The following is a 288358-nucleotide window of genomic DNA, read 5'->3' as shown; positions in this document are numbered from 1 at the left end:
CCGGAGGAAACCCATGTATCCATGGGGAGAACATGCAGTGCTACCATTGCACCACCATACCACCCATCACAAACAAACATTTGTAGTAATAAAATGCATTATCACAAATGTTTGTGATGCATACTCTTTTGGAATGACCAATTGCAATGCATATATCTGTCCTATATGCCATTTGGTATGGGATTTATAAAAGCAGAGTTAATGTTTGTAATGCGCCATCTGTTAGAATGACAGAGTCATAACAACTGGAGGGAGACACATATCATTTATTAAAGTGTTTATGTATATCTGTATACAGTGATCCCCGCCTATTGCGGAAGTTACATTCCAGACCCATCAGCGATAGGTGAAAATCCGCGATAGAAAGACCATATAAATAAACATTTTTTTATAGTTTAAGCCTTAAAATATCCCTTCCACACACTTTAAACACATGTAAACTTGTAATGGCGAGCAACGTCCAAGTAACGGTTTCCTTCCCGTAGCATATCCAGGAGTTTTACCTTCTCCTAAATGGTCAAGATCTTCCTCTGGCACTTAGGCTCACTACTGCCAGAAAGCTTAGAAGATGCAGGATGCTTGGGAGCCATCATACGGCTTAAAACAAAACGAAAAGTTCACAAAACGTTTGCTCACAACAATCGGACCACAAGCAAGGTACGCAATACGCAGAGAACTGAGATGCATTGGGGACCCACGCTTGCTGTTCTTGTGAAATTACACCATGTTAGCAGCAGCCAAACAGAGCCCAAGAGAATGAAAATCCTGCTCTGATTGGTTGAGTCTCCTCTTTCAGCCAATAACGTGCCTTGTAAGAAATCATCTGGGTACTGTAATGTGAAACTCTTTGTCTACCATACTGTACAATGTACGTGTATTTAATGATTTACTGTATTGCTTAAATGTTCATTATTTTATATACATATTTTACTGCATTTTAGTCAATATTTACAGTTGTTATAATTATTATAAAATATGATACGTATTGTTCTAACGAACTCTTGTCTAGCACGTGTAGTGACAAATGAAAAGCATATGCTTTGTTATGAATTGCGACTCTGTCTACGTATTCCTGTATGTAGCAGTATGTTTTATGATTTACTAGTGTATTGCTTAAATGTTACGTATACATTAGTTATTATAAATTATAATATTGTTCTAACAAGCTTTTGTCTAGCACATGTAGTGACTGCTGAAAACCATATGCTTTGTTATAAATTGGCTGCAAAGTACACTACAGGTAGGATGTACTTATTGAATTTTTCCGTGATATAGCGGGGGCGCAATATATATATATATATATATATATATATATATATAATATTGTGATGGAAAGCAGGGCATTAGTGAGCCACCAAACCCCCAACATGAACACACACAGAGTCCCGGGTGCAAATAAAGGATGGTTTATTCAACCAAATTCCTTCAAAAGTAGCACAAAATAGCACAAGCACATGTTTCTCTCTCCACAATACACAATAATCTCTCTCATTCCAACTCTTCCCTCCGCACTGCCCTCCTCCAGTTTAGTGTTGCCTTTCTTCCTCCCAGCTCTGACTCCACTGGATAAGGGAGTGCAGTCCCTTTTATTAAAGGACCCAAGAGTACTTCCTGTGCCAGGGCCATTGCCCACAGGAAGCACTTCCGGGTCATACGGAAGTCCCATTTTAGGGAGCTCATCTCCCTGAAGCACCCACAGACCCCAGCAGGGCTGTGTTGCCAGACTACACTTCCCAGCATGCGGTACTGGTTCCATACAGGGCACCGATATCCGGAGCCACTGCCATCTAGTGTGCTGGGAGAGTAAAAAGTCCCCAGTGACATCTTCCCTTTTTGGTGGGCTGTCTGTCCATCTTGTCTGGCCCTCTCTTCCAGGTCTGATCCCCCTCCCCTCACCGGCTGGGATGCCTGTCTGCCTGCTAGGAGACTCCCCTACGGGTATGGAACTGTCCCCTTTTCTCACTGAGATGACCGTCCAGCCCATGTGGCATTTACTATATATATATATATATATATATATATATATGGTTGAAATAGTTTACTGTCAAATAAATGCAAAGAGTACGCGACACGTGTTTTGCCCTCTGGCCAACCACAAGCGTTACCTGGTAGGTAACCACCCATACAATCAGATTGTGACACAGACTATGAATGCCGTGAATGTAATTACCCCGATCTACATGCTGTCAAATAAACGAACCACACGCCGTGGCGCAACGTTAGGGGCATCGCCTCTGGCGCTGACGTCCGAGGTTCGATTCCCGAAAGGGAGTGCAGTGGAGTGTGTACGCCTGATGAGCCCAGAATGAGGGCAAAACACGTGTCGCGTACTCTTTGCATTTATTTGACAGTAAACTATTTCAACCATTCTATGATCTGCTCCTCACAAACCGAGGGCACCGTGGCGGATGTTAGCAGATTGCTGGCCAACCACAAGCGTTATCTGGTAGGTAACCACCCATACAATCAGATTGTGACACAGACTACGAATGCCGTGAATATAAAATATATATATATATATATATATATATATATATATATATATATATATATAGTATTTCGCCCTCATTTGGGCTCATCAGGTATGCACACTCTACTGCTCCCCTTGCAGGGATTGAACCTCGGGCATCAGAGATGAAGCCCCTTGATGCTGTGCCACGGCATGTGGTTCATTTATTTGACAGCCTGTAGGTAAAGAGTAATTACATTCATTGCATTCATATTCTGTGTATGCCTGATGAGCCCAAATGAGGGCGTACTCTTTGCATTATTTGACAGTAAACTATGCAATATATATATATATAATACAGTATATATATATGTGTGTGTGTGTATGTGTCTGTGTGTATAAAGCTCTTTTCAGATGTTATTTTAATGTTGGATGGGTTTCATCAAAATGACTGGAAAACGTTGCAGGGAAACTAGAGATTTATATGAGTGAGCAATGACAAAAAGGGAAGCACAGTACAATTACAACTAAATTTGATATCCAGACATTGAAATGCAGACTGAATTTGTCCATGTAACTGCCCAGGGAGATATGGAGATTGCCATTCTGGCTGACTCTGCAACAGAAAAAATTAAATTGTTACCAAAATCTTAATGATAAATCAGTCTGAATGCTGGTGACTTCAAATAAGGAAGCAAACGCTTATCATCATGTTCCATTTGCGGACACTTCAAGCTGGACCTGCTTTATGTAAATGTTAATGTATTTAATATAAACCTGTGGTACAATCTAAGCAGGTCTGACCTCATCTTACTGCTGTCTACAAGTCTCATATTGACAGCACCAGCTCTCGATGATCCAAGCCAGAAGTTTAGCAGGGAGACTATTCTTTGTTTTTATTACACACACACACACACACATGCACACACATACATATATTATTTTCTGAGCTTCTATTTCCTCTTGGGGATAAATAAAGCATCTGTCTATCTTTAATATATACACACTAGATTCAGAAAGTATTTCGACCCCTTCACTTTTTTCACATTTTGTTATGTTGCAGCCATATGCTAAAATCATTTAAATTAATTTTTTACTCACATCAATCAACACCCCAGAATGATAATACTGAAACAGGATTTTTGGACCTTTTGCAAAAATATTAAAAATTAAAAAAAAACCTGAACTATCACCTACACTCAAGTATTCAGACCCTTTGTTATTAAACTTGAAGTCTGGGTCACGTGCATCCCATTCTACTGATTATTACTGAGCTGTTTCTCCATCTTGTTTGGAGTCCACCTGTGCTCAATTCAGTTGGTGGGCATGATTAGGAAAGGCAAACACCTGTGTATAGAAGGTCCCACAGCTGACAAAGACCAAGCCGAGAGGGCAAAGGAACTGTCTACTAAACTTAGAGATAGGATTGAGTTGAGGCACAGATCTGGAGAAGGCTGCAGCATTGAAGGTTTCCAAGAGAACAATTTATCCTCAAACATTCTTAAATGGAAGAACTTTGGAATGACCATGACTCTTCCTACAGCTGGTCACCTGGTCAAATTTAGCAATCATGGGAGAAGGGCCTTGTTAAGAGAAGTGATTGAGAACCTGACGTTCAGTCTGCCTGAACTCCAGAGAACCTGTGTGGAGACAAGAGGAACTTACTGCATCACTTCACTCATCTGGGCTTTAAGGCAGAGTGGTCAGACAGGGGCCCTCTTCTCAGTAAAAGACAGGGCTTGAAAAAGGCACCTATGTTGAGTGTTGCTTGATGTAAAAAAAAAAAAATTTTTAGAACAAGGCTTCAACATAACAAAAATGTGAAAAAAGCAGAGGGATCTGAATATTTTCTGAATCCACTCCATGTAAATATATACAGATTATGTGTGTGTGTGTATACATGCTTCATATATAAGAATATAACATTAAGACAAAAAGGTGAGTTGTAGCTTTATAAGATAAGATAAACTTTAATAAACCCACAGGGAAATAAATATATATATATATACAGTATATATATATATATACAGTGCATCACTTTTTCCACATTTTGTTATGTTACAGCCTTATTCCAAAATGGATTAAATTCATTTTTTTCCTCAGAATTCTACACACAACACCCCATAATGACAACGTGAAAAAAGTTTACTTGAGGTTTTAGCAAATTTATTAAAAATAAAAAAAATTGAGAAAGCACATTGTGCATTGTGATAGTTTATAGGTCACGCCCTCTCTGTCTTGTGTGAAGCGTCAGGCGGCCTCTGAAGCATCGCTCCGTGCCCCGTGCATGCGCACTTCACCAGAAGACACACACACATGGACACTGGACGCACACAGGGGTTTTATTAAAGAGGAGATATATATATATATATATATATATATATATATATATATATATATATATATATATATATATATATCCATCCATTTTCCAACCCGCTGAATGTCGAACACAGGGTCACAGAGGTGTGCTGGAGCCAATCCCAGCCAACACAGAGTGCAAGGCAGGAACCAAACCCTGTCAGGGTGCCAATCCACCACAGAGATATATATATTGTGGGATATGGCAGGCCGTTCATCCCAGCCAATACCCCCAGGCCGCCAGATGGAGCCCTCCCTGCAACATGGAGGTGCCCCGAATTCCAGCAGGGCCTCATGGACATTGGAGTTTTAATGCACAACCCTGCTGGATACCATGGGGGCCGCCAGGAGTCGCTGCAGGGAGGCCCAGGGATTTATATTTTCCGTATAGCCCAGAAATATTTCCAAGTCACAGGAATGGAAGAAATGATAAACTTCCGGGCTGAAGAAAAAAGAAGTTTTTACCTGACCCGGAAGTGCTGGATAATCACATGGACTGAGGGCTCAGAAGCACTTCCGGGTCGAGGGCTATAAAGGACTGTGGGAAATCCCAGACAGACGAGCTGAGCTGGGTGGAAGGGTGGCAACGCATCTGGGAGAGTGGAGGATTGTTTATTGTAGTATTGTTATTGATTTATATGAGTATTGTGGAGACGAGGGTGCTTTGTGCACTGTTTATTAATAATAAATTCAGTATTTTGGATTTTATCTGGTGTCTGGCATGGTGTCCAAGGGTTCAAGGGAGCGATGGCGCCCCCAATCTGTCACAATATATATATATATAGTGAAGGTAGCAGAGGTTGAGCCATCAAAAGTGTTGAGCATCCAGCAGGCCCCCATTTAATGCAGAATGAAAGTAGACTGCTAAGTGGTCCATCTCAGTTGACTGGAGTGAAGATACTGGCTGTCTCCTTCCAGTCCTGGGTGGTTTTAATATGCTGGCTTCTGGAAGGGGTGGGTCTTCATGGCAGGGACCTGGAAGTGCCATCACTCATCTTTTGGCCGAAGTTCCACTGAACTGTGGACTGAAAGAGATAATGTATATACTGTAGATACACACATGTATATGTGCCACTGTCTTGCACCTGGTACTGTCAGGATAGATTCCATCAACCCTCTTTTTCTGTATGTAGATAGGTACATTGAGAGAGAGAGAAATAGAAAAGACACTGTAAACTTAATAGATATGAATAGTACTGTACTGCGGTGGGTTGGCACCCTGCCCGGGATTGGTTCCTGCCTTGTGCCCTGTGTTGGCTGGGATTGGCTCCAGCAGACCCCCGTGACCCTGTGTTCGGATTCAGCGGGTTGGAAAATGGATGGATAGTACTGTATGATTGATTGATAGATAGATAGACTTTTTTACAGAAGGTCAATAAATTAATTAATATTGTTATAAGGCACATTGGAGGATAGCTGAAAGCCACAAGATAACAGATAGATAAATGACACTGTACAAAGAGCTTTATTTGTCCAAAGAGGTAAGTTTGACTTTTTTTTTTTTTTACAGAAGATCAATAATAAAATTATTAATAATAAATATTATAAGGTATGACAGAATGATAGATGAAAGGCACTATATGATAGATAGATAGAAGGCACTATACAATGGATAGAGGTAGTTAGAACTTTATTTGTCCACACAGGGGAATTTAGCCTTTTTACAAAAGATCAATAAATAAATATTATATTATTATGACAAAACAACAAACTTCTCTCAGATACGTACACCAGAATGACTCTAAAGAAGGAAAACATCATAGCTGGCAGTTCTAATCACAGTGAGGCACTATGCTGGCATGTATACTCAGAGTGACAGGACTTCACATTTTTAACTATAAAAGCAAAACATAAACGCATTGCTTCTTTCTTTCTTTCTTTCTTGTTTGCTTTCTTTCGTTCTTTCTTGTTTGCTTGCGTTTGAACTTTTCACCGTTTCTCACTTTTTTAAACAAGTCCAGCCTATTTTCATATCTCCTCCCCGATGACGCCCTAAAAGCCACATATATATCTGAGAAAAAAAAAAGTAAAAATCTGTCAGCACATTTCGAGCCTCCTGAATTCCACTGAGATTCTCTTTGAAAGAGCTCTGCTGCTGGGCACCTCCGACAACCAGGCAAGTGGCTTACTAAAATACCATCAGAAAGGCGATCGAGGGCAGCAGTGACCAGTTGCGTTGCTCGCACTTTCTATTCTGTAGCTAAACAGATTAACTTTTAAACATTTCCATTAGTGTTCTACATGTACCGAGCAATATAAAGGGAGATTTTCTATGAAACTCTAACACATATTTCACGTTGCATTGCTTTTGGTTTGTAGGTGCCTCGTTTGGGATTTTTTTTTTCATATTATTTTTAGCAATGGTAAGGAGAGATAACGCCTGTTTCCCCACAAAAGCGACCCCGTCTCAAAGTGAAACGCCGAGTTTGCTCATCTCGGGCGATCATTGTCTAAAGGTTGCTTATCTGACCACATTAAAGACTCGAATTGAAAGCAACGAATAGCGAAGATAAAGACATTTCACGCACAGTTAGAGAGATGTGTAAATCTAAAAAAAGTTTTTTCTATGTGTGACTAGTAGGTGTAGGCTAATTCATTGCAGGAATCTGGCAAATGAAAGTCTGAGTCACCGATGGTCAAAGGAGACTTTTGTTAGTTTTAATTTTACAAAGAAAGGTAAGCTAAGATGCATTTCTGGACACTTCTTCCTAACTATACCACCACTTTGTGAATGTTCTTTTTCACGTTTAATCGAACATTGTGGATTAAAGAATAACGGAGCGGCTGCTGCCCCACGGACCTGCGCGGCTGTCGGGTGTTTCATGTTCTCCCCGTGTTCCAGTGGGCTCTGTTTGTGCATCTTCGATTTCCGCCAACATCCGAAAGAGGGGAAGGCTAACTTAATTCTACAGTAAAAAGTAGCTACTTTTGGAAAACAATAACAATACAAATACAAAGATAAGCGGAAGAGGCACGACGTCTAGTTTTATACCTGGTCTTTTGCAGCTCAAGCCGAGTTTGATCATTTTAATGCACAACAACTTTCATATTTTTATAAAGTGCTTTTCATAAGGAACCCAATAATAAATTATTTATTAAATTATATTTTAACACCGATCATTGCACGAAACAAAATGGATAAGCTCAAGAACATTTATTTCTATAACAAACTAAGAAGAAATAAGTTAGAAATAGGTAAAAATTACTTACCAAAATATTAAATAAGAATAAATCAACGGGCACTTTCACATTGAAAACGAACAGAAAGACGCGCCGTTCACCGAAGTCAATCACTGCGCATTTTATTTCTAGTGCGGTGGGTCCACACCATAAGGGAAGGTGTCTACAGAGCGACGCCATCACTGCCGGTCAAAGCCCATTTGGAGGCGTAGGAGGGGTGGATGGACGTCGCCTCTCGATGTCTATAGCGGGTAATCACTCCCCTTAACTCTAATAAATGGCTCTCCGAGCGGCCGCCTATGTAGTTTAATGGATTGAGCACTGGCTGCACTAAAGGTTCCATAAATGGCCATGTATAGATATCTGTTTCTGGTTTTAAAATAATTCCCGTATGCATGTCACACAGGATATGTGTTCAGGTTTTCTTGATCTTCCACATCCTGCTAGTCTATACTAAACATTAAAGATTTCTATTTTGTCCAAATATTAGGAACCGTATTAAAACCCAAAGAACCGCAATGTTATGTTCGAAGAGCCCTTCGCGGAATTAAACGATTCTTTGTCGAGCTCTACGAGGACCCACACCACACAAGTGCCGTTACAGAACCAGATTGTACAGAACATAAAATAATGGAAACACCACAGAAGGCTCCGGGATATTTTTACAGGGATGGTACTTTTCAATTTGACTGGCGTCCAGTCCAGGTCTTTTTCTTGTCGCATGCCTGCACTTGACACCACGTATCGATCGGGTCCGGTAATTTGTCGGACTGACGCACGGACTGTGAATATTCCAAGGCGCTGTGTGTGCGCACTGAAATGAAACCCTCTCGACTCCCTTCTCTCTCTCTCTCACAGTCAGTTTACCGTGTAAGACACGAGACCACCTTGGAGCGTGTTTTAATGCGGGGTCGCTTCTCCCTGACCTATTGAGGATATTTTAAAGTTCTGTATCGAACAGAACTTACGTTAACTTTAGTTTTACTTAACGACTTCAAGTTACATTAACTTAAATTTGTTAAGATGTCACACTGACACAATTTATGTTGATGCAAAGCAGTCAGATTATTTCAAGAAAGGCACCGTCCGTGTCAGGGACTGCTGTCGCTCACGTATTTTATGTTATTCTTACCCAGAATTGATACTTTTGTAATCCTCGAAACACCGTATTCCCATTTCCCCGTGCACAGTTAATTTGTAACAAACTCAAGTTTTATTTACAGGATTCTCCCATTTTTGCATAACTTCTGAAACTTTGCATAAAGCTCCGCCCCCTTTGTTCATCACATGTTCCGAAGGATCTCCACACCTTTGTAGAGTTGGAAAGAAAGTTAAAGACTGTGAGACCTAAATGAGTTGTGGAAGCCGATTTATGATACTTTTTTTGAATACATGTTTTCATGAATACATCTTTATTTCTTTCTTGACAACACGACAATGTAATTAATGTCAAGATTATATAAACAATGCATTGTTTTTCTGGTTAATTGTATGTCTCACTTAACGGAGGGTATGGGAATCCCGCACGGTTCTGGTCAAATGTAATAAAGCGCATGCTCCCAACCCTGATGTACAATCGGCTACGGTATGGGACAACAGGAGAACAGAATACAAGACCGAATTAAGAGGGATATCCAGAAATACCGCTGCTGCTGAAGAACGGTGAAAAGAATATATTCTGTGAAACTGTCTTCATGTCCTCCATCCCAGAACTGGATCATGCAGTAAAGTGTAAGCGTTTTGCTGTTAATAAGGTGGGGCTAAAAGTTTGTGTTTTGTTGTTCATGTGGTAGTGATTTTTTTAATCATATTTTAAAAACTTAGGCTGGGAAATACTAGGGTATCGGATGCCGGTGGTATTCTTTTAAAGCGAAATGTAACCAGAGATATATGTGGTGGGTACACTATTGAAAATACTGGCTCTTTAATAGCACTTATGGTTCTTTACTGGGTTGTGTGGTTTTATTGCCTGACAAAGCACCATTTCATTTTGGGAAAGCTTCTTTGCATATATGACGTTGGTTCTTTGAGAATGTGCACACAAATGAAGTCTTCAATGTATGATAAGCTACCTAGCAGGGCACTCGCATATCAAGAAAAAACAAACTTATGTGTGATTGTGTGCAACAGAGAGCCCTTCTCAAATCAGGACCAGTTGGTGTTTCACAAATCTGTTGCCATCTATTCGTGGCTATATGTCGAGAATGTTAAGGATCTAAATAATAAAGTTTGTTTCTAGAACCTCCATGTGGAAGGGTCCTTTGGGAACTAAATGACATCGCTCTGAAGGACCGCCTTGGCATCTTCATTTTTAAGAGTAGAGTTTGGAAAAGGTGTAGCAGGAGATTCGCTATATTCACCTGCTGTAAATTCCCGTTTTCAACCCTCAATGTTCTATACAGGTTACTATTCACTGCGCCGCCAATAATTTTTTAGTATAAGCGGTCAGTCTGTAAAGTCCTGCGGAGATTGGCCCAAGAACTTTTGCCATCTCCTGGAGTAGATACCCGCCTGAGAGTTACTGCATCAGCCAACTCCTGAGCATCGCCCGACTCGTAGTATTTTCAGTGAAGTTGTCTCCACTTAATCGTTACGAGAGACTTCGCGAACAAATTCCTATCTGCAGCAAGGATTCATTTTATGAATTCCAATCCAAGAACATCTCCGAAACTTAATCAGTGTGCGTCCGTAAGAAGAGATCACACACACACATTCACAAATATACAGTATGTCATTTATATTATCGTACCCTGGTGTAGACAAGCGCAGTGGGTAGCGCTGCTGCCTCGTAGTTAGGAGACCCAGGTTCACTTCCCGGTTCCTCCCTGCGTGGAGTTTGCATGTTCTCCCCGTGTCTGCGTGGGTTTCCTCCCACAGTCCAAAGACATGCAGGTTAGGTGCATTGGCGATTATAAATTGCCCCTAGTGTGTGTTGGTGTGTGTGTGTGTGCGTGCGTGCGTGCCCTGTGGTGGGCTGGCACCCTGCCCGGGGTTTCTTTCCTGCCTTGCGCCCTGTGTTGGCTGGGATTGGCTCCAGCAGACCCCGTGACCCTGTAGTTAGGATGTAACGGGTTGGATAATGGATGGATGGATGGATGGTGTAAACAACTTTTGAAGAAATGAATGGCATGGCTTTGTATTTTAATAAACAATTATTTGGACATCTCTTCTTTCTGTCTGTACTTGCCGGACAACCTGTGGCGATTGCGCTTATTATAAAGAACTTAATCTAAAGAATCAGTGACGTCACAAATTGAGTCAAATTATTCAACACCTCCGTAACAAAAGGAAAAGAAAGCGAGACATGGAGACGTAGGGATTCGCAGCTGCAGGAAAGATGGCAAGGTTTGAGAGTCTTGGGGAATGAGAAATAAAGCCTTTTACTGGGATTTTTTTTTAATCGAAGGTAAATGTTGGGTCCAATATTTTAGAATGATGATGATTTCAGTTAAGAGAATATGGGAATATAAATTTTTTCAACAAGAATATTGTATGGGATATGCTGGAATATCATTTTTAATTCTTTTGCGAGTGATGATTTAAGTTTAAATGAGATATTTGAGCAAGAAAAGGTTGTTTTTGTACTGTGTAAATTAAATGTTTTTTTTATAAAAATAATTATAATAACTTGCTTACTTTATGCGGAAGTAAATGACCCACTACACGCTTAAGTGACCTTTTATGTTATGATGCATTATTAGCTCGAACCCTTACCTACAATTTGAATGCATTTAATGTTAAATTGGATTGGCTTATATGTATCCTCAACTGAAAAACAATCTAGTTCAAGTTTAGTAAAAGAGTTTCAGTTACTTTAATTCTCTATACAGACATTCAATAGCTGTAACTGTGTTATATTTTCATAACACAAGGCGAATGCATCAACCCAAAAAATGAATGTTTAATTCTAAAACGACTCAAACTAATTGCGAGGAGCCACTGCCCACGGTAGAGTTACATTTGTTTAACTTTTTTTTTTGAGTGCACGCAGAATAACCTCATTTTACAGCCTCCTTTAACCTATTCACCATTCAACATACATTTAAAAATAAAAGTACCAAAATGGATCTCCGAAAGAACCCTCCATGTGAAAGTTTCAGAAATACTTTAGTCATTTTTTTCAGTAATTACAAAAAACACATTTAGGAATGTTAAGAACAGAATATCAACAAGAAAACCTCCAACTGCGACCGACCACTTCGAAATCGGAAAGTAGCTTTGATTGAAATTCGGGGTTCCATATGAATTTACAGATGGTGACACATTTGTGAAATACAAACGGGTTACCGGTTTTAAAACTACTCTTGTGTATACAGTACATTAACACAGCCTAACTTATGTGTGTTTTTTGCTAGATAGCTTACTGGACATTAAAAAATTGTTTTATCCTTATATTAGGAATTTCTTCAAAGCAAGAAAAAAAAAAACATGCAAATAACCCTTCTCAGAATCATTAAGGAAACACACCAACCCAGTAAAGTGCCATTAAAGGACCAGTATATTTTTAAGAGTGTAGACACAGGATTCGGACTCGGGGTTCGGTTAATGACCGAAACTGTCCCAGCCTGTGACTGCGCGTGTGTGTGTATGTGTGTGGCATCCCAGATGCTCTCTGCATTTTTTCCATTGCATCCATTTGCATGGATAGGTACCACCGAAACATCAATTCAGCCTGTCTCGAACAGAAGACGTGAATGACTTAATGTAACCCCATTAACTGACTAACCGTGCTGCACCCTGACTGGCTGTTCGTTACAAAATAAAATGAGTGAACTGGCCGTCTGATTCTGTTAACATATCATCCATTCATTCAACCATTTTATCCATTTCCCCAACTCTGTCTTTTCATTATAGGGTCGCAGTGACCCTCGTTTTAACTCGGGAGCATTGACCGCAAGGCAGAACACGCCCAGGACGGGACGTCAGGCTATACATTAAACACAACCCACTTCGGGACGTGAACCCATCCAAACTGTGAGTCCGGGACTTGCAGGGAATACGACATCAGAGAAATCCTACACCAGTATAACCTGCCCACCTGTGCCAGTCGAAGCCCAATTAGAGCCCTATGGAGGTGGGGGGAGGCAGCCTATCGGTGTTCATAGCACTTAATCAATACTAGACTTCGACGACCGGGTTGTGCTCTTCGGGGCACAGTCTGTTACATAACTGGCGCCCCTTAAGGATTGAGCGGTTGGCTGTAATCGCCATTCCATGTTTTTGATGAGGGCGTCCAGTGCAGTGCCCGGATACTTGACACTCTGGACGGCTGCCCATATTGTCCCATACCTAAATCTGCCACCTACACTGGGAGTCTGTCACTGCGAACAACACCACACACTGTACGTTCAGGTTTTGTTGATGGTTCAGCCTCCTGCTATGGTCATCTATGCTTGACACTGATGGAAATCTGGAACATTTAATTTTTTTCTTTGACTCATCAGAGACTTTTTTTATTTATTAAATATTTATGTCATCGTGGTGTGCATGACTTGTCATTGAGGTTTCCTTAGACCGCCGTGCTGCTGTTTGTACGAGCGGCACATTCAGCTTGAGGCGCGCGATTTTTGCGGTTATTTCAGTAGCCGGGACTGACTGAGAGGCTGCGAGGTTTAGGATGGGAGGTTTTTTTTTGGGGGGTGGGGTGGGGGGTGGGGTCAGTTATTGGGAGACTGTTCTGCCGAGAAAAACAAGAAAATACAATATACAAAATATATAAAATGAACTGATCCTCCTCAGCTGCGGTGGGTTGGCACCCTGCCCGGGATTGGTTCCTGCCTTGTGCCCTGTGTTGGCTGGGATTGGCTCCAGCGGACCCCCGTGACCCTGTGTTCGGATTCAGCGGGTTGGATAATGGATGGATGGATGATCCTCCTCAGAATAAACTGGAAACAGAAAACTCATCTGTTACTTTTGTAGTACAGAATGTGCCGTTATGTGTTTTATGGATAGGCAACGTGTAAGAGCTTCATAGCTAGGGTGGATTTAAGTGTCGCGTTCGCTGATTATTACCAAATTAGTTGTGGCAAAAGATATCTATCTATTATATAGTGCCTTTCATATCTATCTATCTATCTATCTATCTATCTATCATATACTGCATTTCACATCTATCTATCATATAGTGCCTTTCATAATGATCTATCTATCATATAGTGCCTTTCACATCTATCTATCATATGCTGCTTTTCACATCTATCTATCTATCTATCTATCTATCTATAAGTTCAATGAGAATTATACGTAGTCATTTGGAGAATTGCACCAATCCATTTTTAGTCCTTAAATAATAATCAAAAATGCTGTTATGCTGTGAGCCAAATGATGTTGGGTTTTAATTTATTGTTCTCAGGGGACCCAACTTCTCCTGTCTTCTGAGAATCTTAATTGTCATTCAGGAAATTGTCCAAGGTAACTGAGTAAAACTGTAATATGCATTTTTTTTCTGTAGTTTGCCCCCTTTATATTTATCTTAATGATGACAAATAACAACAAGCAGATACCCGGGCAGATGACACTGAATGGTGAAATGTGGCAACTACTTTAGTTTCGGACTCACTATTTGTAAAGAATGGATTAAATTACCTGAACGCCTGGCAGAGCAGAATGAAAATCTGGATGATGAAAGCTGTAAATAAAAACAATTTTAAAAAAGCACATTTTCCCATGTAACACATCGAAACACCTAATTAGTACATAAAACCTACCAAATGTTTTTTGTTTTGTTTTTTAAATGTCTGTCTCGACCTCAGAACACTTCAACGGCTTGGGAAGTAGCACTTTGGCTAAGAGGCCAGTTAAAAACAGAAGTGGGTGGGAGCAAAAGCCTACAGCTGCATGGGGTCCCCGGGACTGAGTTTGAAGACCACTGCATTACACAAATAGACACCTATTTGTAGCCCATTTGTAGCACATTTTCATTCAAAACTGTAGCTCAAAATCTGCGATGGGTTGGCACCCTGCCCGGGATTGGTTCCTGCCTTGTGCCCTGTGTTGGCTGGGATTGGCTCCAGCAGACCCCCTTGACCTTGTGTTCGGATTCAGCGGGTTGAAGAATGCATGGATGGACTGTAGCTCAAAATGCTTTACAAAAAACAAAGGAAGAGTTACAAAGAGAGATGGTAGATAGGAAAGGCACTATATAATATCCTCCTATCTGTCTTTAATATATTCCACACTACATTATACTGTATTGCCAGGCTATCTGTGAGCTGTTTTCGTTTATCTGCTCTGCACTTTATTTTTATTATTACTGAATTTCAGAACTGTCAGCTTATTGCTGATTTCCTCTTTTAACAACACCGCTCACTTTGCTCTGCTGCCCTTTTCTGCCTCACTTGTGCATCTCCCAGCTGTATGTTGTTAGCTGTTGCACTGCAGTTTGTACTCGGTAGTATTTTTTGTTCTGTATTTTTGCATTACTGCACTGTTAATTGTGCCTTCAATTGTTAGTTGATGGTCATATTCTGTGAGGTATAAGAATTTAATCATTATACATGTACGCTGTACTCTGTGTATATCACAATAAAGCTTGGATTGATAGATTGATATTTATGAAAGGCACTATATAAAATATATATGGATAGGTGGATGAGATAGATATCATACAATAGATGACTAGATAAGAAATTAAATATATGACAGAGATGAATGAATAAATAGAAAGACTGACAAATTAATAGCACTATATAGTAGAGGTCAAAGGCAGTATGTAATAGAGAGATGTCAAAGGCACTATATAATAGTTAGATGTGAAAGGCCGTACAGTATATAATTAAAGTATAAGTAAAGAAAAATGACAAGTATAGAGACAGCTAGATAGATAGATAGATAAGAAAAACACTATATGATTTAAGTTTAAGTAAAGGAAAAATTACAAATATAGACAGAGTACCTAATGGAGTTACTCTAGGCAGTTTTAATAAGTATACTCTCTAAAGGTAAAATGGCAAACATCAGACTCCAGTATAACATTTGCAGTTGTCAGATGGCCAGGGAGGAGAGGAAAGCAAACAGTCCAGGGGGTTTGAGGGCCAAAAGACCAGCCAGCAACACCAATCTCTGACTGTACTCGGACAATCTGAAGCAGTGGGTCTCATCAATAGTTGTGGCTGCCGTATCTTCCCTGACATCAAATGTGGTGGCAGTAGGCTTTGGCCTGGGGTCAGTCGTGCACAGGGTCACCACAAGGTACAAACAAGGAAGACATTCTGTAGTTTCAGTCTACAGGAGTTGTGTATGAAAGTGGGCCACACTACAGTGGTGCTACCCTGGGTTCATGTTCTGGTTAGGTCACAATCTTTGTGGAATTTGTATTCTCCCCATATTCCTTTTTGTTGTGTTTATTATTATTATTTTTTTTTTTTATCTTAAGAAATTACAAAAAAATAAAGTCCTATAGCAGAGGGGTCAAACTCAGTTGCTGGAGGGTCAAAATGGCTGCAGGTTTCTCCTTTAGTAACCAATCACTAACACTAACCAGGTCGGACTATAATGAGCTGCAAAGCAAGCCGACTGCACCTACTTAGATCATTTTTGCATCTGTGTCTTTTATATAATATTTGTTTAAAATAAAAAAAAAAAAACTTTGAGGGAAGAAAAAACGGAACCACTGAGAAGTTCTTAGCTGCAGGGGTCTGAAAAGCATTTGGGGCGATGATATCTGAAAAAAGAAAATCAGTTTTGGAAATGCCAGGTGTAGTTGAATGAGATCATTAACAAAACCGGAGATTTAAATCATGAGTTTCATTAACAAATAAATGGGAGCAAAACTGTGCGACTTCACGGACAGTCTAAGACCACTGAGCTATAGCTGGTCATCTGTAAACTCGCTTGGCATCTCTTTATTGTTTGGCTGCTAGTTTAGGCAAAGAAAACCAATTAGGTATGTCAAAAAATACATAAATATGGCGTGGTTGCTAATTAAGAAATCGGCAGGAACAAAAGCCTGCTACCACAGGTGTCCCCCATTATATGAGTTTGACACCCCTGTGTTCCTGGATATCTGTGGACACGTTCTCACCCCCTACACTTTTAGAAACACTTGTCCTTTTGTAGCACTCTCATTTCTTGTGTGGTTCTTCATTGCTTGACAAAGAACCATCTCGTTCAATGAAGGATCCGTCACAGAGCAGAAACCATCACACACAGGCCGCAGAGTCACGGGGAGAATATGGAAACTCCACCCGCGACACGAACCAGTACTGCGCGGCATCAGCGCTACCACTGCACCGTAAATCGCTGAATAATTACATTACATTTGTCGTGTATTTGCACTGTAAAAAAAGTAATATAATTACCTGTTAAAACAATGATTTTAAACCGATAAATGCACGTACATTTACTTTTAAGTGGTGTTTTAGCCTTCAATATCGTTGAATTGTTTCCATGTCCGGGACTGTTTTATAAATAATTGATGTATTGCCGTAAAGTCACAATGGCACAGAATTCTATATTTGCATAAAGAAGAATATTTGCATAAGCAACGCCCTCTTTGCGGCAACCCCGTAAATTATTCCTGGTGATCCCTGCACTATTGCACTGTGGGTAACAACAAAAGTTTAAAGAACGTTCGTTTGTAATTCTTCTGTGTGTACAGAAGGTTTATTTATTTATTTATTTATCTATGTATTTATTTTTATCAGCTCGTAAGATCTTCATTGTTGGGGACCCGAGTGGCTGGATCAGGCCAAGGAGTCGCCCACGTAACACCTGGCTGCGGCAGATAAACAGTCATTTCCAGAGGGTGGGGACTGGACTGCGTGTCTGCCTGGGGGGTTGCCAACCGGCATCCCGAGTTGTTTAGTTGTGTAGTGGGTGCGGCAACGCACTGTACCAGTGCAGGCTCCCCAACTTGACTTGGCTTGAAATCTAATTTAGTAAGTTTAGTTAATGGAAATTGGTACAGTGCAGTTTTGATAATTATGCGCACATCTGGTCAAATAAAAGACCACCCTGCATTTTTGACGAGTTTGGGGGCCGTTGGAAGTGGTCGCTGGGGACAGTGACTTTGAAGGGAGGGCTATGCAACGCCACTGGGCGAGTGACATCAGCCAGGGATGAGCCTCCAAAATATTGAGCTGGCATTGCATTGTCTATAGCAGTACATAACAGTATCGCACGCTCCGGACTTCAGGGTACTTCATGGTGCGCGTGCCCCCGATTCTCAAACTCTAATGACACTGAAATTTCAAGTGCTCTGGACACAGAGGGCCGCTGTTTATGTATTTCAAGGGGCGCATGCTCATCAGGACCTTCCCGCAAAAAGGACACATCTTTCATTTTTTGTTTCTATTCATGCATCCATTATTCTTCTTAACCTGCTTATCCGTGGCGGTGTCACGGTGCTGCTGGAGCCTCTCCCCTTACTTATATGCAGTGCTTGATGGGGGCCAGCACTTGTTTTACACTCACTGTCTTGGTGGGCTGCAGTTTTTCGTTTCAACCAATTTCGTGATTTGTAGCCAGGTCAGGCCGAATAGATAATGTGACCTAATATTTAATTATATGGCTTGTTATTGCTTTCATTCCAAGACACATCTTTATCACGTGTTAGAAGTTTTCATTTTCTGAGAACATTGTCCATATGTGCAGTGCTTAGCATTCAACAGTACAGTCGTTCGTGTGGAGGGTGCAAGTTCTCACCGTGCCTTTGTGGTTCTCCTAAGCTTCTTTCCTTACATGCCTAAAGATGTACAGGTTTGTTTAATTGGCGACCACAAACTGTACTTGTGCCCAGCGCCGATTTGCTCTGACAATCCACGACCCTGCAAAGGGTTAAGCTGGCAGGAGAATCACAATGTTATGATGTGTAGTTTGAGTCAGGACGCTTCCTAAAAAGTCACAGTGCCCAAGGCTCATCAAAAGCTGCCATACCCATTGATGACCAGTTATCACAAGGCAGCGGCCGCATGGCAAACAAGTCAGTAAAGTCTTGTGATCTTAAAAAAGAATAAATAAAAATATAAATTGATATTTTTGAGAAATTCAAACTTCATTCTGGCAGGTTCTAAATAGGACAATTAAGCAATTCGTCAAGTGATACCATAAGACTGGCATATTATAAGCTTTGCACAATTTGCCAGGGTGTTGCCACATGATTTATGGTGTAACAGTTCATGCTGTCATAAAAAGTAAGTGTGTGAATCATTTCCTATTGCATGTGGGCGGGGCTACGTTCGGACCAATCAATCCTAGAGGGGCGTCTTCTCATTGTAGGACAGGTGCGCTTACAGCCAATCATGTCGGGTCTAGCAGCTCTGTGGCGTCGGGAAATGGTTGGGAGAAAAATAAAATAAATTCATATGTACATGAAAAGTACAATATAACACCTTTCTTTCTTTCTTTCTTTCTTTCTTTCTTTCTTTCTTTCTTACTAAAGTTAAATGGTTTGTTATTTACTTTAGGCATTGTTATCATAAAATATATTATATAACAATTTTCTTTTTTTCTAAAATTAAATTGTTTTGTTTACTATGGGTATTGATTTCTATGAAAGGCACTATATAATCATTTCTTTTCTGACATTAAATGCTTTATTTACTTTAGTACCTACTTATAAAATGCATTATATAACAATTTTTAAAGTTAAGCACTTTGTTACTTTATGGTATTGCTTATCGTGAAAGGCACTATACAACAATATTCTTTCTTTCTTTCTTAAATTTTTCACTTTGTTATTTACATTGGAAATTAATCAGCTTTATACCAGTGTATACGACACCACACGTCCAATTGGCTTTAGAAGTCGATACAACCCAGGGGCGTATTTATAGTTTTAGCACTGATTATTTTGATGCCCCTCATCGGTAATTCTGCTAAAACCTCCTCGGTTAATTCTACTATTCGAACACTGCTGTCAAGGCGGTGTCTCCCCCTTGTCGTTTTCTGTGGCCAAAGAATGGGGTGGGGGAGTATGGGGGTTTAGGGGATTTTTATTTGTTGCACACAGGACACGTCTTGATTGTTAACCACCGGGCCAAATGAACAGATTGCGCGACTTAATGAAAAGGGAACTTGAGCAGCGCTTCTGTGCAGCACACGGCATTGCGTAACAAAGCATAAACGTAAATTAAGTGTATTACAATCTGCCCAGTTCTTTTTAAATTCCGATCGCTTACTTTACTTACTTGCCTTTTTCTGTTATTCTTGGTTACATGTGGGATTCACCGAACGAGCAGTTCTGTTTCGTTTTTAAGGCCCTCCGTAAAAGGTCACTTGGTGCACAGCGCTCTTTAACAGGTGGCATTAAACGGTGGTACACAACTTTGTATCATTCAGTCGCGTTATAGCTACAGAGACTGTACTGGCGTACAAATGCAACCTTTAGTTTATACGGAGTGAAGAGCCACTTTAAGATGATCAACAATTTGGGAAATACACGGTGCAATTATTTTCATATTACAGCCGGACCGCATTGTTCATGGGATAGGATCAAGTCGAAGGCAACAGCTGAGCCGGGGACCTTGAGCTATAAAAACTTGCGCGTTCCACCAAATTGCGTGAAGATAAAATCGCACAAAGTCGTTTAACATCACAGTGGCCTCAAACCAAAAGGAAGAACCAACTCTGGACTAGAAGTCACTTACACGCCATCGTGGAGTGTCAGTTTAGATTTCTGGATAGCAGAAGGAAATGGGGTTACCTCCAAAAAATGATGTTATTATTTATGTCGACTTTTGTGCAATCACGAGAGCGCCTCATATCGCTCTTTCACTAAACCCACGCACATTTACAGTGGGAACGAGGCCAGGGCTCCTTACTGTTAAAATAAGCCCCTTTCTTTCTTTCTTTCTTTCTTTCTTTCTTTCTTTCTTTCTTTCTTTCTTTCTTTCTTTCTTTCCAAAATGACTTTTAGCCTATAAACTTTTATTAACCAGTGAAGCTTAAATGAGACAGTCTGTACAATCAGGAATTAGGAAATCTTTTCTTTTTTTGTAATTCTGTAGATTTTTTTAATGATTGCTACTGCGTTACACAGTGTATGTTAAAAATCAAAATTTTCCTTTCTTTCTTTCTGAGTTAAGTGCTTTATTTACTTTAAGTACTATCATGAAAGGCACTATATTAGCATTTTCTTTCTTTCTTTCTTTCTTTCTTTCTTTCTTTCTTTCTTTCTTTCCGAGTTAAATGCTTTATTTACTTTTAAGTATTTCTTATCATGAAAGGCACTATATGAGCATTTTCTTTCTTTCTTTCTTTCTAAAATGACTTTTAGCCTATAAACTTTTATTAACCAGTGATGTTTAAATGAGACACTCTGTACAATCAGGAATCTTTTTTTTTTTTTTTTTTGCAATTCTGTAGATTTTTATAATGATTTTTACTGCGTTACACAGTCCATCCATCCATCCATTTTCCAACCCGCTGAATCCAAACACAGGGTCACGGGGGTCTGCCGGAGCCAATCCCAGCCAACACAGGGCACAAGGCAGGAAGGCCAGCCCACCGCAGGGCACACACAAACACACCCACACACCAAGCACACACTAGGGCCAATTTAGAATCGCCAACCACTTAACCTGCATGTCTTTGGGAGGAAACCGGAGCGCCCGGAGGAAACCCACGCAGACACGGGGAGAACATGCAAACTCCACGCAGGGTGGACCCGGGAAGCGAACCCAGGTCTCCTAACTGCGAGGTAGCAGCGCTACCACTGCGCCACCGTGCCACCCGCGTTACACAGTGTATGTTAAAAATCAAAATTTTCCTTTCTTTCTTTCTTTCTTTCTTTCTTTCTTTCTTTCTTTCTTTCTTAAATTAAATACTTTTTACTTTAGGTGTGGCATATCATGAAAGGCACTACATAACAGTTTTTCTTCTATCTTATGTTGAATAGTTTGTTGTTACTTTGCGTAATGTTTTTTTTATGAAACACTATATAATATCTTTCTTTCTTTCTCTTGTAACATATTAAAAACATAAACAAAATAACGGATTTTCCCAGATTTTCCTTTTTTTACATAACCATAACATTAAATGCAAGTCTTGTCGATTTTAATCTTTAACACACAACCGTAGAATAAGCATTTGTCCTTAAAAATGTAAACCTTTAACGCCGGCTGCTACCCCCAGCCCCGGTCACTGCCGTGTGATTGTTGCACGCTCTCCTGGTGTGTATGTGTGATTTTTTTTCCCCCCTGATCTCCTAATTTTCTATCTTCGTGCCACGGGTGTGTAGTCCAGGTGAGCTGGAGAGTGCGCATTCAGTGTGTGTGCGCGTGCGCAGACTGTCGTCCCGTCCCGTTCCTATTCTTGGGCTCTGAATAAGCCGAGTGAAGCCTGAAATGAGGCGACTACTTCGGCTTCTTTGCGGTGGCCCTACTGTTCTTGCGGATTTGAAGCAATGAAGATTTTCACCAACTAACCAAAAGTGCAACTTGGGGATTTGTCAGACCCTGAAGGGCTTCTTACTGATGGGATACCCAACGGGCAGACACCACAACAGCACCGACGTCCATGAATTAAAGTATCTATCTATCTATCTATCTATCTATCTATCTATCTATCTACTGTCATTCTGCAAGCTCAGCTCATCTGATATCATTAATCTGTTGTTTTGCCCCTAAGATTGTTATCACGATGAATATATCAATTCATTAAAATATGCGGCTGTTACTGTAATTTAAATTTTAGTTGATATCCTATGTGCAGATCTTCAAAGACCATGTCGGTGTTAACTTCTTGTGATATTAATCTGCCATTTTTGCTCTTTTGAAGCCGCAGCTGCTGGCTCCTCGTTGCAGATTCTGACATTTTTCATTTCCTTTTCTCTTTCCTTTACTGTCTTGTCCTCCGAGCGCTATTACGGGTGGGAGTCCGACGGGCTGCCTGCGGTTGTCGCCTTTGCTGCTGCTGTTCACTTGCCTTTTGAAGTCGTGGGTATTGGAGGGCGTTGGGCGTTTCAAAGTCTGGCGGACATCGACGCCGAGTTCTCAGTAGAGGTTTTCACCATCGGTGAAGGTCTGTCTGCCTTTCTTGTGTACAAACTCTTAAAAATAAAAGTACCAAGAGCGGGGCGATACGGGAACGAATTTTGCTTCCCAAAAGAACCACCCATATGAAGGCTCCAGAAAGACCTTTGATTTATTCAGATCCCTAAAAGGGTCTATAAATACACTGAAAACAGTATAACATTGATGTTGTTCATTCAACGTAAATTTTCTCTTTCAAGCAACTTAAGATTAGTCATTTAGCTTGAAATACAGTATTTGGTTTCAGATCTCAATCAAAGTAAAAAAAAATTGTTTGTACCAAAGTAAGTTATAGTGGAAGGAATAAACGTAGAAATCCTATTTCAGGTAACTTAATATTTTAGTTTGTTCATGTGCTGTGTTTGAGGGCCCGTTTGTATTTTCTTCCGGTCGAACTTTCCAGCATGCTGGCTTTCCAACTGCCAAAAAAGAAGAATTAACTTAAAAAATAGATTTAGTATAAAACAAGTGAATTGCACCCAATCACTCTAAATGATTTGCCTCAGCTTAAAAATTGTGGGATCAGTAAGCTAAAAAGAATTATATTGGTTCAGATTGAAAATATTAAGTGTGAATCATCACCTTTTTTTTTTTCAGTGTAGACGTGAACAGATGAGAGGAGATCTGTGACATCCCCAGAGGCGGCCTATACCGGTGTTATCTAGGGATGACCAACCCCATGCGGGGCCGGTTACGTCAAATGCTGTTACCGGTATGCACACGGATTTAATAAAAATAATGTTAACACACACCGGATTTTCGCCCCACTTGCTACCCCCAAAAGGTTTGTCGCAGGGCTGTGCTTAGTATGGAGTGTCCAACTCCGTACTGGTGGGCCACAGTGCCTGCAGGTTTTTATTCTTACCATCCATCCATCCATTATCTAACCTGCTATATCCTAACTACAGGGTCACGGGGGTCTGCTGGATCCAACAGAGGGCGCAAGGCAGGAAACAAACCCTGGGCAGGGCGCCAGGGCACACACACACCAAGCACAATTTAGAATCACCAATGCACCTAACCTGCATGTCTTTGGACTTTGGGAGGAAATCCACACAGACACGGGGAGAACATGCAAACTCCACGCAGGGAGGACCCAGGAAGCGAACCCGGGTCTCCTAACTGCGAGGCAGCAGCACTACCCACTGCGCCACCATGCCGCCCCATTCTAACCATCTTTGCCGTTTTGCTGCTAATTAACTTGTTTTGCCTTCGTTTTTAACTGACATGACTCAGAGACCCCCTTAGTTGTTTCTTTTTCCTTAATGAGCAGCCAAATAATAATTAGACACAAAACAACCTGAAAATAAAGAAAGGTGAAGGTCTCGGTTGTGTTGGTCTGCTCAGATCACCAAAACATCTTGATTTTGGTGGTCTTTGAATAAACAGAAATCAACAGTTTACTGAGAGCAGCAACAACTCTGGAGATTCAATAATTAACAGCAAGGATTGGCTTCTCATTAAGAAACTGGTTGGAGTGAAACTGGCTGGAGTCTGATGTTCTAATTTAGCTGGTCATCTGTCGGCTCATTTCACATCTCATTTCTGTTTGCTGCCATTTAATAAGGAAAAGAATCAATTCAGAGGACCAAATCCTTAAAAACAGGGCTATTAAAATGAAGGGAAAAGGAGTTCATTAGCTGTGAAGACTGGTCACGGATTAGGAAATGTTGTTGTTGTTGTTTTCAAATCCTAAATATTCAATTTCGGCAGAGAGCTCTCCCCAGTGGCTCTTAGTCAAGCAAGAGTTTAACCAGGAGCCATATGTGGAAGAAACCCCCCCAGAAGACAGGAAGAGTTCAGTCAATTCGATTTTTATTCAGTCACAGATGAGCACCTCGATTCTACATTGCAAGGCAGAAGAGCAAAGTTCCATTTTTCGATTGGCTTTTTATCATTTCTTCTTCCTCCCCCTTCCCCTTACTCAATCAAAAAGCATAATATCGTTTACTTAAGCATTTTATTTTATTATGCTAATAGGCCATCTGTTCTTATTTTATTTTTTTATTTTTTTTACTTGTCAGATAGAAGGACAGGTCATCTTTTCTGTGTCAGACAGACGCGTTTGTAAAGAAACTGGAAGTTGTCCTGGGTCAGCGTACCGCAGCCTGGCTTATGACAGACGCCCGTATAAATAATCTGCAGTTATTTGTCAGCTATTAACTGTAAGTAGTTTGCAAGCAGTTAATTTTTCTTTCACACATACAACCCAGTAAAGTGCCATTCAGGAACCAGTATACTTGTAAGAGTGCAACTGGAATGCCAGTCTTTAGCAGGACGGACACACACACACACACTGGGCCAGTTGAAGTCATTAACCAAACCAACAGGTGGCGCAGCGAGTAGAGTCCTGGGTCCGAATCCTGTGCCTACCCTCATATAAAAACACCAATCCTGTTTTCTTAATGGCACTTAACTGGGAGGTGTGGCTCCTCATTGACAAGGCACCATTACACTCGGTGAGGGGTTACTTATCTGCACATGGAGATGGTTCTTTGGACTTTAAAAAGGACAAAATAGAAAGGCTACCTAGCAAGATACTAGAAAACCTGAGCTGAGCCTGCGTGGTTGTGTGCACGGAGTCTCCTTTGAGAATCAAGAAGCCACTGGGGTGTCCCAAGTCTGTTCTCATCTATTCATGGTTACGTATGGAGCACACCTTTGATTTGATATCCTTTATTAAATCCCCGAGAAGAAATTGTCTTGGAGGTCAGAGCGCAGGGTCAGCCATTGTACACGCAAAAAAATCTTTTTCTAGATTTACTTAACTGCGTTATGTCAAGAATCTCCTCAAAACTGAGTTGTGTAAATTGTAACTGAAAGTACTGAGCGTTGTCTCCTTAAATGACTTGTGCTCAGTCAGCACAATGTGGTCAAGTTGGGTCAAATACATTTCCTTATATTCATCAAACTCAACTAACTAACACAGCCTCAAGAGTGTTTTATGTTACTGGGTCTAATAACTCCAATATACAGTATATATATAATATACCCTGGGTGGCCACTTTATTAGGTACAGCCGCTAGCTAATGCAAATCTGTGCTCAGCCAATCACATGGCAGCATTTCGGCCGGTAGACATCGTCAAGGCGAGCTGCTGAAGTTCAAACTGAGCATCAGAATGGAGAAGAAGAAGGGGGATTGAAGTGACTGCGAGGTTGGCAGACGGGCTGCTCGGAGGATTTCACAAACTGCTGATCTACTGGGATTTTCATGCACAGCCATCTCTAGGGTTTACAGAGAATGGTCTGCAAAAGGGAAAGTATCAGTGAGTGGAAATGCCATATTGATGCCAGAGGTCAGAGGTGAATGGCCAGACTGGTTTGAGCTGATAGAAAGGCAACAGTCACTCAAATAAGCGCTGAGGTGTGCTGAGGTGTGCAGAAGAGCAGCTCTGAACACACAACACATAGAAGATTGAAGCAGGTGGACTGCAGCAGCAGCATGACACCACACCGGGTGCCACTCCTGTCAGACAAGAATAGACAACTTAGGTTACAATTCACAGGGGCTCACCAAAATTGGGCAACAGAAGACTGGAAAAACATTGACTAGTCTGACGAGTCTCGATTTCTGCTGCGACATTCGGATGGTCGGGTCAACAACATGAAAGCATGGATCCATCCTGCCTCATATCAATGGTTCAGTCTGCTGGTGGTGGTGGAGGTGTGACGGTGTCTGTGATATTTTCTTGGCCCACTTTGTGCCTATTAGTACCAACTGAGCATCGTCTAAATGCCACAGTCTACCTGAGTATTGTTGCTGACCATGTCCATCACTTTTTGACCGCAGTGTCCCCATCTTCTGATGGCCACTTCCAGCAGGATGACGTGCCATGTCACAAAGCTAAGATCATCTCAAACTGGTTTCTTGAACATGACAAGGAGTCCACTGGACTCAAATGGCCTCCACATTCAGCAGATCTCAGTCCAGTAGAGCACATTTAGGAGGTGATGGAATGGGAGATTCGCATCATGGATGTGCAGCCAACAAATTTGCAGAAACTGTGTGGTGCTATCATGTGTGACAGATGGCCAGGGCCATTACCCAACAGGGACGCCAGCTGGGTAGAAGGACCGAGGGAGAAAACATATTTAGGACGTTATCTCCACCAAGACGCTAGAGGACATACCCCCATGGGGGATGCTACTGCACCACGGATCCTCGCAGGGCACGCTGGGAGTTGTAGTTTGGAGCAGCCCTGTTGGGCTCCGTGGGCACTGCCAGGGGGTGCTGTAGGTGCAGCTGAGTCCTTAGAGAAGTGCAAGAAACACCTGGAGCAGTTCCAGGTGCACTATAAAAGGAGTCCCCTTACCACCAGTCGGTGAGCCAGAGCTGGGAGGTGGAGGATAAAATCTTGCGAGAAGGAGTGGAGGCAACAGAGAGAAAGAAAGAAAGAAAGAAAGAAAGAAAGAAAGAGATGCTTTGGTGCTTTCTGTACTGTGCTGTGTAGTGGGGAGCAAAAGACAAACGCTTTCCCCCTTAAATAAAGGTGTGCGTGTGATTCAGCCTGTCTGTGTCGGGCTTTGGGGAGCGGCGCGCCCCCTGGTGGTCCACACAAGTCCATATGGACCAAAATCCCTGACCGGGGGGCTTGGTCAACTCGGGACTAGTAAGATGTACCTAATAAAGTGGCCAGCGAGTGTATGTTTTAGTAGTATGAGCTAAACGGCCTCACCTTACCTAAAAGATACGTCACAGCGCTGTGCCCTCACTTAGCTGTTGATGACGATACTAATGAATTACATCTTCTGTAATAAAAGTCCAATCCTTATCAACACTGTTCAATTGATTTAAATGTGTAGTCATTCAATTTTTATCATATAAACTAATCAAGTTATGTTTTGATTGATGGCATTCTCAACATTAATTCAATTGCTGTTTTGGAATCAAAGAAAAAAAATGCTTCTCTGATGTAGCGTGGGCGACGTGTATCAAAAGCAAGGCTCGTAAATCGGCTTCCATAACCCAGCAAAACCCACGGCATTTTGGGGGGAATCAACCCTAACCCTAACCCTAATTTTTTCATTCCAAGGATACGAAGGTGCGGCGAACCCTCGGAATGTGCTGTCAACAAAAGGGGCGGAGCTTTATGCAAAACATCGTCTGGGATAGTCGTGTGCATAAAGCTTGACTCATTTTAAATTAAATGAACGTAATTTGACTTTGTATCGGGGAAGTGGGAATACCGCGATCTGAGGATTAGAAAAGTGTTAATTCTGAGTAAGGTTGACATCAAATTAGTGAGTAATGACAGCAGTCCCTGAGGAAAGTTATGCTACTGTTGAAAGCAGATGATCTGATTGTGTTGTTTCAACATAAATGAATTGTGTGACGGCTAACAGGTTTAAGTCAATGCAGCTAGAAGAAGGTACGTAATCCCAGAAAACATCATTATTTTAAATTAAAGTTAGGTGCTTAAAGTGAACATCCCTGATAGTTCATTTTTTGAGTGCCATATAGCATCTTATGGATCTAAATAAATAAAAGGTTCTTTCTGGGACCTGGATGGTTCTTTACTGAACTAAAAAATGGTTCCCCCTAAGGCACCGCTCTGCAGCACCACTTTGGCAGCGTAAATATTGTCAGTGTGGAGTTTGCATGTTCTCCCCCTGCCTCCCCGGGTTTACTTCCCACAGAGCCAACGACAAAAAAGTTTGTTAGACTGGTATTGCAGTATGCGTGAGTGGTCCCTGATGGACTGTCGCCCCCCCAAACCCCCCCCCCCCCCCCCTTTGTTTCTCCTCTTGCGTTTCAAGCTGCACTGATGCAGCACATTTCAGGCCATTGGGAAGCCATTTTGAGAATTACGGTAGTCAACCTAAAGTAAAAAAAATCTCCAGAATGAAACCAAGAGCAAGCGTACGGAATGCAGGGTTACAGATCAGGTAAATTTCACACCAACTCCTCCTCACTCTTAAAATAAAACAAAATAAAATAAAAGTGACCCAGTAGTTTAATCAGAGAGAAGATACAGGGGAACTGTTTCTGGATGTGTTTCTCAACAACTAGGTCGCCGGCCACTTCTGGGTCACGGGCTGACGCCAGACGGTTGTGAGTTACTGTTGTTTATGTTGGTCGTGGATTGCGGTGGGACGTGAGCAGGTCAGCCCTCTAATGATTGTCATTCATTTTGCCAAGGGGAACATGGGTGGTTGGGGGGTTCTGAGGGTCACGACACCAAAAAGGCCAAAGAACTAAAGAACCGCTCTCATGAAGGTTCAAGTGACACCGGTTTCATTGTTTACATCCGTAACAGTCAGACATTTTCTAACCCGCTTTGTCCTGAACAGCCCATCCCTGCAAGTATTGGGCACAAGGCAGGGAACACACCCTGCACAGGGCGCCAGTTTATCACAGTAGGTCCGTATCAGGCTCCATAAATAATCACAAATAGACAGATTTGTCACACAGGGCCTTCTTAGCAGCATCATAACCCCCACAAAGGGCAAAGTAGTGCGCTGGGGCCCCTGTTTGGATAGCAAAACAGAAATATACGTAGGCATTGGAAACACCATGGGACCCTGTATTACTGTGCCTGTTGTGACCATACATTAAGATGGCCATAGGACTCGGCCCTCGTTATTCTTAGCAGGTAAATCGGTATTACTGGAGGTCCCCCCATCACTCGGTGTCCGAAGTGCGCGCCCCTTTATGTATAAATCGCGGACTTTAAGGAGTGCGCGCCCCCTGGTGTTCAGAGCGTATTACTGTCGTTTCAGTGCATGTATGGCGCTTTATAATACTTACAATCCGTCAGTCAGTCCGTCGAATTTCAGGACCCGATCGATACAACAGTACGCGGTGCCAGGCTCGTGTGATTGTATGCAGAAAGGGTCCTATTAAAACGGAATAGAATATGGATATTTAATGGCACCGTTACATATTTAAATAAGTAAAGGAGCTTTCAGGAACCTTCATGCGGATGGCTCTTTTTTGGAACCAAAAATGTGGCTTCTCTGTGACACCCAAAGCCGGTCAATCCGCTGGGCACAGGTTGGTACACACCAAGCTTAAGAGGCGCACACTCCAGACATGATACTGACTGGGCGCTGTTACCTGCTGGGGTCCGTTTATGAAAGTAAAAATGTGCAGACTCCATATTAAAGTCCGTAGATCATACGTTGTCCGGGAGCGCGTGCGCCTCCTAAATTTCTTAAATGACACCACTTAGATGTCGGCGCCCTACATGTGTCGCTCGAGGGCCAATGAGCAGGAGTGGTGGCTCCCTGGCTGAAGCAGCTGGGCTGGTAACTCGACGGTTGCGAGTTCGAATCCCTGTAGTGACATGGAATGCTACTCCGTTGGGCCCAAAGGCCCTTAACCTGCAATTACTCCACGGGCGCAGTACAAATAGCTGACACTGCCCTCTAACGGCAAAAAATAACGAAAATAACACATTTCTGATATAACAAAATTGTACATGGCGCATAAAGGATAAAACATCACTAAAATACTAAGGAATTTACTGAGCTTGTCCTACCAGTGATTACCAAACCCACACACACACACCTCTCTTTTGGGCTAAAAGGGAACCTTTGTTAAGGAAATTTAATTCGGTTTTCCCAAGCTCACACTGCCCACATAGTCTACCCACATGGAGCCAATCTTTGACTGTTTGCTGGGTAAAGTGGTTCTCCTATGGCATTGCCACTCTGGCAACCTTTCATTTTAAGAGTGTGGATAAGCCGGTTAAATAATGGATGGATGGATAAATGGATGAACGGCTACGCTTTTGTCAGTGCTGACCTTTCTGTCTTTAATTACGCATGCCCAGTTCCTCACAAATGGCGCTATACAACAAGGGCGGTTCATGAAAGCGATGTTTATAATAAAATTACTTCAAAGGGCCATCGTGGTCAGGTTCATAGGCGCTTCTGAATCGTTTATTCAGATTAATGTGCCCGTTTGTAACAAGTCCTTTTAATTTCTCCTTAACACGCTTTATTAGTCGATTTTTCCCGGGCTGTCTCTCTAACTCGAGTTTTCTGTCCGTCACGCGAAACATCTCGCTCCGCGCGCGCCCGCGCCCACTCTCGATCGCTCACCTTGGTGTCCATTGTGCGCTCCTTGGGGGTCCACTGCCTTCTCACAGTCCTCGGATGGCTCGTCTGTGTGCTACCTAGCCCTCCATGCCATCCTCCTGCCACACCTCACGTCTCGTCTGTCGCGTGCCATCGCGGTAAGGCGGCTGCTTTCTCGCCCGCGGACTCTTGAATTCTCCACAGACACGTGCTTAACGGATTTCTGGTGAAGTGAGCGCCACGGCACACTTACTATTATTGGCACTTAATGTGTGGGTTTTTTTTTTTTTTTTACATTTGTTAAGAATGAAACTTCCGTGCGAGAAAGCCCAGGTTTCGTTTGACTGCCAGGCTGTCCACAAGCGTGCGTAGGCATCTGTTTCTGTCCCACTTTCATGGCCGAAATTGGTGGCACTAAAGCTGATTCTAATTTCAAGTCGGCTTTTTTTACCTTTATGAAACGTTTTCTCTATTTGCGCGTTTGATTAATCTTGTTGCTCCACATACTGTGGACTCCTTCACTTTTTGCACACTTTGTTTTATAGATTTAATTTTAAATGTAGAAATGTGTCATTTTTGCCCATCAATCTGCACTAAGTAACCCCTAAGTGAGGACATGTTTATGGAAAGATTTGCACATTTATTAAAATTCAAAAACTGAAAACTCCCTTCATAGAAGTATTCAGACCCTTTGATTCCGTGCTTTTGTAGAAGACCCTTTGGATGCAGTTCCAGCACTGAGTCTTCTTGGGGTACGTCTCTACAAACTTTGCACACCTGGATGTGGGCAGTTTATCCCCTTCTTCCTGACAGGCCCTCTGCAGCTCCATTAGATTTGATGGGAAGCTTCTGTAAACTGTCATCTTCAGGTCGCTCTCTCCCAGAGCCGGTCAGTCCATTAGGTGACACAGGGGGCTTTCATCTGAGGGCAGGGGCGGCCTTAGGCATGTGTAAACTGTGCACCTGCACAGGGCTGCCACGCCAGTATATATATCTTAATACATAAATCGCCTGCCTCCTCACTCACTCACTCACTCACGTCCGCCCGATGCCGAATGCGCAGTCGCCTTCTGCGCAGCTGCCCGAAAAACCTTACGAGACCGACATCGCGGCAGGTGGCGGATTTACGGCCGCGAAAATTCAAAGAGAAAGGCGACTTCAATTAAAGCTCTGGAGGCCTGAAAGGCGATTTCGACTACAGCTCGAGGCCTAATTACGCATTCTGATTCAATTACGCATTCATTCAATACACCAATATCAAGTTTGTGGTGCTTATACTTATTACTATTCCATATTGTACTGGAACATTCATCATTCAATGTTATACTATAGGCCTGGAAAATTCATCAACTAACAGTACAAGCCTGTACAGTAATGAGTAAAGTGGACTACAATCATTACAAAACAACTTCTTCGTTACTTATCATTTGTTCTTCAAACACTGCTGACACAAACTCGTGCCCGTTTCATCTTATGTTGTCGAAACGGGCTCCTTGTCTAGTTGAATATGAAACAGAAAGAGAAAATAACAACAGAGCTGACGGCAATGTGGCCGAAAAACCTTGTGTTTCTTGTTAATTAGTACGCTGTATTTACTAATGTCGCTCGAGTCGAAGCAGTAAGCTACAGTATATGTAGTATTATAATGTTCTGCCGTAATGAGAATATCATGGGCCGCCACTTAGTTTTCAAGTGACGGACACGCGCATATAGAAGCGTGTCATGAGCACGAGGCGGCTATGCAGTGTCCACAACGGACGTGGCCATCCGCCGTGCATAAAATACCACATTGACATTGGCGGGCGAAGGAGCCACCGATTCTTTCTCTGCCCAGGACCACTAGGAGCCTAGAGCCGCCCCTGCTGAGGGGCACTATTTATGAACGTTAATGGGTGTGTTCTTCGTCCCCCTGGATCATAGAAGTATGATAATGATGTCTTCATTATGCAAGCAAAGGGGATGTTGTTTGTATTTATAAAGGCACCCACGCTCCAGACACAGTACTGAATGGGTGCCACTACCCGCTCCGTACACCAAGGGCCACATGCTCCTTAAGGTCTGAGGTACATGCACAAAGGGGGCACTGAACACAGAGGTGATAACAGATTGTAATAATAATACTGACAACATGCTATGGACAACAAGGGGCTATGTCTGTCAACCCTTCCTTGTGCTCTAAGTGGGCTTCGACTGGCACTCTCTCCACACATGGGGTTTAAGGGTGGGCTTTGGCTGTGCCACTCAAAGGCACTCACAGACGTCTCCCAAAGCCACTCCAGGGTTGTCTTGGCTGCGTGCTTAGGGTTAAAGACAAACAAATAATAATCACAAATCCTCAAGACAAAGTCAAAAACAGAGCATAAGACCAAAATAATCTTGTAAATCACAAATAAACAAAAGCAATAAACTCCCCACCGCTACGAGCGCAATTCAATTTGTGTTTTACTGCATTCATTTTATCCCTCACAAGCCTCCCAGGGCCTGCGTCAGAGAAGCATCCCCGACAGCCTGATGTTAAGGAGTTAAGGAGTGTGTGACTTGTTGGGGGCGCCACAAAGCCTGGTTTATAATAAGAAAAATACTTTTATGTCGAATTCCAAACACAAATAAAACTCTCTCCCTGTACTCCTCCCAGGCAAGCATTGTCCTCACTCACCCAACTCCACCCCACTCCAAATCCCCTGGGTGAGGCAGAATGGCTCCTTTAACACGGGGCATCCACTGGTAAGACGTTGCATATAGAAAGCACTTCAGGGTCAGACAGAAACCCTACAAAGTAGGGACTGTTATTTCCTTCAGCTCCCCCTGGCAGCACCCAAGGAACCCTGCAGGACTGCCAACTCAGGACTACAGTTCCCAGCATGCCCTGTAGCTGTGAGTACCTTGGCCTAGGAATGCTGTCATCTAGCCAGTCAGAGGAGCCAACAGTTCTGGCAGGCTGTCTTCCCCTGTCCCTCTATTATACCAGTCTCCTAGCTACTCAATTTGAATTGGCTCAGACGCAGGAAGCAGAGGGTGATGGTGGGAGGAACTTTATCAGAATTCGCCGATGTCAGAGTGATGTCCAGCATAGCTCATGACCATAGGTGAGGGTAGGAACATAGATCGACCGGTAAATTGAGAGCTTTGCCTTACGGCTCAGCTCCTTTTTCACCACGACAGACCGATGCAGAGCCCTCATTACTGCGGACGCCGCACCGATCCGCCTGTCGATCTCACGCTCCATTCTTCCCTCACTCGTGAACAAGATCCCAAGATACTTGAACTCCTCCACTTGGGGCAGGATCTCGCTCCCTACCCTGAGAGGGCACTCCACCCTTTTCCGGCTGAGGACCATGGTCTCGGATTTGGAGGTGCTGATTCCCATCCCAGCCGCTTCACATTCGGCTGTGAACCGATCCAGAGAGAGCTGAAGATCACGGCCTGATAAAGCAAACAGGACAACATCATCTGCAAAAAGCAGTGACCCAATCCTGAGCCCACCAAACTGGACCCCCTCAACACCCTGGCTGCACCTAGAAATTCTGTCCATAAGTTATGAACAGAATTGGTGACAAAGGGCAGCCCTGGCGGAGTCCAACTCTCACTGGAAACAGGTTCGACTTACTGCCGGCAATACGGACCAAGATCTGACACCGATCGTACAGGGACAGAACAGCCCTTATCAGGGGGTCCGGTACCCCATACTCCCGGAGCACCCCCCATAGGATTCCCCGAGGGACACGGTCGAACGCCTTTTCCAAGTCCACAAAACACATGTAGACTGGTTGGGCGAACTCCCATGCACCCTCCAGGACTCTTCTAAGAGTGTAGAGCTGTTCCACTGTTCTGCGACCAGGACGAAAACCACACTGTTCCTCCTGAATCCGAGGTTCGACTATCCGACGGACCCTCCTCTCCAGAACCCCCAAATAGACTTTTCCAGGGAGGCTGAGGAGTGTGATCCCTCTGTAGTTGGAACACACCCTCCGGTCCCCCTTCTTACAGAGGGGGACCACCATCCTGGTCTTAATTAATTAACATTAACATTAATTTCCATCCATACAAAATGATGGCAGTGCAGGAACTCACTGAGAGAGACTGGGAGAGCCGTAGAGAGTTGTGCGCCAACATTCTGCCAACCGTTCATCGCGATGCCATCGTCATGTGACGTCAGCGACGAGGTGCATTTCCATTTGAAAGGTTGCGTAAATAAGCAAAATATTTGCTATTGGGCTGAAACCAACCCTGGTGAACTTCATCAGAGACCCCCTGCACAGTGAGCACCGTGTTACAGTTTGGTGCGCCGCTGCAGAATTTGGCATTGTAGACCCTTACTTTTTTGAGGAGGGGAGGCAACGGTCACCGTCATTTCAGAACATGAAATTGAAATGCAAAAGAAGGTTTTATTGAAATGCAAAAGAAGGTTTAACGGTCCCAACTGGAAGAAAGTGGATGTGGTGGATGCCTGGTGTCAACAGGATGGAGAGACGGCTCATACAGCACGGAGATCCATGCAAGTTTTGCGGGAGATGTTTCCGGATAAGCTAAACTCCCTGCGTGGAGTGGCCTTCACGTTCGCTTGATCTCGCTGTGTGGTGATGTTGGGTGGCCTTCACATTCGCCTGATCTCGCTGTGTGGTGATGTCGGGTGGCCTTCACATTCGCCTGATCTCGCTGTGTGGTCATGTCAGGTGGCCTTCACGTTTGCCTGATCTCGCTGTGTGGTCATGTCGGGTGGCCTTCACGTTCGCTTGATCTCGCTGTGTGGTGATGTCCGGTGGCCTTCACGTTCGCTTGATCTCGCTGTGTGGTGATGTCGGGTGGCCTTCACGTTTGCCTGATCTCGCTGTGTGGTGATGTCCAGTGGCCTTCACGTTCGCTTGATCTTGCTGTGTGGTGATGTCGGGTGGCCTTCACATTCACCTGATCTCGCTGTGTGGTGATGTCAGGTGGCCTTCACATTCACCTGATCTCGCTGTGTGGTGATGTCAGGTGGCCTTCACGTTCACTTGATCTCACTGTGTGGTGATGTCGGGTAGCCTTCACATTCGCCTGATCTCGCTGTGTGGTGATGTCGGGTGGCCTTCACGTTCGCCTGATCTCGCTGTGTGGTGATGTCGGGTGGCCTTCACGTTCGCCTGATCTCACTGTGTGGTGATGTCGGGTGGCCTTCACGTTCACTTGATCTCGCTGTGTGGTGATGTCCGGTGGCCTTCACATTCGCTTGATCTCACTGTGTGGTGATGTTGGGTGGCCTTCACGTTCGCTTGATCTCGCTGTGTGGTGATGTCGGGTGGCCTTCACGTTTGCCTGATCTCGCTGTGTGGTGATGTCCAGTGGCCTTCACGTTCACTTGATCTTGCTGTGTGGTGATGTCGGGTGGCCTTCACATTCGCCTGATCTCGCTGTGTGGTGATGTCAGGTGGCCTTCACATTCGCCTGATCTCGCTGTGTGGTGATGTCAGGTGGCCTTCACGTTCACTTGATCTCACTGTGTGGTGATGTCGGGTAGCCTTCACATTCGCCTGATCTCGCTGTGTGGTGATGTCGGGTGGCCTTCACGTTCGCCTGATCTCGCTGTGTGGTGATGTCGGGTGGCCTTCACGTTCGCCTGATCTCACTGTGTGGTGATGTCGGGTGGCCTTCACGTTCACTTGATCTCGCTGTGTGGTGATGTCGGGTGGCCTTCACGTTCGCTTGATCTCGCTGTGTGGTGATGTCCGGTGGCCTTCACATTCGCTTGATCTCACTGTGTGGTGATGTTGGGTGGCCTTCACGTTCGCTTGATCTCGCTGTGTGGTGATGTCAGGTGGCCTTCACGTTTGCCTGATCTCGCTCCGTGCGATTTCTATCTCAAGTCGAAGGTATCCTCACACTGACCTCAAAACACTGAAGCCCTCAAGGACGCTGTTCAACGTGAAATGGCCGAACGAGTCGTGCGAGCATTCAGAAATCGTCTCCAAGAGTGTATCACTAATGATGGCCACCGCTTTGAAGACATCATTTTTAAAACACAGTGAAAGAAAATCTATTTTGTAAACCCTTTCTTGTGTCGCAATGAAGTTTATTTTATTTTGTAGCCCTTTTGCAGAATAAACGTTTGAAATGTGGTACTTCATTTTGGCTCACCCTGTATAAATGATTTGGATAGGAATATAAATAACAAACTGGTGAAGTCTGAAGGTGATACCAAGATCATTGGCAGATGATGTAGAATCTGTTGAATCATCACAGCGGGACTTGGACAAGCTTGAGCAGATCTGTGGCAGATGAAATTTAATGTTAGTAAATGTAAATTATTATACCTAGGAAGTAAAAATGGGAGGTCTGAATACACAAATGGGAAGTCTGAAAATTAAAAATGCGCCTTATGAGAAGGACGGAGGAGTCGTAGTGGACTTGACACAATTGACTACCAGTGTCCAGAAGCCATTAAGAAGTTTAACAGAATGTCAGGTCATATAGCGTCCTGATGTGTGGAGTACGGCAGGGCCATCTTACCACCATTCTAGGCAAAGTAGTGCACTGGAGCCCCTGTTTTGATAGCAAAACAGAAACATACATAGGCATAAGAAACATCGTGGGCTCCAGGCCTGTGCCCATACGATAAGATGGCCCTGACTGTCCAAGGAAGTTTATAACACACTGGTGAGGCCTCGCCTGGAATCCTGTGTGAAGTTTTGGTCTCCAGGCTTCAAAAAGGACAAAGCAGCACTGGAGAAAGTCCAGAGTAGAGTGACCAGGCTGGTTCTGGGACTACAGGGGATGAGTTATGAGGAAAGATTAAAAAATGAAGAGGTGACCTGAGTGAAGTGCTTAAAATGATGAAGGGAATCAGTCCAGTGGGTCAAGACGGTGACTTTAAAATGAGTTCATCAAGAACACGGGGACACACTTTGAAATTTCACTCAAACATTAGGAGGTTTGTCACCACATAGAGAACCACAGACACGTGGAACATACAGTGCATCTGGAAAGTATTCACAGCGCATCACTTTTTCCACATTTTGTTATGTTACAGCTTTATTCCAAAATGGATTAAATTCATTTTTTTCCTCAGAATTCTACACACAACACCTCACAATGACAACGTGAAAAATGTTTACTTGAGATTTTTGCAAATTTATTAAAAATAAAAAAATGGAGAAAGCACATGTCCATAAGTATTCACAGCCTTTGCCATGAAGCTCGAAATTGAGCTCAGGTGCATCCTGTTTCCCCTGATCATCCTTGAGATGTTTCTGCAGCTTCATTGGAGTCCACCTGTGGTAAATTCAGTTGATTGGACATGATTTGGAAAGGCACACACCTGTCTATAGAAGGTCCCACAGTTGACAGTTCATGTCAGAGCACAAACCAAGCATGAAGTCAAAGGAATTGTCTGTAGACCTCCGAGACAGGATTGTCTCAAGGCACAAATCTGGGGAAGGTTACAGAAAAATGTCTGCTGCTTTGAAGGTCCCAATGAGCACAGTGGCCTCCATCATCTGTAAGTGGAAGAAGTTCAAAACCACCAGGACTCTTCCTAGAGCTGGCCGGCCATTTAAACTGAGGGATCGAGGGAGGTGACCAGGAACCCGATGGTCACTCTGTCAGAGGTCCTCTGTGGAGAGAGGAGAAATTTCTAGAAGGACAACCATCTCTGCAGCAATCCACCAATCAGGCCTGGATGGTAGAGTGGACAGACGGAAGCCACTCCTTAGTTAAAGGCACATGGCAGCCCGCCTGGAGTTTGCCAAAAGGCACCTGAAAGACTCTCAGACCATGAGAAAGAAAATTCTCTGGTCTGATGAGACAAAGATTGAACTCTTTGGTGTGAATGCCAGGCGTCATGTTTGGAGGAAACCAGGCACCGCTCATCACCAGGCCAATACAATCCCTACAGTGAAGCATGGTGGTGGCAGCATCATGCTGTGGGGATGTTTTTCAGTGGCAGGGACTGAGAGACTAGTCAGGATAAAGGGAAAGATGACTGCAGCAATGTACAGAGAAATCCTGGATGAAAACCTGCTCCAGAGCGCTCTTGACCTCAGACTGGGGGCGACGGTTCATCTTTCAGCAGGACAACGACCCTAAGCACATAGCCAAGATTTCAAAGGAGTGGCTTCAGGACAACTCTGTGAATGTCCTTGAGTGGCCCAGCCAGAGCCCAGACTTGAATCCGATTGAACATCTCTGGAGAGATCTTAAGATGGCTGTGCACCGACGCTTCCCATCCAACCTGATGGAGCTTGAGAGGTGCTGCAAAGAGGAATGGGCGAAACTGGCCAAGGATAGGTGTGCCAAGCTTGTGGCATCATATTCAACAAGACTTGAGGCTGGAATTGCTGCCAAAGGTGCATCGACAAAGTATTGAGCAAAGGCTGTGAATACTTATGGACATGGGATTTCTCAGTTTTTTTATTTTTAAAAAATTTGCAAAAACCTCAAGTAAACTTTTTTCATGTTGTCATTATGGGGTGTTGTGTGTAGAATTCTGAGGAAACAAATGAATTTAATCCATTTTGGAATAAGGCTGTAACATAACAAAATGTGGAAAAAGTGATGTGCTGTGAATACTTTCTGGATGCACTGTATGTGACCAAGTAGTGTGGTGGACAGTAGGGACCTTCACAACTCAACTTGATGTTATTTTGGAATGAAGTGGACAGGACTGGCATGTTTTGTTCAGTCAATTGGCCTGTTCAAGTGTGTGAAACCAACCAATCGGTGGTCCTATTTGTGCCCATTTCTAAAAGAGCAGACGGGTCACAGTCTTAATGGCCCATATCACCATTGTCAAGGGCTTTGGAGAGCAGGAGGCATGGATGTGAGCTCTGGGCCCAGTCCTCTTCTTGAATGTATCTGTTGACCAGCATACTTTTTGCCACACACACACACACACACACACACATTTATTGTTTCCAATTTCAAAACATGTCCTAAAACCTAAGAGACACACCCTTAATGCCAAGCAATGCCTCGAATGAACAAAAATGAAAACCCAGCTGGCAGCCCACATGGTTTCAGGTGCAACGGCTTCAGAGCTGCAGTCACGCAAGCGGAGCCGCGCGGGTTTGGTTTTGATTTGTGTGGTCAGGCCTGAGTCATAAGGGGAGCACAGAAAGCAGACAGCCAGTCATCCAGCACCCGCGCTCTGAATGCTACGCTTTCACGAAATATCAGCCGGCAGCCTCTGCCTTTACTGTGTGTGTCGTCATTGACTGCTTTTATTTTATTGCAGTTACCTCAAGTGCTGCAGACTTGATTTTGGGGGAGTGAGGTTGTCACTTGTTAGCCCCCCTGCTTGAATTCCCAGCCACCATGACATCCTCTGTGGTGTTCTCTGGTGCTCACCTACTCACAGTCCAAAACAGCCGAGGACGTTCTGAATGGAGTGGCCAACGGGTGATCGGGGACCTGAGTGCATGTTTTGTCCCATCCTGGGCTGGTTGGATCCTTAAATAAGCTCCGGCGTGCCCATAACAGCTTGGATTCAGTTGGCACCGGTCCCCGCTCATTTGTTTTCACAGAGAGGAGTTGTAAGTTACAACCCTGGCACCACCCATGTATGCCACCACACTCTTTGTCACGTGTCTTGGTACCAGGGTGTGGCAGTGAAGACACAAGGGCCAGATTTACTGAAGAGCGGCAACAGCACTGGTTTTAAAATGGCGTTTTACTGGGTTGTGTGGTGGTACCTCATAGAACCTTCTGTGGTAAGTGAGCATTGCCTATGGAGTTGCCTAGTAGATAGATAGATAGATAGATAGATAGATAGATAGATAGATAGATAGATAGATAGATAGATAGATAGATAGATAGATAGATAGATACTTTATTAATCCCAAAGGGGAATTCACATACTCCAGCAGCACCTTACTGATACAAAAAACAATATTCAATTAAAGATTGATAATAATGCAGGTAAGAACAGACAATAACTTTATATAATTGTAACGTTTACCCCCCCCGGGTGGAATTGAAGAGTCACATAGTGTGGGGGAAGAACGATCTCCTCAGTCTGTCAGTGGAGCAGGACAGTGACAGCAGTCTGTCACTGAAGCTGCTCCTCTGTCTGGAGATGATCCTGTTCAGTGGAGGCAGTGGATTCTCCATAATTGACAGGAGTCTGCTCAGTGATGTCAAATTGTCCAGCACCGTGCCTACAATAGAGCCTGCCTTCCTCACCAGTTTGTCCAGGCGTGAGGCGTCCCTCTTCTTTATGCTGCCTCCCCAGCACACCACCGTGTAGGAGAGGGCGCACACCACAACCGTCTGATAGAACATCTGCAGCATCTTATTGCAGATGTTGAAGGACGCCAGTCTTCTAAGGAAGTATAGTCGGCTCTGTCCTCTCTTGCACAGAGCATCAGTATTGGCAGTCCAGTCCAGTTTATCATCCAGCTGCACTCCCAGGTATTTATAGGTCGGCACCCTCTGCACACACTCACCTCTGATAATCACGGGGTCCATGAGGGTCCTGGGCCTCCTAAAATCCACCACCAGCTCCTTGGTTTTGCTGGTGTTCAGTTGTAGGTGGTTTGAGTCACACCATTTAACAAAGTCCTTGATTAGGTTCCTATACTCCTCCTCCTGCCCACTCCTGATGCAGCCCACCATAGCAGTGTCGTCAGCGAACTTTTGCACGTGGCAGGACTCCAAGTTGTATTGGAAGTCTGATGTATATAGGCTGAACAGGACCGGAGAAAGTACAGACCCCTGCGGCACTCCTGTGCTGCTGACCACAATGTCAGACCTGCAGTTTCCGAGACGCACATACTGAGGTCTGTCTGTAAGATAGTCCACCATCCATGCCACCAGGTTTGAATCTACTCCCATCTCTGTCAGATTGTCCCTTATGAGCAGAGGTTGGGTGGTGTTGAAGGCGCTAGAGAAGTCCAGGAACATAATTCTTACAGCACCACTGCCTCTGTCCAAGTGGGAGAGGGATCAGTGTAGCATACAGATGATGGCATCCTCCGCTCCCACCTAGTAGGCTAATTTGTTAATTGATTTCTCCCTCTCACTGCCACCTTCTTCCAATGACCAGTCCACCCCAACACACCACCCCCTGATTACATCAACAACTCCTACCACATCAACTGGAATGGAAGGTGATGAGTCCACCTCTGACCATCAGTGTGGAGTGTCCATAACTGAAGACCAAGTAAAGAGACAACTGAGGACACACGGGATAAGCCGCAGGAGCAGACGGAGTCACAGTCCTCGAGTTGGTGATGGCTGTCCTGTGCTGACCAACTTTGTGGTGTCCTCTGTCACCTCATCAGTTGTCCCTAAGGCTTCAGAAAGTGCTACTGCATTGTATGGCAGGCGCCTCTTCACCCACTGACTACAAACCAGTGGCCCTTATGCGCTTCCCCACATTTTTGTCGTTTGAATGAGCGCATCACCTTCATCGTGGACACCACATTTTATTGTGCACGCCACCTTTTGTAAGTTGGGTGCATCACATCTTTACATTTTCCATCACTTGCCCTTTGGGTCCACCGTACTGGATAGACGTCAAGTGGTGGGAGGCAATTTTCGGTTATCGATTTTTTTTTTTTATTGGAAACACAAATACAAGTCAAACATCCAATATCTCTAATATATACAGTCGTGGCCAAAAGTTCTGAGAATGACCCAAGTGCTGGTTTTCACAAAGTCTGCTGCCTCGGTGTTTTTAGAACTTTGTGTCAGATGTTTCTCTGGTGTGCTGAAGTAGAATGACAAGCAGTTCAGAAGTTTCAAAGGCTTTTACTGACAATGACATGAAGTTTATACAAAGAGTCCATATTTAAAGTGTTGGCCCTTCTTTCTTTTTCAAGACCTCTGCAGTTCACCCTGGCAATCAACTTCTGGGCCTAATCCTGACTGATGGCAGTCCTGTTCTTGCATAGTCAGAATTGGTGGGTTTTTGTTTGTCCACCCGCTTCTTGACCACAACTTCTCAATGGGATTATAAAGGTCTGGGGAATCTCCTGGCCATGGACCCCAAATTTCAATGTTTTCTTTCTCAAGCCCCCTTAGTTCTCACTTTTACCTTATGGCCCGGTGCTCCATCACATTGGTCACCATATCATTGTTGGATGGTTGGGAGAAGTTGCTCTCGGAGGATGTTTGGGTCCCTGTTTTTTGGTCAATGCCACCGTCTCCAGCCCATATAACATAGCTGGTCTCACTACCATCCAATAGACTAAAAACCTTCATTTTGGTGTCTCCACAGAGCCATGAGCATGGGACCTTCCACGGAGATCTTCGATGGCAGCACATACATCACTTCAGACTATTCAGGCATCCCCGAGGTCTGCGAGCTGCCAGACAGCAGCTTCAGGAAGATCTTCCAACCGTTGGTGTTTGCTGTGGTATTTGTGCTAGGAATGCTGGGAAACATCCTTATCCTGGTGATTTACATCCTATACCGGAAGGTGAAGTCCATGACCGATGTCTTCCTAGTCAACTTGGCCATGGCGGACCTGCTGTGGTTGTTGACTGCCCCATTCAATGCAATGTATGCAGTGAACCAGTGGGTCCTCGGACTCTTCATCTGTAAAATCTTCCGGAGTCTGTACAGCATAAATTTCTTTAGTGGGGTTCTCTTCCTCACCTGCATCAGCATTGAACGTTACATTGTCATTGTCCAGGCAACTTCAGCGCTCAAGTTGCGGTCAGCAACCTTTCTGTTTAGCAAAATTGCCACAGCGGTGGTCTGGGTGGTTTCCGTCATCCTGAGCATTCCTGTGATGATCTACAGCCGGGTGGAGAAAATCGATGAGGAGAACATCTGCCAGATGATCTTCGATGACAGCTCCATGGTGGTCAACTTGGGGATGCAGATAGCACAGGTTTTTGTGGGCTTTGTCCTGCCATCTACCATCATGGTCTTCTGCTACTCGATTATCATGGGGACCTTACTGAAGAGCCGCACCTTCAAAAAACACAAGGCGCTCTGGGTGATCGTCGCCCTTATCGGGATGTTCTTTGTGTTGCAAATGCCCTACAGTATCTTCCTCTTTCTGAAGGCCGTGGGCAGCAAGTCCATGCCCTGCGCGGAGAAGATCACCAGGATGAACGTGGAGTATGTGACCGAGAGCTTGGCGTTCATCCGGTCTTGCCTGAATCCCGTGCTCTACGCTTTCGTGGGGGTCAAGTTCCGCAATGACATTCTGCTGGTCCTGAAGGACATCCACTGCATCTCGGCCTTGCGGTACCAGAGCCACAAGTCGAAGAGCAACAAGCGGTTTTCGTTCATGTCTAGCGGCACGGACTCGAGCTCCTTATTTCAGATGTAAGCTGCCCCAACTGTGGGCATTTTGGCATGCTTGTCTATGCTTGCACCCCAAAGAGAAGGCAGAGATTCATGGACTCCCAACACAACTCATTTCACATCCAAAATGGCCTGTAAAGAATTAGTGAACAACACGGCAAATTCCAGAAGACACGCCCACGTCTGGTTGGGGGAAGGGGTAGGTGGTGGTGGTGGGGGGGTGGTTTGTGGCCTGCTTTTCTCTGTTCACCCCCCCCCCCCCCCCTCAAAATCAGGGTCTGACTACACTGGTGTGCGATGCGTTCATTTTACAACTTTGCAATGTGAGGAGTTGTTGGTTGCGTAGAGTCGGCTGTAGACTCGCACTTTAGGCCTTGAACCCTACTCACCCTGTGAGTTTGTGACTGTTTATTATCCGCTGCCTTAATAAACTTTTATTACACCTTAAATATCAAACATAGCAGCGCTGGTGCTTGCACGGTCAGAATTCAACAAGTCGTCGAGTCACATGATGGCTCCTAGTGACATCGACCAGGTCTCGTGTTCCTCTCCTCCATCATGAGTGCTTCTAGAAACCGCCGTCGTCACTCTCGTCCTTACAGCCTAAAAATGAGCGCTTGGATGGGTCTGAAGGCACACGAGATTATGGAGCGTCCTTAAGTTTAGGTGCAGCACCGTCCACACTTAACTTCTGTAGCACACCCACTGGCCACTTTATTAGGTACACCTTGTCAGTCACCTGATTGGACCCCCACCCCCCCTTTGTTTTTTTTTTTGGCCTTCAGACCGGCCGTAATTCTCAGTGGCACAGATTCAGCAAGGTGCTGGAAAAATTCCTTTGGGGATTTTGGTCCAGGGCGGCATGGTGGTGCAGTGGGTAGCGCTGCTGCCTCGCAGTTGGGAGACCTGGGGACCTGGGTTCACCTCCCAGGTCCTCCCTGCGTGGAGTTTGCATGTTCTCCCCGTGTCTGCGTGGGTTTCCTCCTACAGTCCAAAGACATGCTGGTTAGGTGGATTGGCGATTCTAAATTGGCCCTAGTGTGTGCTTGGTGTGCTTGTGTGTGTCCTGCGGTGGGCTGGCACCCTGCCTGGGATTGGTTCCTGCCTTGTGCCCTTTGTTGGCTGGGATTGGCTCCAGCAGACCCCTGTGACCCTGTGTTCGGATTCAGCGGGTTGGAAAATGGATGGATGGATGGATTTTGGTCCATATTGACATGTGTGGACCACCAGGGGGCGTGCCGCTCCCCAAACCCCGACACAGACAGGCTGAATCACACGCACACCTTTATTGAAGGGGGGAAGCGTTTTGTCTTTTGCTCCCCACTACACAGCACAGTACAGAAAGCACCAAAAGACAACACAATCCAGTCCTCCTTTCTTTCTTTCATATTGACATGGTAGCATCGCACAGTTGCTGCAAATCTGTCGGCTGCACATCCATCATGCAAATCTCCTGTTCCACCACATCCCAGAGGTGCTCGACTGGACTGAGATCTGCTGAGTGTGGAGGCCATTTGAGTCCAGTGAGCTCCTTGTCATGTTTAAGACATCAGTTTGAGATGATTTGAGCTTTGTGACATGGCGCGTTATCCTACTGGGAGTGGCCATCAGAAGATGTGGACGCTGCGGTCATAACGGGATGGACGTGGTCAGCAACAAGACTCAGGTAGGCTGTGGCATTTAAGTGAAGCTCAGCTGGTACTAAGGGGCCCAAAATGTGCCAAGAAAATATCACAGATGCCATCACACCACCACCAGCAGACTGAACCGTTGATACAAGGCAGGATGGATCCATGCTTTCACGTTGTTGACCCGACCATCCGAATGTCGCAGCAGAAATCGAGACTCGTCGGATCAGGCGGCGTCTCTCCAATCTTCTGTTGTCCAGTTTGTGACTTGCCTGTTCTTAGCTGACAGGAGTGTCACCCGGTGTGGTCACCAGCTTCAAGGTTCGAGGTGTTGTGTGTGCAGAGCTGCTGTTCTGCACACCTCACTTGTCACGAGTGCTCATTTGAGTGACTGTTGCCTTTCTATCAGTTCAAACCAGTCTGGCCATTGACCTCTGACCTCTGGCATGAACAGAGATCTGCCGCTCACTGGACATTTTCCCTTTTTCAGACCATTCTCTGTAAACCCTAATGATGGCTGTGCGTGAAAATCCCAGTGGATCAGCAGTTTCTGAAATCCTCAGAGCAGCCCGTCTGGCACCAACAGCCATGTCACATTCAAAGTCACTTCGGTCCCCTTTATTCTTCCCCAGTCTGACGCTCGGTTTGAACTTCAGCAGGCCGTCTTGACGATGACCGCAGGCCGAAATGCATTGAGTCGCCGCCAAGAGATTGGCTGATTAGAGATTTGCAACTAAACGGGTGTACCTAATAAAGTGGCCGCCGAGTGTGTGTTCTTCTTGTCTTATCTTAGCATGTGTCACGTGAGAAACGGAGAGACGTGGAGTGTTGTGCAAGGATGGCAAGCGATTCTGGATTGTCAGTATTTTTATTTTTTTTTATTATTATTATTTTGTATTAGAAGCACATGTGGGTGAGAACGTCCAGTCAAGGGCTGACTTTGTATCCCAAGTGCCAATTTACTTTCACTTTCTTCATTTTTTAGTCTGGGACTTTTCTTATAACATTTGATTCAATAAAATTCCTTTCTTTTTGCCTCAATACTCACTTGCCGTCCGTGATGAAACGCCATTTTCAGTACGTCGGACGAGCATCACTAGAATTGGTGTCGCTAATGGCAGAACTCACCTCCGTTTGGGTGGATCTCGGTGGTCCTGTACCATCTTCGTCTTTTTTTTTTTCCATTCGCTCAATGCAGGTTTTATTATTAGAAGAATTGGTGACAAGAGCAGACCACGCAGCCCAACAAGCTCATCCATCCTGTTCATCGAGATCGCCCGAGTCGAGATTTGGAGGTACAAAAGGTCCTGCTCACCACCACGTTACTTGGAAATTGTGACGACACAGGTTCTACTCTATGCTCCCAGCTTCCTTTTGGGAGCTCTTGAACCCGACACCGTCAGTAATGTCACCGGACAGTGAGGACACAACGAAGCAAGGGGATGGTGCAAAGTGCAGACGTGCTTTTATTAAGAGCAATCAAAAGCAAACACGGTGTCTAAAGTGGAGTGCAATCATCCATCCATCCAACCCGCTATATCCTAACACAGGGGTCTGCTGGAACCAATCCCAGCCAGGGCAGGGCGCCAGCCCACCACAGGGCACACACATCCACACATCAAGCACACACTAGGGACAATTTAGAATCGCCAATGCACCTAACCTGCATGTCTTTGGACGGAAACCCACCCAGACACGGGGAGGACCTGGGAAGCGAACCCAGGTCTCCTTACTGCGAGGCAGCAGCGCCACTCATTGCGCCACCATGCCACCCATATATATAGTAAAAAAAAAATAAAAGCATGGGCGCTTTTTGAATGTTGATTGATGAAAAGCCCCCACGGTTTTATTTTACGAGTGATGTATGAGAGACTTATTTTTTATTTTTTAGTACACTTTTTAAGTTGATATAAGCGTGGCTTTAAAAAAGTATTTTTTATATTATATATTTTTTTCAACTTTTTAGTCTTGGGTTTACTTTAGTATAATTTTATAATCAATATTTTAACACTTCCTTTAATAGTTCTATCCGTCACTAGCGCCATCTATTGGTGAAATCTTGAACTATTCTTCATATGAAAATTTCACCCGAATTTAACATCAAAAACAGCACCCAGTCAACCAACTGACCCTCTCGCGCTGAATGGCTCGCAAAAGAAAGAAGTGTTGCTAAATGGTGCAGTTCCTCTAAACGACCACTAGAGGGCAGCAACACGCAGGACTTGTTCAGGTTGGCCCAAAGTTCCGCGTTGATCTTTCGCTTGTTTTAAGGCGCTCGAACTTTTAGGGGTTACAGACAAGAGTTATAAAGGGGGCACCAGTCAGTTACGTCAGCGTTTCTCAACCTTTAAGTATTTGCGACCTGAGTTTTCATAACAGTTTTAATCGCGCCCCCCCTAATGTTTTTTTGAAAGGAGCCCACTAATACCAATTTGTTCTTTTTTAATTAATGATATATCATAGATGCATATTTTTTTATACCTACTTAACTTTTATCGACATTTATCTAACTCTATATTTATTTTTCTAGTATCAGAATGAAGTTTTAAGTTCATTTGTTTTGGTTTCAATAGATGTATTTTTCATATTTTCGATTCTTGTTTTCCTTTTTTCACATCTTCGCACCCCCCTTTTTGTTACTTTGCGCCCCCCTAGGGGGGCCCGCCCCACAGGTTGAGAACCACTGAGTTACATGGTGTTTTGTAATCTTAGTGGTCCTGTAAACCAGTGGTGAATACGGTTAATGGCACTATATAAAATAAAGACTGGTTAAGTTTAGGGCACATTCCCTCATGCCAGGTGTCACACACGCACGCCAGAAGGGCACCAGAGGGTCACCTTTCAGGCTCACATAAGGTATGTGGTACCACCCTAGGATGACGGGGGGGAGGGTACTTTTATTAACAGTCTGCCCCTCACCGCCTCGAGAAACCGCCCCTTAAGGGCAACAAAGGCAAGTAAGCTCCGCCCCTTCCAGTCCTCTCAGTATAAAGGGGGGGGGGGTCTCATTTAGGACCAAACTGCTATAAAGAACAAGAGAGAGTGTGCCCTTTAAAAAGAGTACCATACTAGGGGAATGGTCCCAACCAGAGAGTGCCATCAAGGGTGTGTTTCATTTTTAGCATTTTCATTTTTTGTTAAAAATAAAAAGGGTTTTTGCCCGGTTGGCAACCCAAGCATTTGGCTTTTGCCCTGCCTCATCATTCATCTGATACACTTCTTATTGTTTTTTTGTATATACAGTATTGATAATCATACATGCAATAATGGTTATGTAATTTGTGACAGATAGGGGGGGGCCACCGAGCTTCAAACCCTGGACACAAGTAACACAAATACAGTCACAGGTTCAAAACAGAGGTTTTTATTATTATAATACCTCACAAAGGTTTCTTCAAAGGGTGTAAAAGGACAGTCACAAACAAAATCTTCCTTCTCTTCTCTCTCTGTCCACCTCCCTCCATTGAATGCAGCCTTCCTTCCTCCCAACTCTAACTCCTTGAGGTGAGGTGGAGCGACTCCTTTTATCTCAGACCCAGATGTAGCTCCGGTGCAAGGACATGATTCACAAACATGACCTCTGCTTTTATCAAGCCCAAAACAAATGGCATATAATGGTGACATACGAATTGTATTTGTCATTCCAACAGATGGTGCATCAAAAACACTTGAAATAATAAAATGGGTTGCATTTGTCATTCTAACTGATGGTGCATCACAAACATTTCCTGCTTTTATGAATCCAACACCACATGGTATATAACATACAACATAAACAATGCATATGTCATTCTAACGGATGGTGTATCAAACATTTGAATTACTAAAATGCATCACATTTGACATTGCAACAGGTGGCACATTACAAACATTTACACTGCTTTTATGAATCCAATACCAAATGGCATATAACAGAGACATACACATTGCCTTTCTCATTCCAACAAATGGTACATGAAACATTTGAACTAATAAAATGCATTGCATTTGTAATTCTAACATATGGCGCATCACAAAAACTAAACTAATTTTACAAATCCCACACCAAGTATGGCATATAATAGAGACATACACATTGCATTTGTCATTCCAACAGATGGCGAATCACAAACAGATACACTACTTTTACAAATCCCCATACCAAATGACATATAACAGAGACATACACACTGCCTTTGTCATTCCAACAGAAGGTGCATCAAACATTTGAAGTAATAAAATGCATTGCACATGTCATTCCAACAGATGGCGAATCACAAACAGATACACTACTTTTACGAATCCCCATACCAAATGACATATAAAAGAGAAATAAACATTGCACTTGTCATTCCAATGGATGGCGCAACAAACATTTGAAGTAACAAAATGCATTGCATTTGGCATTTCAACAAATGGCACATCACAAACATTAACAATACTTTTATGAATCCCACACCAAATGGTATATAATGGAGAGATACAATTGTATTTGTCATTCCAACAGATGGTGCAGCAAATATTTTAGTAATAAAATCCATTGCACTTGTCATTCCAACAGATGGCACATCACAAACATTAACACTGCTTTTACAAATCCCACACCAGTTGGCATATAACAGAGAAATACACATTGCCTTTGTCATTCCAACAGATGGCACAACAAACATTTGAAGTAACAAAATGCATTGCATTTGTCATTCCAACAGATGGCACATCACAAACATTAACAATACTTTTATGAATCCCACACCAAATGGTATATAATGGAGAGATATTATTGTATTGGTCATTCTAACAGATGGTGCATCACAAACAGTAACACTGCTTTTACAAATCCCACACCAAATAGCATATAACAGAGACATACACATTGCCTTGGTCATTCCAACAGATGGCACAACAAACATTTGAAGTAACAAAATGCATAGCACTTGTCATTCCAACAGATGGCACATCACAAACATTAACACTGCTTTTACAAATCCCACACCAAATAGCATATAACAGAGACATACACATTGGATTTGTCATTCCAACAGATGGCATGATAAACATAGTGATTTTGAGTGACTTCTAAACTTTGGAGGCATTGGGATCGCTCTATTTGTGGCTCAAAGTCAGTTATTTGAGTAATCACAATAAGGATCCACCAGGTGGCAACACCAAGTCCCCACTTACACACCCAGAGTCTAGTTGTGTTTTAGCTACGATGTGAATAAATGAATCCGCTCAAAGCCAGGTGGTCCCAAAAGACAGTCCAGGCTCAGTAGGCCTGCCCGGTGTTCTTACTGTATGTGGGTGCGTGCTGTGAAGCTCGCTCACTTTGTAAATTGAGATTGTGCCGGATGTGTGACTGTGGTGGTGTGTCACGTTTGACAGGAAGCAGCTGCCGAGAAGCCCCAACATCCTATGACGGTCCCGGCCAATGGATGAAAGCAGATGTTCGTTCACTTGGGGTCAGCTGCTTCTTCCCTTTGCTCTGGCAGCAGGTCAGTGTGAGCAGCAACATCTCCTCTTAAGTGGGAGAGATTTTTGTGAAGTCTTGAGGCATCCACCCACCTTCATAAACCGGCATGCCTGACTTTGTTTTGCTGTTCGAATGTGCAAGAAAAGCAGGGGCTTGATGTTCCCAGATCTGGTGCCCAAACCGGATGATTACAAGTAAGAGGATGTGTGACAGGAAAACAGGAAGATGGGAGAAAAAGAAAAGGAAACAGGATGAAAATGGGGGGAGTCTGACATCATGACAAGAGCCAGCGGGGGGCACTGCGGAGCAAGATGAGGAAGTAAAAGATGAGAAGCAGATAGTCAGGGAGAAGAAAGGGAAGGAATCATCGGGGGGCAACATGGAGAAGATCAATATGGCAGAGCTGAGCAGACAGAGAGAAGTGCAGCTTGGGGGGGGGGGAACTGTGGAAGCGAAAACCTGCAGAGCCAGGAAAGATGGGCTTTGTCAAGGGGGAGAAAAGTGCACTGAAGAGGTAAGAACGTTCTGTTAAATGCATCGCATTTATAATTCTAACAGATGGCGCCTTCACAAACATTAACGCTGCTGAAGAGTGAAGTTAAAGAGTTGAGAGATATTAGATGAGACCCCTGACTTCATCTCTAAGAAGTATAAAGAATGGGAAAGTAATAATATGCAATCTGATAAAGTGTGTAACATAAAAGACAAAGAGGGGCCCTAAAGCTTTGGGGCAGCAGCTGTGCTCCCCGTATGAAGTGTTGACCAAAATAACAAAAGCGATTTAACATTCGTTGGCAAAACATCTTTCAAAAACGCAAAGGCCCTGTCAGTGATGGGCAGGTGGCCCCGCAAAAAAAAAACACAAGGGAATTAAAAGCAAATAATTTACAAAAGCAAAATTACTGTAAATGAAATAAATAAGTCAAAAATGAACATAAAGGACACGAAACAAGAAGGACTCCTGGCTCACATACAACAGGAGGACAAACCAGAGGAGGATTAGGGTGTGGGCGACATGGGCAGCGGCCCAAGGGCATTTTATATGGCAAAAAAAGTGCGGAATGGGTTAGGGCACATGCATGCTCCAGATACCTAGGGGTCTGCACTCTGTAAAAGTGTGTGGGGGGGGGGGGGGGTGCCAACTGAAGGGGCACACTTTGGACACAGAGGGGAAGCCCTCCTCCCATTACTTTGTATTATGAGTACTATGAGCTCAACTGAGGTAAGCAGTACCACTGCAGGGCGAAAGGGGGGCGCTGTCTCCAATGGTTAGATAGAGAAGCTTAATTAATCCGAAAGATGCACACAGCAGCAGAAACATAAAAAACAAGAATCACAAGACAGATAATCCAGCCAATCAATCGATAGATAAATAAAAAGTAAATGTATATTGTACAGATATTACAAAATAAACTTAACGAGTACATCGGGAGGAAGCAGTGAATTGCCTGACATCAGTGGGCACAAATGACCCCCGGAGGCTGGGATGAGCCTGTGGCTAAAAGTGCAGCGCCACCTGGAGGGCATTTGGTTTTAATGACAGCGTCCAGTTTTTGCCACCCATGACGGTGCAGGCTGTCCCGGTAAGGCCTTGTGCTTCTTTTGAGCTCAAGTCGTTTTCTCAGGAGACCACAGCGTTGAACACCACACCGGCTATTATGGACTGATAGTCACAACACTCGAGTCTCCTGAGGAGGTCCGGACTGCGCCGGTATAAGGGTCTCCTCTTCCGTTGTCCAAGAGGCTCCAGCTGCAGACGAGACAGCCACCTGAGACACCCTGAGGACCCGTCAGCTGACGCCCCAGTTAGACTCCGCCCACTCTCCAGCAATCTCAGACCTCATCAAGCCCCGGCACTCAACATCTCCTTAAACTTGACGGTATGGTGCTATGCAGGTCGTACAACACAAAGCTGCAAACTTTGTGTTTGAGAAGTAAAACTTAAAAGTAAGACTTATAATGTCTACTTTAATGGTAAATGAACATATTATTTGCTGCTGTATTATTACTTGCAATAAACTGTCTAAACCTAGATTAGATAAAACATTCTTCTTCTTTTGGCTGCTCCCGTTAGGGGTCACCACTGAGAATCATCTTCTTCCATATCTTTCTGTCCTCTACATCTTGTTCTGTCACCCCCATCACCTGCATTTCCTCTCTCACCACATCCATAAACCTTCTCTTAGGCCTTCCTCTTCTCCTCTTACCTGGCAGCTCTATCCTTAGTACCCTTCTCTCTCAATATACTCAGCATCTCTCCTCTGCTTGCGGTGGGCTGGCGCCCTGCCCGGGATTTGTTTCCTGCCTTGCGCCCTGTGTTGGCCGGGATTGGCTCCATCAGACCCCCGTGACCCTGTAGTTAGGATATAGCGGGTTGGATAATGGATGGATGGATCTCTCTTCTGCACAGGTCCAAACCAACGCAATCTCGCCTCTCTGACTTTGTCTCCACACCATCCAACCTGAGCTGACCATCTAATGTCCTCATTTCTAATCCTGTCCATCCTTATCACACACAATGCAGATCTTAGCAGCTTTAACTCTGCCACCTCCAGCTCTGTCTCCTGTGCCACCGTCTCCAGCCCATATAACATAGCTGGTCTCACTACCGTCCTGTAGACTTTCCCTTTCACTCTTGCTGATACCCGTCTGTCACAAATCACTCCTGACACTCTTCTCCACCCTGCCTGCACTCTCTTTTTCACTTCTCTTCCACAATCCCCATTACTCTGTACTGTTGATCCCAAGTACTGTATAATATTCATGTATAAGTCAGATCTAGAAATGCGAAAAACCGATCATAAAATCAGACCCCGACTTGTACGCCCGTTCAAAAATGCGACACAGTTTTTTTTTTACATCTTCTCGCCTCCTCCAACCTCTCATCAGTTTCTCAAACGCATCGACTTTTGTTGCAGCGGCACAGTTACCGATGTCTTTCTCCACTTCAACGATTTTTAATTTAAAACCAACTTTGTATTTCCTTCTTATTGAACGCTCCATAGTAGATAAGAAATGCTCTTACGATAAAGGTGTACGAGGGGGCGAGATACAAAGAACACAAAACAGTGCAAACGTCACTCCGTAATAGTGTGAGTATCACCGTGTGGTCACGTGGGGTTAGGAGCACACGCTGATACAGCGCATTGCCGCACCCACATAGAAAAAATGGTCGTGTGCGCCATGGTGACTCTCTCAGGTGGGCATTAGCATATCGTAATCTCTTGGACCAACAGCGTGAGTTTTCCTCGTTCGACTTATACGACCGACATGATAAAATACCAGAAATTATACGCTAAAATCAAGCCCCGACTTATCCGCAAGTATACATGGTATTTAAACTCCTCCACCTTCGCCAACTCTACTCTCTGCATCCTCACCATTCCACTGTCCTTCCTCTCCTTCACACACATGTATGCAGTTATGGTGGTCCTACTCAACTCTCCAGGGTCTACTCAAGCTGCTCCCTACTCTCACTTCAGATCACAATGTCATCAGCAAACATCACAGTCCACGGAGACTCCTGTCTAATCTCGTCTGTCAACCTGTCCATCACCATTGGGTATAAGAAAGGGCTCAGAGCCGATCCCTGATGTAATCCCACCTCCGTCACTCCTACTGCAGACCTCACCACTGTCACACTTCCCTCCAACATATCCTGTGCCACTCTTGCATACTTCTCTGCCACTCCCGACTTCCTCATACAATACCACAGCTCCTCTAGAGGCCCCCCATCGTATTCTTTCTCCAGGTCCACAAAGACGAAATGCAACTCTTCCTGTCCTTCTCTAAACTTCTCCATCAACATCCTCAGAGCAAACATCTCATCTGTGGTGCTCTTTCCTGCCATGAAACCATCCTGCTGCTCACTAGATAGATAGATAGATAGATAGATAGATAGATAGATAGATAGATAGATAGATAGATAGTAATCCTCACCTCACATCTTAACTGAGCTTCCACTACTCTTTCCCATAACTTCACGCTGTGGCTCATCAGTTTCATTCCCCCGTAGTTACTGCACATGCCCCTTATTCTTAAATATCAGCACCAGTACACTTCCTCTCCACTCCTCATCATCCTCTCACTTTCCAAGGTTCCATTAAACAATCAGGTTAGAAACTCCACTGCCATCTCTCCTAAACACCTCCATGATTCCACAGGTATGCCATCTGGACCAACGGCCTTTCCATTCTGTATCCTCTTCCTTCTCCTTCTTCGCCCAACAGTAGGCCAATATTCAGCCAGCACCCTGTTGGCTAACAGTACTGGTGGCGGTCGTTGTTAACCCGGGACTCGACCGATCAGGTATGGAAATCTGTATTGTTATCCGCATATTTGATTTGGCAAAATTTTACAACGGATGCCCTTCCTGACGTAACCCTCCCCATTTATCTGGGCTTGTTGAGAATAGTATGGTATAGTAATGGTGACTGAAAGTGTAGGCAAGGACAACATTGACATAAACGGGCAAAATTTTTCCATTCTTCGAGAATGAATGCCTGAGCTCTTGTAATCAGCTTCTCATCACGGGCTTCACACCGTCTGAGGTGCGCGGGGTCTTTCCAGAGGCTCCAAACTGTCCTTGCTGCAGCTGGATGCTTTTCCCCTTTGTCCGCAGTCCAGTTAGGACGCCCAGCGAGGACACTTCTGGCCAGCCATGACATCTGTAGTAAGCCCCGTATCTTCTGGTCACTCTGCCATCTAAATAGGCGACCCAAGAAGTTGCCTTCTGATTGCCGACCAAAAACTCTAGTCTGTTAAGAGCTACAAAGCCGAGAGAGAAGCCAGAGCCAAAAGCTCTTTTCCCCGATTCTGAATCAGCATCTATTTCAGTTGTGCGTCATGTGCCCGTTTTGCTTTGATGTTCCATTTTTTGTTATAATTACATGGAGTTGGCAGGGTGGTACCCTAATATTTCTCCACTTTCTCTCTTCTAACCAATCAGGTCTGTTAAGTGCCGGGCTGTTAAGGCCAGACTGCCAAGCCTCCAGTTCGGCTTCATGCTGCTCCATGGCAGTGCCAGGCTGATTGATGTCCCCTGGCTATCGTATGCCAGCGTGAGCGCACCCATCCCAGGTGTGCTTCCTCACAAAGGCCCGTCTGTCCTCGTGGCTCACTGACGCGCTCGTCTGGAGCTCCTAACCGCATCGGAAGAGCGGGGCTCGGCCGAGGATTGCGGGCCTTCCCTCTGAGGGAAGATTAATAAGCATCGGATTGTGAAGCCTGAGCCTTCTTCACCGCAGACTCCAGCTGGGTTTCCTTTGGCGCTCCTCCGTGAGCCTGTGATCCGTAAGAGACCCACGCCAGGAAAGTCTCAGTGGCCAACACCGGTGTTTCACTTCCACTAAATGACAATAATATAATGAGCCTTTCATTCTGAAACAGCCGGAGGGGGGGCTTTAAATACTGGAATGATACATTCTGAAAGCACTGGGGAGGGGAGAGCAATGGCTGACGAGAAGACCCTCGAAAACGCAGCCGGAGAGGGTGACCCCTAAGGGTGTACTGTCTGCAGCACCGGCTGCTATCTTCTGATCTTGTCTAGATCATATTCTGTCTGGGCGTATATATATATACTATATATGTATACTGCATTTTATTATTTATTTGTTTAGTCATTCTTTTAATTAAGCTTCTTTAAAAACACAAATTTTCCCCTGGAGACCAACAGGTGTCCCTGCCGGCACATATCCTGCTCCCTAACCTGACCAGGAGGCCATGGGAAATGAAGGACAAATTAGAACTAGCAATCTATCATATAGTGCCTTTTACATCTATCTATCTATCTATCTATCTATCTATCTATCTATCTATCTATCTATCTATCTATCTATCTATCTATCTATCTATCTGTTATATAGCACCTTTCACATATCTATCTATCTATCTATCTATCTATCTATCTATCTATCTATCTATCTGTTATATAGTGCCTTTTACATCTATCTATCTATCTATCTATCTATCTATCTATCTATCTATTATATAGCGCCTTTCACATATCTATCTATCTATCTATCTATCTATCTATCTATCTATCTATCTATCTATCTATCTATCTATCTATTATATAGCACCTTTCACATATCTATCTATCTATCTATCTATCTATCTATCTATCTATCTATCTATCTATCTATCTATCTATCTATCTATCTATTATATAGCACCTTTCACATATCTATCTATCTATCTATCTATCTATTATATAGTGCCTTTTACATCTATCTATCTATCTATCTATCTATTATATAGCGCCTTTCACATATCTATCTATCTATCTATCTATCTATCTATCTATCTATCTATCTATCTATTATATAGTGCCTTTTACATCTATCTATCTATCTATCTATCTATCTATCTATCTATCTATCTATCTATCTATCTATCTATCATATAGTGCCTTTCCTTCCTTCTTATCTATCTATTATATAGCACCTTTCACATATCTATCTATCTATTATATAGTGCCTTTCACATATCTATCTATCTATCTATCTATCTATCTATCTATCTATCTATCTATCTATCTATCTATCTATTATATAGCGCCTTTCACATATCTATCTATCTATCTATCTATCTATCTATCTATCTATCTATCTATCTATCTATCTATCTATCTATTATATAGCACCTTTCACATATCTATCTATCTATCTATCTATCTATCTATCTATCTATCTATCTATTATATAGCGCCTTTCACATATCTATCTATCTATCTATCTATCTATCTATCTATTATATAGTGCCTTTTACATCTATCTATCTATCTATCTATCTATTATATAGGGCCTTTCACATATCTATCTATCTATCTATCTATCTATCTATCTATCTATCTATCTATCTATCTATCTATCTATCTATCTATCTATCTATCATATAGTGCCTTTCCTTCCTTCTTATCTATCTATTATATAGCACCTTTCACATATCTATCTATCTATTATATAGTGCCTTTCACATATCTATCTATCTATCTATCTATCTATCTATCTATCTATCTATCTATCTATCTATCTATCTATCTATCTATCTATTATATAGTGCCTTTCACATATCTATCTATCTATCTATCTATCTATCTATCTATCTATCTATCTATCTATCTATCTATCTATCTATCTATCTATCTATTATATAGCACCTTTCACATATCTATCTATCTATCTATCTATCTATCTATCTATCTATCTATCTATCTATCTATCTATCTATCTATTATATAGTGCCTTTTACATCTATCTATCTATCTATCTATCTATCTATCTATCTATCTATCTATCTATCTATCTATCTATCTATCTATCTATCTATCTATCTATTATATAGTGCCTTTCCTTCCTTCTTATCTATCTATCTATCTATCTATCTATCTATCTATCTATCTATCTATCTATCTATCTATCTATCTATCTATCTATCTATCTATCTATCTATCTATCTATCTATTATCTTTGGTCTCAGCTTTCAAATCTCACTATTTCAGTTTAGCACACCCTGACTAGAGCTGCTGATTACTGTACAGACTGCATTTCTGTTGTTAGTCATTAGCACTAAAACATAAGTCATATGATTTTTATAAATTGTTACTAACCCTCACCTGTTCTGTTTCTCTTCTTGGTACTCAAATGTGGCACTTGGTGCCACTGCCCACCTGCCAAGGTGTTTGCCTGCCTAAGGATTGTCATTTGTAATGGAGGAGCACTGGAATCCTCAGGTAGAAGGGTCTTTTCATCTGATTGGCTGGGCTGGCCCAAGGGAAGTCAGGGGGCAGTAGTGTGTGCCGCCAGTAGGGATTCAGACCTGAGAAGTGACCCCAGGTCGAGGTCTGAATAGCCACCGGTACAGGCAACCTATTTCTGGGTGGGAAGAGCCTGCAGTCGAGCAGGGAATTAGGTAAAAGGGGGGGAGGGCAGACGAAACGCCCCACCTCAGCCCCACCCATGCAGACTTGTCTGTCAAGAGCCAACATGCAGCACTGGAAAGAAAAAAAACAGAGAGAAAGAGAGAGACCAAAGAATGGGACAGAATTCTGTCCTCGTCATCTTACAAAATGCAGCCTAAGAATGGCAGCACAATGCCACCCTGTTCTGTGCGTTTTAAGGAAGGTGGCACTCCTACGTCTATATGGTTTTTTTTTTTAATCTTTTTCTGTAGCCAGTGAAATGGAGCAACACAATGATGTCATCTGAAGACACGGCACTCACACACACACACACACACACACACACATGCACACTCACACACACACACACACACCCAAAGAGAGAGCAAGCAAGACCAGCAACATGCAATTAAGACGGTGGGGGGTGTGGTGTAGTGGGTTGAGCCGCCTGAGTGCGTATCACGGAATCGAATTTTCAGCCGTCTCCAGTCACCTTGTCCCTGTCATCTCTTTTTAAAAAAAGCCCTGAGGCATACACACTCCCAAAGCGTGCGGTCTGGAGGCTTTGGATGACGGGCCACCATGTGTGAGAATGCAGCAGGCCGCCAACACCCCCTCCGGTCAGGGTGTGACTCTGGGCAAGTGACTTAAAGCGTAACGTTATATAAGAGCCTGTGTCAAGAAAGAAAGAAAGAAAGAAAGAAAGAAAGAAAGAAAGAAAGAAAGAAAGAAAGAAAGAAAGAAAGCTCTTCTGCAACAGGTTCTCACTTTGCTGTAGGTGACAGGTCAAGTGCTTAATGTTAACAGCAATTGCAGGCTTTATGGCATATAGCGCCTTTGCACGGTTTACTCCTCCCAGTACGCTTACCCAAGTTTAGCTCGGTGGTTTATATATTTGAATTGAAATTTGAATTTGAACAAATTGCTATATAAATGTAAACAATTTATTTTTATTATTATTGTATGAACATATTGCTATGTAAATGTAAAGAATGATTTATTATTATTATTATTATGATTATTATTATTATATTATTATAGTGAGAACAAATTTCTATATGAATGTAAAGAATGATTTATTATTATTATTATTATAGTGAGATAAAATTGCTATTTAAATATAAAGAATGATTTATTATTATTATTATTATTTATTATTATTATTAGAGTGAGAACAAATTGCTTTATAATGTAAAGAATAATTTATTACTATTATTATTAGTAGTATTATTAGTAGTAGTATTAATGTTATTATTATAGTGAGAACAAATTGCTGTATACAGTAAATGTAAAGAATGATTTATTATTAGTATTATTATTATAGTGAGAACAAATTGCTTTATAAATGTAAAGAATAATTTATTACTATTATTATTAGTATTATTATTATTATATTATTATAGTGAGAACAAATTTCTATGTGAATGTAAAGAATGATTTATTATTATTATTATTATTATTACAGTGAGAACAAATTGCTTTATAAATGTAAAGAATAATTTATTACTATTATTATTAGTAGTTTTATTATTATTTGTATTAATGTTATTATTATAGTGAGAACAAATTGCTGTATACAGTAAATGTAAAGAATGATTTATTATTATTATTATAGTGAGATAAAATTGCTATTTAAATATAAAGAATGATTTATTATTATTATTATTATAGTGAGAACAAATTGCTTTATACATGTGAAGAATAATTTATTACTATTATTATTATTAGTATTATTATTAGTAGTAGTAGTATTAATATTATTGTACTGAGAACAAATTGGTGTATACAGTAAATGTAAAGAATGATTTTTTATTATTATTATTATTATATACGGTGGGCTGGCGCCCTGCCCAGGGTTTGTTTCCTGCCTTGTGCCCTGTGTCGGCTGGGATTGGCTCCAACAGACCCCAGTGACCCTGTAGTTAGGATATAGCAGATTGGATAATGGATGGATGGATGGATTATTATTATTATTATTATAGTGAGAATAAATTTCTATATGAATGTAAAGAATGATTTATTATTATTATTATTATTATTACTACAGTGAGAACAAATTGCTTTATAAATGTAAAGAATAATTTATTACTATTATTATTAGTAGTTTTATTATTATTTGTATTAATGTTATTATTATAGTGAGAACAAATTGCTGTATACAGTAAATGTAAAGAATTATTTATTATTATTAGTATTATTATTAAGTGTCTGTCTGTGTGCCCCTAACACCCTTCTCCACTATAACCCAATCATTTATAGATTTAAGCCAGTCAGCCACATATAGTGCCTTTCCATAGTTAGCATGTGTTTGTGTCTGCCCGCTGGCCCCCTTGTCCAGGGTGGTTCCTGCCTTGCACCCTCTGCTAGCTGAGAAAGGCTCCAGCACCCCAATAAAGCAGGTTAGGAAATGTCTGACAGACATCCTCCCAACATGCCACCCAAGCATAACCAAATTATTTCCACGTTCCAAATCAATCAATCTTTATTTTATAAGGTACCTTATACACAAGGGTGGCATGGTGGCGCAGTGCTAGTGCTGCTGACGCACAAAATGCAGTTCGAGATTCACGTCTCCCGATTCTTCCCTGTGTGGAGTTTGCATGTTCTCCCCATGTCTATGTGGGTTTCCTCCCACAGACATGCAGGTTAAATCGATTGGCAATACCTAATTGTCCTGTGTGTGTGTGTGTGTTTGCCCTGTGATGGACTGGCACCCTGTCCAGGGTTTGTTCCTGCCTTGTGCCCAGAGCAACGTGAGATTTGTTTTGTGTTCTTAACACTTCTGACCGTTTTAAAATCACTTCAAGTTTTTATTTGTCCCACATGACCTATCATTTGACTCGTCCTGATATCTCGTTAATGTGAGACATTGGGTTTTTTGGGATTCCACCACCTATTTTTGGCTTTCTAAACCCCAAAAACACCTTAATTTTTAGGCCATTTTTGGACCATAATCTGTGCAGGAAATTACACCTTTATGATAAAGAGCAAACCAATAGGTGTGTGGACAGTAGGGGGCGCTCCAGCTTCCCAAACCCAACTCAAACAGACACAAGATTAACAGGCAAAGAGTCTTTAATTTTGGGAAAACGCTTCTTTTGTAAAGGTTTCCCACCTCCTCGGCCACAAGCGCAGCAAGCATTGTACAGCACACTCTTTGTCTTTTCCTCTCTCTGTCTCTCACTGCCTCCTCCGCTCTTCTTTGCAAGCTTCATCCTCCTCCTCCTCCTCCTTCCAACTCAGGCTCTATGATGTAAGGCAGGCAGCTCCTTTTATTTTAACCACCCCCAGAAGTTCTCCCAAACTTCCGCACACATGGTGTATCAGCACTTCCTGGCGAGGCAGAAATCCCATGATGTAGGGGCTACCCAATCCTGCAGCTACCCCTGGCGGCCCCCATGGGATCCAACAGGGCTGTCCTCCAGGACTACAATACCCAGCATGCCCTGAAGACACCCATGTGGGAATCTATGCCTGGACTCACGGCCATCTAGTATCCTGGGGGAGATAAAGCCCTGTATAAGTTGTCCTCCCTCCATCCTGAGAGTATCCCAGCCATCCTTCACAAGGTGTCATCAGCAGAAGTGAACAGAAGGACTTGAAGGGTCCCCCCCCCCCCCCCCCCCCCCCCCAATAGATATGAGCGGTTAAAGTTACTCCTTTTCATAAAACTTCAAAAAATGGAGATTGGTAATATAGGCACACAAATGTAATCATATTTTTCATATTTTATTCATTGCTGGTGGTCCTAGCCCTCTAAGAGCCACGCTGAAAGGGTTAAAAACGTCACATTTCAAACATAAGCATGTGAGGTATCGTTTTAGACTATTTCAAGTCAGTGATTAAGAATATGGTGTTATTTTTGACTTTTGATCTTTTACTAGGGGTCTGGCCCTCTACGGACCTCCAGCAGAGGGTGAAAAATGTAAATCATTACATTACTTCTGAATACCCCAAATTATGGCGGGCGACTTTTTATCTTTTTGTCATGGACACATTCTTTGCAGTTGTACAGCATTGGTCGCCACTGGCTTGTATGATATCAAAAAGACATGAGATTTCAAATTTTTATCGGTCATCACTAAAAACTACATAAAGTAAGTAACTTATAAAAAAATATTATTTTTCATTTGCCACCTTCCTTTTGAGAATCTTATGCAACTTTCTGTAACTTTTGCACTGTTTTTGCCATCAAGAGTTTGAATGTTCCCCCTGTGTCCTTGTGGGTTTCCTCCAGGGGGCTGCAGTTTCCTTCCACAGTCCACAGACGTGCAGATTAGGTGGACTGGCGATGTTACATTGGCCCCCCCGATGGATGCGTGTCTATGGGTTCACCTTGCACTGTCCAGGTATTGTTCCTGCTTTGCGGCCATTGCTTGCTGGGATAGGCTACCGCTTCCCCTCGACCTTTCTCTGATTAAGTGGGTTTGGAACATTGAAGAGTTGATGGATGAATGGATGGTCCATGAGGAGAACTGAAAACTCCACACAGACAGCATCTAGGCTGGCCTATGAGGCAACAACACCTACACGTGCACCTAGAACAAAGGGGGGCTTAATAGGCACCAGCTGCGTGAGACCCTGAACTAGACAAGCAGGTTAGAAAATGGATGAATGAAGAACTGGATGAAAGGGAGTTAAATGGAATTATAGTACACAGTCACCTCTGATGATCACAGAGTCCATGAGGGGTTTGGTCCTCCTAAAATCCACCACCAGCTCCTTGGTTTTGCTGGTGTTCAGGTGTAGGTGGTTTGAGTCGCACCATTTAACAAAGTCATTGATTAGGTCCCTATACTCCTCCTCCTGCCCACTCCTGATGCAGCCCACGATAGCAGTGTCATCAGCGAACCTTTTCCACCTGGGGGGGTAAACGTTAACAATATATAAAGTTATTGTCTGTTTTTACCTGCATTATTATCAATCTTTAATTTAATATTGTTTTTTGTATCAGTAAAGTGCTGCTGGAGAATGTGAATTTCCCCTTGGGATTAATAAAGTATCTATCTATCTATCTATCTATCTATCTATCTATCTATCTATCTATCTATCTATCTATCATATTGATAGAAGGGACAAAATACCCATAAAGTTCTTAGCATGGTATTCACCATCCAAGGCGCTATAATATGATTTATTAAGCCCAGTGCCTGTACACATCAATCCATAGCCTTTTGTTGCTTTCTTATCCTCTCCAGCGATCTGCAACACACCCAGCAGTTGAAGAACATGACCTTCAATCCACTTTTACTTCAACTTTTCATTTCTACCAACAGCTCTGTGAGCAACTGCGCTGTAGCCTAATAGCCCCGCCCCCTTCTGGATACTGTACTACAATAGGCCACACCCCCTACAGTAAGCTGTCAGATGCACCCTGGAGCGATTGGGCAGTGACAAATGGCACAAAGATGGAGAGAGGGTGAGGTGTTCAGAAAAATGAAGGCACAACAAGAAAAAGTCCCAAGTCTAGACAAGAAGAAGGGGTGCCAAATTCTGAGGAAAGACAGAAGTGCCAACTCAAACAAAAAAGGTGGCAACCTTCTAATATCTGGAGGGTTCTCCATTCTGGGGATAGTAAACACAGAAGTGGGCTGGCATTTTAAAGTCCTCGGCGGATCTGGGAAGAGCAATGGCAGGGCATTGGTGACATTTTGGAAGTCCTGTGCGCCGTGGAGGGTTAAGTGCTTGAAGGGATCATTAAGCCTGTGAGATGCTCATGTTTTGGGGGTCTTGGGCTCTATGGAGGTTTAAGACAGAAGGTGCTCATGTTTTGGGGGGACTTGGGGTCTATGGAGGTTTAAGACAGAAGGTGTTCATGTTTTTGGGGGTCTTGGGCTCTATGGTGGTTTACGACAGAAGGTGCTCATGTTTTGGGGTCTTGGGGTCTATGGAGGCTTAAGTCAGGAGGTGCTCATGTTTTGGGGGGTCTTTGGCTCTGTGGAGGTTTAAGACAGAAGGTGTTCATGTTTTTGGGGGTCTTGGGCTCTATGGTGGTTTAAGACAGAAGGTGCTCATGTTTTGGGGTCTTGGGGTCTATGGAGGCTTAAGTCAGGAGGTGCTCATGTTTTGGGGGTCTTGGGCTCTATGGAGGTTTAAGACAGAAGGTGCTCATGTTTTGGGGGACTTGGGGTCTATGGAGGTTTAAGACAGAAGGTGTTCATGTTTTTGGGGGTCTTGGGCTCTATGGTGGTTTACGACAGAAGGTGCTCATGTTTTGGGGTCTATGGAGGCTTAAGTCAGGAGGTGCTCATGTTTTGGGGGTCTTTGGCTCTGTGGAGGTTTAAGACAGAAGGTGTTCATGTTTTTGGGGGTCTTGGGCTCTATGGTGGTTTAAGACAGAAGGTGCTCATGTTTTGGGGTCTTGGGGTCTATGGAGGCTTAAGTCAGGAGGTGCTCATGTTTTGGGGGTCTTTGGCTCTGTGGAGGTTTAAGATAGAAGGTGTTCATGTTTTTGGGGGTCTTGGGGTCTATGGAGGTTTAAGACAGAAGGTGTTCATGTTTTTGGGGGTCTTGGGCTCTATGGTGGTTTACGACACAAGGTGCTCATGTTTTGGGGTCTTGGGGTCTATGGAGGCTTAAGTCAGGAGGTGCTCATGTTTTGGGGGTCTTTGGCTCTGTGGAGGTTTAAGACAGAAGGTGTTCATGTTTTTGGGGGTCTTGGGCTCTATGGTAGTTTAAGACAGAAGGTGCTCATGTTTTGGGGGTCTTGGGGTCTATGGAGGCTTAAGTCAGGAGGTGCTCATGTTTTGGAGGTCTTTGGCTCTGTGGAGGTTTAAGACAGAAGGTGTTCATGTTTTTGGGGGTCTTGGGCTCTATGGTGGTTTAAGACAGAAGGTGCTCATGTTTTGGGGGGTCTTGGGGTCTATGGAGGTTTAAGACAGAATGTGTTCGTGTTGGTGGCATATCTTAATAAGGACGTTTGCAGCACTGATTTATGTTCTATGCAGTGTCAGAGTTGACCTTGGGTACGTATTTCTGGCAGCCTGGAAGCACATCTCGATAAGACATTTTACACTGTCGGGTTATGCTACTCATTCTTTTATGTCTTCACTTATTTCTGGCAGCCTGTCTCTATAAGAAGCTTTACACTAATCAATAACATTTTAGAATTAGCATTTAAACTGAGGAAGTGGATTCTCTCCCCTATTTTTTTATTCTATTTATTTTGATTCATTTATTTATTTACAGTATTTTTACTATTATTAAAGTTTTACTCTGCTGGCCTGGCTCTCTTTTTCATGGGTGGGGGTTGATTTGTTTCAAGCCTAGTTTTGTTAAACTTGACTTGCTTGTATGGAATGTTATTTGATTTTAATAAAATTAATAAAATGTTTAAAAAAAAAAGAAAGAAACTTTACACTGTCGAGATACCCATTGATTTATGTATTTGGCCTAAGCACCGTCCCATATTTCTGGCAGCATATCTCGATTAGGCATTTTACACTGTCAAAATATGCTACCCATTAATGTATGTCCTCTGTTAGAATTAGCCTTAGGTGCCATCACATATTTACACTATGCCGGCTTGTCTCTATGATGAATTTTACATTATCGGGATACTCATTGCTTTACGTTTCAATGGAGTCGTCAGAACTGCCATCACAGCCTTGTAGCAGATCCAGATAAGACATTTTACTCTATTGAGAGATGCTAACCAGCCGTCAGTATTCCTGGATCACCTGTACGTGTCCCATTTATTAATTTGTCATTTTCAGATAAATAAGCTTATTGATGTGCAGCTATGGTTAGATAAATGAATCAGGTCAGGTCAGGTTGGGGAGCATGCACTGGTACAGCACATCGCTGTACCCACCAGTTTGGGATCCTGGTTGGCAACCCCCACAGGTAGACACGTGGTCCAGTCCCACCATCTGTCTGCCGTTGCCAGATGTTACGTGGGTGTCCCCTTGGCCTGGTTCAGCCACTCGGGTCCTCAACGATGAGGGTCCTGTGAGCCGGAGCACCCTCTGGGAATCGTGCCACATGGCTGTAGTGCCATAACTGACGCTTCCTCACAATGCAGATCATGTGCCTCATTCAGGACTCCATAAGCAACACAAAGTCAAACCAGCGGCGCTCAAGGACTCTCTGAAGAGACAACAGTACTGTAGGAGTCCAGTCTTCATGTCAGGTCACTGGATAGCAGCCATGTCTCACAACCATACAGCAAGACAGGAAGCACCAGGACTCTGAACACTTGGACCTTCGTTCTATTGCAGAGATATCGGGAGCGCCACACACCCTACTTGTAAACCTACTTTTGTGTGGTCGTTGGAAGGAACTGCAGGTGTACAGGATGAAATGTTCTTGCACCAACCTAGTCGTCCCCAGGTCAGGTCAGGTTGGGGAGCATGCACTGGCACAGCGCGTTCCTGCACCCACCACACAACGAAACAGCTCAGGACCCTGGTTGGTAACCCCCCCAGGCACACATGTGGTCCAGTCCCACCCTCCAGAAATGACCCTCTATCTGTCGCAGCCAGGTGTTACGTGGGTGTCCCCTTGGCCTGGTCCAGCCATTCTGGTCCTCAACAATGAGGTTAATCGCGCCACATGGCCGTAGTGCTGTAACTGACGTTCCCTTACAGTGCAGGTCATGTGACTCCATGAGCAACACAAAGTCAAACCAGCGGCGCCCAAGGATTCTCTGAATAGACACCAAAGGAGTCCAGTCTTCACTGGATAGCGTCCATGTCTCACAACCATATAGCAAGACAGGAAGTACCAAGATTTGGACCTTCTTCCTTTTGTAGAGATACTGGGAGTGCCCACACACCCTTTTCCAGCAACCTCATGACCTGCCATGGTCTCTCAATCCGTCTACTGACTTCATAGGAAGAGTCACCAGAGACATGAATGTCACTGATGAGGTAAGTAAAATTTTGATTTACTTAGCACAATTGTCCTATACAATTTTTGCACCTATTAAAGCCGCCCAGACTGCTTGCGGTAGGATATTTCGATAGGGTACCACCAGGGCCGGATTTATATGAAAAGAGGCCCTAGGCTATTCCACTTATGAGGCCCTTTCACCTTCCATTTTTAAGTTTGTAAATTACATGAGAGATAATAAAATTTTGCTAACAATTTGAATGTAGGTCCCTCTTGATCTTGAGGCCCTAGGCTGAAGCCTAGTTAGCCTATAGGAAAATCCGGCCCTGGGTACCACAGATCAACAGACGCAACTATCCATTTGTTCCGCGGAGAAACAGTTCCACCAAAAAGGACAAAGCAGGAGGTGTCGGCACAACCTCGGTGCTCTGGAGGTTTATATGACAAGGATATTTAGGATGGCGATGCCCAAGCCTGGCACGGACAACATCCACCCGTCTACTCACCGTGGACTCGCTGCCAGAGGCGGAATGACGTAAGGCAAGCCGCGCGGACGGGAGGCGCCAGTGGAGAAAGACTGGAAGGAGGGGCGGAGAGGCCGGGAGTAGAAGCGGGACGGAGGCGGAGCCTTTTTTGTTGGGAGCTGCTGGGAGGGGGTGGAGTCTTGTACGCTCCTGCGCTTCTCTTTATGTTTGGCAGCAGGAAGTCGCTCCCAGCTGAGCTTGTCGGCACAGGCTGGTGGAGGCAGACGTCGGACGGCGTCTCCCGGAGGGCCGCAGAGAGGCAGGCCGGCGAGTTGAGCTCCGGACTTCGCGCTCCGCTTTTAATACAAACAGACGGAAAGTTTTAGTTTGTTTTTTTTTTTTTGTCTTTTTTTTCGCGCGTGCGCTCTCTTCCCGCTAGAGACGGACGGACGATTTTGGCGCCCAAGGATTGGCATCGTTGGTCCGGACGCGCGCCTACCCGGCTTGAATGCCTTTGCAATCTCTCAGCTGGCTCTTGTGCTGCAGGCAGGGCTTCACTTTACTGCGAAGGGACTATGGCGAAAAGGAAGAGGAGGAAGAGTCCTTCGAGCTGCGCAGCAAAGACGAGCTGCTGTCACCCGGACGGGTAGGTACGCCGATGGCTCGGGCTTTTCGGGTTTGACTCTTTTGAGTCCAGTCGCTGGATTCGCGGTGGTTGATGTGAGAAGGAGTAACGCTATCCAGTCTCTTCTCAAGACTAAAGGCTGGCAGTGAAGTTGGCATCTTTCTGAAAAGTCCGTTTCAGCACCAGAAGATGACACACACGGGCCGAAGTAGCGCGAAGTTGGCAACACAGCTGTGCTAAAGTTGATACAAATGTTACGAATGTTAGGGCATTGTTACAAGGGTGGTGCCATGTCCTGACATTTTTAGAACAGGATTGGTGCCATTCTGCGCTGCACATACAGTACCCAAATGTTTTAGTTTATGCTTGGTTCCATCTGCCGCCCATGTGCCATTTGCAGTGGTGGTTGGTGCCACCTTGCCATCCTTAGTATTTTAGGCTGTGGTTAGCGCCTCATGATTTATTTTGGACCCTGTAACATTTAGGGTGATCTTGAGGTACGTCGAGCATGTGTTTGGGGGTCCCTGTGCTATGGGGAAGATAAAGACACCGATGTTTTGGGTTTTGAGGGTCCTCAGTGCTGGGTAGATGGGTTTGAGATTGTATTTCTTTTTTAGTCGATTCTCTGTTCTGGGATAGTTCCTGCAGTAAGATGCTGCCCTTTTGGGAGTCCTAATAGGTAGCTGCTTACACTTTGGGGGGTCTTCACCTAGTGGGGCAGCATTATCCCAGTCCGTGTGTTATAATGATTTAGGTTAGGACTGCTGCCACATCTAACTTTTAAGCTATGGTTAGTGCCACTCTGCATTCTAGATGCCACGCTGTATAGTCGCACGTTATAGTAGAAGTCACTCGGCAGTCCACTTAGCGTAATATTTTATTAATATTCATATTAAACTATGCCAGCTGCACAGTGGCTAAGATTGGTTCCACTGTGCAGCTGGCGTAATATGAATATTAATAAAATAGTGGTCTGCTGAGTGCTAGTTTTTTGGGGCATGGGTTGTGTCTGTTTTTCGTAACATTTAAAATTTTGATCAAGTTACACATACTGTATCTAAATAGGTTTTGATTGGACCTGTTTTAGTCTGCATAACCTGGCATTTTAGGGTATGGTAGTGCCACTCTGCCCAAGTGCCAAAACAATTTAAGTGGTTCACATTACTCAGTGTTTTAGGCTCTGATTAATGGCACTCCGCAGTCCATCCATCTGGAGAGGGTCGAGGGGATGTTGGAGCCTAACCAGCAAGCATTGGGCACAAGGCAGGACCGATCCCTGGACAGGGTGCCAGCCTATCACCGGGTGAACACACACACACAAAGACCACCTAATCTACAATCTGAATGCTCTCATCTTGGAGGTTATAGTACTGTATATGCCACCCTGCAGCCCATATACCTTAATATTTTCTCCTATGGTTTGGAACATTCCGTAGATCCTAATCTTTTATGTTTTAGATTGTAGTCAGTGCCACCCAGCTGCTCACGTAGCCCACTGTTTTCAGCTGGTAGTCTCACTGTCTGTATTGCTGTCATGTAGTGGGGTCACATACTTTATTTTAGTTGATGCCACAGTGCATTTCACATACCCCTGTATTTTAGCATATTGTTGGTAGAACCCTGCAGTCCATGTGTTTGAATGTTTTGACTTATTCTGTAGCTCTTACCACTCCGCCGTTTTTTGAGAATATGGCTGTTTCTCTGCTGATGGGCATATGCAGCAATGTTTTAGGTTATGGCTGGTGTCGGCTCTGCAGCCCAGATTGTGTAATGTTTTAACTTCTAGCAGGTGACTCTGTGGTGCACGTACCCAAATGTTTATAGTTGCTGTCACTCTGCGTACCACAAACTGAAATGTTTTAGCATACAGTTGTCTGTGTGCCAATGCCGGCGAGCTTTAAATCCAGTCTTGCGTCTCATAATATTTATGGCTGTTGTCAGCCTGCATCCGCATGCCCTCGTATATTAAAGGTTGTGCTTGGAGTGACTTTGCAGTCTGAATTAGTTGTTGCCAGTGGACTGAATATGTCATTTTATTTTTTAAATTTGTTTAATGCCACTCTGCCACCTTCTTTCTCTTTGGGGAGTAGTGCCGTAATGCCACTCTGCCACCTTCTTTCTCTTCGGGGAGTAGTGCTGTAATTCCACTCTGCCACCTTCTTTCTCTTTGGGGAGTAGTGCTGTAATGCCACTCTGCCACCTTCTTTCTCTTTGGGGAGTAGTGCCGTAATGCCACTCTGCCACCTTCTTTCTCTTCGGGGAGTAGTGCCGTAATGCCACTCTGCCACCTTCTTTCTCTTCGGGGAGTAGTGCCGTAATGCCACCCTGCCACCTTCTTTCTCTTACTGTTTCCTACTTCGGGGAGTAGTGCCGTAATGCCACTCTGCCACCTTCTTTCTCTTCGGGGAGTAGTTCCGTAATGCCACTCTGCTACCCTCTTTCTCCTACTGTTTCCTACTTTGGGGAGTAGTGCTGAGCCTCGTTCACTTTGGTTGGTGCCACCGTGAAATCACAGGGTGCTGTTGCCTATCTTCAATCGGATCTTTGTAGGATTCTTGTGTGGGTACGATCTGTGAGAAAGTTGTAAGTTCTTATCATGTTCATGTGGGGTCGAGTGGCATGAGTTAGTGTGTGTTGCCAAGGCTGGCATCCCTTCCAGGGTTATGACCCGCCTTTGGCCTGTTCTGCTCCCTGCAGCACTGTACTGGTAAACACAGGTGTAACAAGGCGCTGTATAGGCGCCTGACCCGACACAGACTGACAACAGAAGATTTATTTTTCTTCACGTCTTCCCCATGTCTCAAAAGCACACCAAACAAAACAAAGCACCCACAGAATAAGAAGTCTTCCTTCGCCTCCACTCCTTCCGACTCTCACTCCGGCCCTTTGTAGCCCACCCGGAAGTGCTCCAGGTGTTTGATGATGGATTTCTGGCTGCACTTCCGGGGCTCAGGAAGCAGTGCAGCTCCACCTGGTTGGTGGCCACGGAGCCCAACAGGGATGGGCTCCAGAGTAACACAATTGTGGCCCCGATGCAACCCAGAGGGGCTGCCACCAAGTGTTCCGGGGGACGTAATGTGCATCCCATGGCTGATCCAGTGTCAAAGGGGGGTCCCGGCTGTCCGCCCGCCACACTGTATGTGGCTTACTGAATTGGTGCAGCTTGATACCTGAATGCCACCTGGATGTGGGGTTTGACGAGATATCCTTTGATTGGCACCGCTGTGCTGACTGCCTAAACTTGGGCTTTTTATTACTTGGGCTGCGTTACTTTTTCTTTAAATATGTACAGTAATAACATACCTGGTGGTTACTACCCTATTGTCTTGTTATTCTAATGTGAATGTGTTATAATTTAGTTGGTGCCACTTGGCAGGTCTTTTACTTTTGTACCACAATGCAGAGGACAGGAGCAGCTGAAAGAAGAAGAAGAATCAGTCAGTCAGTCATTTTCCAACCCGCTGTATCCTAACACAGGGTCATCACGGGGGTCTGCCATATCGGGTCATTCTCGTATCTTGTTTTCCTTTCTAAGGATATAACCAAATGATTTGAAGTCTAAAACAGACGAGTACTTCTCAGTCCTTCACTTTTTTTTTCTCTTCACTTCCATCCATCCATCCATTTTCCAACCCGCTGAATCCGAACACAGGGTCACGGGGGTCTGCTGGAGCCAATCCCAGCCAACACAGGGCACAAGGCAGGAACCAATCCCAGGCAGGGTGCCAACCCACCGCAGGACACACACCCACACACCAAGCACACACTAGGGCCAATTTAGAATAGCCAATCCACCTAACCTGCATGTCTTTGGACTGTGGGAGGAAACCCACGCAGACATGGGGAGAACATGCAAACTCCACACAGGGAGGACCCGGGAAGCGAACCCGGGTCCCCAGGTCTCCCAACTGCGAGGCAGCAGCGCTACCCACTGCCCCACCGTGCCGCCTTCTCTTCACTTTTCTCTATTTAATCAAACCAAACAGTGCACGATAAATACACACGGGTGTAAATGGAAAGAAGCCGAAATGGAGAAATGCTGGTTTCTTTTGTCATTTGCATCTTATTGCTAATAAGGAACAATTCTAAACAAAGAATAGAGCTGTTTACGACTAAAGTAAGCAATAAGGGTTCAAAATCTTAACGAGTGAGACAACTAAAGTGAAGCAGAGGTGTCACTCGTGCAATGAGTGCTTCTTATGAAGCAAGTGGATTTGAAGTAAAGCCTGCGGCCCTCCAGGAACGACTTTGCCCTCCACTGGCTTAGCAGTCTGCATCATGGCTGCCCGCTTGGGCGTACTCTCTGAGCTCATGCAGGGTAAGGGTTGAGATACAAACGTAATAACTTTCTTCTGGCAGGTGCCGCTTCTAAGCTGAAATCACAACTCCACTGCAAGAGTCCTGACACAAACCAGCAACAGCGAGCACATGACAGCCATCCGGCTTCGCCTCCTCTGGCTCTCTGGGTCTTACAGGATTGAATAGAAAATTCTATTGTTTACTTACAAAGCTTTTTAAATGGCCTCACTCCGGACGACATCGGCGACCTTCTCCATCACTCGGCTCCTGTTCTCCCACTAAGGTCCTCTGATTCTGTGCCCCCCACATTAAGCTGCACTCCTATGGGTGACAGCAGGGCCTTGAGCTGTATAATAGCGCCCAGACTTTGGAGTGAACTCCTGAAATGAATGAGATCAGCGGACTCCATTCATTCTTTAAAAAAATATATACAGTTACATCCATAAATATTTGGACAGAGACAACTTTTTTCTAATTTTGGTTCTGTACATTACCACAATGAATTTGAAATGAAACAACTCGGATGCAGTTGAAGTGCAGACTTTCAGCTTTAATTCAGTGGGGTGAACAAAACGATTGCATAAAAATGTGAGGCAACTAAAGCATTGTTTGAACACAATCCCTTCATTTCAGGGGCTCAAAAGTAATTGGACAAATTAAATAACTGGAAATCAAATGTTCATTTCTAATACTTGGTTGAAAACCCTTTGCTGGCAATGACAGCCTGAAGTCTTGAACTCCTGGACATCACCAGATGTTGGGTTTCCTCCTTTTTAATGCTCTGCCAGGCCTTTACTGCAGCGGCTTTCAGTTGCTGTTTGTTTGTGGGCCTTTCTGTCTGAAGTTTAGTCTTCAACAAGTGAAATGCCTGCTCAGTTGGGTTAAGATCAGGTGACTGACTTGGCCATTCCAGAATTTTCCACTTCTTTCCTTTAATAAACTCCTGGGTTGCTTTGGCTGTATGTTTTGGGTCATTGTCCATCTGTATCATGAATCAATTTGACTGCATTTAGCTGAATTTGAGCAGACAGTATGTCTCTGAACACCTCAGAATTTGTTCGGCTGCTTCTGTCCTGTGTCACATCATCAACACACACTAGTGTCCCAGTGCCACTGACAGCCATGCACGCCCAAGCCATCACACTGCCTCCACCGTGTTTTACAGATGATGTGCTATGCTTTGGATAATGAGCTGTTCCACGCCTTCTCCATACTTTTTTCTTGCCATCATTCTGGTAGAGGTTGATCTTGGTGTCATCTGTCCAAAGAATGTTTTTCCAGAACTGTGCTGGCTTTTTTAGATGTTCTTTAGCAAAGTCCAATCTCGCCTTTCTATTCTTGAGGCTTATGAGTGGCTTGCACCTTGCAGTGCACCCTCTGTATTTACTTTCATGCAGTCTTCTCTTTATGGTAGACTTGGATATCGATACGCCTACCCCCTGGAGAGTGTTGTTCACTTGGTGGGCTGTTGTGAAGGGGTTTCTGTTCACCATGGAAATGATTCTGCGATCATCCACCACTGTTGTCTTCTGTGGACGTCCAGGTCTTTTTGCGTTGCAGAGTTCACCAGTGCTTGCTTTCTTTCTCAGGATGGACCAAACTGTAGATTTTGCCACTCGTAATATTGTAGCAATTTCTCGGATGGGCTTATTCTGTTTTCACAGCTTAAGGATGGCTTCTTTCACCTGCATGGAGAGCTCCTTTGACCGCATGTTGTCTGTTCACAGCAAAATCTTCCACATGCAAGCACCACACCTCAAATCAACTCCAGGCCTTTTATCTACTTAATTGATAATAACATAAGGACGGACTTGCCCACACCTGCCCATGAAATAGCGAAAGAGTCAATTGTCCAATTACTTTTGAGCCCCTGAAATGAAGGGATTGTGTTAAAAAAATACTTTAGTTGCCTCACATTTTTATGTAATCGTTTTGTTCACCCCACTGAATTAAAGCTGAAAGTCTGCACTTCAACTGCATCGGAGTTGTTTCATTTAAAATTCATTGTGGTAATGTACAGAACCAAAATGAGAAAAAAGTTGTCTCTGTCATTTAGCCCGTTACAATAACAGGCGCTAGAACAGTAGTGCATAAACATTAGTAGGAACAGTCTATATTAAATGGCAAGGGACTTTGACCTCATTCTTTTTGTTGGTCGTATTTTTCTTTCTTTCAGCCTTTCTTTTGTTGATGTGTTTTTGCTGAGCTGACCGTTCTTCATGGGCTGCCGCGGTGTATTGTGTGTCTTTAATTTTCTGTGACGGTAATACCGTCTTGTATGTCCGCTGGCTTGTACGTCCATAATATACCTTTAATTTTCTCTGGTAGTAATACAGGCATGCGCGTCGGTAATATGCCTTTAATCTCCTCTGACAGTAATACTGGCTTGTATGTGGCTGTAATATGCGTCACTGTATTGTGTACCTTAAATTTCCTCTCGCAGTAATACTGGTTTGTATTTCCGTAAAACGCCTCTAAATTTCTCTGGCAGTAATATCGCGCATCGCACCGTACCCCGCGCATGCACACTTCACCAGAAGACACCCACACACGGACACCTGGACGCACAAAGGGATTTTATTAAAGAGGATACACAGGTGGTCCCCAGGTCACGGACACTCGACCTACGACTTACGAATGAGGACGCAGCTGCGACGCATGTGCCACGGTAACTGCAGCTCCGTCATCTTCGGCCTGGGGATGCTGTAAGCGGTGGCTGGAGGGGGGCGATTTCGCTGCTCGCGTAGTGTAGTGTCCCACGGGCGGCTCCCAGCAGTGATCCGTGGTCCATAGTCACCGGCGCCACAGCTATCGCTCGTGTGCAGGACGATGGTTTGCTGCCCGCCCACTACATCGACGCAGCTGTTGCTCCTAACTGGACGCAGGCTGGATGGAGTGGGGAGGGGGGGGCGCGTTTCACTGCCCACCCAGCACACACGGCTGGTAATGCTGCAAGTGGTGACCCGGTTGTGGCTGAACGGGGCGGCGGGGGTATAGCATTGTAGTGTACCCTGGAACCCTGGATGGCAGCACTTCCCCCACAGCAGGAAGTGCTGCCGGAAGAAATCCCAGGGTGCTCACCTGACACCTCCGCCATACCAGGAAGTGTTGTCGGACGGAGCACCTGGAGCCATCCGGGTTATTCTAAAAAGGGGCCGCCTCCCTCCAGTAGAGGAGCCGGAGTTGGGAGGAGGGGAGTGGAGGTCAAAGAGAGAAATAGAAAAGAGACCATTGTTGGTAACGAGGCATTGTGGTGCTTATAGAAAATAAACGTGTGTTTTGGACATCCTGGTTTGTGTCTGTCTATATCCGGGGGGCTGGCTTTCCACAATCTATACTACGTGACGTCTGCTTACAGGGTGATGATTGACCTCCACAGTTATTCCTCTTTTTATTTTATTTTATTGCAGAATGCGTACGGGCGCCATTCTCATTCCCTACCACCTTTGCCGTCACTTCCCCTACCTCTTCATATCTTAAATCATTCTTGAGGAAGATTGAACATTTAAGTACGAGCTTAAGTGAAAAATTAAAGAAAACCTGCTAAGTAATTGCAACACAAACATGGACTTAATCAATTTTAACGTGAAAAGATTCTGATGGATGAAGAGAAGAAGCAGGCCGCTAGTGTGGAGAAAAGATCTGATCAGGAAGCAGCAAGCACATCAACCTCTGAGCAGACGAGTGCTAAACGTACAGAGAAAGAGCAGGAAAACTAGGAATACTCAAGTCAAGTGGATTCATGGCACGTTCTCGTTATAGCAGTGCGGCGTTACTGGTTCTTCATATACAGTAACTGCTTACTGAATTTTAATAAAAATCTGCCAAACTTAGTTTGTAATTTCTACTTTGACTCCAAAACACAGAAACTGGGAAGTAACGACTCGCTTAATTAGGCTAAGAGTCCAATAAAAAACAGAAGTTGGTTGGAGCAAAACCTGCAGCCACAGGGGGTCCCCAGGACTGAGTTTGAGACCCACTGGCCTACTCTATTACTTTAAAACTTTTTTTTTTTTTTTCTTCATTTCTGTGCTCCATCGTGTCCAAAGTAAATGGTGGATTGGTATCCCCAGTATGGGAATGTCCCGCTGCACAGGCTCTCTGGGTCAAGGTGTCAGAAGTTTGGTTTGCTGCTGCTGCTGCTGCTCTTCCGGCAGGTCCGAGGGTTAAAGTGCCAGTATAAACGGCAGGCAGCCTGTCGCAGTTCACCCCCAGCCTGGTGGTCTGCATTGCCGCAGTTCCCTTTGAAGGCGGTGAGCCCCTCTCCTCTCCTCCTGTGACACCTATGTCTTCAAAAGAGCTGACTTTTGGTTTTAGAAGTTTGAACAGAAGGCCGGGGAGTGCCAGCCTTTCATCCCCACAGATGGGAACGGAAAACAATAGAATCCCCTTTGTTATGGCGATGTCTTCAAAAGTGCAGCGTTCTTGTTAGCCTCAAGTGTCTTCGCTGTGTCCCCCGTGTGGGTTTTTATTTATTTTTTTCTTCTTTTCTGGAATGTGAACTGTCCCATATCACTTAATGCAGACTCTCAGCCATCGCTCTTTTTTAAATATACAGGTGCAGCTCTTGCTTCTTACGTTGCATTTGATTTGAACATTTGATCATAAAGCACGGAGTCCTTGGTAAGGCTGTCATGTGATTTCCCTCCTTTTATTTTTAGTCGTCCCTTACGTAGCCGCTCTCTTTCGGTGGTTTTTGCCCTCTTTGGCTGGAAACGCCCCTTGTGCTCAAGACGGCTTTTGGAGCTTTTTTTATTTCATTTATTTATTTATTTATTTTTTTCACGTTTGACTTCTCTTTGGAAGAGATTGCTCAGATTTTAAGTATGCCGTGACTCACGCCACTTTATTTATTTCCCTGATGGTCTTTTGCTCTTTGCCTCCTTCGGATTTGCAAATTGGGCAATGTGAAAGCTCTGTGTGTTTTCTTATGAGACATACCATCAACCACTGCTTGAAAAATGTTTTTGCTGTGACCATTCTTACCAAAGTGAATACAGGAACATCACTAGGGAAAACATCCAGGGTTGGCTCTTGCCTTGCTTCTAGCGCTTCTGTGATAGCTACCGGCTTCCCTGGGATGAATAGGGTAGAAAACAAAACAAAATGGACAGACGCATGTGCCTTCTGTGTGCCAGGTGTCTGCCCAGAGGGTGGTGGAGTGCACTAACACTCTTTCGAAGTTCCCTGCAGACCTTTCCTGGGAAATCCCACCAGGAGCCACTGAATTGACTCGGGACACGCCACTTCTGGTCCCGGCCCCGAGGACGACATCATTTCCCCCCGACTTCCAATTAAGCCTCACTCCCTTCTTCTGGAATTCAGTTCTGTTTTGGACTCTGTCTTGTAAACTTTACTTGCTGCCAAACCTTTGACTTTTGCAGCCAGGAACACATTATACGGGTGGCTGCCAAAAAACCTTTACAATGTCTTGGGTCTCTTCTTGTCACAGTGGCTCCTGGTGGGTTTTCCCAGGAAAGGCCTGCAGGGAACTTAGAAACAGCGTTAGTGCAGCCTGACACCTTCTGGGCAGATGTGTTACCATTATTCTCCAAGCCCTTCAGCTGCCTCCTATTCACACGAGTGTGACACAGGACATTTCTTCCCTGCTCCGTTCTGCATTTAGTCTGGATGTGATAAACCGTACAGTATACAGTAATCCCTCACTTATCGTGGGAGATAGGTTCCAAGGCCGACCGCGATAACTGAATTTCCGCGAAGTAGGGACACCATATTTATTTAATTATTTAACGTGTATTTGGACGTTTTTAAACCCTCCCTGTATTGTTTACAACCCACCCTTTACTCTATTAATAACAGGGACAACTGCTAAGCAATATGAAATCGGTAGATAAGTTTACACTTACTGTATAGCGAAGTACACGTAGCAGCTTGTAGGCGGTCATGACGTCGTCGACCTTGTTGCAAAGATTCCTAAAGCAGATTCCATCCAGACTACTGCCTTATCACGTCCACTTGCAACTCGTTTTGCACCCTGGTTAAAGGACACTGCGGCCGTAGATCTTATATGCTTTTCCTCCTTTTTAAATAAAAAGAATCGTGGACTCATTGATGCCGTAATGGTGTCCTGCAGCGGTGTAGCCGTTCCCTTCCTTCAACATATCCAAAACCTTTACCTTTTCTGCAATCATTTGCATCTTCTGTTGGCGCTTGGACATGGCCCCTGAAGCAGGAGCACGTTAATGCTGAATGAGTGAGATGAGACTTCCTGGTTAATGCAGCACTCCGTCGCTGAGCCAATCAGCAGCACACAGGAACTTAACTGATTGGGTAGCTTCCCAGCCATCCGCCAATAGCATCTCTTGTATGAAATCAACTGGGCAAACCAACTGAGGAAGCAAGTACCAGAAGTAAAAAGACGCATTGCCCGCAGAAACCTGCGAAGCAGCAAAAAATCTGCGTTATATATTTAGATATGCTTACATATAAAATCCGCAAAGTCGTGAATCCGTGAAAAGTGAACCGCGAAGTAGCGAGGGATTACTGTATATACGCTAACTTCTTTTTGCATGTTCACTTCCGGCCAAGTGTGTTAGAACACTTCAGTTTTTGCCAATTTTTCCTTCAAATGTAATCAGTTGAAATGCAGTGAATGATGTAAAATGTTGAAAAAGTAAGCAGTAAACTGTCAGAGGTTTAAATTTAAAGTTTTAGGTTGGCAAAAACTGAAAAAAAAAAAAGAAATTTCAGACTATTACAAATGGGCCTTCTTCAGGGAACATCTAATAGGTTACCCCTTAGAGATGTTCTGCAGCAATTCAAGTAAAGAAAGCCTTGCAAGTTGAAGCCATCAGTTTGTACAGGTGTCCCAACTTCTGCTCATTACTTAAAAAACCCCTGTGTGTCTTAAAGCAGAGTTAGAACAGACTGTGTTGGTTCAACGGGTTTGAGGTCATCTGCCAATTTGCTTGGTATCATCTGCCCATGTAACCATCCTGTTACTTAATAAATTATATATAGGGGCTCTGCCCCCTGCTGGCTTTGCTCACCAACCCCCAGGTTTGGCTAACCAGATATACAATTTAAATAGATTATTTTCATTTCATTCATTTTTTATTTCTTGATATTTGCCAGTAATAAAGCAGTAGTGAATGAGTCCTTTTGTCTCACTTCTTTGTGTCGCGTGACATTAAAGGCGTGATGTGGAAGTAGTCTCGCGGGACTTCAAATTGTCTTCCGAGAAGATCCGAGAAGACCTGCTTTGCACGTGTACCGAGCCAACATTTTTGAATTCTTTACAACATTCTACTTTGTCATCTACTCTTTGTCCTTTATTTCTGGCCCGGGCCTGGTTAAATGTCTTTCTTGCGGGACATATAACGCTTCTCGCGTTGTGAGGAGGGGCTGAATGCCTGCTAAGGAGATGCGGTCGGATCAGCTGCTGTCTTGCTGGTGAGCTGCGTGTTCTGCTTGTCGCTCTGTGCGTCGGTCATTTACAAATATTGTGTTTACAAAAGTTTTAAAGTTAAAATGAAAATAATGCACCAAAACCCGGGGTGGGCAAGCGAAGTCTATACTAATAAAAGGCAAAGCCCTCACTCACTGACTCACTCATCACTAATTCTCCAACTTCCCGTGTAGGTAGAAGGCTGACATTTGGCAGGCTCATTCCTTACAGCTTACTTACAAAAATTAGGCAGGTTTCATTTCGAAATTCTGCGTGTAATGGTCATAAGGGTCGACAACGTCCGCCATGTTAAACTTTCTTTATTTATGGCCCCATCTTCACGAAATTTGGTAGGTGGCTTCCCTGCGCTAACTAAAACCGATGTACGTACTTATTTCTGTGGTATGACGCCACTGTTGGCCGCCATATTGAACTTTCCAACGGTCTTTCTTACTTATGAGCCCATCTTCAAGAAATTTGGTATGCGGGTTCCCAACGCTAACTGAATCCTACTTACGTACATATATACGTCCATAGCCTGCAGCTTGGTCGCCGTGTGAGGCGCCGTTGGGTCCCCCATCTCCACACCTCCCACGTAGTTGGCTGCCTGCCTATATGAGGCCGTCCGTCGCTCCGGTCTCTTCATTCCCTTCCTTGCTTTGCCACGGTATTCACGTCTCCCTGCTGATAACTGCAGCCTTTTTATTTAATCCACGACTTCTCCACTGTTTTATTGTTCATTTATTATGATTATAGTTATTGTGTAGGTATTTTAGACTTAGTTTACATTGTTCAGGTACCCATTTCCTTTATCGTTCCAACCGTACCCCCATTAACATGTCTATCGAGGTGATCATCATCAATCAAAGAACTGTACTTACCGAGTGGTTTCCATGCCCGGAGATTGTGTCTTCTGTATTGAATGACTGGGACAGGTTCAAGGTGTGGACTGATGACGGTACAGGAGATAATTATACTACACAGGAGCACTAGAAGATTGAAATGCTTAAGCCCTTCACCTATGGTTCTGCATGTGAGTTGATGGCTGACGCTGAATTGTTCGGTTGTCGCTTTCAAGTGTACCGAAATGGCCAAATATTTTACACCTTTGGACAACCACAAATGCCTCTTAAACATCTTAGATTCACAGATGACGATTTGAGTTGTGGACACTTTGATGTTTATGAATGTTTAACTTCGCATCCAGCTTTTGAGAGTTTATCGAAAAAAACCATTTCAATTCAAACGCCTCCAATTTCCAGTAAGGCTCTGCTTCGCAATGACAATTAATAAATCTCAGGGACAGACCCTACAAAAGGTTGGCGTTGATTTGAGGCGAGATTGCTTTTCACATGGCCAACTGTACGTTGCATGATCAAGAGTGAGCTCAGCGCACAGCTTGGTCATATTACAAGCGGAGGGCCGAACTGACAACGTGGTATACAAACAGATCCTTAACAAATAATTTTTAGTATATTTTCATCAGTTTAAAAAGGTTTACTTTTCTTCTTAATAAAAATTTTAAAGCAGTACTTCGCTGTTGAGAATTGTGGGTATTTTGCTAGTAATAATAATAATAAGTAATAATTTAGCGGGGGCGCAATAGTTGAACTGCGATATAGCGGGGGATCACTGTAGTCTCGCGGGACTTCAAAGTGTCTTCCGAGATGGTCACGTCTCGTCTCCCTCCCAAGATTTTTTTTTATAGCAGAGAGATATATATATATATTATATATATATATATATATATATATATATGAATGGAAGAGAAGGTCTGTGATACGGTTTGCATATTTGCAGTTGGAGATCCACAAAGGGAAAAAAAACGAATCACGTATCATAAAATAGTTTTATTCCTGAGCTTTCAACCCCTATCAGGGGTCTTCATCAGAGGATAATGCTTAGACTTACAAGAATCAAAGGCAATATATAGCAACACATTCAGTATGGAGGCGGGGGGGAATGGGGGGGTGGTGGGTGGCGGTGACTAAGTCAGTATGATCAAGGGGGGGGGGGGGTTGTATAGTTTAATCATTGTTTATATGTCCGTCTTAAGTTGGCATATGCTGGGTTTATGTCCAAGTGTCTGTTGATGGCGTTTTCATCTGATAGCCAAGACTCGGCCAACTCTCTGGCGCTTTTTGTACTGGCCTTAAATTTTACTTTTACGTTGTCCCAGTTGAATGTGTGTCCTGTCGATTTAGTATGTGCATATATCAAAGAGAGTGCGTCCTTTCTTCTGACGGCGTTGCGATGTTCCTGTACACGTGTTGAGATTTTGACGTTTGTCCTATGTATACAGCTGAGCAAGAATTGCATGGAATACTATAAACTGTGTTTCGTGTTTCGGCTGTCGATTTCTTGTTTTTAGCATTAAACAGGACCATGCGCAGATTGTTGGTGGGTTTATGTGCTATTCTGATGCCCCACTTGGGGAATCATACTGACTTAGTCATGGTGACGTCAGGAGTAGAGAGCTGGGCGGGGCCCTCCTCACTGTCCTGTTACACTATTATGTGGGCGGAGCCACGGGGGATGGATATATATATATATATATATATATATATATATATATATATATATATAGTGGCAGAAAGCCGAATGCCCTGAATATGGAAGGACTGGGGAAGAGAGTATTTGCAAGACTGTTTCTCCCCCATATCGACCAAGGGCAGCCCCCTTGGCTTGCAGTTGGGCCACAGGTTGTGAGCATGGAAGCTCAACCCTGCTGGGGCCCATGGCCACTGCCAGGGGGTGCCTTGACATTTACAGGGCTCTACTTGGAAGGAAGAAGCTCATTGGGCACCTGGAGTCCTTCCGGGTACCCTATAAAAGGTGCCAGTTACCACTACTCAATGGCCAGAGTTGGGAGGAAGAGGACATAGCCTGAGGAGAAGTGGAGGAGGAAGGTCTGGCAGAGAAATGGACTGTGTTGGTGATTTGTGTACAGTGCTGAACTCTGTAAATAAACTGGGTGTTGTGTGGCAATTGGTGCCCTGCCTGCCTGTCTGTGTTGGGGTAAGGGCGGTTGTACGTGCCCTTGGACCCTTGCACTGACCCTTACGGGACACCTCTCCTAACTTCAGTCCATCAACCTCTGCTTCCTGTGTCTGAGCCAAGATGTAGAAGGAAAACTCACACAGACACACAGAAAGAAGAACACGCATAAGGGACTTGGACAGCAGACAGGCTTGGGCAGATTTGTGGCAGATGAAATTTAATGTCAGTAAATGTGAAGCATGTCATGTAGGAAGTAAAAATGTGAGGTTTGAATACACAATGGGGGGTCTGAAAATCGAGAGTCCACCTTATGAGAAGGATTTAGGAGTCATAGTGGACTCTGATTTATCGACTGCCAGGCAGTGTGCAGAAGCCATTAAGAGAATGTCAGGTTATATAGCGCCTTGATGTGTGGAGTACAAGTCACAGGAGGTTCTGCTCCTGCTTTATAACACACTGGTGAGGTCTCATCTGGAATCCTGGGTGCAGTTTTGGTCTCCAGGACAAAAAGGACATCACAGCACAAGAAAAGGTCCAGAGAAGAGCAATGAGGCTGATTCAGGGCTACAGGGGATGAGTTAGGAGGAAAGATTAAAAGAGCTGAGCCTTTACAGTTTAAGGAAAAGAAGATGAAGAGGAGACCTGAGTGAAGTGTTTAAAATTATGAAGGGAATTAGTGAAGTGTTACCTAAAATTTAATTCATCAAGAACACGGGGCCACATTTGGAAATTTAAGGGGTAAATTTCACACAAACATTCGGATGTTTTTCTTCACACAGAGAACCACAGACGTGGAATAAGTGACCAGGTTGTGTGGTGGACAGTAGGACTTTAGGGACCTTCAAATCTTTACTTGATGTTATTCTGGAAGAATTAAGTGGACAGGCCTGGCAAGCTTTGGTGGGCTGAATGGCCTGTCCTCATCCAGATTGTTCTCCTGTTCTAATGCCAGAGAGATGCGCTCGTTAAGTTTATTGACCTCTTTGAACTGGCTTGGTGCGAGTGTGTAGTGGACTGACGCCCTGTCCACAGTTGGCTTCTGCCTTGTCATTTGATGGTGACACCCACCACCCTGGGCTGGATTAAGCTGGTTTGACAATGTCATGTTAATGGTGGTTAATAGCAGTAATATGTCTTTCATGTTTAAATGGAAAAAATCCTCTTCCCTCTGGCAAAGCCTGGGGAGTACCGGGGTAAGGAAAATTAGACACAGTGTGGGGGAAAAAGTTATGTGTTAAGAAGGATATTCTGGTTTCCTATTGAAATCACTTGTCAAGTCAGTCTGCGGTGGAGAATTTGTTTTTGTTTGTATTTATACAGTATATGGATAAAGACAACGTGGGAGGCCATATAAAGACAGGCGACAGGGTCCTTGCTCAGGACGGGGGCTCCCGTGCCATGTATGTATGTATGTGTGTGTGTCTGTCTGTCTGTCTGTCTATCTATCTGTCAGTGCCTTTCATATCTTTCTATGTATCTATCTTATAGTGCCTTTCATATCTTTCTATGTATCTATCTTATAGTGCCTTTCATATCTTTCTATGTATCTATCGTATAGTGCCTTTCATATCTTTCTATGTATCTATCGTATAGTGCCTTTCATATCTTTCTATGTATCTATCTTTATGTATCTATCTTATAGTGACTTTCATATCTTTCTATGTATCTATCATATAGTGCCTTTCATATCTATGTACAGGTGCTGGTCATAAAATTAGAATATCATGACAAAGTTGATTTATTTGAGTAATTCCATTCAAAAAGTGAAACTTGTATATTAGATTCATTCATTACACACAGAGTGATGTATTTCAAATGTTTATTTCTTTTAATGTTGATGATTATAACTGACAACTAATGAAAGTCCCAAATTCAGTATCTCGGAAAATTAGAATATTGTGAAAAGGTTCAATACTGAAGACACCTGGTGCCACACTCTAATCAGCTAATTAACTCAAAAGCCTTTAAATGGTCTCTCAGTCGAGTTCTGTAGGCTACACAATCATGGGGAAGACTGCTGACTTGACAGTTGTCCAAAAGACGACCATTGACACCTCGCACAAGGAGGGCAAGACACAAAAGGTCATTGCTAAAGAGGCTGGCTGTTCACAGAGCTCTGTGTCCAAGCACATTAATAGAGAGGCGAAGGGAAGGACAAGATGTGGTAGAAAAAAGTGGACGAGCAATAGGGATAACCACACCCTGGAGAGGATTGTGAAACAAAACCCATTCAAAAATGCGGGGGAGATTCACAAAGAGTGGACTGCAGCTGGAGTCGGTGCTTCAAGAACCACCACACACAGACGTATGCAAGACATGGGTGTCAGCTGTCGCATTCCTTGTGTCAAGCCACTCTTGAACAAGAGACAGCGTCAGAAGCGTCTTGCCTTTGGACTGCTGCTGAGTGGTCCAAAGTTATGTTCTCTGATGAAAGTAAATTTTGCATTTCCTTTGGAAATCAAGGTCCCAGAGTCTGGAGGAAGAGAGGAGAGGCACAGAATCCACGTTGCGTGAGGTCCAGTGTAAAGTTTCCACAGTCAGTGATGGTTTGGGGTGCCATGTCATCTGCTGGTGTTGGTCCGTTGTGCTTTCTGAGGTCCAAGGTCAACGCAGCCTTCTACCAGGAAGTTTTAGAAAACTTCATGCTTCCTGCTGCTGATGAACTTTATGGAGATGCAGATTTCATTTTCCAACAGGACCTGGCACCTGCACACAGTGCCAAAGCTACCAGTACCTGGTTTAAGGACCATGGTATCCCTGTTCTTGATTGGCCAGCAAAACTCGCCTGACCTTAACCCCATCGAAAATCTATGGGGTATTGTGAAGAGGAAGATGCAATACGCTAGACCCAACAATTCAGAAGAGCTGAAGGCCACTATCAGAACAACATGGGCTCTCATAACACCTGAGCAGTGCCACAGACTGATCGACTCCATGCCATGCCGCATTGCTGCAGTAATCCAGGCCAAAGGAGCCCCAATTAAATATTGAGTGCTGTACATGCTCATACTGTTCATGTTCATACCTTTCAGTTGGCCAACATTTCTAAAAATCCTTTTTTTGCATTGGTCTTAATTGATATTCTAATTATCTGAGATACTGAATTTGGGACTTTCAGTAGTTGTCAGTTATAATCATCAACATTAAAAGAAATAAACATTTGAAATACATCAGTCTGTGTGTAATGAATGAATCTAATATACAAGTTTCACTTTTTGAATGGAATTACTGAAATAAATCAACTTTGTCATGATATTCTAATTTTATGACCAGCACCTGTATGTATCTACCTCTCTATCTCTCTGTCTATCTATATCTATCTCTATTTATCTCTATCTCTCTCTCTAAATAGATATTTTTTTTCCTTCACTGTAGTGCATCACATAGGAAAACAATGGATGTCTAAATGCCCACATGAGTGAACATGCCACCTGGGCAAGTGCTTAAAAAATAATGCCTGTCTGTCTGGTTTAGTGTAAATGTAATAATGCTGCACGATATGCCATTCTCATCTCTTACGATTTTCCCCCCGGGGGAGGATGAGTGTTTTCTCGCTCATAATCGTTAAAAGTGGAGCAGAGCCTCGTCTCTTCTGGAGAGGTGGAAGAGGACACTTATGACTAAGCACCTCCTGCCATACAGAAAGAAATGAAACCCATAATTATTTAACCTGTTTGACGGGGGTTGGTTTTCGTCTTGCTTCTTTGCTGATTACGTAGATTTCACATTCATTCTTGTCATGAACTTGAATATAACCTACTTATGAACTAGAAAAGGCTTCTGTAATTTGTTAACTAGGCAAGGAGAGGTTAGGAGCAGATGCTGATAACAGAGCATTGCTGCACTCACCACTTGACAAACCAATTTAGGATCCCAGATTTGGATCAGTTGAAATGCAATGAATGATGTAAAATGATGAAAAGGTAAACTGCCAGAGGTTTAAATTTAAAGTTTAGGGTGCATGGGAGTTAGGCCAACCAGTCTACATGTGTTTTATGGACTTGGAAAAGGCGTTCGACCGTGTCCCTCGGGGAATCCTGTGGGGGGTGCTCCGGGAGTATGGGGTACCGGACCCGCTGATAAGGGCTGTTCGTTCCCTGTACAATCGGTGTCAGAGCTTGGTCCGTATTGCCGGCAGTAAGTCAAACCCGTTTCCAGTGAGAGTTGGACTCCGCCAGGGCTGCCCTTTGTCACCAATTCTATTCATAACTTTTATGGACAGAATTTCTAGGCGCAGCCAGGGCATTGACGGGGTCCGGTTTGGTGGACTCAGGATTGGGTCACTGCTTTTTGCAGATGATGTTGTCCTGTTTGCTTCATCAGGCCGTGATCTTCAGCTCTCTCTGGATCGGTTCGCAGCTGAGTGTGAAGCGGCTGGGATGGGAATCAGCACTTCCAAATCCGAGACCATGGTCCTCAGCCGGAAAAGGGTGGAGTGCCTTCTCAGGGTTGGGAGCGAGATCCTGCCCCCAAGTGGAGGAGTTCAAGTATCTCGGGGTCTTGTTCACGAGTGAGGGAAGAATGGAGCGTGAGATCGACGGGCGGATCGGTGCGGCGTCTACAGTGATGAGGGCTCTGCATCGGTCTGTCATGTTGAAAAAGGCCCCTGCTTTTATTTTACAAGTGATGTATGAGAGACTTATATTTAACTTTTCAGTTCACTTTTTAACTTCATATAAGCGTGGTTTTTAAAAAGTATGTTATTAATATATATTGTGAATTTCCCCTTGGGATTAATAAAGTATCTATCTATCTATCTAGCTATCTATATAAGGTTGAAATAGTTTTACTGTCAAATAATGCAAAGAGTATGCGACATGTGTTTGGCCCTAATTCTGGGCTCATCAGGCGTACACACTCACTGCAACCCCCTTTCAGGGAACCGAACCTCGGACGCCAGCGGCAAAGCCTGTAACGTTGCGCCACGGCATGTGGTTCGTTCATTTGACACCATGTAGATCAGGGTAATTACATTACATATATATATATATATATATATATAAAACCTGTATCCAGAGTACAGTGGAACTGTGGTTCACGAACGTCTCTGAACACGTACAAATCGGTTTACGACCAAAAAGTTTGCCAAACTTTTGCATCAGTTCACAACCACACACTTGGGTGACAAACAAGCCAGTTTCCCTTTCGGTTTGTGCGCGCTGATGATTTCCGCACGTGTTCAGTCTCTCCCTGTGCAGCGAGCAAGAGAGACACACACACACACACACACACAGACAGACAGACACACACACGTGTGCGAGTGAGCGAGAGAGAGAGAGGGCTGGCCGCATAAGGGCTTGTTTTTAAAGAGACAGATTCGAGCATTATTTTAACCTCGTTGTATTTAATGAAGACTTTTTTCTATTGGATTTTAACCTCCACTTCACTTCTGTTTACAGCGATTGGTTCGTAGCGTGCATTGTTGCAATGTTACTTTTCTTGGTGGTTTATTAAATTATGGATTTTTCAAATGTTCATTTTTTTCCCTGTGCTTAAAACTCATTAAAAAAAAAAAAAGTGTTTTTAGCGAGCGGTTGGTAGCGCTGTAGCGCAAACTCTTGCAGTGTTCTCTGTTATTCAATGTTTTTACATTTAGTTTACTATTACGCTGTGCATTCTATGGTATAATTAACTATTTTTGTGCTTAAAAATCTTTACAAAAAGTATATTTACATTCAATTCGTACGGTCTGGAACGGATTAGTTGTATTTGCATACAATCCTATGGGGGAAATTACTTCGGGTTACGACCAGAGTTTTGGAACAAATTACGGTCATGACTCAAGATTCCACTGTATCTGTCTATTGGGCTTCACAGGGTAACATCACCCCCAAGTGTCTACAACACCTTAAAATTCATTTGTACCCTTTAGTCTCTATGCTGGCACAGATGTATTCGATTAAAAGATGTGGAGCATAATTCCATGAAATGAGGTATTGAATTATTTTTTTACGTTGGAAGTGTAATATATTTTATTATGTCCTTATTATTTAATGAACGGATGTGAGTTTTATTAAAGTAAGGTTGTCAACTCTTCAGGTTTACGCAGTGTTGGGACAATTTATTTGTCTTGTTTGGACTAGGAGGTGGACCATCTGAAAGTGGTAGATGATGTTTAGAGACCACCAAAATCTTTTTGAGATTTAGACACTTTTTTCCAGAGCACATTTTCATACAGTCGATGTCACTCAAAGTGCTTTACAATATAAAGAAAAAAAAAATACAAAAATAACATTAGGCAATACTAACCCCTTTGGCCCTGGATTTTCTGTTTTTTTTGGGAAAAATTATTTTGTGAGATATTCTACCTTTGGGGTGTCTTAGACGCTCAAAAATGACTAAAACAAAAAAAATGATCACTCTTATTTTACAATAGCTGCCAAATACTTAAGTCTTCTTGAGGAAATAAAATTCAAAATGGTGCGCACAGTCTGGAAGCGTCCATTGTCACTTCGGTGTTTTGCGTACTGTATGCCAGTCTCTCCAGTAGTAGCATGCCCGGCTCCACCAGCTGCATATATTTATACATATTTATGTACTAGTAATAGGATGTCAGGGCTGAAAGGGCTAAGTAACAAAGAATAAAGTCAGGTCTGATGGCCAGGAGGACAGAAAAAAACAAAACAAAAAAAAAACAATCTGCAGGGATTCCGAGGCCAAGAGACCACCCTGCCCTCCTAATATATGTGACCTCAATCAGTCCTCATGGTGTTCAGGCTTCACTTGGAAGAATTAGATGATGACGGTCATGTGGACCTCTGGCCTTCAATCCAACACTGTAGGGACTGCATGGTGCCCTGATCAGTTGGTGGTGGCACAGATTGGCACCACAGAAAACCGGAAAATGAACCGCAGAGAAAGTAGGGGTTAGTACGGATTGGGGAGATATGATAAGAATAATTCAATGTATATACAGAATGTCAGGTTTACATTAACGTGAAGCTATAAGGAAGCCATGTTAAAATAATGGGGTTTTAGACAATACACTACACAACAAACTCATCAGATTGAACAGCCGTCACAGACCCCACCACGGAAAACCCACGAGCGGGTTGGCGGCCAGTGAGCTGAGGTTGTCTTTTACAATTTTAGTCTCCTCCATTGTCTCCTGGCCCACAGTTCATCAATTAAGTGATGGACAGATATTGTTGGTTTCCATTTATGCTTAATCAAGGGCAGCATGGTGGCTCAGTAGTAACACTACTGCCTCCTCGCAAAAAAGGAGACCCAGAGTTCACGCCCCGTATCCTACCTTTGTGGAGTTTTCATGTTCTGTCCGTGTCTGTAGGGGTTTCCTCCGGGCGCTCCAGTTTCCTCCTAAGACATACAGGTTAGGTGAATTAGCCCTATAATAATAACTAGCCAACCCACGGCGTAGCATATGCCGCATAATTATGTATTGACTAGACAAAGAGCCCGTTTCAACAATGTAAGATGAAACGGGCATGAGTTTGTGTCAGCAGTGTATGAAGAACAAATGATAAGTAACGATGAAGTTGTTTTGTAATGATTGTAGTCCACTTTACTCATTACTGTACAGGCTTGTACTGTTAGTTGATGAATTTTCCAGGCCTATAGTATAATATTGAATGATGAATGTTCCAGTACAAGGCGACTGCGCATTCGGCTTCGGATGGACGTGAGTGAGGAGGCAGGCGAATTATGTATTAAGATGGGTGAACACTTCCTGAAAGACACAGTTGAGTGAAAACTGGGTTTGGCAGATACAGGCATATCTTTCTGAAAGTTTGTCCCTGCGCCTTATTAATTGTCATTGCAAAGGCCAATCTAACAGGAAATTGTCTGCATGTAAAAATAAAAGGCAAATTTGAATCTGATGGGGTCAGGGAAATCTGGGGAATATGGACAGTTTGTGAGGTAGGAGCTGCGATTGTTTTACCCCCCAGTACATTGTGGTGAATGCTGAGAACAGTCAGTCTAGTGCCTTTACAGAGACTTCTTGCTGGCATGAGGTTTCTGAGAAGCATGACGACTGAACCAATTTTAAGTTTGACTTTATGCGGAGGCATGCCAGAGGAAGTAATGGCTGCCCGGCGGGTCATGGGAATAATGCCGCCGGATTGCCAGTCGGCATTGTTTATGGTCGAAATTACGATGGTATGTGATCGTCTTCGAACCTCCGACTTTCGTTCTTGATTAATGAAAACATTCTTGGCAAATGCTTTTGCTCTCGCGCAAATTTTTGGCTCTGTAGTGCGTGTGCCATGGTCGGCTGCTTAGTGAATTGTTGGTGGGCGGGGCTCGGTCTTGCGTGCGTCTTGCTTGCCATGGACTTTGTGAATTATATATATATAGATTATTATTCTTTACACTAATATAGCACTTTTCTCACTACTCAAAGCGGTCTCCATGCAGGGAGGACCCTATTATCCAAAGACGTACAGGTTAGGTGAGCTAACCCTATAATAATAATTATTCTTTACACTAATATAGTGCTTTGGTCCAGATGATAAACCTGTGGAAGCATGGAGCTGTTTAGGAGAGACAGCAGTGGAGTTTCTAACCTGATTGTTTAATGGACTCTTGGAAAGTGAGAGGATGATGAGGAGTGGAGAAGAAGTGTACTGGTGCTGATTTAGAAAAATAAGGGGGACGTGCAGGACTGTAGTAACTACAGGGGGATAAAACTGATGAGCCACAGCATGAAGTTATGGGAAAGAGTAGTGGAAGCTCAGTTAAGAAGTGAGGTGATGATTAGTGAGCAGTAGGATGGTTTCACGGCAGGAAAGAACACCACAGATGCGATGTTTGCTCTGTTGATGGAGAAGTTTAGAGAAGGCCAGAAGGAGTTGCATTGTGTCTTTGTGGACCTGGAGAAAGCAAATGACAGGGTGACTGAGAGGAGCTGTGGTATTGTATGAGGAAGTCGGGAGTGGCAGAGAAGTACGTAAGAGTGGTACAGGATAAGTACGAGGGAAGTGTGACAGTGGTGAGGTCTGCGGTAGGAGCGACAGAAGTGGGATTGCATCAGGGATCGGCTCTGAGCCCTTTCTTATTTGCAATGGTGATGGACAGGTTGACAGACGAGATTAGACAGGAGTCCCCGTGGACTGTGATGTTTGCTGATGACATTGTGATCTGTAGTGAGAGTAGGGAGCAGCTTGAGGAGACCCTAGAGAGGTGGAGATCTGCACTAGAGAGGAGAGGAATGAAGGTCAGTAGGAACAAGACAGAATACATGTGTGTGAATGAGAGGGAGGTCAGTGGAATAGTGAGGATGCAGGGAGTAGAGTTGGCGAAGGTGGATGAGTTTAAATACTTGGGATCAACAGTACAGAGTAATGGGGAGTGTGGAAGAGAGGTGAAAAAGAGAGTGCAGGCAGGGTGGAGAAGAATGTCGGGAGTGATTTGTGACAGATGGATATTAGCAAGAGTGAAAGGGAAGGTCTACAGGATGGTAGTGAGACCAGCATTGTTATATGGGCTGGAGACGGTGGCACTGCCCAGAAAGCAGGAGACCGAGCTGGAGGTGACAGAGTTAAAGATGTTAAGATTTGCATTGGGTGTAACGAGGATGGACAGGATTAGAAATGAGTACATTAGAGGGTCAGCTCAAGTTGGATAGTTGGGAGACAAAGTCAGAGAGGCGAGATTGTGCTGGTTTGGACGTGTGCAGAGGAGAGATGAGGGGTATATTGAGAGAGAAGGGTACTAAGGATAGAGCTGCCAGGTAAGAGGAGAAGAGGAAGCCCTAAGAGAAGGTTTATGGATGTGGTGAGAGAGGACATGCAGGTGATGGGTGTGACAGAACAAGATGTAGAGGACAGAAAGATATGGAAGAAGATGATCCGCTGTGGCAACCCCTAACAGGAACAGCCAAAAGAAGAAGACGACATTTATATAGTGCTTTTTTCAACGCACTCCACTCAGGGAGGACCTGGGAAGCAAGCCCACAATCTCCTTACTGCTAAGCAGCAGCGCTACCACTGCGCCACCTAGTGTGTGTTTGGGGTGTGTGTTCGCCCTGCGATGGACTGGCACCCTATCTGGGGGTTTGTTCCTGCCTTGTGCCCTGTGCGGTTTTGAAAATGACACGACATTTATGTTTAGTCAGACTCTGCCTTGTTCTGTGTGTTTTAACAAATCTGCTTTTAAACGTGTAGCAGTTCTGTATTTAGTAGTTAGTATATAATCTGAACTTGTATTGTAACTGAGAATTGTGCCCAGCTCTCTGCGCCTGCACTCGGTGAGGGGCCACTGTACAAAAAACAAGACGTATTATAAACTCTTGTACACCTTGTACCACACAGGAATAGATTTGTTTTCCAGAAAGTGGCCAGATGTGCTTCTACGGATAAAGCCATCAGTGGCACCTTCTTGTTCAAGTTGCGTCTGCCACATTCTGTGAAGTCAGTACATAGCTAATCTTATTAATTTTTGCTTTCTCAGTTGCAAAAGTCAAATTGAAATTTATGCAAAATATGTGACATGAAAGGGAAGAATAGGCAAAGGTTATTTCCACAATAATAAAAAAATTCAAAGAAAGCTATAGAGACACAATGTCGTACTGTTTAGCTTTCATCAGGTGTGAAACAGCTGAAACTTTTTTTTTCCCCCACTCTGGATTTCTTTGTAATTTTTGGCACATTCGTACTGTGGTTACGACTATGGGACGACTGGAGAGACTGAGTGAGGAGTCTGAGAGCGTCTGGGCTTGTGGGTGTCCTGAATAAAAACCAAGGTGACCTCTTGGGCACAGCAGTGTGTCTGTCTGTGGAGAGAGTGTCACCTCGTCAGGTTTACTTACCGCGGCAGTGACATTCATGTCTCTCGTGACTCTTCCTATGTAGTCAGTAGACGGACTGGGAGAGCATGGGGGGTCGCTGGAAAGGGGTAGACGACAAAGTCAACTGGAACGGCATAGTCTGTGGGTAACCTCATTAATTGACTAGGTAATTAATTAGCAGACAGATGAGATACTGGAATGGCCAAACAGAGGTGTCCATATCTGATCCTGGAGGGCCGCAGTGCCTGCACGTACTCCTTCCTGCTGTGACCATTTTCTGTGGTTAACTGACTTCTTTTCCTTTCATTTTAATTGCCTTGTTATTTAAGACTCCATCCTCTGAACTGCTTTATTTTTATGTGGAGTGGTACCCCGGAAGCTAGGGAACTGTGCCAAATCCCATAAACGCCAGAAGAGACTACTGTCAAACTGTCTCTGCCAAAGGACGAAGGTCCAAGTCTTTAGAGTCCTGGTGCTTCCTGTCTTGCTCTATGACTGCTATCAAGTGACCTGAGATGAAGACTGGACTCCTTTGGTGTCTCTTCAGAGAGTCCGTTGGGTGCCGCTGGTTTGACTTTGTGTTGCTCACAGAGTCCCGAATGAGGCACATGACCTGCATTGTGAGGGAGCGTTAGTTACAGCAGTACGGCCATGTGTGCGCAATTCCCCTAGGGTGGTCCAGCTCGCAGGGTCCTCATTGTTAAGGACCTGGCTAGGGGGATGCCCATGTCATAGCCGGCTATGGCAGATAGATAATTTATTTCTGGAAAGGGGGGACTGGGCCGCATGTCTGCCTGGGGGGTTGTCAACCAGGATCCCGAGCTGTTTTGTCATGTGGTGGGTGCGACAACACGTAGTACCAGTCCATGCTCCCCAACCTGACCTGATAGATGTGTGCTGACTTAAGCCTTCATTAACAAAACAAGTTAGAATACGACAATGCATGACCCAGCAGTGAGGCATACAGGGCACAAGTGTGACACTCGATGGTCTCATTGTTCGTGGACACGCAGGCAGATACCCTTATAGGACAAGTCTGATATGCAGTGCAAAATTGTGTTCTATATCTAAGCATTTTTTACACATTAAAAAAATTATATTGTGAGGTTTCTGAACTCTTTTAGGTCCCCACAAGCGAGACGACATGCCGAAGTGCAACTGCCTTGTCTGTGGAGGGCTGCTTGTCCATCGACGGGGCGACCTCAGGCTCGCTGCCGCAGCGGAAACAACTACGAGGCAATCGAGATCACGCCGTAAGCGCCTCTCACCGGTGGGTGGTGCTAGGGACATTATAAATACAGGGAGCACCATAACTTGGCCACGGACCTTGCCCCGACTCTGCCCGTTTGCTCTGTCTGTGTATAGGAGAGTGGCCGCTCCTGCTGCAATAAATAACCCTGCTGTTCTGGTTTCAAATTGAATAATGCTGGTTTTGATAAAGCAGTGCTCCGCAACCGGTGTGCCACGGCACACTGGTGTGCCTTGAGCCGATACAGGTGTGCCGCGGTCAAATAAGACAATTTTCTAACTAAATAATATTTCAACGGTCCTCCTTAGAAACACAATAACAAGAATACGTGCAATGAAATATTTTCGTAAATAACCTTTTAAAGGTTTCATAATTTTATGTGTCATTTCTCTGAAATAATAAATCCCATCGCCTGGCGCCTCGACGTACGCCCTACACAGTCGCCAGACAACTCCGTAGTACGCTTTGATAGGCAGAGCGCTCCGTACCCTCACGTGGATTCAATTCAAGCCGACGTATTAGTCGTGCTACGTGGCATTCACTCGTCTTGCGACAGTAGTTATCATTCTTTACTATTAGTTGTGTTGCTGAATTGTGTATGGTTAACGTTCTTCGTGTGATTCATATTTAGTTTTATACCCCTTTAAATATGGATAAATTTTTACGTGGAAAAGATTCGTCTTCACGTACAGATGATGAAGAACCCAGCACAAGTGTTGCAAAAAAAACAAAGAAGATTGTGAAAAGGAAGTACAACGAAGACTACATTCGATATGGATTCTCGTGGTGTGGTGACGAAACGGCTCCAAAGCCACAATGCATCATTTGCGGCGATCAGCTATCAAACGAGGCAATGGCACCCAGTAAACTAAATCGCCATCTAAATTCAAACCATCCCAGTTACGCCAAAAAAGACAAACAATATTTTCAGAGGCGCTTAGAACAAAATCAAAAACAGAAGCAATTTATGAAATCGGCCGTTACGGTTTCTGAAAAGGCCTTAGAAGCTAGCTACCATGTTGCAAAATTAATTGCACGTCAGAAAAGACCACATACTATCGGGGAAACACTTATTAAACCAGCATGCATGGAAATTGTTCGACTTATGCTTGGGCCCAATGAAGTTAAGGAAGTGAATAAAGTTTCGTTGTCTGCTGATACTGTTAAAAGACGTATTCACGACATGTCAAGCGATATTTTAGGAACACTGATTAGAAAACTGATATTGGCTGAAAAATTTGCGCTTCAAATCGACGAATCAACCGATATTAAAAATAAAGCACAACTGATAGCTATTGTACGTTTCGTTGACGAGGACTTTATTAAAGAACATTATTTATTTTGTAAGGAGGTTCCAGAGCGAACTACCGGTGAAGAAATTTTCCGAGTAACCGATGATTTCTTCAAAATATATAATATTCAATGGAGCAATTGCATTGCTATTTGCACGGATGGCGCTGCGGCAATGACGGGTAGTAAAAAAGGTTTTGTCTCTTGTGTAAAACAAAAAAATCCTATAATACAAATTACACACTGCTGCATACATCGAGAAGCATTGATGGTCAAGAATTTGCCAGAGGAACTTTTGAACACGATGAATGAATGCATTAAAATCATAAACATAATTAAATCGAGAGCCCTAAATTCGCGAATCTTTGGAATACTCTGTGCAGAAATGGGAGCCGAATATGAATCCTTATTGTTTTATACTGAAGTTCGTTGGCTATCCCGAGGCAAAGTTTTGGCTAGATTGTTTGAGCTTCGCTACGAGGTGCGTGAGTTTCTTTTAGATCAAAATATGCCCGAACTATACCAGCGCCTCGATAATGATTACTGGATAGCCAAACTTGCATACATGGCTGATATATTCGAGCATCTGAATGAACTTAATAAAAAAATGCAAGGACGGAATGAGAATATATTGACGTGCTCCGATAAATTACAGGGGTTCAAAAAAAAACTCGAACTTTGGCAGGAAGAGTTGCAAAAAGGATGTTTAGAAATGTACCAAAGGACCAACCATAGTACGACTGAAAACAAGCAATTAATTGTGGATTTGGCCCAACAACATTTAAGTATGCTTCAGCAGAAATTTGATCACTATTTTTATTCTATTAATACGGAACAATACGATTGGATTCGAAATCCTTTTGCAACCAATGCAATAAATTCTACGGAAGCACTGTCACTGCAAATTCGAGAGGAATTTATAGAATTAAGTAATGACGGGACGTTAAAACTTCATTTCACCGAAGTTCCATTAGATGTTTTCTGGATTTCCGTTAAGAAAGAATATCCTCGCATTTCTGACAAGGCCATCCTAACACTACTTCCATTTTCGACGACATATTCATGTGAGCAAAGTTTTTCAACTCTTGTGTTAATTAAAAATGATAAGCGGTCATGCTTAAAAGATCTTGACCAAGAACTTCGGGTTGCGCTGTCAAATATTGAGCCGAATATAAAACTTTTGTGTTCATTGAAACAAGCGCAGGTATCACATTAATCAGTCATTATGTTATAATAATTATTAAGATTGCATAAAAATAAAAATAGTATTTTTTTTATGTATGTATACTTATAATAAATGTATGCTTATAATAAAAAATGAAAGTTTATTGTAAAATTTGTGTATTAAATTAATATCTATATATCAGTGGCGTAGCTGGAGATCATGTTGCCCAGGGCGGTGAAAAATGTGACGCCCTAAAGCTGAAAAATAAATTGGAGTTCATGTTGTCCGGAGCGGTGAAAAATGTGACGCCCCAAAGCTGAAAGAAATTTTTTTTGCGCCTCCTAAAAGGAACAAAAAAAAAGGAAACAACAGTAGTTTAGACGCCTCGAAATAGCTGCCGCTCGGAGCGGACAAAAAAAGCGCCACCCTTCCAGCCTCCCCCCCCCCGCTAAGTCACTGCTATATATTTTGGCTTTTGATGTGCCGCGGAATTCTAGGAAGAACGTTGGTGTGTCGTAGGTGAGAAAAGGTTGCGGAGCACTGTGATAAAGCACTGAGAGTCCATCCATCCATCCATTATCCAGCCCACTATATCCTAACTACAGGGTCACGGGGGCACTGAGGGTCAGCCTCGTGTTTTGGGGTGTAAGACGGGGACTCGTGCATCACAATATATTTTGCCCAAACTGGCATTTTATAATAGAGGCTAATGAGGCACCACCAGAAAATAATTCATGATTAATTTATCTATTATAAAAAAGAAATCTGAGGAGGGGGACAAGACGTAATCTTCTCGGAAGACTGTTTGACGTCCCGCGAGAGACACTTTAATGTGAGACAAAAGGACAGCTGCTGTATAGGCTTTTAAATGATTGATGTTCAGCGCAACAAGCAGAACACACAGCTTGCCAGCAGCAGCAACACAGCAGCTGATCCGACAGCATCTCCTTAGCGTGCGTTCCGCCCCCCTCACAACGTGAGCAGCGTTATACGTCCTGTGAGAGAGACATTTAACCAGGCCCAGGGCCGGAAATAAAGGACAAATAGTAGATGACAAAGTAGAACGTCGTAAACAATTCAAAAATGTTGGCGCGATACACATGCACAGCAGCTTAGAGATGATGGAAATATGAAAATTCCACAGTCTCATAAACAGGATAGGAAAGACCACATTAGTGGAAACAAACGGAAATTATTACTCGGTGAAATAACGGAACAGCAAAAAGAGATTGCATATATTGTTCGGATTTAAACTTTAAATCGGAGACTTGTAGATTGTCAAATTCGTGCTACCAGCGAGAATTAAAAGATACCAAAAACGTTGGCACGGTATGAAGTCCATTTAACATGAGATTCTTTCAAGTCACGCCTTACTTACAACTATTTTCAAAGAAGACCACCGTCGTCTAACCTCAGTCGTGTGAATGCTTTTGTCAGACGCACTTCCTGCGCTCTCAGCTCTCTTATAACTTTTAATACGATAATTTTATACGTTCTAGATGACACGTCAACGACAAAGCGAAGAAGAAAGAGCATGGACAAACATTCGAGAAAGTTGTTTTATTTATTAGAGAGAAAGAAACTATATTCACTCACAGGCAGTTATACGTTGCGTTGTCACGATGTAAGTCCAAACACGGAGTCAAAATTCAATGCGATCTTGAAGAAAAGTTAATTCCAAATATCGTTTTAACTGAAGTTTTAAAGTAAAAGTGAAAATAATGCATATGTAACAATTCCCATGAAAATAACAATCTCTTTAAATTGTATATGCAGTAAACCAAACCCTGGGGTGGGCGAGCTAAAAAAAAACAAAAATAACACACACATCAGCTTATTAATTACCGTATGTACTCATGGATATATTCTCCCGCAGATAAGTCGGGGCTTGATTTTACCGTACAATTTCCAGTATTTTATAATATGGGTTGTATAAAGTCAAATGCGGAAAAGTCACGCTATTGGTCCAAGAGATTACGATATGCTAACACCCACCTGAGAGAGTAACCATGGAGCACACGGCCTTTTATTTACTATGTGAGTCTGGCAATGCGCCGTATCAGTGCGTACTCCTAACCCCTCTCTCTCTGTTGAGAACTACGTGACCACATGGTGATATCCGAATGATTCTGAAAATGATGTTTGCACTGTTGCGTGTTTTTCGTATCTCGCACCCTCATACACCTTTATAGATAGAGCATCCCTTATCTATGATGGAGCGTTTGATCAGAAGAAAATACAAAGCTGGTTTGAAATTAAATGTCGTTGAAGTAGCGAAAGAAATTGGTAGCTGCGCTGCTGCAACAATATTTTATGCGTCTGAGAAACTGATGCGAGATTGGAGGAGGCAAGAAGAAATTTAAGTGTCGCATTTTTGAGCAGGCGTATAAGTCGGGGTCTGATTTTATGATCGATTTTTCGGGTTTCAAGACCCAACTTAGATAGATAGATAGATGCTTTATTAATCCCAAGGGGAAATTCACATACTCCAGCAGCAGCATACTGATACAAAAAACAATATTAAATTAAAGATTGATAATAATGCAGGTAAAAACAGACAATAACTTTGAATAATGTTAACGTTTACCCCCCCCCCCGGATGGAATTGAAGAGTCACATAGTTTGGGGGAGGAACGATCTCCTCAGTCTGTCAGTGGAGCAGGACGGTGACAGCAGTCTGTCGCTGAAGCTGCTCTTCTGTCTGGAGATGATCCTGTTCAGTGGATGCAGTGGATTCTCCATGATTGACAGGAGTCTGCTCAGCGCCCGTCACTCTGCCACAGATGTCAAACTGCCCAGCTCCATGCCAACAATAGAGCCTGCCTTCCTCACCAGTTTGTCCAGGTGTGAGGCGTCTTTCTTCTTAATGCTGCCTCCCCAGCACACCACCGCGTAGAAGAGGGCGCTCACCACAACCATCTGATAGAACATCTGCAGCATCTTATTACAGATGTTGAAGGACGCCAGCCTTCTAAGGAAGTATAGTCGGCTCTGTCCTCTCTTGCACAGCGCATCAGTATTGGCAGTCCAGTCTAATTTATCATCCAGCTGCACTCCCAGGTATTTATAGGTCTGTACTCTCTGCGCACAGTCACCTCTGATAATCACGGGGTCCATGAGGGGCCTGGGCCTCCTAAAATCCACCACCAGCTCCTTGGTTGTGCTGGTGTTCAGTTGTAGGTGATTTGAGTCGCACCATTTAACAAAGTCATTGATTAGGTCCCTATACTCCTCCTAATATGCGAGTATATACGGTAATAAAGAAATGTATTAGATAGATAGATACTTTACTAATCCCAAGGGGAAATTCACAAAAAGTAGTAAAAAGTGTCCAGGGAACGAGTCCACATAAAAGAAAGTGGTAGGAGTGATCAGTGAAATAGAGAAAAATAGAGAAAAAGGTAGAAAGATAAAGTCATACGGGTAGCTGCTGGAAAGGCTGCCACTCGCGGCGGCACCTGAGTCATCAATTATCACATTACAAATATTACACCCCCCAATGTAAAAAAAAAAAAAAATAATACAGTAATTCATTTTATGGCATTATGCCCAACCCCACAGTGGTAGATATCACAATAAGCTACAGTTTACATGCTGATTTGGAAGTAAGGAGTGAACTAATTGCCTTCTAGTTTGAAGTTCATTACCTTAACACTCAGTTAAAGAGAGAGGTGGTGACCTGCTCACTTCATCCAAAGCAAAGGTTTCTAAGGGCACTGAGCCTGGTTGGTTCCCCAAGTACTTGCCAGGCCCAAACTTGCTTAGCTTCAAAACAGAAATTAGGAAGGAGGGCATGTGTGCATGAATATCCATCCACACCTCTCTGGGCCTATCGCAACAGGATTCTAGTCCATGCTGGTAGGTGGCTGGTCCACGTGACTACCTCAGTGGCACATTTTGTAGTCTACTAACTGAGCCCTTACCCCGACTCCACCTCTCACTTCCGAGCCGGACAGACAGACACACACGCTTCCACGTGTAGACGTTTATATACAGTATAAGATAGCCCAAAACCACAAGAAGTGCTACGATGGGCTTTAACAGGCCCTGCCTTTTGACAGCCACCCCTTCAGCCTTGACTCTCTAAGATGACAAGGAAAAACTCCCAAAAAAATAAACCCTTGTATGGAAAAAAAAAAAAGAAAATGGAAGACCCCTTTCCAGGTAGGTTGGGCATGCAGTGGGTGTCAGAAAAAGGGGGGTCAATACAATACACAGAAGAGAACTCAAGTAATCCTCAATACAATATATAGAAATATTACAAGTACAAGATGATATTACATAATGCGATTTGGATTAGTGTTCTGGGGGAGGCAGTGCCCTAAAGAAGCTGCCTGCCCCATCCTTCCATCACTTGGACATCCCAGCCGGGTTGGGCTGCCGGCCACCCCTTACAATACATATAGATAGATGAGGGTCCACATGGCGATGATGATAATCGACACGTTTCTTTGAATAAATGACCTGCTGTCTCTGTATTTGGGTCTGCAGTCCCACGTCCCGATTCATCCCAGGACTGGTCACTGACTTACATAAGAAATTCGACAAACGGCCGGAGAGCGTTCAGCCCCTCCAACTCGTTTGTTTCGCTGATGGTGAAGCTGTCCCAAATTTCATGGAATTGGCACATTCTACCCATGTGCCGGTTCTTAACAAGTAATCCAGCTTCCTCCCACATCCCAAAAACATGTGTTAGGTTAATCAACGACTCAAAATTTTGTTTTGGTATTTAAAACAAATGAAGTGCAGGATGTGCCCGAGCGTGCCTTTGACTTCAAGTTTCTGCCTTGCTTCTAGCGCAGCAGGGATAGGCTTTGGCTCCCAGTGGCCCTGTAATACAAAAACATCTTCCGAAATGGAATGGAGGGTCTTGGCAATAAATTTTGGTGATTAAAGTGAGCTTTTCTCACTGACATATTTTTCAGAATATGTTTCAAGTAGAAGAAAAGTGAAAATTACAACATGTAAGGATTTGCTGAAGTGGAACTTAGGGACTGGCTGAGAATATAAATGAAGTTCTGTGTGATTCAGTGTAGGTGAGTGGTGACGACATCGACAGCAAACCACAGGGTTACGACTTCACTCGTCACTTAGGACCCGCTCTGTAACCCTGAGCAAGACAATTTATCTGTCATTCTTCTCTTGTGGAAATACAGAAACAGTTTTACAGTTTACATGCAATTAATACTAGTAACTGTCTCGACTAAACTCTGTCCGGAAGTACCTTTAGCTACCCGTGTACTCCACACCAGAACACTAAGAGGTGCAAGTCGCGTATTTTTTGCCTGCAAACTTTGTAATGCCCCTGTTTTCTTTTTTTATTTTCATCTTTCTCAGTTATGACAGGAGCGGGGTTTTCTTTTCTTGGGTTGTGTATATGATATGGAAATTCTGAACCGCACAATGTAAAAAAAATTATGGGATAGCCCCTATATTGTATCTACGTGAAAATATCTTGTACGTACGGGATAGTTTTATGTACGTATGAGGTGTTTTCACGTATGTACGGGATACCCATAGTGCACTTTTGTCATTTTCAAATCTAACTTTATCTTGTACATATGTGACAATATCTGGTACATACAGGATAGTTTTATGTACGTATGAGGTGTTTTCACGTATGTACGGGATACCCAGAGTGCACTTTTGTCATTTTTTCTTAAGCACACTTATTGCTGTGACTGTGGCCATGGCCAATGTTGTGATCATTTCCTTCAGTTCGGACAAAATCGTTTCGGATTTCGTGCTCCGTGGGTGAAGCAGCAACCCCGGTTATAGCCGATGCTTCAGGCTCACGAGGAGTAGATGAAAGCACGGAGTGCAAGGCCGTTTCTAGTTTCAAGTGATCTTCTGGAATCAGCAAGCTATCGTGACCTGCATCACTTGCACCTTCGCTCCCATTTTCGCTCTCAACTGGAGATGAGCCAATGGAGCGGGGTCCTGGGAAGTCTGTGCATTCGCCCGCCTGTTCCTGGTCAATCTCTGAAAGGCAGTACCTCGCACTTGCGCTTGATGTCTGTCTAGACTTGGGTGGAGTGGTGGCTCTGAGGCTGGGGATCTGCACTGGCAATCAGAAGGTTGCCGGTTCGAATCCCGTAAATGCCAATAAGGACTCTGCTCTGTTGGGCCCTTGAGCAAGGCCCTTAACCTGCAATTGCTGAGCGCTTTGAGTAGTGAGAAAAGCGCTATATAAATGCAAAGAATTATTATTATTATTATTATTAGACTTGGATGTAGCTTTAAGTTTCCTTTCCGGTTCTTTCTGACCCTCTTTCTTGTTACTCATGTTTATATACTGTAGTGGAAACTCCTCGGGTCGGGTAAGTACAGGATATCTCAAAATTGCATGTCCACACTACTGCGTTTTAAATAAACAAGATCCGTCCACGCTAGGATCTTCACATCTCTCTATTATAATAAAAAAAAATCTTGGGACGAGACTAACTCTGCGACGAGACGTGACATTTTGGAAGGAAGTCCTGCGAGACGGAGACTTTTACCATGGGCCCAATAGAGTAGAGTCTCTTCTGGAGTTTATGGGATTTGAACCTTCTGATTGATCCCTAGCTTCAGAGCCATTAAACAACAACAACAACATTTATTTATATCGCACATTTTCATACAAACAATGTCGCTCAAAGTGCTTTACATGATGAAGAAAGAGAAAAAAGACAAATAATTAAAATTAGGGAACACTAATTTACATAGAATAAAAGTAAGGTCCGATGGCCAGGGAGGACAGAAAAAGCAAAAAAACAAACTCCAGATGGCTGGAGAAAAAAAAAAAAAATCTACAGGGGGTCCGAGGGCTATGAGACCACCCAGCCCCCTCTAGGCATTCTACCTAACATAAATGACCTCAATCACAGTCCTCAATGTATTCAGGGTTCTCATGGAAGAACTTGAAGATGACGGTCACGTGGACTTCTGGCCTTTAATCCATCAATGTAGGGACATCACGGTACTTTGATCAGGTGGTGGTGGTGCAGATCGCCACCACAGAAAACCGGAAAAAGAACAGCAGAGAAAGTAGGGGTTAGTACGGATTTTGGAGCCACCATGAATAATAATGATAATTAATTGAAAATACAGAGCATCAGGATTTAACTAAGATGAAGCTCTGAGAAAGCCATGTTAAAGTAATGTGTTTTCAGCAGTATTTTAAAGTGCTCCACTGTATTAGTCCAGCGAATTCCTATTGGCAAGCAATTCCAGATTTTAGGTGCATAACAGCAGAAGGCCACCTCACCACTTCTTTTAAGTTTAGCTTTTGGAATTCTAAGTGGACACTCATTTGAAGATCTAAGGTTATGATTTGGAGTTTAAGGTGTAAGACATTCCAAAATATAAGATGGAGCAAGATTATTTAAGGCTTTGTAAACCATAAGCAGTATTTGAAAGTCAATTCTGAATGACACAGGTAACCAGTGTAGTGACATCAAAACTGGGGTGATGTGCTCGGATTTTCTTTTCCTAGTTAAGATTCTAGAAGCTCCATTCTGCACTCTTTACAGTTGAGTGATGTCTTTTTTGGGTGGTCCTGAGAGGAGTGCGTTACAGTAATCTAGCCGACTGAAAACAAAAGCGTGAACTCATTTTTCAGCATCTTTCAATGTTGTAAGAGGTCTAACTTTTGTTATTTCTTAAGTGAAAAAATGCTGTCCTAGTGATCTGATTAATATGTGATTTAAAATTCACGTCAGAGTCAATAGTTACTTCTAAATTCTTTACCTCCGTCTTGACTTTTAATCCTAATGCATCAAGTTTATTTCAAATAGCCTCATTATATCCATTATTGCCAATCACTAAAATTTCTGTTTTCTCCTTATTTAGTTTGAGAAAATTACTACTCATCCACTCAGAAACACAAGTAAAAGACATTGTGTCAGTGAATCAAGAGAGTCGGGGTCATCAGGTGCTATTGATAAGTACAGCTGCGTGTCATCAGCATAGTTGTGGTAGCTCACGTTATGCCCTGAGATAATCTGACCTAATGGAAGCATGTAAATCGAAAAGAGCAGCGGACCCAGGATAGAGCCTTGTGGACCACCATATAGAATATCAGGTGTCTTTGAAGTATAATTACCACAACTGACAAAGAATTTTCTACCTGCCAGGTAGGATTCAAACCAATTTAAGACCCTGCCAGAGAGGCCCACCCATTGACTAAGGCGATTTCTAAGAATATTGTGATTAATAAGGAATTTAAAAAAAAAAAACAGTTCAGATGGTGGAGTCTTAAATAACAAGGCAATTAAAATGAAAAGAAAAGAAGTCAATTAACCGCAGAAACTGGTCACGGCAGGAAGGAGAACGTGCAGGCACTGCTGCCCTCCAGGATCAGATAGGCTATCCCAGTATCTCATCTGTCTGCCAATTAATTACCTAGTCAATTAATGAGGTTAGCCACTGACTATGCTGTTTCAGTTGACTTTGTCGTCTATGTATTAATTATTTATCTAATGAGTGTGTTAGGTTAGTGAATAGCTGGGCTGCTCTAGTATCCCGTCTGATTTGATTCCTAAACAGTAGCAGACTGTCTGCTTTACAGGCAGGCATGTCTGGGCAGAAGGTTGAGGTCTGTACTCCCTTCTAGGTGAAAAGTGCTTCCCCGTACTCTTTCTCTGTCTTTACTTTTTCTCACACGGCCTTCCTCTGTTGACGCTTTAAATGTTTGGTGCGACGCTATCTCCAGCTCACTGTGACCTTCTGAAGAGTGATGGGCGACATCGAGTAATTAACTGAATCGACCTTCATTTATGTGCCTGCCCCAGTTTCCCCCCTAAAGGCCTACATTCTGCCTTTCTTTGTAGTCTTTCTACCAGTTGATTGTTTTTTTAACTCTTGGCAGCCAAAGCCTTGTTGGTATACAGCATCTCACATCATGAAGATTTCCTAATGCTGGGAAAGGCACAACCGGGCTAAAGTGACGGCTGACATTTGAATCTTTCCAGCTACGTTTCTGTTTCTCGTGCACACTTTGTCCTTTTTTTCAATTTTGCTGTGATAGTACAGGGAGAGCCAAAAAAGAAGCACCACATTTCAAACATTTATGCTACAAAAAACGATCAAATAAATTTCATTATGGCGCAAGTGTAATTGACTACACCTCGCCTGAAGAACGGGCCTGAGTTGCCTCGAAAGCTTGCATATTGTAATCTTTTTAGTTAGCCAGTAAAAGATGTCCTTTTGCTTGACTTCTCACTACCTTCATAATGGCTAACACGGTACAATACTCTAGTAATACGGCACAAGAAAGTCATGTCAAGTCAGGCTGGGGAGCCTGCACTGGTACAGCGTGTTGCAGCACCCACTACACGACGAAACAGCTCAGGATCCCGGTTGGCAACCCCCCAGGCAAACACGCGGTCAAGTCCCACCCTCTGGAAATGACCCTCTATCTGCCGCAGCCAGGTGTTACGTGGGCGACCCCTTGGCCTGGTCCAGCCACTCGGGTCCCCAACAATGAGGATCTTACGAGCTGGATCACCCTCGGGGAAACGTGCCACATGGCCGTAGTGCCATAACTGACGCTTCTTCACAATGCAGGTCATGTGCCTCATTCAGGACTCCCTGAGCAACACAAAGTCAAACCAGCAGTACCCAAGGATTTTCCGGAGAGACACACATGAAGGAGTCCAGTCTTCGTCTCTGGTCACTGGATAGCGTCCATGTCACACAACCATATAGCAAGACAGGAAGCCCAGACCAATCAGAGCGTGATTAGAGGCTGCCATTTCAAAAGTCTCCATTTTCCCCGGTTGACATTGCAAACTCGGAGCACGTGTTTTCAGAGGTGGACGGCTCAGGAGAGCATCTTTAAAAGTTTCTGTTTTCTGGGATTGAAAATGCTGGGGTGGTGTGGATGAAAGGCAAAAATGGAGACCAATTTCTGCTTTTTTTACATTTTTTTTTAAACAGTGTTGATGTAGCCGTAGTAGTCCAGTGCCTCTTGGACGATGCCCATTCCACAACTGTACAGCCTTTCCTGCCCTTCAAAATGCCTTTTTTAGACTGAGCAGTAAAGTACAGGCTGTCTTGTCCAACAGGACACGACGCATTTCTTTGGGTTCTTTGAAGCCGCTTTCTTACCCTGACGCTCCTTATCTGCCTTATATTTCAGACGGTCCTCGGAGAGCAGTTGTTCTTAAGATTGTAGCTATGATGAAGTATGAAGAGGCCGCTGCCCGCAGGCCTAATTAAGGTGCCTTGACGTTAGTGGTGTTTATCAGCAATTGCTTTGAAAGGGTTTCATTGATTCACCGCCTGTGTCTTCTTTTGATGTCTGGCATTTTGGCCTTCCACTAGACGCCTCTTTCATCTCACACACTGTGCCACTGATGATACAGTACCTCATTGTTGAGCACGATGACCTAGTTTACACCCTGAGGTGTTAACAGAACAATGCCACACTCATGCTGGTTAGAAGGTTTTGTTGCCTTGCTGTCATTCTGCATATGGTGCTGTGGTCAGACCATAATTTGGGAATCTCCCCTCTGACAATACATTCTGATAACTGCAAAATGATGTGTCCTTCTCGCCTCAGCTTCCAGTTCTGTTTCCTCAAACTGACACCAAGTGTATTTTTCCTAATGATCTAATATTAATAAAAGTATCTATCTATCTATCTATCTATCTATCTATCTATCTATCTATCTATCTATCTATCTATCTATCTATCTATCTATCTATCTATCTATCTATCTATCTATCTATCTATCTATCTATCTATCTATCTATCTATCTATCTATCTATCTATCTATCTATCTATCTATCTATCTATCTATCTAATATTAATCTGGTTGAATGAGAGTCAGGCCTACAATAATATTAACATTCTCAAACCTGCTTCACCCAAATCAGGGTCTCATTGGGTGAGAGTCTATCATCTTTATCCTTATCCGTGGCAGAAACCATCCCAAGATGCCACTCACTCATCCAAGTAATACGTGTTTGCGATATGGAAAAAAGAGTAGAGCGCCTGGAGAAAAGCCACTTAGACATGAGGAGGACATACAAACCCCTCAGAGGGCTCTGAATCCATAAGGCAGCAATGACAACAACAGTGTCACACCACCGTGTCCCATCTGCCTGAAATGAGCAAACTACAGTTACACTTTACTATATTTTGTCCTTTCTCTTTTTTTGCTTTGTGCTCACCATAGCCTATTGTGGAGGAGCGAAAGTTTTAGATTCATCAAAAATGTCGATCTCTGGTTTTCGATGGATCTCGACATTTTAGGGTCTTCTGATACCGAAGACATTGATTTGTCGATGATGGGTGTGTGCCTGTGAGTACTGGGAGAATCCATTCACAGATGGAGGAGCAAACACTGAACATAGATAGATAGATGGTAGTGCTCAAGATTATCTATCTATCTATCTATCTATCTCTCTCTCTCTCTCTCTCTCTCTCTCTCTCTCTCTCTCTCTCTCTCTCTCTCTCTCTCTCTCTCTCATCTATCTAATAAAATATATATATATATATATATATATATATATATATATATATATATATATATATATATATATATATATATATATATATATATAAAGATAGATAGATAGAGATATATACATATATAATAAAAAGAAATCTTGGGAGACGAGACTTTTCATCCTGCGGCGAGACGTGATCTTTTGAAGAGACTTTTTGGAATGAAGTTCCATGAGATGGAGACTTTTAACATGAGATTCGTTCAAGTCACACCCTACTTACAACCATTTTCAAACATGCCCGCGGTCCTCTCGCCTCTCTTGTGAATGCTTTTGTCAGGCACACTTTTTGCACTCTCAACTCATATAAATTTTAATGTTTTCCTCACTTTAAGTTCCCAATTAAAGAAGACGTATTATGTCCAAATCTTATTGAAGAATTTCATCACGAAGGGTTATCAACATAAAAAAATGAGTACACAGGCAATCCTAGCACGGAGAAACGATGAAGTCAAACGAAATTACTCCAAAAATGCTGATGGGTTACACGGCAAATTGGTTAAATGTGTATCAATAGACTATGCTGAAACAGTCGGTGGTGATGGTGCGGAAGATGAAAACATCAGCTTACAATATCCCATAGAATATCTACAACCATTAATAACGTCTGGTCTTCCACTGGCCGAATAACTAGAAAGAAGGATGTATCCAAGAAAGGTAATGTAGTACATCTTCAGGGGATAACATTAGACAACAAAGGAGGTCTTGATATATCAGTCGTATTAAAACATTAACAGTTTCCTGTTAGAATAGATTTTGCAAAGACAATTAACAAATCTCAGAGCCAAACAATCGAAACAGTCGTTTTATTTAATAGAGAGAAAGAAACAAAATTCAATCACGGGCAGTTATACGTGGCATGGATGCAAATGTAACACTGCACATGAAAGTTAAAATCTGTTTAAATTGTACATTCACATCCCCATATGTGAGCTGCAGAACTTCAAAGAGGCTAACGTGTAGCACTGGCCAGGGGGTTGGCGAGCGAAGCCTGTGTGTGTGTGTGTGTGTGTGTGTATACTGGGCTATTCAAAATGAAAGAGCAGATTTCAAAAATAATTTTAATAATAATTATTTGCATTTATATAGCGCTTTTCTCACTACTCAAAGCGCTCAGCAATTGCAGGTTAAGGGCCTTGCTGAAGGGCCCAACAGAGCAGAGTCCCTTTTGGCATTGATGGGATTTGAACTGGCAACCTTCTGATTGCAAGTGCATATCCCTAGCCTCAGAGCCACCACTCCGCCTTGTTTGTTTGAAAAATGTATTTCAAACAAACAGTATAAGACAAAAACACATTCCAGACATCCCTGATGAGAAGAAAGTTCAAAGTTTGGTCTTGTGGTCCTTGAGGTTGCATGCACTCGGCATGAGCACCATGTGTAGTGCGACAAACATCAAAACGGCAGACCATTTCTTGCCACACACGAGTCAACTGGTCCCTAGTTACTGAATTCACAGCTTTCTCAATTCGATGTCACAAATCTTGAAGATTAGTGGGCACAGGTGGAACAAACACTTTCTTTAATGTCCACAAACCCCCATAGATTAAAATCGCAGGAGGTAAGGTCTGGAGACCTGGAAGGCCATTGACAATGAGCAAGATCTTGTTGTCCTCCTTTTCCAATCCATTGTCCTGGAATGGTGTCGTTCAGGTAACGCCAGACCTCCAAGTGGAAATGCTACCATACTATAAACGAGAAACAGCGCTCGGTGGCATTCACTGGTACTTTTAGGCGGGCTTTTAAACTTTGAACTTTCCTCAATCCAGTGCACAAAGTGTTTCTGTCTTTGAAATAAATTTTTGAAATCTGCTCTTTCATTTTGAATAGCCCTATGTGTATATAATATTTGTTGTAAGCATTTTTGTTTGTTACATGTTTTTAGTTAATTGAAATACTAAAACCTTTTCCACAGTGTTGTATGCCACAACATAATTAATCACAGAAGGAGGTTTGCAGTCCAGATACAGTGACTACTGTGGTTGGCAACATCTCATTGTGCCACTCACGCATGGAATAAAACTTCCGGACCACCATAAGATTTGAGATGTTTGCAGGCGGAGAAACAAAACTGCAACCTAAAAGCCAGGATCTCTCTCTCTGATCTTCTTACGTGTATTTTAAGCACACGTTAGGATTGCTGTCTTTCCAGTGGAGTGGCTTGTCTCCAGCTTTTCCCAACACCTTGCGGTTTCATTTCTTTTTCTTTGGACTCTGTTCTCCTACCCGGGAGCGCTTGTCTTATCCCTTTCTCTACAAGTTCTATCTTTCTGTGACGTGACACAGCTTTTATTTCCATCTCGAGAATGGGGAAGCCACTTTTTGAGTACCGACAAAAGTGCTCCCTTGCAGTCACTGATCTACCTGAAGTCCTGAACCCCCTCTAACCTTTAAAATTTCTGGGTTTGTCACATGTTTTTTTGCTTTGCACCCCCACACCCCCGATCCATCCCACCACATACCTTTTGTCTGTAGAGGAGGAGCGAAAGCTTTAGACTCATGAAAAATTTAGATCTGTGGTTTTCGATGGATCTCGAGGTTTTAGGGTTATCTCAGTGATGGCTGTGTGCGTCGCAGTTTCTTGGGGCGGTCGAGAGCTAAAATGGCTGGATGGAGAAATACCAAACTCCAAACTTAAGCCTGTTATGAGTTGATGTGCTGAGTACTTTTTGAGCCAAATCATGTAAGGGAGACACTCGATACCAGTGTTTCCCAAACTCGGTCCTGGGGGCCCACAGCGGCTGCAGGTTTTTGTTCCAACCAGCTTCTTAATCAGTGACAACATCTGATAACACTGAGCTCATTTAATTAGCTAGCTACATTCAGAAAAACACATTGGCGTGATTTTTACATTTATAAGACATTAGCTGTACCCCGTGGCTTCGCCCTCATAGAAATGAAACAGGACAAACTTTACACTGTATCAGATCGTGTTCAGCTCTGATGGAAAAGCATTCTCCATGTGGGGAGAAAAGCACATGGCCGTGATATCTCTCGCAATCAGCAGCTACCCACTAAAACACACGAAGCTCTGATCTCTCTCTCTCTCTCTCAAAAACATCAAATGTTACTTCTTAACAATCTGTAGATGATAATGTCTGCTGAACAAACGGGTATCACTAGCTAAGTGGAGGCGAGGTGCGCTCCAACACGTGGTGAGACATAGACTAACTCGAACAGAGGCTGGTGAGTAAATGAGGAAGGCCCCGCCCCCCCTGCTCTTGGCCTGTTGCCTCTCTCTCGGATTTGCATAAATACATCGGTACCACAAGTGAACTATTGTACTTAGCGTGATGAGAGAAGTCGCAAAATCAACCGGAAAGTTCAAGCAAATTATAGAAAACAACCAGATCTAAATCCGTTAAGTAGAAAAGCGGACACACATACAGACAGAACGCACTTGGACCATGACATTTTTAAAACCGTTTCTTAGCTTGCACCAATGGGCCAAGGGTAACCTACATTCTAAATAAATTTCAAGTCTCAAGTCCTGATGAGTCAGTGAGTCACTGAGTAAGTCAGTGGTATTTGGCATTTTTATATAATACAGTGGAACCTCGGTTTGCGAGCATAATTCGTTCCGGAAACGTGCTCGCAGTCCAAAGCATTCGTTTATTAAAGTGAGTTTCCCCATAAGAAATACAGTAATCCCTCCTCCATCGCGGGGGTTGCGTTCCAGACCCCCCCGCGAAAGGTGAAAATCCGCGAAGTAGAAACCATATGTTTATATGGTTATTTTTATATTGTCATGCTTGGGTCACAGATTTGCACAGAAACACAGGAAGTTGTAGAGAGACAGGAACATTATTCAAACACTGCAATCAAACATTTGTCTCTTTTTCAAAAGTTTAAACTGTGCTCCATGACAAGACAGAGATGACAGTTCCGTCTCACAATTAAAAGAATGCAAACATATCTTCCTCTTCAAAGGAGTGCGCGTCAGGAGCAGATAATGTCAGAGAGATAGAGAAAAACAAACAAATCAATAGGGCTGTTTGGCTTTTAAGTATGCGAAGCACCGCAGCACAAAGCTGTTGAAGGCGGCAGCTCACACCCCCTCCGTCAGGAGCAGAGAGAGAGAGAGAGAGAGAAAAACAATCAAAAATCAATACGTGCCCTTTGAGCTTTTAAGTATGCGAGGCACCATGCAGCATGTCGCTTCACGAAGCAGCTACACAGAAGGGAGCAAAGTGAAGATAATCTTTCAGCATTTTTTGACGAGCGTCCGTATCGTCTAGGTGTGCGAACAGCCCCCCTGCTCAATCCCCCTACGTCAGGATCAAAGAAAGTCAGCGCAAGAGAGAGAGAGAAAAGTAAGTTAGGTAGCTTCTCAGCCATCTGCCAATAGCGTCCCTTGTATGAAATCAACTGGGCAAACCAACTGAGGAAGCATGTACCAGAAATTAAAAGACCCATTGTCTGCAGAAATCCACGAACCAGCAAAAAATCCGCGATATATATTTAAATATGCTTACATATAAAATCCGCGATAGAGTGAAACCGCGAAAGGCGAAGCGCGATATAGCGAGGGATTACTGTAATGGAAACTCAGATGATTCGTTCCACAACCCAAAACTATTCATATAAAAATGATTAATACAAAATATGAAGTAAAAATACATAAAACAAATTAACCTGCACTTTATCTTTGAAAAGAATCATGGCTGGTGTGAGTGAGTTTCTAAACTCTTTTGGGATTCCAACCAACAGGATGACACGCGGAAGAAGCGTCCTGAAGCAATCGCAGTCTCCCAGCGCTGTAGCAGTTCGCTGTAAAAGCGAATCCGAAAAGATCACAGACATGCTATAAGCGCCTGCCGTCGATGGGTGATACAAAGAACAAGGAACATTATTAATGCGGAGGGCACAGTACTGCTTGGCCACGACCCTGCCTGACTGCTGTGTCTGTGTATAGGAGAGCGGCAGATCCCACTACAATAAATAACCACACTGTTGCTGTATCAAGCTGAATAAAGCTGGTGTCACTAAAGTACTGAGACTCAGCCTCGTGTTTTGGGGCGCATGACAGGGACTTGCACGTCACAGCACACATACATGCACGCGCACACACGCACACACACACACAGAGTCACAATGCTGTAGTAAACAGTATACGCTCGTACGGATGTTGACTATATGAGTGAGGCACGCCGACTCAGACGGAGAATAGGAGACGATTGCCCACAATCCCGCAGTGAGAGAGAAAGAGAAGAACCATCAGCTCAGTTGTGATCACATGACACTTATACATACTACTCGTGCTGCAAGACCTCGCTCGTTTATCAAGTCAAAATTTATTAAAAATTTTGGCTCGTCTTGCAAAACACTCGTAAACCAAGTTACTCGCAAACCGAGGTTCCACTGTGTGTTTATATAATTAATATAATATAATGTGAGACTTGACCGGACACCACCAGTCTTTATAAAAGTCACACGTTTATTAAACATAAATAAACACAGTCCCAAACACACACAGTGTACTCAGCACTAATCACTCCTGTTTCGGGCTTCTCTCAATGTCCTTGGCCGCCTTTATTGTCCTCCTGGGAGCTTTGTCCTACTGCCCAGTCCCGACTCAAGCTCCCCTACTGTAGGAAGGCGGCCCCTTTTATTCCCGCCCGGATGTGCTTCAGGTGGCGTCTGATGTCCTTCCGGCAGCACTTCCTGGTGTGGCAGAAGTGCTGCCCTTTGCACCGGAAGCACTCCAGGCATCCCTGGCAGGTTCTTCCGCCATCTTGCCGAGTGTGGCGGAAGTAAAGGTCTCCCGGGTTCTAGGAGGCTTAAGGCGCCCCCATGGTGGTGGCCATGGGTCCCAACGAGTTGGAAAGTCTCTCCTCCTCTCCCGTGGTCCTCTCCTGCTCCAGGGTGGTTGCCCCCTCATGACCCGGAAGACTTAACAGTCACCTTCTGGTCCTTCTAGGTGTCCAGGCCGGGTCAGAACCCCAGCCATCTGTGACAATATAGATTTAGATTTAGAAAGATTTCTGCTTTTGTTATAGATTTAAATGTTTAACTCTCTTTTGTTATTTTTCCCCTTTTTTTGTGCAGTTTTCCCCCTTTGTTGTATCTTCCATCCTTCCATTATCCAACCCGCTATATCCTAACTACAGGGTCACGGGGTCTGCTGGAGCCAATCCCAGCCAACACAGGGCGCAAGGCAGGAAAGAAACCCCGGGCAGGGCGCCAGCCCACCGCAGGGCACGCACACACACACACACCAACACACACTAGGGGCAATTTACAGTATAATCGCCAATGCACCTAACCTGCATGTCTTTGGACTGTGGGAGGAAACCCACGCAGACACGGGGAGAACATGCAAACTCCACGCAGGGACGACCCGGGAAGTGAACCCAGGTCTCCTAACTGCGAGGCAGCAGTGCCACCGTGCCATCTGTCGTCATATCTTATTAATGACAATTAAAAATGAGCAGAGCAGACATCCAGGCAAACAACACGGAATAATCAAAGGCTGCAACTACTTTAGTGTCAGACACACTAATTAGTAAAATAATGGATTAATGTAACAATTGGAACACCCGGAAAAGTAGAATGAAAATCAAGATGTAAATATTGTTAAAATCCCATATAACTGCTTGGTACATTTTAATATAATTGTTTTTCTTAACCAAACTTAGTTTTCATAATGTTCCAAAAACACAGAACTTGGGAAATAACAGTTCACTTAATTAGCCCAGGAGTCCAATTAAAAACAGAGATTGGTTGGAACAAAAATCTGCAGTCACAGGGGGTCCCCAGGACCAAGTTTGAGGGTTCCTGTAGAGCAGGGATTCCCAAATACCGTAATCCTGCAATGAATGATGAATTCTTCTCGTCAATTGCAATCGTATTGACCCGTTTTATGATCGGAAAGGTCAAAATCAGAGCATTAAATCATGACTGAAATGTCATACAATAGTTTGGGTCACTTGATTCCTGGGGTGCGAAGCCTACTGACACTCACGTCCAAATTTTTTCTCATAAGCTTTAACCTTGTGCACTTCACTTTCTGTCAAGATTTATTTGTAAAGGTACTTGTGTAACCGTTTCCTTTGTGGTGTCCTTCCTCGCCGAGTGGCTGAGAACGACTGGAAAGGAACTTCTGCTAAAGCAGGAAAGATTTTTTGAAACGACTAGACGCAGAAGGGTGGTTAGCAGGCACGGGATTTAAAAACACTGCTGTAGCTCTTCTACTTGTGACCCTATACGAGCAGGCCGGTGGGGTACAAAATGATATCCTGTCCCAAGAGAGCAGCTGCAGAGGTAAGAGGAGCTTCTAGTAATTCAGCAGAGGGGGGCTGGGGGGGGGGGACTGGGGAGGTCAGGCAGGAGGCAGCAGCGCAGGGTCTTTGAAGTCGCCTGCGGACCCTTCTGGCTTTACCTGCACACGTGGGCATTTTCAGGGGGTAAAATTAACAGGTTGTGAAAAGGTCAGGCATTGGAAAGGCAGATATGCTAATTAATAAGATGATGGACAGCAGGCCGTTCGCGCCGGCCATCTTCTTACTGATTATCTAAGAATTTCTTTTGTAGCTTTCCTTTTTGATGAAGGGTTTTGGAGCAGACTTTGTGGAGTTCTGCGCATAGGACTGTGCTAAACAAGCGAATAACAGATAGATAGCTAGAAAGAAAGAACAAACTTTTGTTTGTCCCCAAGGGGGGAAATAGGCTTTTCACAGGAGTTCTTTGAATAAATAAACTCATAAATAGATCAATTAATTAATATACTGTATATACATGCACAATAGGGTCTTAACACACACCAGAATAACTAAAAAAAGGAGGAAAATTGAAAACAAAGAAAAAAAGTCTGATTTGGCAGGCCCACCACCAGTGAGGCACTGCACAGGCATATTGCTGTTGGTATAAAGGACCCCCAAGTAACGTTTCCTGACCCACTTCTGCTGGTTGATTCGTTGCCTGAAAGTCCTCTCATGGAGAAGGATGTGCAGCGTTGTTCATCATGGCACTCGGTTTTGTTTTAATTCTCTCCTTCACTACGATCAGGGGCTCCAGAGTACATCCCATAACTGAGCCTGCCCTTTTAATTAGCGTGTTGATTTGGTGGGCAATTAAATAAAATTTTGCACAGTTTGAATGCTGCATACATGTGCAGAATTCAAATAATTTAACTTTAGGTGTAGTTTTGGGATAAATCCCATGGCCACCGGTATTGCTGTACCTTAAAGATTTTTCCGCCGATGCAGGTGTGCCCAGTGTAGGTGAATTTAATAATCAGAAGAAGAGGAGATTGCATTTATACAGGGTGGTCCAGATCTAACTATGCAACGTTTAATGCAATGCAATGCAATACAGTCGACCCTTGATATACGACTGGCCTGACATGCGAACAACTTGATTTACGAGCAAAATTTTTGTTTTGATTTACGACCAACATCTTGCGTTACGACCTAAATGCGGTCACGTGTATCCGCTTGCGCGATTGTAAACAAACAGCCGAGAGCGTTCGTAAGCGTCAGTCGGAGCCCAGATACATGTGTTTGTGGACGTAATTTCGGTCAGTGCAGTGATTTATATAATTTATTTCGATAATTGCTAAGGAAGGAAGCGAAGGTAATGAAGGTAAAGAAAAACTTCGTAGAAGAGGAAGGTTTTCAGTTGAGATTTAAAGGTGCAGAAGGAGTAGCAATCTCAGAGAGACTAAGGAAGAGGAGCCATGACACTGAAGGAGCGGCCTCCTCCCAGGGTGGAGAGTCTGGTGGGACAGCATGGAGATGACTGCATGAGGACCTGAGAGAGCGACAAGGAGCTGAGTGAGGTAGAGGGGGGACAAGGTTATGTTGGGCTTTGAAGGTGAGAAGCAGAATCTTGAATTGAATCCTTGATGGAACCGGGAAGCAGTGAAGCTGGGAGAGAACAGGGGAGACGTGAGTAGAACGTTGTGTGTGGCTGCGGAGTTCTGAAGGTACTGTCGCTTAGGTGTAGATTTTGCAGGGAGGCCGATGAAGAGGGAAATTACAGTAATCAATATGAGACATTATGAAACAATGAACCAGAGTTTGAGCATCATTAAAGGACAGAAATGGATGGAGGCGGGAGACGTGATGGAGATGATAGAATGAAGTTTTTGAAAGAGACCTAATGTGTAGTCCAATGTTAAGTGATAAATCAAATGAAACACCAAGACTTCTGACAACAGGAGCAGGTTTGACAAGCGTACCATCAACAGAAATTGGATGGGGCAGGTAGGAATATCTGTGTCGTATGCATTTTTGGCCATTTAGTGTGGATGGAGATTAACAGAACAAGATTTAGAGGACAGACATATATTGAAGAAGATGATCCACTGTGGCAGCCCCTAACGGGATCAGAGAAAGACAAAGAAGAAGTGTGGATGGAGATTCTTTTTGTAAAGAACTAGGGGGCTCTACCCCCTGCTCGCTTCGCTCGCCAACCCCCGGGTTTGGTTAACCGCATATACAATTCAAAGAGATAGCAAAAGCTATTCTAACGGGAAACTGTAAATGTTTTAATACGAATGGCATATCGAGATCTCCTTTGGTGTCTAATATTAAGATGTACTGTACTTCATTACCTTTCTTGTCACCTGTTAAAATTTTAAATGTTAGAATTGTTCGACCAATTTTGAATACAACTAATCTTGTCCTATTGCATAGCCCATCACTCAGACATAAATTACACAATAACATTACGATATATCCTTTTTTCAACAGTATCGGCCGGTGCAAGACCAGACGGTGTTAACGGTTGTAGATAGTCTTCGTGATATTGTAAATTGATGTTTTTATCTACTGCAGTGTCACAACCAACTGTTTCAGCAGAGTCTATTGATTCGCATTTAGCCAATTTGCCGTGTAACCGACCAACAATTTTCACATTAATTCGTTTGCCTTCATCGTTTCTCGCTGCCATATTTAGATGAATGGGTGATTCTAAACTGGATCTTTGTACGTGTGTGTGTGTTTTCATAGTATGCTGTCTGTCATGCCGGAATGCACCTGATGACCGTGGTCTAATAGTTGTAAGTAGGGCATGACTTGAAAGTCTCCGTCTCACGGGACTTCCTTCCAAAAAGTCTCTTCAAGAAGTCACGTCTCCTTGCTGGGTTAGTCTCGTCTCGTCCCAAGATTTTTTTTATTATAATAGAGAGATGTGAAGATCCTAGCGTGGACGGATATCTTTTTTTATTTAAAACGCAGTAGTGTGGACGTGTGACTTGCCCTGGTAACCATTCGCTCTTAGGGAATCCATTTTTCATTCCCGGGAATGAAACTGCTGTAATTCCCGGGAAAACGGGAACTGCCAAGCTCGCATATATAGCATATAAAAGTGTAAAAATCGATCAAGAAATAAGAGGTATAGTTGAAAATAATTAAGGTGGCGCCATTGCTGCAGCTTGCACTTCATCAGACAACAGCTTTGAACAGCAACTTGAAATTGCAATGCGTCACTCTCTTGCATCCGCATTATCTGTGCCAAGAAATTTGCCATCACGGAATGATGACAGGAAACTGGATGCATCAGTAAAAGCTGAAATGGCGGTGTTTCAGAGCAACGGCAAGCGCGGGTGTTGTTTAGAACAAGTGTATCAGTATCTGATGATTGTGCCGCCTACTTTAGTGGAGGCAGAGCGTGCTTTCTCAGCGGCTGGCGTACTTCTGCACGAAGGTGCGTTCTTGCCTGGACGACCGCACGCTGGACACGTTAATAATAATAATAATAAATTACATTTATATAGCGCTTTTCTCTGTACTCAAAGCGCTATCCACACAGGGAGGAACCGGGAAGCGAACCCACAATCTTCCACAGTCTCCTTACTGCAAAGCAGCAGCACTACCACTGCGCCACCTGTGAGGACGTTGTGCTTTCTATGCTCTTATTACCACAACTAAAGATACATGTACTTATATGACAGCAGGAACTGCTTGTAGATAAGGTTAGTCTTTTATTTGTGTCAACATATTGCAGTAGTTTTATTAAAAATAAGTGTCGCTTGTTCTAAAACCATTCATATGTGAGATGCCTGTGCACTGTGTCATCCCTGGGAGCCCAGGATTCCCGAATTCCCGGGAATGGATAAACCCGTACAGGAATGGATTCCCTATTCACTCTATCTCTCATGATTGACCCAAACTTTATACTTTATACATATATAATGTGTGTGTGTGTATATACAGTGGTACCTCGGTATACGTCCTTAATCTGTTCCAGATCCTTGGACTTGTACCAAACAGGACGTATACCAAATGAATTTTTCCCATAAGAAATAAAGGGAAAATGATTCATCCATTCTCATTAAAAAAATCCTATTGTTATTGGCATATTAAACATTGATGGAGTTGTATAAAATAATGTAAACACTGCTTAATACTAAAATACATAAATACAAAAGCAATTAGATGAAATAAATGAAAATGTAACCACACTTTACCTTGCTGAGAAGAGACGAGTGCCTACTAGGATGGTGCTGAGAAGGGAGGAGGAGGAGGAGATGTTATTGTTTGGAAGGAGAGTCCCCTTTCCAATAAAACTTCAGGAATCTGAAATTCTGGTGTTGTTTTTCTCTTTCTCTCCCAAACTCTAACAAAACCATTGGCGGCATCTTTATCAGCACTGGCTCCCTGTCCATGCCTCACAACACTGTGAATGCCAGTCCTCTTCTTAAAATTATCAAACCAGCAATGGCTGGCTTTAAACACTTCACTTTCTTGGCTCTTTCCTGCCTTGTTTTTCAAAAGATCGGCATGCATCAGTTTTGCCTTTTCGCAAATCGTTGTCTCCAATACGCTATCGCCAGCACACTGTTTGTTACAGGCGGAGTGGTGGCTCTGAGGCTAGGGATCTGCACTGGCAATCGGAAGGCTGCCGGTTCGAATCCCGTAAATGCCAATAGGGACTCTGCTCTGTTGGGCCCTTGAGCAAGGCCCTTAACCTGCAATTGCTCAGCGCTTTGAGTAGTGAGAAAAGCGCTATATAAATGCAAAGAATTATTTCTGTTATCCACGTCACAACTGGCGTAGTGACGCTCGTGGGCAGTCGTGGCTTTCTCTTGAAAGAGAAGTAAACAAGGGTAGTGCGCGGTGTTCTAGCACGTGAGTTGTATTCCAAACAAAGGTCGTATACCAAGCAAAATGTTTCGCATCCAAACAGGACATATACCAAGTTGGACTTATTCCAAAGCGGACGTATACCGAGGTACCACTGTATTTATGCATATGGATATGTGAGATAGAGAGATAGATAGATGAAGCCACTCCTTGCTCAAGTGACATTTTGAAGCGTCATTTTAGTGGTCTCACTTGTTAAAGTCCCCCACCCTTAATTACAGATTTCAGCGTTGAACAGCTGCATTCACCGTTTTAATGGCTCCTTCTTGGCAGTAAGATGCAAATGTCAAAGGTGCCAGCGCTTCTCCATCTCTCTTGTTTCCATGTATACCTGTGTGGATTCATCCTGCATTATTTGGTTTAATAAAAACACTTGAGAGAAAAAATGTGACTGACTGAAAATGATCCGTTTTAGGCTTCAGATCATTTGGATGATGTCCTCAGAAAGGATAACATTGCGGACTAACAAGCCATAAAGTTAACTAAGGTCTGAGATTGGCATTCATTGGTTTCTAATTAAGCAATTGGGTTGGAAGGAAATCCTGCAGCCACAGCGGCCCTCCAGGACCGATGTTGCCCACCCTTGGTTTAGAGGGTCATTATTGTCACATGCAAGTAAGATGTTCTCTGTATTCTGTGCACGTGCTAATCATCATGCAACACATCGTCACACTTTTGCGCCATCACCAATTAATACAACTAACTAACCTTGACACTTCTGAACACAGTTTACCGCACTATCTGCCATTTATTACAAGCATAAAGACAAAATAATCTATAACTCTAAAATCAAAAACATAATAGGGAGTGTGAAATTGTAATAATGTAGATTTACCAGCATACTTTAACAAATACAAATAAACACTGGATCCAAACGCAAATTTTTACAGGGCAGTAAAGAGAGGTCCTCATTTCTTGCACTTGTGTTCAGAGTGGCACAACTTTCATCTTGGCTGACTGCAGACCCCGTTCACTTTCTAGGTGGTAGACTTCACAGAGGGGGTGGGACATGTGGGGAAGGGGGTGTTTGATAAAATAGCACATGATTAAGTAAGTGCGAGAGAGCAAGGAAGGGGAACTAATTGTCACCTTCCTCTGGTGCCCTTTGATGTCACAGTGCGGATTTCAAATCACAATCCTTTTTAGAACTGAAGGAATGAACAGCAAAGTCAAAACAAAAAAAAAAGAGAGAACTGACGTTTGTTAAAGTTCTGATAACACAGGCTATTGTTTTAAAGTCTGTCTTCTTTGTATTAGTAGGTAACCACAACCCTACAAGACTGCAAGTAGGTATTGTATATTGTTAAAAAAAAAAAAAAACAATACAACTTTGATCTGTGATCTCGCATACTTGTTGGATGATCTGTGGTAACATTTGGTTTCATTGCTTTGTCAATTGTTAATCCGTCTTTGTAAATTTAGAAATGAAAGGCACTATATTAATAATAGATAGATAGATAGAAGTTATTATATCTTTTCACTTGTGGCAATCAACTTTTGTTAATTGTGCTACTATACTTGCTGAACAAACCGGCCGTAGCTTAATGTTTACTCATTTGTTTACTTCTTTTGTAAGTTACTTTGGATAAAAGCGTCTCCCAAGTAAATAAATGTAAATGTTAAAATGCAGGTAAAGTGGACCTGTGTAATAATCATTCAGTGTGTACTTCACTTGGGACAACAGCATGAACCGATGGAATGCTTAAAAATATAAATCAATTGCTTCAAATGGCCTGCACAGGAGATTTCACACATTTTCCTGTGCCTAGCTGCTCCTTGGGTTTCATTGGGATGAAATGTTTCCTCCTGCTGAGCTTTCCAGTGGTATTTAAAGTGACAGGAGGGCGGCAACGAGGGAGCGAGCGAGCCACAAAGTCTTGGTGCGACTTTGAATGGTCTCTAACTATCCCGCCCCCTGGAGAGAGACCGCCTACACAGCAGAATCCCATTTGTTCCTTGCACTTTTCTCTATAAGCAGGCTGTTTTCACCCAGTAATCACTGAATTTTTCTGACAGATGGCCGATGCCCATACAAAGATCATTAGATAGATTGATTATAAAAATCTATCTATCTATCTATTATATAGTGCATTTCACATCCATCCAAGTGGTAACAGGGACTACTAAGGAGATACTGAGGGATTTGTGAATTGTAAATAAACTTAAATCAAACAAGGACCAGAGAATATTTACCCTCGAATTCTTAAGGAGACTGTTGAGTGCAGATAGATACCCTTGGCACATATTTATAGGAAGTCGCTGCGCACTGGAAAGATTCTGAAGGACTGGAAAATGGCAAATATCATCCCGTTATATAAATAGGGTGACCGGGCAGATCCAAGTAACTGTAGGCCAGTAAGCTTGATGTGCATCACAGGAAAATGAATGGAAGGAATTATTAAGGAGAAGATTGAGCAACATCTGGAAAGGACAGGAGTTATTGGGAACAGAAGAGGGAGGTCGTGTTTTACTAACATGCTGGAATTCTATGAGGAGGCAACAAAAGGTTACGACAAGAGTGGAGCTCATGATATTATTAATCTGGACTTTCAGAAAGCATTTGATAAGGTGCCACATGAGAGGGTGGGCATCAAACTAAAAGAAGTGGCAGTTCAGGGTGTGGCGTGTAGATGAGTGCAGAATTGTCTCAGACACAGGAAGCAGAGGGTTGATGGCGTGAGGAACCTCATCAGAATTGGGTGATGTTAAGAGTGGAGACCAGCAGGGGGCAGTGCTAGGGCCACTGCTATTTTTCATCCATCCATTTTCCAACCCGCTGAATCCGAACACAGGGTCACGGGGGGTCTGCTGGAGCCAATCCCAGCCAACACAGGGCACAAGGCAGAAACCAATCCCGGGCAGGGTGCCAACACACCGCAGGACACACACACAAACACACCCACGGCCAATTTAGAATCGCCAATCCACCAAACCTGCATGTCTTTGGACTGTGGGAGGAAACCGGAGCGCCCGGAGGAAACCCACGCAGACATGGGGAGAACATGCAAACTCCACGCAGGGAGGACCCGGGAAGCGAACCCAGGTCTCCTAATAGATATAAATGATTTAGATAGGAATATAAGGAAGAAGCTGGTTAAGTTTGCAGATGATACCAAGATAGGTGGATTGGCAGATAATTTGGAATCTGTTATATCATCACAGAAGGACTTGGATAGCAGACAGGCTTGGGCAGATTTGTGGACGATGAAATTTAATGTCAGTAAATGTAAAGAATTACACATAGGAAGTGAAAATGTGAGGTTTAAATACACAACAGGCGGTCTGAAAATTCGAGAGTCCACCTTATGAGAAGGATTTAGGAGTTATAGTGGACTCTAAGCTATCGACTTCCTGACAGTGTGCAGAAGGCATTAAGAAGGCTAACAGAATGTCAGGTTATATAGCGCCTTGATGTGTGGAGTACAAGTCACAGGAGGTTCTGCTCAAGCTTTATAACACACTGGTGTGGCCTCATCTGGAATCCTGGGTGCAGTTTGGGTCTCCAGGCTACACAGGCAGAGGTAGAAAAGGTCCAGAGAAGAACGACGAGGCTGATTCAGGGTTACAGGGGATGAGTTAGGAGGTAAGATTAATGGAGTTGACCCTTTTCAGTTTAAGTAACTGGAAATTAAGAGGTGACCTGACTGAAGTGTTTAAAATGATGAAGGGAATTAGTCCAGTGGATCGAGACGGTGACTTTAAAATGAGTTCATCAAAAACACGGGGACACAGCTGGAAACTTGTTAAGAGGAAATTCCGCACAAACATTAGGACGTTTTTCTTTACACAAAGTACGACAGACACTTGGAATAAGCGACGAAGTATTGTGGTGGACAGTAAGACTTTAGGGACTTTCAAAACTCGACTTGATTTTTTTTGGAAGAATTAAGTGGATAGGACTGGCAAGCTTTGTTGGGCTGAATGGCCTGTCCTCGTCTAGAGGGTTCTAAAGTAATGTTCTACTATGCTGAAATTAATATCTATCTATCCTGCCTACTATGTTACAATTAATATCTGTCTAGCTAGCTAGCGATCCACAAAGGGAAAAATTGAGTCACATATCTTAAAGTTTTTTATCCCTAACTTTTTGACAGCCTACCAGGTGTCATCATCAGAGGAAAAATGATTAGACATACAGGAATCAAAGACAATATATAGCAGGTGGAGGGGGAGGTTTTTGGGATTAATAAGGTGGGATTCCGAAGGTGTTGGTTATAAAGTCTTTTTTTTTATTATTTAGATACAGTGGAACCTCGGTTTGCAAGCATAATTCGTTCCGGAAACATGCTCGCAGTCCAACGCACTTGTATATCATAGTGAATTTCCCCATAAGAAATAATGGAAACTCAGATGATTCGTTCCACAACCCAAGACTATTCATATAAAAGTGATTAATACAAAATATAAAGTAAAAATACATCAAACAAATTAACCTGCACTTTACCTTCGAAAAGAGTCATGGCTGGTGTGAGTGAGTTTCTAAACTCTTGTGAGATTCCACCCAACGGGACGACATGCGGAAGAGCGTCCCAAAGCAATCGCAGTCTCCCAGCGCTGTAGCAGTTCGCCATAAAAGCAAATCTGAAAAGATCACGGACATGCTATAAGCACCTGCCGTCGATGGGTGATACAAGGAACATTATAAATGCGCAGGGCACAGTACTACTTGACCATTACCCTGCCTGACTGCTGTGTCTGTGTATAGGAGAGCGGCAGATCCCGCTACAATAAATAACCGCACTGTTGCTGTTTCAAGCTGAATAAAGCTGGTGTCGCTAAAGTACTGAGACTCCACCTCGTGTTTTGGAGCACATGACGGGGACTCGCACGTCACACCACACACACAGTCACAATGCTGTAGTAAACAGTATACGCTCGTACGGATGTTGACTATACGAGTGAGGCACACCGACTCACACGGAGAATAAGAGATGATTGCCCACAATCCTGCAGCAAGAGCGAGAGAGAGAGAGAGAGAACCACCATCAACTCAGTTGTGATCACATGACGCTCAGCAGACAAAGCGTATACATACTACTCGTACTGCAAGACCTCGCCCGTTTATCAAGTCAAAATTTATTACAAATTTTAGCTCGTCTTGCAAAAGATTCGCAAACCAAGGTTCCACTGTATTCCTCTTTTTAAGCCTTCATATGCTGAGTTCAAGTCCAAGTGTCTGTCGATGGCGTTTTCATTAGCGAGCCACGATTCAACCCGCACTGTGCCACTCTCAGTATTGGCCCTGAATTTTACTTTCACAGTGTCCCAGTTAAACGTGTGTCCGGTGGAACTTGTATGTGTGTAAATCAGAGACTGGGGGCCTTTTCTTCTCCTCACTGTGTGTATCATACAGTGCCCTCCATAATGTTTGGAACAAAGTCACATTTTTTCTTGATTGACTCCTCTGCTCCGCAGTCTAAAGTTGCAAATCAAACAATTCAGACATCGTGATTAAAGTGCACATAGCAGACTTTCATTTAGGGAATTGCAGATGTTTCAGTCACACCATATAGACCTGACAACATGTTTTCTACATGGAGGATCCCCCCCACCCCCATTTCAGGGTGCCATAATGTTTATGACACAAGCACTATATTGGGAGAAGGGTACTAAGTATAGAGCTGTAAGGGAAGAGGAAGGCCTAAGAGAAGGTTTATGGATGTGGTGAGAGAGGACATGCAGGTGATGGGGGTAACTGAACAAGATGGAGAGGACAGAAAGATATGAAAGAAGATGATCCACTGTGGCAACCCCTAACGGGAGCAGCTGAAAGAAGATTGTTTTGTGGTTATTACTGCATTTTACCTTTTATTGTACTGTACGTGTAGCCCACAGGACTCATAAGAGGAATGAGAATAAATTGAATTTGAATTAAACTGACTTTACCTGTCGTGGGCTCCACAAGATTACGAGTTAGTGAAAGATGCTGGTCGTGCCACCACCTGGTATTTTTACAGCTGAGCTGTGACGCAGAGAGTTGCGGTTAGAAGAATACCTTTTTTTTTTTTTTTTTTTTTTTTTTTTTTTAAATTACGACCTTGTTTGAAAGACATTGTTAACATGTAAACGCTCGTGCTGAATCCGCTCTGAACCGGTTGGTGGAGACGATTTCCTGTCTGTGAGCAGCTGGATGGTTTCCAGCTGGTGATCAATGAGAGACGCGCAGGGGAGTAACCATTGAGCATAGCCAACAAAAAAATGAATAATAATAAGCCTACAGTGCGGCTTTTCATTTGAAAAGAAAAACCAGAAGTAACTGCTGTATTTTGGGAAGCTCCCTCTGTTTTTGAATTTGGGCTTAAGAGTTTCTACATACCTCACAATTGTGAAATCAATCTATCTATCTATCTATCTATCTATCTATCTATCTATCTATCTATCTATCTATCTATCTATCTATCTATCTATCTATCTATCTATCTATCTATCTATCTATCTATCTATCTATCTATCTATTATATAGTGCCTTTCATATCTATCTATCTATCTATCTATCTATCTATCTATCTATCTATCTATCTATCTATCTATCTATCTATCTATCTATCTATCTATCTATCTATCTATCTATCTATCTGTTAAAAACCTTGATTCAAGCAATTTTTTTAAGTAAATTTAGAATTCTAGTCTTCTTCAGTTGCATAAATTCAAAGCATCACACGCTTAAGTGGGCAGCACAGTTTCGAATTGTTGGTTCACACTACTTAGTGTTCTGGATTCAGTTCCCATGTCTGATTATTGTCTACGTGGGTACCCCCTGCCCAGAACGTGTTCCTGCCTCGTGCCCTGTGCTGGCTAGGATTGGCTCCAGCTGACCCCCGTGACCCCACACTAATGTAAGACTGTCCACTCAAGGTGCGAAGATGCTTAAAAATTTCAGATGCAGATTCAGAGGTGAGTTTTCCATTCTGCACGAGAAACTGCTCAAGACGGGACTTGTTCAGAAAGCGGACGCCACTTTAGACGGCCTTCCCCTCGCCCAAACACTAACCTTAAGGTCAGTAAAATAGATCCCTGATGTTAAGTCACTATTTTAGGGCTAAAATGATAACAGAAATGTGAAACCTTCTTATATGCCTAATCTTAATTATTGTGAAACAACCAAGTGGTGTCTGCTTTCTGAACAAGAGCCGCCAAGGCTACACTCGATGCAATTGCACTACTAAGTGCACAACAAATCGCTGCTCATGCCTTTTTTTCTTCTGACTTTGGCCGATTGCCCCATGCCATTTCACAAACTGGCCGGCCAAATCCCAAAATCAAGGAAAAGATTGGACATTGGCCAGTCAATTTACAGCGACATTGGCCATTTCCCGATTTGGCCTTGGTTTGCAATCATAATTCGTTCCGGAAACGTGCTTGTAATCCAAAGCACTTGTATATCAAAGCGAATTTCCCCATAAGAAATAATGGAAACTCTGATAATTTGTTTCACAACCCACAAATATTTATATAAAAATGATTAATACAAAATATAAAGTAAAAATACCTTTGAAATTACCTTTGAAAAGAAGCGTGGCTGGTATGAGGGAGACGAGAGAGAAGAGGAGGAGGAGGAGGGTTATTGTGTAGGAAGACTTTCACTCTAACTAACGGAATCCCTGCTATCTGTTGGCTCACTGGAATCTTTTTCTTGTTTTGTGACTTTAACAAGGAACCTCTCCAATGACTGTTGCTTCTGCTTGAGGAGTCACTACACTTGGACACAAAATTTTTAAAAATGCTTTACGCGCTGTAAGGTTTCTAAACTCTTTTGGGATTCCCCCCAAAATGGGACGACATGCGGAAGAGTGTCCCAAAGCAACCGCAGGCTCCCAGCGCTGTAGCAGTTTGCCGCAAGAGCAAAGCCAAAAAGATTGCAGTCAAGCTACAAGTGCCTGACGTCGATGGGTGATGCAAGGAACATTATAAATGTAAGAGCACAGTATTATTTGGCCACTAACCTGGTCACGACCCTGCCTGACTGCTGTGTCTGTGTATAGGAGAGTGGCAGATCCCGCTACAATAAATACCCCTGCTGTTCCTGTTTCACGCTGAATAAAGCTGGTGTTGCTAAAGTACTGAGACTCAGCTTCATGTTTTGGGGTGCAAGACCGGGACTCACACGTTACAGCACACACATGTGGTCACCATGCTATAGTAAACAGTATACACTCGTATGGATGTTCACTGTGTGAGTGAGGCACGCCGACTGAGACCAAGCATGGGAGACGATTACCCACAATCCCCACGTGATGCTCGGCAGACAAAGCGTATACGTACTACTCGTATTGCAAGACCTTGCTCGTTTATCAAGTTAAAATTTATTAAAAATTTTAGCTCATCTTGCAAAACACTTGCAGACCAAGCTACTCGCAATCCAAGGTTTTACTGTCCTTTGTATTAATAATTATTTGACTTTGTATGATGGCACCACTATACCAGAACCGACAGCCACATGGAATAAATTCCCAAGTACAGGGTGAGTCCAAATTATGTTAACATTTGAATAGCGGAATCAATTTATTCACAAAACATACTTCATATTCATACAGAAATGTCTGAACATGTTGCCACACACAAAAAACAACGAGCGACAGTACCGTTTAAATCAAGAGTTCCCAAATTTTTTCAGCCGCAGACTCCTTTACCAAAAACTTTTAAAACCGTCGACCCCCTAGTCATTTACTTTACTTACTCAAATTAATAAATTTGTACAGTACTCAATATTTCACTAGATATCAAACTTTTCATTTTAATCACTTATAATTAATGATTGAAAAAGATAAAAGGACTAATGAATATGGCATTATCGTGTGCAACATTTAATATCGAAACCTGCACTAACGAAAATTAAAGCAAAAAAATACGAGCAGAGTTTTTTTACATTTTTGACATTTATGAAATAAATATGTAAATTCAAAATAAGTACAAATACTGTATTGAAATCACTATATTAAATATAAAAATGAAGTGACTTGCAATGTTTTTTTATGTCCGCACTTGCTTTGATACATTCAATAAGACAATGCTCAGACATGTTTGTGCTAAATGTATTTTCATGCATTCTTACGTGTGACTCTTTTAATGAAACATTTTACCTTTTCGCTCGCAAGTTTGGTATGTAATGTGTTTTTATCAAAAAAGTGTTTTTTTTTAATTATTTTACTTCTTAATTAGGTACCTATTGGAATCATAGATATTTTGAAGTAACAAACACAAACAAATAAGCAGTAGTAAGGGGGTCTATTTTTTCTGTCATCGACCCCCAAATTTTTTTATTGAAACTATCGACCCCTAGAAAGTTCAAATCGACCCCAGGGGGTCGATATCGACCACTTTGGGAACTCTTGGTTTAAATTTTAATCTGTCACCCGTGGCATACGTCTTATCTGCAGAAGAAAAAGAATCCGTTAGTGTTGACATAATTTTGACTCGCCCTCATTGGTGAACTTCGTCGACTCCTGGCCCAGCGTTTTACCCTCAGTTAAGCCCATTGACTGCCTGTGTGTGACGAGCCGCTTGATTCATTTGATCAGGTAGACGTTTGTCGGTGCTTTCACTTCTTTAATGTAGAGATTTGAGCAAAGAATGTTGACCAACGTTCAACACGGAGGAGAACAGAAAAGGAGGCTGCTCTGACCGGCATGGATAGTGTATGGTTCGATATCCATGAGGCCCTAAGAGACTCGTTAAAATGTGTTAAACCTTTTAAATTAAGTTCCTTTACAGCAGACATAATGTGAATAGTGTGCATCATGTGATAAGAAGTTATATATAATCAATCACAGAATATCGAAGCACTTGCTATTAGTTTAGGTTTTGCTTTATTATCCCTGGTGGGATTTATTTGTGCACTAATAGCGGAATTATCTTTAATGTTACTTCTGTCAGAGACAAACTGCCTTTTATAAAGTCACCGTTTATATACATCAATAGAGTTTGACTTGCTATTGTGTAGTTCAGGTGGCGAAGGTCTGACATTTCACTTTAGGAGCGTCTTCACTTTATCTCCTAATTTACCAATTTTATCTTCTCTAACTTATACCTTCTGAATTTCCCCATGGGATTAAGAAACTTTAATCAATTCTAAATATAATCTAATTTAAATGTTAACGGACGGCCAGTTAGAGTTGGCTTTCTAACCTGGTTAATGGATTTCACGTTTATGCCAAATCCCCTATAAAATGAATGGGCAGGGGGAGAATGCTCCCCTAAGCTGCTTTGAGTTCGGTGAAAATGCGGAAATGTCCAGGAATTAAAGCCACTTGGCAAAGTGTATTCAGGTCAGTGGGGAAGGAGAAACTGAATTAGTTTTGAGTGGTTTGTAATGCTGCAGTGACCTTTAAAGTGTCCAGGAGGGCTATGGAAGTGTCTGCCAGCTAAGGTGCACCGAAGATTGAGGCCAAAACTGTGACATGAGCTGTGAGGCAGAAGTGTTGACCACTGTGCCTCCCTGCAATAAAATTATACTCCATGATCTTCATCTTCCCCACTGGGCATCTACCTCTATGATTAGTGACCACTGTGGTGTAGTGGGTCCACCGCTCACGTCAAATGCCACTTTTTAAATAAATAAACGCCGCTTAGCGAGGGGGCGTGGTGGTGTGTGGCCGTGCTGTTCTCGGGGAATGCGTGATGCGGGCGAACCTCACTTAAAGTGCACAGGTGAGGAGTCGTCTGCATCTGTAATTGTTCCTGGGAGCCGCTGATTGCCACAGGTGAACCACGTCCCCGTCATAAATAGAAGCGCGAGGCGCTTAGGGGGAGGAAGTGAAAGAAAAGGAAAGAACGGGAGGTCTGCAGAAGAAAAATCCTCCATTATTGTTAACATAATTTTGACTCATCCTGTAGTGTGGTAGCCAGTAGGCCTTTAGGGACCTTCAAATAAGACCTACTTGGTCTTATTTTAGAAGAATTGGGTGGATACGACTGGCGGACTTTGTTGGGCTGAAAGGCCTGTTTTCATCCAGATTATTATTTTAATGTTAAATATCCTGGGTGGGTAGCTGACTTTGTGCCTGATCACAGGTAGCTCTGAATTGGATTACTGTATATATTCACGTATAAGTCGGGTCTTGAAACCTGAAAAATCGATCATAAAATCAGACCCCGACTTTTTTTTTTTTGGACATCTTCTTGCCTCCTCCAATCTCATATCACTTTCTCAGACACGTCGAATTTTGTTGCAGCAGCACAGTTGCCAATTTCTTTTGCCACTTTGACGACTTTTAATTTAAAACCAGCTTCATATTTTCTTCTTATTGAACGCTCCATCGTAGATAAGGGATGCTCTTACGATAAAGGTGTATAAGGGTGTGAGATACAAAAAACAGTGCAAGCGTCGCTTCGGAATATTTCGGGTATCACCGTGTGGTCACGTAGGCACAATAGAGAGAGGGAGATGTTAGGAGCACACACTGATACAGCGCATTGCCGCACCCACATAGAAAAAGAAAAGCCAGCGTGCTCCTTGGTTACTCTGCAGTGACTCGATAGCACATGCGGTTCCTCCTGCTAGAAGTGAGTTGCAGTAGTCCAGACATGACGAGTCCAAAGCTGGACCAGAAGTTGTGCTGCCTGCTCTGCCAGATAAGGTCTGATCTTGTGGATGTTGTACAGTGTGAACTTACATGGACGAGAGACACAGTAGAAATGTGGTCAGCAAAAGAGTGCTGCCCATCAGTCACCACCCCAAGGTCGCCTACTGACTTGGCAGGTGTTAGTGGCACTGAGACAAGCTGGCTGGCCAGGATCACATGAAGCTTGAATTTTTATCTGAATTTGTGTTGAATCCCTTTCACGCTGTTCATAATTACGTGTTCCCAAGGCTACTTGCTGCCATGGTTCACGGAAACCTGTGCTGCACTCACATCTGAGCAAAAGGATCCTCTATTAGGATTGTCTGCCTTTTTTTTTTTTTTTTTTTTTTAACTGTCGGAGGTCCCCAGATTATTTTTTTTTAATTCAATTAATTGTGCCAATGCATACAGTAGGTACTTCTTTAGGTATCTTCATCTTCCTTTAGCTGCTCCCGTTAGGGGTCACCACAGAGGATCGTCTTCTTCTGTTACACCCATCACCTGCATGTCCTCTCTCACCACATCCATAAACCTTCTCTTAGGCCTTCCTCTTCTCCTCTTCCCTGGCAGCTCTATCCTTAGTACCCTTCTCCCAATATACCCCTCATCTCTCCTCTGCACATGTCCAAACCAACACAATCTCACCTCTCTGACTTTATCCCCCAACCGTCCAACCTGAGCCGACACCTCTAATGTCCTCATTTCTAATCCTGTCCACCCTCGTCACACCCAATGCAAATATCAACATCTTTAACTCTGCCACCTCCAGCTCTATCTCCTGCTTTCTGGTCAGTGCCACCATCTCCAGCCCGTATGACATAGCAGGTCTCACTACCGTCCTGTAGACCTTCCCTTTCACTCTTGCTGATACCCGTCTGTCACAAATCACTCCTGACACTCTTCTCCACCCATTCCACCCTGCCTGCACACTCTTCTTCACTTCTCTTCCACAATCCCCATTACTCTGTACTGTTGATCCCAAGTATTTAAACTCATCCACCTTTGCCAACTCTACTCCCTGCATCCTCACTATTCCTCTACCCTTCCTCTCATTCACACACATGTATTCCGTCGAGGTGGTCCTACTGACCTTCCTTCATTCCTCCACCTCTCCAGGGTCTCCTCAACCTGCTCCCTACCTTCGCTACAAATCAGTCAGATCATTTAGATATTGTGAGCTGGGGGGCTGATCGCACCCTCAGAGAACACAGACGTTCCTGGGAAAACCCCTGAAAAACGTTGCCAGACTACCTTCACATTGCTCCTTACCTTACTTGCGGCTCTGTTGCGTGATAAGCCTTTCGCGCGGTACTCCGCTTACTTAAAAGCCTGTACGGCACCTGTCAGTTTTGGAATTGATTGTTTGCTCGCTCCCTGACTATTCTCTGCTCCTGGCGGAACTGTCATCTCTGTCTTGTCATGGAGTACATTTAAACTTTCGAAAAAGAGACAAATGTCTGTTTGCAGTGTTTGAATAGAGTTTATGTCTCTACAACCTCCTGTGTTTCTGTGCAAATCTGTGACCCAAGCGTGACAATATATATTGTAAAAATGATTCTGTACCAAAATCTGTTAACCTGCCCTTAACCCCCAACAAAAAAACGCTCTCTGCAGATTGTAAGCCCCCACTTTTACTTCCTGGCCTGTCTTTTCAGTTTTTCTCGGTCTGGTCTGGTCTGGTCTAACTGCCCGATTACCAACTAAAGAGGTGTTTGAGATTTTGTGATGGCATTCAGGACCTTCTTGTAAGCCAAGGGCTGCAAAACAGCAATGACATCCATGCCAAATTCTGTAGGCCACACTGTGGCCGTCGATAATTTTTTTCCAAGATACTTGCAGGGCAGAGGTTGTCCTGTCCTGTCACCACTGTTTTGCACTTTAGAAAGTGGGAGGCCGACGGAAGGCGTCCATGGTAATTTGATTCAGAGGGTTACAGAACTGAGAACCTCTGATCCCAAAAGAAATATGTTTTAATGGCTTTGGCACATCAGCAAACTGGCAAGGTCAGCGACTTCTGAAACTGATGTAGCAGCTGAGAGAGTGAATAGTACCTTGTTGGCTTGCCAGCATGAGGAGGGCAGTGGGCCAGAAAATGCTGGATGGGACAGGTGTAATCCTTTGGTATTCTTTGGGGTGGGGTGGGGGGACCAGCTCAATATCACCTTGGAAAGCCAGAAGTTGTTTTCTTGTTTGAATTAATATAAATAAGGCGGAAGGTGGCATGGCTGTACCTAACTTTCAATTTTATTACTGGTCAGCAAATACACAAACTATAAAAACCTGGAGATGGACACAAATAGATGAACAGACACAGGTTTGGTCCGCAATAGAAATAAAATCCTGCAGCACTTCTTTTTATTCTTTGCTTTGTACCCCAATAAATACAAGTTATCGCCAATATACGAACAACCCAATTGTGCTTCACTCACTCAGAATATGGAACCAATGGAGGAAGCATTTTAAGATAGAGAATCTAGAAAAGGAGTGGAAAGTAACAATGTGCTGAATTCACTCGAGCCCCATATGTGCAAAGCATTCAATTATTCAACTTAAATTTATATATTGAGCGCATCTCTCTCATTTAAAATTGTCCAAAATGTTTCCAGGGCAAGATCCAACCTGTGAATGTTGCAATCGAGCTCCAGCCTTAATGGGTCTCATGTTGTGGGCCTGCACCAAATTAACATCATTCTGGACCCAAATCTTTAAATGCCTTTCAGGCAGCCTTGGTGTCACAGCCCCTCCTAATCCACTAACAGCTGTGTTTGGTGGGCTCACAGATGGGCTTAAAGTGGAGAAGGAGAAACAAACTGTAATGACATTTCCTACACTACTGGCACGTAGACTTGTCTTACTCAACTGGAAGAATCCTAACTCTCCTATTCTGTCAGTGGGTAACTGATGTTATATATTATTATACTGAAATTGGAAAAAATCAAATTCACACTTAGAGGATCTGTGCAGAACTTTTTCAAAACCTGGCAGGATCTGATCAATGATATCTCTATTATAAAAAAAATGTTGGAAGTAGATGAGGCGTGATTTTCTCAGAGAGACATTTTCACGTCCCACGAGACGAGGCTTTATGCCAAGAGATTTAACCAGGCCCGGGGCCGGAAATAAAAGACAAAGAGTAGATGACAAAGTAGAACATCGTAAAGAATTCAAAAACGCTGGCACGATAAACATGCAGAGCATGTTAGAGATAATGGAAGTATGAAAATTCGAAAGTCTCAAAAAACTGAGAGTATACTGTAGATCGCATTAACGCAAACAAACGGAAATAATTGCTCGGTGAAATAAAGGAACGGTGAAAAGAGTTTGAATTTATTGTTCGGATTTAAACTTTTAAGTCGGAGACTTATAGATTGTCTAATTCGTGTTGCCATCAGGGAGAAGTAGTGTTTCTACCCAATGAAGCGGCGTATCTGCGAGAATTAAAAGATTTGTTGTTTGGTGAAATCCCGCGAGAGAAATAATTTCTCATTTGTGTGAATGGTATTGTCAGACACGTTTCTTGTAGAGAGAGAGAAGCGATATTCACTCACGGGCAGTTATATGTTGCGTTGCCACGATGGAATTCCAAACACGGAATCAAAATTCAGTACAATATTGATGAAAAGGTAAAAGCGAAAAGAGATTGAATATATCAACATAGGTGATATGACAAAAGTGTGCCACACAAGACGTGGCAGCGGCAGCAAGCCAACAGCTGATCGAGCAAAGAGGAGGTCAAAAAACAACTGTATTTGTTTCTCATTGTGTCACCGTTTAACAGGGGGTTTCAGAGGAGTGACCGCGTCACCTTGGGGTGCATTCAGCCCCCCTTTTCACAATGCGAGCGGCAGAGACCGGGGGAGGGTTGGCGAGCGAAGTGAGCAGGGGGTAAAGCCCCCTAGTTTTAGAATAAGCATTTAAATTAAGGAAGCAGATTTTCTCCCCTCTTTTTTCTTTTTTTTAATAAATGAATAAAGATAAATAGTTAATAATAGATGATAAAGAGTTAATCTACTTACTTATTTTTACTAGCTTAAAGTTTTACTCTGCTGGCCTAGCATCTTTTTCAGGGGGTGGGGGTTGATTTGTTTTGAACCTATTTTTTGTAAAACTTGACTTATTTGTATGGAATGTTATTTGATTTGAATAAAATCAAAATAAATAAATAACCGTACTCAAGTCGTAAACTCTCTGTAAATACAATTGCAGACAGAAGAATAATCCGTTCAGTTTGTTATAATGGATAACAACACCCCCCTACCAGGTGTGAGTGTGTGCTGTTTTTCATGATGGCCACTCACAAAGCCCTTTACAGTGCAGACTAGCCCCAGTTTAATGGCTTCTCTCGCAGTGTGGACTCTTGCAAAGTGCTTTACATACAGGGGTCCCCAACTCCAGTCCTGGAGGACCACCGTGGCTGCAGAATTTCATTCTAACTCTTTTTTTTAATGAGTGACCTGTTTTTGCTGCTAATTAACTTCTTTTGAATTCATTTTAATTGGTTTGCTCTTGAAGTATGGGACCCCTTAATTGTTTCTTTTTCCTTAATTAGCAGCCAAACAATAACGAGATACAAAATGAGCCAAAACCACTGGTGTCCATCATACAGTATCTGAAAATAAAGAAAGATGAAGGTCTCAGGAATGTCAATCTGCTCAGCTCCACAAAACAATTTAACAGTGTGCTCTTAGAAAAGAGAAAATCAACAGTTTTTGAAACGTCTGCTATTGCAACAAGCCAATGAATTAAAGAACGAGTTTAATTAATAACAAAAATCGGCACCTCATTAAGCAACTGGTTGGAGTGAAATTGGAGTTTGAGGCCCTGACTTAGCTGGTCTTCTGTCAGCTCCCTCACTTCACTTTTCATTTCTGTTTGGGTGCCATTTAAGGAAAGAAATGAAGCAATTCACAGGAACGATGAAGAAAATCAGGGGAACAAATCTTAAAAGAGAAGTTAATTTAAAATGAATTCACAAGAAGCTAATTAGCAGCACAAACCGGGCACTCACCAGCCATGGTGCTCCTCCAGGACTGGAGTTGGCGACCCCTGCATTTACAAAGTGATAGTTGTTTGTTTCATATATTCGTCCGGTTTCATTTTAAAAACATCATCACGCAATGCTTTACAATGTCAGAAACTGTTATTTTGCTTAGGATACTCTGCAGAGTACATCTCTCATTTAATTCTTTTCCATCCATCCATTTTCCAACCTGCTATATCCTAACTATAGGGTCACGGGGGGGGTCTGCTGGAGCCAATCCCAGCCAACACAGTAAGCAAGACAGGAACCAATCCCGGGCAGGACAAACACACGCACACACTAGGGACAATTTAGAATCGCCAATCCACTTAACCTGCATGTCTTTGGACTGTGGGAGGAAACCCACGCAGACACGGGGAGAACATGCAAACTCCACGCAGGGAGGACCTGGGAAGTGAACCCAGGACTCCTTACTGTGAGGCAGCAGCGCTACCAACTGCGCCACCATGCCGCCCTTTTATTTTTTTTTCCTTTTGAGATAAACCCACAAATACTTGGGCAGGTGTGGACTCCCCCCACCCCACCCCTGCACAGCCCACTAATGCCCCTGTGCTGCTTACTTTTAACGCTTTTAAAACACAAGAGCCAAAGGAAATCTTTTCCTGGAACCTTGCCGTGGCATCTGGCAGCTCGCCCCTACTCCAAGCACACGCTTGCATTTGCAGTTTTGTAAGCGACGGCCGCTTTTGCTTTGTGCACTTCGGTGTACGTGGTACCTGTGGTTTGTTAATATGTTTGTACTTTTTGCACTTCCAAATTGCAAATAATTCTACATGGAGATAAAAATCTTGGAAACAAATTTGCAGCGTGTGCATTTAAGCTCATTGATTTACGCACACTTGCTGAGTGATGTGAAAAGGGAAGAAGAATGCTGCACGGCTTGTTTTGAGACCTGAGATTTGGAGGCCGGCCAGAGTTACCCACTGCCAACTGGATTTGACACTCTCTCACACATTTATTTCAGATTTGAAACTACGTCGGGAAGTCTTGTAATACTTTATTTTTTTTTTTGACTAGTGTCAGTTTGCATGGCAGCGATTTACATTCATCAGGAGTTGTCACTATTATAAAAGAAAAAGCCTTAGAAAGGCCGGATTTTTTTCTTTCTGGTGGTAAATCGGTGCAGGGAGTGCGGAAAGGCGCTTCACGGCGCAAAAGTTTCTCCGGTCAAGAAAGTCAAAATACACTGCTGAAAAATAAAAAAAAAAAATGAAGGGAACACTTGCGTCACACGTTGGATCTCGATGAACGAGATATTCAAGTGGAAAATCTTTACTGAGTAATATTTTGTAATTCATTGAGAACAAAATGATGTAACAACAGTCCATGGAAACCAAAATCATCAACGCAGGGAAGGCCGATTCCACGTCACACTGAAAATCAGAGTCAGAAATTGAAAGCACACGTGCATAACCCCTAATGTGGCCCCCATGTGCCTTTATGTACTCCCGACAACACCTGGGCCTGCTCCTGATGAGATGGCGGATGGTGTTCATGGTGGGGATCTCCTCCCAGGCCTGGATCAGGGTGTCCGTGAGCTGCTAGACAGTCTGTGGCGCTACTTGGCGGCGTCAGACGCACCGATACATAACGACCAAGCAGTTCTCAACTGTACATGCGGGTCAGTCAATGGCATCAATGCCTTTGTCATGCAGGTGCTGCCTTCACATATTGTTCTGCACCAGGAAGAACCCAGGGTCCACTGCACCAATGTAAGGTCTAACCATGGCTCTGAGGCTTTCATCCCGATACCTTACAGCAGTCAGGTTACAGTAGTCTGGCACGTGGAGGTCTGTGCAGCCTTCCAAGGATATGCATACCCAGACTGTTACTGACCTACCACCAAACTGGCTATGCTGGATAATGTTGCAGGCTGTATAATGTTCACCACTTTTACTTTTGCCACATGTGCTAACGTGCTCTCATCTGTGAAAAGAACGTGGTGCCAATGGCAAAGCCACCATTTGTGTTTTCACTGGCAAATGCCAAACGAGCTGCACAATGATGGGCTGTGAGCACAGGTCCCACTAGGTGGATGTCAGGCCCTCATCTCGCCCCTCATGGGGTCTGTTTGGGACAGCTTGATCAGAAACATTCACCCCAGTAGCCAGTTGGGGTTCATTTTATAGGCTCTGGCAGTGCTTCTCCTGTTCCTCCTCGCACAAAGGAGCAGAGAGAGGTCCTGCTGATGGGTTTTTTAGTTTAGTTTACGGTGATCCCCCGCTGTATCGAGATTCAGCTATCGCGCCCCCGCTATAATGCGGAAAAATTCAATAAGATCATCCTACCTGTAGTGTACTTTGCAGCCAATTCCTAACAAAGCATACGGTTTTCTGCAGTCACTATGGTAGACGGTATGGTAGTGCTGCTGCTTTGCAGTAAGGAGATTGTAGGTTTGCTTCCCGGGTCCACCCTGTGTGGAGAGCGCTTTGAGTAGTGAGAAAAGCACTATCTAAATGTAAAGAATTATTATTATTAGACAAAGAGTTTTGCGTTACAGTACCCAGATGATTTCTTACAAGGCCCGTTATTCGCTGAAAGAGGAGACTCAACCAATCCGAGTGAGTGATTTTCACTCTCTTGGGCTCTGATTGGCTGCTGCTAACATGGTGTAATCTGACAAGCACAGCGCGCATGAGTCCCCGATGCATCTCCGTTCTCTGCGTATCTCGTACCTTGTGCTCCGATCGTTGTGAGCAAACTTTTTGTGAACTTTTCGATTTGTTTTAAGCCTTACGATGGCTCCCAAGTGTCCTGTATCTTCTAAGAAGGGAAAGAAAGCGTTACGCGGACGTCGCTCGCCAATACGGCTTGAATGACTCAACTGTACGCTACATTATTATTATTACATTATATTATTATTATGTTACTCATATCCTTAGCCCAACATCCACGAAATGTCAACTTTAATCTCGAAATTTCCACTTTAATCACGTAGTTTATTTTGTCATTAAAGTAGAACATCATAAAGTTCATTTTAAAATCGTTTATTTTACTAGTTTCTCAAGTAGCACGTTAAATGCTTTGTTCTGTATTTGGTCTTCTATGTGCTCTATGTGTGTGAATCACTACGTGCTTCCGTTCTTTCTCTTTCTCCGACAGGACACATAATCCGTTACATTCGTGATATTACAGCTCTCTGAATAATTACAATACTGAGATGTATATGTGATATCTTTTTCATGATGATAGGAACAAAAGCATGTTATTAAACATGGGAACACAGTGGCGCAGTGCTTGCTCATATCTCACGCAAGAGGCTTGCTGCGCCATGTGTGACCTTCGATGAAATAATTTATTACAGAAGTACTGTCTCTTTCAAACGTATTAAACCTCCAATTCCTGTCCTTACTTTTCTTTCTCCAAATACCCAATCGCCACACAAACGGAACCTGCCCGATTTTCCTCATCCTGCACCCTCGTCCACGCTGAAAAAAATATTGCTCAATTTCAAGGACTTAGACACCATCTCTGCAATATATAAAATTATTTTACAGTCTCTCCCTTTCAAAGATCCAAGAGGACAATGGGAAAAAGATCTCTTAATCAATATATCAGAAAAGGAGTGGAAAGTAGCAATGCAGAGAATTCACTCGAGCTCCATATGCACAAAACATACAATTATTCAACTCAAAATTATATATCGAGCACATCTGTCTCGCCTAAAACTGTCCAAACTGTTTCCAGGGCAAGATCCAACCTGCGAACGCTGCAATCAAGCACTAGCCTCACTGGGTCACATGTTTTGGGCCTGCGCCAAATTAACATCATTTTGGACCAAAATTTTTAAGCGCCTCTCAGACAGCTTTGGTGTCCCAATCCCTCCTAACCCACTAACAGCGGTGTTTGGTGTTTTTCCAGATGGGTTTAAATTGGAGAAGAACAAACAAACTGATTGCATTCACTACACTTTTGGCACGTAGACTTATTTTGCTAAACTGGAGGAATCCAAACTCTCCTCTTTTAAGTCAGTGGGTAACCGATGTTTTATACTATTTGAAATTGGAAAAAATCAGATATTCAGTTAAAGGATCTGTACAGAATTTTTTAAAAACCTGGCAGGATATAATCAATAAAATTTTAGAATAAGCTCTTAAAGCACCGAGGAAGTAATTATCTCCACATTTCTTTTTCTTCTCCATTCATCTCTACTGGCCAATTAAACGCATCAATTTAGGTATGTCTACAAGCCTTAAGTTTTACCTTGTTGGCCATGCTCTCTCTCTCTCTCTCAGGGGTGGGGGTTGACTTATTTTTCAATCCTATTTTTCGTAAAAATCGATCGATTTGTATGAATGATTACAATAAAATTAACAAAATTAAAAAAAAAAAAAAAGCTGCAGTAAGATCTAACAGTACCAGCACAGAGCACTGGCCTGCAACAGCAGCAGCAGTTGATGCCCTTTTGCCGCCCTGTCCAGCTCTCCTCATGTAACGGCCCATCTCTCTTCCATGCTCTTGAGACCTTTCTTGCGACGGCATGTGTGGATTTGCTTTCCGGGAGGAGCTGGACTACCTGTGCAACTTTAATCGGCTGCATGTACCGCCTCGTGTTAGCAGTAGTGACAATCAAAACTGAAAAATTGGAGAAGAATCCGTCGAGAAGGGTAAGGAAAGAGCAAGCGTCTGTGTCTCTTTTCGGGGGGTGTCTTGCTGTTGCCTCTCCAGGTCACCAGTTGTCACTGTCATTTGCACCAAAGCAAGTGAAGTTGATTCACAATCTCTTACGCTTCCAGATTGATATCCCCAAAGCATAATCGACTTGGTGTTAGACTTTGATTTTAAGTCTTCATTTTTTTTGAGCAGTATATTTGGTGGTATGGTATGTAGCACCGCATTAGAGGCCTTGTGCCAGCAGCCAGAATTTTTATAGCGCAAAGGCGCTCTGCACCCTGCTTCTCAACAAAGGAGAACATTTATTGACTTTTTTTTTTTTGCTTTCTATTTTGATCTGACAGGACACTTTGGATGTAGCGGTTAGTCAGCCTCTCCAGGCCGCCAATGGACCTAGCAGGTAAGCAGCCTCATTTTTTTGCCATGTTTTCCTAATAGTCCATTTTCACAGTGTACCATTATCTCAAAAACTGCACCATATCAGGAGGGCCTCACACACCTGACTGCTAACATACTGCAGGAGGTCATGCCATTAATCTAGAAGTCCATTAGCACTTCAATTCAATTTGTTATATGATGCCCTTCTCACAGTTCGGTGCAGATTATCAAGCTTAAACAAAGTACACACATTTTAAGAAAGACAATAGCTGTATTCTTGTTAGGTGTTTCAACAATCAAACAGATATGCAACGCAAATATACAGTGGTGGTGACGGAGTGGTTCACGCTGCTTTCTCACGGCTTTAGAAGACCGCTTTCAGAATTTGGCCTGGTCATTGTAAGAGGTCTACACGTCCTCCTGCTCTTTCTCTTTCTTCTCCAGTCTCCTTTCCACATTCCAAAATCATGCAGGTTTGATTGGCAGTTACACGTTGTTATAATATGTTTTGTTATAATATTAAGTTTAATGTCACTGTCTCTGTGCACACTGTTATGGACTCATTCATACAGGCAGACCAAGTATGGTACGCAGGGGCTCAACATTTAGAATTGCCGAGCCAAGCACAGGACTAGAGAGCCAAAGACAACTGGAGAATTGAATAGTCAGCCTAAAGACAGACTAGTATATTTCTGTCCTCTGTCAGCACAAAATCCTCTTTCCTTGTTGGGAGAATGAGAACTGCATGTAGGCATTGTGGTATTCCTGTATTTTTGAAGGTGGGCTTTGAGTCCTTTCCTGTCCTTGTTTGGAGATCAGAAAGCGCCTGCACGTGGAGCAACCAGTATATAAGGATGGATTTACTGCCAATACATTTTGAAGCTAACGGGCGGAAGACTATGTCCTCCGTCCGGAAAATCCTTTCAGCGTGGTGACGAGAGATGTCGGACTGCGTAGATCAAGACTCCCGCATTCTTGATAGAGTCTGTCATAAGCTTCCCGTCTGTAATACCGCGTAAGCCGATATTAAACAAAGCTAAGTTATTCTTATACTTCTCATGTAATCTTGTGACCGCCATATTGCATGCTGGGGGGGATTACACCTTTTTAATTTATAATTATTTAAATTCAGGTTAATTAAAACGCCGCAATTGAAAAGAACACATTTCCGGAGAGCTAATGCCTCTTAAGGAAACACACGTAGAGACCTTTGTCCAGGTTGGTTTCCTACCATATCTAGATAGAGAGAACTTTATTTGTCCCCAGGGGGATAATGTGGCTTTTTACAGAAGCTCTTTGAATCAATAAAAACATGCATAGTGTGGAGTTTCGGACCCGGACACAAACCGGAAGACACAAGAATGTCCCAAAACACGCACGTTTATTTACAGGCTAACACCACAGTGCACAAAATAGCAATAATAAAGCTCCTTTTTGCTCTCTCTTCTGCCGACTCCAACTCCTCACTCACAAGCTCCATCCTCTTCCATCCGGCTCCCCGAATGGAGTGAGGCGGCCTGTTTTCTACAGCACCCGGACGGGAGGAAGTGCTGCATACCCCAGTTCCGGAGCTGCCCAGGCGTCCCCTGGTGGTGGCCACGTCGCTCCACAGGGTTGAGCTCCCCAGGTCTGTGGCCCCCATACAATCCAGGGTAGCTGCCCTCTTACATTCCAGGGAAGATACTGCCGGTGGGGGGCAAGGTCCCTGGACATCTGTCACAAAAGATATGTTAAAGCCAAAACCCAAAGTTCGGCCATTTCGCATTTTGGCCGAGGGGTGTGGAATTACTAGAAATGACCAGTGTATATGCTACTTTGGCCGGCCACTTCGCAAAGTGGTGAGAACTCCCTGGCCAAAATTCGATGTGCTGATGTAAGACAGTCCGCGGGTCTTGTTCAGAAAGCGGACACCACTTGAGACGGACTTCCCCTCGCCCAAGCATTAACTTTAAGGTCAATAAAATAGGTCCCTGATGTTAAGTTACTATTTTAGGGCTAAAATGATAACAGAAATGTGAAACCTACTTATATACCTAATCTTAATTATTGTGAAACAACCAAGTGGCATCCACTTTCTGAACAAGAGCTGCCAAGGCTACACTCGATGCAATTGCACTACTAAGTGCGCAACAAATCGCTGCCCTTGCCTTTTTTCTTACGATTTTGGCCAATCATCCCATGCTATTTCGCAAACTGGCTGGCCAAATCCCGAACTCAAGGAAAAGATCGGACATTGGCCATTTCCCGATTTGACCGGACACTTCCCGCTTTGGCCGATATCGGGTTTTGGCCATAACAGATAGTAAAACTTATTTTTACTTTCTTGTATACAAAGTATAGGGAAAATACAGTGATACCTTGAGATACGAGTTTAATTCGTTCCGTGACCGAGCTCATAAGTCACAATGCTCCTATCTCAAATCAGTTTTCTCCATTGAAATTAATTGAAATGAGATTAATTTGTGGCAGCCCCCAGAAAACCACAGCAATTTTTTGTTAAATGTTTTCAACATAAGAAAAATGTATTTATAATGAACAAATATTGTATACAAACAAAATAAAACTTAATACATAAAAGAGAATCTAAAGAAATAAACAGATGTTGGCAAAGCCGATTAGCGTATTGTAATGTTTTTTTCTTTCACTTTGGCTTAACTTAATTTTCTTCTTCACTAGTTTTTTTCTTTTTTGCCACGCTTTCCTCACTTTCATTCTCAAGGTGTTTCAATAGAAACCTGTCCAAGGAGCTTTGTTTAGTCCTCCCCTTTAGAATGTTTCAGAAATGAGTTAGGCGAGTGTCATTAAATAGCGCCGCTGCACAAACCGTTGTAACTTTTTCAAGGTGTTTCTTTTCTTTAAAGTTCGAAACTTTTTCCCACATTGCAAACACTTCCTTTATCTCACTTTAAGAGACAACCTCCTCCACGATGCCGATCTCCTGCAGAACCTCCGTATGTCGCCGTGTCTGTAGTTCTGTCAACTCCTCCGTCGTCAGTTCCTCGGAATGTGCGGCGACAAGCTCTTTAATGGTTCATATTTTGAATTTTGGCTCGTAACTCAACGCAAAAAATTGACCTGGTGATGGCTCGTATCTCAAAAAAAACTTGTATGTTGGGGCACTCGTATCTCAAGGTACCACTGTATTGGAATCCTCCAAAAATTCAATTTGTATATTTTGATGAATCTCTACATATTAGACCTCCCTGATTCCATTTTTGGAATTGTGTGTGTGTCTGTCTGTGTGTGTGTGTGTATGTAAACACGATAACTTGAGTACGCTTTCACTTGGGTCAACCAGATTTTGCATACAAGTACAAGGGCTATTCAAAATGAAAGAGCAGATTTAAAAAATTTATTTCAAACAAACTGTAGAAGGCAGAAGCACAGGTCCTGGGGACCCACTGTGGCTGTGGGTTTTTGTTCCAACTAGATTCACAATCAGTGAAAATAATCGATAACATCCATCCATCCATCCAGTTTCCAACCCGCTGAATCCGAACACAGGGTCACGGGGGTCTGCTGGAGCCAATCCCAGCCAACACAGGGCACAAGGCAGGAACCAATCCCGGGCAGGGTGCCAATCCACCACAGTAATTGATAACAGCTGATCTCATTTAATTAGCTGGGCTTTTTTAGTCTCTTATTCTGCATTCAGAAAAACACAACAGTATGCTTTTTATGTTTATAAGACATTTAGAAATGTTTTTTTTTCTAAAGCTATAAATGTTTCAACCTCTCTTGTTGCTTTCCTGTGTAGTTTGCTCCCTTTATTTAACCCTAATAGTGAAAATTAACAACCAGCACGGCAGACACCCGGGATGATGAAAGCAGCAACGACTTCAGTGTCAGACCCGCTAACTAGTAAATAATCAATAATTAAATAACCAGAACACCTGGAAAAGCAGAATGAAAATTAGGTTGAAAATACTGTTAACAACTACATATTCCCCATATAACTGCTTATTACATTTTAATCAAAATCTACCAAACTTAGTTTGTAATTTCTACTTTGACTAAAAAACACCAAACCTGGGAAATAACAACTCACTTAAACAGGCTAAGAGTCCAATGAAAAACGGAAGTTGGTTGGAACACAAACCTGCAGCCACAGGGGGTCCCCAGGACCGAGTTTGGGAATATACCAGGGGTCGCCAAGTCCGGTCCTGGAGGACCACTGTGGCTGCAGGTTTTCATTGTAACCCTTTTCTTAATGAGTGACCTGTTTTTGCTGCTAATTAAATTCTTTTGAACTAATTTTATTTGACTTGTTCTTGAAGACTCAGACCCCTTAATTGTTTCTTTTTCCTTAATTAGCAGCCAAACAATAATGAGATACAAAATGAGTCAAAACAACTGGTGTCCATCATACAGTATCTGAAAATAAAGCAAGATGAAGGTCTCAGGAATGTTGATCTGCTCAGGCCCCCAAAACAAAACAACAAAAATGTCTGCTATGGCACGATGAGAGCAACGACAAGCCATGGAATTAAAGAACGGATTTAATTGACGACAAGAATCTGCGCCTCATTAAGCAGCTGGTTGGAGTGAAATTGGTTGGAGTTTCAGGCCCTGACTTAGTTGGTCTTCTATTGACTCACTCAGTTCACATTTCATTTCTGTTTGGGTGCCATTAAAGAAAAGAAATTAAGCAATTCAGGTGGAACAAATCTTAAACAAGCAATTTAATTCACAAGAAGTTAATTAGCAGCACAAACAGGGCACTCATTAAAAAAAAAAAAAAAAAAAAAAAAAAAAAAAAAGGGTTAGAATGAAAACCTGCAGCCACAGGAGATCCCCAGGACCAGACTTGACGACCCCTGGTCTATACAGATATCTGCAACAGGGTGCCAACATTTTAAGGATGTTTAATAATAACAACCCAATGTCCTTCAGCCTTTATTAAGAGTCAGGTGTCTTTCAGTTCCTGTCAGTACTAATCTCTTCCTGTTGTCACTTTTTCTCTGCTGTGGCAAAAACTAATACACCTGTGTGGATATATGGTAGCAGAATTAGGTGCTCTCATTGTTGTTTGAATTTGTTGTCCAAATTTTAATTGTCCTAATTCTTTTTTAAAGAAGGCTATAGGCTAGAAGAGTTGTAAAACAGATTATTTGTTGATATGCATCAGTCAGGGAACTCCATTTCATCAAAGAATAAAACTCTTGGAGTGGTTTCCCCTCGACTTTCTCGTATACTCGGAGATGGATGGATATTTGAGGAGTAAACCACAGGACAATGATTATATTTTTATATTATGTACATTAAACAACCATCAACAACAAATCAAATTAATAATATATTGAACAATTATTATAAAAGTACCAGTAACGGCGTACTGCACAATAACGTGCAGTGAATACACTCGACTTATAGTTTTCATCCTCTTTCTCTGTACATTTAGCCCTCGTTTGCTCAGAGGTTGATGCGATTGCTTCTTCCTGAGCGGCGGCTCTTTTCTCCACCCTAGCGGCCCACTTCTCTTCTTTCGTCGGCATCTTTTCGTGTTAAAACTGATTCATTCAGACTTTGATTTGCAATTACTTAGTATGTTTTCTTTCATTTTTCACTTAATAATAATAATAATAATAATACATTTTATTTATACAAGGCGCCTTTCAGGGAACTCAAGGACACCGAACAACAATAAATAAATAAATAATTAAATAAAAGACACAATTATAAAAAACTTAAAACATCAGAAAATCTAGAAATTAAAACCAAATAAAACCATTATAATCAGGAGGAAAAAGAAAAAGCCATTTTAAACAGATGCGTTTTAAGTTTACATTTGAAGGATGAATATGATTTGATATTTTGGAGATCCGCAGGCAATGAATTCCAGAGTTTGGGAGCAGAACGGCTGAAAGCTCTGCTCCCCATGGTGGTTAGACGGGCAGGAGGGACAGTCAGATGGGTGGAGGAAGAGGATCTAAGGTTATGGGATGGAATGGCAACATGAAGAAGGTCAGACAGATATGGAGGGGCGAGGTTATGGATGGCCTTAAATGTTAATAGTAGAATCTTAAAATCAATACGAAACTTAATCGGGAGCCAATGAAGCTGCTGCAAGACCGGAGTAATATGGTGAATAGATGGGATTTGAGTGATGATACGTGCTGCAGAATTCTGGACTAACTGAAGCTTATGAAGAGATTTATTCGGGAGACCAAAGAGGAGTGAATTGCAGTAGTCCAGCCGAGAAGTGACAAGACTATGAACAAGAATGGCAGTGGTGTGAGGAGTGAGGGAGGGGCGAATGCGAATAATATTACGTAGGTGGAAGTAAGCAGACCGGGTGATGTTATTAATGTGAGATTGGAAGGATAGAGTACTGTCGAGGATGACACCCAGACTCTTGACCTGAGATGATGGGGAAACAACAAAGTCATCAATAGTAAGAGAAAGATTATTGGTTTTGGATAATGATGATTTTGAACCAATGAGGAGAACCTCAGTTTTGTCACTGTTTAATTTAAGAAAATTCGAAGAAAACCAGGATTTAATTTCAGCAATGCAGTCAATAAGCGAGGGTGGTGGAAAAGAGGAGGTGGGATTACCAGCAAGGTAGAGCTGGGTGTCATCAGCATAACAGTGAAAATTAATGTTATATTTGCTAAAAATATTGCCACGGGGAAGAAGGTAAATAATAAAAAGAAGAGGCCCCAGGACAGAGCCCTGGGGCACACCAGATGTAACAGTGGTGGGTTGGGATGTGAAGGTTTTAAGTTGTATGAACTGAGTGCGGCCTAAGAGGTAGGATCTAAACCAATCAAGTGGAGTGTGGGTAATGCCAATCAGAGATAATCTATTAAGGAGAGTGGTATGACAAATAGTATCAAAGGTCGCACTCAGATCAAGGAGGATGAGAATAGTGATTAGACCAGAATCAGCAGCCATAAGGAGGTCAATAGTAATTTTAACAAGTGCCGTTTCTGTACTATGAAGGGGGCGAAAACCAGACTGGAACTTTTCATATAGATTATTGTGAGATAAATGGGTGTGAAGTTGGATAGCTACTATTTTTTCAAGAATTTTGGAGATAAAGGGCAAGTTAGAAATGGGGCGAAAATTATTGAAATTAGTAGGATCAGCACCAGGTTTTTTTAGTATTGGGGTTATAGCAGCAGTTTTAAAAGATGAGGGAATAATACCAGTAGTAAGAGAAGAATGAATGATGGCAGAAATGAGAGGGACTAAAGAGGGGAGACAGGCTTTAACCAGAACTGTAGGCAGGGGGTCCAGCTGACAAGTAGATGACTTGGATTTGCAGATGAGATCTGAAATTTCGGAGGAAGTGGGAAGCTGGAAAGAAGAGAAAAAGTGAATAGGCGAGTGTAGTTCAGAAGGAATATAGAGAGGATCTGGACCAAGGTGCTGATGTATCTTTTGGATTTTCTCGTTGAAAAAAGACATAAGAGAATTACAGAAAGCAGTTGAGTAAAGGTGCGATGGTAAAGAGTCTGGAGGTTGTGTAACATTATTAAGTAAAGAAAACAAAGTCTTGGTGTTACCTGTATTACGAGTAATTAACTGAGTGTAATAATTAGACTTGGTTTGAGCTATACAATCCTTATAATAGAGAAGATGATTTTTATACATCTCTTTGTGGACAAAGAGTCCGGATTTTTTAAACAACCTTTCAAGTTGCCTGCCCTTAGCTTTAATCTGGACTAAAGTCTTTAATCTGCCTCAAGAATGATTTAAGATATGAAGAGGTAGAGGAAGTGAAGGTGGTAGGGAATGACACGGCCGCCCTGTTGCACGCTTTCGAGAGTTGATTCTACAATAAAATAAAAAGTAATAAAAATCATCACCCCGAAAGTGGATAATAGATGTCACGTAGTATATGTGTACCAAATTTCATGTCATTTGGTTAAACGGTTTGCGAGTTACAGGTGATTTAAAATCCCGGACAGAGAAACAAAGAGCCACGGTAGCATATTATATAAGAAGATGAAAGTTGAATAAATTGGACTCTGCAGCTGCATGAATAAAAGGTAAAGTACCACTTCCGGTTAGCAAAAATAGCTCATCGTTGATAGAAATCTACGTTTTGTACCTAATATTTGTGTGCAAAATTTGTTTGACTTAACTGAAAGCGTACTCAAGTTGTCGTGTTTACACACACACACCCATGCAGAGAGACAGACCCACAGACATAATTCCAAAAATTGAATTTTCTGACTCAGGGAGGTCTAAAACGTCCAGATTCATCAAAATCATGTAATTGAATTTTTGGACGATTACAATACTTTCCCTGCAAGAAAGTAAATTGGACTCAGGGAGGTCTGAAATGTCAAGATTCATCAAAATCTTGAGGTCGAATTTTTGGACGATTACAATACTTTCCCTGTGAGAAAGTAAATTGGACTCGGGGAGGTCTGAAACGTCGAGATTCATCAAAATCTTGAGGTCGAATTTTTGGATGATTACAATACTTTCCCTGCGAGAAAGTAAATTGGACTCGGGGAAGTCTGAAATGTCGAGATTCATCAAAATTGTGAAATCGAATTTTTGGACGATTGCAATACTTTCCCTGCAAGAAAGTAAATTGGACTCAGGGAGGTCTGAACTGTCGAGATTCATCAAAATCGTGAAATCTAATTTTTGGATGATTACAATACTTTCCCTATACTTTGTATACAAGAAAGTAAAAAAAACACAAAACGTACACCACACATAAACTCCGCCAATCCAGCCCTACCAATGGTATTCAAAAATAGCTTATGCACTTCAGGCAGCCTTGGAGGTCCTTCCACCGTGACATCAGCGTCCAAAATGAGACACCTCTCTCTGGACACGGCCTGCTCTGGGTTCTGTGGGCGGGGACGTTTGCTTTCATTGGGGTTCTTCTTAGAATTTGCAGGTTGAAAAGAAAGAACATTTGGCAACAGCGCCTCCTCGTGGTTCGGGGTGGTATTGCTTACCTTGTATTAGGCCCTGAAGATGATCCCCAAGCGCATGTGCGTGACACCTACATTTTCAGTTTGGCTTCCTACAGGAATATAAATATGTTGATGACATTCACATTATATTAGTGAGACTATAGCTGGGAAAGCAACTTTTGTAAAGTCACAAAGAAAAGTATCTGCATGTTATATCGCCATAAGGTAAGGATTTCTTAGTTAAGAAGTGATTATTTCTGGGAGCAGCTGAAGCAGTGAGGTTTTCTGTGACATTGAACAATTGTGATTGTCAGGATATACTCAATGAAAATGTGAACATGAATGGTTTATTGTTTTATTTAAATGTTGCAGAGTAGCCTTATGCAACATCCAGTTCTATCCAGTCTGCACAGGCCCAGAGGGAATTTTTTTTTTTTGTAAACAGTCACTGTGTCAGCATATCTCGGAGTCAGGTCAATTGTACTGTAGGTGTTTCTTCTTTGGGATTTAAAACAGGGAAGTCCTCACCTTCCCAGTTTACAAAAGTACAGGGCAGCGTGGCCCAGTGAGCAAAAGATTTCAAACCAAGAGGTTTATAATAATAATAAGAAGAAGACGAAGAAGTTAAATTATTGAGTGCCTTTCACAAACCCAAGGTTGCTTTACATACAGAGTAAAAAGAAAAATTACACAGATGAGAAAAGTTCGTAGAAAAAGAACATTTTTACTTGAGATTTAAAAGTGCAGAAAGAGGAGAGACTGAGGAAGAGGGGCCATAGCACTGAAGGAGCTGCCGCCTCCCAGTGTGGAGAGTCTGGTGTGTGGGACAGTATGGAGATGACTGCGTGAGGACCAGAGAGAGCGACAAGGAGCTGAGTGAGGTAGAGGGGGGGACAAGGTTATGTTGGGCTTTGAAGGTGAGAAGCAGAATCTTGAATTGAATCCTTGATAGAACCGGGAAGCAGTGAAGCTGGGAGAGAACAGGGGAGACATGAGTAGAACGTTGTGTGTGGCTGCGGAGTTCTGAAGGTACTGATGCTTCGGTGTAGATTTTGCAGGGAGGCTGATGAAGAGGGAAATTACAGTAATCAATATGAGACATTATGAAACAATTAGCCAGAGTTTGAGCATCATTAAAGGACAGAAATGGATGGAGACGGGGGACGTGCCAGAGATGATAGAATGAACTTTTGGACAGAGACCTAATATGTAGCTCAAAGGTAAGTGATGAATCAAACAAAACATCAAGATTTCTGACAACAGGAGCAGGTTTGACAAGCATACCATCAACAAAAACAGAGAAATTGGATGCCTTAGAAAGTTGGGATTTTGGACCTACCAGTAACACTTCAGTTTTATTGGCATTAAGTTTGAGAAAGTTATTTTCTATCTATAGCTTAAGATCAGTGATGCAGCCAGTGAGTGTGCTGGGAGGTGAACCTGTAGGGGAGTCATGTGTACGAAGATATAACTGTATATCATCTGCATAACAGTGGAAGTTAAGGCCATGTCTGCGAATAATCTGACCCAAAGGAAGGATATAAAGTAGAAAAAGTAAATGGCCCAAGGACTGAACCCTGAGGGACACCACGCAACACGGGTGAGGTGGAGGATTTCTGTCGGCCAAGTGTGACAAACTGTTGCCTATTAGGGAGATATGATGTGAGCCAGAGATGCCTACAGCAGAGAGACGTGACAGGAAGATTTCATAATTAACAGTGCCAAATGCTGCACTTAAGTCAAGAAGGAGGAGAATATTAAGTGAACCATAGTCTGCAGACCGGAGAAGAGCTGTCTCAGTGCTGTGCTGTGTACGAACGCCAGACTGAAAAGGCTCATAGTGTGTATTGTCTAGAAGAAAAGCATGGAGTTGTGTAGCAACCACGTGTTCCATCACCTTTGCCAAAAAAGGGAGATTAGAGATAGGCCTGTAACTGGAGAGAAAGGAAGGATTTCCAGCTTAGTCACTGGAATATTACCCACGTTTCCTCACTTTCCTACTTATGCACTTTACATACTGTAGCTGTGTGAAACCATACAAGCACAAAACTAGAGGCACCACGGCAGAAGTGAATTTGCAAGCAAGCGCAGAGTAATTTTTAAAAGCTGACAAAATCGACATAAGACTATAAACCATAGGTGAGACAAAATGTGAAAGACCATATGACCCACTGGGTAACGGATGTCACAATGACTGCTCCTTTTTTTTTTTTTTACATTTCACCACTGTGATGCCAAGTCAAGTCTTTCCCACCTTCTTGTCACCTGTGAGAGGCATTGTGTCTGTTTGAGAATCGGAGGAAACTCTGAAGTTTAATTATTCATATGTTTTCTGAATCCTCATTCATTCGTCAGAATTACAGACTTCCTCAATGTCGTCATCGGGAGTGGACATAGGTGGGTTCCATCTTCACACGGAATGCTCTACCATTTTTGAACTTCAAAATCCATTCATGATCCATCTTCTTTCTATCAGTAAGACTTTTAAGACCAATGTCATGGACCGGGATGTTCCTGCTCCACCTTCGATTAGCATCGACCGCACAGTGCTTGAAGTCACCGACCACTTTACTTACCTGGGTTCCATCATCAGTAGCAACCTATCACTCAATAGTGAAATCGACAGGCGGATTGCCGGAGCTGCCGGTGTGATGGCCAAACTGAGCAAGAGAGTATGGACCAACAATCCGCTGACCCTGAACACCAAAACGGAAGGTATAACTAGGAATGTGTCCTCAGCACCTTGCTGTATGGCAGTGAATCCTGGAATGCTTATGCCAAGCAGGGAAATCGCCTACAGAGCTTCCACCTTCACTGCCTATGACGCATCCTTGGCATCACATGGCAAGACAACGTTACCAACACCACCGTACAGGAGTAAGCTGACTCACTGAGCATGTATCTTCTCTTTAGCCAGAGATGACTGCGCTGGCTGGGACATGTATGTCGAATCCGCCAGATGGTCTCATTTCTAAGGATGTCATGTTTGGCGAGCTGGCCACAGGACATCACCCAGTGGGCCGCCCAGCACCGACGTCTGCAAGCGTGACCTAAAACTGACAGGCATCGACCCAGAGAATTGGGAACAACTTGCAGGCAACCAAAGTGGCTGGTGCTGGGTCGTTCAAGAAGAAAGATGCAATCAGCAGCTAGAGGACAGAAGGCAACGCAGGAGGCAGAGACAACAAACTCGGGCTCCACTTTCAAAATCCAACCTCGTAAGGCAGGGCCTGCGGAAGGGACTTCCATGCAAGGATCGGATTGCTGAGCCACTCTAGATGTCGTACTCAACAGCACTAAGATAGACTGTCCACGGCGAGATGAACGCATGCCTGCTAAATCCATTGGTAAACACTCCACCGTGCTAAAACACTGTCTCCATATTGTGCAGAAAGTCTTCTATGGATTACTGCCCCTGGTACACCTGCAGCCTGTAAAAAAGCGATTGCTGCTCTTTTTGGTGCAAATGGAGAGAGAGAGAGAGAGAGAGAGTGTAGCAGCCATGTTTAGTCGTAGAAAATAACAAGAGAAACTGACTGATGAAGGTCGAACCTTTACCCCAGACGCACAGAGTTTCCAAGAGTACACTGAGTTTGGGGGCTGTCGGCCAACCCAAGCAAAATTATCACAAAAGCACTGATAATTATTGACTTACCCGCGTGTGTGTGTATAAAATATAAAGAAAATACTCAAGTAGTATTGTAATACGATCAGGTGAATGATACAGAGGTGTGAGCGAATCATTCTGTTGACATATAGATGGATTTGACCAGCAAAAGTAAATGTTGAGCCTATCTGATGGTTGTTTAGGATAAAGAGATTTGGAGGTGCCAAAGACCAGTTCATTTCACCAACTTACAGTTGTTAGAGGTTTCTGTGTGCTCTGTATTTATATTTATACTAGTTATCCCCCTGTGGCTTCACCCCCCGTAGTAGTGAAACAGGACCGTGAGGAGGGCCCACCCAGCTCTCTACTCCTGACGTAACTCTTCTCCCTCAGCCCACATCCTCTGTCTCAGACTAGCTTGAATATATCACTCCTGCAAGCAAACTATGATTCTTAGCGCAATAAGAGAAGTCGCAAAATCAACCGGAACGTTCAAGCAAATTATAGAAAAAAAAAAAAAGATCTAAATCCATCAAGTAGTTCTCTCATTCGCTAACTAAGCGGAGTAAAGGTTACGCCCCAAGGCAGACGCGTCCGTGAGGAAGGCCCCGCAGCCCGATGAGTCTCTCTCGGATTTGCGCTAATAAATCGGTACTGCAAGCAAACTGTGATAGCATGATAAGAAAGTCGCAAAATCAATGGGATATTCGAGAAAATTATGGAAAAAAACCCAATCTAAATCCGTTTAGTTCTCTCGTTCGCTAACTAAGCACAGTTAAGGTTACAACAACAACAACATTTATTTCTATATCACATTTTCATACAAACAATGTCGCTCAAAGTGCTTAACATGATGAAGAAAGAAAAAAAAAGACAAAACAAATAATTAAAATTAGGGAACACTAATTAACATAGAATAAAAATAAGGTCCGATGGCCAGGGAGAACGGTAAAAAAAACAAAACAAACTCCAGACGGGTGGAGAAAAAAATAAAATCTGCAGGGGTTCTGAGGCCACGAGACCACCCAGCCCCCTCTAGGCATTCTACCTAACATAAATGACCTCAATCAGTCCTCATTGTATTCAGGGTTCTCATGGAAGATTTTGATGATGATGGTCATGTGGACGCCCCGACGCAGACTCATGAGTGAGGAGGGCCCCACCCACTTCCCCCGCCCCTTGACCCACAGCCTCTCTCTTGGATTCACACAAATAAATCAGTACCGCAAGTGAGCTATGATACTTAGTCACAAAATCAACAGAATGTTCAAGTAAATTATAGAAAAATAAAACCCAATCTAAATCCGTTAAGTAGGTCTCTCGTGAAAAGCGGACAGACATACGAACGGGTCTAAAAAACTATATAAGAAATTTCACGCTTGGACCATGACATTTTTAAAACCATTTCTTAGCGAGCACCAATGGGCAAAGGGTAACCTACATTCCAAATTTCAAGTCCTCAGGGTTCTGGAGATTTCGTGATGAGTGAGTCAGTGGTATTTGGCTTTTATATATATATATATATATATATATATATATACTAGTCATTTAGCCCGTTACAATAACAGGCGCTAGAACAGTAGTGCATAAACCTTAGTAGGAACAGTCTATATTAAATTGCAAGGGACTTTGACCTCATTCCTTTTGTTGGTCGTATTTTTCTTTCTTTCAGCCTTTCTTTTGTTGATGTTTACATGCTGAGCTGACCGTTCTTCGTGGGCTGCCGCCGTGTATTGTGTGTCTAATTTTCTGTGACAGTAATACTGTCTTGTACGGCTCAATTCAATAAGGGCGACCTCAATTGAGCGCGGCGAATAAAGGCGTTCGTAGATAATTTAGTTCAAATGGCTCTGGAATATGTGAAGAGCAACAAAGGTGAAGATCTTTATTTATGCGCGCCTTTATTCACTGCGCCCATCTGAGGTCGCCCTTTTGAGGCTCGCCTTTTTGTGTGCGCCCTTATTGAAGGATATCGTCTTGTACGTCCGCTGGCTTGTATGTCCATAATATACCTTTAATTTTCTCTGGCGGTAATACAGGCGTGCGCGTCGGTAATATGCCTTTAATCTCCTCTGAAAGTAATACTGGCTTGTATGTGGCTGTAATATGCATCACTGTATTGTGTACCTTTAATTTCCTCTCGCAGTAATACTGGTTTGTATTTCCGTAAAACGCCTCTAACTTTCTCTGACAGTAATATCGCAAGTCGCACCGTGCTCCACGCATGCGCACTTCATCAGAAGACACCCACACACGGACACCTGGACGCACAAAGGGATTTTATATATATATATATATATATAATAAATATATAATAAATATATATATATAGACCACTCTTATGTAAGCAAAAGCATCAGGTAAGGGTGATCACTGATGTCTGCATAGTGAGCCATTGTGACAGAGTGAGGTGACATCTGTGGGCACAGAGCACTCCTTAAAGGCAGGGAGGGGGTTGCACTTCTGGATTAAGGTGTGGTGTAGTGTGTGACTTTTGATCTGAAGGTAAAGACACCTTGGTCTGGTTTTCCTTTACCTCAGTTTCAATACTGAAGGCTAAAACATTAATGTGAAGTGAACAGATCTGCATGCTTAGAAATGTCTGTCTGACATGGCACTGTCTGAACAGAAACAAGTTAATTAAAAGGCATAGCAGTAGCCACCCAGGAAGTGTGTGTGACACCTATGCCCTAAGCCATGTCACACTATACAGCAGTGTTTCTCAACCTTTAAGTATTTGCGACCAAGTTTTCATAAGTTTTAATCGCGCCCCCCCCCCCCTAACGTTTTTTTGAAAGGAAACCACTAATACCAATTTGTTTTTTTAATTAATGATAAATCATAGATGCATATTTTATTATACCTACTTAACTTTTATTGACATTTATCTAACTCTATATTTATTTTTCTAGTATTTTTCAGAATGTAGTTTAAGTTAATTTGTTTTGGTTTCAATAGGTGTATTTTTCATATTTTTGATTCTTGTTTTCTTTTTTTCACATCTTCGTGCCCCACAGATTGAGAACCACTGCTATACAGTATTCTTTTCACTATATGACCCCATACTAAGTTCATGCCCTTTTAATTGTGTAGTCTGTGATCTCATGCTCTATACTGGAAATGGAAGCTTCAGTTGGTGTTTTTATGTCACAAGCCCATGGGGTAACTCTATGCAAAAAAAAAAAAAAAAAAAAACCCCTAAATGAGCAGATTGACATCTTTTCACATGTTTTTTTTTTTTAAATCGGGGTGTCCAACTCCGGATCTGGTGGGTCACAGTGGCTGCAGGTTTTCATTCGCACCCTTTTCCTAATCAGTGCCCAGTTTTCACTGCTACTTTGTGAATTTCCCCTTTGGATTAATAAAGTATCTATCTATCTATCTATCTATCTATCTATCTATCTATCTATCTATCTATCTATCTATCTATCTATCTATCTATCTATCTATCTATCTATCTATCTATCTATCTATCTATCTATCTATCTATCTATCTATCTATCTATCTATCTATCTATCTATCTATCTATCTATCTATCTATCTATCTATCTATCTATCTATCTATCTATCTATCTATCTATCTATCTATCTATCTATCTATCTATCTATCTATCTATCTATCTATCTATCTATCTATCTATCTATCTATCTATCTATCTATCTATCTATCTATCTATCTATCTATCTATCTATCTATCTATCTATCTATCTATCTATCTATCTATCTATCTATCTATCTATCTATCTATCTATCTATCTATCTATCTATCTATCTATCTATCTATCTATCTATCTATCTATCTATCTATCTATCTATCTATCTATCTATCTATCTATCTATCTATCTATCTATCTATCTCCTTTTCCCTTCATTTTAATAGCCCCATTTTTAAGGATTCAGTCCTCTGAATTGATTTGTTTCTTCATTAAATGGCAGCCAAACAAAAATGAGATGTGAAACGAGCTGACAGATGACCAGCTAAGTCGGGGCTTCAAACTCCAGCCAATTTCACTCCAACCAGTTTAAGGAGAAGCTGATTCTTGCTGTTAATTAAAGCTGTTATTGAATATCATGGAGAGGTGGAGATCTGCTCTAGAGAGGAGAGGAATGAAGGTCAGTAGGACCACCAAGACACAGAGTACATGTGTGTGAATGAGGGGAAGGTCAGTGGAGTGGTGAGGAGGCAGGAAGTAGAACTGGTGAAGTGGATGAGTTTAAATACTTGGGATCAACAGTACAGAGTAACAGGGATTGTGGAAGAGAAGTGAAAAAGAGTTCAGCCAGGGTGGAATGGGTGGAGAAGAGTGTCAGGATTAATTTGTGACAGACGGGTATCAGCAAGAGTGAAAGGGAAGGTCTACAGGACAGTTGTGAGACCAGCTATGTTATATGGGCTGGAGATGGTGGCACAGGAGACAGAGCTGGAGGTGGCAGAGTTAAAGATGCTAAGATTTGGGTGTGACGAAGATGGACAGGAATAGAAATGAGGACGTTAGATGGTCAGCTCAGGTGAGACGATTTGGAGACAAAGCCAGAGAGGCGAGATTGCGTTGGTTTGGACATGTGCAGAGGAGAGATGCTGGGTATATTGGGAGAAGGGTACTAAGGATAGAGGTGCCAGGCAAGAGAAGAAGAGGAAGGCGTAAGAGAAGGTTTATGGATGTGGTGAAAGAGGACATGCAGGTGAAGGGTGTGACGGAACAAGATGATGAGGACAGGAAAATATGGAAAAATATGATCATCTGTGGCAACCCCTAACAGGAGCGGCCGTAAGAAGAAGAAGTGAATATCGGGACTCTCAGCAGACTGTTGATTTTCTGTTTTTTTTTCTAAGACCACCGTCAAGATGTTTTGGTGATCTGAGCAGACCAACATGACCAAGACCTTTACCTTACCTTATTTTCAGATGAGCTGGTCTTGTTTTGTGTCTCATTATTGTTTGGCTGCTCGTTAAGGAAAAAAGAAACAACTAAGGGGGTCTGAGTCACGTCAGTTAAAATGAAGGCAAAACAAGTTAATCAGCTGCAAAAATGGCTCACTAACTAAGAAGATGGTTAGAATGAAATCCTGCAGCCACTGCGGCCCACCAGGACCGGAGTTGGACACCCCTGGTTTAAATCAAAAACCAGCCTTGATTCTGTTTGTTATAAGCTATGACACTCTCGTGACCGACGTCTCCGTTAAAGCCCGAGTACTGTAGCTGATAGGTGGTTGACACAGTGGTGCTTAAGGAGCAAATATGCATACAGACATCCTGAAAGTAAGTAGGCTGGTAGACAGCAGGACGTGACAGTGAGATGACGACACCAGGCCTTGGGATGTAGATCTAATAAGATGGGCCCTTCAGAATGGGAGTGATCATTGATTAGATTTGCACAGACCTCCCAAAGACCAACTTGGTATGCTGCATTGTTTTTTTGTTTTTTCTGTCACCCGCTGCACTCGGGTCCCAATCCAGGTGGCTTGACGTGTGGTGGGCTCAGCTCCCAACCCTTCATATCTTTATATTTCATATCTTCTTCTTTTCATATATTTCTATCTTTCTTTGCCAAATTGCAGCTTCTTGATTGACCTCAGCTTTCATAAAAGCAAGATTTTCAAATACTGGGTAACCGGTGTAGCAGCTAAGGCCCTGCGACTTAAACCATAAGGTTGCCAGTTCAGTGCCTGTCTTGAACAAGTCACGTCCTTGGAATGTGGTCCTGTTTTAAAAAAATGTTAGTATTTTTCGGTCATTTACGTCTTAATAAAAAAAAATGTATGTCTCGATCATTTAAGTTGCCATAAATGAAGACGTCAGCCTACACATGCAGTGCTAATTGGGAGAAATCAAATTCCCTGCTTTTTATTTGTAAAAAATTTTCAGGTTAAAGTTTATACAAAGATGTAAAACACATTTAATATGAGCTGGGGGGTGGGCAGAAACCAAAGTGTAATTATTTGTCGATGGGCCTGGGCGACTTTGGAAGTACATGTGTAGAGCGGTTCGTCTTATTGGCCCCGTCTTTATTTCACACTTCAAAATGGCCTATACTTTAATGGATCGCACATCATATCGGCAATTCGTGTGCAGGTTTGAATATTGTGAACCCCTGTAAGCCCCCCCATCTGGTAAGATCAAAGAGCCCCTCTTGAAAAGCTGCTTTGGCCTCCCTCTTAGTGCACTTTTTTTTTTCTCTCTCTCTCTCTTGCAGATTGCTTCCAAAATTCTTTGGCAGCTGTTTTACATAAACAGACTATTTTTAGAAAGGGTCATATTTTCTTAATCTCTAACTTTCCATTTTCCCACCGACCGAGGGAAAGTGAAATTGCCATGTAAAACTGTAGCAGTGACCAGACTTGTCAAAATGTTGAAGCCTGGAGAGGTCACTTGATGAAAAATACGCTTCTGGGACCGAGCCTTAGAGAACAGACAACTGTGAGCTGCACTGTAAATGAGGCCAGTTATCAGACTGCTGCTATTAATACTTTCCTTTCGTCCATCCATCCATCCATTTTATGATCACATTTTCAGTTCAGGTTCATGGGGAACTGGTGCCTATCCCAGCAGCATAGATAGATAGATACTTTATTAATCCCAAGGGGAAATTCACATACTCCAGCAGCAGCATACTGATAAAGAAAATATTAAATTAAAGAGTGATAACAATGCAGGTATAACAGACAATAACTTTGTATAATGTTAACGTTTACCCCCCCGGGGTGGAATTGAAGAGTCGCATAGTGTGGTGGAGGAACGATCTCCTCAGTCTGTCAGTGGAGCAGGACGGTGACAGCAGTCTGTCGCTGAAGCTGCTCCTCTGTCTGGAGATGATCTTGTTCAGTGGATGCAGTGGATTCTCCATGATTGACAGGAGTCTGCTCGGCGGCCGTCGCTCTGCCACAGATGGCAAATAATAGAGCCTGCCTATTGGACATAAGGAGGGAACTGGTGGTGCCCGTTCATTGCAGGGCACTCCCACAACCCTCATTCATGCTGGGGCGGTTTAGAGTTGCCAGTTAACCGAATCTTCATGTCTTTGGCAAATGATGGAAAACCACAGAGACGCACACAGAGAGAAGGTGCAGACTAAACACGGGCAGTGTAATGGTAAAGGATTTGAACTTAGGATTCTGAAGTCACATAATAATAATAACAATAATTTGCCTGTGTTTATTAAAATAAGTCATAATATCATCACCCAGATTCGATAAAGGAAGAGATTGTTATCTTTCTTGAAATATTTGAGTTCTAACACTCCAACTTACAGGGAAAACGTAGGGGATTGGTGGCAGGATTGTCACTCCAACAACAACATTTATTTCTATAGCATATTTTCATACAAATAATGTTGCTCAAAGTACTTTACATGATGAAGAAAGAGAAAAAAGACAAAATAAGAATTAAAATTAGGGAACACTAATTAACATTGAATAAAAGTAAGGTCTAATGGCCAGGGAGGACAGAAAAAAAAATAAATAAATAAAAAATAAATCTCCAGACGGCTGGAGAAAAAAATAAAATCTGCAGGGGGTCCGAGGCCACGAGACCACCCAGCCCCCTCTAGGCATTCTATCTGACATAAATGACCTCAATCAGTCCTCGTGGTATTCAGGGTTCACATGGAAGAACTTGATGATGAAGGTCTTGTGGACTTCTGGCCTTTTACTCCATCAAAGTAATGACATCACGGTGCTTTGATCAGCTGGTGGTGGTGGTGCAGATCACCACCTCAGAAAACTGGAAAAAGAACATCAGAGAAAGTAGGGGTTAGTATGGATTGTGGAGCCACCATGAATAATAATGATAATTAATTGAATATACAGAGCATCTGGATTTAACTAAGATGAAGCCTCCAGCCACCATAACAAACCTCACACTGTTTCAGTGTGGTGCTGAGGTGTCACCCGCTGCACTCTGGTTCCATTGTGTGGTGGGTGCGGCAACACGCTGTCCTTCCAAGTTTTCTATCTCTCACTCTAACACTCCAGTGCAAAGAAAAATTGACATTGTACAGTAAAAGTCTGGAGAGGTCACTTAATGAAAACTGAAAATCCTGGATTCAGTGAACGCAAAAACTGTTTTACACTACAGTATCAATGCCGTGTTTGTACATTTAAGACATTAAAGCTGTTTGAGTGAGGGAGCTCTGGTACCACAAATAAATTATTTCACTGTGTCACAGAATTGCTAGAATCCCATGAAGCAAACTAAAGCTGCAGAATTAGGGTAATTTTGGGAAAACGCAGCTACAGTGGCTCTGAGGCTAAGGATCTGTGCCGGTATCCGGAAAGTTTGCCGGTTCAAATCTAAAAAGAGATTCTCCTCTGCTGGGCCCTTAACCTGAAATTGCTCTGGGGCGTGCTATACAATGGCTGACCCTGTGCTCTGACCCCAAGGGATATGTGAAAACTAACAAATTCTTAATATAAGAAATTGTATAAGGCAAAATAAAGAAAAAAAAGAAAATTGGATAGTCCCCAACAGAGTGAAAAAATAACGCTAGGGAGAGACTGTTGGTAGATGTGACTTATTTCATGATTGCAAGTGCTGTGAGATGTTAACTAAACTTCTTTGAGTTGCAACTGCAGATGTTGATGTCCTCACCTGAAGGTATCAGATTACATAACTAGTAATATCTTGGGGGGGGGGGGGGGTGTGTGACAAATTTCAGAAGTTCTTGACAACATTCCAGCACAGGTTCACATTTCCACAGTATCACGAGCTTGCAACTTTTTTCTGACAGCCAATAACGCGCTCGCCTGACACACCCAGTGCTGTACAAATTCTTCCCAGGTATGGTGAGTTCAGCTGCAATCTCTGCCCTATTTTTGTGCCTTTTTTATTTTTTCCATTCTGTAGTGGTATGTTGAGCACGCAGCATCAGATAGATGAGCCTCTCTTCTGTTTGCAAGGATCCAAAACACCCGTGTTCCTTATTCCGTGTCACTGCATTATATGAGTTTATTGGTTCTCAACTCCCACATGGACAGAGGCCACCTGTATGACATCAGACAAGATGAAAGCCCGTTTGCAGGGTCAGTCACAGATTGAATATATCAAACAACCCAACTGCCTCTGACTTGCTAAGATTAGAGAACATGAGAGCAACCATTTAGAAGGATAACAGGGAGGCTAAAAGATAGTTGGAGAGGAATAGAGCAGATAAGGCAAAAGAAGACCCTAAGAGATTCTTTCAGTGTTTTAGTAGTAAAAGAACAGTCAAGGAGGAGGTGAAGTGCATCAGGAATAGTAAAGGGGAATTAAAAGATATGGACAATGAAATAGCGGATGCCCTAAACTTACATTTTTCTGAGGTGTTCACAAGTGGGTAACTGCCGAGTGGTAACAGGGACTACTAAGGAGGTGCTGAGGGATCTGTAAATTGTAGAGCGAGAAGAGCTGCTGATTATTAAATAGGCTGAAATCAAATAAATCACCAGGACCAGATCAGATTTACCCTCGAGTTCTTAAGGATGTTGGCGAGTGCAGATAGAAACCCTTGGCACATATTTATAGGAAGTCACTGCGCACTGGAAACATTCTGAAGGACTGGAAAATGGCAAATATCCCGTTATATAAAGAGGGTGACTGGGCAGATCCAAGCAACTGTAGGCCAGTAAGCTTAACGGGCATCACAGGAAAATTAATGGAAGGAATTATTAAGGAAAAGATTGAGGCAAGGACAGGAGTTATTAGGAACAGTCAGCGTGGGGACAGAAGAGGGAGACCGTGTTTTACTAACCGGCTGGAATTCTATGAGGAGGCAACAAAAGGACCAGAGTGGAGCTCATTATATTGTTGATGTGGACTTTCAGAAAGTGTTTGATAAGGTGCCACATGAGAGGGTGGGCATCAAACTAAAAGAAGTGGCAGTTCAGGGTGTGGCGTGTAGATGGATGCAGAATTGTCTCAGACACAGGAAGCAGAGGGTGAAGGTGTGAGGAACCTCATCAGAACTGGCCAATGTTAAGAGTGGTGACCAGCAGGGGTCAGTGCTGTGGCCGCTGCTATTTTTAATATAAATAAATGATTTAGATAGGAATATAAGGAACAAGCTGGTTAAGTTTGCAGGTGATACCAAGATAGGTGGATTAGCAGATAATTTGGAATCCGTTATATCATCACAGAAGGACTTGGATAGCAGACAGGCTTGGGCAGATTTGTGGATGATGAAATTTAATGTCAGTAAATGTAAAGAATTACACATAGGAAGTGAAAATGTGAGGTTTAAATACACAACAGGCAGTCTGAAAATCGAGAGTCCACCTTAAGAGAAGGATTTAGGAGTCATAGTGGACTCTAAGCTATCGACTTGCTGGCAGTGTGCAGAAGGCTTTAAGAAGGCTAACAGAATGTCAGATTATATAGCACCATGTGTGGAGTACAAGTCACAGGAGGTTCTGCTCAAGCTTTATAACACACTGGTGAGGCCTCATCTGGAGTCCTGTGTGCAGGTTGGGTCTCCAGGCTACAAAAAGGACATAACAGCACTAGAGAAAGTCCAGAGAAGAGCAACAAGGCTGATTCAGGGCTACAGGGGATGAGTTATGAGGAAAGATTAAAAGAGCTGAGCCTTTACAGTTTAAGACAAAAGAAGATGAAGAGGAGACCTGACTGAAGTGTTTAAAATGATGAAGGGAATTAGTCGAGTGGATCGAGACGGTTATTTTCAAATGAGATCATCAAAAATACGGGGACACAGCTGGAAACTTGTTAAGGGGTAAATTTTGCACAAACATTAGGAAGTTTTTCTTTACACAAGGAATGATAGACACTTGGAATAAGCGACCAAGTAGTGTGGTGGACAGTAAGACTTTAGGGACTTTCAAAACTCGACTTGATATTTTTTGGAAGAAATAAGTGAACAGGACTGGCAAGCTTTGTGGGGCTGAATGGCCTGTCCTCGTCTCGATTGTTCTGATGTTCTAAATAAAGTGTGACTGAAAAAGCCATGTAAAAGTCGTGTAATGTGACAGGACCTTAAGCAGTGTGCACAATGTGATTATATTCTTTTTCTTGTTATTCATTTCTTCACTTTTGAAGTCCATTTCTTGTACCCCTCTTGTGCATTTGACATGAATGTTTTTTTAAAATAACATGATTAGAAATAGAAAAGAGGGGATAAAAGTGATAAACAAAGTAGTTATGCACAGAAAAGAGTAAGGTACATTCTTCAAAATGTCTTTAACTTGACAGAATGAGAGCTGAATGACATAACAAACGCCCTCCAGGAGTTGAGTTTGACACCTCTGCTCTAAGCCGTATCTCACTGTATTTTTTTTTTCCGTTCTCACTGAGGTGACACTTTACTTGTCTCACGCCCTGTTCTGTACCTTGACTGAGTAGTCTTTGCTGTCACACTCCAATTTATTCCTCGTAACTAAGTGTCACCAGTCTGTGGCAGTGTACAGCGCTAATTACTCTAATCACAGCCTATAGCAGAAAGCACCTTCTTGCATACCCTGCAAGATGGTAGCAGCAACTAGCTAAATAAAAAACAGAACAGTTAGTCTGTTTGGGTTTAAAGCTATTCATTCAACTTGTAAATGTCTGAGAAGACCACCTGTAGATGTTGGTATGAAGAGTAACATGATGATGGAGGCTTCACCGACAGCTGGGAGCTCGCATTGATCTACCAGTCTCTTTAGTCTACGGGCTTCCCTTTGTTAGTCTTCTTTTCCCACTCTTGTCTTTTTGAGTCCTTCTGTGTTTTAGGCTTCCAGGTTATTTGTGCAAAGGCGGTAAGTTGTGCATGGGTCCCAATGAAGTGCTACATTTGGAGTGTGGCGGGTACTTCACCCAGGGGAGAGAAAGGGCGAGGCAGTAAGAGTTCCACTCAGTGACTCTGTGGCACCACTTAGATGACAATAAAAAAAATCTACTCAATATACAGTACTGTGCAAACGTTTTAGGCAGGTGTGAAAAAATGCTGTAAACAAACAATGCTGTCAGAAATATAAATAATGATTGTTTATTGTTATCAGTTTACAAAATGCAAAGTGAGCTAACAAAAGAAGAAAAATGTAAATCAAATCAATATTTGGTGTTGCTGGTTTGAAGGCAAAAGATTGTGCAAGTGGACCTATAAGAATTGATACTAAGTCAGGGATTTTGTAGGATTCTAGTCAGGTGTCTGATCAACCAATTCTACCAAACAGGTGCTAATGATCATCAATGTCACACGTAGGTTGAAACACAGTCATTAACTGAAACAGAAACAGCTGTGTAGGAGGCTTAAAACTGGGTGAGGAACAGCCAAACTCTGCTACCAAGGTGAGGTTGTGGAAGACAGTTTCATGTCATGGCAAGATTGAGCACAGCAACAAGACACAAGGTAGTTCTACTGCATCAGTAAGGTCTCTCCCAGACAAAGATTTCAAAGCAGACTGGGGTTTCAAGATGTGCTGTTCAAGCTCTTTTGAAGAAGCACGAAGGCAGTTTGTTCGTCGATGGGCTGGAGAGCGGTACAATAATGAGTGTCTGCAGGCAACAATGAAGCATGGTGGAGGTTCCTTGAATGTTTGGGGCTGCATTTCTGCAAATGGAGATGGAGATTTGGTCAGGATTAATGGTGTTCTCAGTGCTGAGAAATACAGGCAGATACTTATCCATCATGCAATACCATCAGGGAGGTGTATGGTTGGCCCCAAATTTATTCTGCAGCAGGACAACGACCCCAAACATACAGCCAAAGTCATGAAGAACTATCTTCAGCGTAAAGAAGAACAAGAAGTCCTGGAAGTGATGGTATGGCCCCCACAGAGCCCTGATCTCACATCATCGAGTGTGTCTGGGATTACATGAAGAGACAGAAGGATGTGAGGAAGCCTACATCCACAGCAGATCTGTGGTTAGTTCTCCAAGATGTTTGGAACAACCTACCAGCCGAGCCGATTTCGAAGATCATCGAGTGGTGTTGTTGCCTGGGCTCCAACTGGATAACCAAAATAAATGGAGCCAATGGTATCATAAATGTTGTAAGTCGCCTTGGATAAAGGCGTCCACCAAATAAGTACATGTAAATGGTACTGACCTTAAGGTCAGTTTCACAGCAGGTCTGGTGTTCTCTTCTTTGAAAGCTTCTTTTTTTTTTTCCATCTGTGGACATAGTGCTGCCATGACTTGCCAAGAAGCTCCCATTTTGTCTCCTTCCTCCTAGAAGTGCTGTGGCTTGTCAATATGCATTGTAGCAAATTCCACTCTGGCTTTATTATGTGGTGTTCTCCGGGGTCCTTTTCTGTTTGTTTCCACTCGTCACTCAAAAAACAGCGGATGGTGTGATCTGACACTGGTGGGTCTTGACCTTGGAGTTCAGCTTGTATATCTTTTTGGAAGTCATCCTTGGCTCTTGGTCTACCATCCTCACTAGCCTTCTGCCCATTCTGAGGTTGGTGGTCCTCCAGGGAGGTTGGCTACAGTCTTATGGACCTTAAACTTCTTAATAATAATTTTTGTAGGTGTTGTCACAGGAACATCAAGCTGCTTGGAGATGGTGGACTTCTCGCCTTTGCCTTTCACATGCTTGTCTGATCTCCACAGTCAAGTCTCTCCTTTGCTTTCTCTGGTCCATGTTCAGTGCGGGTCACACGATGACACCAAACAGCAGAGTGATGTCTTGTCTCCATTTAAACAGGCTGCTTGCACGATTGGAGGCGTGTGTGACGCTAAATAAAGAAAACAGTTTGAAAAATCACTCAAATCCAATTATTTAGGGTTGTTTCTAGGGGTCCCAATAAATGTGTCCAGGCCATTTTAGAATATCTCTGTAGAATGAGTAATACCTGCTCTCTTGTCACTCTTGCTTTGCTTTACTCGATGACACATTGAAGACATGCAGGTACACAGGGGACAGTTGCTTGTCATTTCCCCACTTTTTAGGAGGCAGACAGCACTTTTCAAATGAGCTGTAAGGAGACCAACACATTTGTCCACGTCTGTATACGTGAAAGCAGCATGTTGTTTGGTTTTTTTTGCAGGTATCGCCAAGCTCGTTCTGTAATTTACGTGTAACCTGTGTTTCAAACCTCATATTCAATTTAGTAGTTCAGACGACAGTCCCGAGTGTTTTAAACGTTAATTTCCACAATTTAAAATTGCACTGAGACAAAGCCAAGTTGTAGCTTTCAGGCTTGCTGCGAAATAAGAAAAGACGTCTTAATTATGTGTGCTAGTTCCTATTTTTAAATTGTGATGTGAGAAGTTCCAGTAAAAGGGATCGGTTTTCTCCTCCAGTATTGTGCATGTTGATCTCGTTCGTTTCTTCTACATATGAGAAAGATCAGTGGATCTTCAGGTCAGCTTTACACATCAAAGACAAAAATGAAACTCTTTAAGTGGCTTGCCTTTCACGCAAGAGAGGGGGGCCGTGCAGCCTGCGCCCCCTGCTACCTCTCCTCTGAGTGGGTGGAGGGGGTGACAGAAGAAGGGAGATTTTCTTCTTGCCACCAGTATGTTCTGGATTTCCTAGTAAATTTGAAACATCTGCTAATCTAATTAATGCAACATCCTGTAGGATTTATCAAACATTCCTCCATAGATCAGTGTGGCTTTATTTCTTGTCCTTTTCTAGAAAGTAAAACTTCTTAGTACATGAAATACTTTGGTTTAAATGAATGCTTGCTTATGTATTTGATAGAACACTTTCAGCCAAAGTAATCCAATTCAGGGTCACAGAAGGCTGGGCCCTGCCCTGGCAGCATCGGGCTTAAGGCAGGAACTGATTGGCCCTGGGTGGGTTAGGAAAGAGGAGGGAGAAAGTCCATAAGAGGGCACTGGCACTGGCACACTCATTCTGTAACAACACTTTTTAGTGCATGCACCCATATTTCTGTTACCCCCAGCATTGGTTTTAATTAGATAGATAGATAGATAGATAGATAGATAGATACTTTATTAATCCCAAGGGAAAATTCACATACTCTAGCAGCAGCATACTAATAAAAAGCAATAAATTAAAGATTGATAAAAATGCAGGTATAACAGACAATAACTTTGTACAGTAATCCCTCACTTATCGCGGGAGATAGGTTCCAAGGCCGACCGCGCTAACTGAATTTCCGCGAAGTAGGGACACTATATTTATTTAATTATTTAACATGTATTTGGACTTTTTTAAACCCTCCCTGTATTGTTTACAACCCACCCTTTACTCTATTATTAATAACAGGGACAACTGCTAAGCAATATGAAATCGGTAGATAAGTTTACACTTACTGTATAGCGAAGTACACGTAGCAGCTTGTAGGCGGTCATGACGTCGTCGACCTTGTTGCAAAGATTCCTAAAGCAGATTCCATCCAGACTACTGCATTATCACGTCCACTTGCAACTCGTTTTTTGCCCTGGTTAAAGGACACTGCGGCCGTAGATCTTGTATGCTTTTCCTCCTTTTTAAATAAAAAGAATCGTGGACTCATTGATGCTGTAATGTGTCCTGCAGCAGTGTAGCTGTTCCCTTCCTTCAACATATCCAAAATTTTTACCTTTTCTGCAATCATTTGCATCTTCTGTTGGCGCTTGGACACGGCCCCTGAAGCAGGAGCACGTTAATGCTGAATGAGTGAGATGAGACTTCCTGGTTAATGCAATACTCCGTCGCTGAGCCAATCAGCAGCACACAGAAACTTAACTGCGTGCTCTGATTGGGTAGCTTCTCAGCCATCCGCCAATAGCATCTCTTGTATGAAATCAACTGGGCAAACCAACTGAGGAAGCAAGTGCCAGAAGTAAAAAGACCCATTGTCCGCAGAAACCCGCGAAGTAGCCAAAAATCCACATTATATATTTAGATATGCTTACATATAAAATCCGCGAAAAGTGAACCGCGAAGTAGCAAGGGATTACTGTATAATGTTAACATTTAATTAATACTCTTCTTAAAAAATATTACCCCGGCATAAAAACTGATAACTTACTTTTTACAGATGGATGATTCAAATTTTGTATAGATATTTATAATGATAAAAAGCAAACAGATATGAAATTTGGGAAAAATTACTCACCCGGAAGTAGTATTTTATTTAAACAACCATCCAAATTTTTTGTATTGTGGAGATATAAATGTGTACACGATATTAAAAACTGTATTCAATATATAACGCATATTCTTTCAATAACTATTATTAATTGTATTTTAATTTATACATCATCAGGTTAACAATAACAAGTGAACATTGAACATGCCATGTAAATATAAAGATGTAATGAGAATAATAAGTTGCTATGTCCTCGTCGTGTTCCTGATAATACTTTTCCATCCCTCCATCCATTATCCAACCCGCTATATCCTAACTACAGGGTCACGGGGGGTCTGCTGGAGCCAATCCCAGCCAACACAGGGCGCAAGGCAGGAAACAAACCCCGTGCAGGGTGCCAGCCCACCACAGGGCACACACACACTAGGGACAATTTAGAATCGCCAATGCACCTAACCTGCATGTCTATGGACTGTGGGAGGAAACCCACGCAGACACGGGGAGAACATGCAAACTCCACGCAGGGAGGACCTGGGAAGCAAACCTCAGGTCTCCTAACTGCAAGGCAGCAGTGCTACCACTGCGCCACCGTGCCACCCTATTTCCACCATCATTATCATAATTAAAGGTCACTAAATGCAGTTTTACCTATAGCAATTTATTGAAACAAATATTATATAATACTAACACTTTTTCTATGGGCGGCATGCTGGCGCAGTGGTAGCGCTGTTGCCTCGCAGTAAGGAGACCTGGGTTCACTTCCCAGGTCCTCCCTGCGTGTGTTTCCTCCCACAGTCCAAAGATATGCAGGTTGGGTGCATTGCCGATCCTAAATTGTCCCTAGTGTGTGCTTGGTATCTTTGACTGCAATAAACGTTTCTTTTTTTAAAACATTCACCATATTTTTTGATCACACCTTCTATCATATCTCTTTGTTTCTCATTATAACGTCTTGATAATATCGATACACAATCATTTATCTCTATTCATAATCAAACTTTATATTAAATGATATCTTCACACTTAGGGAGGTCGAAAACGGTGGTGAAATTTTTTCATGATTACATATGCATTACCGAGATTACGTGCAAAGTAAAAAAAAAAAAAAAGAGTCCTAGTCACCTAAAAACATACCCGCTATATCCTAACACAGGGTCACGGGGGTCTGCTGGAACCAATCCCAGCCAGCACATGGCGCAAGGCAGGAACAAACCCCGGGCAGGGTGCCAGCCCACCGCAGGGCACACACACATTAGGGACAATTTACGATCGCCAATGCACCTAACCTGCATGTCTTTGGACTATGAGAGGAAACCGGAGCAGGGAGGACCCAGGAAGCGAACCCAGGACTCCTTACTGTGAGGCAGTAGCGTTACCACTGCGCCACCGTGCCGCCCCATTATTGTTTGGCTGCTAATTAATGAAAAACAAACAACTAAGGGGCCTGAGTCAAGTTAATTAACGCTAAGGCAAAAGAAGTTAATTAGCAGCAAAAACTGGTCATTAATGAAGAAGATGGTTAGAATGAAAACCTGCAGCCACTGCGGCCCTCCAGGACCGGAAACCCATCAGATGTTAAAATCGGTTTATGGTGACACTGCACCGACAGTTAACTGTTTACAAGTGGTTTGATCGATTTTGTACTGGATCTGACTCCATTGAAGACGAGAACTCTGCTTTATAGGCTAGCAGTAGAATTTTATAATCAGTCACGTAAGACATAGGGGGTCCAGTGAAGACGCAGCAGGATGGCTGTGATGTGCTTGCAGCTGCAGTGTTCAGCTCAGTCCTTAACCAACTGCATTTCTCTAACATTACTGAATAACAAATCCTAGAGTGAAATGTTCTTCCCTGTGATGTTTTTACTTCAAAGCACTAAATGTCTTTTTTTTTTTTTTTAAGTTGTCATTGTTTTATGTTAGAAAGCATCTTAAGAAACAAAGGCTGTTTGGATAAGTATTCAGTCCCTGTGTGCTGGGAGCTCTGTGTTTACACAGGTGGTAAATGAGGACACAGTTGCCTTACAATTGATTCACTGGTGGAGGCCATTAAAATAACTGCCACCTTTTCTGAATGAAAACCCCACAGGATAGCGTGAAAAGAAGGTAAAGATAAAATAATTCAAAGAGATAAATTAGGAAGTGGGCACAAAACAATACTGAAGTGTTTGCATGTCTTGGTGGGCAGGACATAGAAGGTATGTCAAAGTACTCAGACACTGCCGACAAAAGGCTCCCCTGCAGAACTTTCTTGGCAAGCAAAGAGAAGGCTTAGACGGGCCAATAATCACTTTGAAGGAGTTACAGAGGAAAGATGAACTGGACACAGCCATGTCAAGAAGCAGAACATGGGCCTGTATGAGAAGTTGGTACAAAATAAGCCATGACTCCAAAAGAACCATGTGGAAACATGCCTGGAGTTTTCCAGAAACGATGAGAATGACCAGATGTGGTAAGGTGAGTCTAAGATGCAGATTTTTGACTGAAGATCAAACAGTCATGTGTGGCATTTTTTGAAGCATTTATCAAAGATAAAACCAAACAACTGAATTAGCACAGTGACACAAGTATCCAGACCCTTTACCTAGTACTTAGTTGAAACACCTATGGTAGCAATTACTTCCTGGGTTCTTCTTAGGTTTGATGCAACAAGCTTGACCCACCTGGATTTGGGGATTTTCTGCCATTCCTCATGACTCATTTTCTCCATTTGTGGATCTCTAGCTACAAATATTCATTCTGTATCACAGATCTTCGTTTCCATATATTTATGTAATATACAGTAATCCCTCCTCCATCGCGGGGGTTGCGTTCCAGACCCCCCCGCGAAAGAAGTAGAAACCATATGTTTGTATGGTTATTTTTATATCGTCATGCTTGGGTCACAGATTTGCACAGAAACACAGGAGGTTGTAGAGAGACAGGAACTTTATTCAAACACTGCAAACAAACATTTGTCTCTTTTTCAAAAGTTTAAACTGTGCTCCATGACAAGACAGAGATGACAGTTCCTTCTCACAATTAAAAGAATGCAAACATATGTTCCTCTTCAAAGGAGTGCGCGTCAGGAGCAGAGACTGTCAGAAAGAGAGAGGAAAGCAAACAAATCAATAGGGCTGTTTGGCTTTTAAGTATGCGAAGCACCGGGGCACAAAGCTGTTGAAGGCGGCAGCTCACACCCCCTCCGTCAGGAGCAGAGAGAGAGACAGAGAAAAACAAACAATCAAAAATCAATACGTGCCCTTCGAGCTTTTAAGTATGCGAAGCACCGTGCAGCATATCGCTTCACGAAGCAGCTGCACAGAAGGTAGCAACGTGAAGATAATCTTTCAGCATTTTTAGACGAGCGTCCCTATCGTCTAGGTGTGCGAACAGCCCCTCTGCTCAGTCCCCCTACATCAGGATCAGAGAAAGTCAGCGCAAGAGAGAGAGAGAGAGAAAAGTAAGCTGGGTAGCTTCTCAGCCATCTGCCAGTAGCATCCCTTGTATGAAATCAACTGGGCAAACCAACTGAGGAAGCATGTACCAGAAATTAAAAGACCCATTGTCCGCAGAAATCCGCGAACCAGCAAAAAATCCACGATATATATTTAAATATGCTTACATTATAAAATCCGCGATAGAGTGAAGCCGCGAAAGGCGAAGCGCGATATAGCAAGGGATTACTGTATATATAGTAAAAATATGCATGTATGTGTGAAACAAGATAGCCAGAAAAAGGTTTGGGGATCCATCCGACATATTGTATGCTTTCAAGAATAGTGGATTTGCCACTGAGTAGTCTCTGAGGACTGAGTCCAGGACGGGACTGCAAGGGAAAGGCAGGCAGGTATGTGTGTGTATATATACATATATATATAAAATATACTAGGGGGCTTCGCTCGCCAACCCCCGTGTTTGGTTTTCAGGATACACACTTTGAAGATTTTTTTTTCTTTGAATTGTTGCTATTTCATTAGTTTCACTTTTTTATTTCAGAACTTCCGTAAAAACAATATTTGTAATCTTGCGAGTCCCAATATGCTGAATCTTTTTAATGAGGTCAGGATAGGTTTCTCTGTTTGGATTTTCAGCATAGACAAAACAATCTACATCATCAGCAGTTAATAATTTTTTTTTACAAAGTAAAAAAGTAAGTAGAGTTCTGCATTGGACTCCTGTCTGTAAAGTTGTGCTATTTTCCTCTCACATTTCCAAAAGTACATGGGGTTACCAAGGTGATACCCCAGCTTTTCTCTAAGTTTTTGTACAAGGGCTAGACAGAACGTTTTTGACTCTTGGGGTAAATGTAGCTTTTTAAATAAGCAGACAGATAAATATATATATATATATATATACATGAACAAAGTAACCAATAAATGCATGTGCGGTAAACTCAGTGTTTGAAATTCTCAAGATTCTTTATTTGTCACATGCATAGTTATACAGGACAACACGCAGTGAAATGCATCCTGATCCGCTTATCAAAAACTGTGCAAAGTTAGAAGAATATCAGATTAACAAAAAGTCATAGATTGAAAGGTAACAGTATAGTAGAACATAATAAATAAGTACAATTATGTGAATAAAGTAGAATTAAGTGTTAAGGTGCAATAGTGTAGTAATTATTGTGCAAAACCAAAGTTAGACTGGTGCATAGTTAAATGAGGCAGTTTGTTTGTTTGCGCTACTGCGATCTTTACTTTCTTTTTTTATATTTTCTAATTTTCCTACTTTCATATCCTTTAACTTTCTCCACATGTGTTTAGCGCCAACGTTTGTAAACGTCTTTATGAAGTTCTACTTTGTCTTTTAATTCTGAGCCGGATTGGATGTGCTTTTTTTTTCAACTCCACTTGTTCCGGGCTGATAATTACTATCCTTATTTTCTGAATTTGCACCTCGATTATTCTTTTTTGCTCTTTTTTCTGTCCAACACATTTGAGTTTCTTTTTTCCGCGCTGCTTTCTTCTTCGCATAGATGTCGACATTTAATTTATAATGTACTCTCCTTATACGCTTTATATGCACTTTCAGCCCTGTGTGTGCTCAAATCCTTCACAAGACTGAATGTTTTGCTGCCTATTGTCCTATTTGGTAGATTGTAAGTAGGGTGTGTCTTTGGTCTCGTGGGTCTTTAAAATGTCTTACGAGAAGATCACGTATCATTGACTTGCTTTTTGCTTTCCAGGACAGGATTTCTTTTTATAATAGATATATACATATAGATATAATATAATATAATAAAACTAGGGGGCTCTGCTCCCTGCTCGCTTCGCTCACCCACCCCCAGGTTTGGTTTACTGGATATACAATTTAAAGAGATTATTTTCATGGGAATTGTTACATATGCTTTATTTTCACTTTTACTTTAAAACTTCTGTCAAAACAATACTTGTCCTTTATTTCTGGCCCTGGGCGTGGTTAAATCCCTTTCTCGCAGGACTTACAATGCTGCTCATGTTGTGAAGGTGGCACGGCTGAACGCACGCTAAGGAGATGCCATCGGATCATCTGCTGTCTTTCTGTTGCTGACGAGCTGCGTGTTCTGTTTTTTGAGCTGCACGTCGATCATTTTAAAAGCCTGTACAGCAGCTGTCCTTTTGCCACTTCGTGTCTCTGCCGCTCGCGTTGTTTTGGGGGTGCTGAACGCACGCTAACGAGTTTCAGTCGGATCATCTGCTGGCACGTTTTGCTTGTTGCGCTGCGCGTCACTCATTTCGAAGCCTGTACAGCAGCTGACCTTTTCCCACTTCGCGTCTCTGCCACTTGTGTTGTGAATTTGGGGTGGGGCTTTGGTTGTTTTGGGACTGAACGCACGCTAAGAAGAAGCGGTCTGATCATCTGCTGGCTTGCTGCTGCTGGCGAGCTGCGTTTTCTGCTTGTCGCCTTGTCGTTGTTTTAAGAGCTGGGAGCACATGAAGCGTGTCTGCGAAAAGCAATCCAACAACTGCTTGGTTAGATGTCCGTGAACTTGTTTTAAATGTTGTCTCACGTGACGTTAAAGTGTCCTCATAGAAGATCACGTCTCATCTCCCTAGTCTCCCTCCCAAGATTTTTTTTTTTTTTTTTTTTATAATAGAGAGATGCCTGTGCTGTAAAAAGCCCGGGCTGCTAGAAACCATGAATTCTGGCACTTCACTCAATCAGTTGCATCAGTTGTGCATTAGCAACTAAACGAGGTTCTCTTTCCTTAGTGGTTTTGTTTTCCTGACGTGCTCACCTCACTTGTGTAACAGCAGCTAAGTGAGTTTTTCTTTTCTCGCCAGTTTCACTTTGGTGACAGTCTCGATTTCTTTCAGGTTCATGCATTGCACCTCCGGGCTGCCTCACTCTTCCAGACCGGACAGACAAAAAACACTTCCATGCGTAGACATTTATATACAATACAGTGCATCCAGAAAGTATTCACAGCGCATCACTTTTTCCACATTTTATGTTACAGCCTTGTTCCAAAATGGATTAAATTCATTTTTTCCTCAGAATTCTACACACAACACCCCATAATGACAATGTGAAAAAAGTTTACTTGAGATTTTTGCAAATTTATTAAAAATAAAAAAACTGAGAAATCCCATGTCCATAAGTATTCACAGCCTTTGCTCAATACTTTGTCGATGCCCCTTTGACAGGAATTACAGCCTCAAGTCTTGTTGAATATGATGCCACAAGCTTGGCACACCTATCCTTGGCCAGTTTCGCCCATTCCTCTTTGCAGTACCTCTCAAGCTCCATCAGGTTGGATGGGAAGCATCAGTGCACAGCCATTTTACGATCTCTCCAGAGATGTTCAATCGGATTCAAGTCTGGGCTCTGGCTGGGCCACTCAAGGACATTCACAGAGTTGTCCTGAAGCCACTCCTTTGATATCTTGGCTGTGTGCTTAGGGTCGTTGTCCTGCTGAACGATGAACCGTCTCCCCAGTCTGAGGTCAAGAGCGCTCTGGAGCAGGTTTTCATCCAGGATGTCTCTGTACATTGCTGCAGTCATCTTTCCCTTTATCCTGACTAGTCTCCAAGTCCCTGCTGCTGAAAAACATCCCCACAGCATGTTGCTGCCACCACCATGCTTCACTGTGGGGATGGTATTGGCCTGGTGATGAGCGGTGCCTGGTTTCCTCCAAACGTGACGCCTGGCATTCACACCAAAGAGTTCAATCTTTGTCTCATCAGACCAAAGAATTTTCTTTCTCATGGTCTGAGAGTCCTTCAGGTGCCTTTTGGCAAACTCCAGGTGGGCTGCCATGTGTCTTTTACTAAGGAGTGGCTTCCGTCTGGCCACTCTACCATACAGGCCTGATTAGTGGATTGCTGCAGAGATGGTTGTCCTTCTGGAAGGTTCTCCTCTCTCCACAGAGGACCTCTGGAGGTCTGACAGAATGACCATTGGGTTCTTGGTCACCTCCCTGACTAAGGCCCTTCTCCCCTGATCGCTCAGTTTAGATGGCCGGCCAGCTCTAGGAAGAGTCCTGGTGGTTTCAAACTTCTTCCAATTACGGATGATGGGGGCCACTGTGCTCATTGGGACCTTCAAAGCAGCAGAAACTTTTCTGTAACCTTCCCCAGATTTGTGCCTCGAGACAATCCTGTCTCAGAGGTCTACAGACAATTCCTTTGACTTCATGCTTGGTTTGTGCTCTGACATGAACTGTCAACTGTGGGACCTTATATAGACATGTGGGTGCCTTTCCAAATCATGTCCAGTCAACTGAATTTACCACAGGTGGACTCCAATGAAGCTGCAGAAACATCTCAAGGATGATCAGGGGAAACAGGAGGCACCTGAGCTCAATTTTGAGCTTCATGGAAAAGGCTGTGAATACTTATGTACATGTGCTTTCTCAATTTTTTTATTTTTAATAAATTTGTAAAAATTTCAAGTAAACTTTTTTCACGTTGTCATTATAGGGTGTTGTGTGTAGAATTCTGAGGGAAAAAAAATGAATTTAATCCATTTTGGAATAAGGCTGTAACATAACAAAATGTGGAAAAAGTGATGCGCTGTGAATACTTTCCGGATGCACTGTATGTATGTATGTATGTATGTATGTGTGTGTGTGTGTGTGTATATATATGTATATGTATATGTGTGTGTGTGTGTATATACAGTATTTAATATATATGAAGACTTCTTCATCTACTCTTCGTTTATGCCAACTGGGACACAGAGTAAGATGTCATAGAAGATGATGGTTTAGTTAATGAACATGTCCAGCTTACAGCAATGTCACTTCAAAAGATTTTTCTGCTCCAAATGTTTATCTCTGTGCCCTATGAAAACTAGAGTGTTACCTGGTTAGAAAATCTCACATGATGTACACATCCTTTCGAGACAGAACTAGCTTTTAAAATGTGTTGAGCCCTAACTCTAGAACTGCCGTTCATCCGGCATCTCTGAGAAAATGACTAAATCAATCGCAAGTCCCCGGGGCCACAGTTTGCATTACCGAGCCGGAGGATATTAAAATATAGGAGGAGACTGCACTGTGGCTGTTAGGTTCTATAAATTATTGGAGGAACATCCTGAGAGCGATTGATTAGCAGATATCATTTCCTCTTTGGATGAGGTTTGTAGTAGGAGACACAGACATTGCTGTTTTTGTGTTCCCGGTCTAAATTTAGAAGTGCTGCAGTGAGTGGGTTCCTGTAAGGGGACACCTGAAGGCGCTGAGTTAAAGATGGGTAAAGAGTCAAACGCTGCGGCTTTCACAAAGTCCCTGACTGGCTTTTACTAAAGTGAGACTTGAGCTGAGACCCCCTTTCCCAGCCAGCCCCATCACAGATGATTCATAGTGTTACATGCGCCCATGCATATTTCATTTAAATTGCATTTTCTTTTTATTTGTATGTTCTCTGCCTCTCCGGCTCGTTTGTTTCTGTTGGTCTTTCTTTTTTAGCACTTGTCACAGAGCTCGCATTGTTTATTTGCTTTCAGCCTGACCTCTGTGCAACTACAATGCACCTCTTGTTCAAGGCCGCTTGGCTACCGTGACTGGTGTTCTTCCAGCAGCAAACTTGAACATTGCTTGTATTCTTCAGTGTTGTGGAGATGGTGTTCTGGGAGTTCTCCTCTCAAAGTCCCCATCCTGAATCTCTGGGGGAAGTTCCTGAATTCATCTTTTCCTGCAATGGCTCAGTACAAAGAGCTGAATCATACGCACATTTGTTAAGCAAAATTTTCCTGGGATGCAGGAGGTTTTAATCATAACTGCATTTCATACTCATCGCTCATTGACTTTTTATTTATTTTTTTTTCCTTGAAGCCTCTTGATTCTAATTCTATTACAACGGTTTCCTTGCCTACATTTTATGAACACAGTATTGAAATCCAGATTCCTCTTGCCGTCCCTCCCTTATATAATGAGTAATTTGCCTCATCTTCGTCATTCAGTTAATCCCTTTTGGATGCAGTTTCTTGTATGGTGAAGCGTATGCCAAATCAGCTCATAAGTAAAAGCGCAGATTAAAACAGAACGTGGTGTACAAATGTGTCTCAAGTCATCTTGGTAGTAATAATAATACTATTAATGTAATAGATAGATACTTTATTAATCCCCAAGGGGAAATTCACATACTCCAGCAGCAGCATACTGATAAAAAACAATATTAATTAAAGAGTGATAAAAACACAGTGCAAGTTAAAAAGTGCAAGGTAGAGAGTGTGAGGCAGGTATAACAGACAATAACTTTGTATAATGTTAATGTTTCTTCTCTTCTTTGTATGGCCTGGGGGGAACAAGTATGGACAGAACAGTACCTCCCCCGGGACGCTAGAGGGCAACCCCCAGGCAAAGAAAAAGAAAATTGGAACATTTGTTTTATAAGTGTGCCTCCTGCGTCTGTCTATGTCGGGCTGAGTGTTGATATAGCGCCTTTTGTCACAGCGTTTACAGGATTGCCAGTGCAGATCCCTAGCCTCAGAGCCACCACTCCGCCCCCAGTAAATATTACGTGATTTTTATGGACATGTTGCAGTGTGACTGGTGGTGAGAGGTTGCCAGTGGTAAGAGCTCACCTGTATTGCACAGGGCACGACTAAATCCTGCATCAGTTACAACCAAGACAGATAGAGAGAGAGCGAGAGAGTGTGTGTCACAGTAGCAGGCATGGTCCTGAATATGCCAGTCAAACAGCAGTATGCCCTATGGGTGTCGTGGGTGCCCCACAAGAGCAACCAGCATGCAAATCAGAGGAAGGTGGGCCTGTGTAGAAGTATTCATCACTTCCTCCAGGGTAATTTAATACTGGAGTTGACCTCTGACTAACAAACTGGTGGAAATGAAAGCCAGAAACCACAGTGGTTCCCAAAGATCAAGATTAAGCAACAGCAAACTTTATGCCTAAAAATCGAAGAATTTAAACAAATTATATTTTTTTTCCCCCTGTGGCTGTCTGCCTCTCCTGACTCAATTGAATCGTTTTCCTTGCCTGTTTATTTCATCATCAATCCTTATTTTGCATGCAGAAATTCTCAGATGATTCCACACAGCAATAGCAATAATTTATTTCTGGTACAGCCCAAAATCACACAAGGAATGTCTCGGTGGGCCTTAACAGGCCCTGTTGTTTAACAGCACCCCCCTCCCCAGCCTTGACTCCCTAAGAAGACGAGGAAAAACCCCACCAAGTAAAACCGTTGTAGGGAAAGAGAATGGAAGAAATGCACTCATGAGGTGTATTGAAAAAAAGGATGAGGCAGAGGAGAGGAGTCAGGTGGAAAACTTTGTTTCTTGGTGCAAATAATAATAACAACAATAATAATAATACAGTAATCCCTCCTCCATCCCGGGGGTTGCGTTCCAGAGTCACCCGCGAAATAAGAAAATCGCGAAGTAGAAACCATATGTTTATATGGTTATTTTTATATTGTCATGCTTGGGTCACAGATTTGCGCAGAAACACAGGAGGTTGTAGAGAGACAGGAACGTTATTCAAACACTGCAAACAAACATTTGTCTCTTTTTCAAAAGTTTAAACTGTGCTCCATGACAAGACAGAGATGACAGTTCTGTCTCACAATTAAAAGAATGCAAACATATCTTCCTCTTCAAAGGAGTGCGCGTCAGGAGCAGAGTCTGTCAGAAAGACAGAGGAAAGCAAACAAATCAATAGGGCTGTTTGGCTTTTAAGTATGCGAAGCACCGCCGGTACAAAGCTGTTGAAGGCGGCAGCTCACACCCCCTCCATCAGGAGCAGAGAGAGAGAGCCAGAGAAAAACAAACAGTCAAAAATCAATACGTGCCCTTCGAGCTTTTAAGTATGCGAAGCACCTTGCAGCATGTCGCTTCACGAAGCAGCTGCACAGAAGATAGCAACGTGAAGATAATCTTTCAGCATTTTTAGACGAGCGTCCGTATCGTCTAGGTGTGCGAACAGCCCCCCTGCTCAGTCCTCCTATGTCAGGATCAGAGAAAGTCAGCGCAAGAGAGAGAGAAAAGTACGTTGGGTAGCTTCTCAGCCATCTGCCAATAGCGTCCCTTGTATGAAATCAACTGGGCAAACCAACTGAGGAAGCATGTACCAGAAATTAAAAGACCCATTGTCCGCAGAAACCCGCGAAGCAGCGAAAAATCCGCGATATATATTTAAATATGCTTACATATAAAATCCGCGATAGAGTGAAGCTGCAAAAGGCGAAGCGCGATATAGCGAGGGATCACTGTAATGACATTTATATAGTGATTTTCTCACCACTTAAAGAGCCCTTCACGCATGGAGGACCTGGGACTTGAACCCCTGATCTCCTTACTGCGAGGAAAAACCAAGGAATTGGTTAGTGACTTCCACTACTCCAAAGACCCCCAAAGTCAGGGAGTTAATGTAGAGGTGGTCAGTCATTGTCCAACCCACTATATCCAAACATAGGGTCACGGGGGTCTGCTGGAGTCAATCCTAGCCAACACAGGGCACAAGGCAGGAACAACTCCCGGGCAGGGCGCCAGCCCACCGCAGGGCACACACACACACACACACACACACATTAGAGACAATTTAAGATGGCCAATGCACCTAACCTGCATGTCTTTGCACTATGGGAGGAAACCCATGCAGACACGGAGAGAACATGCAAACTCTACGCAGGTAGGACTCGGAAAGTGAACCCGGGTCTCCTTACTGCAAGGCAGCAGCGCTACCACTGTGCCTAGAGGTGGTCCACTCCTACAAATATTTTGGGGGTCCATATTAATGATAGGTCTCATACCACAGAGGAACAATACAAGAAAGGGCAGAGCAGGCTGTTCGTTCTCGGGAGGCTTCATTCCATCCATCCATCCATTTTCCAACCCGCTGAATCCGAACACAGGGTCACGGGGGTCTGCTGGAGCCAATCCCAGCCAACACAGGGCACAAGGCAGGAACCAATCCCGGGCAGGGTGCCAACACACCGCAGGACACACACAAACACACCCACACACCAAGCACACACTAGGGCCAATTTAGAATTGCCAATCCACCTAACCTGCATGTCTTTGGACTGTGGGAGGAAACCGGAGCGCCCGGAGGAAACCCACGCAGACACGGGGAGAACATGCAAACTCCACGCAGGGTGGACCCGGGAAGCGAACCCAGGTTCCCAGGTCTCCCAACTGCAAGGCAGCAGCGCTACCCACTGCGCCACCGTGCCGCCCCAGGCTTCATTCCTTTTATGTGAAATGTGACGTCCGTCACATCTTCTACAACTCTGTGGTGGCCAGTGTGGTGTGCTGGGCTCTTTAACATCAGATTTAGAGAGGCCCACCAAATCAATGCACTGATTAAAAGAGCAGGCTCAGTTATGGGATGCACTCTGGACCACGTGGAGGTCGTAGCTAAGGAGAGAATTAAAACAATTCTGAGCGACGCTGCACGTCCTCTCTGTGACGCACCAACACTGAGGGCGTTGAGCCAACAAATTATTCAGCAGAAGTGTGTCAGGAAACACGACTGGGCTCCTTTATACCAACGGCACTACACCTGCTTTTCTTTTTAGCTTTTCTTTCTTTTTTATCATTCTGGTGTGTGTTCAGACCATATTGTTTGTGTATATTTATTATTGTTTATGTGTTTATTGAGTTTCTGTAAAAAGAAAACTTTCCTCTGGGGGATAAATAAAGTTCTGTCTAAACTATACGGTGCCATTTTCAAATTCAACTGTGACAAAGCAAGTTTCACAAATCTCATTTGTATCCTTCTTGTGCTGTTTTTACTAAACTAGGGGGGCTTTCACTTTGCTCGCCAAGCCCCCCCCCCAGCCTACGATACGCGCCAGCGTCTCTGCCACTCGCATATGTGGATTTCACTTTTACTTTTATTTCTCGCGGATAGGCCTCTTCATTGGGAAGAAACACTACTTTTCCCTGATGGCAACACGAATTAGACGATCTACAAGTCTCCGACTTAAAGTTTAAAGCCAAACAAGATCTACATACTTCTGTCATATCACCCATGTCCATATATTCTATCTCTTTTCACTGTTCCGTTATTTCACCGAGTAATAATTTCCATTTGTTTGCACTAATGTGATCTTTACTATCCTTTTTTTTGAGACTTTCGAATTTTAGTACTTTCATAATTTCTAACCTGCTCTGCATGTGTATCGCACCAATGTTTTTGAGTTCTTTACGACATTCTACTTTGTCTTCTACTCTTTGTCTTTTATTTCCGGTCCCGGGCCTGGTTAAATCTCTTGGCACAAAGTCTCGTCTCACGGGACATGAAAGTATCTCTCTGAAAAAGTCACGTCTCATCCCAGTCTAAAAAGTCTCATTTCGTCCCAGGATTTTTATATATGATAGAGAGATATTGAGAAACCAATGTGTTAGTGTTGCACAGTAATCCAGTTTTATGATTTGAACCTGTAATTCTGTTCATTCAGGTCTAATTCTCTAAGCACAAAATTACACCGCCTGTCCTAAAGATGACCGGATTTCATAAATCACAAACTGACCTGTGGTCCTCTCTGAACCAACCCTCAATGATGTCATTAGTCTGTCCTTCTAGCAAACACAGCGTACAATTTTTACCTCAACAGGGATTTAATAACTGAAGTAACATTGTTCTGGATTGTCCAAGAATTGGAGTCATCGAGTCATTTCTTTACCTGTTGTGTTCATTTTAAAAGTGTACTCCTGCTGCTGTGAAAATTGTATTTTACTTGTGACTTTAATTTTAAAATGTCTATGTGTTTGTTTCTGCAGTGTGTCAGAAATCCCTGAAGAAATGAGGAGCCTGATAATTGACAAAAATAAGGGAACAATTGAAGACGACTCCAGCTTATTGGTTAAAGGTATCATTGTGATATACTCTTTATTGTACTACTACAGCTTTTAACAATGGTGTTTCATTTTTAACATTAGTATCCATCCAGCGTCCTAAGATGCTATTACAGGTCTGACAGCCAGGTACATATTTATATATACAGTGTATTTAAGGCCAGTACTAAAAGTGCCAGAGAACTGGCTGAATCTTGGCTATCAGACAAAAACGCCATTAACAGACTTTTGGACATAAACCCAGCATATGCAAACTTAAGTAGAACGTGTTCATAATAAATAGAACATTACGACCTGTAGCCCCCCCTTCCCCGCCTAAAACGAATTGTGCTATATATTGCCTTTGATTCTTGTAAGTCTAAGCATTATCCTCTGATGAAGGCTCCTGGTAGCGGCTGAAAGCTCAGGAATAAAAAACTACTTTATGATACGTGATTCATTTTTCTCCCTTTGTGGATCTCCAGCTGCTAATATGCAAACCGTATCACAGACCTTCGCTTCCATAATATATATATATATATATATATATATATATATATATATATATATATATATATTGTGTGTATATATATATATATATATATATATTGTGTGTATATATATATATATATATATATATCTATATTGTGTGTATATATATATATATTGTGTGTATATATATATATATATATATATATATATATATATATATATATATATATATATATTGTGTGTATATATATATATATATATATATATATGTGTATATATATTATAATAATAATAATATATTGTGGGATAAAGAGCTCTATCGCGCCCCGTTGAACCCACCAGACAGACGTCCAGGACACACATTTAAAATCACCAAGAGTAATATCTTTAATATTCTTAAATACAGTGCACAAAGCACCGCACTCTCCACAATTCTCCAATCAATAATACAAATCAATAATAATCAATAATCACACTCCTCCAACTCCTAGCAGCTCTGTTACACACCCTCCCAACTCCAGCTCAATCTGCTGAGGTTTCCCAGAGTCCTTTTAAAGTCCATGACCCGGAAGTATTCCTTCTCCGGGTCAAATGCCTTCTTCAAATATCCTGGAAGTACTGTGGGCTTCCATCCATGTGACCCTGAAGTACTTCCGGGTTGACGTAACCGTAATAGTCCCTGGGTTCTTGGTGAGCTCCCCCTGGTGGCACCCACGGCACCCAACAGGGCTGAAGAGACGGACTCCATGTCCCATGCTGCCCTGCAGGAATCCGAGGAACCATTTCTGTCCAGGGGAGCTGCCATCTAGCGTCCCGGGGAATGTAGTGTCCTGAACATGCTGCTTTTCTTCCTTTCCTCTGATGAGGGACGTCCAGGCCAGGCTGAAATGCCTGCCATCCATCACAATATATACACACACACACACATATATAGACTTGCACTGAGTTGCACTCTGCACTTTGTATGCATATTTACATATTTACACTAGCTGTGTGACCCCATGCTGTAAAAAGCTCGGAAACCTAGAAACTATTGAAATCATCGGAAAACAAATTGAAATGTAGAGATGTAATGTAATTGAAAAGAACTTCTCTGGGCGTCTCTCTCCTAGGAGGTTTCATTTTGCCGAAGTGCTCACCTCGCTTGTGTTATTAGCGGCTAAGGAAGTTTCTGTTTACTCGGAGGCGAAGCCGTTACCCCGACTCCACCTCTCATTTCCAGGCCGGACAGACAGACACGCACACTTCCACACGTAGACGTTTATATATATTATATGTATATTATATATTACTGGCTGTGTAAGCCTGACCCGTAGAAATCCCGGGCTCCTAGAAACCATGGATTCTGGCACTTCAATCAATTAATCAATCGCATCGGTTGTGCATTAGCGGCTAAGCAAGGTTCTCTTTCCTCAGAGGTTTTGTTTTGCTGATGTGCTCGCCCCGCTTGTATATCAGCAACTACGTGAGTTTATTTCTTTTCTCGGCAGTTTCGCTTTGGCGACAGAGTCGCTTTCTTTGAGCTTCATGCTGTAGCCTCGCACTTCCGGGTTGGACAGACAGACAGACACACACACACTTCCACGTGTAGGCGTTTATATTTAAGATATATTACATATACTGTAATAGTTCCAGTGTGTCCTGCATCTGCTCACTGTTGTTCTTCCAAACAGGTGTGCCTGGCATGTCTCTTGAGGGAGACTCCAAGGCGATATCCTGTCTACATGCCTGGACCACCTCTGTTTCAGAGATGCCGAATGTCTACTCCCAGGTTCTCCCATAAAGCTCAGCTCCTCACCCTCTCACAAAGAGTGAGTCCAGTCAGCCTGCGCAGGAACCTTACAGTTGTTTGTCCTCACAGTCTCGTTCTTTCAGTCATCACCCATCGCTGAAGTGGCCAGTAAATTCAAAGCTTTGTCTGTGGATTTTGTTTCCCCTTCACCACTATGGCCCAGTGTAACAGCTGCTAACACACTGATTCCTTGCTCTGTCTCACCTCTACCCTCATTGGTCCACAAGACCCTGAGGTTATTGAACTCCTCCGCCTGCATCTGGTGATCAGCCTTTTCCTAACAGAACAAGCAACTCTTTTTCTAGAAAGGACCATGATCTCAGATGCGGAGGTGCGGATTGTTTTTTTTTCCAACTTTATGACACTCGGCTTCAGACTGTTGTATGTAGTGAGTGCCAGTAGTGACTGGAGAGATGGCACCCGTTGATTCTTAAAATGAATGAATACTCTCGGAGCCTTTGGTTTGCTTTGATATCCAGTATGTGAAATTGACATTTTTCAAATCCCATTTGTTCCAGTTCCAGCTTGTGAGCGGGCACAGCCTAACCCTAGCCGCTTCACGCATAAGACGGGCACCAATCTATCACAGAGCACACTCACCTAACACTCAAGGGTGGCCAATTTAGAATCCTCTAATTAACCCTAACAATAAAAAAAAACATGCTTGGGGTCTGGCAGAAAAATTAGAGTACCTGGAGATAAAAACCAAGCAGACGTTGGGCAGAATGTGCAGACTCCACAATGGCCAGGGATGAGATTTGAACCCAGGGCATTGTACCGTGTTTCCCTGAAAATAAGACCGGGTCTTATATTAATTTTTGCTCCACTAGGGCTTATTTTTAGGGGATATCTTATATTTATTCATGTACAACAATATACATTTATCCAAATACAGTCATGTCATCATCTTCAGGAATATCGTCATTACTCTCCACGTTCAAACTAGGGAATCCATTCCCGGATGGGTTTATCCATTCACGGGAATTCGGGAATCCCGCATTTTATTCCCTGGAATCCCGGGCTCCTGGGGATGACACAGTGCACGGGCATCTCACATGTGAACGGTTTTAGAGCGACCGACACTTATTTTTAATAAAACTACTGCTATATGTTGACACAAATAAAAGACTAACCCTATCTACAAGCAGTTCATGCTGTCATATAAGTACATGTACTGTATCTTTAGTTGTGGTAATAAGAGCGTGAAAAACACAACGTCCTCACAGGTGACGCAGTGGTAGTGCTGCTTATTTGCATTAAGGAGACTGTGGAAGATTGCGGGTTCGCTTCCTGGTTCCTCCCTGTGTGGATAGCGCTTTGAGTACTGAGAAACGCGCTATATAAATGTAATGAATCATTATTATTTTTATTATTAATACGCTATATATGCGAGCTTGGGCGTTCCCGTTTTCTCAGGAATTACAGCAGTTTCATTCCCGGGAATACGGGAATGAAAAATGTCCAGGAATGGATTCCCTAGTTCAAAACCTGAATCTCTTACTCCAGCCGCTTTGCAGATCAGTGTGCCTGCTTCGATGTTTGATGAATGGTTCAATGTGGTGAAGCAAAATGCCGACATAGAAATGTATTCATGTTGCTTTGATATTCAAGTGTCGCATATTCCCCAAAGTAATGACACGATAGATTTTAAAAGTCTCACATACCATTTTCTGTGCCGTCTTTTTTTTTTTTTTCTTACCTTTACAATACCATCAGAATGTATGGCAGCGTATTTAAGCCGCAGAGAAAAAAAATGAAGGACATAATGAAAATGTCTTTTTTGTGATTAAAGTAGAAATTTCGGCTTTAACATTGAAATGTCCATTTTAACCTCGAAGTTTACTTTATCATTAAAGTAGACTGTCATCTTAAAACTGACCCAGTTGTTCATCGCTGGGGTTTCATCCTGACCTGACAGCAGCGGCAAGCAGCAATAGATCAGAACACATTAAATGTGTGACATTCCCGCTCTCTGCACATTTAGAATTCTTAGATTTATACTTGATGTCACTTTCATGATGAAATGCATTAATATATGTAAGTCACATTTTACAGATAAATCGTTACCTTTGTTTAAATAATGAATATTGTTAATAGTTACACATATGGGGTGGCACGGTGGCGGAGCGGTAGCGCTGCTGTCTCTTAGGGAGTCACGTCCCTGGTGTTCCCTGCCTGGAGTTTGCATGTTTTTCCTACTGGGTTTCCACTGTGGGCTCAGGTTTCCATCCAAAGACATGAAGGTTTGGGGATTTGGTAAAGTTACAATGACGCCAGTGTGTGTATGTGAATGTTTTTATTCACCTTGCGATGAGCTGGTGCCCCAAGGATTTCGTTTGTCTTGCGGCGATGCTTGCAGGAATGGGCGCCTCCCCGGACTGATGGATGTAATCATTAAACATCCTTTTCAGAGATATTGTGGCAAGGTGTCCTCGGAATTTAATGGATGTTTCGGGCACATGCGTCACATCGCGTGAAGTATAAACCCGGCCTTAGGCACCTTACTTTTCAGCTGAATAACTAGGGCTTATTTTTGGGGTAGGGCTTATATTACAGAGCAGCCTGAAAATCACGCAAGGGTTTTTTTTTCGGGGAAACACGGTTTGTATAGGGCAATGACAAATGTATTAAAATTACTTTTTTTTTTTTTTTTTTTGTATTAAACAGAAAGGACCCCACTGCCAAAAAATTAATCAAATTATAACTTAGTTAAACCGTAACAATAAGCATTTTGCTGGCAATTAGATAGATAGATAGATAGATAGATAGATAGATAGATAGATAGATAGATACTTTATTAAATTCACATACTCCAGCAGCAGCAGCATACTGATAAAGAGCAATATTAAATTAAAGAGTGATAACAATACAGGTATACAGACAGACAATAACTTTGTAAAATGTTAACGTTTACCCCCCCCCCCCCCCCCGGGTGGAATTGAAGAGTCACATAGTGTGATGGAGGAACAATCTCCTCAGTCTGTCAGTGGAGCAGGACGGTGACAGCAGTCTGTCGCTGAAGCTGCTCCTCTGTCTGGAGATGATCCTGTTCAGTGGATGCAGTGGATTCTCCATGATTGACAGGAGTCTGCTCAGCGCCCGTCGCTCTGCCACGGATGTCAAACTGTCCAGCTCCGTGCCTACAACGGAGCCTGCCTTCCTCACCAGTTTGTCCAGATTTGCCACAACATTCTGTCCACAATAAGGCAAAACTAAATTTAAGCCCCCCTTTTTTTAAACATGGATATCACCCTGATTGAAATCAGCCTGAAAAAGTTGAACACCAGAACTTATGTCACTGTTACCAGCCATGGAGTGTAAATGATCAGTTTACCTGCCCCGTCATGGTCTACTTGAGATAAACCACACACACCTTCAGGTGGATGAAAGGGAATTTAGTGGTCTCCTGCAAAAACAAAAAACAAACAAAGCCCTGTCTGCTCTTCTGGACCCGCGTTTCTTGCTTCCTGAGTACATGGCCCTGTTTTCTGATTAGCGGCATTCTTAAATTAACCAAGTCTAGACGTTATCTGCATGTCTTTGTGTACACGAGTCAGCCGCTAGACAGAGTTCCTCTCCGTTTAGCTTTGACAGGTCAGCTTCTATAGAATCAGGGGATGCTTTCTTTGAAGTGGTCTTTCAGCCCAATGTGTACATTCTGTGTGCTTTTTAGCAAGCTCAAGAAACGTTCTCCATGAGAAGTAATACTTATCACATGTTGTGCCTGCAACTCATTAGTCGCCTCCCGCCCCGCCTTCCTTTTTGTTTTGTTAAAGACTCATTTACACTTTTTATTGTCATTCTGTATTTCATTTTCATAATTAGTACATTTTTCCAGTTGACTGAGTAGTCATGCTGTAGCCTAAGCTTTAGGAAGTGTACATTCCATAACTTTTTTTTTTTCCCAGAATGCATTAGTTGGGTTGGCACGGCGACACAGTTGCCTCATCACATCACTTGATCTCTAGTTCAATATGTGGTCTGATGGGCGGCCTCGGCCATTACCTGGCCGGGACACCAGCTGGATGGAAGGACCAGGGGAGAGAGCATCGACAGGGTAATACCTTCCCTGGGACGTTAGAGGGCAGCTCTCTTTGGGGGGGGGTTGGGTGCTGTGGCACCATGGATTCTCTCAGGGTATGCTGGGAGTTGGAGTTTGGCACAGCCCCGCCAGGTGGAGCTGTAGAGCCCTACATTGGGCTCTCGCCACAGGAACACTTCCAGGGCCATCATAAAAGGAGCCACCTCACTCCATTCGGGGAGCCAGAGTCGGATGAAGCTTGCCTGGAGGAGTAGAGGGGAAAGGACAAAGAGAGGAAGAGAAAGAAGCGAGAATTAGTGTGCTGTGGGGAGCAGAGAAAAGAGCTCACCAGCTGCAAGTACAATACAATACAATACAATTTATTTTTGTAGAGCCCAAAATCACACAAGAAGTGCTGCAATGGGCTTTAACAGACCCTGCCTCTTGACAGTCCCCCCAGCCTTGACTCTCTAAGAAGACAAGGAAAAACTCCCAAAAAAAAAAAAAAACCCTTGTAGGGAAAAAAAATGGAAAAGTTCAAAGAGAGACCCCTTTTCAGGTAGGTTGTGCATGCAGTGGGTGTCAAAAAAGGGGGTAATTTTAACACAATACACAGAACAGAACACAAGTAATCCTCAATACAATATAATAGTAGAATAGAAGTAGTACAGGTACAGAGCAGAATTCAATAGTAGATGATATCCCATAATAGGATTTGGATTTGTTCAGAGTCCTAGAGACCTCGGCCATCAAGCTGCCTCCCCCTATTGGCCATTCCACAGCTTAGACTATGCTGGGCCAGCCAATCTGATGAAAGGTCCCCCTCTACCCAACGATTCCTGCAACCCTCCATCAGAGATGACTTTACTTTAGGCAGGCAAAATAACTTGGCAGGTGGGCAGTGGCACCAAGTGCCACATTTGAGTACCAAGAAGAGAAACAGAACAGGTGAGGGTATCACTGTCATATTCCTTATGTTTTAGTGCTAATAACTAACAACAGAGATGCAGTCTGCACAGTTAATCAGCAGCTCTAGTCAGGGTGTGAGTCTTTAGCCCGGATTTGACAGCTGAAACCAAAGGGGCACCTCTTATAGTAGCAGGCAGACCATTCCACAGTTTAGGGGCCCTGAAACTAAATAAAACGTGTGTGCTGGACTAGGACTTGTATCTGACTGTCTGTGTCGGGTTAGGGCGACTGTACGAGCCCTGGTGGTCCACAGTGGTAAGGGTACCTTCTCTGTGGGGTTTGCTTGTGTTCATGCAGGTTTCCTCTGGGAGCTCCCATGTCTCACTATAATCCAAATAACTGCAGTTAGATTAATGCCAGCTGTGAATCTTCCAGTTGTGAGATGGTCTGTCATCCTTTATGGAGTCCATTCTTGTTTTCTACCTGTTGCTGCTGTGATGGGCTATTTACAATTCACAGTCCAGTTTGGAAAAGGTAACTCGGTAAAATGGATATAGTATTATGAATTGGATCATTGATGGTGAGAAGCTGTGAATTACATGATCTAGGCTAATAAACTCGCACTCTGTTTGCCCTGCTATTTAGAATTCATGTTGCTGAGGATTTGTTAGTCAATGTGGGGAAAAGTAAATGAATGTAAATTGTATTGATCATAGCTGTTCTTAGTATCATTTCAGTTCCTGCCACAGTCCTAAGATATTGCAGGTTAGGTGGACTGGTGATGCTAAATTGGCCCTAGTGTGTTAGTGTGTGTAAGTGTGCAAGTGTGTGTTCTCTTTGTTGGACTGGTACTAAAATTTTGACCTCTGTATCGATATCAGTTTTTCGTACCTCAGTACAAGTACCAAAGTGGTCCAGCAACATACAACTCCCAGACCTCCCATCTTATTTGAGCCTCCCCTGTGTGATAACCCCAGTGGAGTCTGAATTATGTCAAAGCAATGGCGGTGGCGGTGATCCCCCATGAACTCCCAGTCATGTTAAAATGTGTATTTTCATCAAGTTTGCCAAACTGACTTTTTCTAGAACTGCAATAGAGTGTCAATGTATTGAGAGGAAAGCTGTCTTTTACTTCCGGTACTGAAAATTCTGAAATGACGGTGCCGTACTGTTTTAGGATTTGTGATTATTTTTCAGTACTGGTATGCCACGCAACTTTAGTGTTCACACTGCAATGGACTGGCACAGGGGACAGTCCCTGCCTTGCACCCTCTGTTTGCTGGGATAGGCTCCAGCTTTCCCACAACCCTACTCAGGTTAAAGTGTGTTTGGAAGATGGATGTATGACACAAGTAATTTAGTAATCGATTGCTATCTCAGACTATTTTGGCTTTTTTGTCTGATACAGAATCACTTTCAAGCCTCAAGCCATACCTTGGAAAGCCCCTTTTTTAATTTTTAAGAAATGTTTTATCAGATTCAACCTATTCTGTATGCAAGATACCACCACAGCAATTTATTTATCTTCTATACTCCATCTAAGATGGGTTGAAATCACAAGTAATCAAGGTAGACCTCAGCGTTAACATTTACAGTGTATCGTACAATCCATATGTCTCTGTTAAATGCCATTTGGTATGGGACTTGTAAAAAGCAGAATTAATGTTTGTGGTGTGCCATCTGTTGGAATGACAAATACAAGTCAATTTATTATTATTTTATTTATTTATTTTTTTATTATACTTTATTAATCCCGAAGGAAATTACTTGGTTTTTTCGCATACCCCTTGCGGTCAGAGCACAGGTTCAACCATTGTACAGTGCCCCTGGAGCAGTTGAAGGTTAAGGGCCTTGCTCAAGGGCCCAGCAGAGTAGCATCTCTTTTGGCAGTGACGGGGATTCAAACCGGCAACCTTTGGGATACCAGCACAGATCCTTAGCCTCAGAGCCACCACTCTGTGGTGCAACGTTTATTAAGTTGCATCTGTTAAAATGAAATACAACCCATAAGTCTCTGTTATATGCCATTTGGTATGGGATTCGTAAAATCAGCGTTAATGTTTGTGAGGCGCCATCTTTTGGCATGACAGTGACATAGCAACCAGACGAACACAGAGATACACAGATCCTTATCCTTTTATTAAGGTGGACTAGCAGTGCAACCTGTCTTAAGATGGGTTACAATCTAAATAATCAACCTAGACCTCTGTCTTAATCTTTGCAGTGCACCATGCAATACATATGTCTCTGTTTTGTGCATTGCCTGTTTCTGCTGTTGAAGTATACGTCGTGTAAAAGGAAACACAAAAGACAGAAAAATTTTTGGGGGTCCGCCTTGTATATTATACATGCTGTAGTGAAGCAAGCTGCAATACTGCCAGAAAGTCCCAAAAGAGTGTGTCCAAAACAGGACTGACTGGTAAAGGCAAGTGGCTGGCTTTATAGGCGGCAGGAAGAAAGAGGAGGGTCTAACGGGAACAGGCGGAAGCGAGGTCATGTGGTCTGGAGGCGGAAGTGGAACCCAGTTGGGGTTTAGGTGGTCTTTCCTTCGGGTGATCTGCAGAGGAGAGAGAAAAGACATTGGTGCACTTCGTCAACCCCTGGCCCCGCGTTTTACCCTCAGTTAAGCCCATTGACTGCTTGGTGGATAAAACATAATGTCAAAACATAATTTTGACTCGCCCTGCACTCTGAGAGGGGGCTGTCCCATCACTAATCGCTACCTAATCTGAGCTACACATGCTTCCTGAATCTCTGCAGGACAACGAAGGAGTACCGATTGTGTAGTGACATCACACACGCTTATTATATACGCCATTAATTAACAATGCAATTGTGAAGCAAATCCGGCAGTGCTGTAAGGTGTCAGGTGGAGTACACTTAACAGTACACATCCACACACACGTCCTGTGCCTGCGTGGCGCTGATCAGGTAGGAACTTCCCCATCCAACATGGATGCTATAGCTCCGTGATGTCACACTGGCCTTACAAAGCATCATGGGGCATGCCGCGTTCGATTTGAATTTGAGTTTCCAGTATGAAGTCAGTCAGTCATTTTCCAACCCGCCACATCCTCTGCTGCTAGAGCCAATCCCAGTCAGCACAGGGCACAAGGCAGGAACAAACCCCGGCCGGGGCGCCAGCCCACCGCAGGGCACACCCACACACCAAGCACACACTAGGGCCAATGCACCTAACTGGCATGTCTTTGGACTGTGGGAGGAAACCCACGTAGACATGGGGAGAACATGCAAACTCCACGCACCCGGGTCTCCTTACTGCGAGGCAACAGTGCTACCACTGCGCCATCGTGCCACCCCTCCAGTACGAAGTTTCAACTGGAAATGCCTCATGCAGGTGACATTATGACAGATACTGTGATCATCGTGCTCCCCAGCAGCTTGTCTTTTGCTGGCTTCACGTCAGCCCAACTTTCAAGTATGCTGTTTCATGTCCCATTTTGGTCTGGAGCTGGATTGTGGGCAAATAGCAAGTGGTGCAGTGACAAGTTCATCAGTCCCAAACTTCCCCCCCTCCCAAAAGTATGCTTCTCTTTGGCTGACTATACGCGATTGCATCCTCCCGAAAACACTTTTATTAAGTGATGAGCTTTATTACTTTGTTATGTTGACACATCCGAACGAACGACTGTTCTCTTGTCGTATTTCACGTTCATCCCCACAGAGTTGCATTGTGAAGGAAAGTGGGGGAAAAAAAAAAATCCATTACTGTTAAAAATGAACATTGTCCAGACAGAAGTTGTTGCTGGCCATTCAAGGCTAAACGGGGGCAAACAAAACTCAATTTATGTACAGCTGAGAAATGCTGGCGGAATGGTAAGACATTTTCCAGACATAGCAGTGGGCAGAAGGAGGCCTGCAAATCCCCAAGAGGGCCGGCTTAATTCTCCCAGCTAAGTACTGTCCTCCCTAATGTTTATCCATTTTCAAGCCAAACTTCAGAGCAGACATCTGGGCAGCTTCACACAGGATGGCACACACACACAGTTTCCTTACTGGCATTTTTCTGTCCTGTTATACCATGTCCACTCGTGGCCTTACGGGTCACCTCTCTTATTTTTGTGAGAGTCTCTCACTCTTTTCTTCTTTGCAATTCCTACAGCGCCGGTCTTTTTCCTTTTTTTTGCGTGTCAAGCTTTTGATTTCACTTCACTCATCCTTCCCCAAACCTCATAATGAAATTCATGTCCCTCCCTCCCTTTCATTTTTAGAACCCGCTTTCACACTTCTCTCATCACGTCTGTCATTACTCATCTTCTTGCCCAGCAATGTCACCAACAATGCAGTCAAAGTGGCAGAATCAGGTTGGTCATCCGCATAGAAAAGGAGGGTTTGCCTCGGAATTGCATTGGCACACACCTCACCTGGGCTCTCTTGACTACTTGCTCTGGGATGATTCAACCCCGTCGTGCCTGACAGCAGTTTCATCTCTCCATCTATTCGGCTTTGGCTTTGTCTGTGGCTCTGTGTGCGTGTGTACATTGGCTGCCTGCCCGTGTGATTTATGTGAGAAACGCCTTAACTTGTTCCCAGGAATTTAAAACTGGGGAAGATCAGGAGATAGCTTGCAGGGTTCCTCGAGTTAAGTCAACATTTTGCAAAATGACTTCTCTCTCTCTCTCGCTCTCTGAATCTTCGGTGAACAAGAAAACAAAGTGTGTGTTTTTTGGTGTGACGTAGTCTTGCCATGCACATTGTATAAGCGGGCCTATAGAATATTAATGGGTGGAGAATTTAATGCTGCATAATGGATTTGAACAATCTTAATAAAAATGGATGCAGAATATTTCAGACCCCTTCACTTTCTGCATACTTTGCTGTGTTGTACATTTCTCTCTATTATAAAAAAAAAAAATCTTGGAAGGAGACGATACGTGATTTTCTTGGAGACACTTTAACGTCCCGTGAGACAAAAGGACAGCTGCTGCACAGGCTTTTAAATGATCGACGCGCAGCAAGACAGCAGCTGATCCGACCGCATCTCCTTAGCGTGCATTCAGCACCCCCCTTCACAACACGAGCGGCAGAGACGCGAAGTGGCTGTCGCACAGCGAACCCAATGGGCGAGCAAAGCAAGCAGGGGGCACAGCCCCCTAGTAATTTAAAATTGATAAGTTTGCCATTTTTTTGCCCATCAATCTACACTTAATCTATATATGTCTATATATATATAAAAGTCGATGTGCGTACGTATGTATGTCACAGCATCACTTCTGAACGGCTGGAGCGATTTTCATGAAACATGTTTCTCATTGGTCGACTGAAAATGTTGTAGGGTGAAATCAACCCTAACACCCACCCCCTTCTGGGTAGGGGGGGGGGGGGGGGGCGGGCAATCTTACATTACAATACAATTTATTTTTGTATAGCCCAAAATCACACAGGAAGTGCCGCAATGGGCTTTAACAGGCCCTGCCTCTTGACAGCCCCCCAGCCTTGACTCTCTAGGAAGACAAGGAAAAACTCCCAAAAAAAACCTAGTAGGGAAAAATGGAAGAAACCTCAGGAAAGGCAGTTCAAAGAGAGACCCCTTTCCAGGTAGGTTGCGCTCATGTATACGTTATCATCCAGTTGACACTCGGAACGACCACCAGAGGGCATAATGGAGGTGACTGCCAGCATTCTTTATGTTTGAGTGCCACCGCACCTGCCTGTTGCTTTTGAAATTAAATAGAGTTCTACGCATGCAAGTGTGTGTGTTTGTCCGGCCCGGAAGTGGGACGTAGAGTCGGGGTGAGGGCTCAGCTTTTGTTCAGAAAGCACACGTCAATTGGTTGTTTCACAATAATTAAGATTAGGTATATAAGTATGTTTCACGTTTCTGTTACAGTCATATGAAAAAGTTTGGGAGCCCCTCTTAATTTTGGATTTTTGTTTCTCATTGGCTGAGCTTTCAAAGTAGCAACTTCCTTTTAATATCTGACATGCCTTATGGAGACAGTAGGATTTCAGCAGTGACATTAAGTTTATTGGATTAACAGAAAATATGCAACATGCATCATAACAAAATTAGACAGGTGCATAAATGTGGGCCCCCTTAACAGAGATATGACATCAATACTTAGTTGAGCCTCCTTTTGTCCTCTAGACGCTGTCCTCCTATAGCCTCTGATGAGTGTCTGGATTCTGGATGGAGGTATTGTTGACCAGTGTTCATACAAATCTCTCCAAATCATCCCATAGATTTTCGCTGATATTCAAGTCAGTGGACTGTGACGGCCGTTCCAGAACATTGTACTTCTCTCTCTGCATGAATGCCTTTGTAGATTTCCAACTGTGTTTTGGGTCATTGTCTTGTTGGAATATCCAACCCCTGTGTAACTTCAACTTTGTGACTGATGCTTGAACATTATCCTGAAGAATTTGTTGATATTGGGTTGAATTCATCTGACCCTCGACTTTAACAAGGGGGTCAGTCCCTGAACTAGCCACACAGCCCCACAGCATGATGGAACCTCCACCAAATTTGACAGTAGGTAGCAGGTGTTTATCTTGGAATGTGGTGTTCCACTTCCTCCATGGAAAGCACTTTTCGTTCTGACCAAATAACTCAGTTTTTGTCTCATCAGTCCAAAGCCCTTTGTTCCAAAATGAATCTGGCCTGTCTAAATGAGCATTTGCATACAACAAGCGACTCTGTTTGTGGAGTGAGTGCAGAAAAGGCTTCTTTCTCATCACCCTGCCATACAGATGTTCTTTGTGCAAATTGCACTGAACTGTAGAACGATGTACAGATATATCATCTGCAGCAAGATGTTCTTACAGGTCTTTGGAGGTGATCTGTGGGTTGTCTGTCACCATTCTCACAATCCTGCCCATATGCCGCTCCTGTATTTTTCTTGGCCTGCCAGACCTGCTGGGTTTAACAGCAACTGTGCCTGTGGCCTTCCATTTCCTGATTCCATTCCTTACAGTTGAAGCTCACAGTTTAAACCTCTCAGATGGCTTTTTGTAGCCTTCCCCTAAACCAAGAGACTCAACAATCTTTGTTTTCAGATCTTTGGAGAGTTGCTTTGAGGATCCCATGCTGTCACTCTTCAGAGGAGAGTCAAAGGGAAGGAAGCACAACTTGTAATTGACCACCTTAAATATCTTTATATCTCATGATGGACACACCTGTCTATGAAGTTCAAGGCTTGACGAGCTCATCAACCAATCAGCATTGAGCAGTGACAGGCACTCAAATCAGCACAATGACAAGGGGACCCACATTTGTGCACAGCCAGTTTTTCACATTTGATTTATTTCATACAACTAAATACTGCGTCACTAAACATCTTTGTTCGGAAAACACCAGTTACTCAGATGTTCCTAGGAAATGAAAGACAGACCACTGTTATCTTTGTTGTTGAAAGTCAATTATTATGCAGGCTGAGAGGGGTTCTCAAACTTTTTCATATGACTGTATCATTTTAGCCCCAAAATAGTGACTTAACATCAGGGAGCTATTTTATTGACCTTAAGGTTAGTGTTTGGGCGAGGAGAAGGCCGTCTCAAGTAGTGTCCGCTTTCTGAACAAGACCCGAGGGCTCCAGCTCGGAGGATACGCAAGCGAGGCCAGCACACCGGCAATACGAAACCTCCTAAGAAAGAGAGTCGCTTAGCTGCTAATGAACAAACGATGCGAGCACGTCGGCAACACGAATCCTCATAGCAGAGAGATGCCCAGAGTAGTTCTGACGATTTCTAGGATCCTGTTACACAGTTAGTATATACCAGGCGACTGCCAGCATTCTTTATGTCTGAGCACCACTGCGCCCCGTTGCTTTTCATATTAAAAAAAGTTGCCATGTTCTGAGCGTCAATTGGATGATAACATACATACCAGACCGCAAAACAAGCACATTAGTGAGTCTTTATTGTTTGTTAATTTATTTTTATTTTTAAAGTTTTGGTGTTTTTAATTATGTTTTTCTCAAACAATATAAAAAAACACTTTATTTTCCTCCCGGGCAATGCTGGGTATTTCAGCTAGTAGCCTAAGTGAAAACATGTGACCGGAAAGTTTATACAGTAAGTCCTAAGACCCTTAATTCAGTACTTTGTAGAAGCGTCTTCAGCAGCAATTCCAGCTCTTCTTGCCCTAAGTCTCTACCAGCTTTGCACACCTGGATATGGGCAGTTTACCCCATTCTTCCTGGCAGACCTTCTCAAGCCCCATTAGTTTGAATGGGATGCCATCTTCAGGTCTCTCCACACATGTCCTATGAGCTTCAAGTCTGGGCTTCAAACCATGAGGACTGATGGAGATCATTGATGTTTGGTAGAATGCCTAGTGAGGGACTGGGTGGTCTTGTGGCCTTGGGACCCCTGCAGATTTTTTTGATTTTTTTTCCAGCCCTCTGGAGGTTTTTTGTTTTGTTTTTTCTGTCCTCCTTGGCCATCGGACCTTACTTTATTCTTTGCTAATTAGTATTGCCTAATTTAATTTTTATTTTTTTCTTTCTTCATCTTGTAGAGAACTTTAAGCTACACCATTTGTATGAAAACGTGCTATAGAAATAAATGTTGCTGTTGTTGTTTGGCCTGTCCACTCAAGGACAGTCACAAAACACAGACTTGTCCCCAAAGCCACTCCAGTGTTATGCTTTGGGTCATTGTCATACTGAGAGGAGAACGATCTGGAACTCTGGAGTAGGTTTTTTTTTGAAGGACCTTACTCTTTTTCTGGCTGCAATCCTCATTTCCTCAGCTCTGCTCCATCTCCCAATCCCTGCCACTGTGAAGCACCACCATAGCGTGACGCTGCCATTAACATGCTTCCCCGGTTGAGATTATATCAGGCAGCTGATGAGCGGCGCGTGGTCTTCACTTGGAGTTCAATTTTCTATCTCGTCAGACCAGAGAGTTTTTCACCGTCTGCTCTCAGAGTCCTTTAAATTGTAATATGCCTTTTACTCAAGAGTGGTGTTGACCTGACACTTAGAGGGTGACATTGAATTGGCCTTTAAGATTGCTGGGTGCCACTAGGAGGAGTTCTGGCAAGACAGACCACCCCAGCTGATTTTCCTACTTCATTCTTGACCTTAAAAGTGATCTTCTGGCTTTCTCCAGAAGTAGCCCCTGCCTGAGGTTTAATAATAGCGCCTTTTGGCCACTAGACCAGTGAGCTTGGAGTTGAGAGAGTAGTGGGAGGCAAGGGTTCAGCTAGTAGGTGAAAAGAAAGACTGCAGGAAGGAGACAAGGTGAAGGAATCGAGGAAGAGGAGACTATACAAAGTGCCACTGAGGTAGTCACATGGACCAGCCACCTACCAGAATGGAGTAAAATCCTGTTGAGGTAGGCCCAAAGACGTGTGCATGGATGCCAGTGCACATATGTGCTCTCTTTTCTAATTTCTGTTTTGAAGCTCAGAATGTTCAGGCCTGGCCAGTACTTGGATGGAAGACCAACCAGGAAAAAAGCTTGGGTTGCTGCTGGAAGAAGCGGGGGCACTTACCTTGTCGTATTTGTGTGGATCCCATTGCTCCAGTGCAGGGACGTGGACGCTGTGCTGTGAAAATCGCACCGTCCTTCGGATTAGACGTAAAATCAGGATCCTGACTCTCTGTGGTCATAAAAGATCCCTGGGCATCCTTTGCAAAGAGTAGGGGTTATCCCGATGCCGTGACTAAATGCCCGCCACGACCTGGTTATTTGGGCCTCCTAATCATTCCCCGTCTCTAATGGGCTCTCTCTCTCAACTCTTTACCAGCTAACAGCTTGTGTGTGGTGAGCGTACGGCACAAAATGGCTGCCGTCACATCATCCAAGTGGGTGCTGCACATTAGTGGTGGCGGAAGTGGCTTCCCACTCACTATGTAAAGCGCTTTGGGTAGTGAGAAAAGCACTATATGAGTGTAAAGAATTACTTATTATTTTTATTAGTTATTATTAATAACTAGCTGACCCCCGTGGCTCCACCCACGTAGTAGTGAAACAGGACAAACTTTAAAAATCAATAAAAAAAAAATGTAATTCTGACCAAGCAGAAGGTAGGTACTCTCCAACGTCAAGCGTTGCCACTGTATCTGATCGTGTTCAGCTTTGACAGGAGAGCGTCCTCCACGTGGGAAGAAGAGCACATTGCTGTGGTACCTCTGGCAATTGGCAGCTACCCTCTAAAACACACGTAGCTCTGATCTCTGTCTCTCAAAAACATCAAAAGTTACTCCTTAACAATCTCTAGATAATAATGTCTGCTGAACAAACGGGTATTGCTAGCTAAGCGGAGGCAGGGTGCGCTCCAACACATGGCGAGAGGTAGAGCGACTCGAACGGAGGCTGGCACGTGAGTGAGGAAGGTTCCACCCCACTCCCTATTCCTGATGTCACGCTTCCCTCTCCCCTTGGCCCGCTGCGTCTCTCTCGGATTTGCACGAATAAATCGCTACCACAACAGAACTATGAATCAGTTAAGCAGTTCTGTTGTGAAAAGCAGACAGATAAACGTTGGATTTTATTTATATACTAGCCGTGCCCTTTAGCTCCGCCTGCGTAGAAGTGAAAAAGGACGGTAAGGAGGCCCCGCCCAGCTGTCTACTCCTGGCGTCCCGCTTGCAACGCCCCCAGCCTCTGTCTCGGATTACCGCGAATATATCGCTCCTGCAAGCGAAATTTGATTCTTAAGGAGATGAAGTTGCAAAAGCAAATTATAGAAAAAAGCCCAATCTAAATCTGTTAACTAGCTAAGAGGAGGTAAGGTACACGCCCCCAAGGTGAGGATGGCCCCGCCCCCTCCCCTCAGCCCACTGCATGTCTCTCGAATTCGCACAAATAAATCGGTACCGCATGCGAACTGTGATACTTAGCACGATGAGAGAAGTCGCAAAATCAACCGGAATGTTCAAGCGAATTATAGAAAAAAAAAAACCCAATCTAAATCCGTTATGTAGTTCTCTCGTGAAAATCGGACAGGCAGACACTGGATTTTATATATTGTGGAAGCTGGCCCGGATACCGATGGTTCACCCAACACACATTTATTATACATTATTTACAAAATAAAGTGCCACACACAACCCCAAAGTTCAGGCCTCACAATGCCTCTTCCTCTCCTCCCGAGCTCCGTCTTTCTCCACTCCCGACTCAAGCCACTGAACGGAGGGAGGTGGCCCCTTTTATAATCACCCGGATGTGCCTCCCGATAATCTTCCGCCGGCACTCCCCAGTGTGGCGGAAGTACCAGCTGCGCACCCGGAAGCAGTCCGGGTGTCCCTGGTCGTCACTTCCGGGTGTGGCGGAAGTGCTGAGGACCAGGGCTCTTCAGGTGACCACGGGCCCCTATAGGGTTGAGCTTCCAAGCTCAGATCCTGTGGTCCCCAAAGCCACCAGGGCGGTCGCCCCCTCATGGTCTGGAAGAGGCGTAATCCTTCTTACGGTCCTTCTGGGCATCCCGGCTGGGTGCCACCTCCAGCCGCTTGCCACAATATTATATACTGTATATATAGAGATATAGATAATAATAAAGATAGAAGTGACCTCCAAGGGACATTACTCTTAACATCACCTAATTCTGATAAGGTTCCTTTCTCCATAGCCCATCGCTTCCAGTGTTTGAGCCAGTTTGCACCCACCTACACCTTGAATTCCCACACCTTTTAGTTTGATGTCCACCCACTCATGTGCCGCCTGAAACTCCAGGTAAATCGTGTCATCTGAACTTCCCTGATCGTATTCTTGTGTTGCTTCCTCATAGAATTCCAGCATATTACTGAAACACGACCTGGCCCTCGCCTGAACTCAATGTTGACTGTTAAGTGACACTCCTGTTCTTTTTAAGTGACCGCAGCACCTCTCGGGTCTAATGCTGGCGTCCTTTTGGTTCCTGAGGCTCTCCTTTGTCAGGCACAGACTGTTCTTTGTCTCCTTTCTCTCAAGGAGTTGCTCGCTCTGAACGCGGTGGCTTGTTTAGGGGCGTGACATCCGTCTGTTTAGTCACAGGACGATTAGCCACTTTGTTTCACTGTTTGGTCAGTGTGGTGAACCGCTGGGCCCACGGACCTCGGGGACTGCCTTGTGATGTCAGCTCTTAAGACTTGTAGTGTTTTGCATTTCACAGAGTTGTAGGGGCACTCGTGACAGATGATGGAACCTTTTTCTTTTCTGTTTTTGTTTTTTTTTTTTTTTTTTTTTTAGCATTTATGGGGGATTTTCCGTCACCCACCCACCCAGCTTTGCTTTGCAAGCTTTTTTTTGGACACTTGATGTCAATGTGATTGTCTTTTGTTCCAGTTTCTTTGAACTGAGTTCTTGTTAAACATTATACAATAAACACACAAAAGTAATAGATAGATAGATAGATACTTTATTAATCCCAAGGGGAAATTCCCATACTCCAGCAGGAGCATATTGATAAAGAACAATATTAAATTAAAGAGTAATAATAATGCAGGTATACAGACAGACAATAACTTTGTATAATGTTAACGTTTACCCCCCCGGTGGAACTGAAGAGTCGCATAGTGTGGTGGAGGAACGATCTCCTCAGTCTGTCAGTGGAGCAGGATGGTGACAGCAGTCTGTCTCTGAAGCTGCTCTTCTGTCTGGAGATGATCCTATTCAGTGGATGCAGTGGATTCTCCATGATTGACAAGAGTCTGCTCAGCGCCCGTCGCTCTGCCACAAATGTCAAACTGTCCAGCTCCGTGCCAACAACAGAGCCTGCCTTCCTCACCAGTTTGTCCAGGCGTGAGGCATCCTTCTTCTTAATGCTGCCTCCCCAGCACACCACCGTGTAGAAGAGGGCGTTCGCCACAACTGTCTAATAGAACATCTGCAGCATCTTATTGCAGATGTTGAAGGACGCCAGCCTTCTAAGGAAGTATAGTCGGCTCTGTCCTCTCTTACACAGAGCATCAGTATTGGCAGTCCAGTCCAGTTTATCATCCAGCTGCACTCCCAGGTATTTATAGGTCTGCACCCTCTGCACACAGTCACCTCTGATGATCACGGGGTCCATGAGGGGCCTGGGCCTTCTAAAATCCACCACCAGCTCCTTGGTTTTGCTGGTGTTCAGGTGTAGGTGGTTTGAGTCGCACCATTTAACAAAGTCTTTGATGAAGTTCCTATACTCCTCCTCCTGCCCACTCCTGATGCAGCCCACCATTGCAGTGTCGTCAGCGAACTTTTGCACGTGGCAGGACTCTGAGTTGTATTGGAAGTCCGATGTATATAGGCTGAACAGGACCGGGGAAAGTACAGACCCCTGCGGCGCTCCTGTGTTGCTGACCACAATGTCAGACCTGCAGTTTCCAAGATGCACATACTGAGGTCTGTCTGTAAGATAGTCCACCATCCATGCCACCAGGTATGAATCTACTCCCATCTCTGTCAGCTTGTCCCTTATGAGCAGAGGTTGGATGGTGTTGAAGGCACTAGAGAAGTCCAGAAACATAATTCTTACAGCACCACTGCCTCTGTCCAAGTGGGAGAGGGATCGGTGTAGCATATAGATGATGACATCCTCCGCTCCCACCTTCTCCTGGTATGCGAACTGCAGAGAGTCAAGGGTGTGGCGGACCTGTGGTCTCAGGTGGTCAAGCAGCAGCCGCTTCATGGTCTTCATCACATGTGACGTCAGAGCGACAGGCCGGAAGTTGTTCAGCTCACTAGGATGTGATATCTTTGGGATGGGGGTGATACAAGATGTTTTCCCAAAGCCTCGGGACTCTCCCCTGTTCCAGGCTCAGGTTGAAGATGCGCTGTAGCGGACTCCCCAGCTCTGATGCACAGACCTTCAGCAGTCGTGGCGATACTCCATCTGGACCCGCTGCTTTGCTGGCACGAAGTCTCCTCAGCTCTCTGCTCACTTGCGCTGTTGTAATTATGGGTGGGGATGTCTCTCCTATGCTGGTATCAGCAGAAGGATGGGTGGAGGGTGCAGTACTCCGAGGTGAGAGTGGGTTAGGGTGGTCAAACCTGTTAAAGAAGATGTTCATTTGGTATGCTCTCTTCACGTCTCTCTTGATGGTGGCACCCCGCTTCGAGCTGCAGCCAGTGATAATCTTCATCCCATCCCACACTTCCTTCATGCTGTTATTCTGCAACTTCTGCTCCAGCTTTCTCCTGTACTGCTCCTTCGCCGCCCTGAGTTGGACTCGGAGTTCCTTCTGCACGCGCTTGAGTTCATGCTGATCACCGTCTTTAAAAGCCCTTTTCTTCTGGTTCAAAAGGCCCTTGATGTCACTTGTAATCCATGGCTTGTTGTTAGCATAGCAGCGTACAGTCCTTACTGGAACTACAATGTCCATACAGAAGTTGATGTAGTCAGTAGTGCAGTCAACAACCTCCTCAATGTTCTCACTGTGTGACCCCTGCAGGATATCCCAGTCCGTAGTTCCAAATGTAACAGAAAAATGTAACAAAAACAAAATATGTTGATATAAAACAAAAAAACGTAATGTGATATATTGTAGCGCTGGCATCGTGTGCCAGAATTGATCCTCTGCTCTTTACGTGGCTCTTTTGAGGTGACTTGCCCGTTGCCTCACTAGACAGAATTGCATACATTCTGCCCATTTTTATAGGTGCACCTGCCGCTGGTGACAGAATGCCAGTTCATACTATGACTGACTCATCCTGGCTGCTGTAACTTCTGAGCACAGTTACAATTAACAGAACTACATACATGGGGCGGTTTTAAGCCCAAATTTACAGCAGCATCAGACGATGGCTATTTCATTTGCATGCAGGGCCTTTGAAAAGTATTTACGCCCTTGGACGTTTTTACATTTTAAAGAAACTTCTAGAAAGAAGTGCTGTAGCCCAAGCTGACTAAAGATGGAGGTGTCTGGTCAGTTCAGAATCAACAGTTTACCTTGGTATGAGTAAATGAGGATGTGTGCATACAGTGCCTAGAAAAAATCTTGACCACATTGTCCCGGCTCCCCAAGTCGGCACGATTATAACATGCGCTGCCGTCCTAGAGCAGCAGGCAAGAGAAAGAAAAAAAAAATAATAAAGAAATGATCGGGGTTGCGAGCGACCAACACCACTTCCCTACTAGACCACCACAAATACAGAAGCACACCAGGTAACACCTGTTTGGGGCATATCTGTCTGGTTTCCTGATGTGCTTGAACAGGTTGCTGACATTTATTAACCCTAAGACAGATGTTGTATTTTAGCGTCCCAAATACACTTCATGTGCAATAACTATACTACCCCTAAATGACTATGTGGCTCCTAAGTTTAATTTTTCTTCCACATACCTCAGGTGTAGAGCCAAAGCATTAAAGTGTCACCTGTCACGGAGGTGTCATCATATCGGGGTAGGCCGACTGCAGAGTACAGTGTGCCTGTCATCTTAAAGTCCGTGGGCTAATCTGATACGGGATGACCAAGAGGGGTGAAACCCGAGAAGGTGATTGTGAATGAGCTGATGGCACAGTCCAGAGGTTGTGCTGGATGGTACGGACAGTAGAGCAGCTGAGAGATGAGGACTTGGAGTTCTCAGCTGTGTCATGAAGGGGTGAATCCTCCTGAAAACGGTTTTTCAGGGTGACGAGTAACGCACAGATTTTCGATATGCTGAAAGCTCTTCAACTGTAGTTGATCTCCAAGCAGTTGGATCCCAGTTCAGTGCGGAGTTTGGTGTTAGTGGTCACAAAGGAGGTCTCTGCACAGATGAAGATCTACCTCCCTTTCTCTCTCTCTCTCTCTTCTTCTGTCCTTTCCCCAACTCTGTTATCGCCCGTTTCCTCTGCTGTTCCTTGTGTGTCGTCGGCTTCTTCTCGTCTTTGAATGTCTGTTTCTCCTCCACTGTTCTATCTAGTTCAGTCCAGTTCAGACTGGCCTGTTCTGTTATTATATTCTAAACTTTAAATGAAGAACCCACATCAAATCGAAATCTGGCAGTGTCTGCATACAGGGTCTGCTGTGCCCCCCACCCCTTTCTCCCACAACCCCTTGGGTGTTTCTTTAGCCAAAATGTGTCGCCTTATTCCTGCCAGTTGTATCGCACATAATGAATTTAATGAGTGATGATGAATGAACCTTATTGTAAATGAGACGTTTAATTTCCGCAGACGCTGGCTTTTCGGAAGTAGGTTTGCCAAAAGTCCCGCACTCCGCTTCCCCAACACTCCTTGCACATGTGTGCTGCATGTGGTTATGAAGCGCTGCTAGGCATTCTGCAATTGCAGAGACTTTAGGTAGCACCTTCTGGTGGTGTCTTGCACCGTTTTTGGATGTAACGTGCGTGTTTTCAGAAATTCTTCAGGCACCTTCACTTTTTACACATTTCATTAGGTCACAGCCTTGTGCGAAAATCATTTCAGTTCAATTCAATTCACCCCAGAGTGACAAAACAATACAATACAATACATTACAATACAATTTATTTTTGTATTGCCCAAAATCACACCAGAAGTACCGCAGTGGGCTTTGACGGGCCCTGCCTTTTGATAGCCCCCCAGCATTGACTGTCTAAGAAGACAAGAAAAAACCCTTGTAGGAGAAAAAAAATGGAAGAAACCTTGGGAAAGGCAGTTCAAAGAGAGACCCCCTTTCCAGGTAGGTTGGGTGGGCAGTGGGTGAGAAAAAGAGGGGGGGTCAATACAATACACTACACAGAAAAGTAAACAAATATTCCTCAATACAATAGTAAAATAAAAATATTACAAGTACACAGCAAAATTCAGCAGTAGATGATATAATATAACAGGATTCTGATTGGTTCAGAGTCCTGGAGACCTCGGCCATCAAGCTGCCTCCCCCTATTGGCCATTCCACACCTGAGTCAGCGCTGGGCCAGCCAATCCGATGAAGGGACCCCTCTACCCGGCGATTCCCATGATCCTCCATCAGGGATGACTTTACCTTAGGCAGGCAAAACAACTTGGCAGGTGGGCAGTGGCACCAAGTGCCACATTTGAGTACCGAGAAGAGAAACAGAACAAGTGAGGGTTAGTAACAAATTCTAACTTTCGTGTTACTTCTATTTTAGTGCTAATGACTAACAGCAGAGACGCAGTCTGCACAGCTAATCAGCAGCTCTAGTCAGGGTGTGCTAAACTGAAGTTGTGAGTCTTTAGCCGGGAGACCGAAGGGGCATCTCTTATAAAGGAACGAACACAGGATTTTATACATTGTTGCAGGTTTATGAAAAATAAAAAACTGAAATATCCCATTGATATAAATACAGTAATCCCTCCTCCATCACGGGGGTTGCATTCCAGAGCCACCCGCGAAATAAGAAAATCCGCAAAGTAGAAACCATATGTTTATATGGTTATTTTTATATTGTCATGCTTGGGTCACAGATTTGCGCAGAAACACAGGAGGTTGTAGAGAGACAGGAACGTTATTCAAACACTACAAACAAACATTTGTCTCTTTTTCAAAAGTTTAAACTGTGCTCCATGACAAGACAGAGATGACAGTTCCGTCTCACAATTAAAAGAATGCAAACATATCTTCCTCTTCAAAGGAGTGCGCGTCAGGAGCACAGAATGTCATACAGACAGAGGAAAGCAAACAAATCAATAGGGCTGTTTGGATTTTAAGTATGCGAAGCACCGCAGCACAAAGCTGTTGAAGGTGGCAGCTCACACCCCCTCCGTCAGGAGCAGAGAGAGAGAGAAAAACAAACAACCAAAAATCAATACGTGCCCTTCGAGCTTTTAAGTATGCGAAGCACCGTGCAGCATGTCGCTTCAGGAAGCAGCTGCACAGAAGGTAGCAACGTGAAGATAAACTTTCAGCATTTTTAGACGAGCGTTCTTATCGTCTAGGTGTGCGAACAGCCCCCCTGCTCAATCCCCATATGTCAGGATCACAGATAGGCAGCACAAGAGTGAGAGAAAAGTAAGCAATCTAGCTTCTCAGCCATCTGCCAATAGCGTCCCTTGTATGAAATCAACTGGGCAAACCAACTGAGGAAGCATGTACCAGAAATTAAAAGACCCATTGTCCTCAGAAATCCGCGAACCAGCAAAAAATCAGCAATATATATTTAAATATGCTTACATATAAAATCCGCGATGGAGTGAAGCCGCGAAAGGCGAAGCGCGATATAGCGAGGGATTACTGTATTCAGTCCCTTTACTTAGCAGTGTGAAAGCTTGAGGCACGGTCGTCCTCTTGAACCCCCTGATCAGACGTCAGACACCAGATAAAAATCCAAGTATTATTTATTGTATAATAATAATGTGCACCAAGCACCCTACACTCCACAATACTCAATAATAATAATAACAATAAACAATAATCCTCCACTCCCAGACGCATTGCCACCCTTCCTCCCAGCTCAGCTCGACGTCTGGGATTTCCCATAGTCCTTTTATAGTCCTTGACCCGGAAGTGTTTCACCCTCTCTGTCCACGTGATTAGGAACACTTCCGGGTCATATAAAAAACTCTTCTTCACCCCGGAGGCACGTCGTTTCTTCCTGTCATGTGATCATGACGCACCTCCGGGTTATAGGGCACATAAGAGTCCGACAGCCTCCCTACAGCGACTCCTGGAGGCCCCCATGGTATCCAGCAGGGCTGTGCATATAAACTACAAAGTCCATGAGGCCCTGCTGGAATTCGGGGAACGTCCATGTTGTCGGGAGAGCTCCTCCTGGCGGCCTGGGGGTGAGGGCCGGAATATGTAGCCGGCTATCCATCACAGCAGTTAGTTGAAACTCCTTTGGCAGCCATTCTAGCCTTTCTGTACATACCTGGAGTTGGGGAGTTTCTGCCATTCTTCTCTGCAGATCCTCTCAAGCTCTGTCAGGTTAGACCCTCGGTGGGAGCCTTATTTTCAAGTCTCTCCAGAGATGTTTGATTGGGTTCCAGTCCGGGCCTCCCAAGGACATTCACAGAGTTGTCCCCAAACCACTCCTGTGTTGTCTTTGCTTTGTCCTGCTGGAAGGTAAAACCCTTCAAGCTACAGTGTGTGGTCCAGAGTGCTGTCTACAGTAGGTGGCCTTCATTAAAGATATCTTGGTACTTTGCTCCATTCAGCTTTCCCTCGACCCTGACTAGCCCCCCCAGCCTCTGATGCTGCCACTACTGGAATGGTATTGCCCAGGTGATGAGCGGTGCCTGGTGTCCTCCAAAAGTGATGCTTAGACTTGAGGCCTAACAGTTCAGTGTTGGCTTCATCAGACCAGAGAATCTCGTTTCTCACCGTCTGATACTCTTTTAGGTGTCTTTTTTTGCAAACTCCAAGCGGGCCTTCATGTGTCGTTTTACTTTAGCACAGTAAAATCCTGCTTTTTCCATCTCAAGCAAATTGCCAAACTCAAACCAATTCTGCCTTACCACCTCCTGGAATCAGTAATCCATGCATTCATTACGTCCCGGCTCGACTATTCTAATTCCTGCCTATATGGTATTAGTAAAGCCACTCTTTCTGGACTCCAATTGGTTCAAAATGCGGCTGCAAGGCTTTTAACTGGAAGCAGCAGAAGCCAACACATTACACCGATTTTAAAAACCCTACACTGGCTGCCGGTTAGCTTCAGAATTGATTTTAAGATACTCCTCTTAACCTATAAGGCACTAAATGGTCTAGCCCCTGCCTACTTGAGTGTCTTGCTCCATCGTCACAATCCCCCTCGTGTTCTTAGATCCGCAGATCAGCTGCTCCTAACCGTTCCCAAGGCACGTTTTAAAGTTCGTGGTGAAAGGGCTTTTTCCGTCTGTGCACCCAGGCTCTGGAACTCCTTACCTTTAATGGTTAGGCAGGCCACTTCAGTCACCACATTCAAATCACACCTAAAAACGCACTTCTTCACATTGGCTTTTAATTCTTAACCTGTCTTATTTCCACTTGCTTTTTGCTATTTCTCTGTTTTATTGGGTCCCCTGACCTGTTTTTAGTCTCTGTTTTAATTCTCTCTTAATGTTTGTTTTTAATATTTTGCTTTTAGTCTTGCTTGTTTTAACTGTACAGCGCTTCGGTCAGTTGTAATGCTGTGTTTTTAAGCGCTTAACAAATAAAAATGGTATGGTATGGTACTGATGTCCACTCTGTCATGAAGCCCAGAGCGGTGGAGTGTTGCAGTGTTGGTTGTCCTTCTGGAAGTTTCTCCCAAGTTCTTGGTAGCTCATCCACAGTGACAATCGGGTTTGCTTGGTCACCTCTCTTCCCAAGGCCCTCTCCACACCCCTATGTCCCCCTCTGTCCCCAGTTGCTTAGTTTGGCCGGGTGGCCACAGGGATATACAGTGCATCCGGAAAGTATTCACAGCGTGTCACTTTTTCCACATTTTGTTATGTTCCTGCCTTATTCCAAAATGGATTAAATTCATTTTTTTCCTCAGAATTCTACACACAACACCCCATAATGACAACATGAAAAAAGTTTACTTGAGGTTTTTGCAAATTTATTAAAAATAAAAAAACTGAGAAATCCCATGTACATAAGTATTCACAGCCTTTGCTCAATACTTTGTCGATGCCCCTTTGGCAGCAATTCCAGCCTCAAGTCTTGTTGAATATGATGCCACAAGCTTGGCACACCTATCCTTGGCCAGTTTCGCCCATTCCTCTTTGCAGCACCTCTCAAGCTCCATCAGGTTGGATGGGAAGCGTCGGTGCACAGCCATTTTAAGATCTCTCCAGTGATGTTCAATCACATTCAAGTCTGGGCTCTGGCTGGGCCACTCAAGGACATTCACAGAGTTGTCCTGAAGCCACTCCTTTGATATCTTGGCTGTGTGCTTAGGGTCGTTGTCCTGCTGAAAGATGAACCGTCGCCCCAGTCTGAGGTCAAGAGCGCTCTGGAGCAGGTTTTCATCCAGGATGTCTCTGTACATTGCTGCAGTCATCTTTCCCTTTATCCTGACTAGTCTCCCAGTCCCTGCTGCTGAAAAACATCCCCACAGCATGATGCTGTCACCACCATGCTTCACTGTAGGGATGGTATTGGCCTGGTGATGAGCGGTGTCTAGTTTACTCCAAACGTGACGCCTGGCATTCACACCAAAGAGTTCAATCTTTGTCTCAATCAGACCAGAAAATTTTCTTTCTCATCGTCTGAGAGTCCTTCAGGTGCCTTTTGGCAAACTCCAGGCGGGCTGCCATGTGCCTTTTACTAAGGAGTGGCTTCCGTCTGGCCACTCTACCATACAGGCCTGATTGGTGGATTGCTGCAGAGATGGTTGTCCTTCTGGAAGGTTCTCCTCTCTCCACAGAGGACCTCTGGAGCTCTGACAGAGTGACCATCGGGTTCTTGGTTACCTCCCTGAATAAGGCCCTTCTCCCCCGATCGCTCAGTTTAGATGGCCGGCAAGCTCTAGGAAGAGTCCTGGTGGTTTCGAACTTCTTCCACTTACGGATGATGGAGGCCACTGTGCTCATTGGGACCTTCAAAGCAGCAGAAATTTTTCTGTAACCTTCCCCAGATTTGTGCCTCGAGACAATCCTGACTCGGAGGTCTACAGACAATTCCTTTGACTTCATGCTTGGTTTGTGCTGTGACATGATCTGTAAACTGTGGGACCTTCTATAGACAGGTGTGTGCCTTTCCAAATCCTGTCCAGTCAACTGAATTTACCACAGGTGGACTCCAATGAAGCTGCAGAAACATCTCAAGGATGATCAGGGGAAACAGGAGGCACCTGAGCTCAATTTAGAGCTTCATGGCAAAGGCTGTGAATACTTACTGTATGTACATGTGCTTTCTCAATTTTTTTATTTTTAATAAATTTGCAAAAATCTCAAGTAAACTTTTTTCACGTTGTCATTATGGGGTGTTGTGTGTAGAATTCTGAGGAAAAAAATGAATTTAATCCATTTTGGAATAAGGCTGTAACATAACAAAATGTGGAAAAAGTGATGTGCTGTGAATACTTTCCGGATGCACTGTAAGTCACCGTTGTTTCAGACGTCTCCTCTTTAAGAATTGTGGAGGCCACGTAGTTCTTGGAAACCTTCAGCGCTGAAGACATAGTTCTGTTGCCTTCTACAGATCTGTGCCTCGACACAATCCTGCCTCAAGGACATTCACAGAGTTGTCCCTAAGCCACTCCTGTGTTGTCTTTGCTTTGTCATGTTGGACGGTGAATCTTCAGCCACAGTCTGAGGTCCAGAGTGCCATGGCAGGATATCCCTCTCCTTTGCTCAGTTCAAGCTATCAGGTGAAGTTTCAGCTCCCTGTAACCCAGAGCTAAGTGAACAATGCATAAAAATAATGGAGAGATGAGGAAAGGATCTGTGGGGGAATCATGGGAAATTGGAGCCTGCACAGTAGACATACACACAGTGGCCACTTTATTAGGTACACCTATTCAACTGCTTGTTAAGGCAAATGTCTAATCAGCCAATCACTTGGCAGCAACTCAATGTATTTCGGCCTGCAGGCATTGACAAGACGGCCTGCTGAAGTTCAAACCGAGCATCAGAATGGGGATGAATAAAGGGGACTGAAGTGACTTTTGAACGTGACATGGCTGTTGGTACCAGACGGGGTGGTCTGAGGATTTCAGAAACTGCTCATCTACTGAGATTTTCTCGAACATTCATTTCTAGGGTTCACAGGGAATGTTCCGAGAAAGGAAAAATATCCAGTGAGTGGCAGTTGTCTGGGTGAAAATGTGTTGATGCCAGAGGTCAGAGGAGAATGGCAGTGGTCTGGTCTGAGCTGATAGAAGGCAACAGCAACTCAAATGAGCACTCGTTACAAGCAAGGTGGGCAGAAGAGCATCTCTGAACACACAACACGTCAAACCTTGAAGTAGGTGGTCTACAGCAGCAGGAGACCACACCTGGTGATGCTCCTGTCAGCTAAGAACAGGCAACTGAGGCTAGAAGTCACAAATTGGACAACAGAAGATTGGAAGAACATTCTGCTCTGACGAGTCTCGATTTCTGTTATGACATTCGGATGGCACGGTCAGAATTTGGCATCAACAACATGAACAGCATGAATCCATCCTGCCTTGTATCAACAGTTCAGTCTGCTGGTGGTGGTGTCGTCATGGTGTCTGTGATATTTTCTTGGCTCACTTTGGGCACCTTAATACCAACTGAGCATCATTTAAATGCCACAGCCTACCTGAGTGTTGTTGCTGACCGTGTCCATTCCTTTATGACCACAGTGTCCCACAAGTGCCTTCACAGATCCTCTTCAACTGTTCCACACAGTACAGTACCAATAGAGACAGTGAACCCTCCTGTTTACTCTCCCGACTCCTCTTCCTCCACGCAAGTGTTATCCTCTGCCTCCCAACTCCGACTCTCCATGGTGAGGTGGTGGTCGTCTCCTTTTAAGCCAAAACTCTGGAGGTACATCGGGTGTTTGAACAAGGAACTTCCATGTCAGACAGGAGTTTTCCCCTGTAGCTCCCTCTGATGGCACCCATAGCATGCTGCAGGGCTGTCCCGTGGGACTACAATTCCCAGCATGCCCTGTGGGTGGGGAAATGGGAGCTGTGACATAAGAGAAGCTTTCTCTTTAGCATGTTGGGGGAGTATATACTCTGACAAGGCTAACTCTCCCAATCAAACCTCACTCCATCCTTATTCTGGCCTCCCATCCTGGCAAGGGTTGAATTCACAACCTGGTTGAGGATGCCAGTCCATTTTTGTCCTTCCACTGCGGCATCCCCATTTTCCTCCTGGATGGGAGGCCGGATAATCCGTTATGGCACTTACATCAATATGAACTAAAATAGTAATGTGTGTGCCTCTCGCGGTGGTCTACCATCCTGGAGGGAGGGCATGTCTGCCTGCTGCTTGTTGCCCGGATTTTGACAGCCTTGTATTGACCAAGCAGGTTCAGAAAAATGAATGAATGGATACACTGAACAGTTCTGATCCATTCCTGCCACCTTCTAAGCCCGCAATTAATCTGCTTGTGTTTCATAGAGTGCCTTTAACAGATCCACAAAATTAAATACACTGTGCACTCGGAGAGTATTCAGACCCAGGGCTGTGGAGTCGGTACACAAAACCTGTGACCCTTTGATCTCTGATCCCACCAACTCTGACTCCTCTGTTTGTAATTACAGCACTACAGTTAAAATATTGGACTAAAGGCAATCGATATTTTCTTAGATATAAACGTTCTACGTGTAGAAGTGTGTGTCTGTCTGTCTGTCTGTCTGTCCAGCCCGGAAGTGAGAGGTGGAGTCGGGGTAAAGGCTCCGCCTCCGAGGAAACAGAAACTCGCTTAGCCGCTAACAACACAAGCGAGGCGGGCACTTTGGCAAAACGAAACCTCCGAAAGAAAGAATAAAAGTCACTTAGCCACTAACATCGGCAAAATGGTATCCCATTTACGTTTCCTCCCGCCGCTAATACACAAGTGAGGCGAGCACGTCGGTTAAACGAAACCTCCTATGAGAGAGACGTCCAGAGGAGTTCCTTTCAATTACCTGACATCTCCACATTTTAATTTTGTTTTTGACAATTTGAATAGTTTCTAGGACCCCGGGCTTTTTTTTTTTTACACAGCTACTCTTATATATAAATGTCTACATATGGAAGTGTGTGTCTGTCTGTCTGTCCGGCCCAGGAAGTGAGAGGTGGAGTCGGGGTAAAGGCTCCGCCTCCAAGGAAAAAGAGACTCGTTTAGCCGCTAGTAACACAAGCAAGGTGAGTACTTTGGCAAAACGAAACCTCCGAAGAAACAGTAAAAGTCACTTAGCCGCTAACATCGGCAAAATGGTATCCCTTTTACGTTTCCTCCCGCCGCTAATACACAAGCGAGGCGAGCATGCAGGCTAAAGGAAACCTTTGAAGAAAAAGTCGCTTAACCGCTATATAGACGTCTACATGTGGAAGTGTGTGTCTGTCTGTCTGGCTCAGGAAGTGAGAGGTGGAGTCAGGGTAAAGGCTCCGCCTCCAAGGAAACAGAAACTCACTTAGCCGCTAATAACACAAGCGAGGCGAGCACATCGGTAAAACGAATCCTCCTAGCAGAGAGACGCCCAGAGGAGTTCCTTTCGATTACCTGACATCTCTACATTTCAATTTTGTTTCTGATAATTTCAATAATTTCTAGGACCGCAGGCTTTTTACAGCACAGGCTTACACAGCTAGTCTTATATATAAACGTCTGTGCGTGGAAGTGTGTGTGTGTCTGTCTGTCCAGCCCGGAAGTGCGAGGCTACAGCAATGAAGCTCAAAGAGCCGGTAAGGCGGCCACAAGTTAACGAGTCAGAGCCAAACTCGCTTACCCATCTGATAGACAAGGGGGACCGAGCACGTCGGCAAAACTAAACTGCCGACTCTGCATTTCAACTTTTTGTTTCCTAGTTTCTAGGAGCCCAGGCTTAAACAGCTAGTGGAAGATAAGAACGAGACTTTTGCGTCCTCCATATCTTAAAGACGTGCGTGTTAAGGCCCAACGGCATTTCTGAATTGACTCCATTTGAGTGTGCGCGCCCCGCACTGGATTGGCACCCTGTTCTGTACCGATTTCCCCGCATAGCTCCTGATGCTGCCAGGGTGACTCTCGTGATGCCAGCCCTCTGCAGCCCTGAGCCGGATTAAGCCGGTTTGAGAAGGTCGTCGTGAGCTACGCTGCCTTGTAATCTTGATGTTGTTATCTCCACCTGCATGGCTTCCATTCCAATTTGCTTTACACCTTCTTAGTGACTTTGTGTTTTTTTGTTTTTTCCCTTCTTCTTCTTCTCCTTCTCGTGTCCTGTTTTGCAGGCTGGCTGTACAAAGAGGTTCATGGGACGTGGCTCAGACAACGGAAGCACTGGTTTGTTTTAACTCAAGATGCCCTGGAGTATTACAGCAGTGATGAAAAGAATGCCAAGAGACTGGGAATGCTGGTGTTGACAAGTCTTTGCACAGTCATCTGGCCTGATAAGCAGACCTACAAAGAGACTGGTGAGACTCTCATTGGTTGGGGCTCTTTATTTATTTATTTATTTATTTATTCAGCCTTTTTGAACATTTTTGAGTACCTACTATTTAAAAATGCATGAAAGATTGTAGTCAAAAGGTTGTGAGAAGTCGAGCAGAACGACCCCTTTGATTGGCTAACTAAAAAGATTACAATACGCCAGCGTTTGGGGCAACTCGGGCCCCTTCTTCAGGCCAGATGTAATGTGAATTTGTGAATTTCCCATCGGGATTAATAAAGTATCTATCTATCTATCTATCTATCTATCTATCTATCTATCTATCTATCTATCTATCTATCTATCTGAGATGTTCAATCGGATTCAAGTCTGGGCTCTGGCTGGGCCACTCAAGGACATTCACAGAGTTGTCCTGAAGCCACTCCTTTGATATCTTGGCTGTGTGCTTAGGGTCGTTGTCCTGCTGAAAGATGAACCGTCGCCCCAGTCTGAGGTCAAGAGCGCTCTGGAGCAGGTTTTCATCCAGGATGTCTCTGTACATTGCTGCAGTCATCTTTCCCTTTATCCTGACTAGTCTCCCAGTCCCTGCCGCTGAAAAACATCCCCACAGCATGATGCTGCCACCACCATGCTTCACTGTAGGGATGGTATTGGCCTGGTGATGAGCGGTGCCTGGTTTCCTCCAAACGTGACGCCTGGCATTCACACCAAAGAGTTCAATCTTTGTCTCATCAGACCAGAGAATTTTCTTTCTCATCGTCTGAGAGTCCTTCAGGTGCCTTTTGGCAAACTCCAGGTGGGCTGCCATGTGCCTTTTACTAAGGAGTGGCTTCCGTCTGGCCACTCTACCATACAGGCCTGATTGGTGGATTGCTGCAGAGATGGTTGTCCTTCTAGAAGGTTCTCCTCTCTCCACAGAGGACCTCTGGAGCTCTGACAGAGTGACCATTGGGTTCTTGGTCACCTCCCTGACTAAGGCCCTTCTCCCCCGATCGCTCAGTTTAAATGGCCAGCCAGCTCTAGGAAGAGTCCTGGTGGTTTCAAACTTCTTCCACTTACGGATGATGGAGGCCACTGTGCTCATTGGGACCTTCAAAGCAGCAGAAATTTTTCTGTAACCTTCCCCAGATTTGTGCCTCGAGACAATCCTGTCTCAGAGGTCTACAGACAATTCCTTTGACTTCATGCTTGGTTTGTGCTCTGACATGAACTGTCAACTGTGAGACCTTCTATAGACAGGTGTGTGCCTTTCCAAATCAGGTCCAGTCAACTGAATTTACCACAGGTGGACTCCAATGAAGCTGCAGAAACATCTCAAGGATGATCAGGGGAAACAGGAGGCACCTGAGCTCAATTTGGAGCTTCATGGCAAAGGCTGTGAATACTTATGTACATGTGCTTTCTCAATTTTTTTATTTTTAATAAATTTGCAAAAACCTCAAGTAAACTTTTTTCACGTTGTCATTATGGGGTGTTGTGTGTAGAACTCTGAGGAAAAAAAGGAATTTAATCCATTTTGGAATAAGGCTGTAACATAACAAAATGTGGAAACACTGATGCGCTGTGAATACTTTCCGGATGCACTGTATGCTTGCAAATTTAAAATCGAAATAAAAATGTAAAAAATTCATTTTGATATCTTGTTCATTTATTTGACGCCCCCCTACAGTTTGAGAACCGCTGCCCTAGTACTACAATCAAAAGGTTAAAAGAGATCAGATCTGCAAAGGCCTTAACATCTCCTGTAAGTGGCGAGCGATGTCAGACATGGCCGTTCACGACTTAGAGCGTAATAAGACCCCCAGGCTTGGCTCTGTCCTAAATGGCGGAGTGGTGGCTCTGAGGGTAGGGATCTGCGCTGCTTCAAATCCCGTAAATGCCAATAGGGACTCTGCTCCATTGGGCCCTTAACCTGCCATTGCTGAGCGCTTTGAGTAGTGAGAAAAGCGCAATATAAATGCAAAGAATTGTTATTATTATTATTTATTATTAAATGGGAATTTTCCTGTGTTTGAAAATGATGTAACTTGGGATGATCCCTTAATGCTTTTCCTAGATGACATTCAAATTTGAATTCAATCAATGCGCCCATTTCAGAAATGCCTGGCACCGTCCCTTCCCATTCCTGTTCTCTTTATGTGGGCACGTGACGCACATTCAAATCAAACTGGAGAACAGTTCACGACCCCAGGCGGATGGTCAAATCTGACGCCTGAAGCTATCAATACGCCGTGCCAGTGAGTAACTACAGGCTTTTTGGTTCACAGCGCACCCTAGTGGCTGTGCTCACGTGTGCGCCCCGTAACAGGGCATTGGTACCAGAAAACGCAGGGAGAATCTGTGCGGGGAAGATGGTAGTCAGTAGATGCCGTTAAGAATGTTTTATTTGCTCTCCTTTTGCCTCCGTGTCCACGTCTAGCCTAATCTAGAGATAAAGTGAACCCCGCAATGGGGATTGCCAGTCCATCTGAGAGCCAACTGAGAATGGATAGCGAGAGTACTGCCAGAAGGAAGACCTGTGCAGACTCCACAACGACAGTAGCCGGGCGTGAGATTCGAAACTAGAATTCCGCATTGGTAGGGCGACAGAAGTGACTTAAGTGTGTCACCGCACACCATTTTGGTACCGTGCAGTATGTTGCTTTGGAGTCCTCTGCTGGCAGGGAGACATAACAGAACGCATGCTGACCCAGTTCTTCACCATGGAGGATGTGGGCCACTCAGGGCCGGGTTAGCACACAAAGCTTCTTCTTACGGCACCCCGACCCACAAAGCTCTTGAGAGGTTTGACTGTGTACGGGACAAAGAGGCTGTTCACATGAAATCGGCACAGTGGCAGATTCTGCTGGTAGTGTGCCAAGTGGCAAGGAAGAAAGAAAAGGGGACAAAAGAAAGAAAGGGCAAGCTGTGCGCCCGGCACTTCACTTTAAACTCAATCACGGGGGCTAGGATTGAACTGCAGTCGGTGCCAGTCGGGCATTTCAGCACAGTTTTGGTCCAGTGAGCCTGATATTTGCTGGCTGCGTAGTGCCGACGTTCCTCCTGGTTGCCCTTTGGAACTGCTTTTGAATGTTTTGTTTATTTTTGAACAGGTTACTGGAACGTCACCGTGTACGGGCGCAAGCTCTGCTACAGACTCTCCACGAAGCATTTCAATGAAGCCATTCACTGGGCCTGTGCCATCCAGAAGGTCATTGAAAGCAAAGCGCCAGTAGAAACGCCAACGCAGCTCCTTATCAGGGACATCGAGGTAACAAGGCCAACCCAATGCGAGGTGTCTTCTACTAATTTCTACAAAAGGTTGCAGGCCGTGCTTTTATAACCCACCTCGTCTTTTGAAGAGATGGGGGCAAACCTCACTTGGTCTTATGTGGCGAACCTGCCTGGCACAGCTGTCTTAATCAGTGAGACAGGGGCTGGCATTTTAATTTGCACACTTCGCCTTTGCAAGCTGGTGCTGACGTACAGTAGATGTAAGCTTTCCGGTGTTCTTTTGTGTCAATCTGTGCCACGTTTTCATCTGTGAGCTGAGCTCGTCTTCCTCCATCCCCACCTCGTAACGCACCCCTCACACACAGAATGGACTTCACTGTTCGAGCCGCCATGGAATGTTGGGGTTCAACAGTCAAGTTTACTTCACGCATATTATAAAGCAGGGGTCGCCAAGTCCGGTCCTGGAGGACCACCGTGGCTGCAGGTTTTCATTCTAACCCTTTTTTTTTTTTTTTACCTGGAATTACTCCCAAGTCTGGTGGAAGTCCATTATAGGGCTCTGCAGCGCCCCCTGGTGGCCCAACAGGGCTCTGCCAAACTCCAAGTCCCAGCATGCCCTGCAGGAATCCGTAGTGCCACAGCCACCCAGGAGGGCTGCTCTCTAGCGTCCCAGGGGAGGTAGTGCCTGAAAGATGCTAAACCCATGTCCTTCCATCCAGCTGGCATCCCAGCCGGGTAATGGCCCGAGACCGCCCATCACAACGTATTTTATTTATTGCTTTCATGTTTTCATTTATTATTTACCAGGAACGGCGCACTGCTATAACGATAACGTGCCGTGAATACACTTGACTTGATCATTCCTAGTTTTCCTCCTCTTTCTCCATACGTTTATCACTCGTTTGCTCAGAGTTTGATGCGCTTGTTCCTGAGCGGCTCTTCTTTTCGCCACCCTAGCTGCCCGCTTCTTCTCTTCTTTCGTCGGCATCTTTTTCACGTTAAAACTGATTAAGTCAGTGTTTGTGTTGCAATTACTTAGTACGTTTTCCTTAATTTTTCACTTAAGCTGGCACTTAAGTCTTCAATCTGCCTAAAGAATGATTTAAGCTATGAGGAGGTATGGGGAAGTGATGGCAAAGGTGGTAGGGATGAGAACGGCGCCCCTATGCATGTGCCGCATGGCCACCCTGCTGCCCGCTGCCGAGAGTTGATTCTACAATAAAATAAAAATAAAAAGAGGAATAACCTTGGAGGTCACTCATCACCCCAAAAGCGGATAGTAGACGTCACGTAGTGTATGTGTACCAAATTTCAGGTCAATAGCTCAAACGTTTTGCGAGCTACGGGTGATTTAAAATCCTGGACAGACAAACGGACAGCCACGGTAGCGTATTATATATTTTTACCTTAATTTATGTGTGTTTGCTGTTTAAGTTTATCGAAATGGGTATTGTTTAGGGTGTGGGAACGGATTCATTCACTTTCCATTATTTCAAATGATTCAGAGTTCAAACGGCTTACTGAAACGAATTCAGTTCAAAGTACGAGGCACCGGCGCTGTGTGTGCCGCAGTGTAATGGCGTCCCAATCCCATAGCTCCTGTCTTGCATGTAATGCTGCCAGTATAAATGTTGGCACACTGCAACCCTGAGCTGGATACTTTTATCTTAAAACAACACTTAAAAATAAAAAAAAAAGGCGGGGGGGTCTAATTTCTAGGCATTTATTGCAAATCAAATTGGCTGAAATAAAGAACCTCCGCTTCTGCTGCTCAGATACTTGTATGGTCGAGTGTTCATTCAAGGCCAGCTTTGGGTTTATGGACTCTCTATGGCACGGGTGTCAAACTCCAGGCCTGCAGGTTTTCATTCCAACCTTTTTCATAATAAGTGACCAGTTTTCACTGCTAATTAACTTCTTTTCTTTAGCCCTGTTTTTAAGGATTCAGTCCCCTGAATTGATTCTTTTCTTCATTAAATGACAGCCAAACAGAAATTAGACGTGAAACGAGCCAACAGATTATCAATTAAACTGGGGAGTCAAATTCCAACCAGTTTCTTAATGAGATGCTGATTCTTGTTGCTAATTGAACCCGTCATTTAATTCCATGACTTGTTGCTGCTCTCATTCTGCCACAGCAGACATTTCCAAAACTGTCGATCATCTGTTTTACTAAGACCTTCACCCTTCTTTATTTTCAGCTATTGTGAGCTGGTCATGTGGCTGCTTGTTTTGTGTCTCATTATTGTTTGGCTGCTAATTAAGGACAAAGAAACAAGGGGCCTGAGTCACGTCAATTAAAACAAAGGCAAAAGAAGTTAATTAGCGGCAAAAACTGATCACTAATTAAAGAGATGGTTAGAATGAAAACCTGCACCTACTGCAGCCCTCCAGGACTGGAGTTCGACACCCCTGCTCTATGGTGTAACCCACACCCCCACGTTTTTGAAGTATTTATTAGATATTTAGTCGCGTACTTCTCTGTCACTTTCTTAAGAAGTATTGCCTGCCTGTGACATCAGCCGTTCGGCGCGGACTCAAACTGGTGGCATCGCACTAAGGCCTTGTTGTTAAAGCACCATTCAGTCAGTCCTTTCCTCAGTTTTATGTTAGTAGGCCGCGTTAGGCTCAGGCCCCCCATCCCAGCCATTCATGCTTGCTGTCCTCGGCTCTATTCCAGTGGTTCCCAACCTTTTTTTGGCCATGCCCCACCTAGGCCCCTCTCAAATCATGATGCCCCCCACTGTAACAGATACCTTATTCTTCTTATTACCTATTCAAAAAGTGAAGTCCTACCCGCATGGAGGAAGCCCATAATGTCATTCATTTGGTCTAAACAATGAACATGGGAAAGGATAGTGGAAGAAATTGATAAAAAAATAATAATAATAATATAATATAAAGTAATATGAAAATACAGCAAATACAGTTTTGAACACATATAATAAGAGACGTGATACAGTAATCCCTCCTCCATCGCGGGGGTTGCATTCCAGAGCCACCCGCGAAATAAGAAAATTCGCAAAGTAGAAACCATATGTTTATATGGTTATTTTTATATTGTCATGCTTGGGTCACAGATTTGCGCAGAAACACAGGAGGTTGTAGAGAGACAGGAACGTTATTCAAACACTGCAAACAAACATTTGTCTCTTTTTCAAAAGTTTAAACTGTGCTCCATGACAAGACAGAGATGACAGTTCAGTCTCACAATTAAAAGAATGCAAACATATCTTCCTCTTCAAAGGAGTGCGCATCAGGAGCAGAGAATGTCAGAAACAGAGAGGAAAGCAAACAAATCAATGGTGCTGTTTGGCTTTTAAGTATGCGAAGCACCGCGGCACAAAGCTGTTGAAGGCGGCAGCTCACACCCCCTCCGTCAGGAGCAGGAACAGAGGGAGAGAGAGAGAGAGAGAGAAACAAACAATCAAAAATCAATACGTGCCCTTTGAGCTTTTAAGTATGCGAAGCACCGTGCAGCATGTCGCTTCATGAAGCAGCTGCACACAGAAGGTAGCAACGTGAAGATAATCTTTCAGCATTTTTTGACGAGCGTCCGTATCGTCTAGGTGTGCGAACAGCCCCCCTGCTCACACCCCCTACGTCAGGATCAGAGAAAGTCAGCGCAAGAGAGAGAGAGAAAAGTAAGTTGGGTAGCTTCTCAGCCATCTGCCAATAGCGTCCCTTGTATGAAATCAACTGGGCAAACCAACTGAGGAAGCATGTACCAGAAATTAAAAGACCCATTGTCCGCAGAAATCCGCGAACCAGCAAAAAATCCGCGATATATATTTAAATATGCTTACATATAAAATCCGCGATAGAGCGAAACCGCGAAAGGCGAAGCGCGATATAGCGAGGGATCACTGTATTCATAAAAATAAAATAATTTAATGACAGCTTTTTCTGTAATATTTTGATCATTTTATATTTTTGTTGCAAAATTTTATGGGCGGCATGGTGGCGTAGTGGGTAGTGCTGCTGCCTCGCAGTTAGGAGACCCGGGTTCGCTTCCCGGGTCCTCCCTGCGTGGAGTTTGCATGTCCTCCCCGTGTCTGTGTGGGTTTCCTCCCGCAGTCCAAAGACATGCAGGGTAGGTGTGTGTGTGCCCTGTGGTGGGCTGGCATCCATCCCGGGATTTGTTCCTGCCTTGCACCCTGTGTTGGCTGGGATTGGCTCCAGCAGACCCCTGTGACCCTGTAGTTAGGATAATGGATGGATGCAAAATTTTAGCCGGTTAAAAGGTTCTTCACCATCCCTTCTATGTTTATATTAATATATAAATGTCTCTGTAAAAAATAAAAATTATTTTTTTCTATCATTTTTAACAGTGAATTTCCGTTTTTTCATTTTATAAATTGTTTAACGTACCCAAATTCTCGAATTGCGCCCCACTTTGGGAATCCCTGCTCTATTCTGTGTGTAGGCCAGTAACGGACCATTCTAGAAATAAACAGAATTCCATCCTTAATAAGTTCATTATCTGGTTAAAATTACGATTGCTCTGAGGTTGCGCTGACTGATGTCCTTCTTATTTAGGAGAACAAATTCAACCCGGAAGCAGTGGAGAGCATCTACAAGCACAACTCCATCCTGAAGTACACCCAGAGCCCGCTCTATGCGCCGCTACTCCCTTTCCAGTATGGCAGCGTGGAGCACAAGAGTAAGTCGCACCTTCTTTTCTTTATTCTGCCAAGTGAAACTTAACCTCGCTGACTACGACCTGCGTCCGTTAGTGAAAAGGGAGACGTGGCCTTCATCGATAAAAGAATATCTTCATTTGACCCCATGCATAATTGATCTGTGCTTTTTAGATCATGCGATGATGATGATGATATACTTTATTAATCCTCGAGGTTTGCATGACCATAGGGGTTAAGAGTGAAGGGTCAGTCATTTTATAGCGTCCCCAGAGTAATTCTTTCGGGTTAAAGGCCTCGCTCAAGTGGACCACCTTCTGGCAGTAACGGGATTTGAACCGACAACCTTCTAGATGCCAGCACACAAAAAAAGGTAAGATGGACGTTGTTTCTGCTCAGAGAATCCTTAGGGACCACTGGTTTGACTTTGTGTTGCTCACGGAGTCCCGAATGAGGCACATGACCTGCATTGTGAGGAACGGGTTTTCCTTTTTTAAATAAATTCTTACACTCCCTTATGGGAGGGTCCTGATGAAAACCAAAGATCCAGGCCTTTAATGACCTCTTGGGCACGACTATCAGCAGTGTGTCTGTCTGTGGAGAGAATGTCGACCTCGTCGAGAGGTTTACTTACCTTGGCAGTGACATTCACGTCTCTGGTGACTCTACCTATGAAGTCAGTAGACGGATTGGGAGAGCATGAGGGGTCTTGAGGTCGCTGGAAAGGGGGTGTGTGGCGCTCCCGATATCTGCAAAAGGACGAAGGTCCAAGTCTTTAGAGTCCTGGTGCTCCCTGTTTGTGAGACATGGCCGCTATCCAGTGACCTGAGACGAAGACTGGACTCCTTTGGTGTCTCTTCAGAGAATCCTTGGGTCCCGCTGGTTTGACTTTGTGCTGCTCACGGAGTCCCGAATGAGGCACATGACCTGCATTGTGAGGGAGCGTCAGTTACGCCGCTATGGCCGTGTGGGGCGATTACACGACATTGCTGAGGACCCGAGTGGCTGGACCAGGCCAAGGGGTACCCGACTGCGGCAGATAGAGGGTCATTTCCAGAGGGTGTCTGCCTGGACCAACCAGGATCGCGAGGTGTTTCGTCATGTGGTGGGTGCGTCAACATGCTATACCAGTACCTGCTCCCCAACCTGACCTGACCTGACTCATCATGCCAGGTCTTTCAAGTTTCAGAGGTCACACTCCAGCCAGCCCATTGAGTCTCCCCAATCCTTACAGAGTGGAGTTTGGGGTTCAGAACCGTCAGAGTGGTCTACAAGTGTCCCTCTGACATTTCAGACTGAAACCTTGTCCGTTGTTGTTCTTAATCTCTGGGCTACGGTGTCCAAACTGAAAGTGCTAATGAGGGCGGAAATTTTTTAAAGGTGGAGTGAAAAATAAATTGACTAAAAATTGGGCATGAGGCGATACGCTTCGATGTTGGCTTCACGCTTTAATGTTGCCACCGTATGAAATTCTGATAAAAGAAATGTTCGTTTTTTTTTCTAATTGGCTTCTGTGACGTTTTAGTGTCATACGGTACACGATACAAGGCCACATTTTGTATCTTGTGTCACAAAATTCAAATAAATTAAATTTTGTCTCACGTCTGCTAAATCGACAGGACTCTCTTGAGGAGCTTCTCCATCATCTGATGCTGACACAGGAGTCTGGGAGATCTCAGGTCCACAGATGGCCGTTGTGATTTTCACTCGGAGCTTATCGTTTCATTTCTTGTGACACCGTAGACTAGGAGCGTTTTGAATTTCCCTATGGGACTAATAAAGCTTATCGAATCTAATGCAATAACGTGATATGATTTGACGCATCGTGACGTAACGGAACACGACATTTCCAATCACGCTACGTAAAGGTTTCACTTTTGTCTTCTTTCTGCCTTTCCTCCATCCAGTTTACAGCAACAGCAGCAGCAAAGGCTACTCCACTCTGCGGGACGAGGCCGTCAAGATCTTCAACTCGATCCAGCAGCTGGAGACGGCCCGCGACGCGGTGCCTCTCATCCAGGGGGTCCTGCAGACCTGCCAGGACTTGCAGCCGCTCAGGGATGAAGTCTACTGTCAGCTGATCAAGCAGACGAGTGGTGTGTCGTCGCCCGAGACAGAGGCCCACCTACGCTACTGGCAGCTGCTGACCTGCATGAGCTGCACCTTCCTGCCGGGCCTCCCTGTACTCAAGTATCTGCGTTTCCACCTCAAACGGTAAGTGCAAAGAATGAGAACCCATGGGATTGGACGACGGAGCAGAGAAGAGCAGAGGACCCAGCACCGATCCTTGGGGTACACCCGTGCATGTCCGCTGTGCTCCCCTCGCCAGGACACACTGTAGGGTCTGCCCGAGATGTGGGACTCGGACCCCTCTGCGATGTTGTTCTGTTTTCAGCAGACTACCCTGACAGACCTGCTAGGGTGACCCTCGGGGACATTTCTATCTCCGCTTGTTTAGCGTCCAGCGGTGAGCAGCGTGCAGGTGTGACTACAGAGCAGGGGGAGAGAAAAAAGGCCAAAAACATCAAATAATGGAGTGGAATTTTCCAAATTAAATTACCGAACACATGAGATTGCGTTCCTGATGAAAGCCACAGAGCTCCATTCAGACGTTATTTTGGGAAAAGCCACCCGCTCTCGTTTCCTGCAAGCGGAATGCCAGATGACTTTACGGGAAGAACATCTTGTGGGGGCTTTTGTCTTAACAACAGAGTGTAGTCAACAAACAAACAGATCCCCCCCCCCCCCCCCCATCCCATGTAACTTTTGGTGTGCGTCCCATAGACGCATTTTAACTGTCATCTCGTGCTTTATTTACAGGCCCTGACCGTCGTTCCTTCCTTCCTTCCTTCTTTCTTTCTTTCCACTTGTCGCGCTCAGGGCCGCGTCGCCGGCTGCAGGTGGACTTGCTGAAGCTGTGCTTTTTTTAGCGGCTGATTCACTTCTCGGGAATGGGACGGCTGCATTTGTTCCTCCCTCAGCGAGTCCTGCTTGCACAAGGAGCCCTTTTATGACCGCTGACGCCTGAGGGCTTAGCAGGAGTCCAGCGACTTCTCCATCTTCATCCAAGTTGTCGTTCTGTTAACAATTCGCCAGGCCACACATTTGCTCGAGAAACGGCTTTAACGTTTGTTTCACGATTCCCACGATTACAGATCTGATTAAAACCCCCACAAGCCCCCTGGGTGACTTGGCTCCTTACCGTTAATACCGTTAACAATGCAGCGCGCTTACACTGGCCGTTTAACACGGTGCAGTATCTCTCAGTCTTCATTTCAGCGCAGGACTCGATCGTTTCATGCCCCCCCGGGGGTCCCCTTGGTCATTTCGGTAAGCGCCAGGTACTCCCATCGTTTTCGTAGGTTATACCCCTTGGTCATTTCAACTCACGGGTGTGAGATTGTTTCTTTCATCGACCCAAAGCCCCCCTTGGATTACGTTGGCATGTGGGTGCTCTGTCATTTCATCCAACAGCAGTGTAGGGGCTTATTGGTAAAAAGGCTTCTTGCAGTTTTGGGGGTTCAGGTCACACCCATCCAAACTGCTCTAATGGCGGATCACCATTCACCTCAGTCTCATCACTACCTGAGAGAGAAAGAAAGAAATGGTCACACATTACATAACTGAATAAATGACCACATACCCACTGGTAGGTAGCTCTGGTATCCAGGACTTAAATCCAAGGCATGCAGACTGCCTGGGTGAAGTTCTCATCTTCTGCCAGTGACTTTGTGGGTTTTCCTTCCATAGTGAATGTGCCCAGTGATGGACTGACATTCCATCCTGGTTTCATTCCCTCTTTGCTCCCACTTTATACTCGGTTAGGTGCCAGCATCGCACGACTTTGAAAAGAATAATTGTCTTAGATCAGTTTCTTAAGCTGTGGGTCTTGACCCAAGGGCACCTTTTGGGGTGTGAGTGGTCATGACCTGCCATTGTATTTAGTGTGAAGAGTCGTGTAACGGTTTGTGTCTCGAGATGAGTCGCTGCGGGCAGTTTGAACAATTGACATTACTCCACTGTGACTGTTGGCAGCCATTCTCCATGGGGGACCAACCTGACGGAAATGAGAATTCAAACAAAACCGAGTGCCATTGTGAACAACACTGCACAGCTTCTCTGTGCCACAACAACACCGAGGACTTTCAGCCAATGAATTATTAGCAGAAGTCGGTCAAGAAACGTGACTGGGGGTCCTTTACATCAACAGCAGTATGACTGTATAGTGCCTCAGTGGGACTGGCACTGCCAAGGCAGAAGTTTTTCTTCCTTTTTCTTTTTTTAATTGATTTTTTAGTCATTCTATAAATTGCAATGTGTGTGTGCGCGTATTTATTTACTTATATTCATTAATTTCTTTATAAAGCTTCTGTAAAAAGGCTATCTATCATATAGTGCCTTTCATCTATCTATCTATCTATCTATTATATAGTGGTGTCTGTCTATCCATCTATCTATATATCTGTCTATTATATAGTGCCTTTCATATCTATCTATATAGTGTCTTTTATTTATCTATCTATATAGCGCCTTTCATCTATCATATAGTGCCTTTCATCTATCTGTCTATCTTATAGCACCTTTCATCTATCTGCCTATCTATCATATAGCGCCTTTCATCTATCTTATAGCGCCTTTCATCTAGCTATCTATCTTATAGCGCCTTTCATCTATCTATCTATCTTATAGCGCCTTTCATCTATCTGCCTATCTATCATATAGCGCCTTTCATCTAGCTATCTATCTTATAGCGCTTTTCATCTATCTATCTTATAGCGCCTTTCATCTATCTGCCTATCATATAGCGCCTTTAATCTAGCTATCTATCTTATAGCGCCTTTCATCTATCTATCTTATAGCGCCTTTCATCTATCTTCCTATCTATCATATAGCGCCTTTCATCTATCTATCTTATAGCGCCTTTCATCTATCTGCCTATCTATCATATAGTGCCTTTCATCTAGCTATCTTATAGCGCTTTTCATCTATCTATCTATCATATAGCGCCTTTCATCTATCTGCCTATTATATAGTGCTGTCTATCATATAGCGCCTTTCATCTATCTATCATATAGTGCCTTTCATCCATCTATCTATCTATCTTACAGCACCTTTCATCTATCTGCCTATCTATTATATAGCGCTGTCAATCATATAGCGCCTTTCATCTATCTATCATATAGCGCCTTTCATCTATCTATCATATAGTGCCTTTCATCCATCTATCTGCCTATCTATTATATAGCGCCTTTCATCTATCTATCTATCATATAGCGCCTTTCATCTATCTATCTTATAGCGCCTTTCATCAATCTATTATATAGCTCTGTCTATCATATAGCGCCTTTCATCTATCTATATATCGTGCCTTTCATATCTATTGTATCTATCAGTCTGTCCATCTAAAAGTTGTGTAATATGAGGTGACCTCAAGGGGGCTAAATGGCGTATAAACTGGCAAAACCTTCTCCAAATCCTCTTCCTCTTTTTGTTATTTAGGATTCAGAGCAAGCACCCCGACACAGAGGCAGATAACTACGCAGCATTTATAGCCGAAGCCCTGGAGAAGACGAGAGGCCGCGAGTTGGTCCCGTCCTGGGAGGAGATCCACATTCTGATGAACCGGCAGGAGATGGTGTGTACGGTGCATTGCCCGGGCCAGGAGGTCTCTCAGGTTCCCATCAGCTCACACACAACAGCAGAAGAGGTGAGGACATGCGGCTCTCTGTCCATATGATCCCCCCGATTGCCAGATTTGCCTTTCTTGAAATGCAATCAAATGCTGGCAGACGTACTTTAAGTAAGGAAGTGAACATGCGGCCGACTGAATGGTTTCAGATTGTTGGAGAGATGGTGGGTTGTGGCTGATCCTGGTCTCTGTTTTTGGAAGTAAAACACAAAATGTTTAATGCTTTTGAGGGGGTTTGGCATCCGTACCCAAGCAACGAGGTGTCATGGGCTGAAAGTTGACCTCTGCTGTGTAAAGGAGATGGGGGTCCTTAGGTAGAAGTGTTCACGATTGGGTCGTGTTTGGATTGTGTCACCACAGATGATGGGCCTGCCGCCTTCTTGAGTGAAATTTTCGTTTGCCACCGAGGGATCCTTTAAGAATGTGGAGGAGCAACTGGCGAGTATCTCTATGTAGGGTCATGTGACTGAATGAAGTGGGTTAGGAAATAACACGACGAGGGTCCGAGCTACCATAGGGCACAAGGCAGGAACAAACCCTGGACAGGGTGAACACACACACACATCACACACACACACAAACCACACACACACACATCCCACAGACAGACAAACACAAATCACACACCAACACACAGACAAACACACACACAGAGACAGACAGACAAACACACACACATCACACAAACACAAACCACACACCACACACACACACACCAACACACAGACAAACACACCACACACACACACAGAGACAAACACAAACCACACACGCACATAGAGACAGACAGACACACACAAACACAAATCACACACCAACACACAGACAAACACACACACACACACACCACACACACACAGAGACAGACAGACACACACATCACACAAACACAAACCACACACACACACACACAGACAGACACACGCACACACACAGACAAACACAAATCACACACCAACACACAGACAAACACACCACACACACACACAGAGACAAACACAAACCACACACACAGAGACAGACAGACACACACACACATCACACAAACACAAACCACACACGTACATAGAGACAGACAGACACACACAAACACAAATCACACACCAACACACAGACAAACACACACACACACACACCACACACACACAGAGACAGACAGACACACACATCACACAAACACAAACCACACACACACACACACAGACAGACACACGCACACACACAGACAAACACAAATCACACACCAACACACAGACAAACACACCACACACACACACAGAGACAAACACAAACCACACACACAGAGACAGACAGACACACACACACACACACATCACACAAACACAAACCACACACGCACACAGAGACAGACAGACACACACACACACAAACACAAATCACACACCAACACACAGACAAACACACACACACACACACAGACAAACACAAACCACAAACACAGAGACAGACACACACACACCACACACACAGCGAGACACACACACACACACACATCACACAAACACAAACCACACACGCACACAGAGACAGACAGACACACACACACACAAACACAAATCACACACCAACACACAGACAAACACACACACACACACACAGACAAACACAAACCACAAACACAGAGACAGACACACACACACCACACACACAGCGAGACACACACACACCACACACACACACAGAGACAGACAGACACACACACACACACCACACACACTCTTGGCCGATTTAGCGGTTCCCTTAATTCACTTGACCTGCATGTCTTTGGTCAGTGGGAGGACAGGGGGGCACACGGAGGACACCCACACAGGGGGTCATTCAGAAAGAACTGAACTCTTCCAAGACTACTCAGTAACTATTTAGGACAATATGGCCACGGAGTCCACACCAATTTGTAGAGGGTCTCTCCCAGTTTCCCTCTTCCCGTGTCACGTGGCACACATCAATCGCAGACTCTCTGTTGTACATCACTGCTGACAGATAACACGGCACCCATGATGCATGTCTTTGTTTTCTGAAGCGCCAACATCAGGAAAGAAACTGAGGGGTAATTCCCAGCAGCCCTTCAGAACAGGGTCACCCCCCCTGAAGCTCAGAATGGTCAGGCCCGGCCAGGACTTGGATTGGCGGTGGGTGGGGGGGGCATCTAAGAAAAGCTTGGGCTGCTGCTGGAAGAGGTGTTGGTGAGGCCAGCAGGGGGCGCTTATCCTGTGGTCTGTGTCACAGTGGGCTGTTAAAATGGCGCCAGCCTTCAGATGAGACGTAAAACCGGGGTCCTGACTCTATGTGGTCATAAATGATCAGTGGGCATCCTTCATAAGGAGTAGGGTGTACCCCGATGTCCTGGCTAAATTGCCCACCATGGCCTGGTCATTCCGGCCCCCTCCTCATCCCGTCTTGTAATTCTGTCTGCCCTTCACCACCTAACAGCTCATGTGCGGTGAGTGTACAGCGTCATCCAGGTGGGTGCTGCACATTGGTGGTGGTTGAAGTGCCCCCCCACTCACTGAAGCGCTTTGAGTGGCGCCATATAAATGTAAAGAATTGCTGTTGTAGTTCTGTCCTGCGGTCCTGACTGAGTAGCACTTCCTTGCCAGTCCTCGCTCGCTCGCTGTGTCTTTTTGGTTGTGCTGGTGGATGTCATGGAAATGCGTCAAGTGACTAGTGACGTACTTCTGGCCTGGGCTGATCTTTTTGACCCGACTCTGACACCTCGTTTTAGGTGCCCGAGTCATCAGATTTTTCATCCGAATCCCGTTTTCTCTTCATTGATTGTCTTAACCTGTGCTATCCTGTCCACTTTTAATAACAGATTACATTTAAAGTATGAACAAGCAAACAAACAAAGTCTGTTAAAGTCAATGGTGGGTCAGAACTGACCCGAAAGATGTGGCAAGAGGGTACTTTTTTTAGAAGCTGCAATTTGTTTACTTTTTTTTTTTGGTGTTAATACGAGGGGGCTGTGCCGCCTGCTCGCTTCGTTCGCCAACCCCCTTTTCTGCCACCCACGTTGTGCACACACGCTAAGGAGATGCGGTCGGATCAGCTGCTGTCTTGTTGCGCGTCGGCCATTTAAGAGCCTGTGCAGCAGCCGTCCTTTTGTCTCGCGGGACATTAAAGTCTCTCTGAGAAGATCACATCTCGTCTCCTTCCAAGATATTTTTTTATAATAGAGAGATATAACTGTCCGTCACCAAGTTTCATCCTGAACAGATCCAATTTTGGACGCTTTTACTGATTTGACCAAACACTGGCTGGTAAACAAATGTAAGACCAAGTCGGACACGTGGAGTGATAAAGAACAATGGAGGACCGAGAGAGAGAGCGTGTGACACTTCATCCTTCTTACGGGACGGTTAATCACTTTAAATTACAGAATATGGCGACGGGAATTTCGGCATCTGCTGCTCTGCTTTAAGAAAATATAAAAAGGTCAACTACGTGCACATCTTGAGACGTAAGAACCCGACTGATCTGAACGGTGTGAAGAGCCGACGTCTTCCTCAGAATGGTATGGGACAGCTCAAGTCGGAGAGGTGAGATGGCGTCGGTTTGGACAGATGAGGGGTATATTGAGAGAAGGGTACTAAGGATAGAGCTGCCAGGAAAGAGGAGAAGAGGAAGGCCTAAGAGAAGGTTTACAGATGTGGTGAGAGAGGACATGCAGGTAATGAGGGGTGACAGAGCAAGGTGACGAGGACAGGAAGATATGGAAGAAGATGATCTGCTGTGGTGACCCCCTAACAGGAGCAGCCGGAAGAAGATTATTTTTTTTCCATGATGAAATATCATTTTATAGCAGGGGTGTCCAACTCTGGTCCTGGTGGGCCGCAGTGGCTGCAGGTTTCCCTAATCCAGTCGTCACTGCTAATGAACTCCTTTTCCCACCATTTTAATGGCCCCGTTTTTAAGGATTCGGTCCTCTGAACCGATTTCTTTCTTCATTAAACAGAAACGAGCCGACAGATGAGCAGCTAAACTGGAATGTCAAACTCCGGCCAAGTTCACTCCAACCAGTTCCTTAATGAGAAGCCGATTCTTGCTGTTAATTATTGAATATCAGGACCCGTTGCTGCTCCCAGCAGGCTGTTGGTTTTCTGCTTTTTCTAAGACCACTGGCGTCAAGATGTTTCGGTGACCTGAGCAGACCAACAGGGCCGAGACCTTCACCTTTCTTTATTTTCAGGTTGTTTTGTGTCTTGTTTGGCCGCTCATTAAGGAAAAAGAAACAACTAAGGGGGTCTGAGTCACGTCAGTTAAAAACGGAAGGCAAGTGAGCAGCGAAAAACGGCTCGCTAAGTAAGAAGGTTAGCCACTGCGGCCCACCGGGACCGGAGCAGGACGGCCGTGTTTTATAGCATACACTGATCTCCCTTCCACTCTGTAGTGCTGATAATTGTTACTCTGCGTGTACTTTTTGTTTGTGAAACATAACTAAGATGACGATTACCAGCCACCGCTTGAACCACAACGCTGCTGACTTGCAAGCCCACGTGCTGCCGTCTGCACAATTCAGTAATTGCACTAAGATCATCTGCTCTGATTATTAAATATGAAACCTCATCAGCTTTTACTCAGATTATTTTTTTTTTTTTATGATGTCATTTTTGTGGGCCCTGTGATTGGTCCTTTTTTTCCTTGGGTTGTCTGAGGATAGCAAAGAGGAGATCATCGACAGTCCGCCTGCGTATGTTGATTGACGCTTCAGTTCTACCTGTGTGGACACCTGACCATCATACCTACCATACATGAGCTTGATGGACACCCCACCCCAAGTCCATGGGCATAAGCATGGAGTTGGCTGCCACTCTTCTCTTTCCATAAGAGGTTGGAGTTTGTGTCCGTGCAGCCAGAAGAACATCTGTGAGGTCAGGAATGACAGACGGTTTGGCTGTGTATCAGCAACGAAACACACGGGTGTCCACGTACTTTGGGCCATCTAGCGTAGGTTGCATTTCTGTTTTCATGTGACATCTCAAATTCTTGTACAGCATGCTGGGCTCATAAGAATGAATTGAATTGAATTGAATTGAAGGAGCTCTCGGAGGCTCATCTGGCACCAGTGGCCGTGTGCCATGCCCACCAAATCGTTCATTTTTTTCACCATTGTCTGCCTTGTTGCAGCTTAGCCATTCTAACTCACAATAAATAGCCAAAGCAGAGAGGAACAGGAATTTAGACTTGGCTGTCATCTACACTGGCACCCTTGTTTCATGTAGAGGCCCACGCTGGCTATCATAGTTGGGGGATGTTTTTAAAAAAAGTCGTCTGATAGCAGATTTGGGGAAGATAAACGGCTGCCCTGCTGTCGGCCTCAACCTGCTAGTCAGTCAGTCACCTTTGGGTCCAACTGTTTCAGGTGGTGAAGAAAATGGTGCAGCATCTGGGCCTCCAACACAGCCCTAACACCTTCGCCCTGTACGAGCAGAACTGCCACCGGGAGTGGCTGGTGGCCAGCAGCAGCATTGTGGCCGACGTCCTGACCAAGTTTGAAAAGTAAGTGTCACTCGTCAGTCCTCATGGGGACACAGAGACGGATGAGGGTGGGGGGCTACAGGTAGCTACATATAATGCAGAACCGCACAGTCTTACAAACACACACACACACACACACACACATATATATATATATATATATATATATATATATATATATATATATATACAGGATAGATAGGTGTGAAAGGCACTATATAATAGATATGTGTGTATATATATATATATATATATATATATATATATATATATATATATATATATATATATATATATATATATATATATATATATATATATATATATATATATATATATATATATATATATAGAGAGAGAGAGAGAGCGAGAGAGATACACATATATACAGCGCATCACTTTTTCCACATTTTGTTATGTTACAGCCTTATTCCAAAATGGATTACATTAATTTTTTTCCTCAGAATTCTACACACAACACCCCATAATGACAATGTGAAAAAAGTTTACTTGAGGTTTTTGCAAATTTATTAAAAAATAAAAAAAATTGAGAAAGCACATGTACATAAGTATTCACAGCCTTTGCCATGAAGCTCCAAATTGAGCTCAGGTGCATCCTGTTTCCCCTGATCATCCTTGAGATGTTTCTGCAGCTTCATTGGAGTCCACCTGTGGTAAATTCAGTTGACTGGACCTGATTTGGAAAGGCACACACCTGTCTATAGAAGGTCCCACAGTTGACAGTTCATGTCAGAGCACAAACCAAGCATGAAGTCAAAGGAATTGTCTGTAGACCTCCAAGACAGGATTGTCTCGAGGCACAAATCTGGGGAAGGTTACAGAAAAATTTCTGCTGCTTTGAAGGTCCCAATGAGCACAGTGGCCTCCATCATCCATAAGTGGAAGAAGTTCGAAACCACCAGGACTCTTCCTAGAGCTGGCCGGCCATCTAAACTGAGTGATCTGGAGAGAAGGGCCTTAGTCAGGGGAGGTGACCAAGAACCCGATGGTCACTCTGTCAGAGCTCCAGAGGTCCTCTGTGGAAAGAGGAGAACCTTCAAGAAGGACAACCATCTCTGCGGCAATCCACCAATCAGGCCTGTATGGTAGAGTGGCCAGACGGAAGCCACTCCTTAGTAAAAGGCACATGGCAGCCCGTCTGGAGTTTGCCAAAAAGCACCTGAAGGACTCTCAGACCATGAGAAAGAAAATTCTCTGGTCTGATGAGACAAAGATTGAACTCTTTGGTGTGAATGCCAGGCGTCACGTTTGGAGGAAACCTGGCACCGCTCATCACCAGGCCAATACCATCCCTACAGTGAAGCATGGTGGTGGCAGCATCATGCTGTGGGGAAGTTTTTCAGCGGCAGGAACTGGGAGACTAGTCAGGATAAAGGGAAAGATGACTGCAGCAATGTACAGAGACATCCTGGATGAAAACCTGCTCCAGAGCGCTCTTGACCTCAGACTGGGGCGACGGTTCATCTTTCAGCAGGACAACGACCCTAAGCACACAGCCAAGATATCAAAGGAGTGGCTTCAGGACAACTCTGTGAATGTCCTTGAGTGGCCCAGCCAGAGCCCAGACTTGAATCTGATTGAACATCTCTGGAGAGATCTTAAAATGGCTGTGCACCGACGCTTCCCATCCAACCTGATGGAGCTTGAGAGGTGCTGCAAAGAGGAATGGGCGAAACTGGCCAAGGAGAGGTGTGCCAAGCTTGTGGCATCATATTCAAAAAGACTTGAGGCTGGAATTGCTGTCAAAGGTGCATCGACAAAGTATTGAGCAAAGGCTGTGAATACTTATGGACATGGGATTTCTCAGTTTTTTTATTTTTAATAAATTTGCAAAAATCTCAAGTAAACTTTTTTCGCGTTGTCATTATGGGGTGTTGTGTGCAGAATTCTGAGGAAAAAAATGAATTTAATCCATTTTGGAATAAGGCTGTAACATAACAAAATGTGGAAAAAGTGATGTGCTGTGAATACTTTCTGGATGCACTGTGTGTGGATGTCAGCTGTTCTGAGGAGCCATGCAAACACGACCTTCATTCTACACACTGACTCAACTTGACGAGGTCCTGCACGTCCATCCCACTCACATAGAAACTTCCTTTGTTTGTAGCCTGACCTCCAAGGACCCCGACAGCCAATGGAGACTCTGCTTTAAGGTCTACTGTTTCCTGGATACGGAGAACATTCCCATCGACAGCGTGGAGTTTCTGCTGCTTTTTGAACAGGTATGGTACGGTGGTACCCAGTCGTGTCCTCAAACATCTCCCTTCTCGGCCTTTTAGAAACTGAACTGGTGGCCGTGTGAGGTTCAGACTCGATCGGGATTGTCCAACATCTACCATGTATACTTACGTATAAGTCGGGAAAAATCGGTCATAAAATCAGACCCCGACTTGTACGCCTGTAGCCCTCCAATCTCTCATCAGTTTCTCAGACACATTGAATTTTGTTGCAGCAGCGCAGTTACCAATTTCTTTTGCCACTTCAACGACTTTTAATTTAGAACCAGCTTCCTATTTTCGTCTGCCTGAACGCTCCATCGTAGATAAGGGTTGCTCTTACGATAAAGGTGTGTGAGATACAAAAAACACAAATCAGTGCAAATGTTACTTCGGAATAGTGTGGGTATCACCGTGTGGTCACTCACTTAGGTACAATACATAGCAAACAAAGGCTGTGTGCCCCATGGTGACTCTCGGGTGGGCACTAGCATATCGTAATCTCTTGGACCAATAGCATGAATTTTCCGCATTCGACTTCTATGACCAACATTATAAAAGATCGTAAATTATACAGTCAAATCAAGTGCTGACTTATCCGCAGGAGAACTTAAACGCGAGTATATACGGTAGCTAATTGTGCTTCACTTAGGCGGCCACTCCTAACATTTCATCCTGAATTATCAGGGTAACCACAACTGGGTGAATGAACATCGTCAGTCAGGCAGTCAGTTTCTAATCTGCTTAGTCCAGAACAGGGTCGGGGGGCTGGAGCCTATCCCACCTAGCAATGGGTGCAAGACAGGATAAAACCCTGGACAGGGTGCCAGTCCACACACCCAACCGCCCACTAGGGACAATTAATCTTCACCAGTTCACCTAACCTGCATGTCTTTGGACTGCTAGAGGAGACACTTGGGGAGGACCCCCTGTGCCACCCAGGTTTACACGTTGTTATGAAAAGTCTGTTGTGACATCCTATAAGACGGTGTCTGTCAGCCTGTGGGTCACCAAGTTGCTGTTGTTTATAATGGTAGAGGGTCGCAGTGGGTCTCTGCTCCGACAATTGTGCTCAATCCCCTCCATCCCATAATCGATACACCAAGGGGGAGCCCAAGCACAGACTCTTGATTCAGTAAAAGGAATCCTACATCGCTCTGAGGATGATTACAACTGTCACAACATGGGGTAAGGGGGTACATCCCTGCTGTAACAATTCCCTAAGGGGAACTCTAATTGGTGGATTACGGAGACACTTAAATGGGAAAAATTGGGTCACAACACCAGAAAGGCTGAGAAAAAACACGGTGAGACAAAGACGCCACGTGCATGAAGGCCGACTCTGGTCAAGCATCCACGTTTTATAGGATCTCAAACCGGGAAAAGTCCAATTCTCTTGATCTGTTCAGAATCTTTTCAAAATTTGGCAAGAATTTACTAGTAAGCTTATGGGGGGCACGTGCCGAGTCAGTTTATTTGATTTGCTGTTTCCTTCTGTTTGTCGTACGGGTCCCTAAGTTTTTGTGGATTGTCTTTGGAAACGCAGCATGGGACAGTCGTGGCCAAAAGTTCTGAGAATGACCCAAGTGTTGGTTTTCACAAAGTCTGCTGCCTCAGTGTTTTTAGATCTTTGTGTCAGATGTTTCAATGGTGTACTGAAGTAGAATGATGAGCAGTTCAGAAGTTTCAAAGGCTTTTATTGACAATGACATGAAGTTTATACAAAGAGTCCATATTTCCAGTGTTGGCCCTTCTTTCTTTTTTAAGACCTCTGCAATTCACCCTGGCAGGCTGGCAATCAACTTCTGGGCCCAATCCTGACCGATGGCTTCTGGGCCCAATCCTGACCGATGGCAGCCCATTCTTGCAGAATCAGAATTGGTGGGTTTTTGTTTGTCCATCCACCTCTTGACCACTAGTTGTCAATGGGATTAAAGGTCTGGGGAGTCTCCTAGCCATGGACCCCAAATTTTGATGTTTTGTTCCCCAAGCCCCCTTAGTTGTCACTTTTACCTTATGGCCCGGTGCTCCATCACATTGGTCACCATACCATTGTTGGATGGTTGCTCTCGGAGAATGTTTGGGTCCCATTCTTTATTCATGGCTGTGTTCTTCTGCCAGATTGTGAGTGAGCCCACTGCCTTGGCTGACATGAAGGGTCTCAGGATGCTTTACTGTTGGCCTGACACAGGACTGATGGTAGCGCCGCTCACCTTTTCTTTTTACCATATGCCCCAAACAATCAGAAAGGGGATTCATCAGAGAGAATGACTTGACCCCAGCAGTCCAATCCCAGAATATCAGTCTGCCCCTGATGCTTTTCTTGGCTTCTCTGCTGCCCTTCTTGTCACCCACCAGGCCGTCCTCCACAAGTCTCCACCTCACTCCCACCTGACTGCTGCCATTCCTGAGCAAGCTCTGCCCTGATGGTGCCCCCCCAATAATACCAAGCCATAAATAAATAATGGGAGCAAAACATCCTCCAAGAGCAACTTCTCCCAACCATCCAAAAACAGTTTGGTGACCAACATGATGGAGCACCGGGCCATAAGGCAAAAGTGAGAACTAAGGGGGCTCAGGAAACAAAACATCGAAATTAGGGGTCCATGGCTAGGAGACTCCCCAGACCTTTAATCCCATTGAGAACTTGTGGTCAAGAGGTGGATGGACAAACAAAAACCCACCAATTCTGATTCTGCAAGAATGGCCTGCCATCAGTCAGGATTGGGCCCAGAAGTTGATTGCCAGCCTGCCAGGGCGAATTGCAGAGGACTTGAAGAAGAAAGAAGGGCCAACACTGTAAAGAAATCCTAGGGTCTTATTTAATCCAATTCATGCGGCCATTCACCCCCACTCTGCGATGGGATCAAATAGCATTGTTCATTCATGTGACCAGTTTCTATCATTCTCTGTCAGCAAAATCGATACTATCCGCCGTGGCATTGTTCAAACGGGCTATTAACTACTGTTAATCATGACATTGTCTTAGAATCCTCAGATCTAGTCTCACTTTCACAGCTAAAAAGAACTATTGACCCCCTTAAACCAGCCCCCAGTCCTCTGGATATGGTACCACCACGTCTCTTAGTGGAAGTCTTTGATGTGTTGGGCCCACCCTTATTAGCCATCATCAATGATTCTATTAGTTTGGGTGTTGTGCCCTCATTTTTTAAACATGCTGCAGTCCGTCCCGGTCTAAAAAAGGCAGAATTAGACCCTGGAGTTTTAGCCAATTTTCGTCCAATTTCCCAACTGCCGTTTCTGGCTAAAATTTTAGAAAGAATTATTTATAATCAATTGGTTGATGACCTTAACTCCAATAATTTATTTGAGATCAACCAATCTGGCTTTAGGCCTTATCATAGTGTTGAAACGGCACTCCTGAAAGTGTTCAACCACATCTCTCTTATTACAGACTCAGGTGATGCGGCAGTCCTCCTCCTCCTTGACCTGTCCGCTGCCTTTGACACCATTGACCATGAGATATTGAACATCTTGTTGGGCTTAAAGGGGCTGCTCTTAACTGGTTCAGGTCATATTTAACTGGTAGACACTTTTCAGTGACTTTTAATTCATCATCTTCTACTGCTCCTCTTAAATGTGGTGTTCCTCAGTGATCCATTTTGGGTCCTATTTTATTCTTTATATACCTTCACCCTATTGGAGCGATGTTTTAGGAAATTTAACATTTCTTTTCACTGCTATGCTGATGATATTCAGGTTTATATTCCTGTCTGCAACTTTACAACAAATCAACTCCACAACTGTCTTTTTGAACTAAGATCCTGGATGGCTAATAATTTTCTTGATCAATCAAAATAAAACAGAGGTGCTTATAGTGGGTCCATCAGCTAAAGACCAAATTGGTCTTGGACTTCTCGGCTCTTTCTCTGTCTTTTCCAAACCTCAAGTCCGCAATCTTGGTGTTACCTTTGATAGTAACCTCTCTTTTGAGAAACAAGTACCCTAAGTTCTTGTCTATAAGCCGCGGCTTATCTAAGGAAAAAAGTTGTGAAAATGAAAAAATAGAATATCGGCTTATACATAAGTCCGGCTTATACAGTAATCCCTCCTCCATCGCGGGGGTTGCGTTCCAGAGCCACCCGCGAAATAAGAAAATCCGCGAAGTAGAAACCATATGTTTATATGGTTATTTTTATATTGTCATGCTTGGGTCACAGATTTGTGCAGAAACACAGGAGGTTGTAGAGAGACAGGAACGTTATTCAAACACTGCAAACAAACATTTGTCTCTTTTTCAAAAGTTTAAACTGTGCTCCATGACAAGACAGAGATGACAGTTCTGTTTCACAATTAAAAGAATGCAAACATTTCTTCCTCTTCAAAGGAGTGCGTGTCAGGAGCACAGAATGTCACATAGATAGAGAAACAATCTCTAGCAAACAAATCAATAGGGCTGTTTGGCTTTTAAGTATGCGAAGCACCGCGGCACAAAGCTGTTGAAGGCGGCAGCTCACACCCCCTCGTCAGGAGCAGAGAGAGAGAGAGAGACACAGAGTTTGTTTTTCAATCAAAAATCAATACGTGCCCTTTGAGCTTTTAAGTATGCGAAGCACCGTGCAGCATGTCGCTTCACGAAGCAGCTGCACAAAAGATAGCAACGTGAAGATAATCTTTTAGCATTTTTAGACAAGCGTCCGTATCGTCTAGGTGTGCGAACAGCCCCCCTGCTCAATCCCCCTACATCAGGATCAGAGAAAGTCAGCGCAAGAGAGAGAGAAAAGTAAGCCGGGTAGCTTCTCAGCCATCTGCCAATAGTGTCCCTTGTATGAAATCAACAGGGCAAACCAACTGAGGAAGCAAATACCAGAAATTAAAAGACCCATTGTCCGCAGAAATCCGCGAACCAGCAAAAAATCCGCGATATATATTTAAATATGCTTACATATAAAATCACAATTTAAATGACCGCTACGCGCGTGTGTTGACTCGGCGACGCCCAGAGCAGAAAGAACGCGCTCCAACCGCGCCATGCGGGGAGTGAGACGCCAATATCTCACACTCTCTCCCCCCTTAAAGAAATTAAATGGGTGCAAGTGAGACCACTGACCTCCCTCCCTTCTATTAGTTATAGGTTATAGTACGTTCTGCTTATCCATGAGTCCGGCTTATCTATGGTAAGATTTTATTTTAAAAATTCGTATGATTTTTGGTCTCCGGCTTATAGACAAGAACCTAGGGTAAATTCTGTAGTCAAGAGTTGCTTTTTCCAACTTCGTCTATTAGGTAAGATAAAGCCTTTTTTATATTCTAGGGATCTTGAGATAGCTACTCATGCGTTTATTTTGTCTCGCCTCGATTACTGCAACTCGCTGTATTCTGGGATTAATAAATCCCTGATACGCAGGTTACAGTTGGTCCAGAATGCTGCCACTCACTTTCTGGTTGGGGCAAGAAAGTATGACTCTGTTTCTCCTATTTTAGCTTCTTTACACTGGCTGCCTGTCAGTTTTCGAATTGCTTTTAAAGTCTTGTTGCTAGTTTTTAAATCTTTCCATGGGCTTGCTCCTGCCTGTTTATCTGAATTGTGTGTTTTACACCAGCCATCCAGAGTGGTTAGATATTCTGGTCAGTTGTCTCTGGTTGTCCCTCATACCAAGTGTAAAACTAAGGGGGACAGACAGGACTTGTGCAGCTGCTGCGCCTCACCTGTGGAACTCTTTACCTCATCACATAAAGGAGTCGTCTACAATTGAACTGTTTAAAACGATTAAAGACTTATTTCTATTCACTTGCATTCCATGACCTTCAGTTTCCTCTTTGTGATTATATAACATTACTTCTATTTATTATGTATTTTATTTTATGTTCATATATTTTATTTCTATTTATGTTTTATGTTAATTTGTTTTTTTTTTCTTTTATTCTATTATTATAAAGCACTTTGGCCACAGCTTTACTATGTTGTTTTAAATGTGCTATATAAATACATAGACATTGACAAAGATGGACTCTGTGCATAAACTTCATGTCATTGTCAGTAAAAGCCTTTGAAACTTCTGAACTGCTTGTCATTCTACTTCAGCACACCAGAGAAACATCTGACACAAAGATCTAAAAACACTGAAGCAGCAGACTTTGTGGAAACCAACACTCGGGTCATTCTCCGAACTTTTGGCCACGGCTGTACTTTGATTTTTTTAGATTGGACTCCATTTTGTTCTTGATATAAAGGAAATTTTAAATGTCAATGTTTCCTAAATGTTTCCTCTCTCTCCCCTGCCCTGTTTCACCAGGCTCATGAGATGGTAGTCCGTGGGCACCTGCCTACTTCAGAAGAAGACCTCCAATATCTGTCAGCCCTGCGGCTCCAATCCTTGAACGGAGATTTCAACCTGCATGCCCCCGTGCCCCCACTCGAGGAGCTCTTCCCAGGACACTTAATTGAAGTGCGTGCCTTGGCGTCTGCCAGGATGTTGCTAACCAAACCATCCAACTGCTCCTCGCGTTTCCACGCGGGCTTTCTGTCAGGGGCTCTCCACAATGGGCTCTGGGGCCAGATGGCCGCACACAAACAGAAAGCTGAGGAGGACCTGCGGCTCCGGAGTCGCATGAAGGAAGAAGGCTTGTCTGTGATGGCAGCCATTGTGGAACGGTGGAAGCTGCTGCAAGGCCTGAGTCGGGAGGATGCCATAACTACCTACCTGTCTAACGTCAAGCAGTGGTCTGGGTTTGGCTCGACACTCTATGACATTGACTTCTATGTCGTGAATGTGCCAACTTTATGGGAGAAGAGGAAGGGGAGCAGCGCCTGCTTAAACAAGCATGAGGTAAATTACACCAAAGCTTGTGGGCATCCTGGTCAAGTAAAGCCTATAAGTAAGAATGATGAGGGTGGCGGGCAAAATACAGAATAGCTGGCAGAGAGGGAAATGAATGTCAACTTGTTTGGTATTTGGCTTTTCAGATTTCTACAGAAAACTGCCTGCACAGAGTGTGGCTGGGCATCGCCGCGCAGGAGGTGTCGCTATACAAGCAGGGGCACCGGGAACCTTTTGAGTGCTTCAGCTACAATCAGATCTCCTCCTTTGGCATATGTGAGGGCAATACCTTCAAGATTATTATGGCTGAGAAGGAGCTCATCTTTGAGACCAGCAGCTTGAGAAAGGTTTGATTTTTTTTTTTACGCATTACGGTCAAGTCACAGTCAGATTTATTGTGAAAATTTATTGAAATGTGGCATAAAAGATAAACGAAAAATACATTATTACCAGTTCCATGCAGAGACTGCCAAGGTCCACCACTGAACATGTGGGAATTAACTGCTAGGGCACCTCTGCCTACTGGAGAACTTGAACTTTTAAGGAATACGCCACCCAAAAATGATTTTTTTTTTTCTTAGAAGTAGTTTGTGGAGATGGCCGAGAAGAACTTTTAATGTCTTCAGGCAGAACAAAATTTATGGCATAATAGGACACCAATGCTGGGCAACAGTAAATAATATCAAAAAGCCCATGGAAAAAAAAAAATCTCACACGTTACTCGTGTTGTGTATCTCGCAATGTCCCAAACTTTTAAAAAAAATTATTAAATAAACACTCTCGAGACGCAATCAGACGTGAACACGCAGTTGAATTGAAGACCCCCACATCATTCATTGGTCTCAAGTCCAGCCTATTCTTTGGCTAACATTGTGCTTTACATGATAGCAACAAGTCCACTGAGAGACATGTAAAGATTAAAAACCAGGTGAAAACGTACAATCCGCTTCGTGCTCGTGTGTGCATTCGAGACGCTTCCAACAGCAGGAGGTCACTTCGCCCGTCAAGTTCTACGGACTGCTGCTGAATAATCCCAAGGTACTTCAGCGGTTAGCTATGAATGGGAATGTGACAACGGGAGGCCCGTCTAACAGTTCAGAAGCTCATTCCGGTTTTGTTCACAAGATCGTCGTCCAGCGGTGGTTTATTTAACAAGTTCAGAGTAAAAAAAATCCACGGTGTGAGCTACAACTGGACGACTTGACGTGTGGATTGTGTGGCACAAGTAACCTGAGATTTCCCAAATGGACATTTTTAATACTATTTACTGTTGGCCACTACAGATGCCCTTTCTATCAGACACTTCATCTGATCTGCATGAAACAGGACATGAAATTACAAATTCTTTCTCGGCCATCACAAGAAAAAACAAGTCAACCCTTTGGAATCCCCTGGATTTCTACACTGATTTGCAACAACATGTGGTCTGATCTCCATCTAAGTCGCAATTCTAGATAAACCCAATCTGACTTAATGACACACACAGCTGGAGACGGTTTCATGACTTTAGTGTGCATTCATTCACAGTGCAGACTGGACAAAGGAGACGATCTGCTACGTGAACGTTTTCTTCAAAAGCTAACATCTAGAAAGGTGTTGCATTGAAGGAGACGAGATTGGAGTTATGGGTCACACAGGTCGTCGCACTGACCTCAACCCACTGAGATGCTATGCTATGACCTGAAGAGGGCTGGGCAGTCAAGACAATCCAGAAATACTGATGGAATAAAACGGATTTGTAAGGAGGAATGTGTGAAATTCATCCTCGGCATTGGGCGAGCCTTCTAAATGGCAACAGGCAGGGGCAGACTGGCCATTTGGGTAATGGCCGGTGGGCCGCAGACTCTGCTCTGCTCATGGGCCGGCCGTTTCATGAAATAAATTTTATGTACAGGTTACTGTTTGACATTAAAAGTAATTTTCTAAACTACTAAACATTATCTGTCCGGTACTGTCCTATATAATATACCGCGTGACGTCATCAAGTTGTTTTAGTTGTCAGAACACAACGTTGCAGCGAAACATTTGGTCAAAACTGCCGATTTCTGTTTCGATACCGCTACATCTCGGTTAGCATATACATTATTGCAATTTATTTTATCTCATATCTAGTATTTAAATTCTTCAGTACTAAGAATTACTTTAGATTATGTATTATGCATTTTAATGTTCTCTGGTCGTCGGAGTGAGCGATAATTAGTGGTTTTCAGCTGCGATTATTAGTGTGATCAAATAAAGTTATAAAGCACAGGACAGGAATTTTTCATATTAGGATGGAACATTTATAGTTTATCGTTAAGTTAATGGAACGTTTCAATCATTATATAGAATTTATTCCATTGTAAATGAGCAGCTACTCGCCTATTACGGTACTGGCACTTGGACATGACATTTGACATGTACTCTAATAACGTGTAAGCCGTGTTAGTAAATTTTTATTTTTCATTAAATTTTATTTCTAAGCATGTCGTCATTTTAAGTTGTGCCTAGACAACAGTGTACAGATTAAGTTTGGCAACAATTTAAATAGAATTCATATCGTAGGCTCATAGCAAGTAGTGAGCCACGTGCTCATCACAAATTTTAAGAAAATTACAATGAATAACGGGCCCAGTGGGTCGAACTCGTCCCCTCACTCGCTGAAGGATGCCTAGGCTGATTTTGAGACCCAGTCCGCTCCTGGCAACAGGTAATGTTTGGTGGGAGATGTTTCTGTTAATAGAGGATCTTAAAATCCTTTTTCCACCCTGCACTATGAATGAGTACTCGGTGAAGACGTGGAGAGTTACACCTGTGTGTGTTTTATTAGTTTGGTCCCATTGGGTTTGTCTTGAATTGCCACTTACATGAAGATCAGACCACATGTTGTTAGGAATCAGTGCAGAAATCCACAGTTTGCTTCCTTATTCTTGTAACTGTTTACAGGGTGTCAAAATGAATGTCACTTCTGTCACCAGTTTTCCTTTACCACCTTAACTTGACCTTTTTTCCCCCCCTTTCTAGCTCAGTGAAATCGGCCAGCTTATGAATGCATACATCGCCATTGCCCACAGGAAACACCAGAGGAGGGCAGAGGACGAGCTGTTTGGTCTCTCTTTAACCATCCCAGAGTCGCCATCCCACCCAGTCTAAGGGCTGCTGCACCACGTGACACTCCCTCACCGAGCAGTGGAGCTTTGGGCGTCCTGTCTGTCACCCCATACTTGGCATTTGGTGGAGAGAGAGAGAGACCATCCTACATTGTCATACGCAATTCCTTAAAGAGCAGCAAGTGTTTAGCTGCTGAAACACAATGCCAGATTGTTGGTCTGGATGGTGACAACAGGAAGTACCCAAGACAGTGGTGTAGGACAGATGAACTGTATCTGCACACTTAAATGCAGGACTGAGGCAGGCCCTCAGCCATGCAAGTGACACAACGAAAAGCAGTGTGCCATCTTGGATCTTGATGGGGTTTGAACTCACACACAGGCTCAATCGACAGTTTGCTACAGCCGCCACCTGAATGTGCCCTGTGAACCTGCTGGGGACCTCGGGTTTGGCTCTACACACATTGGAGCAACTCCCTCTGCTCAATTCACCCCTTACAGCAAGCCTTCCATGTATCCAAAGGTGTCATCCACAAGCATTCATGGCCTGTGCCTCCTGGAGAGACATTGGAGGTGAGGGAAATAGGCCTTTCCCTTCAAGTGCCATTCAATTTGCAGGGGGCTTAAAGAAGGGCACACTCTGCACTGCATGACGGCAGCATGCCAGGAGTTAAGCAGCAATCGTCCAGCATGGCACCCATCGACAGAGAAGGGGGGCGGTGTAAACAAAAGGATGACGACTTTGGACTGGATCTGGAAAAGTCGGTGTATGTAAAAGGAAGAGGACAGAATATTTTGTGCAAAACAAAAGATATATATTTTTTAAATTTTCTATTTAATTTAAATTTTTGTTTTATGTTGGAGCTGCACCGACATTCCTGTTCTTATCTGTGCCATCATTTTAGGCCGGTTGCAGCCACTTTTGGTCTTGCAGGATAGCAAGTGAATAGAAATGACATTAAGATGCATCATCTGAAAAGAACTCCTTGCTTAAGTGCACTCAGCGTTTACTACAATTGTGTTCTCTCTTTGTATTTAAAATTGGTCCCTTCAGTTTGTGTCATCCTGGATTGGCTCAATCAGGAGTACAATTAGAGAGACCAAGAGGTTAATTCACAGCCTCAAAAATCAGATAACACCGAAAAACAAAATGGCCATCCTATCGGACCAAAAGTGCCCACCTGTCCTAAGCAGAACCCTCCTCGTGATAAGAGATGTGCTTGACGTTAATAGTGTGAGCTGGATGGAGTCCATGCAATTCTGAATTTTGCTGAAAACAAGCCACTGTAATTTGACATCCATGTGCCTTTAACTTGTGGCATGGTTTCAAAACCAAATGACAGTTGTGTCTGGCTGGGTGGTTTTAAAGCCACAAATACACTTGGTTTCATTTTTTCCAAATATGACCAAATGCTGGTGACTATTTATAGCGGACATCTGCGAGTGAGCACATCTCCACACGTCGTCAGTCAGGACCCTCGACCAGAAGAGTGATGCTAACCTGTTGTTAGACAGCGTTGTTGCTGTATTACCTGTGGGTTTCTGTTAAAGCTGCAGGCAGCTTTTGCGTCTGTCGTTTAAATATATTATAAAAGGCAGGGGGCAGTTTGAAGTGGGTGGGTAGGAGGGCTGGGCTTTTTATTTAATTTGTAAGCTGTGCGGTACATCATTCTATTTGTATAGGCAGCTGCATAAAATTTGTAAAGACCATTTGGATGTGCAATTTAATGGCATAATAATTAAAGCACCCTGGAAAAAATGAGCGTGTAGCGCTTTTGTTTTCGAGTGCTGTAATGCTTGTTTTCTGTTTTTATGAAGCAATGTCAAAAATGAGACTGCTGCCATTTTCTTTATTTTTTGGTGCTTAACAATAAGCAAACAGCAAAGGGTAAGCGGATATGTCCTGGCGGTCTCCTTCCTGCACTTTTTTATACCTGCTTTGCCTCTTTGGCCACGATTAACATTACAACAGCAATTCATGCAACATCTGAACAAAAAAAGGTAAGGTGTTGCACAGTTTACCACTATGTGCCGCCATTTGCTATGACTAAATAAAGCACCTTTTCCCCTTAGGTCTTAATCGCATTTCATGTCTTTTCCAGCAGTTTTCAGCCATAAACTGAATTTGCATAATCTTCTAGAGTTGTGTAGTATGCCATCACCAGTAACTTGGCCCAACAAAAATAAAACAGGCTGTGCATGGGAATGGATAACCGCTAAGCACTAACACAGAAGTTCAGTGCCAGCACGGGGATAAGAAACAGTATTCTGGACCTCATCAGCAGAAGAGAGGCCTGTCTGAGGAAATTGGAGATTGAGGCCGAACTCACTGTTCCTGTGTAGCCTTTGGAAACCAGCTCCGTCAGACAGCATGTTATTAGCTATAAGAAAAAGGGAGAAAGCTTGAAATATTTGTAAGTACATTTTTGTTTATATAATTTCCTGACACTTTTATCCAAGGCAGCTTAAAACATCCGAGATACAATTGGTTACATTTCTTCTGTTTTTTCTTTGGGGAACAGGCAGGTGAAGCGACTTGCTCACAGTCACACTGTCAACAGCGGGATTTGAAGCTGTTAACCACTGCATGCCTAATGAAAAGGCGTCACACAGTCATGTAGTTTCCCAACGTAATCGGACATCCCCAGAGATTTCTAGTTAACAGGTATGGAGAGTTCAGCTACAATCTTGGACTCACACCCATTACCCATTTCTGTTTTGGTACACAAAACACGAGACAGAAGAGTCTCTCAAAAGACCTGCGTTCTAATTCCTTATCACTTCATTAAACATATTGTACTTCTGGGTGAGCACTCATTGGTTGTCAGCTCTCAAACACACAGATCCCACCCCTGTGATTAAGGAAAATTTTTGTCTGGGTGGGTCACAGGCTATTTGGACTGAGCTCAGCATTAAGTCTTTAATGGGAGTTCACTGCTGACTGCCTCTAAATTGCTAAGATTATGGTAAAAGAAGATAACTGAAAAATCACTGAAACATCACCTAATGTGACTTGGCCTTAAGGCACAGTGCTAAACAGGACATCTACACCCAACCCGCCACCCCTCACTGAAAGGGGTTACTTTTTTGTGTCACCAATCAACCTAACATGCCTTGGAAATACCAAAGAAGCTAACCCCGTCTGCAGAGCCAATGCTACCCACTGCACCCTATCATGACAAGTTATTTACAAAAAAAAAAACTATTCACCAGACACTTGATTTTCCCTACATGAGGCTTAGGAGTAACATAATGAAAGTCAAAATGCACAAAAACACCACAAGTATCTATGTACAGCAACATCTACTGGAGTCCATTTTCATTCAGCTCTAAGAACTGCTGGCATTTACAGTGCTGAAATTTATAAGAGCTTCATTTGGATCACACAATTAACTTTCGAATGATCATGTCCATGAACTAACACGTACAGACATCACTCTGAAAGTGGTCAAGCTATGGTCACAAATGCTAAAATGTATAAATCCATTGAAACCTGAAGTCACAGTTTTAAAGCCACCATCGTACTTGCACTGTACAGTAAATTTGGAGTAAGTGGTGCCCATCAGTATTCCACAACCCCACTTGTCCACCCTATGAGGGTTTCAGTGCTCCCTGCTTGTGGACTCCCCTTTTTAATGACCTGCAACCCCACATACTGCTTTAATAAAAAGAAACGTCGCATCCAGTGGTAGTGTACTGTATGCATGACAACTGCAAAGCCATTTATTTGATTGACAAGTCAAAAATATACAAGGAAAATTACAAATTTAAATGGCAACAAGATTAGTAAACTGCTTCAGCAAAGCCATCAAAACTGAGACAAGAAGAGGAAGAGTGTTACACCAGGATGACATAAATGGAAATGACACAAGGAGAAAATAGCAAACAAATGAATTCCTACCACGCCTCCGCAGTGCAGGGATAGAGAAATGTAAGCTAAATGTTCTCAAACATGGCTTGTGTCTCTCATTATCAAGACTCCAGTAATGCAATTGGGGGGTGTAATTATGACAACTAACCACTGGATTTCACAGGTACAACTCTGGAGAAATTACTCTAAAAACAGTCAAAAGAGTGCATTCTGGTATAAAGTGCTTTGGCACAGATCGGCCACAAGATCTGCTCAGATGTGGCAACACATACAAGTGATGCTACCCTACACGGTCCTTCCCTCCAGCAATGTCTCCCCAAAGCTCACTGCTCCTGTGTACCCCAAGAAATGTAATCAGGACGGGTAGCAGCACTATACTCATCCACCAACTGCTGCACAATTTCTCTGGAGTTGTCCAGCTCGTCAAAATTGTCTTTGAACATATCCTCCTTTCTGAACTGCTCCAAGAAAGCCTCGCGCTTCCTCAGTTTGTCGTACTGCCGGCAGGTCCTGTCAAACAACTGAAGGGGTCAAAAAAAGAAAAAGACAAAATGAGGACATAAAAATGTCTCCTTCCCAAAACACAGTCCAAGCGAGACTATTAATGGCATGAAGGCGCCAATTGCTTGTCAAGTTCACAAACACTGCTATAGCGATCTGAATTTTATTGCACCTTCACCTTCTACTACACAACGTGGTCATAGCAAACCACTGATCATACATTGACTCCCAAGTAGATTTAGACTCAACAGCTGCTCTTTCAGCTCATACTCACAGAGGAAATGCTTGTGTGGTTGGCCATCATGAGTCCACTGACCCGGTGAGCAGAAGGTAGATAGGGGGACCGTCTGGACAGGGCTACCTGGATACTGGCTGGACCCCAGGGAATGAAGCTAGCAAGCTTTCTCTCTCTGATCCTCTGGAGACTTTTGTGAACCTGAAAAATATACACTAAAGTTTATTACAGAAGCAATTGGGAGGCTCAGTAAAGAGCTTACTGAAATTATGGCCGGATCTACCGTATCTAATTAGTGAAGAGCACTGAAAAAGCTCCATGTCCAGATCTGGTAAACCAGGGCAATGAGGGTCTTACCTGTGTAGGATCCACTTCACCCTGGATGATGTTTAGAATAGCTATGTAGCAGTGATTGGTCTGTCGGTCCCTGCCGGTGGACACCATTACATTCTTTGGCTGCAGTAGCCTTCTCATGACATCCAAAACTGTGGTCTTTCGTACGCTGGCCACCTGTTGACAAAACAGGAAGGTCCTGGGTGATGATGTAACAGCAACATCATGTACAAGACCAGCAAGTCTGCTTCTCTCATTTGGCTTGAAGATACTATCAGCCACAACGCAAGTAAATCACTCCTTTAGCTTCTCTATATATAAATCTAAAAATGTTTTAAAAAATTAGGACACGTCTTGGCTAAAACGAAGGGGATAAACAGGGCCTTGCTAAATTAACTAAAAATAAATAACAGGTCAAGGAATAGGTTAACAGTGTTTCCCAAACTCGGTCCTGTGGCCCCCCCTGTGGCTGCAGGTTTTTGTTCCAACGAGATTCCTAATCAGTGACAACACCTGATAACACTGATCTCATTTAATTAGCTGGTATTATTTTTCTTTTATTCAGAAAAGCACAGCAGCAGGATTTTTACATTCATAAGACATTTAGAAATATGTCTGCTTTTGCTATAGATTTAAATGCTTAACTCTCTTGTTGATTTCATTATATTTTGCTCTCTGTGCAGTTTTTCCCCTTCATTGTATCTTATTAATGACAATTAAAAATGAGCAGAGCAGACACGCTGGCAAACAACACGGAATCATGAAAGGCTGCAACTGCTTTAGCGTCAGACCCACTAATTAGTAAATAATGGATTAATTAAACAATTAGAAGACCTCGAAAAGTAGAATGAAAATCAAGATGAAAATATTGTTAAAAAGAAAAAAATACATTATTCCCATATAACTGCTTGGTACATTTATATATATATATATATATATATATATACACACACACACACACACACACACACACACACACACAGTGGAACCTCGGTTCACGAATGTCTCGGTACACATACAAATCGGTTTACGACCAAAAAGTCTGCCAAACTTTTGCCTCTGTTCACAACCACACACTCGGTATACAAACAAGCCAGTTTCCCTTTTGGTTTGTGCGCGCCGATGATTTCCGCACACGTTGCATTGTTCTCGGTCAGACGTGCGTGCTTGCTTGCACGTGCTTTCGCTGTGAACTCTTTGTGCTCTACAGTATTTCGTGTGCTTTTGCAGTTAACCATAGCTTCTAAGCAAGTGAAGAGTGGTGAGAAGAAAGTTTTGCAGAAAATTGAAATCGAAGTAAAGAAAGAAATTATTGAAAAGTACGAGCATGGCGTTCATGTTACTGATCTTGCCGCCGAGTACAAGAAGTCAAAATCTACGATTCGACTATTCTAAAGCAGAAAGAATCTATTAAAGCAGCTGATGTTGCAAAAGGAGTTACAGCGTTAACCAGGCAGTGGCCTCAAGTGCTGGAAGAGGTGGAAAAACTGTTGCTAGTGTGGCTGAACGAGAAGCAACTTGCAGGGGACTAGCATAAGCAAGGCGATGTTATGCGAGAAAGCCAGGAAGATTCATGGCGATTTGCTGCAAAACTATCCTTCTACGAGTGGTGAAAGTGAGGAATTTAAAGCCAGTAGAGGATGGTTTGAAAAGTTTCACAAGAGAAGTGGCATTCATAGTGTGGTAAGGCATGGAGAGGCTGCTAGTTCCGACGCTGAAGCTGCGAAAGAATTCATGAAAAATTTCACAAAATTAGTGGAGGATGAAGGCTACATCCCGCAACAAGTCTTCAACTGTCACGAGACCGGATTGTTCTCCGCCCAGTTCCTCCTCACTTCATGCCAGAACTCGACTCATGCAAGGTTAGTTTTCTTGGTGGTTTATGGTTAGTTTTTGTATTACGGATTTTTCAAATGTTCATTTTTCGGTTCGTAGCGTGAATTGTTGCAATGTTACTTTTCTCCCCTGTGCTTAAAACTCAAAAAAAAAAAAAAGTGTTTACAGCGATCGGGTCATAAGGCTACAGTATAGCGCAAACTCTTGCAATATTAGTTTTCTCTGTTGTTCAAGGTTTTCTCAGTGTTATTCAATGTTTTTACATTTAGTTTACTATTACGCTGTGCATTCTATGGTTTAGTTAACTATATTTGTGCTTAAAAACATATTTATTTATATTTACATACAGTTCGTATGGTCTGGAACGGATTCATTGTATTTACATACAATCTTATGGGGGAAATTGCTTCGGTTCACGACCAAATCAGTTTACGACCAGAGTTTTGGAACGAATTATGGTTGTGAACCGAGGTTCCACTGTATATATATATATATATATATATATTACCAAACTTAGTTTTCTAATTTCTATATTGTTCCCAAAACACAGAACTTGGGAAATAACATCACATAATTAGCCCAGGAGTCCAATTAAAAACAGAAGCTGGTTGGAACAAAAACCTGCAGCCACAAGGGGCCACAGGACCAAGGTTGGGAAACACTGGGTTAACAGATTTTAAACAAATTTTTATTAGTACACAATTTTATTTTTTATAGACACTCAAGTTAGAAAATGACTGCATGAGAGGGTTAGCGTACTTAACTTTAGTCCCAATTCAATTGTCTTTTGACTCGCCAGACACTTGCAAGTCCTCCTTTACAATTATCAACTCCCTCCAGCACTACTGCATGACTGCAACTGGGGGGTTATGGGATGCCCTTGGTACTTCCCATGAAAGTGGACATGATTTGAGTAGAAACAGGTAAATTTGCTTAACTTTCATTTCATTTCTTACATTCACCTGCACAGTGCCAATCATGACCTCTTTTAAAACATTGTTCCCCTTGCCCAGACTACCCATAAAGGACAAAGCTTTTCAAATAGTCTGCTTGTTTTTATCATCCCCACAAACCCCCAAAAGCTAACCTCCAAAGGGCTAACAGACAAATTTTCTTCATCTGGCACAAGAAATTACACTTTAGTGCATGAAAGCAACCAGATGTTTTAGAAATCATCCCCTTATTAACCAAAAAGAGTGACAATCCAAAATTGCAGGGCTCAGAGCTTAATGAAGACTGCTTTCATTTCAGATACTGTTTTCCTGTTAACTACAATATTCTGCTCAAAACACCCAGTTACACTGAGTCCCAGAATTCAGAAGAGGAAAATGGCCTGCAAACCTGTCGATTTACAAACCTCAATTTTCTGATAAAAAGTTTTTCCTTCTCAATGTATGGTTATGAAATAACTCTGTTACTAGCCCAAAAAAAAAAAAAAGAAGACCTCCATTTTGTGCCTCACCATCCTCAAACAGACTTGTGGCTTCTGATCCGAAAAAGTACCAGCTTTGTCACCTTAGTATTGGACATTAACTGCAACGGCAAGGCTTTCACTTCACAAACATTGTGAAACTTTTCGTTCCAGTTCACTAAACCTGGTTTTGAAAAATCCATGAAATAGACAACACAAGAATTGAATGTTGTAACCATTTTCTGTCCCAATTATGCTTAGTCCCCCTGCTGAACCTTCAAGCAGACCATAACCTGACTAGCCCTAAATGGTGTAGCTATCAGAGAGGTCTGTCTTCTCCAACCAGTTTAAATCTGTGAATGTCTACTACCTATAATGTGTGCTGACCTTTATTCTAAGCAAGATTATTTTTTTTGTTCCTTTTTCCAAAATTATTACTACAGGAATAAAAAAATAAATAAGAATACATATACTTTGGGGTACATTAACAAAGGTTCCAAACAACTGATAACTAATAATGATTGTTACATGGCACAGAATACAATACATTGTGAAACTTTTCCTAAGGATTGTTTAACTGGCGAGTCTTGTTAGCTTTAGCAGGAAGTTCACTTTATTCAATTGTATTTTTTGAGAAGCACAATAATGCGGAAACACATATTTCTAAGCTTTCAGTGGGAACTCAGTTTGAAACAAAATACCTTGCCAAACATCTCTTCTTCCATCTAGCACCAATTCTAACTGAAAATACTTTGTGTCTAAATACTTCCACAGTTGTGTCATCTGGAAAGCCAACTGACAAATGTCAAATCAGAACAAAAAGAACTCAATTGTGTATCATAAGTATCATGACAAGAGCCCAGAAAGTCAAACTAATTCAAAAGATGGCCACTGGAAGGCAGCAATGAGGGTTGTCCACTATTAATGGCATCCACTTATTCCACTTGGGTATATACTTGTCATAGCACAAACAGAAGAAGAGAGATTCATAGTGATGTGGATCTTACTTAGGAGCTGTCACTATGATGGCAAACCAGACATATGCATGCTCTTCCAGGAATATTCCATCTCAGCATGGCATGGGTACCGGCTGTGTTCCCTTGCCCCATTTAGCCAACAACACCCACATGCAGACTGGACATATGTGTGAGATGAACAGTGAGCTGATCATTAAATAACAAACTTGTTTCTCATGGGTTAAATGAAACACAATCAACTTGATGCTTAGCTTGCATTTGCTAGGTTAGCCTTTAATGTGAAGGAATTGGAGAATAGAGAAAAGACTGTCAGAATGAGCAGATGATATCAGCTGTTAGGTAGATCTAATGTTAAAAGTTTTTTCATACTATACCTCAAATGCTGTAATAATAAAATATCATGGATTGAAGAAAAAAAAAAAAAAAAAAAAAGTACAGCTCACTGGACTCCCCACAACTTAAGAGACTTACTGACTGGTCCGTGGTGAGAGGGGTATATCCGGTCATGAGGAAATGCAGGCGGGGAGTGGGAATCAGGGACGCAATCAAGCCAATCAAATCATTGTTCATATAGCCAGGATATCTCAGAGTTGTGGTACTGGCAGACATAATGGTGGAGACCTGCAACCCAGTAACAAAAAGTAAAGTTAGGTTAATTTGAAATTTTATTTTTACATCGGTAATTGAGCTTCAAGTTTTACAGTAAAACAAAAAAGCAAGAGGGTTTACCAGCTGATTAATCTGCGAAAATGACGGGTTCTGAATGTGCAGTCTGTCTGTGGCGATCCGATTCAATGCAGTGTTATCCAACACAACCTAAGGAGTAAAATAAGATTCTTATTTTTACTATCACTCTCAGGACACTATCATGTTTTTAACTTTTTACTTTATACTTATTGTGGGTTGGGATGCTCCAACCCAAGTACAAAAACAGCTAACAAGTACATTAACATCAAGGACTTCTTTAAATGAAAATTGATAAAGGAGGGTCACATAACATTCCATATATGATTACTACAGTGTCAACAGGAAAATACTGCAGATTGGTACTTAATAAGTGGAAGGAAGGAAATGTAAGAATGATATCTTGTTAAAAACTGTATTTTCCTTCCCCATATGTTCTGCAGATGGGGATGGGGCACACACAATTCTGTGTTGTATATAAAGAGCAAAATTTACAGCAGCAATATTGCTCAAATTCTTTAGGTGTCTAGCATATAATAATAGCAACTGTGCCAATCTTCATTTGGATAAAGCAATTCATTTTTGAGTTATCATGTATAAAGCTACTTATATTACTCCCAAAGTGTTCTAATTGTGTGCAACCATAAAAAAAAAAAAACAAGTCTAAATTTTGCCCTTTCAGATTACTTTGCTTAAACTGTATGTGTACACCTATGTTACATGTAGGGAAAGAAAACAGCAATAAAGAAATTCCACTAAGCATACGTCCCCTTGTCTAATAACCTCCTACAAAATGCACAGGAGTATACACCTAACACTCCCCATCTTACTTTTTCTTCTCACCAATGTTCTGGAAACACCACACCATTACAGGGTAAGCCCATGCAATAAGCCTCCCAGCTCTTTCCTGTAATGCAATTGCAAGACAGCAAGTGTTTCACACATTCTGTGCTTTTATTTATGAGGGCCATTATTCTTAAGTATTTTTGGGTTTACATAATGGTCACTGCTGCCACTATGTAATGACTTGAGTGGAACTAATAGGGAACTTGTTTCTCTCACATCAGGCATCTTATGATGAAACAATGGTTTATAAAGGACTGACCACTCATGAACATTCATGTGTCAAGCTTTAACCTTGTCACCTTCATACTAAGCAATTGCCCACAAAGCCCAAAGAAGCTGTAAGACTTCTGTGTGAGTCAAAGCTGGTTTTCAGTTGACAGCCACGTTAAATGCCACACTTAGATGGACTCTCTCTCAATTTATTATCTGATGAACCCCTTCTTCCCCCAACCTTCTTAATTTATCGTTGCAACCTAAAATGAAGTTCCTCTGCAGAGATGAGGGTCCAGCTCTCCAGGAGAGTGAATAGTTTATCAAATAGAATCTCAGATTAGAACTCTTGGTTCTTCAGATCAGAAGCAGAATGTGGGCGTGGTTCGGGGGACATTAACCCATGACGGTTGTCCAGAATATGACCTACTGGGAAAAGACTGAGGTTTTGATTTCTCAGCTGAAAAGGGAGCAACTGGACAGTGGGAAACAGTCTGGTCTGCTCAGCTTTTCACCAAGACACATAATGAACACACATTTGTGTTAATATTTGATGAGTCATTAAGGTTTGGCAAAGTTACTAGCCACTCCGATAGTGACAATATGAGAAATTGATGGCTCATTTTTCAATAGGATTAGAATTAATGTTGGAAAATACAAAAATAAGGCATTCCTTAGATAGAAAAGGTCTATGAGCATGGAGCTGAAGGTGGCTAAAACTGGAACTGAAGCATTTATACAAGATACCATGTTAAGTTTGTTTCTTTTAACATACTTTTTGTGATGCATCAAAACTGGATATCTATGCAAAACAATAGTAAAATTACCTTTTTTTTTAATCTGTTTTTTTAGAAGTCGCTAAAAAAATCTATAAGTCTAGCCTAATAGAGTTATTAAACAATGGCACTCTCTTTTTTAATGTCAGGTGGTATAGCCACGCGCCATCAAATTAAACTGTATGTCCTCACTTTTAATTTAAGAGATTGCAATCTTTTCATCTCCTTTTCAAGTCTTGTTCAAAGTAGTTCAGCTTGAGCATAGGTCATTCACAAAAGGAGTAACTGGAGAATTACCAGCACAACATCAGAGATTACACTCGTATTTTAAAGTAGACACACCACTCTATTAAATGCAATGTCACAGAGAAAAGTGCTCTTCACACAGGAAGAAATATGACCTTACATTGACAAGTTTTTATATTGCTGCAGGCATTTTTCTTCAAGTGAATTTCTGAAAAATGCCATATGTAGATAGATAGATAGATAGATAGATAGATAGATAGATAGATAGATAGATAGATAGATAGATAGATACTTTATTAATCCCGATGGGAAATTCATAAGCATTCACTTCAAAAACTGATGTTGGGTTTTACTCCACTTAATGTAAAATGTGACCTATAGAGCACACTTGGACCCTTGTAAGGTAGAAAAAACATTAATGAATTCAGACTACCCAACACCCAATGTACAAAATTGCCCATAAGAGTGAATGAGAATTCTGCAGCTCTGGATTCTTGTCTGATGTTTAAGGTAAGTTTGTATTGAATATTAATATTTTAATTCCATACTGTTATAAATTTGAGATATTTATTGCTGCTGTTCAAAATTTAAATTACTGTATTAAGACAGACATCAGTTTAGAAAATAAATGGATGGAAGTATAATCTGCAACATCAGCAACTGTCAGAGTCCCTTAAGCAGGATGACATGCAAGCACTTCCTCCCCATAATGTTATATTGCTTATTATGTTAGTGTGGCTGAGCTCATCTTTTCAGAATAGTCAGACAGTTACAAATTAAAATTGCAGTTTCCTTCATAGTCTGGAATCACATCAATAGCATTTACAAGATGAATAACAAGCAAAAAATATGCATGGCAAGTGTAGGCAACATTGCTTGTGTCTTTCTCTTTGTTCCTCTTACCACACAGTCAGCATTCTGAGTCAGCCTTTTTAAAGTCAGCAAGGAATTATATGGCTGTACAACCACATCACTCATTTCATCCTGGTTTGGAAACACTGAATAGGTCTGAACCAGTTTTTTGGGGTACCTATGGAATTAAAAAGGGAAAAGTGGTTTAATGTTACAGGGCAAGTGTTCTTCCATTAGCTTATTTAACCACTTTTATTGGATGAAGGAATTAACATTCAAACCAAAACAATCCCCCAGACATACCAGAATTCACTAACCTGTCATTTAATCTCTCCAAAAGATAGGAGCCCAGACCTGAGCCAGTACCACCAGCAATGGAGTGACAAAGTACAAAACCCTGTAAAAACAAGATCGTTCAGGAGTGTTTAAAAAAAAAAAAAAAAAAAAAAAAAGGCTGTGTGGGAAGGATGCTTGTCAAAATATTATTATACATTTTTGGCTATGAATAGCAGGCATGGGTTACAAGACTCAAAGACCATATAGTGTTTTCTTCTACAACTATTAACTCCATTAGGTTTATTTTTAATATCTGTATTTTAAATTATGTTGTCCATTAAATATTAAATATTAAGTATATATCTATTCAGGATCATGATTAATAAATGTTACAGTGTGTATAAACACAATACATGGACAAAATATTCTTCCAACATTTTAAAAGGAAAGAAGATGTCTTCCTTTCAGATTTTGTGACTATGCTGTACTAAAAATTAAATTTCTACTAAACAGAACACAGGACATGAAACTGGCTTCACTATTAAATTATTGTAATGATGCTCAAGGCTTTACCATTAAAAAAAAGAATCATGCTCCATCTAAAGTATTCAAGAAACATTAAATATGTTAAAAGCTTCACATATTTCTGTGATCAGCTTCAAAAACATCCACTACATTACAAAATAAGTAAACCTGTAATAAAAAAAAACAAATTTTAGAAAAAAGACTTCAGTATTCCCTATAATGTAATTCATACAAGATCCTTAGCTCCTACATAGTTGACAGTCATGTCACTTGATATAAAAGAACCCCTGAAGTGGTCTGAACTAAAGGAACAGCATGTGCTGTGTACTACGGTTTTTAATTGTCAATGGAGATATCTTCCAGTTTTCTTCAGTATCACCTCCTAGTACACACATACTTTTATCACATATATCAGCACCAATTACCTTGCCTGCTTGTTTGTTATACTGTTTAAGCTCTGTGAGGTTTTCTTTGCCGAGTCTACTTAACAAGGCGATGAATAAGGAATTGCTAAAAGAACAGTATTACATCTTTGTTTAACTTTAACAATCTGCATAATGCACTGACTGGATATAGCGGGTTGGATAATGGATGGATGGATTTGGAATATACATTTTTTGGTGGCAAATATGATCATTTCTAAAGTGGGTTACAATATATTAACACACTGTCACTATTTACATTTCCTCTCCCAAAACCAGGCTCTGAGAACATTCACCTTCCATTAAGTCTCTATAACATGCTGGTCCACGCACCACCTTAGACAAATAATGCACTGGGACAGGCAGAAAGTAGTAGCTTCCCAATGGGAAATTTCACTTAAACACACTATGAAGGTGGGCAGCACGGTGGCGCAGTGGGTAGCACTGCTGCCTCGCAGTTGGGAGACCTGGGGCCCCGGGTTCACTTCCCGGGTCCTCCCTGCGTGGAGTTTGCATGTTCTCCCCGTGTCTGCGTGGGTTTCCTTCCACAGTCCAAAGACATGCAGGTTAGGTGGATTGGCGATTCTAAATTGGCCCTAGTGTGTGTTTGGTGTGTTTGTGTGTGTCCTGCGGTGGATTGGCACCCTGCCTGGGATTGGTTCCTGCCTTGTGCCCTGTGTGGGCTGGGATTGGCTCCAGCAGACCCCCGTGACCCTGTGTTCGGATTCAGCGGGTTGGAAAATGGATGGATGGATGGACACTATGAAGCATTACCTCCTGGTGGGACAAGTCACAGAAAACAATACTATGTGAACCACTCAAGTTGTGATGTAATGCTGACTTGTTACCTCACAAAATATTAAAATAAATAACTAGCTCAATCGCAAATAGCATTTTGTGGCCACGTTTAATTTTGGGTCACTGTAAACATGCTTAACTTGTTTTAGATTGCTTTTTATATTTAAAATGAGCTACTCCTCTATTGTTTTTTGTGCTGATCAAATACTGAAAATGCAACAATCTCATGTTTATCTTAAAACATTGATTGTAAATTTACATGAACAGAATAAAGTGGGAAGTTGAGAAGTCACAAGTGACAACTCTAAAAATGCCACAGAATTTGAACACAGCAACGTTCAGCACCTCAAAACATGTGTCCTACTACCACGTTGTCATCTGCATTCTTGATAAAGAGAACAATGACCATTGTTCTTATCAGTATGTAGCAACACAAAGGAAAAGGAACTATGACAGAGTATAGACTTTAGTGCCCCCATGTTTAACTGCTGCTTTTTTTTTGTTTTAAGAAGTCTTTGTTACAATTTAATAATAATTATACGTTTTATTAATATAGCACATTTTTCCATGCTCAAGGCGCTTTTAAAGGAACATCCTAAATTCTTAGTACAATATATCAATTAACTGTCATATCATGGACTTTTTCAAGGATATGACATTGAAGGGTATTGAAAGAAAATTACAATATAAATAAAGTGCTCTATTTTGTTTCTAGTTGTACATGAAAGGGAATTGAATCAACAGTCAATAGCTTTAATTTAGCAAAAGCAAACCTCAAAAAAGGAACCTCTAAATGACGGGTAGTTAGAGATATACTTTTAAAATGCAAAATAAAATTAACCTTTAATAAAAATGGATACAAGCTGTTTTGCAACTGAATACTTGAGGTTTGAGCATGAAACTTCTAAAATATTTAGGATATAGAATTTTATCCAGGAGTGTGAGCTTTAATAAGCAATCGTTTAAAAGGAAGATGCATTTGAGCTGCTAAATCATGGCACAAGTTTGGCAATCCACCTTCACCATCTTAATATATAACAGTTCTTTTTTTATAAACATACTAAGATAATGGTCTACAAACAAACACTTAAAAAAAACAAACACACACACACATCTCACCCCTATGCATTTTACATAGGCCACTTAATACAAACCCATAACCCCAAACATTTTATTTTCATATTCTAAACAGATTAATGCAATTACCTTGATACATATTATTCTTGTTTGACCAACAAGAAAGAAATGCTGAATTAATTTGTCATCATCATTCCAATTTAGCATTTCAACCATGTACAAGAATGTTACCGTAATTTCCCGTAAGTGTAATTGACAAAAAGGTGTTGCAGTTACAAATGGGAGGTGACTTTAAAGTAGTGCATTCACAACTACACAGATGTCTGAAAATAGGGAATTAACTCTTTGAGGGCTGAATATTTTTCAACATAATGCGGCTGTTGCTGCATGCTGTGGCTGCCAGTTTGCCAAGATTGTGCGGCAGGCTTGCTGCCAGGCTGTCTTCACATGGCAGTGCATTGTATTCTGCTTTCTACCTCTTATTATTGTTAAGTGGCAATCCTCCCTGGCAAACATTGTTAGTACCATGACTAGTTGGGGACCACTCAGCTGAAGCTGGAACCTCACATTCATTTGTCGATCACTTGTATCAAAAACTGAGTCCAACAAGTCATAGTCCAGTTCAGAGATAATAGGCAAAACGTCGTCCAGAGTATTTTGCTTTATGCATTCGCTTTGATCTCTCGCCAGATGTCAGTGACATTTTTGCAGTTGTGTGCGCCTTGCTATTCACGAGAGTGAAGGGAATCTCGGTCAAACCAATGAATCTAACTTTCCTTCTAGCAACTAGAGTCCAACTAAAACGTAATGGTTGGTTCTGTCACAGTTGCTTACCATTGTCAAATCCTCCTTTTGACAAAAGTCGTCATCAGCCCTGAAAGAGTTAATGTTACATTACCTTGAGGCAATACGGAATCTCAACCCATCAGTTGTACACTAGTATACCTTATCCACAGCCTGGATATCTCTTTGACCATAACTTGTCAGCAAGCATTGTACAGGCCTAAAAACCTCTAAGGGTCTCAGGCGCAGTCCAAGTCAGTGGCTGTACCTAAACTTGCAACTTGATGCTTTACAGTTAGCCCCTTTAGCCACAACATTTGCCATAAGCCTAAGTATATGCAAAGTAACTGAATCCAGACGAGCTTGACTGAATCTCTTTAATCTTCTACACATGTACACTGCAATTTCCTGCCAAATGAGAACTTTAATTCTCTTATAATAGGGGGTGTGCTGGAGTGAATCTACTACCTAGCTGCCATGATTCTCAGGTTTGAAAAATATAAAAATAGAAACAGCAGCAACAAATTTCTACATGAGGAAACCTTTAAATCCACCCACAATGTCAAAGTCATTTTAGGCATTTTGCTTCCCCCCTCATTAGCCTGTGTCTACATTTCACAAAAGAGTCCTATGAAATTCAGACTTTCCCAAAAACGAAAGACAGTTTAGCTAATACAGTCAAAGGACCGAGATACCTCGACTGTGGTCAAATATGTTGACGTCAAAATACATTAGACCCCCGCAAAGTTGCGGTTAAGAATTCGCAGCCTCAGTCATTCGTGGATTTTTTGCTTAGAACCTAACTAATAATTGTTAGTGGAAACCGCAAATATCCTCCGCAACTTTTTATGGCTTTTTTCATGGCAATACTGTACTGTAGAGAGAACACAAAGCAACTGTAGAGGAAAACATGGCTTGGAATGGTAAAAGTAGCCAATCCGGGAGTGTTATTCATTTCTCCTTGACTTCTCCTGATTGGCTGCTGCCCTATGACGCATCTCCGGCATCATAACAGTTTACCGTGTGTAGGTATCTCGAGTGTTTCGCTGAGTGTTCTCTTGTTTTTCTTTTTGTTGTTCTTAAAGCCCAAAGCTGCCTCCCAAACACTCTGCACCTTTGCTGTGCAGTCATTATCTTCATTACATACCTTCATCATACTGCACAGCTAATTTATCATCATCATCTTCAATCAATATTCATTATTGGTGAGTACCCATACATTTTACTGTATTTTGACTAAATTATTACGTATTTACCCTACTTATACCAAAGAAAACAACAGTGCATACCAAAGAAAACACGTTTGCATGAATTATAGTACATATAGAGGTAGCATCAGTATATTACATTCTAGCACTGCGGGAGACATAGCAGTACAGTACTGTACAGTATACAGGTTTACCTTTACATTTTTTTTAGGGTAATGTATTAAGCTGAGTTTGAAATGAAATTACAGTGTTTTGGGGGCATATTTAGAGTTTAAAGTATAAAAATAGGCATTTATAGGCATTATTTTGACCACATCCAAAATTCGCGGGTGCTCTAGGAACGCAACCCCGCGAATTTCGGGGGTCGTCTGTACAAAAAATAAAATCACAAAGGAAAGCTATTAATGAAAGTAAACTACTAATCTGATCTAAAAATTGAATAAAACACCAATTGCCCTAACTGAATGAATTCTAAACAAAATCTGAGAATTTCAAGCCTCAGAAAGCTCATCTACCTAAAATACATTAAAAGGAGAAGTTCAGTATTTTTCCAGTCGAAATTACTTCACAATTATTGTATGTATTAATTTATCACATAAAATTGTGTTTTAAAGTAAAGCTCTTTAATAAATTTTAAAAATACCTTACAATGGGGCTGAAGAGTACTGGGGTCCATAGGTGAAATGAAAAGTCATAAAACTTACCAAATACATCTGTTCTGAAGCAGCAAAGATTTCAGTTTAAGAAAATATGCCATCCACATTTATGAGGCATCCTTGTGACTACAAAAGGTAACTAGAAATAAGTGTTTTATAACAGATTCTTGTAACTATTCTTTTAAAGGTATGCACTCTCACAAAATAAGATTTGTTTTCTAAACAGTGCTTATTTTCCACCTATTATGTCCTGTTTTGTTATTTTACATAGCCTACAGTACGAGATTCACAAAAAAGATATTTTCATGCTAAAACCAGATGAAAATTAGACAGCAATAACATCAGGTCTCTGACTTTCAAAGCTGCAGACTGCAACTAAGACAAGCGCAAAAGAACCTGCACACTGATCTTTTTTTCTTCTTTTCCCACATCCCATTCTCACCTCCAACCTGCACTGAATCATTCTAGACTGACTTTCTGAACATTAATATGATGACAAAAGAAACCACTTTAGTAGATCATTTTACAATACTTACTTTTCTATTGTGTTATCAAACCAAATATCTGACACTTTCAATTTTTAAATGTTTTTATAATTATAATGTTAAACTCACTGAATGACACAAACAGCAAATTACATGTCAAGGGTAAATATACATCATCATCATGATCTGCCAGAAAGTTTAAAACATCATAGCTATGGAAGATTTTCTGGCTAAGATACAATACAAAGAAGAAACAATACAATATGTGGCTTTTATTCTAAAGTAAGTCAAGATATTATGGTAAAGCCGAATGTAGAAGTTATTCACATTATTTAAAGAAAAAGGCTGTGTGATTGCTAAAACAGCACCTCAACACGCACCATTAAGTTTCATCTATATTTCATGCCAGAGAGCAGCAAGCAAAAAAAAAATTGCAGAGGAAGAATTAAGAGTTGAAAACGAAGTTCATTGTGGTTTTTATGATTGCATGTGAAGGACTGTAATTTTCTAAATTTAGATCTTAAATTGAGTTAAGAACTAAATAATGAAAAAGAATAGGATGAATGTATCAAAGACAGGAGACACAGTATGCCAAGTCTCTCAGTTTCACTGCAAATGTAATGAAAGGAAACATACTGTAACAGGCACAGAAGGTCAATTACACAGCGATAATATAAGACTATTTAGCACAGAAAGATCAGAAGAAAACATGACTATGTACAGCAGTCACCTTATCAATGACAGGTGAGGTACAAAAGAGAATGGCAGGAAACAGGTAATAAAAGAGGTAGAAAGACATACAGAAAGAGCAAATGACGGTTTATCGTAACTGAATCTGTAACTTAGTAAGTGGTGTGGGTCCTAAACATCTAAGCATATACAGTGGTGTGAAAAACTATTTGCCCCCTTCCTGATTTCTTATTCTTTTGCATGTTTGTCACACAAAATGTTTCTGATCATCAAACACATTTAACCATTAGTCAAATATAACACAAGTAAACACAAAATGCAGTTTTTAAATGATGGTTTTTATTATTTAGGGAGAAAAAAAAATCCAAACCTACATGGCCCTGTGTGAAAAAGTAATTGCCCCCTTGTTAAAAAATAACCTAACTGTGGTGTATCACACCTGAGTTCAATTTCCGTAGCCACCCCCAGGCCTGATTACTGCCACACCTGTTTCAATCAAGAAATCACTTAAATAGGAGCTGCCTGACACAGAGAAGTAGACCAAAAGCACCTCAAAAGCTAGACATCATGCCAAGATCCAAAGAAATTCAGGAACAAATGAGAACAGAAGTAATTGAGATCTATCAGTCTGGTAAAGGTTATAAAGCCATTTCTAAAGCTTTGGGACTCCAGCGAACCACAGTGAGAGCCATTATCCACAAATGGCAAAAACATGGAACAATGGTGAACCTTCCCAGGAGTGGCCGGCCGACCAAAATTACCCCAAGAGCGCAGAGACGACTCATCCGAGAGGTCACAAAAGACCCCAGGACAACGTCTAAAGAACTGCAGGCCTCACTTGCCTCAATTAAGGTCAGTGTTCATGACTCCACCATAAGAAAGAGACTGGGCAAAAACGGCCTGCATGGCAGATTTCCAAGACGCAAACCACTGTTAAGCAAAAAGAACATTAGGGCTCGTCTCAATTTTGCTAAGAAACATCTCAATGATTGCCAAGACTTTTGGGAAAATACCTTGTGGACTGATGAGTCAAAAGTTGAACTTTTTGGAAGGCAAATGTCCCGTTACATCTGGCGTAAAAGGAACACAGCATTTCAGAAAAAGAACATCATACCAACAGTAAAATATGGTGGTGGTAGTGTGATGGTCTGGGGTTGTTTTGCTGCTTCAGGACCTGGAAGGCTTGCTGTGATAGATGGAACCATGAATTCTACTGTCTACCAAAAAATCCTGAAGGAGAATGTCCAGCCATCTGTTCGTCAACTCAAGCTGAAGCGATCTCGGGTGCTGCAACAGGACAATGACCCAAAACACACCAGCAAATCCACCTCTGAATGGCTGAAGAAAAACAAAATGAAGACTTTGGAGTGGCCTAGTCAAAGTCCTGACCTGAATCCAATTGAGATGCTATGGCATGACCTTAAAAAGGCAGTTCATGCTAGAAAACCCTCAAATAAAGCTGAATTACAACAATTTTGCAAAGATGAGTGGGCCAAAATTCCTCCAGAGCGCTGTAAAAGACTCATTGCAAGTTATCGCAAACGCTTGATTGCAGTTATTGCTGCTAAGGGTGGCCCAACCAGTTATTAGGTTCAGGGGGCAATTACTTTTTCACACAGGGCCATGTAGGTTTGGATTTTTTTTCTCCCTAAATAATAAAAACCACCATTTACAAACTGCATTTTGTGTTTACTTGTGTTCTATTTGACTAATGGTTAAATGTGTTTGATGATCAGAAACATTTTGTGTGACAAACATGCAAAAGAATAAGAAATCAGGAAGGGGGCAAATAGTTTTTCACACCACTGTAAGGCAGTAGCTCCCTAGTAACTGTTTAGAGTGGGGTCCCGACTTTGTTTTTCATTTTCAAGAATAGAAATAACCTTTTACGTGCTCTAGTTTCCTTATAAAGGCAACTAATATAATAAAATTGATAAATTCAATGAAAATGTATCTTCTGATATTTTAAAATCAAGATACAAGTGCACTTATCTGTCAAGATGCAAAGAAGCCCAAACAGCAGTAAATGTAAGAGATAACAGAAAAAAGGTTTCACCTTCCATAAAAATTAATTTTACATTAAAAAACTGCATGCCAAATTTATTATATTTCTCTAACAGATCTGTTTTTTCATCACTTTTCCCAATATTACCCGTGTCTTGTTTAAAAAAAATTAAGACAAAGTTGTGAGCCCTATGGTTCACTTCATTAACTTATACCAACTTTTTGAATTTCTATTAATTGCTTCTGTTCTTTCTCACCTCTAAGCTGTCACTTCCATCTGCTTCTCGGTCTATAATATCAAATATATCTTCATGGATTTTTTCTCCCTAAGGAAAAGAAATAAGCTGTTAATTCTGGTGGACCTGTAATTAAATAAAAAAATATTAAGCTATTACCCCCTCCCTCTATAGAAACAGAAATCTGCAAAAATAGCAAAACATAAGAAAACAGGTGACATTTCCTCAATTACTATAACATTCCATCCATTCATCCATTTTGTGAACATTCTATTTTCCATTACAGGGAAATCAAAGCCTGTGCCACCCGCATTAGCCAGAAAAGCAGAAACCAGCAACAGATTAGACGTTGGTTCACTTCGCAACACACTCACAAACACACCCAACACATATTTATACTAGACAACTTATGGATTCCGATTAATTCAACATGTACATCTTTGGCAATCTACACATAGTGACCAGGTCATAATATAATAAGTCATTCACACAATACCTGGGAAAATCCACTGGCCCAATTATTTCCTGCACCTCCGCCATGTTCAGACAGATAAATATTCTCAGGATTATAAAGATTTGCATAAGTGGAATTAAGAATGGTGTGAATAACACGAGGCTCCAGATCCAGCAACACAGCTCGGGGTATATAGTGCTCATCATCAGCCTGGAGAGGAACAAAAACATACATTTAAAGCAGCAATATGTTTTCAAAATTACCCTTACTATAGATTAAGTCCAAGAAAAATATTGCAAGTATTCATCAAAAGTTCATTATATACTTTTTAAAGATGGCAGCTTGGTAAGATATATATGTAAATAGTTATTTATAAAATAAAGGCACAGAAAGTGACACCTACTACTTTAAAATTTGAACAGTTCTCCTTCTAAATAGCTAAACCACTGTAACATAAAATTCAATATCTGAGTACAAAAATAAAATCGTGAAAACTATTTTGAAGAAAAAAAAAAAAAAGCTTAAGCACCGAGTTCTCACTTTCAAGTACACTGAAATACTAGGGTGTAGTACCATGTTAGCCATTATGAATGTAGTGAAAAACTACATCTTGCCTAAAGAAGGGGCCTGAGTTGCATCGAAAGCTTGCATATTGTAATCTTTTAAGGCAGTAAAAGGTGTCATTTTGCTTGACTTTTCACTAAGTACACTGAAACAAAGTGAAAATTCCTCACAGAAGAAAAAAATCTACAATAGAACAATGCCCTCTACAGGTGAAAACGATTCATAGATCAACACTAAATGTCAACAAGGCACTAAAACAATTTCTCATTAAAATAAATCGTAAAAGGATGCTTAAGAGTCACAGTTACATTTTTATTTTAACAAACTTGCATAAGCATGTATTTTTGTATTTTCATTTTGATGGTTTGAATAAATCCGCATTGACAGTAACCAGAGAAAAGTAGGAACAAACCCAAGATGGAACAAGGGAAATAACTGAATATAAAATTATTACAAAAGTAAATAAAGAAAGCAGTTTTAGAGAAAAAAATAACCCACCAAAGCACAAGCACACAGATGTCACTCTAATGGATTTCAATATTAAAAGAAATATTAAGATAGTAAAAATTAAATCCTGCCCAAAAAAAAAAAAAATACAGCAGTGCCTTGTACTTCAAACGATTCTAACTTCAAACGTTTAAGAGTTCGAACACTAAATTTGAGAGAAATTTGATCCGGAGTTCGACCAATGCTTCTACATTCGAACTGCGTATACAGTGAAAAAAAAGCAGCAACAGATGCCGTTTACACTGCAAGCCCCAGAACACCAGCCATTGTGGAATACTGGCATCCTAACACGGCAGTGGTTAACAGGAGCACTAACTTGTTCAATGACAATGTGATGGCCTACTTTAGGAACATCCAGAAATGTTGCAAACACCAGACTACATTGGAAAGGTTCTTCTCCGTTGAAAAGTGGGAATGTGAACCAAAACCCTCAACCAGTAGTGCTAAGTGGCAGAAGGGAGAGAGAACACCAGTGTTATTTGGTGTGTTTATGGAAGGAGCCACCAGCCACACTGGATATTACCACTCCTCACTAAGGTAAAGTAATCTTCATTTTATTATACAGTATTTATGTATTTTATTTATTGTTTTAATTTATTATGTAGTGCATTACAGTGTGTTATTTTTACCTTAAATTATGTGTATTTTCTGTTTAGTTTATCAAAATGGCTATTGTTTAGGGTCTGGGAACGGGTTAATTTACTTTCCATTATTTCTAATGAGTAAAACTGATGTGGACTTTGAACAGTCTCCTGAAACAAATTAAATCTGAAGTACAAAGCACCACTGCAGCATTTAACTACCAGACCTCACTACACTAAATGCAATAAATAAGGAACAAACACTCTTATCTACTCATATCTTCACGCAAACACAACATGTAGCTGCGGATCAGACTTCTGCAGCATAACACCATTCTTATTTACAGAGCTGTTATAAGTCATTTATGTTTGTGGAATATCTGGCGAGGACAGCTTCTGTCTGATCCTGCTGTAGCATTTCAATAGGAATGAGGACAGGACTCTGAAATGGCCATTTTAAAATGTAGAATTGGTCCCGTTTAACCCACATCATCATAGATACCCTCCTGTGTCCAGGAGTTAGTCAGGCTGCATGAATAATTTCATATCAGACATTCTCCAGTAGGCTTTCCTCACAAGATATAATACCTTCTTTCCTCAGTAACTGCAAACTGTCCAAGCCCTCAGACAGAAAAGCAGCCTCACACCATGATCAACGGCTGGAATAAAGTGCCGGTGTTCTCCAAACAAAATATTAAAACATCCAGATGGCCTTCATTAACATTCTCCTTCTATAAAAAAAATTGCATAGTGTGATAAATGACATACTTGATAAAAGAAGACATCCTTCCGGTCTGTGCCCTCTGTAGCAAATTCTTCAACTATTCCTTCTGGACTGATGCCATGTTCAGCACAAAGCTGCTTCCAGAACTCAAAACCAACTGCAGAAAAAAGAAAAAACATAAATGATTTGAAAAATAGAAAGCTCTGTTAAAAAACAGGGTATTAACACATTCTGTAAGGGCTTTCAAATATTTGCTTAAATGTGATATAATAGCTAAAGCACAACGCTGTCTCTTAATTTCCCACCTTCGATTTATTGTGTAACCTTAAGCACATCACAACCTGTCTGTGTTCCACTACATATATAGTCATGTGAAAAAGTAAGTGCACCCCATGGAAACTGCTGTTTTTAAAAACATATTTGAACAGGCAAACAGTGCCTTCTGGAAAAAGTGCCCACATACTTGAATAAAAACAAAAGGAAAAGTTGCCTTTTCAATAATTTATTCAACAAAAATAAACAGATGTAATTATATACTGGCAGAAAAAGAGTGTACCGTTGGCTTCAGAACCGGCCCCCATTAGCAGAAAAGTCTTGTAGACGTTTTGTATAACTATCCACCTGTCTCAGACATCAAACTCTGTGACATTTCTGACCACTCCTCCATGCAAAATTTCTTCAGTTTAAAAATGTTTATGGGGTTTCTTGTATGACCTGCCCATTTCAAAAGGATTTAAAATCAAGGCTTTGACTAGGCCAGTACATAACCTTCCATTTCTACATTCTGAGCTTTTTCTTGGTGGATTTCTAGTGTGCTTTGATCATTATCATGTTCAAAATTAAATTGTTGGGTTCAACTTTAACATTCAGACAGATGGCCTCACATTTTCCTTAAGCACAGTTTGATAAAATACATAATTCACAGCTGACTCAATGACTGCAAGTTGTTCAGGCCCAAATCACAACATATCCACCACCATGCTTCACAGCTGATGTGAGATTCTTCTCCTGAAATGCTGTCTTCAGTTTGTTTGTTAATATAGCCAAACACCAATATCTTTAATTCAGCTCTCCGGAGCACATTGTTCCAGAAGGCCTGGCCTTTGCCTAGATGTTTAATGGCAAACTGAAGCTTTACTCTAAAGTTCTTTTTGAACAACAAAGGCTTTTTCCTGGCAACACCTCACCTGCAGGTTCAATTTGTCCAATCTCTTTCTGATAACAGACGCATGCATTTTTGACACCAGTTGTTGCAAAAGTTACCTGCTGATCCCACAATTACATTTTGAAGTTCTTGGGAGACTTCTTTTAGCATCAAATACTAAGCTCTTGGGCCAAATTTGTTTGATTAACCAATCCCGAACAAATTAGCAGTCGTTTGAAATTTACAGCACTTGTATATGATTTTCCTTATAATGGAATGATTACTTCGAAATAATTTGGGCATCTTTTTAAATCCCTTGACAAGCTCATAGACATCCACAACTTTCCTTCTGATGGCCTTGGAGATCTCCTTTGATCTTGCCATGATGACACCACACACGCCAACAGCACAGAGAACACCGGACCCTCGATATCTGTGGTTTAAATAAGACACTGTTCACCTGCATACTCACTAAAACGGTTCAAAAGATTGGCACTTAATCTGGGACACCTGAATCTAATTTGCTGGATTTGAAGTGGTGATAATTGTAAAGGTGTACTTACTTCTTCCACATGATAAACCTACCTTTTCTTCCAGATTACAAGAATACTTGCACCAAGACTTATCTGTAGAGAATGTTTGCATGGAGATCTAATGATTGCTTATTCAAATACAGGTGCTGGTCATAAAATTAGAATATCATGACAAAGTTGATTTTATTTCAGTAATTCCATTCAAAAAGTGAAACTTGTATATTAGATTCATTCATTACACACAGACTGATGTATTTCAAATGTTTATTTCTTTTAATGTTGATGATTATAACTGACAACTAATGAAAGTCCCAAATTCAGTATCTCGGAAAATTAGAATATTGTGAAAAGGTTCAATATTGAAGACACCTGGTGCCACACTCTAATCAGCTCCAAACACCTGCAAAAGCCTTTAAATGGTCTCTCAGTCGAGTTCTGTAGGCTACACAATCATTGGGAAGACTGCTGACTTGACAGTTGTCCAAAAGACGACCACTGACACCTTGCACAAGGAGGGCAAGACACAAAAGGTCATTGCTAAAGAGGCTGGCTGTTCACAGAGCTCTGTGTCCAAGCACATTAATAGAGAGGCGAAAGGAAGGACAAGATGTGGTAGAAAAAAGTGTACAAGCAATAGGGATAACCGCACCCTGGAGAGGATTGTGAAACAAAACCCATTCAAAAATGTGGGGGAGATTCACAAAGAGTGGACTGCAGCCGGAGTCAGTGCTTCAAGAACCACCACACACAGACGTATGCAAGACATGGGTTTCAGCTGTCGCATTCCTTGTGTCAAGCCACTCTTGAACAAGAGACAGCGTCAGAAGCGTCTCGCCTGGGCTAAAGACAAAAAGGACTGGACTGCTGCTGAGTGGTCCAAAGTTATGTTCTCTGATGAAAGTAAATTTTGCATTTCCTTTGGAAATGAAGTTCCCAGAGTCTGGAGGAAGAGAGGAGAGGCACAGAATTCACGTTGCGTGAGGTCCAGTGTAAAGTTTCCACAGTCAGTGATGGTTTAGGGTGCCATGTCATCTGCTGGTGTTGGTCCATTGTGTTTTCTGAGGTCCAAGGTCAACGCAGCCGTCTACCAGGAAGTTTTAGAGCACTTCATGCTTCCTGCTGCTGACGAACTTTATGGAGATGCAGATTTCATTTTCCAACAGGACCTGGCACCTGCACACAGTGCCAAAGCTACCAGTACCTGGTTTAAGGACCATGGTATCCCTGTTCTTGATTGGCCAGCAAACTCGCCTGACCTTAACCCCATAGAAAATCTATGGGGTATTGTGAAGAGGAAGATGCAATACGCCAGACCCAACAATTCAGAAGAGCTGAAGGCCACTATCAGAGCAACATGGGCTCTCATAACACCTGAGCAGTGCCACAGACTGATCGACTCCATGCCACGCTGCATTGCTGCAGTAATCCAGGCCAAAGGAGCCCCAACTAAATATTGAGTGCTGTACATGCTCATACTTTTCATGTTCATACCTTTCAGTTGGCCAACATTTCTAAAAAATCCTTTTTTTGCATTGGTCTTAATTGATATTCTAATTTTCTGAGATACTGAATTTGGGATTTTCATTAGTTGTCAGTTATCATGAACATTAAAAGAAATAAACATTTGAAATACATCAGTCTGCGTGTAATGAATGAATCTAATATACAAGTTTCACTTTTTGAATGGAATTACTGAAATAAATCAACTTTGTCATGATATCCTAATTTTATGACCAGCACATGTATGTTGAAAAAGCAAACAATTTCCAAATTGATTGCTTACATTTTCACATAATTATAGCAATAATAAGCTTTGTGTTGAGGAAAAGGTAATCTAAAAAATTTTTAAAAAACAAATTACAATATTTGTCTATATATGTTTAACATGGATTAAACTTTATAATAAATCAAACTTTTATAAATTCGTCTTTAAAATTTCACCTTCTCTAAAGCAACTAAATACACAGATAATAAAATCAATTTTTAAAGGAATGCAACTAGTTATCAAGTACTCAGTACATACCAGACTACTATAAACTGCCAGGTAAGTAAAAATGTAAAGATCCAACAGAAGATGGGATTTTTTTCCCCCCACAACTAAGCATGCAAGCCTCTAGGGTCAAACTGAATGTGTTTCTACTGCATAACCATGAAAGACTTCTACATCTGCCTGGACAAACTGGTGAGGAAGGCAGGCTCTATTGTTGGCATAGAGCTGGACGGTCTGACATCCGTAGCAGAGCAACGGGCACTCAGCAGGCTCCTATCAATTATGGAGAATCCACTACATCCATTAAACAGTGTCATCTCCAGACAGAGGAGCAGTTTCAGTGACAGACTGCTGTCACTGTCCTGCTCCACTGACAGACTGAGAAGATCATTCCTCCCCCAAACTATGCGACTCTTCAATTCCACCAGAGGGGGTAAACGTTGAACATTATTCAAGTTATTGTCTGTTTTTTTATCTGCATTTTTTTTTTATTACTCTTTAATTTAATATTTTTGCTGCTGGAATATGTGAATTTCCCCCTGGGATTAATAAAGTATCTATCTATCTATCTATCTATCTACATCTGACTGGGACTATAGAAAAAAACAGAATCGCTTCCAGCATTTAACTCGTCAGAGACTAACAGTAGACAAGTAGGTTTTGTTTCATGACATTTTGAATGCAGGATGAAATATATTTTGACTAACTGCTCGAGCAGATCCAACAATTACAGTACACCAAAAATGAAATTTTACCTATCTAAAGAAAATAAAACCCCAAACGACTGATCGAGGCAGTATACCCATGAGAGATGAAGTTCGGGCGCCGATCAGTGTCCTAGGACAGTAACCGATTTTCACGTTAAACACCGCTACAGAGACCTAAAAAGACTTTAGTATCGCTGGTGTTATTTCAAAGTCTAATAAATGGCCGTCCGACTACAAAAAAATAACTTGCACTTTAACGGTCAACGCAACTGACACACATCTTAACGAAAACAACTGTTTGTTTAGGCGAACGGAACTGGACTAACCCATCGTCACAAATTTGCAAAACAATACACCACCTCGAGCAAACTCTTTAAAAAGACTGACGGCGCAACATGCTCTGAAGGCCATCTGCCCAGACCCTATGCGGCGCACCATCGCTAGAGTTTTTTCAGGCCCCAGGTTCAAATTCGACCCTTTCTCATTATTTATCCCGCTTTGAAGCCTACTAAAATTCAGGTGCAGGACTTACTCTGGTTTCCGCATTGGCCCAGCTGTAAAGTGATAATTTCCCTAGGCATCCTTGGTTAGCTGGACGTTACACTGTCAAGAAACGCTTCAGCACGGAAAAAAATGTTTCATCCCGTCCTCCAAACTGTACACACAAAAAAAGCGCCGGCGCCGCCGCCGCCACAGCAGAGAGCGCGCGTGTGAACCGCCAATCACTCTGCCTGGCAACCGCGCAGGCGCACTAATTGTCCCGCCTCACTATTTCAACAACTTTATCAATACCTTAGTTATAAACACGAGATTATCTGGCAGCATTGATCCCTGCACCCTTGGATCTTTGTGTTAGCATAACTCATTACAGAATAAAGCAACATGTTGTAGATACCAGATTGTCACTTTAATATGAGGTAGAAAGGTTAATATGAAAAGACTTGACCTTAAATTTTCATAATTATCTTAGGATGTATGGTTTTGGGCTTCGTGGACGTGTGGCCAAACTAAAAAATAAAAAGTAACAATAACTATATGTGACACTATGAGGTCTGCTGCATCCAATCCCAGCCAACACAGGGCAGGAACCAATCCCGGGCAGGGTGCCAACCCACCACAGGACACACACAAACACACCCAGCACACACTAGGGCCAATTTAGAATCGCCAATCCACCTAACCTGCATGTCTTTGGGCTGTGGGAGGAAACCGGAGCGCCCGGAGGAAACCCACGCAGACACGGGGAGAACATGCAAACTCCACGCAGGGAGGACCCATGAAGCGAACCCGGGTCTCTTAACTGCGAGGCAGCAGCACTACCACTGCGCCACCATGCCATCCTACATCCAACAGCCAAAACTAAAAACATGGAAAATGTCAGGCTTTTGCATGTTTATAGTATGCAGGGATTGATCCCAAGTTCATGAGTCCCGGGATTAACAAGACACCAGCACTCCCCCACCCTTTATTTTGGACAATTACTGATAGGTATTATTTTACAAATACTGTAAGGCTAAAGATATATCAATTAAAATTATTGTTAAATTTTCTCCAGCAAATTTTTGTACTATTGAGAGAGAGTCTCTGTGGTGCATGTGTTTGTTCGCTGTATATTTTAAAAATTATTTTGGATTGATTTGCAAAGTTTTGTTGTTGAGGAATTTCAAGAAGTGTATTTGAAATTTAAGGATTTTACAGTTTTTTTAGATAGATAGATAGATAGATAGATAGATAGATAGATAGATAGATAGATAGATAGATAGATAGATAGATCTTTATTGTCATTGTCACTTTTACAAAGGAAAAATGAAATTGAAGGTGCAGTCGACTCAGTGTGAGGAATAAGAGTTAAAAAGACAAGAAGAGAGAAAATAATAACAAACCGAATAGTAATAAAAGTACTTTACAAAATATACAATTTTTATATTGTGTCAGTGAAAACATGGAAAAAGAATATTTATTTATTATAAATGTGTTGATTATTTTGGGTAAAGTTAATATTCATAAATTAAAATGATCTAACAATTCTCCTTCTTTCAGCACCTTTGAGCTGCATTTCAAATATTATTTAAAGTCTAAAAAAGATCTGATGCAGAGAAAACAGATGCAAAGAAAACATTTCAAATATGTGTGGACTATGGGGGGCGCTGATGCTTCATCCCTAAACCCAAATGGCAACCAAAAAAGAACAGAAGTGACAAAAGAAGAAGACTTTATTACCCAAAGCAGGTGAGCATTCAAAACAATTCCCCATAAACATATAGGAGCTTAAAATAACAAAAACTTAAGCCTTCTGGTCCTTCTATGTACATACCCTCTAGTATCCTTTCCTTGTCTTGCCAATAATGCTGAATTCCATATGAAGTGGGAAGTTGGAATTTCAGAGTTCCTAGTCGGAATTTGCAAGTGGCACATCCCCACAAGTGGGATTTCCCACTCTGAAACCTGAGGCTGGTCTGTCAAATTTGAGTTTGTCCGATTTCTGATTATGATGTCAATCCAAAATTGTGACATACACTGCTAACTTTAGTAAAATTTGTAGTATTATATTGTTTATTAGCACTTCTGTCTATTTGTGTCTCATTAAATTAGTCACACACACAGCACTGTCCAACTTTTATTTGTGGACTTGTTGCTACAGTGTTTGGATGCTCAAAATACAGCATAATGAGTTGTTATTAACTAAAGTTTATTCCAATGGAGCAAGCACAACAAAGGTTTTCCTCTATGCATCCATATTGGTTTTCCAAATGTTTTACAACTCAGGTGTGACGTCATTCCCAGCTCCGACATCCGCCTTCTGAGGTAAACATAATGTAGCATTAGCAATGGCTTCCTCCCAACTCCAAGACCTACTGTATACTGTTGCAGGGGCCCTTTATTTCCCAGTCAGGAAGCACATCCAGGTAAGCCCTGTTTCTGAGTTACCTAGTGTCACACATGGGGGTCTGACTAAGATTAAATCACTGGGACAGTGAATAGCCAGACCTAATCTTCCTCTTCCTGTTCCTCCCATGCCCATGATGACCTAATTTCCGGCAATTATCTCATTAATTCACCTCTTACTTCTGTTTGACTATCTAAGCCACCTGCATAACCTTTGTTTTCAGTCTTTTGTTTGAGACTCACTCTGTATTGACTTCTTCTTCTTCAGGCTGCTCCCGTTAGGGGTTGCCACAGCGGATCATCTTCTTCCATATCTTTCTGTCCTCTGCATCTTGCTCTGTTACACCCATCACCTGCATGTCCTCTCTCACCACATCCATAAATCTTCTCTTAGGCCTTCCTCTTTTCTTCTTCCCTGGCACCTCTATCCTTAGCATCCTTCTCCCAATATACCCAGCATCTCTCCTCTGCACATGTCCAAACCAACGTAATCTCGCCTCTCTGACTTTGTCTCTCAACCGTCCAACTTGAGCTGACCCTCTAATGTACTCATTTCTAATCCTATCCATCCTCGTCACACCCAATGCAAATCTTAGCATCTTTAACTCTGTTACCTCCAGCTCTGTCTCCTGCTTTCTGGTCAGTGCCACCGTCTCCAACCCATATAACATAGCTGGTCTCACTACCATCCTGTATACCTTCCCTTTCACTCTTGCTGATACCCGTCTGTCACAAATTACTCTTGACACTCTTCTCCACCCATTCCACCCTGCCTGAACTCTCTTCTTCACTTCTCTTCCACAATCCCCATTACTCTGTACTGTTGATCCCAAGTATTTAAACTCATCCACCTTCACCAGCTCTACTCCCTGCATCTTCACCATTCCACTGACCTCCCTCTCATTTACACACATATATTCTGTCTTGTTCCTACTGACCTTCATTCCTCTCCTCTCTAGAGCATATCTCCACCTCTCAGGGTCTCCTCAACCTGCTCCCTACTATCACTACAGATCACAATGTCATCAGCAAACATCATAGTCCACTGGGACTCCTGTCTAATCTCGTCTGTCAACCTGTCCATCAGCATTGCAAATAAGAAAGAGCTCAGAGCCAATCCCTGATGTAATCCCACCTCCAACTTGAATGCATCTGTGACTCCTACAGCAGACCTCACCACTGTCACACTTCCCTCATACATATCCTGTACAACTCTTACGTACTTCTCTGCCACTCCCGACTTCCTCATACAATACCACAACTCCTCTCAAGGCCCCCTGTCATATGCTTTCTCCAGGTCCACAAAGACGCAATGCAACTCCTTCTGGCCTTCTCTAAACTTCTCCATCAACATCCTCAGAGCAAACATTGCATCTGTGGTGTTCTTTCTTGGCATGAAACCATAATGCTGCTCACTAATCATCACCTCATTCTTAACCTAGCTTCCACTACTCTTTCCCATAACTTCATGCTGTGACTCATCAATTTTATTCCCCTGTAGTTACTGCAGTCCTGCACATCCCCCTTATTCTTAAATATTGGCACCAGTACACTTCTTCTCCACTCCTCAGGCATCCTCTCACTTTCCAAGATTCAATTAAACAATCTGGTTAAAAACTCCACTGCCATCTCTCCTAAACACCTCCATTCTTCCACAGGTATGTCATTTGAACCAACGGCCTTTCCATTTTTCATTGTCTTCATAGCTGTCCTTACTTCCTCCTTGTTAATCCATTGCACTTCCTGATTCACTATCTCCACATCATCCCACCTCTTCTCTCTCTCGTTCTCTTCATTCATCAGCCTCTCAAAGTACTCTTTCCATCTGCTCAACACACTCTCCTCGCTTGTGAGTATGTTTCCATCTTTATCCTTTATCACAATAACCTGCTGCACATCTTTCCCAGCTCAGTCCCTCTATCTAGCCCACCGGTCCTTTTCTCCCTCCTTAGTGTCCAACCTCTCATACAACTCATCATACGCTTTTTCTTTGCCACCTCTCTCTTCGCCTTGTGCCTTATGTCCTTGTACTCTTGTCTACTTTCTGTATCTGTCTGACTATCCCACTTTTTCTTCACCATCCTCTTCCTCTGAATATTCTCCTGTATTTCCTCATTCCACCACCAGGTTTCCTTTACCTCCTTCCTCTTTCCAGATGTCACGCCAAGCACCCTTCTTGCTGTCACCCTTACTACATCTGCTGTTGTTTCCCAGCTGTCTGGTGACTCTTCACTGCCACCCAGTGCCTGTCTCACCTCCTCCCTAAACTCAACCTTGCAGTCTTCCTTTTTCAACTTCCACCATTTGATCCTTGGCTCTGCCCTCACTCTCTTCCTCTTCTTGATACCCAACGTCATCCTACAGACCACCATCCTATGCTACGGAATTGCCACTACATTTTTTTTGTTGTCCTGCATCAATATAATGGGTGGATCCCCCCCAAAACATTTTCTCCCTTGGACTCTCTTTTATACTAGTCAGCACTCAAGGGTCTGCAGGTACCCCTGAGGAGCTCCCTCTAGCAGCACTAGGTTTCCCAACAGACTTTTCCCACCAAAGAGTCTAATTGAGGATGACAAGTCTGTCTGTCTAATGGAAAGAATTAAAAGAAAAAAAACTGTGTGCTATTATGAATAATGCTGCACATCCTCTTTCTGACACACTAACACTGAAAACGTTCAGTCAACAAATCATTCAACAGAAGTGCATCAGGAAACGCGACTAGGGGCTCCTTTATACCAACAGCAATATGCCTGTATAGTGCCCCACTGTGACCACATGACTTTCAACGTTATAAAAGGGCTAACTTTTGCAATGATCCTTAAATTAAAAAATGCAGTCCTAGTAACATGGTTAATATGCCACTTAAAGTTTAGGTCAGCAGCTCATTATTATATGTAAATTTTTCACTTCTGCCTTGACTTTTAAAACTAAGGAATCAGGTTTATAAGACCATCACTATTTTAATTTTTGACAACAACTAAGATTTCTGTTTTTTTCCTTATTTAGTTTGAGGAAATTACTATGCATCCATTCTGAAATGTTAGTAAGATATTGTTTACGAGGGAGCAGATCTTCAGGGTCACCAAGTGCTGTAGGTAAGTAAAGCGGCATGTCACGTGCATATGTTAGTTCACCTTTTGTTTCAAGATACAGCATATACTCGCGTATAAGTCAGGTCTTGAAACCCGAAAAATCGATCACAAAATTAAATCCCGATTTATACTCCCATTCAAAAATGCGACCCTTCATTTTTTTTTTCATCTTCTTGCTTCCTCCAATCTCGCATCAGTTTGTCAGACATACTGAATTTTGTTGCAGCAGCGCAGTTACAAATTTCTTTCGCCATGTCAATGACTTTTAATTTCAAACCAGCTTCATATTTTCTTCTGATCGAATGCTCCATCGTAGATAAAAGATGAATGAGGGTGTGAGATACAAACAACACAAAACAGTGGAAACGTCACTTCGGAATAGTTCGGGTATTACTGTGTGGGTCATGTAGGCACAACACATAGGAAAAAAGGCAGTGTGCTCCATGGTTACTCTCTTAGGTGGACGTTAGCATATCATAATCTTGCACCAATAGCATGAGTTTTCTGCATTTGACTTATACGACCGACATTCTAAAATATATGGTAAAATCAAGCCCTGACTTAATCACGGGGGAAATTATCCGCAACTATATACGGTAATCTGACCTAACAGGAGGATGAAGGTTGAAAAAAAACAGCAGGCTCAGAATAGATCCTTGTGGTATCTCATATACAATATCATGGATTGCAGAACTATACTCATAACAACTAACAAGTAATTCTGAATCTGTTAAATAAGACAGAAACCAATTTAAGACATGGTCATCTTTTAGTCATTTGCATAACTGTGGAAGGTCATCTTGTGTTTTGGAATAATCTGACTGTTCTGGAGCATAAAATTATCATTTTTTGAGACTCTACAGGCTGTCTCTATTATGTTTTTTTTTAAAAATTTTGCTCAGATGAACAATGATGAACTATAAAGGACCTAACTAATTTACAAAGGAATTTATAGGACCCTTGAAGTCAACTTACTTAACTAATTTACAAAGACATTTACAGGACATCTGAAAGAACTGCATCTACATTTTTTGTGGGCTTAAAATGTATGACCAAAAAACATTTGTCCATTTTTTATACCATTAACTAGACATTAAGCCCATTACAATAACGGGCGCTAGAACAATAGTGCATAATTTCTTTTTGTCAAAAATATTTTTGCAAGAAGCCTAAAGTAAAATAATAATAAAAATAAAATCGAAACGTATATGACAATACAGTAAGTATAATTAATATTACATTTATCCTCTCCTCTGTGGCTGTTGATTGATGTGTTGTGTGTTTGAAGATCTCCTGTCCTGCCTCTCTTTATTTTAGCTTGCTGTGGCGTCTCTCCAGCAAGTATTGTGCAGTTCCCCAGCAAGTATTTTAACCTGTGCTGGCGTGAAGCTGATTATTGTATGTGTGGCGTCTCCCCAGCAATAGATTTTATGTGCGCGGCCGCGAGTACCCAATCAGCACTCTCCCCAGCAATAATGTCCTTTATTAAAGAGTGTCCCGCGCATGCGCACTTCACCAGAACACACACGGATACATGGACGCACACAGGGATTTTATTAAAGAGGATACACATGTCTTGTTATGTAACTAATTTAGGGTGCTTTTAGTATAAAATAGTCAGACTGTTTACAAAGTAGTAGTTTAAAAAAAATGGGAGACTGTAAAAAATTACACAGATAAGTATGAGGATCAAAGCTTTCAGACAGAGCCATCCATCATAAGGATAGCTAGCCGATCTTATGAGTGTAATACCATATGGTCCAGAACCCCATATGTATTTTTAACATAAATAACGGTCCATCCAAGAGATAAAAGAGTGACAACAGGAGGATTTGACATCAGAGACAGAGACACATCAAAATAGGAAAGAGAGACCATTTCTCCTGGACTTTGGAGAACATATCTCATGCATCACGCTAAATGTTGAATAAAAAAGACACCCAAGACAACATCCATCTTGCTAATTTTCAGCAAGCTGTCTAAGACTATATGCTGTACATTCAGTCTTTGCTGCCTCTTAACATTTTCTTTTTCTGTTATACTTTCTTCTACTAGTATTATTATAATTTAATGAATACCATATTGCTTTTAAATTTCTTCAGTTTATATTTTTATCTGACTTGCAGGGTCATCAGGCTGAGGAGGGCAGTCCGACAGAGGAACAGTGTGGTAGAAGTATGACATCGTTGGTTAGTAAAACCAAAGAGTGTATCATCTTTAATATGTTTAGGATATTCTTTGAGACCAAAGTGGCATTTGGGTCTGGGTTATATCTGGAAACACCCGTACATTGTCTGTGCTGAAGCTAGTGAGTCTCTGCGTGGAGTAATAGGGAATGGCAGGCAGTGCAAACATGCATCACTTATATGTACCTATGTGAATAGGATCCCTATATGAAATACTAGTGTGACCAACAGTGGAGGCATCACTCATACATAGCTTTGTGAAGATGATCTGCGTGTGTGAGTGTGTGTGGGTGTGTGTGAGAATACACCAATCCAGTAATGAATGTGATGAGTCTCACTCACTGTACACTGGGCTAACAGGAATATACAGATTAACAATAACAATGGTCCCAGGTTAGATCCTTGCAGCACCCCACATACCATATCATGGAACCCTGAACTACAATCACCACAACTTACAGAGAATTTTCTACCTGTTTAAAAAACTAAAACCGATTTAAGACACTGCTCAAGAGACCCACAAATTGACTAAGGACATTTATAAGAATATTGTGGTCTGTGGTGTCAAATGCTGTACTCAAGTCTAAGAGAACAAGAACAGATATGTGACCCGCAGGTCATTTTATTATTTTACCCTGTTAAAAATAGCCACGGCAAATTCTCTTGGGAGTTATGGGTATGTTGTATCTTGATAATTTCATGTAACTGTACCTGTGACATTCTTTATTAAATAATTGACTCACCAGCAATACACCTTTCCTGAACCACTTTCATAAACTAAATACTTATTTCTGAATAAAACATTACAGTTGTTTCAAATAA

At 42.9% G+C, this 288358-nt stretch overlaps 3 protein-coding genes across 3 annotated transcripts; 2 read left to right on the top strand and 1 right to left on the bottom strand.

Moving 5' to 3' along the window:
- Positions 1-6834: 6834 nt before the first annotated feature.
- LOC114643273 (C-C chemokine receptor type 7-like) lies at positions 6835-46887 on the top strand. The gene is made up of 2 exons (XM_051936410.1): positions 6835-6930; positions 43178-46887. The coding sequence occupies exon 2, from the start codon at positions 43180-43182 to the stop codon at positions 44239-44241; it is 1062 nt and encodes a 353-aa protein (XP_051792370.1). The 5' UTR covers positions 6835-6930; positions 43178-43179; the 3' UTR covers positions 44242-46887.
- A 21710-nt stretch (positions 46888-68597) lies between these two features.
- Positions 68598-252085, top strand: plekhh3 (pleckstrin homology, MyTH4 and FERM domain containing H3). The gene is made up of 13 exons (XM_028818731.2): positions 68598-69135; positions 143419-143474; positions 186058-186146; positions 218924-219106; positions 222174-222331; positions 226834-226957; positions 228842-229148; positions 232434-232641; positions 238004-238140; positions 240248-240362; positions 246614-247147; positions 247285-247485; positions 250142-252085. Exons 1-13 carry the CDS (start codon positions 68998-69000, stop codon positions 250268-250270), a joined length of 2379 nt encoding a protein of 792 aa, XP_028674564.2. The 5' UTR covers positions 68598-68997; the 3' UTR covers positions 250271-252085.
- A 1828-nt stretch (positions 252086-253913) lies between these two features.
- On the bottom strand, positions 253914-280068 carry tubg1 (tubulin, gamma 1). Its single transcript, XM_028818732.2, has 11 exons — positions 279902-280068; positions 275040-275152; positions 272662-272829; positions 272187-272255; positions 263323-263402; positions 263057-263183; positions 260121-260207; positions 259863-260012; positions 255192-255344; positions 254874-255035; positions 253914-254619 (listed from the first exon to the last, which is right to left on the bottom strand). Exons 1-11 carry the CDS (start codon positions 279948-279950, stop codon positions 254422-254424), a joined length of 1356 nt encoding a protein of 451 aa, XP_028674565.1. The 5' UTR covers positions 279951-280068; the 3' UTR covers positions 253914-254421.
- Between the last annotated feature and the right edge of the window lie 8290 nt (positions 280069-288358).

Source organism: Erpetoichthys calabaricus, chromosome 14 (assembly GCF_900747795.2).
Source record: "Erpetoichthys calabaricus chromosome 14, fErpCal1.3, whole genome shotgun sequence".
Taxonomy (NCBI): domain Eukaryota; kingdom Metazoa; phylum Chordata; class Cladistia; order Polypteriformes; family Polypteridae; genus Erpetoichthys; species Erpetoichthys calabaricus.
Note: the sequence above shows the minus strand (reverse complement) of the source record. Positions and strands in the feature narration are given on the sequence as shown.

What these genes read in the sequence shown, in the direction of transcription:
- LOC114643273 (XM_051936410.1), top strand. Translation starts at nt 43,180, where the DNA reads ATGAGCATGGGACCTTCCACGGAGATCTTCGATGGCAGCACATACATC.
- plekhh3 (XM_028818731.2), top strand. Translation starts at nt 68,998, where the DNA reads ATGCCTTTGCAATCTCTCAGCTGGCTCTTGTGCTGCAGGCAGGGCTTC. An exon ending in GCAGACCTACAAAGAGACTG is followed by an intron (nt 219,107 to 222,173) that starts GTGAGACTCTCA and finishes ATTTTTGAACAG; the next exon opens with GTTACTGGAACGTCACCGTG. An exon ending in TCCTTATCAGGGACATCGAG is followed by an intron (nt 222,332 to 226,833) that starts GTAACAAGGCCA and finishes CTTCTTATTTAG; the next exon opens with GAGAACAAATTCAACCCGGA.
- tubg1 (XM_028818732.2), bottom strand. Translation starts at nt 279,950, where the DNA reads ATGCCTAGGGAAATTATCACTTTACAGCTGGGCCAATGCGGAAACCAG. An exon ending in GGGCCAGTGGATTTTCCCAG is followed by an intron (nt 272,256 to 272,661) that starts GTATTGTGTGAA and finishes TCTTTTCCTTAG; the next exon opens with GGAGAAAAAATCCATGAAGA. An exon ending in CTCAGAATGCTGACTGTGTG is followed by an intron (nt 260,208 to 263,056) that starts GTAAGAGGAACA and finishes TTTACTCCTTAG; the next exon opens with GTTGTGTTGGATAACACTGC.